The sequence below is a fragment of the Bufo bufo genome, chromosome 6 (genome assembly GCF_905171765.1).
Source record: "Bufo bufo chromosome 6, aBufBuf1.1, whole genome shotgun sequence".
Lineage (NCBI taxonomy): Eukaryota > Metazoa > Chordata > Amphibia > Anura > Bufonidae > Bufo > Bufo bufo.
In genome coordinates, this window is record NC_053394.1 from 359740324 (window position 1) to 360028681 (window position 288358).

At 46.8% G+C, this 288358-nt stretch overlaps 4 protein-coding genes across 8 annotated transcripts; 2 read left to right on the plus strand and 2 right to left on the minus strand.

The window, feature by feature from the left end:
* Positions 1 to 17090: 17090 nt before the first annotated feature.
* On the minus strand, positions 17091 to 65536 carry GRB2 (growth factor receptor bound protein 2). 3 transcript variants are annotated; one of them, XM_040435684.1, is made up of 7 exons: positions 65434 to 65511; positions 64665 to 64886; positions 37258 to 37486; positions 19865 to 19962; positions 18493 to 18615; positions 18205 to 18409; positions 17091 to 17978 (listed from the first exon to the last, which is right to left on the minus strand). In XM_040435684.1, the coding sequence occupies exons 3-7, from the start codon at positions 37333 to 37335 to the stop codon at positions 17793 to 17795; spliced, it is 690 nt and encodes a 229-aa protein (XP_040291618.1). In that variant the 5' UTR covers positions 37336 to 37486; positions 64665 to 64886; positions 65434 to 65511; the 3' UTR covers positions 17091 to 17792. The 3 variants fall into 3 exon arrangements, with proteins under 3 accessions (XP_040291618.1, XP_040291619.1, XP_040291617.1); XM_040435685.1 differs by lacking the exon at positions 64665 to 64886 and having other exon boundaries at positions 18241 to 18409; positions 65434 to 65536; XM_040435683.1 differs by lacking the exon at positions 64665 to 64886 and having other exon boundaries at positions 65434 to 65536.
* A 7604-nt stretch (positions 65537 to 73140) lies between these two features.
* Positions 73141 to 156034, plus strand: TMEM94 (transmembrane protein 94). Of its 2 annotated transcripts, none has more exons than XM_040435697.1 (32): positions 73141 to 73279; positions 76898 to 76980; positions 77085 to 77198; positions 79199 to 79323; positions 84585 to 84721; positions 88608 to 88810; positions 90426 to 90577; positions 92156 to 92258; positions 92836 to 92922; positions 106497 to 106613; positions 107001 to 107057; positions 107185 to 107289; positions 110273 to 110437; positions 110540 to 110719; positions 111432 to 111726; positions 112057 to 112230; positions 112360 to 112462; positions 120099 to 120316; positions 120517 to 120689; positions 121074 to 121212; positions 130885 to 131000; positions 132254 to 132353; positions 132429 to 132537; positions 133067 to 133256; positions 139667 to 139744; positions 139942 to 140027; positions 148226 to 148307; positions 150239 to 150387; positions 150469 to 150563; positions 150646 to 150739; positions 150818 to 150988; positions 155962 to 156034. In XM_040435697.1, exons 2-32 carry the CDS (start codon positions 76957 to 76959, stop codon positions 156032 to 156034), a joined length of 4014 nt encoding a protein of 1337 aa, XP_040291631.1. In that variant the 5' UTR covers positions 73141 to 73279; positions 76898 to 76956. The 2 variants fall into 2 exon arrangements, with proteins under 2 accessions (XP_040291631.1, XP_040291630.1); XM_040435696.1 differs by having other exon boundaries at positions 73142 to 73279; positions 120514 to 120689.
* A 14279-nt stretch (positions 156035 to 170313) lies between these two features.
* On the minus strand, positions 170314 to 223296 carry CASKIN2 (CASK interacting protein 2). 2 transcript variants are annotated; one of them, XM_040435698.1, is made up of 20 exons: positions 223165 to 223296; positions 217904 to 218546; positions 205766 to 205817; positions 197947 to 198044; positions 197718 to 197863; positions 195981 to 196076; positions 195280 to 195410; positions 195072 to 195180; positions 194880 to 194988; positions 194578 to 194790; positions 194369 to 194491; positions 194164 to 194282; positions 194028 to 194073; positions 193852 to 193925; positions 181466 to 181576; positions 181265 to 181366; positions 178683 to 178821; positions 176266 to 177735; positions 171307 to 171550; positions 170314 to 170883 (listed from the first exon to the last, which is right to left on the minus strand). In XM_040435698.1, the coding sequence occupies exons 2-20, from the start codon at positions 217995 to 217997 to the stop codon at positions 170793 to 170795; spliced, it is 3567 nt and encodes a 1188-aa protein (XP_040291632.1). In that variant the 5' UTR covers positions 217998 to 218546; positions 223165 to 223296; the 3' UTR covers positions 170314 to 170792. The 2 variants fall into 2 exon arrangements, with proteins under 2 accessions (XP_040291632.1, XP_040291633.1); XM_040435699.1 differs by lacking the exon at positions 223165 to 223296 and adding an exon at positions 205953 to 206143 and having other exon boundaries at positions 217904 to 218033.
* Positions 223297 to 244607: 21311 nt separating this feature from the next.
* Positions 244608 to 276411, plus strand: TSEN54 (tRNA splicing endonuclease subunit 54). Its single transcript, XM_040435701.1, has 11 exons — positions 244608 to 244724; positions 248840 to 249004; positions 250546 to 250609; positions 250680 to 250763; positions 254319 to 254417; positions 255919 to 255971; positions 260584 to 260670; positions 261483 to 262093; positions 263278 to 263338; positions 264141 to 264257; positions 276013 to 276411. The coding sequence occupies exons 1-11, from the start codon at positions 244717 to 244719 to the stop codon at positions 276161 to 276163; spliced, it is 1500 nt and encodes a 499-aa protein (XP_040291635.1). The 5' UTR covers positions 244608 to 244716; the 3' UTR covers positions 276164 to 276411.
* The last annotated feature ends 11947 nt before the right edge of the window (positions 276412 to 288358 follow it).

Sequence of the window (288358 nt, forward strand, 5' to 3'; positions counted from 1 at the left end):
GATGTCGGCAGAGAACAGCCTGTCAGCATTCCCCGAATCTGGCATTGCCGGATTCAACAGATGATCACCGGATCCCTATTGCTATAATGGGATCAGGCGGCGATCTGCCTGCTTTCCGGTATAAATGCCTGGTTTCTGGCACATAGCGTTTTTTTGACCAGCTGGCGTTTATGCCAGATCAGGCTGCCAGAACACCTCTGATGGACATGTGAACACAGCCGAAGGGCTCATGCACACGACCGTATGTGATTTGCAGTCCGCAAAAAAAAATGTTGACGTCCGTGTTACATCCGTTTTTTTTTTTGGCGGATCCATTGTAACAATGCCTGTCCTTGTCTGCAAAACAGACAAGAATAGGACCCGTTTAATTTTTTTGCGGAACGGGAATATGGACACGGAATGCACACAGAGTCATTTCCGTTTTTTTTCCAGCCCCATTGAGATGAATGGTTCTGTTTACGGACCTGTAAAAAAAAAAGGAACGGAAACGGAAGAAAAAAACCTTTGTGTGCATGAGCCCTTATGCGTTTTCCTCAGGTAAAGACCTAACTGATTGTGTAATGGTGTTTTTTTTTTAACCCTCTGTGACCCACTCCTATCTCCAGAATGTAAAGGAGGGGTCACCACATGTGTGCAGCATCCTCTCCATTCATTACTATGGGACTCCCGAAAATAGCTGAGCAAGCGCGGCCACCTCTTCATTTACCTTTACGGGACTGCTGGGAATAGTAGAGCCCGGTCTCGGCTATTTTCGGAACGGCAGTGAATGGAGGGTGGTCACACAAGTGCAGTGTGCTCTCCCTTCACTCCAGGGGCCTCATTCTCGAGATAGGAGCGGATCCCAGAGATGGGACCTATCTGACCTCGGTGGCTTATCCTAGCAACATGCCACCAACGTTGAGATGGGAAAGAACATTTAAATTATTTTTCTTATATTTTACGATATTGATTACTTTTTTTTTTTTTACATTTTGTTTTGTCACGCAACATAAATTTAGTAGAAGGTTAAATTTAGTCGAAGGTGTTTGCCTGCGTTCAGACTGTAACGTGGCCGTGCTTCAGCTTCCCTATTACAAGCAGAATACCTGGACTGCGAGGTGACCTTCATGGTTTACATGGGCGCGGCAGCTGCTCCCATTCAGTGGCCTCTTCACTGCGCGGACTGGTGAGGGTCATAGAGGTCGGACCCTTCACTCATCAAACATCAGTAGCCTCTAGGAGAGCTAGAAGAGTCGCTGAAGGTACAAGGCAGTGAATGGGTTCATGTCACCAACTCTGGAATGCTAGGGCAGTAGAGGGATTAATGCCACCTTCCATGGTGGTCTAGGGGTTAAATGCATGCCCCTTTCTGGTCTAGTGGTGGTGGAGGGATTAAAAGGGGAATTCATTACATTTCAGGTTATTCCCTATCCACACAGATAACTGTTAGATCGGTGGGATCCTAGGACCCCCACCAGTCACAAGAATGAGCATGCGCTCTGCCGCCCCATTCATCTCTATGGGACCTGCAGGAGTTGTACTCAGCTATAGAGATGAATGGAGAGGCAGTGCACATGGTCGACCTGCCACTCAGTTTATTTCGGAGGGTCCTGCAGGGATGTGGGTCCCAGCAATAGTTCTCCCACCACTTCTAATGAATGGAATACCCCTTTAAGGCCTGGTTCCCTGGTGGGCTAGGGTTGAAGCGGGAATAGATTCACGTCCAGTGATTTACTCACCTTCCCAGCAATGTGTCCTGTCAGGTAATAGCGTTCCCCTAAAATATGCCCACGTTACAACTGAATGAGCCCTTGCATGTAGGCATCAGAAGGGCTGTGACACAAAACGCGGATCTGCAAAATACGGGTGACGTCTGTGTGACGTTCATGTTGTCGGGTGGTAATAATTCAATTAAGAATTATTAATTATGGTCATAAAAATAATTAACCATAAAAAAATAAAATTTATAAAAATTGTCATAAATTCTTAAAATCATGACCTGGTGAATTGTAGACAACCGAATTGATACAATTCACATCTGAGTCCGACTATTCCCTCAGATAAATAAGCTCTTTTTGACGTGAGATGACGTTAATGATAAAATGTAGTTCTGCATTATACAATAATACACAGGTATTATAAAAATATGCAGATTTATTGGTTACAAGGTTATAAACATATATAAGTAAATAAACACAATGATACATGCAAATGAATATATATAGCGTTAATATAAAGCATTACAAGCTTAACAATACATGTGAGTGGAAATAACTTGTCACATTATAATCAAGCTATTATTAGGTTAGGATATCAAAATATGAACATAAGTTATATACATTGCTTCTGTTCAGAGAAAACCTCATGATATCAGGATGGGCATGTCTAATCCTAGACATCAATATAGAATGCTAAATACATTCTGCCCCCCTAACCAACTACACATCACATGACTTCAAGATGGGCAAATCCATCCAAGAATATAACTTTAGTAAGAATATTAAGACAAATAACAGGGATCTAGGATCTTAAATGGAAAGGATTTGAAACAAATCTTCCTTGTGGGAATCCATCACTTAGCTTGGCGAAGAATGTTCTATCCATATATATATATATATATATATATATATATATATATATATATATAAGCAATCATTTAATGCTTTGCTAGATTATGAGTCTAGATTCTTCTGCAGGTAGAATGAAGCCTCACAATATCCTAAGACTACATCTCAACATGGAGATGATCAATTAATTTAATCATTTATTTATTCGCCAATCTAGATGGTATAATTTCACCCACACTATCAAATTAGTCTTAATAAAATGAAATATCATTTTCTGTGTCTCTTACCAAGTCCTAGCAGGAATCTCACCTCTGCTCCTAGGAAAGCTGGGTGGTCCATCATAGCGCATCTCACCATGGCTTTCATCTTGATAGACCTCAACTTCTCTTCTCCTCTCTTTCTCTTGCTCCTCCGCACACAAATAATTATTCCCCCCCTTATCTAAGAATCATCCCCTTTAGATTATGGATTCCCAATCAGGTAGGGTGGGTGTATTCGCATGCTAATAACCTCATGACGTTATCTCACCTTCTAATATGGAATGGAATAAATAATGAAATAATATAATGTTGCCCATCTGCCTCCAGATGGCACTGCAGTACTGTAGGTGAATATAACAACTTTTAAGCATTAAAATTAAATATCTAATAATACTTTCACAGGACCTCAATGACCTTTCTACCATAAATCACTGAGGAAGGTCTTTTCCTTACACTTTTAATTACCTATATCCCGGATTTGTTGGAGTTGACTGTCTTCTCCTATCTTTTTGAAATATAGATTGACTTGATAAAATTTTATGTAGCGGCTTTGATGCTGTGCATCGGAACTTGTAGATTTCACTTATCTACATCCATGAATAACTATGTTTTGGAATCCAATTAACTTAAACTTACTGAGTTGTTTCTGTAGTTGTTTCTTCTAAATGATAAATACATGGTATAACATATATATAAATCGATACATTGTTACACATAGATAACACATTATATGAATTATTGATTAACATATGTTGTAAACTAAATATACCATACAGAGATATATATATATATATATAATTATGAATATATAAATTGAAGCTCATACAGCAGGTGTGCGATAAAGACATGAATCCTTATCAAGTAACCTTGTCCCCTCCATGTTTTAGGGAGTTGACTTACTTCTTACAGATGGTCTCATATCTTTAGCACTAACTTTCAAATACAATGTCCATTTATGTTACCAATTATTATTTTTTTTAAATATAAACTGAACTTGCCATGAACTCATCTTGGCTTTTTCAGCCACATAACAGAACTTTGGTTCAGGCTGAATCTTATTCTTAAAGGCAATGAGAGGAGCATTCATTTTGATTATAATGTCATTAGATACTATTGTATACGTATGAAAATGCCCAACAATTTTGCATCCGTTATTTTGCAGACCTATGGGTCAGTGAACCGCATTTTCCGGCCAAGAATAGCACATTTTCTATCTTTTGCAGAACTGAGATACGGAAAGCACATGGATCATCCGTTCCACCAAAAGATACAACACGTTGTATACTTGTCTGCAAAATGCGGGTCACAGACAAAAAAAAAGGATGCAACACGGACTGCAAAATGCATATGGTAGGACAACCGTACCCTAAGTGTGTCATCACCTTTAGGCCTGGGCCATAAGGAGCCAAAATAACAAAATTACTTCAGTTTTCAAAACGTTAAAGGCAGTCTGTCATCAGCATTTCACTTTTTTAACCCTTCCCACAGCTCCCTAGCATGCTTACATTTACGTTACCTCTGGCATCAATCCTGGACTTATAGAACCATCAAAAACGATCTTTATAACTTATGCAAATGAGGGCTCGCAAGCAGGGCTGGGACAAGGCCATTTGGTGCCCAGGGCGAAGATGGCAAACTGCGCCCCCCCCCCCCCCGTTTTTAAGAAAGAATCAATGTTGTTTCAAAACAAGAATATACTTAAAGCAATAGAACAAAGGACTGTGGGACTTTGAAAGTCACAGACACTATAAAGTTCCCCCCCATCATCATGTGCCAGTATAAAGTCCCCCCCATCATCATGTGCCAGTTTTGTAATAAGCCCCCCCAATGTGCCAGTAACACTATTGTAAAAAAAAACAAAAAAAAAACTCTTATACTTACCTAAGTGTCAGCGATGCGATGCAGCCTCTTCCTGTGTCCCACGCTGTAATGTAAGGCTCAGGCGGCACGATGACGTCATTGCGCCGGCCTCTGATAGGCTGCCGGCCTAGTGCCTGCAGCCAGGGGCGTACATAAAAATCACTGGGCCCCATAGCAGGAATCTAAATTGGGCCCCCATTCCCCTTTTATAGCCCCTCCCTTTGTTCCATGAACTATTCTTGCTGCTGCGTTTTATAATTTATGCCATCAGGGCCGGAATGGGATTACAAAACAGCCCTGGCACACAAAAGAGGTATAATAGATGCAGATGTATATTATATACAGCAGTGTACAGTTATGTGAGGTACGCGGTATAATAGATGCAGTGTGTACAGGTATATAGTATATTCCCTAGTGTTCTGATATGTGAGGTACAGGGTATAATAGATGCAGTGTGTACAGGTATATAGTATATACAGCAGTGTACTGATATGTGAGGTACGGGGTATAATATATGCAGTGTATACAGTATATACAGTAGTGTAATATGTGAGGTACGAGGTATAATAGATGCAGTGTGTACAGGTATATAGTAAATACAGCAGTGTATTGACACCTCGTACCTCACATATCAGTACACTGCTGTATATACTATATATCTGTACACACTGCATCTATTATACCTCGTACCTCACATATATAGTATATACAGAAGTGTACTGATATCTGTACACACAGCATCTATTATACCTCATACCTCACATATCAGTGCACTGCGGTATATACTATATATCTGTACATATTGCATGTATAATACTGTGTAATATATGCAGTGTGTGTGCATGTATGTGTGTGTATATATATATATATATATACAGAGCAGTGTATTGATGTGACACATAGAAGGTATAATACTGTAGATGCAGTGTTTATAGAAATATGTGGTCAGTTATGCATTATAGTCACTGTGAGGTACATGAGGTAGTGGTAACTGTCTGAAGTAGTATACATGAGTGAGCAATGAGTAAAAACAGGGCATGGAGGGGGGGGGGGGGGGGGTAAATGATGAAAAGTGGAGGACCTCCTCTTACCTCTCCATTCCAGTCTGTATGGATCAATACAGAGCTGCTTGTGAACTTTTAATACTTGCTGTTAGGGGTTGAAGGACCTGTGATGATGTCATCACAGGTCCTGGCAGATGTACCTTTGAAACCTAGGAACTACACCATTTTTGGTGCAGTTCCTTTGCTAGATTCTGCAGGACCTGTGATGTTGAAGATGATGTCATCACAGGTCCTGGCAGATGCACTGTTCTAACCTGGGAACTACACTTTACACTGTGCAGTTCCCTTACAGGACCTGTGATGACATCATCAAAGGTCCTTTAGCTTTAGAAAGGTAAACAGGAGTAATTAGGGGGCGGGGCCTCTCCTCCACTTCGGTGCCTGCCTGCAGCCTATCAGAGGAAAGGGAAGGGACACGCCTCTCCCTCCCCTGCACCTGCTGGCACAGACAGTTTACAATGGAGATGAGCGCAATGGAAGCGCTCATCTCCCTGTGCCCGGCGGCGGCTGCTCACTTGGGGGGGGGAAAGGGGTCATTTTAGTTGGGGGGGCACATGGGGGGGCACAGCATGATGTAGGGGGGGCCGTGGCCCCCTCTGGCCCCCCCCTGGCGACGCCACTGCTGCTGGCACTTCACCTACGCCCCCCTCCTGTCCGCAAATGGTAGCGCCCAGGGCACCCGCTCCTTCGGCCCCTGCCTTGTACCGGCCCTGCTCGCAAGTGCCCAGGGCGGCGTTACACTCGTAGGTGCTGCTTGCTCAGCCTTTTCATTGCGTCCCCCCGCCCCTTCCTACCCTCCTCCGCCCGCCCATCCTTTCCCTCTGACCGCCTTTCTACTAACTTGTTATTCCGCCGAGATCCCGCACCTGCGCAGTCAGTCCGTCGGCCGGCGCATGCGCACTGCGATGCCCAGTCCTTGTACGGCATCACAGTAACTATTGCGCATGCGCCGGCTAACGGCGCAAAGCCGGCGCATGCGCATTAATTACTGTGATGCCATACAAGGAATGGGCACCGCAGTGCGCATGCGCCGGACTGACTGCGCAGGTGCGGGATCTCGGCGGAATAACAAGTTAGTAGAAAGGCGGTCAGAGGGAAAGGATGGGCGGGCGGAGGAGGGTAGGAAGGGGCGGGGGGACGCAATGAAAAGGCTGAGCAAGCAGCACCTACGAGTGTAACGCCGCCCTGGGCACTTGCGAGCCCTCATTTGCATAAGTTATAAAGATCGTTTTTGATGGTTCTATAAGTCCAGGATTGATGCCAGAGGTAACGTTTTTATTAAATGTAAGGATGCTAGGGAGCTATGGGAAGGGTTAAAAAAGTGAAATGCTGATGACAGACTCCCTTTAAAGGGAACCTGTCACCGGGATTTTGGGTACAGAGCTGAGGACATGGGTTGCTAGATGGCTGCTAGCACATCCGCAATACCCAGTCCCCATAGCTCTGTGTGCTTTTATTGTGTACAAAAACCTGATTTGATCCATATGCAAATTAACCTGAGATGAGTCAGAGCTTAAAAAATATGACTCTTCTCTGGTCACACAAGTAAGATATGACTCTTTTATGTTAATTTGCATATGTATCAAATCGTATTTTTTTACACACAGAGCTATGGGGACTGGATATTGCGGATGTGCTAGCGGCCATCTAGCAACCCATGTCCTCAGCTCTATACCCAAAATCCTGGTGACAGGTTCCCTTTAATGAAACTTTAAGACCCCTTTCACACGAGCGAGTATTCCGTGCGGATGCGATGCGGGGGGTGAACGCATTGCACCCGCACTGAATACTGACCCATTCATTTCTATGGGGCTGTGCACACGAGCGGTGATTTTCACGCATCACTTTTGCGTTGCGTGAAAATCGCAGCATGCTCCTCTTTGTGCGTTTTTCACGTAACGCAGGCCCCATAGAAATGAATGGGGTTGCGTGAAAATCGCAAGCATCCGCAAACAAGTGCGGATGCGGTGCGATTTTCACGCACGGTTGCTAGGAGACGATCGGGATGGAGACCCGAACCTTATTATTTTCCCTTATAACATGGTTATAAGGGAAAATAATAGCATTCTGAATACAGAATGCTAAGTAAAACAGGGCTGGAGGGGTTAAAAAAAATAAAAATCATTTAACTCACCTTGATCCACTTGCTCGCGATGCCCGGCATCTCCGTCTGACTCTTTTACCGTATAGGACCTGTGGAGAGCATTAACTATAGTTTAAGGACCTGGGATGACGTCACTCCGGTCATCACATGGTACGTCACATGATCTTTTACCATGGTGATTCAGAATGCTATTATTTTCCCTTATAACCATGTTATAAGGGAAAATAATACAATCTACAGAACACCGATCCCAAGCCCGAACTTCTGTGAAGAAGTTCGGGTTTGGGTACCAAACACGCGCGATTTTTCTCACGCGAGTGCAAAACGCATTACAATGTTTTGCACTCGCGCGGAAAAATCGCGGGTGTTCCCGCAACGCACCCGCACATTTTTCCGCAACGCCCGTGTGAAAGAGGCCTAAGGCTGGTTTCACACGGGCGTTGCGGATTGGGGCCGGATGCGTTCAGAGTGCGTTCAGTGAAACTCGCACTATTTTGCAAGCAAGTTCAGTCAGTTTTGTCTGCGGTTGCGTTTAGTTGTTCCGTTTTTTCCGCGCGGGTGCAATGCGTTTTGATGTGTTTTTCACGCGCGTGATAAAAAACGGAATGTTTACAAACAACATCTCTTAGCAACCATCAGTGAAAAACGCATCGCACCCGCACTTGCCTGCGGAAGCAATGCGTTGTTCACGCAGCCCCATTCACTTCTATGGGGCCAGGGCTGCGTGAAAAACGCAGAATAAAGAACATGCTGCGATTTTCACGCAACGCAGAAGTGATGCGTGAAAAACAAAGCTCATGTACACAGACCCATTGAAATGAATGGGTCAGGATTCAGTGCGGGTGCTATGTGTTCACGTCAAGCATTGCTCCCGCGCGGAAAACTCGCTCGTGTAAAAGGGACCTAAGGCCTCTTTCATACGACCGTTTTTTTTTCCCCGTATACGGGCCGTTTTTTTGTGGTCCGTATATGGAACCATTCATTTCAATGGTTCCGGAAAAAAAATAACCAAATGTGTTCCGTATGCATTCCATTTCCGTATTTCCGTTAAAAGTTAGAACATGTCCTATTATTGCCCGCAAATCACGTTCTGTGGCTCCATTCAAGTCAATGGGTCCGCAAAAAAAAAAACGCAACACATACGGAAATGCATCCGTATCCGTTCTGTTTTTGCGGAACCATCTATTGAAAATGTTATGCCCAGTCCTAATTTTTCTATGTATTTACTGTATACTGTATATGCCATACAGAAAAACGCAAACAAAAAACGGATCCGGTAAAAACGGCCTGCAAAACACTGAAAAAGCCATACGAGGCCTAAGGTGTGAACTGCGACATAGACGGCACACAAGCAGATGCCCTGTCCTTTACCCTGCGCTGACCACTCTGTGCTGATGGTATGGGGCTGATGATAGTGCTGCCATACTGCTTCCATGGGGGAGAACCTCTGTAACAGGGCGCTGTGCTGAGTTACACTTTTTCGGTTTTCCTCATAGATTCATACAAAATCTGCGTGTTATCTCCCCTCATTTAATCCACTGGGCTGAGCTGTTCAAAGGACAGTCCTGGTACGTATAGTGACCCGTATAGTAATGGCAATAACGTACAGGAATTCACCAAAAGTGTTAACGCCAGAAATTCACAGTGTAATCCTATTTCCTATAGAAATACAGTCCTGATCAAAATTTTAAGACCACTTGAAAAATGGCAAAAAATCCTATTTAGCATGGCTGGATCTTAACAAGGTTCCAAGTAGAGCTTCAACATGCAACAGGAAGAAATGGGAGTGAGATAAAACATTTTTTGAGCATTCAATTTAATGAAAACAACGAATAAACTGAAACAGTTGTGGATTCATTGTCATTCTCTGTCAGGTAGTCACACGTTGTGATGGCAAAGGCAAAAATACTCTCCCTTTTTGAACGTGGTCGGGTTGTTGAACTGCATAAGCAGGGTCTCTCACAGTGCGTCATCGCGGCTGAGGTGGGACACAGTAAGACATTTGGAATTTCTTAAATGATCCTGAGGGTTATGGAACAAAAAAGTCAAGTGGAAGACCCAAAAAAAATTCACCAGCACTGAGCCGGAGGATCCAATTGGCTGTCCATCAAGACATTGGACGATCCTCGACCCAAAGTAAGGCCCTTACTGGTGCTGACTGCAGCCCCATAACCACCAGACGGCATCTGAGACTGAAGGGCTTCAAAAACAAAAAAAGTCTTCAAGGACCTCGTCTCCTTGAACGCCACAGAACTGCTCGTTTGGACTTTGCAAGAGAGCACCAAACATGGGACATTCAAAGGTGGAAGAAAGTTTTATTCTCTGATGAGAATTTTTTTTACCTTGATGGTCCTGATGGTTTCCAACGTTACTGGCATGACAAGCAGATCCCACCTGAGATGTTTTCTACACGCCACAGTGGAGGGGGCGCCATAATGGTCTGGGGGGCTTTTTCCTTCAGTGGAACAATGGAGCTTCAGGAAGTGCAGGGTCGTCAAACGGCCGCTGGCTATGTCCAGATGTTGCAGAGAGCATTCCTCATGACTGAGGGCCCTTGTCTGTGTGGTAACGACTGGGTTTGTCAACAGGACAACGCTACATTACACAATGTCCGCAGGACAAGGGACTTCTTCCAGGAGAATAACATCACTCTTTTGGCCCATCCTGCGTGTTCCCCTGATCTAAATCCAATTGAGAACCTTTGGGGATGGATGGCAAGGGAAGTTTACAAAAATGGACAACAGTTCCAGACAGTAGATGGCCTTCGTGCGGCCGTCTTCACCACTTGGAGAAATGTTCCCACTCACCTCATGGAAACGCTTGCATCAAGCATGCCGAAATGAATTTTTGAAGTGATAAACAATAACGGCAGAGCTACTCATTACTGAGTTCATGTTTGGAAGTTGGATTTCTGTTTTGGAGGGGTTTAGTTTTTTTTTGGAGGTGTGGTCCTAGACTTTTGATCAGCTGAAAAACAGCCTGTTTCAGTTTATTCATTGTTTTCATTAAATTGAATGCTCAAAAAATGTTTTGTCTCACTCCCATTTCTTTTTGCTGCATGTTGAAGCTCTACTTGGAACCTTGTTAAGCTCCAGCCATGCTAAATATGATTTTTTGCCATTTTTCAAGTGGTCTTAAACTTTTGATCAGGACTGTATCTATACGAATAGGATATAAACATGCAAACTGCTGTGCTGACATCTAGTGGCCAATGTGAAAACTGCAACAATCGATTACTTTACAGAAGGAGTGCACAACCTTTTCTGGTTGGGGGCCACGATGTCAGCCTAAACCAATTCCAAGGGCCGAAAATAAAACTTAGAAGAGGTACTACCAACTGAAATACTATATTTTTGGCATATTGAACATACAGTATATATCATAAATGTCTAGTTACACTTCTAGTACTCCCATCTAATGGGAGAATACATGAAAAAGACATGTGAGCAGCCACAAGACAAAGAAATACATATCTGTTACCAGATGGTTGGGGGCCGCACAGAATGGTATCGAGGGCCGCAGGTTGTGCACCCCTGCTTTACAGGCCATGTAAACTTTGGAGGCAATTTTTCTTTATGATTGCATTTTGCTCATTTTTGGCTAAAAATCATATTTTCAATTGGCCTTTTCTTTTTAAATATTGAACCGTTCTGTCACAAAGGGTTAACAGTTTTTTTTTTTTTTTAACTGTGACTGGTCCTTTCGCTTTTTGCCGGTCATCTAATAATACATTTTGTACAAAATTATTTGAGCCCGTCTGCCAAACGTCAAGGCGATCTCTGTGAGACGGGAGCCTAACACTAAATCCTACCTGTTATGTGCCATAACAGCCACCATAAAATTCAGGGAGTGCAGGTTCCACATGCATAATGGGTCCACTCTGCTTTTTATCATTTTTGTTGCCAAAATGGCCTCCATTAAATTCAGGGAATGCAGGTACCAACATGCATGCTGAGCCCACTCTATACCTCTCCTGGTGCCAGACGGCCTCCAATGAATGTAATGAGAGTCCACTCTATACCTCTCCTGATGGCAAAAGGCTTCCAAGTGAGTGCAGGGAGAGCAGACTACAGCTTTAAGCCTCTTGCACACGACAGTATGTATTTTGCGGTCCGCACAAAATACGGATGACATCCGTGTGCATTCCGTATTTTTTGGAACGGAACAGCTGGCCCCTAATAGAACAGTCCTATCCTTGTCCGTAATGCGGATATGTTCTATTTTTTTGCGGAATAAGAACGGAATGCACACGGACTACCTTCAAGTTTTTTTTGCGGACCCATTGAAATTAATGGTTCCGTATACGGTCCGCAAAACAAAATGGGCACGGAAAGAAAATACGTTTGTGTGCAAGAGGCCTAAAGCTGTAGCCTGCTCTCCCTGCACTTACTGGAAGCCTTTTGGCACCAGGAGAGGTATAGAGTGGACTCTCATTGCATTCATTGGAACCCGTCTGGCACCAGGAGAGGTATAGAGTGGGCTCAGCATGCATGTTGGTACCTGCATTCCCTGAATTTAATAGAGGCCATTTTGGCAACAAAAATGATAAAAAGCAGAGTGGACGCAGCATGCATGTGGAACCTGCACTCCCTGAATTTTATGGTGGCTGTTATGGCACATAACAGGTAGGATTTAGTGTTAGGTTCCCGTCTTATAGAGATCGCCTTGACGTTTGGTAGACGGGCCCAAATAATTTTGGACAAAATGTTTTATTAGATGACTGGCACACAGTATGTAAATTTACAAAATAAGCGTAGCATTAGTACCGGAATATTTTATATTACTATGGCATTATTGTACTTTATTTGGTTTGCAGAGTGCTGTTGCATTGTCTTTTTTTCTGTGTGTCTCTAGCCATGGCGGCGTGCACCTGCACTTTGGGATGTGCTGACTGACCCCCTTTTTCTTTGCAGGTCCTCTAATAAACTACTGAGAGGTCATAAGCACTTATTTAAGCAACATTCTTTTAATCAGTAAGATAAGAACTGAGCTATAGGGAGTGTTTATAATGTCAGAGAGCAGAGATGAGTAGCCCGTCAGCTCTCCAACTGATGAAGAGAGAGGAATTCCACAGTCTGCTACTAGAGCATCTCAGCTCTGTACAGAAAAAAATAAAGACCAATTGAAAAAATTATTTTTAGCACAAAATGAGTACAATGAACTAATAAAAAAATTAATTTGCCCCAAAAGGTGCACATAGCCTTTGCTGCTAGTTTCACTCTAGCCTGCCGGAGCTCTGAATACTAGAGTGAACCTAGACTTACAAGCATAGACATTACAGAATGAAAAGAAAAAACCCTGACTAATTAAAATAAAAATAAAAGACAGACATATCCACCATCTGTTTCCATAGGTTTATTGAGTCCATAACTCCCATGAACATGTAGAGACCCAAACATACGCAGCCATCTCTCCAGCTGTTCTCTGCCTGGATGCGGCAGCCAGGTCAGAGGACCACCCTTCTAGAGATAGGTGTGGGTCCCAGAGATAAATATGCTATAAATGTCTAAGGTGGGAATACTCCTTTTAAATTCCCACCCCAATTTTTATTCTAATTGTCAGAACTCACAGTTACCGCAAGGAGACTTCAGAAAACCACGACTGGAGCCTGCTAAAGAGAGCTAAACTGTGGGATAAATGCCGGATTTTGACACAGTCAAAATCCGTTGTGTGAACCTCTCCTCAAGGGCTCATGTACACGGCCGTAGTTATGGACCACATTCAATCCGCATTTTTTGCAGATCAGATGTGGACCCATTCATCTCAATGGGGATGCAAACAACACACCGTGCGCTGTCCTCCACATCCGTAGGTCTGTTCTGCGGCCCTGCAAAGAAATAGAACATGTCCTATTGTTGTCCGTTTTGCGGACAAGGATAGAACATTTCTGCAGGTGGAAAAAAAATGTTGTCAGGGTCTCAGCCGGGATCCATGTTTTGCAGATCCGCAATTTGTGGACCGCAAAAACGGATACGGTGAACGTGTGTTTCCGGGCCTTTATAGGGAGACTGTCACCCATCTTCTTCGTGCTGTCTAAACCGCGGGCAGAAAGAAATCCTGACAGGCTCCTTCATGACCAAAAGTTATGTCTATAACGTATGGTCACACGTAGTGGATACGATGTCAATTTGCGGCTGAGTATTTATGTGCAGAAAATCTGCAGCGTCTTACAGTACTAGCTCAGTAGATCACATCTAAACGCACCAAAGGGGGGAAAAATTGCGTAATTCTGGCCACGGTAACCATTTCTGTTGTGACTGTCTACTGCCAATTTCACCCCTTTGCAAGTCTACAGGAGAATCTGTTATGTGTGGTTGTAGTCTTACTCTGAAAAGCTGCGACGCTTCAGCTGTTGACAGGGGGCACAATCTGGGCACGGGGAGAAGAGCCCACAGTGAGGCTTTTTCCTGCCCCGCTCAGCCTGATTGACAGGTCTTTCCCTATATACAAAAAGAAAGAGAGCGCCGTCAATGGAGGAGGGAAGAGAAGACACACAGCAGGCTCTTCTCCCCGTGCCTGGCTTGTTTCTTAAAACTATGGGGCAGATTTAATACTACTGTTGAAGATTTAGACAGCGCAGTGGAAGACGATACCGCTATATGAATGAACCGCAACAGTAAAGGGTCTACATTTCTGGGTTGTAGGTGACAGAGCTCTGACTGCGGGGTGTCCCACTGACCACAGAATTCTGGGCCACTGTTCCTCCTTCCTGCACAATAGGAGTGAGAACTCTGAATGGAGCGGCAGAGGTGGATGCGCACAACTGTTTCTTTCAAAGTCTATAGGGCTGAGGATGACCACCAATCACAGCGCTTGGGTATGTCCGTCATCCCTGTAGACATTCTGCGCATGCTCGACTACTGCTCGGTTTACACACCTTCTCACTGCAGATAAGTTGTAAGGAACAACAGGGGGCTCAAGACCCCCCCCCCCCCCCTCCAGTGGTCAGACATTTATCACCCAACCTATGGATAGATAATAACTGTCCACTGTGGGAACACCCCGTTACATGCGAGAGGAGCAGGATGAAATTCATTGCCGTAACAGCTCCCCTTTAAGGGATGTTGTCCCATGAAGACATACACAGGAGAAGGGATAAGTGTCTTATTAGCGGGGGTTACAACCACTGGGGAGCCTGCTGATCACGAGAATGGGGGCCGTGCTCCCCAGCTGAATGGAGAGGTGGTCACACATACATGTTGCAACTCCATTCAGCTCTGTGGGGCTGCTAGAGATAGCCAAGTACAAGCGCCCGACTATCTCCAACAGCCCCATAAAGTTGAATGGAGGGTGCGCCTCTGCCACTCTATTCAAAATGGGAGCACAGGCCCCTGGTCTCGTAATTGACCCCCGGCAATTACTTATCCCGAGATCAGTAGTCTTCATGGAAGAACAGATGGCCTATCCACAGGATAGTTTGTGACTATCTGATTGGTGGGGGTGTGACTCCAGTGACCCCCGCAGATGAGCGGCGCTCCGGTGAGCACTGTAGCCTCTTCCTAGGCCAATGATATCACGTTCATCGGTCACATGACCTAGACGCAGCTCAACTCCATTGTAGTGAGTGGGTCTGGGGTGCAATAACAAGAACGGCGCTGTGCTTGGTAAGCTGTGAAGAGGCCAAAGGGTTCACCGGAACGCCGCAGCCTCTTCAAACAGCCGGGATACTGGAAATCGGACAGATCATGGAGGGATGACCTATCCTGAGGGCAGGCCATCAATATCAAAATCCCAGACAACCCCTTTAAAGGGGTTATCCAACCTCTGAAATTACCTTCCATATGTCCAGGCCCTTCACACACAATGTACTTTGCCCCCCCCACCCGCGTCACTTCTGAAGTCTGCGCGGCCGCATCTCCCCGTCGCACGGATCAAAACAACTGGCGTCGGGGGCAGCCAATAGTAGGCTGTGACGAGCCTAGGGAGGCTTGGCCTCATCAACGCCTGCTATTGACTGCAGACTCTGGATGTTTTCATCTGCACGATGAGGAGATGCCATGCGGGCTTCAGAAGTGACGCGGGTGTCGGGGAGGGAGGCAAGTACATTGTGTGTGAGGGGCCCGGGCCTATGGGGGGACATTTCAGGGGTTGGACAATCCCTTTAAGTAAAATCATAAGTACATTACGTACTTATGATTTTACTTAAAGGGATTGTCCAACCCCTGAAATGTCCCCCCATATTGCAAAATATAAAAAAAATAATCTATATTAGTAAAAATAAAGCATATTCTGTCAAGCGCTCATGCATATCATATAGTCAAATGGATTTTTTTTTATTTTAATATAACTTATCCCCAAAAATGAAATGAGGTCACTAGCAGTCAGATGAAGAATACACATGAATTTTTTTTTTATTATTCACAGTTAATAACTATCTACCAAATTGATGCATTGGAGGATTAAATACAGAAGCCGTTCTTAATTATTTAAACACTGATTTGATTTTTTTTTTATATATATATACACACACATTATTCATCTGCAAAAGGATGCAGGATATACACAAATCCCCAAATACACAATCATATGGTCCCAGTGCGTTCCTAACCTTTTTCGCTTAGGCCTGAAGGAAGCAGACTAGGAAGGGCCAAGACACAGAGTGTCAAAAGTAAGGGGCAGAAAGAGCCATTACGCGTGTACTGTAGGGATTTCATGAACGATACTGAGTCTGCCCTGTAGACTGTAATCGCTGTTAGGTTAGTTCTCTTACCCGATTTCCTAGTAGTAAGATTTTGTAGTTTAAAGCACAGGCGCTCGGTTCCTCCACAGCCCCTCGCAGAGGGTTAGCGTGGCTGCATCAAGGCCAAACATGAAATCCCAGCCCTTGCTCGTACATTGGCACTTGTATCGTTACAACATGGAGCCTTAAAGGTGAAGAACGTGGACTCTGGACAGCTCGTGATTTGCATGCGTCGCCTCGTACAGGACGGAGTTCCCTTTTTTTCCCCCCCTCTCCTCTTCCTGATTGCCTATCTGTGTAATCCAAATCATAAGATCGCTAAACGCACAAGGAAGCGTAAATGAGACATACATATGCTATATAGTTGTAGTGCAGCCTTCCCTTTATCAGAGCTCTATCCGTAAAGTCTTGGAGCGATTTCCATCTGCAAGGAGTACAGGAATGGAAGGGGGGTGGAAAACGGGAAAATGATTTGCCTGCTGAAGAGATTATGGCTGCCGTCCCCTTGAGATGTTGATTTTTGTGTTCCCTGCCAACACACCAGAAGCCAGTGATTTGCATAGAGAGAAAAAATGGTCGGATTTTGTACATTTTATTTTACAGGTGCGTGTTGTATTGAATTGCTTTGCAAACACACATGCATGGTCAACAGGAAAAAAATAAAAAATTGTGGAAAGAAGTGGAATAAAGGAGGAACAGCAGCAGTAATGGGGATCTGTTAAGTTAAGAAAACAAAAAGTCTCTCGTTTCCTGTTTAATTTATAGGTAAATTTTGGCATTCTAAATCAAATACCCGGGAATCATCACTCCCTCCCAGTGAGCCTGAAACGTCCCAACTTGCCCACCCCCCTCTTCCCCGGCCAAAATAGTTCCATGCGGAGCCAAATGGTCATCCCACTCGCAAGAAGTAACTGCATACAGCACAGACAGACAACCGAGAAAGCCTATGTGTCGCGTACATTTCTCTAAGTGTCTTCTTGTTTGTTTTCCCCTCAGCCGCATCTCTACCCGTCAGTGTAAAAAAGATCCCTACCCTATTTTTTAACCCCGTGTCCGGTCTTTTTTTTTTATTTAACACTGGTTCTTTGAATCTGTGGGCTATTATATGGTGCTCCCTGGCCTGTCAGTAGTCTGTCCATGCTCTTCTATTTTGGTCATCCATGTGCCCATTCATCCCAAAAAAGTCAATCTGTATGCTCCAATTGGCGTCCTAGTCAATCCCTCCCAGGTGAGTCTGCCTGTGCTCCTTCTTGGCTCCTGGTCCGGTGAAGGCTCTAGTTACAGATTGCGGTTGACGGGTGTCACGTAGTTGCGTGGAAACATGCCGGTCTGCCCGTGACATGTGCCTTTCCACCAGTTGGGGTCTGAGTTGTCTACCACCTGGATGAAGTCTCCTCGTCGAAATCCAAGTTCCCCATCTTCCTGGGGGTCAAAGTCAAACAGTGCCTGAACGTAGGTAGGTTGCTGTTAAGGAAAATGTTAAAAAAGGTCAGAGGTAGGTCCACTTCTACAGTAATGCTGTCCATACAATATGACACAGGACTGTAAATGCAGATATGTTATTGAAGAGAAGAATCTAACGTCCACCAGCGAGCTTTAAGCACACCTTAAATACCTTGGCAGAATAGACACAGATACACCTCTCAAATCTGCGGAACAGTCTCTCTCCTAGATTCCCCCCTCTATATACCTGTGGTAAACTTGTGGCTCTGTCTCCCCCGTGTACCTGTGGCACCTGCTCGATGTCACGTAAGAAGATCTGCTGGTTCCGAGACACAGACGTGGACCGATGGTAGTCCACCAGCTCATTCAGGGAGTTAAACTTTACAACCCACAAGAAATATTTCCCTGCGCCGTCCCGCAGGACCTTGAAATGTTGGACATCATTGCCAAACCTGCAAGAGAAGCGACAGCTTTATAGGGGAACCTACAGGGCGCAGACTAGGATCTGTTGACACGACCATTAAGAGCGACTTACTTGACTGACAGAGAGAAGTCCCCTGGAGCACTTTCACTTTCTCGAATCAAAAAGGCACCGTCGTGTCTCTGCTTCCCGAGCATCTCCTCTGCTTTGGCACGTGGGATTTTGCCAAAAAACCACCTGTAGAAGATGGAGAAGCAGATTAGAAACTAAAAAACGATTCACCTGATGGCCTGTCCGTTAGGATGTATGAAGGGTGGGTGTTTGATCCCCCAAATCCCTAATGATGGGCAGAACTGCCGCAGGTGGCAAATTGATGGCCATGTAAGTATGGTTGTCTGGTGTGGCAAATCCTGGTGGGGAAAGCAGCTGGGAGCAGGACCTGAAGCCCACATGGTGCCACGGGTTAGATAAATGTCTGATTGCTGGAGGCCCAAACTCTCTCTTCTTCTATCTAGGAAAGAAGTCATGGGCATATACTTAAAGGGGTTACCTGGGAATTAGGACTCATGCACACGACCGTATGTATTTTGCAGTCTGCAAAACACGATCCGCAAGAAATAAGGATGACGTCCATGGGACATCCATATGGCATCTGTTTTTTTGCGGATCCATTGTAACAATGTCTTTAGGACATGTTCTATTTTTTTGCGGAACGGCCATGTGGACTCATGGAAACTGAATGCGTTTTTTTTTTTTTTGTTTTGCAGACCCATTGAAGTGAATGGTTCCGCATACGGGTCCTCCCCCAAAAAACATTTGCTCCTCATTCTCTAGGTCAATACGATTACAGCGAAACTATTATTGTATAGTTTTTTCTGTGTTTTAATACTGATAAAAAATAACGTTTTGAAAATATGTTTTTTTCTTTTCATCGCCATATTCTGACCCTCATAACTTTTTTTTGTTATGTCGCCAGAGCTGTGCGAGGGCTCACTTTTTGCAGGATGATCTGTAATTTCTATTGATACCACTTTTTATCTAACTTTTTTGGGAAGGTGGAGTGATAAAAAACATATTTTTTCTGTTACACCATTCACCGTATAGGATAAGATTTTTTTATATTTTAATAGTATGGGCTATTTAGTACGCATGCCTACGATGTGTAATTTTTATTGTTTATTTTATTTTGGGGAAGGGGGTGATTAGAATTTTTATAGCTTTTTTTAAAATCTTTTAAACTTTTTTTTTTTTAGGCCCCCAAGTGGATCCCAAAATGCAATCATTAGATTTCAATTTGTATAGAGTAATGGAATATTATCCATTACCCTACACATAGATTGCTACCGGTATATTACTATACAGTGCTGCCACCTGCTGGCCTGAATTGTAATATACAAGTAATGAGCCTAGAAGCATAGTACAGGCTCTCGCTCATTACTTTCATGGAACGCCTTCCCCGAGCTCCCCAAACAAACAATATACTCACGGATGTGGTTTCATTTCTATGTAGTTTTTGGGAATAAATCCATCCTTGCCGTTGAGCTCTGCTTTGTACCAGTTTTGGTCACATTCTTCATTCAACACCTGCAATTGGCACAGACAGATCAGTGGTCGGGAAGCTGCTTTACACAATATAAATGATCCTAATACTACAAGATCAGTACAGATTTTTAAGCTTTGCAGGTTACTGTCCCCAGTACAGCAGCGCGCCAGCACAGTTTACGGCATAACTGACAATACTCAGACAAATGTCAGAAGATTGCGTTAAATGGCATCTGTCAGCAGTATTTGTACCTATGACACTGGCTGACCTGTTACATGTGCACTTGGCAGCTGAAGGCATCTGTGTTGGTCCCATGTTCATACAGGGAGTGAAGAATTATTAGGCAAATGAGTATTTTGACCACATCATCCTCTTTATGCATGTTGTCTTACTCCAAGCTGTATAGGCTCGAAAGCCTACTACCAATTAAGCATATTAGGTGATGTGCATCTCTGTAATGAGAAGGGGTGTGGTCTAATGACATCAACACCCTATATTAGGTGTGCATAATTATTAGGCAACTTCCTTTCCTTTGGCAAAATGGGTCAAAAGAAGGACTTGACAGGCTCAGAAAAGTCAAAAATAGTGAGATATGTTGCAGAGGGATGCAGCACTCTTAAAATTGCAAAGCTTCTGAAGCGTGATCATCGAACAATCAAGCGTTTCATTCAAAATAGTCAACAGGGTCGCAAGAAGCGTGTGGAAAAACCAAGGCGCAAAATAACTGCCCATGAACTGAGAAAAGTCAAGCGTGCAGCTGCCAAGATGCCACTTGCCACCAGTTTGGCCATATTTCAGAGCTGCAACATCACTGGAGTGCCCAAAAGCACAAGGTGTGCAATACTCAGAGACATGGCCAAGGTGAGAAAGGCTGAAAGACGACCACCACTGAACAAGACACACAAGCTGAAACGTCAAGACTGGGCCAAGAAATATCTCAAGACTGATTTTTCTAAGGTTTTATGGACTGATGAAATGAGAGTGAGTCTTGATGGGCCAGATGGATGGGCCCGTGGCTGGATTGGTAAAGGGCAGAGAGCTCCAGTCCGACTCAGACGCCAGCAAGGTGGAGGTGGAGTACTGGTTTGGGCTGGTATCATCAAAGATGAGCTTGTGGGGTTAAGGATGGAGTCAAGCTCAACTCCCAGTCCTACTGCCAGTTTCTGGAAGACACCTTCTTCAAGCAGTGGTACAGGAAGAAGTCTGCATCCTTCAAGAAAAACATGATTTTCATGCAGGACAATGCTCCATCACACGCGTCCAAGTACTCCACAGCGTGGCTGGCAAGAAAGGGTATAAAAGAAGAAAATCTAATGACATGGCCTCCTTGTTCACCTGATCTGAACCCCATTGAGAACCTGTGGTCCATCATCAAATGTGAGATTTACAAGGAGGGAAAACAGTACACCTCTCTGAACAGTGTCTGGGAGGCTGTGGTTGCTGCTGCACGCAATGTTGATGGTGAACAGATCAAAACACTGACAGAATCCATGGATGGCAGGCTTTTGAGTGTCCTTGCAAAGAAAGGTGGCTATATTGGTCACTGATTTGTTTTTGTTTTGTTTTTGAATGTCAGAAATGTATATTTGTGAATGTTGAGATGTTATATTGGTTTCACTGGTAAAAATAAATAATTGAAATGGGTATATATTTGTTTTTTTTGTTAAGTTGCCTAATAATTATGCACAGTAATAGTCACCTGCACACACAGATATCCCCCTAAAATAGCTAAAACTAAAAACAAACTAAAAACTACTTCCAAAAATATTCAGCTTTGATATTAATGAGTTTTTTGGGTTCATTGAGAACATGGTTGTTGTTCAATAATAAAATTAATCCTCAAAAATACAACTTGCCTAATAATTCTGCACTCCCTGTATGTGCCCGCATTGCTGAGAAAAAGGATGTTTTAAAAGGATAACTGTCATATTTTCACTGAAAATTCAGTTTTTATATATGTTGTTGTTGCTGCTGTGTTGATAATCCATAATCACAAATTATTGTGTTCAAATACCAGTTGTTTAATAAGATTCCGTCCATAGCAACCGCTCCTCACAAGACTTCTTTCTTACTATCTTCTCAAGATGGCCGCCGATGCCCTTACACTGAGGCTAAGACCTCCCTCCCTAACTACCCAGAATTCATTCGGCTCATCTCGGAAACGCGCAGCCTCACCCCAACCAATCGGCTTTCTCCAGACTTAAACACGCCCTCTTCCTCCTGAGTAATTGCGAACTTTTATCGCGAATATTCAAAATCGCTAATTTTTATCGCGAATATCGGTACTATCCTGGTCCGACGGGAGCGCGCACGCAGCGTTCAGGACTGCCCACTACTACGTCCTCTGTATATAGAAGATAGGAGACGGAGGACATGTAGCAACGCTGTTTTAGCCGCACAACTGAAATGCCTGGGGGAGGAAAGAACATGCTGCAATTACTAGGTAATTCAATACCTATACAAAAGTATTAACTAGGGAACTAAGGTAAACTTAGTCAGACCAATCCAACTACATAAAAAAAAAAATATATATATACAGGGAGTGCAGAATTATTAGGCAAGTTGTATTTTTGAGGATTAATTTTATTATTGAACAACAACCATGTTCTCAATGAACCCAAAAAACTCATTAATATCAAAGCTGAATATTTTTGGAAGTAGTTTTTAGTTTGTTTTTAGTTTTAGCTATTTTAGGGGGATATCTGTGTGTGCAGGTGACTATTACTGTGCATAATTATTAGGCAACTTAACAAAAAACAAATATATACCCATTTCAATTATTTTTTTTTACCAGTGAAACCAATATAACATCTCAACATTCACAACATTCACAAATATTTCTGACATTCAAAAACAAAACAAAAACAAATCAGTGACCAATATAGCCACCTTTCTTTTCAAGGACACTCAAAAGCCTGCCATCCATGGATTCTGTCAGTGTTTTGATCTGTTCACCATCAACATTGCGTGCAGCAGCAACCACCACAGCCTCCCAGACACTGTTCAGAGAGGTGTACTGTTTTTCCTCCTTGTAAATCTCACATTTGATGATGGACCACAGGTTCTCAATGGGGTTCAGATCAGGTGAACAAGGAGGCCATGTCATTAGATTTTCTTCTTTTATACCCTTTCTTGCCAGCCACGCTGTGGAGTACTTGGACGCGTGTGATGGAGCATTGTCCTGCATGAAAATCATGTTTTACTTGAAGGATGCAGACTTCTTCCTGTACCACTGCTTGAAGAAGGTGTCTTCCAGAAACTGGCAGTAGGACTGGGAGTTGAGCTTGACTCCATCCTCAACCCGAAAAGGCCCCACAAGCTCATCTTTGATGATACCAGCCCAAACCAGTACTCCACCTCCACCTTGCTGGCGTCTGAGTCGGACTGGAGCTCTCTGCCCTTTACCAATCCAGCCACGGGCCCATCCATCTGGCCCATCAAGACTCACTCTCATTTCATCAGTCCATAAAACCTTAGAAAAATCAGTCTTGAGATATTTCTTGGCCCAGTCTTGACGTTTCAGCTTGTGTGTCTTGTTCAGTGGTGGTCGTCTTTCAGCCTTTCTTACCTTGGCCATGTCTCTCAGTATTGCACACCTTGTGCTTTTGGGCACTCCAGTGATGTTGCAGCTCTGAAATATGGCCAAACTGGTGGCAAGTGGCATCTTGGCAGCTGCACGCTTGACTTTTCTCAGTTCATGGGCAGTTATTTTGCGCCTTGGTTTTTCCACACGCTTCTTGCGACCCTGTTGACTATTTTGGATGAAACGCTTGATTGTTCGATGATCACGCTTCAGAAGCTTTGCAATTTTAAGAGTGCTGCATCCCTCTGCAAGATATCTCACTATTTTTGACTTTTCTGAGCCTGTCAAGTCCTTCTTTTGACCCATTTTGCCAAAGGAAAGGAAGTTGCCAAATAATTATGCACACCTAATATAGGGTGTTGATGTCATTAGACCACACCCCTTCTCATTACAGAGATGCACATCACCTAATATGCTTAATTGGTAGTAGGCTTTTGAGCCTATACAGCTTGGAGTAAGACAACATGCATAAAGAGGATGATGTGGTCAAAATACTCATTTGCCTAATAATTCTGCACGCAGTGTATATGACAGTTACCCTTTAATACATGCACATGAACCCTTTGGAGCAACGAGGGCGTTGCCGTTACACCTAAAGGCTCTGCTCTCTCTGCAACTGCCGCGCCCTCTCAATTTTGATTGACAGGGCCAGGCGTTATGATGTTTTCAGGTCAAGTCAGTTTCATAGGAATAAATCTGCTGACAGATGCCCTTTAAATAAAGCACATGGGGCCTTGTAGTCTGGGTGATGTACGTTACGTGCATGCTGTATGTACAGTACTGTTACATCAATGATATTCTGCAGATGTTTATTATGCACAGCGCCTGCTCGACTGGGAATCAAGAATCGGGCTATGCTAGATTTAAACATGTCTAAGCCTTGTTTACCCCGGAGGTAAGCACTGGGAGAGGAGCCTCGCTGGGGATAATCCCACAGCAAATACTCCTGCTCATCCGGTACCAGCATGACTGTTCGGGGGTGATAGCTGCTAGCGTCTTATGCTTATTATCTCCAGCCTCAAAGGGGTTAGCCACATTATCATTATTTTCATAGATCTGATGGAAGGTGCATGATAAGCCACTTACATTACATTACTGTATGGCATGCTTGGTCCTAAACATGGCCGCTGATGGACTGGTACATGATCAGGCCTGTCCATCAGCGTCCGCCACTGAATAGCACCGCACATGGCATGGGAAACTAGCGCATGTGCAGTACCAGATGGCTGCTGACGGATGGGTCTGGTCACGTGCCCCTCCATGAGTGGTCAAGTTTAGGCCCAGCATGCCAGAAAGTCACCATATTAAAAAAGGGGATGGTGTTTCTCAGAAGAACATTGGAGGCCATACACATAAGAACTTCCACCCGTCTCTCCTGTAAATGGTTAGATAGAGGAGGAAGGGATAGTGAGGCACCGCAGTAGTCCTTCTAAAATCAGCATTTATTATACTCAAGATCATAAGAGATACAAGCATATCAAGTGTTTAGACCGGTCTCCCGTCTAGCGCCTGACCCGGGTTTCACCTTCGCTTGGTCAGGGGCGTACGTCCCACCTTTCGGGGGCGTATATTTTATTACACACATGGGAGTTACGCCTCCCTCTAAAACATCTCATCCACATATATATTCTAATTTAAATAAAACATATCCATAAAAAAAAACGTCATCATTCTTACAGTCAAAAGGATAAAAAATAAAAAAAGAGGACTATTAATACAATCTATCCATCTCCGCTTGTACTATCGCTGCATAGGTCAATCAATGGAAGACCGCTTTCACTTCCCCTTCGTGGTCAAGTGGCCACACACGGCCAATAAACAGCTACTACTACAATCCATTCATAAGGCCCACTTCACCTCCCCTTCTTGGTCACATGACTAGAACATCCAATCAATGGTTACTACTATAGTACCATTGATGTGAGCGTGTTATCATCAAGCCTAAGTTTAGCGCTTCACACCATTCATTCATAGGGACATTATACCATAATTTCGGGTTAGTGCAGCTACTCCAGTACCCTCCTCACATAATGCATGTTAGGCACGGTTTCAGGTCAAATTCCATATTTAGCCCAGAGGGCTGCAGGGTGCCTAGTTTGTAAATCCACTCTCGCAGCGATTTATCTTGGTGATGGGATCCTCCCCCCGCCATTTGTTTACCACTCATTCCAATCCCACAAATTTTAGACCTGATGGATCCTTCCTATGTACTCTGGAAATGTGCTGCGTCTCGAGCCCCTTCTTTATATTCCGAACATGTTCCTGTACCCTCGTCTTTAACTTTCTCAGGGTTCGTCCTACATACTGGAGTCCACAAGGGCACTCCAGCATATAGACGACTCACAGGTTAGTTCACCTTCAATCCTAAACTTTCCACCATCACTGTCAGATACCACCTCCACAATATTGCGTCTCCTCTCTTTTATCAGGCCATTTTTACACGGCAGACAGAATCCACACCATGTAAACACATGTTTTCGAACACCTTTTTTGTGGATAAACAACTATGCACAAGATGATCTTTTATATTAGGTGCCTTCCTAAAATAATATCTGGATGGGCTGGAAAAGCTGCTCCCAAAACAGGGTCATTTCTAAGTACTGACCAGTTCTTCTTTATAGCATTCTTTATTGACCCCACACTACAATTAAATCGAGTAATCAAGGAGAATCTAAAATCCTTCTCATTTTTACTTTGTGTCTCCGTATGGCCGGTGGATCCTTCCTTCCTACACTCCTCAAAGTCCTTCTTTCAATATCCCTTTTCCAAAAACCACTCTTGTATTATCACCTTGTTCCCTATAGGTCTCTACCTCGGATTCATTCTTATAAATTGACCCTTCGGGATATTCTTAATCCACGGACCATGGTGGCAACTCGTGAGGTCTATATATGCATTTACGTCGGTAGGTTTATAAGAGGTCTTGGTTTTCAAAATATCATTCTCCACAAATTTTAAATTTAAAAACTTAAAGGATTATGGTGAATTATCCCTGGCTTGTCAAAAAAATGTTTGGAAACTGGAAGCGAAAAAACATAAAAAATATTTGAAGGTAACTGAGGATTATCGTACAAAATGATTATATAAATTGAGGATTAAGGAAGTGGAGTATAGGAATGATCATGATGATAATAATGTAATCTTATCCGAGAAGGAAAAATACCTGGGCCTTATGAATGGATTGTAGTAGTAACTCTTTATTGGCCGTGTGTGACCACGAAGGGGAAGTGAAAGCGGTCTTCCATTGATTGACCTATGCAGCGATAGTACAAGCGGAGATGGATAGATTTAATTAATAGTTCATGTTTTTAATCCTTTTGAGTGTAAGAATGATGACTGTTTATTTATGGATATGTTTTATTGAAATTAGAATATATTTGTGGATGAGATGTTTTAGAGGGAGGCGTAACTCCCATGTGTGTATAAAATATACTCCCCCGAAAGGTGAGACGTACGCCCCTGACCAAGCAAAGGTGAAACCCGGGTCAGGCGCTAGACCGGTCTAAACACTTGATATGCTTGTATCTCTTATGATCTTGCGAGTATAATAAATGCTGATTTTAGAAGGACTACTGCGGTGCCTCACTATCCCTTCCTCCTCTATCTAACCATTTACAGGAGAGACGGGTGGAAGTGTGATTTGAGGCGCTGGTTGAACAGTGATTGGTTGCATTGTGGAGTATGGACATCTCCTGGAGTGGTCGGACTTGCATTTGTTAGGAGAAGCGTGGTTTCTACTTTACCCTAGAAATTGAAACTTGGTGTGAACAGGACACACCACACCCGAAATCTGCAACGCTCAGAGTAGGATTGACAATTTGGATTTTTTTTTTTTTTTTTTTTTTTACAAGACTATATATGTAGTCACTGAAGAGAGGGGAATAACCTGAAGGCACAAACCTTTGGCAGCAGCTTATCTACATTGAGAACAAAGCTTTAGACATGTTGAAATCCACTCCATTCCCCTAAAATCTTCCGTCAGAGTAGAGTCAGAATACCCCCCCCCCCCCCCCCCCCCCCCCCCCCCCATACACATTAGATATAGCCACAGTTTCCGATGGGTTTGGCCGACATTTGTCTACTGCTATGACCACCTTGAGAAGACAGAGGGTGGTCAAGACTACAAGCAGCAACCAACAGATTTCAACTATGTGCAAATCTGTGAAACTTGTCAGGAGATCCCTGAATTATTATATTTTTTTAAGAAGAGACCTCCTATCAAATATATCACTTCATATATATCACAGGCATCTATAGAGGTGACTTCTCATATGCCTATCACACAGGAGAAGTAATGTAAATGGCTCAGGGCCTTCAAATGAAAAGAAAAACAGACTGTTAGGCTTCATCATCTGTCATCTCATTTATCATATGCTTATGATATATATATATTTTTTTGCCCAAGACAGAAATAGAAAGTGAAGTGTTAGATGAGAGGAGGAAGCAGATGGCGATCGATGATCACGTCTATGAGAGACAGATGACCTGAAAATTCTTGACAAGAGAGAGAAAGATTGAGGACATCTCCAGGATGGTCCACAAATAAATCAAGGGCAATCCAGAGCTTTGGGGACAAAGGCCAAACCAACACCATGAGTTTGAGGACTGGGTTTAGGATAATTCCGGCCAGTACAGAGACAGAGAAAATATTGGCTGAGGCCAACCATACATTTTCCCTGTGGTGGACGTTCAAATGAATGGTTGACCGTGTAATACACATGGGTGGATAGATCCAGCAGAGCAAGACAGATGTTCTTTGTGAGAAGTCCTGAGCAGCGTGGCACCCCCCCCCCCCCCTTGTAATGTCCATATGCCCTCATAAGGCAGGCTCTGACAAAAAGCAATTGGTCTGCCCTGCTTTAGTACGTCAGGGGTGTGCCACAGTTTAAAAACAAAAAACAAAACCCAACACAGTACAAAGTCTTTGACTACAACACCCATTCGGTGCTGCAGCCAATAGGAGGACGCGACGGGAATGAGCCTCCCTAGCATCGCAGGTGAAGCTATGGAGGCTCATTCCCATCGCAACCTGCTATTGTCTAACCCTAACCCCCCCCAACGGGGAGATGCAGCGGCAGGCATCAGTAGTGACGCGGGTGCCGGGGAGTACAATCTGTGTGAGGGACCCTGGCATATGGGGGGGGGGGGCATTATAGGGGTTGTCTAGCTTTCAAGTGCATTTTAAATACCCTCCACCACCCACGCAGCAGGACCTGCTAAGGGAAGCATACTTACCTACTGCTCAGTTCTGGCTCGCTTGGTCCACTGCGTTTATCTCCCTGCGTGTAAACTTCTGTCACGGACGAGGCCACTGTTGATTTGACATGTCCACCAAGCATCACGTGACATGTCTCTCAGGGACACGTTGCCGCTGAGGCCAGTTAATGGCTGCTGCGGCGCATGTGTCCCACGTCTAAGACGGTAGTTTACATGTGGGAACTGAAGCGCAATGAAAAGACAGCAGTGGGCCCTTGGACATAGAATCGGGCGTTGGGGATCAGGTTATCTTGACGGGTCCCACTGGGTGGAGGGCTTTTTAAAACCCACTTAGAATTTGGAGAACCCCCTAAAAAAAAAAATCTCAAGCTAAAAAAAAGTGAAACCATAACCTTCGATCACGATTACCACTCGTTGCTCTTTAACTGTTCTAAACTGATTCATATCAGCGCACATCAGATCTTAACAGCAGATTGGCAGACCAATCGGATATAAATGACCTATTCTGAGGATTGGTCATCTATCAGGAGCCTAGAAAACCCCTTTAAATTGCAAGTACAGATGTAGTCCGGTATTTAGCGGTAATCCACATGCAGGGACCCTAGGAGTGCTGTCACACATAGCGGCCACGGCCAAGCAGTGGTCGTGATGCTACCAGAGCTGCAGGTCCCTGGAAAATTCTAACAAAAAAGTGGTACCACTCTGGTGTTGTTAATTGATTGCAAGTGGTTCCCACTGCTTCCATTAGCAATCTGTGCGGCCCTGCTGCTTTTGGTCACATCGCGGCTAGGTTTGACAGCCCCTATTAGCAAGTATTTTTCAGTGGTACCACTTGGCTGCTAAAATTTTTGGCTTAGGAGCCGATGGCTCCTAGGGAATTTTGTTAGACTGGAGCTGATCTTGCATTGAGGCCTTTCTTGTGAGATGCACTGTGCCAATCTGCCCAAGGACAAAGCAGGACTGCCATATTCCCTAAGCTTGTTATACGTGACCAGTACCTGGCCAGCTTCCATCAATGTCGTCTATGGGCTGGATCCGAGCTCTATTCACTTGAGCTGGGCTCTGCTGCAAAACACAAAATCGGCATGGTTTCTGGAAAAAGTGAATGGGACTGAGCTGCAGTACTTGGCACGGCCACTAAAAAACGTATGGCACTGTGCGTACGTTGATAACGTGTACAAAATGGCAATTATAAATTGACTGATCAGGCAAAAGAGAAAAACGCAGCATGCTACGGTTTTCTCTCCGGCGAATGAAACTGAAGACTTGCCTGAATGCCGGATCCGTCCTTACGGCCTGCGCAGACGGGTAAAAATGTAAAAAAAATGTACAAGCGGAGAGACGGATCCGTCCTTGCAATGCATTTGTGAGACGGATCCGCATCCGGATCCGTCTCACAAATGCTTTCAGTCAGCGGCATATCAGCGGACAGTTCCGACAACGGAACTGCCCGCCGGATCACACTGCCGCAAGTGTGAAAGTAGCCTAACTCGTGTGACTATTTGCTACTAATCTTGAAATCCTCAAATGATGATTGATTACAAGCGGCAAATAGAATTATAAATCGTAGCCACGTTGCACAAAGGCCAGGCATCATAGACTAGACTGGTGGTTTAATCTCCAAGCGGCCATTGAACGAGTGCATTCTCACGCAGCGATTTGAAGATTGTATGCATTACAGCGTTGCACCTATAATACGAATTCACTCGCCTGCTCCCAGCTGCTCCGTTTCAGCGCCGGGGCTCCGTACAGTGTTCCTTCCAGTCCCTGGCATTTTAAGGGGTCACGAGCGCCGATGCAGCAATATCATGACCCGATATGATGATGTGCCCTCAAGTGGCACGTGACCCAGTAGTGACAGACCCTTTGGGAACATGTCACCACTCAGGCTATGAATGGCTGCAGTGGTGCACGTGAGCCTGTCTCAATATTTACACGCCGAGGGATCGGAAGGAGCGCTGAATTCAGCTTTGGTGCTGGAACGGAGCAGCTGGGAGAGGGAGAGTGCTAAGGTGCAACACTGTATGGGGCCTAATTTAAGAGGTTGTGCAAGAAAGGGGAGGTTGGGGTTGGCAAACTCCCCCACTTGGCCAGACCTGTAAAAGGGAGGCCTACTTACCTGCTCCCCAGTGCTGGCTCACTGCTCCTTCTCTTCCAGGCCTGCGATGCTCTACCCCCTCGCTGTAAACATCCGGTTTGACATCACTGGCTGCAGCTGTAACCGGCTCCCCATGACAAATGGTTACATGATGTAAAGGGGAGCAGGTCAACAGCGCGGCCAGTGACTGGCTGCGGCGATGTCAAACCAGTGAAGGAGCCCAGTGGAGCAGCCCAAGCCTGGAAGAGAAGGGGCAGGGAGCCAGCGCCGGGAAGCAGGTAAGTAAGCTTCCCTTTACAGGTCCGGACAACAGGTCTTCCCTTTACAGGTCTGGCCCCTCATTCTTGCACAACCACTTTAAGGACAATTTTCATAGCTACCAAACTGTTAGGCCCAAGACAAGCAGATTATTTTCAACTCCAAACCTGGGCTGGAAAATGAGACCGGGAAAGTATGGGTGTCACTAACGCGTTTTATCCGCACTGTTTTTTTTTTTCCTGCATAGCAAAAGCAATGTATAGACAAGAGTGGTCAAGTTAGCCCTATGCACAGATATAAAAAAAGACCATGAAATGTTAAGCTGCCGAGAAGGATTATAAACGATGCCTCTAGTTATTATAAAGAAGGCTGCCCGGCTCGATGGAGTTACGCAGGCATGAGATAACGCAAATGAGATTATTTAAAACAGGCCAGAAAGCCAAGAGCTCCTAATCTGCGACGGCTAATGGACGAGAGGGAGAAGAGGAAAGAGAAGAGATCAATATATAAATATAGAGTAGGACGGAGAAGAAGGCGACGGCGCGCTAATGACAGTAAAATGATGCCGAAATGTGCAGGAAGTCAGAGCCGGCCGGAGAATAACAAAAAAAAAAAGAAAAAAAAGAAAAAAAAGAAGATGTCCAGTTATTATCCGACAACGAGAAGACGCGGCTGAAATCTGAACCGTCTGGTCCCATGGAAACCCAATGAATTTCGAGCAGCAGCATCCTTTAGAAATACAGATGTCTCTTTCCTTTCTCACCTCTACATTTAAGCTGGCCAAAACCGCGCCATAGCGGTCTGCAAGGTGACTGGCGGACGCGAATGTCCAGTCACAGTTCACAGCCAAAGCCTTTAAGGCATATTCTAAGTATTTTATACTGTTAAGGTCATCAGTATCTGATCGGTAGGGGTCTGACACCTGGAAACTTGCCAATCAGCTCACCAAGCACAGCGCCGTACACTGTATAGCAGTTGTGCTTGGTATTGCACTCAGCCCTATTCACTTCAATGGGGCTGAGATGCGCCTAGGCCAGGCAGGCTCAACCTGCGGCCCTCCAGCTGTCGCAAAACTACAACTCCCAGCCTGCATCTATCAGCCTACAGCAGGGAATTGTGGGAGTTGTAGTTTTACAACAGCTGGAGGGCCGCAGGTTGAGCATGCCTGGCCTAGGCCATGTGACCGACCAATGGACGTGACATCACAGGCCTAGGAAAAGCTGGAGAAAGCTGCTGCACTACTGTGAGCGCTGGTGCCTTTTAAAACAACTGACCAGAGGGGGTCCCGTGTATCAGACCCCCACCAATCAGATACGGATGACCTACCCTATCCACAGGATAGGCCATCAGTTAAAAAATCTCTGAAAATGCTTTTAACCCATTTAATGACTGTTCCCCATCATGCTTATTTAGGTATTGGTAAGCTGGGTGATGACCAACCATTACCATTTCAGTTCCCACAAGGATTAAGGGCTCATTCAGACGAGCGATGTGAAACTCGTCTGTATTCTGTCTGCTAAAAACTGATTTTCCATAAGTGTTGAATTAGTATCTTCTCTGCCTTCGGTATATTAGTCCATTTTTTTGGACTAATAGTCTCTAATAAAAAAAGGTCTCTGATAAAAAAAAAAAATCAGATGGGAGAATTGGCCCATTGTCTTTAATTCCTTGCTATTCCGGCAATGTCGTCTATGGGCTGGATCCGAGCTCTATTCACTTGAGCTGGGCTCTGCTGCAAAACACAAAATCGGCAAGGTTTCTGGAAAAAGTGAATGGGACTGAGCTGCAGTACTTGGCACAGCCACTAAAAAACGTATGGCACTGTGCGCACGTTGATAACATGTTCCGGCTACATGCTGGACATTTCTCATCTGAATGAGTCATAGCTGTTCACACGTAGGCTCCATTCACACCCGCCCGGCACCCCTATAGAAATGCCTTTTCTTGTCAGCAAGCTGCGGACAAGAATAGGACATGTTCTATGTTCTGAAGATCGGGGCCGCGCAAATGCGGATGCTGACAGCACACTGTGTGCTGTCCGCATCCATTACGTCCCCATAGAAAATAAATGGGTCCGCACCCGTTCCGCAAAATTGCAGAACGAATGCGGACCCATTTGCGGACATGTGAATGGAGCCTTACAGTGCAAGCATGAATTCTCGGCAGGAACAGGGAGCCGACACCAGACTACTCCGGCAATGGCTTATCTCACCGAGAACAAAAGGAGGCCAAAGAAAATCGAAATGGGCAATCCTCATCTTTCCTGAGATATGCTATGTATATGACCAGGCTAGCTCACCTTCCCGTGTGCGGATGCACAGCTATTTCGGATGGTCCAGTTTTTTTCTATAGAGAGCGCATGCTCAACCTCCTGAACTGTTAAATAGGTACCTAGGAAGGACCCTTTGGTTATAATGTTGGTCCCAGAGGTCAATCCACCATATAGCGCACTTGACTAGTTAGTTTGTCGTAGGATCAAGCTTTCATCTTCTCGGGGACAGGTAAAATACAAGCTCCCAGGGGTTATGTCCTTCACTCCATTTGGAGAAGATGCTACAAGTCTGATATGATGTGTAGCTGTCAAGAAACATTACTGAGAAAAGGAAATAAACCCCAAAAAGAGAGCAAACCGGAGAACTGAAACTAGACATCTGAGGCTTTCACGGGCCGATGAGTCAAAATGGAGCATCCTTGAAAGTGACAGGAGAAGTACGAATGTGGCCACAACAAATTGGGTTACAGCATCCACTGGAAGTGGGCAGATTAATAACAGAATAATACTGAACTGCGTGCAAGAATGTGCGCAACTGTATGAGCAGCAATAAGGTTAAAACCACTGACAGGTGAAGTGAATAACATTTTAGATCTGGTTACAATGGCACCTGTCAGGAGTAAGTGAACAGTCAGTTCTTGATGGCTAGATGACTGGGTCAAAGCACCTCCAAAACAGGTCTCGTGGGGTCTTATTGGTAGTCAGTGGTTAGTACCTACCTACCAAAAGTAGGACAAGGACTGACAACTGGTGAACCAGAGACATGGCCATGGGTGCCCAAGGTTCACTGATTAGACTGTCCCACAGATCTACTGTAGCACAAAATTCTGAACAGGTTACTGCTGGCTATGACCCAAAGGTGTCACAACACACAGGACATCACAACTTGCCGTGTAGGAGGGTGCGCATCCACACACCACTTGGCAGTGCCCATGATGACCCTTATCCACCATCAATAAATACCTGCAATGGGCACATAAGCATCACAATTGGATCATGGAGTAATGGAAGAAGGTGGTCTGGTCTGATAAATAGATGACTGGGTGCGCGTCACATGGGCAAGAGATGGCACAAGGATGCACTAAGACCCGTTTCAGACGAGCGTGTCCTGTGGGGGAATCACGTTCTGTGTGGGAGTGTGATTTCCCGTTATGGACACTGCTTGTTTCGCAGGAGCACATGGCATTATACTGATTTATAATGCTGTGTGTCTCTTTATGACCCTACTTCTACAGAAGACAATGCTGTCGATACAATTCAGTAGATACAGGTTCACGCAGAGACCCAGGGCATTATAAATCAGCATAATGCCATGTACTCCATAAACAAGCAGTTGTCCATGACGGGGAATTACCGCACAGGACATGCTTGTCTGTAACTAGCATAAGGGAAGAAAGCAAACGTCACAAGAAGCAGTGTAATGCTCTGGGCAAATTACTGCTGGGAAACCTTGGGTCCTGGCTTTCATGTGAACGTGCCATATGCAACCTACCTAAACATAGTACACTCAAGTACCTCCCTTTCATGGCAGCGGTATTCGCCAACGTGGTATGTGCTGTAAAAACCACAAAGTCTGATCCATGAATCCTCATAACTTACAGGATTTGCTGCCAACAACGTTGAGCCAGATATAACAGGACACCTTCAGAGGTCTTGTGGAGTCTATGCTCCGAAGGGTCAGAGCTGATTTAGTGGAAAGTGTCAACCTACACAATATTAGGCCTCATGCACATGGCAAATTGCGTTTCCGCAAAACACAGATAGCGGCCAAGTGCATCCTGCATTTTCCTTTCCACTGGTCCCGCAGTATGTCACAAATGCCGTTCCAAATTATTCTGCAAATTGGATTTAAGTGACATAGAGATGTAATTTTTTCTTTTTCAATTATACTCATTGTCAGTATTGCATCTCAGGGCTCTTTAGATCACTGAAATTAATCTCAAACACCTCTGATAATTAGTTTGCCAGATGAGCACAATTAAAGGAAAACTACTTAAAAGGGTTCTCCAGGAATTAAATGAAACTAGTTAAATTTTATTATAAATATATTCCCAAATATCTTTCATTAGTTAGAATGGCTCTTATTGTCTGGGGAGCAATCATTAGGAGAAATAAAATGGCCACCGTCTTATCAGTATACGCAAAACCTGTCCTAATCACACAGGAGGACAAGCTACTTCACAACACTGAGCTAAAGAGCTGCCTCATCCTCCTCTCTGCTCTGCTCGGTAGGGATTATATCCCTGAATACAGCTGATAAATATTCAGCTGAAACTTTGGAGCTCAAGAGGGGGCATGAAGTACAGAGCAGGGTGGGGTGAGTCTAATGAGCAGCAGCTCTTGTATGTAGTCTCCAATACCACAGCCCCACAGTCTGTCCTGTCTGTCGTCTGTACTTCATGTCTCCTCATGAGCTCCATTCCTACAGAGATTCAGCTGAAGATTTTATCTGCTGTATTTAGCATCATAATCCCTGACATGCAGAGCAGAGAGGAGGAGGCAGCTCTTCAGTTCAGTGTTGTGAAGTAACTTGTCCTCTTGATGATTAGGGCAAGTTCTGTGTGTACAACTAAGACGGTGGCCATTTTACGCCCCCTAATGATTGTTTCCCAGACAAAACAATCTATTATAACTAATGAAAGGTATTTGGGAATATATTTACAAGTCATATTTAAGTATTTTCATTTTCTTACTTCCCGGAGAACCCCTTTAAGAAAGACCATCCACATTATTAGACCTCATGCACACGCCCGTTGCCCGACCGTGCCCTCATTGTGGCCAACAAACAGTGGGTTTGCAATATACAGACATCAGCAATGGTTTTTCAATCCGGAGGATACGGTGAGGTGTGGACCATCAGATGCAGAGTGTGGACCACCGCATTCAAGACAGCGGCCACATGGTCGGTGCCCGGCACACAGTCGTGTACATGAGGCCTTGAAGGGTTGTCCAGGTTCAGAGTTGAACCCAGACCCCAGACACATTCCCTTCTTTCCCCACCCAGCCCCTCTGACATGAGCATCGGTGCATGCTCCGATGCTCTGCCTTGCCCTGTGCTTCCAGGGCTTTTTTGTTTATATTTTTACACTGCTAGGCGGAGGCTCCAATGTCTAAAGATAGGTCATCAATAAAAATAACTTGGAAAACCCCTTTAATACTGCAAATTCAACAAATTACCATTTTTAGTTCTTTACAACCTATAAAATGTTTTGAAACTCTGTAATTTGGAACAGTGCATTATGGGTTTTTTTATTTCTGAAAAAACACTGTTATTGGCAGGTTTGTTCAATAAAATTTGATTTATAATCTATAGAAATAAGAATTTGGAAGGCAGTGTATTTTTACACATCATGTGCTGTCCAAATCTTTTGCGGCCCATTGAACTGAACGAGTCCGCATCCGATCTGCAAAAAATGTGGACCAGAAGCTGACCGAAACTACGGTCGTGTGAATGAGCCCTTAGAAAGTTGTATTGTTATGGCTGATAGTGTATATCTAAGTATATTCCATTTATTTTTGCTCTTTAAAAAAAAAAAAAAAAAAGGCTGCAAAATGAGATGTGGTTCGGCTAGTTCTAGGGAAATCAAGAAAAAAAATAAAAATCACGCAAAAAAAAATGATGAAAAGGTACTCAAAATTAGCAAAAAAATAAAAATAAAAAAATGCCTGAAAAACGAACGCATCATTCCAGAATGTAAAATGTGGCCTCGGCACATTATGAACAACGAGGAATATTTTTAGTGTGGAGAGATGAACGCGAACGAGCGAAAATGACAGGAAGCTGCAGTGGATGTGGTTTACGTCAATTCTGAGGAACCTATTATGAAATACCACAAGCGAAGCCGATAAGATGCAGAGTCGCACAGCGAGCCGTACGCTGATCTTTAGGCCTCAGCAGTGCCACTCACCTTCAGTATGTCTCCTCGTTTGAAGCTTAGCTCATCGTCTGCTGTCGCTTTAAAGTCATATTTTGCTATGGCTTCCATGGTTGCCGCAGCGTCCCTGCCCTGCGGGGACCTTTTAAAAACAGGGCTGGACCCCTCTGCTGCCCACACCGCGTCGATGCCACTTGGCGCCGTGCGAACGTCTCTCGTCACCCACCTCCGGCTACGTTACCGCGGAATACGTGCTTGCGGCCTGCAAGAGAGAGAGGGGCTGTTATATTGAAGCGCTCTTGAAGAAAACACAAGGGGCGAATATAAGGCGGCAAAGAATACCACAAAGGTCTTAAGGCAGCGAATTCTTCTGGACACGTGACGGAGCCTATTGGGTCAATGGGGTCTGTTGGGCATCGGTGATCGTACGACGCAAGTGTGAGCATAGACAACATTTACGCACCGCCTTACAACTTTGTATAAAAAAAATATATATAACACAAATTACCACATTGATCTGAAGGCGGTTGCACGTGTAGGTGTGCTTTCAAACATTGCAACCAGATGTTAAAACGTGACCAATAGGAAATTTTAAAATGCCCCACTAATCCTGTAGATGGCGTAAGCTTAGACTGGCTGTCTGGACCTGCATCGGATTCATCACAGGGCCTCAAGCGGGAGGATAAATGGGGTGGGTGCAGGGATGCACAATTTTGCCACCCTTTGTTGAGCATGTAAAAAAAAAAAAAAAAAAGAAGTGTAGAAACCCAAGATGCGCCAAATTGCACCGATTCAGGCACTTTTTTAAAAGAGATTTTGGTGCAGACACATTAGTAAACCTGAGGCACTGTATTTTTTGCAATTACATTTCAAGACAGTTTATTTAAAAAAAAAAAAAATCACTGCACATTTTGGGAGTGGCGTTTTTTTTTTTTTAAGTCCCCTCCCCCCCATAGACTTCTGTGTAGAAAAAAGCTCACCCCCAAAAAAACACATGAAAAAAAATACATGAAAAAGCCCCCCGCCCCCACAAAAAAATAAAAAAAAAATCTGTGTGTTTCAGCCGCCTAAATGGTTTTAAAGGGGTATTCCAGTTGTTTTCAGTTATCCCCTAGATCACGTAAGACGCCCACCAATCACGAGAAAGGGGGCTCTGTACCCCCTGCAACCCCCCTGAAATGAACAGAGCCGCTGGTACATGTGTGTGGCCGCTACGTTCATTTCTTTGGGAGTTCCAGAGATACCACAGTACAGCGCTCAGCTATCTCCGGAACTCCCATGGAAATGAATGGAGCGGCCGCATGGATGCCCAACCGGCCGCTCCCTTCATATCAGGGGGTACGGGGCCACCTTGTTCTTGGGATTAGTGGGGGTCCCAGCGGTAGAACCCCCACCGATCTAACAATTATTCTCAATGGATAGGGAATAACTTCAAACGACTGGAATACCCCTAAGGCCTCACGCACACAGCCGTTGTTTTGGTCCGCATCCGAGCCGCAGTTTTGGCGGCTCGGGTGCGGACCCATTCACTTCAATGGGGCCGCAAAAGATGCGGACATCACTCCGTGTGCTGTCTGCATCCGTTGCTCCGTTCCGTGGTCTGCAAAAAAAAATTAAAAATAACATGTCCTATTCTTGTCCGCGCTTTGAGGACAAGAATAGGCAGTTATAGTAAAGGCTGTCCGTGCTGTTCTGCGAATTGCGGAACGCGCACGGACACCATCCGTGGTCTGCGGATCCGCGATTTGTGGACCACAAAACACACAACGGTTGTGTGCATGAGGCCTTAAAGGGCATATGCACACAAATTTGATCTGCCATTTTTTGCTCACTTTAAAAACACCATAGAAACGGTTTGCGTTTTTCCCATACCGCATGTGTTTTTTTTATGGCGGTATTCTAAACAACTACGTGAACACTTTATTCCATATAGAGAAGATATCAAAACGGCAGGAAAAAACACCAGTGCTTCGATAAGCAAACGCCACCTAATTAACAAAAAAACAGCAGTAAAAAAAAATAAAAAAAAACCTTGTGTCCTGCATTTCTTTCCCATAGATCTGCAGCTAACATCCGGTGCTGGTATTTTACTGCAACACAGGTGCAAAAAAACCACCTACCCTAGGTGTGAAGCTACCCTAAAACTGCTTCTGTAGAGCAGCAATTGTATGTGTTCTCCCACAGGCCTGTGGCGTCCGTCCGACGCTGACAAATCATATACAATCTCACAAAGATAGGTCCATGAACAGCCGTTCCCTCTGTATTTAATAAGAGCCACAGCGATTGGCTCCAAAGACGTCACGTGGTCAGAGAAAGGCACGGCTTGCTTCTTAAGATAAGACTGGTGTGGGAATAGGCCGACTTTATCAGAGGCTTCCAGACGGCCCAGTGCGGCCTACGTCCTCCTCCAACATTGCAACTCCCAGCATTCACATCTGTGGGAGTTCCGAGAACAGCCAAGGAAGTGTGCATGCTGGGAGTTATAGTCTCCCAATAGCTGGAGTGTGCCGCAGTCTGCTGACCCCTGATCGATGTGCAGCCGGATAAATAGAGCCCAGCCAGGAGATCTGTATATACTATATATACTACAGTAGATGGTGATGCGATCCTGCCTATGATATAACTGAGCAGCCTGACAGGAATCCTAGCCACTATACAGTATAGGCAAGTACTAAAGCATAGTGTGTAACTAACCCCCCCCTCCCCAGAGGCAACCAGTCCTGCTCACATTTTAGGCCAGGTTGCTGGCAGCCATTTTAAATCATTCCTAGAGAACCCCTTTAATGACCTATCCTCAGAGTAAGGCCTCGTGCACACGACCGTTGTTTTATTCCGTGTCCGTTGTTCCGTTTATTTTGTGATTTTCTGCGGACCCATTGACTTTCAATGATAATGCACCGTTTGTCATCCGCGTCCGTGATCCGTGGTTCCAGTCCGTCCAAAAAATATAACCTGTCCTATTTTTTTCACGGAAAACGGTTCGCGGACTGATTCAAGTCAATGGGACCGTGAAAAAACGCAGAGGCACACAAGATTGTCATCCGCGTTTGTTTTTTTCCTATCATTTGCATGGCAAACTTGACTTAGACTTTTTTTTTACTTTCCTTCATGTCTGGTGATCCTCCAAAAATAAAGGAAGACACACGGAAACAAAAACGGATCACGGAACAACGGAACCCCATTTTGCGGAACGGAACACAACAACGGTCGTGTGCATGAGGCCTTAGGGTTCATGCAACGTATTATCTTTCCGTTTCCTTTTCAATGGGTCCGCAAAAAAAAAAAGAAGAAAGAAGTTACTCCGCGTGCATTACGTTTCCTTATGTCTGTATTTCCGTTCCGCAAAAAAAATAGAACATGTCCTGTTATTGTCCGCATTACGGACAAGGATAGTACTGTTCTATTAGGAGCCGGCTGTTCCGTTCCGCAAAATACGGAATGCAAACGGACGTCATCCGTATTTTTGCGGATCCAGTTTTTTTTTTCGGACCGCAAAATACATAAGGTCGTGTGCATGAGCCCTAAGTCACCATTATCAGATCGTTGGGGGTGTGACGCCCAGAACCCCCCGCGATCAGCGGCTAGTAGGAGCCGCATGCGCCCAGTGGAACTAGTTGACAGAGCCAGAAGCAGACAGTGCCGCCCAATGTGTAGTTGCTGTTCTTGGTTGCTGCAGTTCACCCCCCCCCCAGTCTAGCGAAGGGTAGAAGACGACTAATTTGGGTGTCCAATATGAGCCAACATGGCTGACAGAGGTGGTGGGCAATCAAGTGACTGACCTCACACAAGAAATATCAACCTATGGGAATATTAGGTGCTGACCCCCTTGAAGCCAGGATCGTGTGTGTATACAGAGCAGGGTAATACCGCAGCAGCTGCTCGCTGTGTATAGGAATGCCATCACTGCTGAACCATGCCAGCTGTCGGCACAGTCTGGGGAAGTAGCTGGCAAAAGAATGAAGATGGAGTCCGACCGTGCGTACTCGGAGGGATGGAGGAATCCTAGATCGCCTACAGGCCTCCTGATTCTGGGATATATTTGAATTTAGGCCAATGAGGACTTTCAGTTCTTGCTGTACATACAGTATAGGCAGTGGAAGGCTCTCAGTGCTGAAGAAATAAAGAGATATTGGCAGGACCGGATGATAATTATTGTGTATGGAGGAGGCAGATGTAATGGGGGAGATCAGGATCAGGCAGCTGGATTTCAACATGCCCAATCCTCAGAGTCGCCCATCAATAGCATCTGGCAGCAGCTTTCACCCCTCTCGGCCAAAGCTGAGCATGGACACGTACGGACAGGATCGAGTTGTCGGCCGGACGTGCTATAGGACATAAATATATTGTCCAGTTTTGTTTTAGGTTCTTACATTTTCCTTCTCAGGTAGCGCCCCCTGCTGCTTCTCCTGCACTCAGTGGTGGACCTCCATGCTCAGGAGCTTCTCTGCTCCCTATCTCCTCTGTTGGTGATCTCATAGTGAAGCCCAGAAACATCCAGACGCCTTTTATTCATTCATGCCTACTTCTAAATGCAAAGAAATATATAGCTATCTCTCTCTCTCTCTCGTCAGTGGAGAATAAAATTGGGCGGGGGGCATTACAGACCACAGTGCCATGTATAAGTGGAATCGCGGGACTATTTTCTATTCAAAAGAGGAAGGGTTAACAAGAGCTGACTGCAAAGCACTCCTGGGAGATGTAGGTGCTTAATGGTCAGTTGTGAGGAGCTGCAGCCCACCCACAGAAAGGGAAGAGAGTAAAAAAGCTAAAAATTACACTGGCGAGCAGCATTTTTTGCACTGGTACAGTTAAAGGGGATCATTTTTCTTAATGATGATCTAAGCTTTGGATAGGTCACCAGCATCTGATCAGCGAGGGTCCGACACCCAGGATCCAAACCGATCAGCAGCTCCCAGCATGTCTTGGGTGTCGGAACCCAACCAAACAGATGCTGATGACTTATCCGAAAACCACTTTAAAATAACGGTGTGCATTACGCCAGATATTTCTGCCGCTTCACCCCCCCTTTCTATAAGCCAGAACCACTAACAAAATCGGGCTCTGGCACAGGCTAAGTAATAAACAATGAATGACACGGAGCCTGACCACTGGGACCCCCTATGATCCAGAAAACAGAAGGGACCCCTCTCTGAATGGAGCAGTCGTGCGCATGCCGGCCCACCACTCCATTAATTTCTATTGGACTGACTCCATTCATTTCTATGTTCCTTTCAGAGAGAGAACTCAGGGATTCCTTGGACGGAGGACGCCTGCAGTCGGACCCCATTCAGTCCATTATTTGTCAAGTTCCTCGTCGATAGGTGGCACTTTCGTGAGATAACTCATGTATACAAAGAGTCCCCTTGTTAAGAAATGATCTTAAAATTAATTGATACCAGGAAATTAAACTTTAACATGGATTAAAACACAAAAAAAACAAAAAATAAAGATGACGACCCATAAATTAAAATGAAGGAAAGTGATGGTAGCACTCCGGAAATCATACAGGGAAGTCCCGAGAGCCCACCTCTCACTTGTGCAATACAGAAATAATCCTTATATCAGCAAAATAAGTAAAAATGGTGGGGAGAAGAGCAGTAACCCTTTTACTGCCAGAGCCTGCCGCTAATCTATGTAATTAGGACGATTTACCAAGGAAAAGATCTAGAAAAGTCAATGGTGAAGCACCGCGTTTTAAGCTACGCCCCTCCGAACTGACTCCATCATCCACAAAGAGCTTCTAATGACAAGGCAGGAAGATAGCCCAGTACCAGAATACAGGCATGCAGATAGCAGGATATATAAGGCTACTTTCACACTCGCGTTTGGTGCGGATCCGCACCGATAATGCAAACGCTTGTATCCGTTCATAACGGATCCATTTGCATTTCTCATTCAAAAAAAGTCTAGGTCAAAATGGATCCGTCTTAACTTACATTGAAAGTCAATGGGGGACGGATCCGTTTTTAATTGCACCATATTGTGTCAGTGAAAAACGGATCCGTCCCCATTGACTTACATTGTAAGTCAGGACGGATCCGTTTGGCTCCGCATAGTCAGACGGTCACCAAATGCTGCAAGCTGTGTTTTAGTGACCGTCTAAAAGACGTAACGGACACCAAACGCAGCCAAATTGATGCATTCTGAACGGATCCTTATCCATTCAGAATGCATTGGGGCTTACTGATGCGTTTTGGGCCGCTTGTGAGAGCCCGGAAACGGGCCCGGAAACGGATCTCACAAGTGGACCCAGAAACGCCAGTGTGAAAGTAGCCTTACACAGCACAGTACCAGAATATACAGGTCCTTTTCAAAAAATTAGCATATTGTGATAAAGTTCATTTCATATTTTCTGTAATGTACTGATAAACATTAGACTTTCATATATTTTAGATTCATTACACACAACTGAAGTAGTTCAAGCCTTTTCTTGTTTTAATATTGATGATTTTGGCATACAGCTCATGAAAACCCAAAAAATTAGCATATCATGAAAAGGTTCTCTAAACGCGCTATTAACCTAATCATCTGAATCAACTAATTAACTCTAAACACCTGCAAAAGATTCCTGAGGCTTTTAAAAACTCCCAGCCTGGTTCATACTCAAAACCGCAATCATGGGTAAGACTGCCGACCTGACTGCTGTCCAGAAGGCCATCATTGACACCCTCAAGCAAGAGGGTAAGACACAGAAAGAAATTTCTGAACGAATAGGCTGTTCCCAGAGTGCTGTATCAAGGCACCTCAGTGGGAAGTCTGTGGGAAGGAAAAAGTGTGGCAGAAAACGCTGCACAACGAGAAGAGGTGACCGGACCCTGAGGAAGATTGTGGAGAAGGACCGATTCCAGACCTTGGGGGACCTGCGGAAGCAGTGGACTGAGTCTGGAGTAGAAACATCCAGAGCCACCGTGTACAGGCGTGTGCAGGAAATGGGCTACAGGTGCCGCATTCCCAGGTCAAGCCACTTTTGAACCAGAAACAGCGGCAGAAGCGCCTGACCTGGGCTACAGAGAAGCAGCACTGGACTGTTGCTCGTCATTCGGAAATCAAGGTGCCAGAGTCTGGAGGAAGACTGGGGAGAGGGAAATGCCAAAATGCCTGAAGTCCAGTGTCAAGTACCCACACTCAGTGATGGTCTGGGGTGCCATGTCAGCTGCTGGTGTTGGTCCACTGTGTTTTATCAAGGGCAGGGTCAATGCAGCTAGCTATCAGGAGATTTTGGAGCACTTCATGCTTCCATCTGCTGAAAAGCTTTATGGAGATGAAGATTTCATTTTTCAGCACGACCTGGCACCTGCTCACAGTGCCAAAACCACTGGTAAATGGTTTACTGACCATGGTATTACTGTGCTCAATTGGCCTGCCAACTCTCCTGACCTGAACCCCATAGAGAATCTGTGGGATATTGGGAAGAGAAAGTTGAGAGACGCAAGACCCAACACTCTGGATGAGCTTAAGGCCGCTATCGAAGCATCCTGGGCCTCCATAACACCTCAGCAGTGCCACAGGCTGATTGCCTCCATGCCACGCCGCATTGAAGCAGTCATTTCTGCAAAAGGATTCCCGACCAAGTATTGAGTGCATAACTGAACTTAATTATTTGAAGGTTGACTTTTTTTTGTATTAAAAACACTTTTCTTTTATTGGTCGGATGAAATATGCTAATTTTTTGAGATAGGAATTTGGGGTTTTCATGAGCTGTATGCCAAAATCATCAATATTAAAACAAGAAAAGGCTTGAACTACTTCAGTTGTGTGTAATGAATCTAAAATATATGAAAGTCTAATGTTTATCAGTACATTACAGAAAATAATGAACTTTATCACAATATGCTAATTTTTTTAAAAGGACCTGTATGTTCAACACCCTGTAGCCAGGCATTAGCACTGTAAATGGAACAGGAAGCACAGCGCCATTCAATGTGTAGTGGCCATGTTAGGTTACTGCAGCTCAGCTGCTATTGAAGTGAGGTGCAGTAAAACGACATGGCGCTGTGCTTCCTGTTCCATTCACAGTGCCCTCAGACCCTCACCGATCGGGTACTATTGACCTATTCTGAACACAGGTCATCGATATCAGGAACCTTTGGGTGGACATGACTGGTCATATAGTACAAAGCTTGGCTCTACACGCGTGGTTCGAGAGTTGCAAATTGCTCAAGCTATTCACACCTAATTAAAATTCCTTGAAAAAAAATAAAATAAGAAAAGGCTATGCCCACTTTCCCAACAATTTTATTGGCTCAATTACCTCTAAAACGTAAATGGAAGAAATTGTTTTTGGGTTTTTTTGGCCATAGGGCTTTTAAAATGTCATATTGTTTCAACAAAGACAATGGGTCTCCATGGTAACCGTAAACAATGCTTATGCACACCTGGCAGATTAGCAACAAGTAGAGACAGAAGGGAATATAATAGACAGGGCTTGTTGTCTGTTGCCATGGAGACACATGCCTCTGTAAAGGAGCTGCAGAAACAAAACGGCAGGAATTTTTTTAATCGCGTCCTTTCGCAAAGTTGCTTCCCTTTTCCTTTTAGAGGCAATGAGACAAGGAAAGTACTGCTGGGAGGCGTCATCAATGCAATGTCTATGGCCATCCGACCTATGGGACTTTCTATGTGTGCAAGTCCAGGACTGATGGGAATGAATACAGTCTGCGCTGCAGATTACGAAGGCGCTACACGTATAATGGACAAGAAATAGCGCTCTGCACCATCATGGGAGCCAGAAGAGAAGCAGGAGGGGGCTTAACAATGGTAATGGGTCTGGCTTTTCAGTGGATTTTATGGCCATTCAATCCAACACATCCTTGACAGCCGGAGCAGCGCTCTAAATGGAACCTGTCATCGGGGAAGAATGGAGCTGCTATACTGAGGGCTGATATACATTACAATGGAGCCAATCAACTGCCTGGAAGCCATTATTCACGGAATAAAAAGCCGACCCTAACAAAGACTGACAAAGACAATATATCACTGCCTCTAACGCAGGGGTCGGCAACCTCGGGCACTCCAGCCGCTGCCAAACTACAACTCCCAGCGTGCTCCATTCACTTCTTCCTAGAACAGGGATCAGCAACCTCCGGCACTCCAGCTGCTGCCAAACTACAACTCCCAGCCTTGCTCCATTTACGTCTTCCTAGAACAGGGATCAGCAACCTCTGGCACTCCAGCTGCTGCCAAACTACAAATCCCAGCGTGCTCCATTTAAGCAAGTGTGCATGCTGGGAGATGTAGTTTCACAACAGCTGGAATGCCGGACCCCTGCTCTACAGTGTCCACTCCTCTGATTGGCTGCTGTGTTAGAAATACAAGTCAATCACAGGCTCAGCTGGAAGTGCTGACCCCCCCAGCGCTGCACATATACCGAGGGAAACGAGCCTTAGTAAGGGGGGGGGGGGGGTTCGCTTTAAAAGGCCAGCCCCCCCCACCCCCTTTTGCAAATTGCAATCACCAGGGGAAAATGCGACCAGCCAGAAATGTTCTGGCCGCTGCAGGGGAAATGTTTCATGTATGCTCTATGGCAGAGGATCACCATTCTTGCTTATAGAAGGAGATCAGCAGCTGAAGCTGCATGGATAATGGTGGTCTTGAAGAGACCCCCTACATCAGGCTTACTGGATCTAGCATTGCAAAAATATGTATAGACTTTAAACGGCACCTGAAGTCGGCCATACACATTAGACAGCTGATAGGGGAGGTCGTCAGTATGTGACCGGTGGGGTCCGACGCCCTGCTGATCAGCTGTTTGAAGAGGCCGCCCCCGTCCTCTTAGCGCTGTTACCTCCTCGCAGCCTATCAAGCACAGCGCCAACAATTCACTTGAATGGGACGGAGCTGCACCTAGGCCACGTGACAGATGAACCTAGGAAGCGCCGTGGTCTCCTCAAACAGCTGATCAACAGGGGTGTCAGGAGTCGGGCCCCCACCGATCCTGAGGATAGGTCATCCGTGCTAAACACTCGGACAACCCTTTTAACTGGATACATTCCCGGACATGCATACCACTAAGCTACCCATGCATCATAAGCATATCTATATCTTCAGAAGACAATTTAGGAAAATCCCAGAGGCCGCCTCCGCGCACTTCTGCCGTCCCTGCATGCTAATGCACTTTTATTAGCTCACTATTTGCCAACCAAATAAAGAGTAGTCGGGGAACAGGCGCTCCATTGTGCACTGCGGGGGGTTAAGCCTTAACAGGACACATAAGGAGGAGGCTGCGTTAGCCCTTTAATTTGAAGATATGCTGAAATTCTCACTTCCTCTTAAGAGAGAATACGGACTTAACCCATCAATGGCTGGGGGTTATTTTTTCTAATTTATTTTTTTTAGTTCCTCTGGCCGTCCCAGGCCATCTGTTTGGGACAACCATTCATCTATTGGGAGGGATTTGAAATGCTTTTTTTTTTTTTTTTTTGCCTACTGTGTTCCCATCTGCTGAGAGACGTGACCTACTGCTAAAAAGGCCGTGAAATGCATCCTCCTCTAAGTCATACTAAAAACTATTAGGAGAAAAGATGTAATACAACACTGGCTTCCTGTAAAGTAAAGAGGAAATAGGGGCTGCAGTGTTATCATTTGATCTTGTTAAGCCTCCCAGCCCCCGCCCAACATACACACTCAGCCAAGCATGCATGTGTTTTCAGTGGGAAGAGGGGAGGGACCCACACTCCAAAAAGTCCGCCAAACCTGCTGATTTTACGGAGGTTGATTTGGGGGAAGACGACTTGAGCATACCTGATCGGCTCACTCCCCTCCCCCCAGATCACATGTATGCTTGGCCAAGCTGAGCACACATGTATCTGAAAGTCAGGAAAACCGCTGGAGTGCCGCAAGTTGCCCACCACTAGCTGTATAGGATACCAATGTGTGATCGGCGATGGTCCGACACCCCTGCCAAACAGCTGTTCCCGAGTAGCTCTGCCTTCAAAGGGAGAAGCGCTGCAGTAACCAGCAATGTCCACTACACAATGCATTGAGCTGTGTAGAAGATGTGCAGGGTGTCGGACCCCTGCCAATCGGATATTGAATTTGATAGCCCATCAATCCTGGAATACCCCTTTAAGTCACTGCAAGACTCCTCTGGTGGCAGCTTATTTCGCCCCCCAGAACATAAGGATGCTAAGCGATATTCAGGTCGATCCACTGGCCTTTCACACAAGGCACAAAGCAGATGAAGGGAGAGGGGGGGGGGGGGGGTGGATCGTTAGTACAATCGATTGCCCCCCATATAGTCTGCATATTGTCGGCAAACGATTTTAGGCGCAGTCACCTGACCAACGAGCGCCTTGCTTATCTGTCAGATTATCTGCAGCACCTTTATAAGGGCCAATTATCTGACGTGTGCGGTAATTTCCGATAAAAGTGCCCTTGTGTGGTCCCATCTACACCCGTTATATTGGTACACAGGAACAGAAGTAAGAATCACTCATTGGCTTTCCTTCCCTCTACTTCCATTTGTGAAAGAAAAAAAAAATGACAGAAGGAAATGCCGACCTCAGTAACTAAACGCTGAGTAATTAAAGAAAGCTTCTAACTATGGCGCAATGTTTAACACAGAGAAAAGAAAACTGGGCACCCATCACCCCCAGCTATGGCGCAATGTTTTACACAGGGAACAGAAGACTGGGCACCCGTCTCCCCGGGCTATGGTGCAAAGTTTTACACAGCGAATAAAAGACTGGGCACCTGTCTCCCCGGGCTATGGCGCAATGTTTTAAACAGCAAATAGAAGACTGGGCACCCGTCTCCCCGGGCTATGGTGCAATGTTTTAAACAGCAAATAGAAGACTGGGCACCCGTCTCCCCGGGCTATGGTGCAATGTTTTACACAGCGAATAGAAGACTGGGCACCCGTCTCCCCGGGCTATGGTGCAATGTTTTACACAGCGAATAGAAGACTGGGCACCCGTCTCCCCGGGCTATGGTGCAATGCTTTACACAGCGAACAGATGACTGGGCGCCCGTCTCCCCGGGCTATGGCTCAATGTTTTACACAGCGAATAGAAGACTGGGCGCCCGTCTCCCCGGGCTATGGTGCAATGCTTTACACAGCGAATAGATGACTGGGCATCCGTCTCCCCGGGCTATGGTGCAATGCTTTACACAGCGAATAGAAGACTGGGCACCCGTCTCCCCGGGCTATGGCTCAATGTTTTACACAGCGAATAGAAGACTGGGCACCCGTCTCCCCGGGCTATGGTGCAATGTTTTACACAGCGAATAGAAGACTGGGCATCTGTCTCCGCGGGCTATGGCATAATATTTTACACAGGGAACAGAAGACTGGGCACCCGTCTCCCCGGGCTATGGCGCAATGTTTTACACAGCGAATAGAAGACTGGGCACCCGTCTCCCCGGGCTATGGCTCAATGTTTTACACAGCGAATAGAAGACTGGGCACCCGTCTCCCCGGGCTATGGTGCAATGTTTTACACAGCGAATAGAAGACTGGGCATCTGTCTCCGCGGGCTATGGCATAATATTTTACACAGCGAACAGATGACTGGGCACCCGTCTCCCCGGGCTATGGTGCAATGTTTTACACAGCGAATAGAAGACTGGGCACCCGTCTCCCCGGGCTATGGCTCAATGTTTTACACAGCGAATAGAAGACTGGGCACCCGTCTCCCCGGGCTATGGTGCAATGCTTTACACAGCGAACAGATGACTGGGCACCCGTCTCCCCGGGCTATGGTGCAATGCTTTACACAGCGAATAGAAGACTGGGCACCCGTCTCCCCGGGCTATGGCTCAATGTTTTACACAGCGAATAGAAGACTGGGCACCCGTCTCCCCGGGCTATGGTGCAATGTTTTACACAGCGAATAGAAGACTGGGCACCCGTCTCCCCGGGCTATGGTGCAATGTTTTACACAGCGAATAGAAGACTGGGCATCTGTCTCCGCGGGCTATGGCATAATATTTTACACAGGGAACAGAAGACTGGGCACCCGTCTCCCCGGGCTATGGCGCAATGTTTTACACAGCGAATAGAAGACTGGGCACCCGTCTCCCCGGGCTATGGCTCAATGTTTTACACAGCGAATAGAAGACTGGGCACCCGTCTCCCCGGGCTATGGTGCAATGTTTTACACAGCGAATAGAAGACTGGGCATCTGTCTCCGCGGGCTATGGCATAATATTTTACACAGCGAACAGATGACTGGGCACCCGTCTCCCCGGGCTATGGTGCAATGTTTTACACAGCGAATAGAAGACTGGGCACCCGTCTCCCCGGGCTATGGTGCAATGCTTTACACAGCGAACAGATGACTGGGCACCCGTCTCCCCGGGCTATGGTGCAATGCTTTACACAGCGAATAGAAGACTGGGCACCCGTCTCCCCGGGCTATGGCTCAATGTTTTACACAGCGAATAGAAGACTGGGCACCCGTCTCCCCGGGCTATGGTGCAATGCTTTACACAGCGAATAGATGACTGGGCATCCGTCTCCTCGGGCTATGGTGCAATGCTTCACACAGCGAATAGAAGACTGGGCACCCGTCTCCCCGGGCTATGGCTCAATGTTTTACACAGCGAATAGAAGACTGGGCACCCGTCTCCCCGGGCTATGGCATAATATTTTACACAGCGAATAGAAGACTGGGCACCCGTCTCCCCGGGCTATGGCTCAATGTTTTACACAGCGAATAGAAGACTGGGCACCCGTCTCCCCGGGCTATGGTGCAATGCTTTACACAGCGAATAGATGACTGGGCATCCGTCTCCCCGGGCTATGGTGCAATGCTTTACACAGCGAATAGAAGACTGGGCACCCGTCTCCCCGGGCTATGGCTCAATGTTTTACACAGCGAATAGAAGACTGGGCACCCGTCTCCCCGGGCTATGGCGCAATGTTTTACACAGCGAATAGAAGACTGGGCATCTGTCTCCGCGGGCTATGGCATAATATTTTACACAGGGAACAGAAGACTGGGCACCCGTCTCCCCGGGCTATGGCGCAATGTTTTACACAGCGAATAGAAGACTGGGCACCCGTCTCCCCGGGCTATGGCTCAATGTTTTACACAGCGAATAGAAGACTGGGCACCCGTCTCCCCGGGCTATGGTGCAATGTTTTACACAGCGAATAGAAGACTGGGCATCTGTCTCCGCGGGCTATGGCATAATATTTTACACAGCGAACAGATGACTGGGCACCCGTCTCCCCGGGCTATGGCATAATATTTTACACAGCGAATAGAAGACTGGGCACCCGTCTCCCCGGGCTATGGCATAATATTTTACACAGCGAATAGAAGACTGGGCACCCGTCTCCCCGGGCTATGGCTCAATGTTTTACACAGCGAATAGAAGACTGGGCACCCGTCTCCCCGGGCTATGGTGCAATGCTTTACACAGCGAATAGATGACTGGGCACCCGTCTCCCCGGGCTATGGTGCAATGCTTTACACAGCGAATAGAAGACTGGGCACCCGTCTCCCCGGGCTATGGCTCAATGTTTTACACAGCGAATAGAAGACTGGGCACCCGTCTCCCCGGGCTATGGTGCAATGTTTTACACAGCGAATAGAAGACTGGGCATCTGTCTCCGCGGGCTATGGCATAATATTTTACACAGCGAACAGAAGACTGGGCACCCGTCTCCCCGGGCTATGGCGCAATGTTTTACACAGCGAATAGAAGACTGGGCACCCGTCTCCCCGGGCTATGGCTCAATGTTTTACACAGCGAATAGAAGACTGGGCACCCGTCTCCCCGGGCTATGGTGCAATGCTTTACACAGCGAATAGATGACTGGGCATCCGTCTCCCCGGGCTATGGTGCAATGCTTTACACAGCGAATAGAAGACTGGGCACCCGTCTCCCCGGGCTATGGCTCAATGTTTTACACAGCGAATAGAAGACTGGGCACCCGTCTCCCCGGGCTATGGTGCAATGTTTTACACAGCGAATAGAAGACTGGGCATCTGTCTCCGCGGGCTATGGCATAATATTTTACACAGGGAACAGAAGACTGGGCACCCGTCTCCCCGGGCTATGGCGCAATGTTTTACACAGCGAATAGAAGACTGGGCACCCGTCTCCCCGGGCTATGGCTCAATGTTTTACACAGCGAATAGAAGACTGGGCACCCGTCTCCCCGGGCTATGGTGCAATGTTTTACACAGCGAATAGAAGACTGGGCATCTGTCTCCGCGGGCTATGGCATAATATTTTACACAGCGAACAGATGACTGGGCACCCGTCTCCCCGGGCTATGGTGCAATGTTTTACACAGCGAATAGAAGACTGGGCACCCGTCTCCCCGGGCTATGGCTCAATGTTTTACACAGCGAATAGAAGACTGGGCACCCGTCTCCCCGGGCTATGGTGCAATGCTTTACACAGCGAACAGATGACTGGGCACCCGTCTCCCCGGGCTATGGTGCAATGCTTTACACAGCGAATAGAAGACTGGGCACCCGTCTCCCCGGGCTATGGCTCAATGTTTTACACAGCGAATAGAAGACTGGGCACCCGTCTCCCCGGGCTATGGTGCAATGCTTTACACAGCGAATAGATGACTGGGCATCCGTCTCCTCGGGCTATGGTGCAATGCTTCACACAGCGAATAGAAGACTGGGCACCCGTCTCCCCGGGCTATGGCTCAATGTTTTACACAGCGAATAGAAGACTGGGCACCCGTCTCCCCGGGCTATGGCATAATATTTTACACAGCGAATAGAAGACTGGGCACCCGTCTCCCCGGGCTATGGTGCAATGTTTTACACAGCGAATAGAAGACTGGGCACCCATCACCCATAGGCTATGGCGCAATGTTTTATATATTGAACAGAAGCCTGGGCACCCGTCAACTACTGAGCCCTCCAGAAAGTCATCAGCGTACATTCAGTGGAAACGCTCCTTTTAAGCCTCGTTCACATTTCCCTGTCCATGATGACCTCCAAGACAAAACGGTCAGAGTTTCATCAGTGCAGATCTGTATGCAGGCGTAGCTAAATTTCCCTCAATGTTAGAGGGAAATAAAGAAAGAAAAGGGCGCACAATAGGATAGTACGTTCAATAAAATGTCATCAGAAAGTGAGGAGGTTGGAGGCTCACCTTAGAGGGTTGTGCTAGAGATAGGCACAACCCTATTGTAGACATGGTCACCAGGTATACAGCCGCAGAGTTAATGTCTTTAGGGTGGGATTCCCAGTCCCCCAAAGAGGTGCTTATGGAGAAGAAGATTCTGCTATGGCGCAAGATCACTGGCGTGGACGGTCCGTGAAGTATTAAGAGATCTGGGCAGTTTTTGCACATGCATTTCTGTGTGCTTGATATGTCTCTGGATATAAAGATCTCTTAATACTTCATGGACCGTCTACACCAGTGATCTTGCGCCATAGCAGAATCTTCTTCTCCGTCATTGGTGAAGATGTCCTTCTTGTCTGTTTTTTGCCCTCCGTGGGTCACCAATATTCCACGTGCAGTGCTAGGCTCAAAAATTGATTTCCAGAGCATCTCCTACATCAACATCATCATCATCATCCGTGTTCTGTCTGCGGTTTTTCATGGACCTGCAGACTTTAACGGGCGTGTTTGATCCGCGTCACAGATCAAAGAAGCGTGTGAAAAAAAACCACATTAAAATCAATGGACGTGTGAACTCAGCCTTATAGTGACCGGCTGAGGGGTAAGATCTAAGCCAGGGATCATCAACCTTCGGCACTCCAGCTGCTCGGCTGTACTGCTTACTTACATAAAAGTGAATGAAGCATTCTGGGAGTTGTAGTTTGTGAACAGCTGGCGTGCCGGAGGGTTGCTGATCCCTGATCTAAGCCAAGACTCACATAGAGTGCTATGGTCAGCTCCCCATTTCTCAGAGATCGGTCAGCTCTAATCTACCATCGCCCCGCACACAGGAAAAGGGTGCGTAAGAGGGAAGCTTGAGGGAAAGGCTCTACAGAAATGAAAGGGTTACAGCAACCCTCCGCAAGCAATGCATACTCCTCGCCAGCCCCCACGTTAAAATACTCTCAGTATATAAGTCGTCCTATTAAGACAACAGGAAAGGAGATAAGTGTCTGATTGGCGGAGGTCTGACCCTCGCTCCTCCCCCATTTGAACGGAGCGGCAGTCGCACTTGCCAGAGAGAGCCGAGCACTTGTACTCTTACCTCTGGCAGTCCCATAGGGTTGTACGTCCGCCGCTCCATACTAATATGGGGCGTGATCCCCTGTTCTGGCGATCGGCGGGGGCAGTTGGACACCCACCAATCTTCTGTGGACAGGGGATAAGCCGTCATCATAGGACACCCCAATAATCAACATCTGTTTCTGGGAAAGCTGGGTGACATAAAAGTTACCAAAAGTGTACAACTCCTTTCCGTATACCCTATTATGCCAAACAGAGCTCATAGTGGGGTCCCACACTTTGAAACCCCTCTATTAGTCCTGCCGGGGCACGCTCACACATAGCAGATACACGGCGGATTTGCGAGGGGCAAACCTGACAAATTAAACAGCACTTGGCAAAGTGGATGAGATTTAAAAAAAATCTGCAGTGCAAACTGAACCACGGAATTCACCCTCAATAATCTATAGGGTGAAATCTGTGGCAAATCTGCAGCAAAATCCACAAACCAAGAAAAACACACATGTGGGAAAAAACACCTTAGATAGCGGTCGTCCAGGAGTTATTCCTTCAACTCTCTCATGTGCATGCTTGGCTTGGCTGAGAGTGCAGGTGTTTTCAATAGGGGAGCTGACAGACACCTCTGGCGGTAGCTTCTCTCCTCTGGAAACAAAAGGATTGGCATATGGAAATCCAACATGCTCGCCCCATATCTGCTATACAAAGGCCATGTGAGGAGGAGGCACTCTGTAGTGCTTCCGTAGTGTTCCGTATCTCCAGATTTGCGGACCAATTAAAGTGAATGGGTCCGCCTCCGTGATGTGGAATGCACACGGACCGGTGCCCGTGTATTGCGGATCCGCAAATGCGGTCCGCAATACGGCAACGGGCAGCACACGTTCGTGTGAATGAGCCCTAAAGGGGTTTTGCAATCACAGACAATTGTCTGCTGATTTACAAGCATGAAAACGCTGGTTCATCGGCGGCGGTATTCTACTGCAAGATGATCGCTAACAAACGCTTATGCGAACACTAGTTGTGATTATCGGCCAGTGTAACACAACCTTGAGATTTATGTAAGGCTACTTTCACACTGCCGTTTCTGGGTCCGCCTCTGAGATCCGTTTTAAGGCTCTCACAAGTGGCCCAAAACGGATCAGTTCAGCCCCAATGCATTCTGAATGGATGCGGATCCGCTCAGAATGCATCAGTTTGCCTCCGTTCAGCCTCCATTCCGCTCTGGAGGCGGACACCAAAACACTGCTTGCAGCGTTTTGGTGTCCGCCTGGCGGTGCGGAGCCAAACGGATTTGTCCTGACTTACAATCTAAGTCAATGGGGACGGATCCGTTTACATTGACACAATATGGTGCAATTGTAAACGGATCCGTCCCCCATTGACTTTCAATGTAAGTCAGGACGGATCCGTTTGACTTAGACTTTTTTTGACATAGTAATGCAGACGGATCCGTTCTGAACGGATACCAGCGTTTCCATTTTAGGTGCGGATCCGTCTGTGCAGATACCAGACGGATCCGCACCTAAACGCAGGTGTGAAAGTAGCCTTAGACTGTCTGCCATGTAAAAAGACCAAACAAAGAGGAAGTAAGGAGCAAGGACGGGAAGTAGAATACATGGAGAGACTTCAAAAAATTATATCCAAGAAACCATCCACCTGTTCTTAATATAAAAAATAAAATAAAAACACTGAATATTCACATACGGGGTATTAAAGGGGGTGTCCCATTATAGCAACGTGTTCCCCCTGTATAGCAGACATGTATGAGCGCTGCCACTCCATTCATATCTATGGCACTGCCAGAGATAGCAGAGTACAAGCGCTCGGCCAGCTCCGGCAGAACCATACAGTTGAATCGAGCGGCAGCGAGCATGCATGTCCGCCACCCCATTAAAACGGCGAATTAATGTAAGTGCATGGCGTTCCTGGGTACACAGCAATGTAAACAATGAAGCTTGACAGGTGGGGGGTGCCAGAAGTCAGACCCCCCCCCCGGCCGGCCTGAGATTGATGGCCTACCCTAAGGAATCTAGAAATGAATCATTGCCACCTAACTTTATAAAGGGGTTCTCCAGCCCTATGATTTTTATTTTTTACAAACCACTTAAAATAACAATACAATCACTACTCATCCCCTACCAACACTTCCCTAGTGCCCCGCCAGTGTTAGTCTGCCAGGCTTTAGTGAGAATGGCAGATTGCCATGTGACTGCTGCAGCCAATCACAGCAGTGATGTGTCAACCACACTGCCGGCGACTGGTTGCAGTGGTCATGTCGTCTCAACAGCGACGGCTAAACATAAACCAGTGGCGGGGGTCCACAGAAGCTGCAGGAGACTGGTAGGGGGAGTTTTTCTTCTCCATTATTTTATACCAGTGTCCACCATTTGTAAAACCACTTTATGAATAGCCTATGGCTTCACCATTACTGCCTCCCCAAATCTGTCCTCAGGGGACATTAAGGAGCCCTCCAGGCACATTAGACTGAAGGCAGAACTTTGGGATTATCTAATGTGTATTGCAGCTTGAATCGAAAGGGGTCACTTCTGGTGGCAGCTTCTCTTTAGGCCCTCTGCACTCGGTAGTGCTTCCGTTCCGCACAATTCTGCATCTCCGGATTTGCAGACCCATTCAATTGAATAGGTCCGCATCCGTGATGCGCAATGCCCACGGAACAGCACCCGTGTATCGCAGATCCGCAAATGCGGTCGTGTGCAAGAGGCCTAAAAGGTTTGTTCACACATGATTGAGAAGCTGCAGATTTTACATTTTCGGGTGGAAAATCCACGCATAGCACAGAGACAAAATGGATAAGATCAGGGAGGATGCCCAACCTGCAGCCCTCCAGCGGTTGCAAAGTTACAACTCCCAATATGCCCTGATAGCTATAGGCTGTCGGGGGTAGGCTGGGAGTTGTAGTTCTGCAAAAGCTAGAGGGCCGCAGGTTGGGCATCCCTGGATAAGATTATACGCGGAAAAATCTGCGGATTTTGAAAGCGCAGCCAGTTAGTCCACCGCAGATTTCACCCTTTGCAATTTGTGGGGGTGAAGACCTGCTGCAAACCTGCACGTGATAGGCCAATTTGGCTGGGATGTCATGGATTTCATTGGGGAATTGCGGTGGAAAATCTGCCCTGTGTGGCCACAGACACAGAAATCTGGCAGCGGTTAGGCCCGCCCTAATGAACATGCACGGTCATCTAAGCCAAAAATACATGCTATATTTTAGGAAGGATGAAAAAAAAAGTATCTTGGCTGATTTTCTGTTTGCCCTGCCGATGAGCGACTGGCAGCAAATAAGAAGGCGGCTCCACTGTGATCCAGGCCGGGGCCTAACTGGTTTCCCTTGGTAAGGCCTCATGCACACAAACTTATTTTTTCACCTTTAGGAGGGGTCCGGGCACTGTGGGGGGTATTTGTACTATTGGATAACCCCCTTAACCATACAGACTGACTAAACAGTGCAGTCTCTTACAGCCCGCCGTGGCCCTCGAGGCAGTTATTGCACGCACAGATCGGCCCCATCTGTCAGAAACTGAAACTGGTCGTTTACAAACACATTTTATTAAGGGTACGTTCACACTAGAGCCGCTGGATTCCGGCAGACAGTTCAATCTGTATGCAAACGGATACCATTTGTAGGCGGATCCGGATCCATCTCACAAATGTATTGCAATACCGGATCCGTCTCTCCGGTATGTCATCCGGAAAAACTGATGTTTTTCCAGAACAATTAGGGCCGGACCCAGCATTAATGCATTTCAATGTAAAATAATGCCTGCTGCGGTATTTTCTCCATCCAAAAAACGTACAGTGACTGAACTGAAGACATCCTGAACGGATTGCTCTCCATTCAGAATGCATGGGGATAAAACTGATCAGTTATTTTCCAGTATTCAGCCCCTAGGAAAGAACTCTATGCAGGAAAAGAATAACGCTAGTGTGAAAGTGCCCTAAGTTGGCCAAAGGCCAGTTTCGTATGTGTGTTCACTGCATGAAACACACTCCATGTGTGAGCGTGAATTCCCATAGTGAACTCAGCTCCTAATGATTTATAATGCTGTGCGTCTCTGCCTGACCTCATCTATAACCATTTATAATGCTGAATGTCTCTGCCCAACCTCTTCTATGATTTATAATGCTGTGTGTCTCTGCCCAACCTCCTCTATAATGATTTACAATGCTGTGTGTCTCTGCCCGACCTCATCTATAACCATTTATAATGCTGAATGTCTCTGCCCAACCTCTTCTATGATTTATAATGCTGTGTGTCTCTGCCCAACCTCCTCTATAATGATTTACAATGCTGTGTGTCTCTGCCCGACCTCATCTATAACCATTTATAATGCTGAATGTCTCTGCCCAACCTCTTCTATGATTTATAATGCTGTGTGTCTCTGCCCAACCTCCTCTATAATGATTTACAATGCTGTGTGTCTCTGCCCGACCTCATCTATAACCATTTATAATGCTGAATGTCTCTGCCCAACCTCCTCTATAATGATTTACAATGCTGTGTGTCTCTGCCCGACCTCATCTATAACCATTTATAATGCTGAATGTCTCTGCCCAACCTCTTCTATGATTTACAATGCTGTGCGTCTCTGCCCAACCTCATCTATAACCATTTATAATACTGAATGTCTCTGCCCAACCTCCTCTATGATTTATAATGCTGTGTGTCTCTGCCTGACCGCATTTATAATGATTTAGAATGCTGTGTCTCTGCCCAACATCCTCTATGATTTATAATGCTGTGCGTCTCTGCCCGACCTCATCTATAACCATTTATAATGCTGAATGTCTCTGCCCAACCTCTTCTATGATTTATAATGCTGTGTGTCTCTGCCCAACCTCCTCTATAATGATTTACAATGCTGTGTGTCTCTGCCCGACCTCATCTATAACCATTTATAATGCTGAATGTCTCTGCCCAACCTCTTCTATGATTTATAATGCTGTGTGTCTCTGCCCAACCTCCTCTATAATGATTTACAATGCTGTGTGTCTCTGCCCGACCTCATCTATAACCATTTATAATGCTGAATGTCTCTGCCCAACCTCTTCTATGATTTATAATGCTGTGTGTCTCTGCCCAACCTCCTCTATAATGATTTACAATGCTGTGTGTCTCTGCCCGACCTCATCTATAACCATTTATAATGCTGAATGTCTCTGCCCAACCTCCTCTATAATGATTTACAATGCTGTGTGTCTCTGCCCGACCTCATCTATAACCATTTATAATGCTGAATGTCTCTGCCCAACCTCTTCTATGATTTACAATGCTGTGCGTCTCTGCCCAACCTCATCTATAACCATTTATAATACTGAATGTCTCTGCCCAACCTCCTCTATGATTTATAATGCTGTGTGTCTCTGCCTGACCGCATTTATAATGATTTAGAATGCTGTGTCTCTGCCCAACATCCTCTATGATTTATAATGCTGTGTGTCTCTGCCCGACCTCATCTATAACCATTTATAATGCTGAATGTCTCTGCCCAACCTCTTCTATGATTTATAATGCTGTGTGTCTCTGCCCAACCTCCTCTATAATGATTTACAATGATGTGCGTCTCTGCCCAATCTCATCTATAACCATTTATAATATTGAATGTCTCTGCCCAACCTCCTCTATGATTTATAATGCTGTGTGTCTCTGCCTGACCGCATTTATAATGATTTATAATGCTGTGTCTCTGCCCAACATCCTCTATGATTTATAATGCTGTGTGTCTCTGCCCGACCTCATCTATAATGATTTATAATGCTGTGTGTCTCTGCCCAACCTCCTCTATAATGATTTATAATGCTGTGTCTCTGCCCGACCTCATATACAATGCTGTGTGTCTCTATCTGATCTCATCTATAATGATTTATAATGCTGTGCGTCTCTGCCCGACCTCCTATGATTTATAATGCTGTGTGTCTCTGCCCAACCTCCTCTATAATGATTTACAATGCTGTGTGTCTCTGCCCAACCTCCTCTGACTTATAATGCTGTGTGTCTCTGCCCAACCTCCTCTATAATGATTTACAATGCTGTGTGTCTCTGCCCAACCTCATCTATAATGATTTATAATGCTGTGTCTCTATCCAATCTCATCTATAATGATTTATACTGCTGTGTGTCTCTGCCCAACCTCCTCTATAATGATTTATAATGCTGTGTGTCTCTGCCCAACCTCCTCTATAATGATTTATAATGCAGGGGTGTGGAAATCGGATCGCCCGACGCCCAGGACATACAGGTCCGGGCGCCGGGCAGGTAGTTTGTTCAGTAGCTTAGCCCTGCTGCGGGCAAGTAGCAGGGCTGAGATGGCTTTGTTTACGGGAGCAGTGGATTGGCGACAAGCTGGGGGTGTGGAGCGGCGGTGACTAGAGTTGAGCGAACCCGAACCTTAAGTTTTTTGGTACATGGTCCCGAACCCAGACTTTTTCACTGAAGTCCGGGTTCGGGTTATTTTATTCTAATACAGAAGCGTTCCCATGGTGATGGGGATGCTTGAAGTTAAAATATACCATAGGATTGGAGAAAACTCGATCGTATATTCTAAACCCCAGGTGTTCCCATGGTGATGTGGAGGCACCTCTGACAGGGCGCTGCCATCCGCGGCACCTGAGGGGTTAATTGCGCGGAGGGCAGCTCCCTGTCAGAGGTCGGGTGCCGGGAATGTTTCTACAATGTTTGCATTGGTGGGCAATGCGCCCCGCCAGCATTAGTGGGCAGTGCGCCCCGCCAGTATTAAAATCATTGGTGGGCAGTGCGCCCTCCCCCCTCCATCATTGGTGGCGGCGGCAGTTCCGATCGGAGTCCCAGCAGTGTAATGCTGGGGCTCCGATCGGTTACCATGGCAGCCAGGACGCTACTGAAATCCTGTCAGCCATGGTCAGTTACTCAGCAGCATTATACTTATATGCGCTGTGGCCGCCCGGCGCTCCTTCTTCTTGTAACTCACAGGTCTGTGCGGCGCACTGCTATAAGCAATGTGCCGCACAGACCTGTGACAAGTAGATCGAGCCCCCGCTTTAGTCCTTTTAAAGTAGTTTTTTTTCCTTCCCACACCCCTGTAATGCTGTGTGTCTGCCCGACCTCATCTATAAAGATTTATAATGCTGTGTGTCTCTGCCCAACCTCATCTATAATGATTTATAATGCTGTGTGCCTCTGCCCAACCTCCTCTATAATGATTTATAATGCTGTGTGCCTCTGCCCAACCTCCTCTATAATGATCTATAATGCTGTGTCTCTCTGCCCGACCTCATCTATGATTTATAATGCTGTATGTCTCTGCCCAACCTCCTCTATAATGATTTATAATGCTATGCGTCTCTGCCCAACCTCCTCTATAATGATTTATAATGCTTTGCGTCTCTGCCCGACCTCATCTATAATGATTTATAATGCTGTGTGTCTCTATCCGATCTCATCTACAAAGATTTATAATGCTGTGTGTCTCTGCCCAACCTCATCTATGATTTATAATGCTGTGTCTCTATCAGACCTCATCTATAATGATTTATAATGCTGTGCATCTCTGCCCAACCTCATCTATAATGCTTTATAATGCTGTGTGTCTCTGCCTGACCTCATCTGTAATGGTTTATATTGCTGTCTGTCCGCACTTGTTATGGTTTGTACCCAACATAATGCTGTCAGAACAAACCATTACAGCTCCGATCAGGGAGAGATGCAGTGCGGCCCGGACAAAGAAGCAGAATTCACTATGGGAATTTCACGCTCCCACGTGGAGAGTGTTTCGAGCTGTGAATTTGCTCATCCAAAACCGCTAATTACGGCAGGGTCAGCTCACCATCCAATGCATATGAAGGCCCTCCAACAGCCCACTGCTGGTCTCACGCTAAAACTAAACTGATGCCAGCCGTACTTAGTACAACACCTTCGGACACTGGCTCCCTAGTTACCACAATGCCGCCTATAGCCAACCCCACCGCTGTCTACTTCCCCTTTTCTCACCCAGAGCGTGCTACTAGGCGATTCCCTCCTGATGGATAGCGGCTGCCTGTTATATGATTATCAACACAGTTGCTTCATAACTTCAATGGGGAAGTCTCTTATCTTCCACCATGCAATGAAGACATCAGGAGATGACCTCAGCGAGGGTCCATCAACCGAGATCATCTACCCAAAAAAAAGAGTCCTATGTAGAGAGATCAATATCACCCTGGTATTTCTGCGACTTGAAAGAACAGTGCCAATTAAATCAATGGCATTTTACCAAGAGCACCATGTCTACAACCAATTATACAATGGGGTTAAAAGGGTTTTCCAGGAGAATAATACTGATGACCTACCCTCAGGACAGGACATCGATATCAGATCAGTGGGGGTCCGACTCCAAGCACTCATTCGAAAACGCTCCGGTGAGGCCAGTGATGCCACGTTCATTGGTGACGTGGCCTATGTGCAGCTCAGTGTCATTCAAGTGAATGGGGCTGAGCTGCAATACCAAGCACAGCCACTATACAATGTATGGCGCTGTAAAATGGGTGCAGGTCTCATACCCCCACTGATAGGATACTGATGACCTATCCTGACCCTGAAGATAAGTCATCAATATTATACTCCTAGAAACCCCCTAAGGACATCTTTAAAGAGGTTTTCTGAGAGCGCCCTGGCCTTCTCTCTGCTCTTCCTAGGCCGAGTGACGGTGCGTTCATCAGTCACATGGCAGCTCAGTCGAATTCAAGTGAATGGGGCACTGCGATACCAAGCACAGCCACTATACAATGTACGGCGCTGTGCTTGGTGAGATGAGGAGGCAGCAGCCCTCACAGGAGAGCGACTGCCTTCTCAGAACAGCTGATCCGCGGGGGTCCTGGGTGTCGGACCCCCACCGATCAGATACTGGTGACTTATCCAGAGGATAGGTCATCAGTAATAAATTCCCAGAAGACCCTTTAGACATCCTGTACACGTTAGGGCTGCAATCTTCCTTCTTCATTCATTTCATCTTCAGACCCCTTGATATCCAGTTTACAACCTGTTCATAGTTTCAGATTTTTCTCACGACGACACATCCCTCCTAGTAATACATACTGCATGTGAGGCCTGTGGGACCAGGATGCTACTGCCCTCATTAGCCCTTATGTATTAGCAGTAGGGATGAGCGTATCAACTTCGGATGAAACATCCCAAGTCGATTCGCATAAAACTTCATTCTAATGCTGTATGGAGCAGGAGCTCCGTACAGTATTAGAATGTATTGGCTCCAATGAGCCGAAGTTATTGCTTTGCGAAGTCTCGCGAGACTTCGAGTAATAACTTCAGGAATTCATTTGTACTGTAAAAATCAATTTCCCGAACTCGGATTCGGTTCCAATGTACCACTTGGAAATGAACCTGAGTTCGGGAAATGTTTTTTTACAGTACAAATTAATTCCTGAAGGTATTACCCGAAGTCTCGCAAGACTTCGCAAAGCAATAACTTTGGCTCATCGGAGCCAATACATTCTAATACTGTATGGAGCTCCTGCTCTATACAGCATTAGAATGAAGTTTTATGCGAATCTACTTTGGATGTTTCATCTGAAGTCGATTTGCTCATCCCTAATTAGCAGGTTTCACTGCATCAAACTCTGTGCTGCGAGTTCAGGTCAGTAAAACCTGTGGTCAAGCCGTGACAAATGTGAGTAAGGGCTCATGCACACGAAACCGGCCGTGTGCTGGCCTGGGCCGAAATAGGGTCCGCAATATATGGGAACCTGGCCTTTTGTGCACCGCATCACGGATGCGGACCTATTCACTTGTATGGGTCGTCAATCCAGAAGGTGTAGAACCTCCCGGAAACACTACAGAGCACTTCCATGGGGTTTCTTTATGCACAGCAAAAAAAACTAAAAAAATGAACACGTTCTATATTTTTGCGGTGCGGACAGATCACAGACACATTCAAGTTGAATGGGTCTGCATCAGTCTGGGGAAACCGCATGGATGTTGCCCGTGCATTGGGGACTGCAAATTGCAATCCCCAATGCATGGGACAGCTGAGCAATGGCAGCATGCATGAGCCCTAATACAGGTGTGCGAATGTGGCTGCAGCAACGGTCACCGACGCTGAAGAGTGTTTGCAGTGGATGTTCTGCTTTCTCGTTGTACACAGACTATACAATTCTCTCCTCCCCATCTACCCTCCTTGAACGCTTTCCCCCCTCTCCACACACTGATCTGCTTGTACAACCTCTCTCACACTGATGGAAGGGAGGAGGAAGAGCAGAGATAGCCCACAGACATCAGAGCAGGGCTTTGACAGATCAACGCCAGATTCAAGGATTTTTGGTGTGGGTTTCGGCGCAAAAAAACTAGACCGAACCTGTGCTTTTTCAATCGGAGGCCGCGCTGCAATTCATGCGACCGAGGGTTTCAAGACTGTGCAGGTCCATTCTTGGCAGACCCCTGGCGATGCTGCAGAGGGAGCATGCTCGCAGTTCAGCTCCATTCAATGGGTCTGCAGGGAACCCGGCAGCACAGGAGTATCTGCTGCGGCACGCGTGGTGGATCTTGCCGCGGACAGAATCCTCTGTGTGAACATCCCCTTTGCAAAAGGACATTTTTAATTAAAAACCATATAAAAAGTTGATTCACTTTGCAAATAAAAAAATAAGTGTGAAGTGTCCATAGCTTTTAACCCTTTGTCAACAATCTTCTCCCATAAAGCGGGGAGTTACTGATGGCGCTTTGCATTTATACCGCCATGTGCACGGTATGTGAGCATGACAACCGTTAACTAGTTATTCTCCATAGACACTGGACCCGATTCCACTTGCCCCATGACATCACTTCTCCATAACACTTCCTACTCCGCACCACTTTGTCTCCAGAGCTGCGCTCCTGGCCAATTTCCCGCATCTACAACTTGTATTCACTGTCATCATCCGCTTGCCCGCAGCCCTCCCCGTGTATCTCCACCCAGCAGATGTTCCCAGCACCAGGATGACACCCCGCACCCGGCCATTAGGAGTGCTCACTTCCTTCTGTCCCGCTGCAGGTTGTCAGTCCGCCCATCCATTGTCCTCCCGTCACTCAGAAGAACGTATCCCACATAACGCAACCCCCTAAAAGTCACCGTCTACCGGTCTCACCGTTCTCTGCGGAGCCGCCTGTCTCCTCTCCCTCTCTCTTTCTGGCCGCTTCCGCTCCGCCCCGGGGCAGATCCTCCCGCGAGACTTCCGGGGACTGCGTCAGATCCCGCGGGCGTTGTACGCTCTACGTCATCACGCGGCATGGCAGGATGCTTGACGTGTGACGTAAGGGCGAAGGCGCGGCCATCTTGGTGGTGGGCACTTAGGGGACTGTCGTTCTGGGCTTGGTTCACACCTCGTTTTTATTTCTTAATTTAATTTGTATTTATTTTTAAAGGCAAGGACACTATAAAAAAATTAATAACGTCTCTGCTTCAGGGACAGTGACAAGGGTTTTTCTATGTTCTGTGCGGCTGCGCCCCCTGCTTTTCATTTTTTATAGAATAACTCCTTTAAACAGGTTGCGCCACCATTAAATGACATGAGAAATGAGTTGCTTTTGTAATTTACTTTTAGTTACAGAAACGCTCCAGTTGTGAGATATTCTCTTTACTTCATTATAATGGTGCCCCCTGGTGTTTAATCTGTATAGTCATGTGCACATCCACCCACTGAGGTGGTCGCTAGCGTTGCCACCCTGCCCGTAACGATAATATAGTGCTGGTGCCGGTAATTTTTTTCTACTGCCAATAATAATTGCCGGTATTTTCCTATATGGACTGTTACTAATGAGTGCTTTCATTGTGGAGTGCTCATTAGTACAGCCTTTAACTTCCGCCCTCCCCCACTTGTGTTAAGAAAAACTCACCTCATCCATTTGATGGCGCTGGGGTCAGGACCTGCGCTCCAGCGTGATGACATTTCCCAGAAGGACCTAGTGAGCAGCGAGTGTTCACCGGGGAGCGATCAAATGGATGAGGTGAGTTCTTTTTTATTTTTGCACAAGCAGAGAAGGGTGAATTATTAATATTGGGGGGCACTAATAGGGGCATTAATAATTCCAGGAGGCACTGATGGGGACATTACTATTACTGGGGGCACTATTAATATTGGGGGCGTTAATGGGGCAATATTAATTATTGGGGACACTAATTGGGGCAATATAACTGGCGGGCACTAATGGGGAGATTATTAATTTTGGGGGGCACTAATGGAGGGATTGCTATTACTCGCGGGCACTAATGGGGGCATTATTAATTCTGGGGGACAATAGTTGAGGCATTAATATTACTGGGGGCACTAATGGAGGGATTACCAATACTGGCGGGCGCTAATGGGGGCATTATTAATTCTGGGGGACACTAATTGGGGCATTAATATTACTGGGGGCACTAATCGGGGCATTACTATTAATGGGGGCTCTATTAATTCTGGGGGGCGCTAATGGGTGCATTATTAATTCTGGGGGGCACTAATTGGGGCATGAATATAATTGGGGGGCACTAATGAGGGCATTATTAATTCAGAGGGGCACTAATGGAGGGATTTCTATTACTGGGTGCACTAATGGGGGCATTAGTAAGTCCGGGAGGCACTGATGGGGGCATTACTAATACTGGCGGGCGCTAATGGGGGCATTATTAATTCTTGGGGACACTAATTGGGGCATTAATATTACTGGAGGCACTTATGGGGCATTATTAATTCTGGGGTGCACTAATGGGGGCATTACTAATAATGGGGGCACTTAATTCTGGGGGGCACTAATTGGGGCAGTAATATAAGGGGGGCACTAATGGAGGGTTTACTATTACTGGGGGAACTAATTGGGGGATTATGAATACTGGGAGCCACATTATGACTTAGCGACTTAAAGGGAACCTGTCACCGGGATTTTGTGTATAGAGCTGAGGACATGGGTTGCTAGATGGCCGCTAGCACATCCGCAATATCCAGTCCCCATAGCTCTGTGTGCTTTTATTGTGTAAAAAAAACGATTTGATACATATGCAAATTAACCTGAGATGAGTCCTGTACGTGAGATGAGTCAGGGACAGGACTCATCTCAGGTTAATTTGCATATGTATTAAATAGTTTTTTTTTACACAATAAAAGCACACAGAGCTATGGGGACTGGATATTGCGGATGTGCTAGAGGCCATCTAGCAACCCATGTCCTCAGCTCTATACACAAAATCCCAGTGACAGGTTCCCTTTAACGCACTGTGTTAAGCCACGCCCCCACAACCACACCCCCTTTGGGTGTGGCTTAATCTGGACGGTATTTTTTGTTGGGAAAGGTGGCAACCCTAGTAGTGGCACATGCTAAGTTCCATGCTTCCGCTGCCACCAGCCATATTTACTGTTGCGGCTCATGCACACGAACGTGAGAGCTCCGTGCCCGGATTGCGGACCGCGAGCAGCCATGGCCGTGTGCACTCCATGGTGTGGATTCAGATCAATTGACTTGAATGGGTCTGCGATCTGCAAGATACAGCCAAAGAAAGGACATGTTCTATCTCTTGCGGAGCAACACAAAAGATAGGACCTGTCCATTCAAGTCAATGGCTTGCGGACCGCAGCGCAGGAACGGAGCCCTTATGTTCATGTGCACGAGCCCTAGACTATAGCTACAGGAGCAAGGACATGACCCACTGAGAAGGGAGAAGCCCACTGGACTGTGATAGGGGAGAAATCTGCAGCAGAAAGGACACACTCCCTGAGCTGTGATGGCGGAGGGGAGGGGGGATCTGCAGCAGAAACAACACACCCCATGATAAAGGACAACCAGCCAGCCTGAAGAGAATCTAGCAGAGCAATGAAGGGGGAGATCTCCGGAACCATGTGAGGTACAGGGCTGCTTCTGGCTTTGTTTGTCTGATTTTCATTTTTTAACATTCATACAATCATGGAGTAACTCTTTGCTTCAATTATTATAATCTGTAACCAGATCCTGGACAACCCCTTTAATTGACGTATATTGGACCAGTCAACGGAAACATTACGGAATCATTAACAGAAACAGTACAACAGTACCGCTTATGTCAAACGTATCCATAGGCCGCCATCCACCCAACTTGGGTGAAAAGACAGTCGGTTTGGTCTCCATTGGTAGGCCTTTTTCTCTGCTGTGTGGTAATGCACTATTTCATATGGAGTTTACCATACGGCCACGACACAATCTATGACGAGCCTGTTTTACCATCCACGTATGTCACATTGAGGATTTTCAGCGTGGGAGCCTATGGGTGATGGATGATAATGTATTCCTATAGAGTGGTATACTTCAGGAGCAGTATGGGTCAGGACATATACCTTTGACACCCAGGACCCCCACCAGTCAGCTGTCTGAGGAGGTGGCGGCACCTCAGTGAGCACCACTGTCTCCTTGCCAAGCACAGCTCCATCTAGTGGACAGGCACTGAGGTGCGCATAGGCCATGTGACCGATGAACGCAAAGTCGCTGGCCTAGGAAGAGGCCGATGTGCTCAATGGACAGCTGATTGGTGGGGGTGCCAGATACCCCACCTGTCGGATAATGATTTAGACTTGATCACGCCATCTAAAGGCTTTAATGACCACAATCGACATTATTGCCGGTCGCGGTCATTAGCAGCGGGTCTCTGCTGTTTGGTAGCGAAGGGGTTAAACCCTTGTATCTCAGAAATGACTGAACATTTTTCATAAAGACTAACTTAAAAAAATAATTCTAGTCCAAAATTTGTAAGATACAATCATAAAAAAAATGCTACCAAAGGTGTCCATAGCCTTGAATGCTAGCCTGCTTGCTGGCAGTTCCCAATCTGTAATAGACTGCTGTAAGAGAAAAGAAAAAAAACTAGAAAGGAAATAAATCTGCAAAAATAATTATCAAAGTTTATGATAAAAAAAATACATTTTTTACATGTGCTGCCCACAAAGGCTGTGCTGGTTAAATGTGGTCTGAATACTGGGGTGGTATTAGGGCATGTAGTTAGTAATCAGCATTATTAAAACCATAGCTGACCATAGCCGCCAATGGAGGGTCCTGTCCATCAGTGGCCTTCATTCACGTTGGGGCAGACAAGGGAACTTGCGCATGCGCAGCCTGTCCACGGTGTAAGTAAATAGAGGCTGCTAGGGTTGCCACCCGGTCGGTAACTCACTGGCCAAGTGGGTAATTTAGTGCCCCTGCCGAGGCCGGTAATTTTTTTCTACCGGCAATAATATTCCTATATGGACTGTTTGTTACTATTACTGGGGGCACTAATGGGGGCATTAATATTTCTAGGGGCACTAATGGGGACATTACTATTACTGGGGGCACTAATGGGGGCACTATTAATTCTGTCATAGAGCAGCAGGAAATGCTAGCAGAATGCTTGGGTGTATAGGGAGAGGCATTACTAGTAGAAGGAGGGAGGTGCTCATGCCGCTCTACAGAGCACTAGTGAGACCTCATTTGGAGTATTGTGCGCAGTACTGGAGACCATATCTCCAGAAGGATATTAATACTTTGGAGAGAGTTCAGAGAAGAGCTACTAAACTGGTACATGGATTGCAGGATAAAACTTACCAGGAAAGATTAAAGGACCTTAACGTGTATAGCTTGGAAGAAAGACGAGACAGAGGGGATATGATAGAAACTTTTAAATACATAAAGGGAATCAACAAGGTAAAAGAGGAAAGAATATTTAAAAGAAGAAAAACTACCACAAGAGGACATAGTTTTAAATTAGAGGGGCAAAGGTTTAAAAGTAATATCAGGAAGTATTACTTTACTGAGAGAGTAGTGGATGCATGGAATAGCCTTCCTGCAGAAGTGGTAGCTGCAAATACAGTGAAGGGGTTTAAGCATGCATGGGATAGGAATAAGGCCATCCTTTATATAAGATAGGGCCAGGGACTATCCATAGTACTCAGTATATTGGGCAGACTAGATGGGCCAAATGGTTCTCATCTGCCGACACATTCTATGTTTCTATTTTGGCGCTAATGGGGGCATTATTAATATTGGGTGCACTAATACAGGCATTACTATTAATGGGGACACTAATGGGGGCAGTAATTTTTCTGAGGGGGCGCTAATGGGGGCATTCTTAATTCTGGGAGGCACTAATTGAGGCATAAATATTATTGGGCCGCACTAATGGGGGCATTACTATTGCTGGGGGCACTATTAATTCTGGGGGCGCTAATGGGGGCATTAATATTACTGGGGGGCACCAATAGGTGCATTATTAATTCTGGGGGGCACTAATGGAGGCATAACTATTATTGGTGGCACTAATGGGGGCATTATCAATTGTAGGGGTACTAATGAAGGCAATAATATTATTGTGGGGCACTAATGGGGGCATTACTATTACTGGGGGCACTAACAGGGGCATTAATATTTTTTGGGGGCTCTAATGGGGGCATTAATAATTCTGGGGGGCGCTAATGGATGCAGTATTAATTCTGGGAGGCACTAATTGGGACATTACAATTACTGGGAGCACTAGTAATACTGGGAGCGCTAATGGGGGCATTAATATTACTGGGGGGCACCAATGGGGGCATTATTAATATTAGGTGCACTGAAACGGGCATTACTATTAATGGGGACACTAATGGGGGCAGTAATATTTCTGGGGGGCTCTAATGGGGGCACTATTAATTCTGGGGGGCGCTAATGGGGGCATTCTTAATTCTGGGAGGCACTAATTGAGGCATAAATATTATTGGGGGGCACTAATGGGGGCATTACTATTGCTGGGGGCACTATTAATTCTGGGGGCGCTAATGGGGGCTTTAATATTACTGGGGGGCACCAATAGGTGCATTATTAATTCTGGGGGGCACTAATGGAGGCATAACTATTATTGGTGGCACTAATGGGGGCATTATCAATTGTAGGGGTACTAATGAAGGCAATAATATTATTGTGGGGCACTAATGGGGGCATTACTATTACTGGGGGCACTAACAGGGGCATTAATATTTTTGGGGGGCTCTAATGGGGGCATTAATAATTCTGGGGGGCGCAAATGGATGCAGTATTATTTCTGGGAGGCACTAATTGGGACATTACAATTACTGGGACCACTAGTAATACTGGGAGCGCTAATGGGGGCATTAATATTACTGGGGGGCACCAATGGGGGCATTATTAATATTGGGTGCACTGAAACGGGCATTACTATTAATGGGGACACTAATGGGGGCAGTAATATTTCTGGGGGGCTCTAATGGGGGCACTATTAATTCTGGGGGGCGCTAATGGGGGCATTCTTAATTCTGGGAGGCACTAATTGGGGCATAAATATTACTGGGGGGCACTAATGGGGGCATTACTATTACTGGGGGGCACCAATGGGTGAATTATTAATTCTGGGGGGCACTAATGGAGGCATTACTATTATTGGGGGCACTAATAGGGGCATTATAATTTCTGGGGGTACTAATGAAGGCATTAATATTATTGGGGGCATTACTATTACTGGGGGCACTAATGGGGGCATTAATATTTCTGGGAGGCACTATTTGGGGCATAAATATTACTGGGGGGCACTAATGGGGGCATTACTATTACTGTGGGCACTATTAATTCTAGGGGCGCTAATGGGGGCATTAATATTACTGGGGGGCATCAATGGGTGCATTATTAATTCTGGGGGGCACTAATGGAGGCATTACTATTATTGGGGGCACTAATGGGGGCATTATAATTTCTGGGGGTACTAATGAAGGCATTAATATTATTGGGGCACTAATGGGGGCATTACTATTACTGGGGGCACTAACGGGGGCATTAATTTTTCTGGGAGGCACTAATTGGGGCATTAATATTACTGGGGGGCACTAATGGGGGCATTACTATTACTGTGGGCACTATTAATACTGGGGGCGCTAATGGGGGCATTAATATTACTGTGGGGCACCAATGGGGGCATTATTAATATTGGGTGCACTAATACGGGCATTACTATTATTGGGGGTAGTAATATTTCTGGGGGGCGCTGTTAAGCCATGCCCCCATAGACCACACCCCTTTTAGGGTTTGGCTTAACTTAGCAGGTATTTTTTGTGGGGAAAGGTGGCAACCCTAGAGGCCGCTGATGGACAGGATCCTCCAACAGAGGCCATGTTCGGAGTAAAGCACCAGAAAGCAGGTGAACGGACCAGCATGTAAATATGAATTAGGACATTGGCACTGATGTTTTAATGCCTATTGCTAGCTGCATGCACATAGGCAGCTAATAATGTAAACTGGCCAACCCCATTTACAGGGCATCTGTCTCTAGGTGCAATGGTAACGCCCCCGTTGCTCCTAGAGGCTCATTTGCATACATTAAAACCTAATTTCTCTCAGCAATGCGGGCACATATGAACATGGGACCAACACAGATGCCTTCAGCTGCCAAGTGCACACATGTAACAGGTCAGCCAGTGTCACTGGTGCCTCACATATCAGTACACTGCTCTATATACTTTCTACAGCCGCTGTAGACACACTCGTCTATTATACCTCGTGACAATCGGCGGCACGTGACACGTGACGTCACGCCACGCCTCATTTTACCCACTCCAAACTAGTTCCTACCTTCGCTGTCTGTGCCGCAGCCACCTCATCCTCATAAACTAGCAAACACCGCCCCCTACAGGTAAGCGGTTCTTCACTTCGCTGCGAACTTTCCTCCCCTGACCTTTCATTTCTAGAGAGGACACAACACCGCTTTGTGGACTCCCCAGAATGTCTCCTACTGTATGTCCGTAGAGACCGCCGAGGCAGCCATTTTCTTGGAGACCAGCAACCGGTTTTGTTTCAATACCCGTCCACCACAAAATGACTTCGGGAATTGGAGACAAGAAGATGCGGTGACTGTTATTTTATTTTATTTTTTTACAGAACGCGGCTAGCGATGACAGAATCATGGCTGCTTGTGGCTAAGCTGGAACCTGGGATAGGCTGCTGGTAGACATTGCAGAGAGTGTGGAAGGACTGGTGAGTGCGACTGGTCCTCCTGGGTATTTACGTGCGTTTATCCACAGACCCTGTATCATGTTCTGACCCTGTAGTAGTCTACATTATAAATGTCTCAGCCCTGCGACTAATGCATAATATGTCTCTATAAGGGTGAGATTGCACATGAGCAAGTTGAGCCATGACTTGTTCCAAACAGATCCCGATGGATCCTATGTGAGGCTCTTAGTAAAGAATTCCCGGACCCTGAGGGAATGGCAAAAATGCCAATGTGAACGGAGCCTTATTTGTAGATAACGCAGCTGTCCCTTGTGTACGATATAAAGGTTATATCATGTCCCTGTCACTATTGGGGGGGCACCGCTGATCACAGTGACCCGGGCACCAAGGTCACTCCTATGGGGAGGCAGAGGCACAGGGCAGTGTTATTGGGGCAGCAGAAGTGTTAGGCCGCTTTCACAGTCATTGGGGGTCATTTACTAAGGCCGGCTTTTTACGCCGGTCTTGGATCCCCCCCTACACTGATGCGTGTGCCCCTGCCTGGAGTAGTTTTTCGCCAACAGTTACACCTGGCCTTTCCAGGCATGACTGTTGGTAAATTTGCCAGGACCACCGTCCCGCCCAGCTGTTGAGCACAGCATAAAACCGCCGTGCAACAAAATATTATCACACAGCCAATCAGAAAAGGGACTGGGGGGGGGGTTCACAGTCTTTTATGCTCAGGATAGGTCGTCAATATCAGATCAGAGGGGGTCCGACACCCGGTACCCCCACCGATCAGCTGTATGAGGAGACGGCGCGCAGTGTTCCTGTCTCTTTTCTTGCTGCTGCTTGTTTATGGCAAAATACGGATGTGGACCATATGTTGCATTCACATTTTTTGTGGACCCGTAGACTTCCACAGGGTCCGCATTTTGTGGACAAGTATAGGACATGTTTTATCATCTTGCGAAAAGCACACGGATCGCCCTTTTTTTTTTTTTTTGCTTTTGTAAGTCCTTTCCGCGAAAAGATAAAATATGGCTGCAAATCGTGGACCACGGACCCATTGAAGACGGTGGGTCCGCAAATATAATGCGGACAGCACACGGGGGCGCATTCATATTGCGGTCGTGTGCATGAGGGCCTTACTTGTAGCTTCTGGTCCCAATGCGAAATCCTCTGCCGGATCTCAATACCGGAATTAACAAGGCAAGTGTGAAAGTAGCCTTAGAGCTCACGCTTCCGGTAGAGCCCTGTGCACGGACGCTCTGCCGTACAGACCTAGGCTACCTGCACACGGTGCGGATTACGCACGGCTTTTCCATGCGGATTCTCGCGCAGAAAGACCTCAGCGTAATACAGTACCAGCAAAGGGATATCCGATTAGACAAATTTCATGTACACTTTGCTTTTTTTGTTCCACCCGGAAATTGCCTTGCGGATTTAGAAATTGACAGCATGTCAATTCTTTGCAAATTTTTAAATTTCAATGCAAGGGTATTTCTGCGGCAAAACGCATCAGATCCGAAAAAAAAAAAAAACGCACAGAAATTTAAAAAAAGCGCCAATTTTCTGTTTTCAAAGCCGCCCCCTTGTGCAGATGGCCTTAGTCGAACCTTGTATGTACAGAGGTATTAACCCCTTAGTGTCTCTAGCAGTGTCCGTGTCCTGTGGATCTTCCGGTTTCCCAACGTTGCCATAAAAACAAATCAATAGGACATGTCGTAAAGAGCGGGAACCTCCCCACGTATCCTGAGAACGGTTTTAGGCCTCTTTCACATGAGCGAGTTTTCAGCCTGGGTGCCATGACGTATTTCACGCATCATCTCTACGTTCAGGAAAAATCGCAGCATGTTCTATAGTCTGCTTTTATTCACGCTGCTCTGGTTCCATAGAAGTGAATGGGGCTTCAGTGAAAAACGGAAGCCATCCGGATGCAATGCGTATTTCACTGATGGTTGCTAGGAGATGTAGATTGTTGTTCTTCAGTTTAGTTTTTTTTCATGCGCGTGAAAAAACACATCAAAAACCACGTGGACCTCTGCAGACTGGCCTCACGGGAGCCTCGTTCTCTGGTTCCGAGGGTTCGAGACACTTTGCATATTCTATCGAGGCCTGCATCTCCTCTGTTTTCAGTTAGGCTACCTGGGCACATTGCGGTTCATGTGCGTTTTTTCTAACCGTTTTTTTTTTTTTGTGCAGAAAAACCTCAGCGTAAGGCCTCCTGCACACGACCGTTGTTTTGGTCCGCATCCGAGCCACAGTTTTTGCGGCTTGGATGCGGACCCATTCACTTCATCCGTTGGCCGCATCCGTTGCTCCGTTCCGTGGTCTGCCCAAAAAATACAGCCTGTCCTATTGTCTGTTTTTGCGGACAAGAATAGGCAGTTATATCAATGGCTGTCCGTGCCGTTCCGCAAATTGCGGAAAGCACACGGACGCCATCCGTGTTTTGCGGATCTGCAATTTTTCGGGCCGCAAAACACACAACGGTCGTGTGCATGAGGCCTATCACAGCACCAGCAAAGCGAATGAGATGCGACAAATCTCATGTACGGTTGACACTTTTTCTTCTATACAGAAATGGACCTGCAGTGCGTATTTAGAAATCCACAGCATCTCCATTGTGTGTACGATTAATTTTTTTTTATTATATATATATATATATATATATATATATATATATATATATATATATATATATATATATATATATATATATATTATTTTTTTATGTGTGCAGATTTTATCCTTTGCAATGCAAGGGAGATTTGCTGAATACGAAATCCACAAGCAACACATGCGATTTTATTTTATTTTTTAAATTTTTTTTTTTTTTGGAGCAGAAACGCCCAGAAATCTGCACAAAAAACCACGTGGAAGTTTTTTCACAACCCGCCCCCGTATGCAGGTACCTTTTTAGAGGGACCTTGTGTGAACCGAATCCACACATGTCACTGATGGTTCCCCTGTTCACTTTGTCATTCACTCATCTTTAAAGGGATTGTGCAGGGGTTTTATATTGATGAGCTATCCTCAGGATAGGTCATCAATATCAGATTGGCGGGGGTCCGACACCCAACACCCCGCCGATCAGCTGTTTCAAGGCGTCGTTCCATGCGAGCGCCGCTTCCTGCTCATTACCCTGCCCGTTGTCTTGGAAGTGCAGGCCGGGTAATGATAACTACTCCTTCTCCTTCCATTCACTTGAATGGGGCGAGTATTTATTTATTATTACACTGCGCCGCCACTGCAAAGGAGACGACGGGTAGTGTAATGAAGAGGAAGCAGCGCTCGCATTAAGCACCGCTTCCTTTTCAAAAAGCTGATTTGCAGGGGTCCCGGGTGTCGGACCCCTGCTGATCACATATTGATGACCTATCCTGAGGATAGGTCATCAATCTAAAACCCCTGCACAACCCCTTTAAGTGTTCACCCCTCCTGCTTGCACCGGTCCCATTGATGCCACCTGACATCCTCAGGGGAGACTCGAGCGGCGTCCTCCTGGAGCGAATAGCTTCTCATTAATCCTTTGTTGCATAGCATTAGCAAATCCAGGATTATACAAAGGCATTTGTGTTCTTATGTAAAAGGAAGTCACTGTGAAGAAGGAGAATTTCCCACCCAGACTGTGATTCTTATATTTCCCGTGGGTAGGGACGGTGGTGGCGGTGGCCAAGAAGACCTTACATGAGTGCCCTCAGAGGTTATGCCCCATGGAGCCCAATGAGAAGATCCAGGTAGGTGATCAATGATTTTTTTTTTTTTTAGGTTTTATTGAGACTGTGTTGAACGATTGGATGACATTTATCGTTATATTTTCTTTAAAAAATTTTATTTCCAGGATGGTCTTCATCCCTATCTGGGGCTCTCCACCCGCCAGGCTCTGTCACATTTGCAGGAACAACTGTCGTCTGCCCTGAACGATCATCAGCAGAAGAGGACGGTGTTGTGGAGGGTGAGGTTACATGGAGTGGTATGCATGGAGAAAGCATTCAAAATAGCTTCCATATTATTTTTAGATGACATCTTCAAAGGGTTCCCCATGGCAGCGCGCGTAGACTTCATATCTGCATGTTACATGTACTCATCCGATGTGCACGCTCGTTCCAACAGCTCGTAAACAAGAGAGCCCTGCGGGGTGATCTGCACACTTCGGAAGGCATCGGTCTTACTGAAATCTCAAATGGAACATGAAGTGCTGTTTCCCTCCATTTTCATCTGGCAGCTTAAAAGGGTATTCCTATTTTAGACATTGGGGGCATATCGCTAGGATATGCCCCCAATGTCTGATAGATGCGGGTCCCACCTATACCTAGAACGGAGCCCGCAGAGTGCCGGAGGGTGAACCTCCATTCATTCCTATGGGACTGCCGAAAATAGCTTAGCGGTGCGTTTGGCGATTTTCGCAAGTCCCATTGAAAGGAATTGGAATCGCATAGCGCATGCGCGGCTGCCGCTCCATTCACTTCTATGGAGCTGACTGAAATAGCCAAGTCAGTGCTCGGCTATTTTCGTTGCTCCCATAGGAATGAATAGAGGGCAGCCGCGCACCCTCCGGCACTCTGCGGGCTCCGTTCTTAGCATAGGTGCACCTCTGGGACCCGCACCTATAAGACATTGGGGGCATATCCTAGCAATGGGACAACCCCTTTAATGTCCTATTGCAGACAGCAGTGGGAGAGGACTCCTGCTGCAGTTAGGTGCCTAACAGCCAAGTCTGATCTGAGGTGTGGGACAAAGAGGAGGGAAATGGATGAGTAGTACAGTACATGGGACATATTCTCTCTTTATTTTAAAAAGTTTTAATTGCATTATAAGCAAGATGGTATAAATAGGGAAGAGGATATTAAAGCGTACCGGAGTTCAAAAAAATACAAAACTAATTGCTGTGATTCTTTGTACCATCATAGCTGTGAAGAACGGTTATGTTTGGGCTTCCCTAATGGTTTTTATTTATAGCCATATTATTGCCTGTTTCAGCTGCACAGCTAGATGCATTTCACTCAGAAGCAGGGGGTGTCTCCCTTCTGCCAGCGCTGTACTACTACTTACCACTATGTTTGTTTTAAGCTTCGGAAATCACACTTGCAGAAAGGCAGGCCATTGACAACAGGCAGTGGACTGAAATTTAGGTGGGAGTGAGACCCCTAGTGGCCCTGACTTTACAGGGTTTTTTTGGGAGGATGCAGGCAGATTTTTTTTTAAGAAAGTGATTTAGAAATTTACTAATTGCACTATGCTCTTCTAAATGAAATTAAGTTTTGTGAAAGTACAGTGACCCTTTAAGGGAGGATTTCCTATTATTTTAAAGGAAAACTGTCGGAAGAGAATCTGCATGTAATCTGCAGCGGTAGCCTAAGCCTCTGCTCTTTCTATGCTTAGGAGTCCTGTGGGCGGTCCTACCGCTGCATAGAGAGTTTGCTGTCAGGGAGTAGGACCGCCCACATGACTCCTAAACATAGAGCAGACGTTAAAATACAAACTCTACCGAATATTTTGCCATAAAACTATACATCCGTCTGCTCTAACATTGGACTGCATTTTATAGGTGTCAGGTTCCCTTTAATATGGGAGAGCCGGTACGTGGGTGCACCCATCGTATCTGTGAAGCGCTGATCCGAGAGTGTTCAGCTTTCTGTCGTAGCAAGAGTCTGGGGAGGAGCATTATAACACTGAATATCAGGTGTTTAGCCCCCATGACACAACCCCTTTAACTAGCTTTCCTCCTCATCAATCTATCTTTAATTCATTTATATGCAGAAATTAGATGAGTTGCTGTTTAATCAGTTTTTTATTTTTATGATGTACATTTGACACCATGACTTCCGTAAACGTTGTTCTGGTTCGCCTCGCCCTGTATGACTTGTTTGTCGCTCTTACAATCTGCCCTTTGAAGTGGCTTCCGTCTGTTGCAACCTCAAGGTCATGTTTTTCTAACAAGGTTTCTCTCTGCAGGACTGGAGACGGAGCTTCATCTATCACTCTAACCGCTCGTCTTGCTTTCATTGGCCCGGGGCGGCGCTGATGTTGATTGCAACACTACTACTCCTATGTTGTTATGGCAGCCAGCCAGATGGGAGGTGAGCCTGGCACCGCTTCATATCGTCCCTCTTTATGCTGCTACCGAAAGCAGCAGGTCGTAATCTCGCATGTCTCTGCAGCTTAAAGGTCACCTCTCGCCGCTCCTGACATGCCTGTTTTAATAGCGTCATGCATTCCCCATGTAATAACAATTCTGGAGCATCTAGTCTTATGGCTGTATGTTGTGCCATTCCTTTATTATTCCTGCTAGAAGTTACGAATGAATTGCTAGCAGTCTGCAGTAAGGGTACAGAGGGGTGGTAACCAGTTGGGGGTGTGTCTAAGAATGGCAGCACTGATTGGATAGAGTTCGTGTGTGCAGGGACACCCCCCCCCCCCCCAACTGGTTTCCACCCCTCTGTACCCTTACTGCAGACTGCTGGCAATACATTCATAACTTCTAGCAGGAATCCTAAAGGAATGGCACACCATAGTCATAACAATAGATTCTTATTACATGTGGGATGCATGAAGCTATTAAACCAGGAGTGATGAAAGGTCCTCTTTAAAGGGCACCAATCTTTTGTCAAAAGGTTTGATGGGTGGGGTCTGAGTGTTGAGATCCCCACTGATCACCGAAACAAAGCAGAAGTACTCAGCTGGGTGGTGTGCCCCTTTAAATGTTTTGATCGTCGGTTGCTGAGCACTGAATGTACAAACTCCTAGACTTTCTCTGAGCCGTACAGCGCTCTGCATTGGTGATCTGAAATGAAGGGAGATAGCACCCAGCTCATTATTTATGCCCCTTCATTTTAGCCATCAGTGGGGGTCTCATCACACAGACCCTACTGATGAAAAAGTCATTCATTTTGACTAATGAATGTATCTAAAATGAGAGGCGCCACAAGTGGGGCACTTAGCTGAGTCAATGTGGGCCATTTTGTTTTTAAAGGGGTTGTGTCACTTCAGCAAATGGCATTTATCATGTAGAGAGAGTTAATACGAGCCACTTACTAATGTATTGTGATTGCCCATATTGCCTCCTTTGCTGGCTGGATTCATTTTTCCATCACATTATACACTGCTCGTTTCCATGGTTACGACCACCCTGCAACCCATCAGTAGTGATCATGCTTGCACACTGTAGGAAAAAGCACCGGCCTATGTGCTGTCCTGACGACCAGCGAGGCCGGCGCTTTTTCCTATAGTGTGCAAGCACGACCACCACTGATGGATTGCAGGGTGGTCGTAACCATGGAAACGAGCAGTGTATAATGTGATGGAAAAATGAATCCAGCCAGCAAAGGAGGCAATATGGGCAATCACAATACATCAGTAAGTGCCTTGTTTTAACTTCCTCTACATAATAAATGCTATTTGCTTAAGTGAGACAACCCCTTTAAACAGCTTGTGGCACGCCATACATTGTATTAACCATTGCAATTTTTCAAAAAGGGACCAACAAAGTGAAGGGGGAGCAGCTGTTCTGCCCTCCATTCACCACTATGGGAGTTCCGACAGTAGCCAAGCGCTGGTCCGTTTATTTCTAGCAGTCCCATACCGAACTGAATGGAGAGGACTCTGCGCTCGGCAACCCTGGTCAGGAGATGGGTGCAGGTCCCACCTCTGGGACCTGCTCCTATCTGACACTTCTATGGCACGATATGCCATAGAAATTGATATGGGACAACACTTGTCACCCTCAGGATCGTGTATAAAATATTTCTTAATGGATTATTTTCATCTCAGATTTTCATGGCAGAGTCCTTTAATGGGAATAACCTGGGTAAGCGCTGGTAGGTGAAGCTACACGGTTTCGGATTTACTGTTATGGGAGTTACATAAACAGTGGAGCGCATATGGCTCAGCACCCAGATCAGCATTCATGCCCTGCCATCAGGGGGGGGTCTTGTTACACAGACCCCACCAGTCAAAGCTTATGGCATATCAAACGTTTTCTTTAAATTATAGTTATCCCTTAAAGACTATGAACACCTTTTGGGTGTATTTTTTTTTATGAATGCATTTTACTCATTTTGGGATAAAAATCACTTTTTCAATTGCTTTTTATTAAAAACTTTCAGCAGTTTTTGTCCTACAGGGTTAAGTTGCAGCGTAGCTGCAGAGTTTCTTGCGTTCAGTGACGGCTGGATGCACAACCCTGATCTCTAAACTCCTGACAGCTCATAAACACTTATTTAAGCCATATTCTTATCGGGTTGAAAGGGATTTAGCTATAATGAGTGTTTATGAGCTGTCAGGAGTTAAGAGATAAGGGCTATTCCTCCAGCTGTCAGAGCAGCAACCTGACGGCTCACTGTGAAACTGAAAGCAAGATGCTCTGCAGCTAGGCTGAAAGTTAACCCTGTAGGATAAAAACAGCTGAAAATTTGTAATTACCAATTTGAAAAATTATTTTTAGCACAAAATGAGCAAAATGCCATCTGTAAAGGGGTTCTGCAGCTTTTTTTTTTACTGATCTATCCTCTGGATAGATCATCAGCATCTCATTGGCAGGGGTATGACATTCGGGACCCCCGCCTGTCAGTTGTTTGAGAAGGCGGTAGTGCAGGCAGTAGTGCTGCTGCCGTCTCGCGACGCTTCTGCCAGCGCCAGTGTCTTCTCAAACAGATGCTGAGAATCTATTGAGAGGATAGATAAATAAAAAAATTAAAAAGCTTCAGAACGCCGTTTAAAAAAAATTCCCCCAAAGCAGTCCATAGCTTTTAAGACAAACTCTTCCATTTCCGCATACTATATCAGTATAATTTTTATTACTACTTTGAACAAATGCCTCGGTGTCCTCCCCTGATTGTGTCTGATGGAGGAAAGCAATCGCACACACATAAGGGCACGCTCACATCGGCTCTAGTTATTTCCATCGTTCTGCTCCATTAGAGGAGCAGAACAATGAAAATAACGGAAGTGCCGGATTCGCCACATGACTGAAACCGGACTATAATGGGGTCCGTTCAGGTGTCGTGCATGCAAGTTTTTTTTTTTTTTGTCCACTCTTTTTGGCAGAATCTGCAGCGGAGGCCCCGTACAGAGCCTCCAATGCAGATGGGAGCACACCCTAACTAGTATACGTTATGTTGTACAGAAAAACTATCCTGCCAGATCACTTGAAACTCTCAGCCCCAGGGCATACAGATGCTTTTCAAGAAACGACATGTTGAGTATTTTCTATGAGAAGGTACTCGCTGATGTCGGCGTATTTGTTTTTGACTTCAGTTAATTAATTGGGCCCAATTTACTAATCCTGTCTAATTTGTAACCAGGGTGAACGTAGGCAGACAGTCCGAAAATTTCCCAAATTTATCATAGCGGCTGATGCTGGATGGTAAATCTGATACATCTTTAGACTGTCTAGTCTTCACCTATTTGTTAGCTCAGCTTTACCAAAAGCATAGCTCAAAAATTCTGCCCACAAGCTCTGAAAAATCAGACTTTAGATCGCCTCTAAATTGGTCTAATCTGCGCCAGAATGGCGGATTTCAGCTTCGTAAATGTATCTAAAAGACAGACAAAATCTGGCTTCACCCACGTTCTATTTGAAAGCTGGGAAATGGTAAAAATGAGAGGCACCAAAATTCTGGCACGAAGAATGACACAAAAGTGGCCCACTTTGCAGAGTCAACGTGGGCCATTGTGTTTTTAAACCGATTGTGGCATGCTATGAAGGGGCCCTTAAAGTGAGCAGCCGTGCCACCCTCCATTCACCACTATGAGAGTTAATTTCCATCAGTCCCATAGCGGGCAATGGAGAGGGCGTTGCACGCAGGAACCCTGCTCAGGGCATAGGTGTGGGTCCCACCTCTGGGACCTGCTCGTATCTGACATCTATGGCTTATCACAGCGATATGTCGTAGATGTTGAGATAGGACAAACCCTGCAGACCTCAGGGTCAAGTGTAAAACATTTCATTGCAAGTAATTCCCAGTTTTTCATGGGAGAAATGGGAATAACCTGGTGGTAGGTGTAAGGCTATTTTCACACTTGCGGCAGTGTGATCCGGCGGGCAGTTCCGTCATCTGAACTGCTTGCCGGATCCGCCGATCTGGATGTGACTGAAGGCATTTGTGAGACGCATCCGGATGCGGATCCGTCTCACAAATGCATTGCAAGGACGGATCCGGCATTCCGGTGTCTTGAATACTAATACATTCCTATGGGGAAAAATGCCGGATCAAGCAAGTCTTCCTTTTTTTTTCGCCGGAGATAAAACCGTAGCATGCTGCGGTTTTATCTTTTGCCTAATCAGTCAAAACGACTGAACTGAAGACATCCTGAACGGAATGCTCTCCATTAAGAATGCATGGGGATAAAACTGATTAGTTCTTTTCCGGTATAGAGCCCCTGTGACGGAACTCAATGCCAGAAAAGAAAAACGCTAGTGTGAAAGTACCGTAAGCTGCGCTGTTTCCATAAACTCCAAAGTTAAAGGAGTTGTGCCAGGTTTTATAAGTTATCCCCAATCCACAGGATAGCGGATACCTAGCTGATTGCTGGGGTCCAAAGCAGGGTGGAAATGTATACAGATGTATGCAGTTTAATGGATATCTTTCAGCTTTAACGGATGTCCATATACTTCAATACGTGTGTATCTGTCTGATTTTATTTATTTATTTTTTGAATGTATCTTTTTTTTTCTTGGTTTAAATAAAGATTTGAAGGCATCTAAAAAAATATATATATTTACGCTACATGCACACGACCTTAACATGTTTTGCCATCCTCAAATTGCAGATCCGCAAAACACGGATGTTGCTTATGTGCGTTCTGCAATTAACGGAACAGGCCGCCCATAATCAAAAATGTCTATTGTCCTCAGAATGGACAGGAATAGGACATGTTCTCTTCTTTTTTTTTTTTTTTCTTTTTTTTTTTTTTGGGCAGATCGGTGGAACGGAGCAATGGATGCGGACAGCACACTGAGTGTCGTCCACATCTTTTGCGGCCCCACTGAAGTGAATGGGTCCGCATCCGAGCCGCAAAAAATGCGGCTCGGATTTGGACCCAAACAACGGTCATGTGAATGAGGCATTAACGGATGGAATTGTAATGTCTTGCGTTTTCATCCGTCTTTCACTGACAACAATGTAAGGGAAAAGGTATAGGTTTCTGTGTTTTTTTTTTTTACGCGGGTTTGAATTATATTTGCCCAATTATAGTCTGTGAGTAAAAGGAGACGTAACTCTGCCAGCGCTTACTCAGCTTGTTCCCATCTCAGTCATGAAAAGTTGAGAATATTTGTCAGTAAAGTTTTTAGTATTTTTTTCCCCTCATTTGTCCAAATGTAATGTCTGACTTCTTCTAGTCAGGGGTCGGAGGTTGGCAATGCCTGTGCCTTGTTGCTGCTGCTCCTTCTGGACTTGTTTTTAATGAGACGCCATGAGAGGCTGAAGGAACGAGAAGTGGAAGGAAGATTGCGGAGAATCATTACCCAGATTGATGGTAAATTCTTATGTCCACGGCGGTTTTTACTTTAGTTATAAGGCCTCATGTACACGACCGGAAGTATTTTGCTGTTTGCAGATCAGAAAACGGACATGGTCATGTGCATGAGGTCTACTTATGCTACATCTTTGATTTACATGGTCACAAACAGCACCTGTTAGTAGTGTGGGGGAATAAGCTGGTGCTGCAGTGACATTAGTGTGGCCAGGATGTCACCGATGTCTCCAGCGATTGCTGCGCCCTTTTGGTTCTTGTGTTCGGTGGGGATTCTATTGGTTGGACCCATATCACACATTGATGTCATATCATAGGATCCTCAAAAGCATGGAACCCCATTGAAGTTTTTTTTTTATGTTTTGGTGTATTCTAAATTAATATACCTTAGGGCTTATTCACATGACCGTATTTATGGGTCAGCATCCGTTACGCAGTTTTGTGGGGCCATTCATTTCAGTGGGGCCGCAAAAGATGTGGACAGCACGGGGTGTATCCGTCCGTGCTTCAGTTCCGTTGACCTGCAAGAAAGATAGAGCATGTCCTATTCTTGTCTGCAATTACGGACAAAATTAGGCATTGCTGTCATAGGGCTGGCCGTGCAAAATGTGGAACGCACATGACCGCAAATTGAGGATCCGCAAAACACGGATAGTGAACTGCAAAACACATAGTCTTGTGAATGTATCCCTAGGCCTCATGCACACGACCGTTGTTTGGTTCTGCATCCGAGCTGCCTGTTTTGCGGCTCGGGTGCGGACCCGTTCACTTCAGTGGGGTCTCAAAAGATGCGGACAACACTACGTGTGCTGTCCGCATCTGTTTCTCTCTTCTATGGCCCCCCCCAAAAAAATAGAACATGTCCAAGACAAGAATAGGCATTTCTATTATGGGCGCCCGGACCGCAAAACACGACACGTTCGTGTGCATGAGGTCTTATGCTGTGGATCAGTAGGATTACGATGATACAAAATTACTCAGAAAAAAATACTTAGAAAAAATAAACATTTTCTTTGCATTGCATTATTCTGACATCATTTATAAGTTTCCGTCTACAGAGCGAGGGCCTTTTTTTTTCTTTTCTTTTTTTTGCAGGGCAAGCTGTAGATTTTGTTTCCATTTAGGGGTACATACAACTTTTTGATCACTTATTATAAAAAGAAATTTGGGGGAGGGGACAAAGTAACCATAAAATGGCGATTTGCTGACTTTTATTTTTTTCCTGTTACGACATTTACCGTGCTGGAAAAATATTTTTATATTTTAATAGGTCAAACATTTTTGTATGCAGTGATACCCCTTTTGTTTTTTTATTTATTTTTATCTGTAAAATTGGGCAAAGGGGGGAATTCTGAATATTTTTATTTATTTTGTAATTTTATTGAAAAACAATTTTTTTTTTACTGTAGTTTTTGGTCCTCTGATCACTTATGTTATAGACTGCGATAGAATATTATTGCACGACTTTTAGGGTCCATTCACACGTCCGCAATTTCGTTCTGCGGACCTATTCATTCCTATGGGGCAGCACGATGTGCTGCCCGGACACGGAATTTGCGGATCCACACTTCCATTCCGCAAAAAAATAGAACATGTCCTATTCTTGCCCGCAATTGCGGACAAGAACAGGCCTATTCTATTAGTGCCGGCAATGTGCGGTCCGCAAAATGCGGACGTGTAAATGGAGCCCTACTGGCTTTCTGTCCAGCTGTGCTGCGGGCACTTCTGTTTTCCTTCGGTTCCTTCTTCAGCTGATTGCCCTGAAGAGACGTGTTTTTCATCTCCGTCCATGTCCGTTTTGGGTTGACAGCTGAGAACAATAGCTGGCACTCCTTCTTTTCGTGTCATTGTAAAACACAAGTTCTACTCTTTCTTAGTACCCTGAGGAGAGATGTCTTCTTTTCATGCCTTTACATGGTGTCCTTATGGTGCCTGATCTGCATTTGACAATCAGTAACTTGATTTAGTGGTGGGTTTATGTGGCCTGATTCTCGGGCGCATTATCTGGGACGAACGTTCCTGTGAACGCTTGTGCCTGACAATCTGCCCATCTAAAGGTGCAACCGATCACCTGATGAACAAGCAAAAGACTCATTCATCGGGTAAAACTGTCGTTAGTGCAGGGAATAAAATCCTAGTTTCTGGGCAGCAGATTGTGCTGTCTAAACGGTGATCTGCTGTCCAGAAACAATGCAGCTGTATGAGGACTAGTGATTGCTCCTTCTCAGGGCCCTTGCACACGACCGTATGCCCTCCGAGACATACGGTCTGTGAGCCGGCCATTTGTCCCGGAGCGGCATTGATCGTGTGCACGGGAGCACACCGCATCATAGATTACAATGATGCCGCCCGCGGGACTATCGTCCTGCACTCATAAGATCATATGAGTTTGGGACAATAGCCCCACGGATGGCCCGACGTGCACAGCATCATTGTAACCTATGATGCTGTGCGCTCCCGTGCGCACGATCAATGCCGCTCCGGGACATAGGGCCGTCTCACGGACGTATGTCACAGAGGGCATACGGTCGTGTGCAAGAGCCATCCTACTGTGGAGGTGATCTGCAGCACTTCACCTCTTCCTTCCCGATAATCGGCTTCTTCTCGCCCTGTGTAAACCCACCGGTGGCCAATTTTCCATCCTTATGAGTTTAGGGAAAAGTTTTTTTTTTTTCTTTTCAATCCATGGTAAGTACAATTCTTGTCCATGGACTGTGTCAGATATTGCATCTCATCCCCATTCACTTACGTGATGAGCTGCGACACAGTCCATGGACCAAAGTGGTGCTATTACTGGGGGGGGGGGGGGGGGGGAGCGCAAACCCTGATTTTTATTTTATTTTTAAATCTTTACATTCTCCCTCCTTTTCCGAAGAACCCAAAACTCAAATGAGCTTGTACACCATATGGAGCCTCCTTCCTAGATTTCATCATATTTATTGGAAAACGAGTAGTGTGCTTTCTGTCAAAGTGGTGGACGCCAGAAGCTGACAGATCTCTTTATAAGTCAGTTAGGTTAGTGGCTTTCAGAGGTATCAGGCATGCTATAGATCTTGTAGAGCGTTTGCTCTGGAGGTATTAGGCCCCTTTCTCACGAGTGAGTTTTCCGCGCGGGTGCAATGCGTGATGTGAACACATAGCGCCCGCACTGAATCCGGACCCATTCATTTTAATGGGTCTGTGTACATGAGCGTTTTTTTTTCACGCATCACTTCTGCGTTGCGTGAAAAACGCAGCATGTTCTATATTCTGGGTTTTTTCATGCAGCCCTGGCCCCATAGAAGTAAATAGGGCTTCAGTGAAAAATGCATTGCATCCGGAAGCAAGGGCGGATGCGATGCGTTTTTCACTGATGGTTGCTAGGAGATGTTATTTGTAAACCTTCCGTTTTTTTTTATTACGCGCGTGAAAAACGCATCAAAACGCATTGCACCCGCGCAGAAAAACTGAACGCAATTGCAAACAAAACTGACTGAACTTGCTTGCAAAATGGTGCGAGTTACACTGAACACAATCCGTCACGCTCGTGTGAAAGAGGCCTTAGTCGCACAATGGATCTGGTGGAGCATTTTGCCTTTTGTTATGTACAGAAGCGTTAATGCAACTATCAGATGAACCTAAGGCTCTTCTCACACAGTCCAATAACGCCCGCTAATTGACAGCAATCAAGTCGATCGGCGCTCCCCCGTTAGTTTCGTTCCTCTGATTCCTCCGACATGTTCAACATCTTTATGCGCAGTTTAGTCTTTTTTCAAACTAGTGTCGTGACTGCTGATTTACAGGATCTATACAGTGTAAATATCAGTTATAATCCACTCCCCCCCCCCCCCCCCCCCCAGGTCCATACGTTTTTTACTGAATGGAATAACCTAGCATGCTGTGCTTGCAGATGTGCTGAGAAGTGGACAGGAGGTAATATGGGAAGACACCGTGTATCCCGACCTGTACATGCCATCAGCCCCATCATGGTCTCTTCACTGGGTTTATAGAGATGGACGGCTAGTGAACCTCCCAGTTAGCCTGCTGGTGGATGGAGATGTCATTGCTCTGAGGCCAGGACAGGAATCATTTGCGTCTCTCCGAGGCATGAAGGTAAGTAGTAAGTACATATGTGCTAAAAAACAAACCTGCTTCATAGCAATGTCAAAAAGACTGCGCACCTTTCATGTCTTGGCTACATATAAAAGAACTCTAAACATAGAAAATACACAAATAATATAAAATTCTATAAAAATTCCTGCCTTAGACCTCAAGCACATGACCGTTGTTGGGGTCCGCATCCGAGCCGCACCCATTCACTTCAATGGGGCCGCAAAAGATGCGGACAGCTCTCCGTGTGCTGTCCGCATCCGTTGCACCGTTCCGTGGCCCCGCAAAAAAAAATATAGCATGCCCTATTCTTGTCCGTTTTGCGGACAAGAATAGGCATTTCTACAATGGGCAAATTGCGAAAGGGACACGGATGGCTTCCGTTTTTTGCGGATACGCGGTTTGCGGACTGCTAAAAACGTAACGGTCGTGTGCATGAGGCCTTAATATCACTTTTTTTTTTTTATATCCCTTTGAGAGATATGACAGTTTTTTTCCAACGTTTGCCCCAGGTGATCAGCCATGTTCCGCCTCTTCCTTTACACAAGTCTGTGTCTGCCTGCGCTCCGTTGTATGTCTATGGGACAGCAGCAGTGGACTGGAAGAGAGAAGGGAGACGGCACGTGTGCACCGCATGCGCCGTCTCCATAAACATCAGAACAAAAGAGAGAATGGAGCTCAAAATGCCAGATGATGAATGTTATAAATATTTTATTATGACATAAAAAGACATCAAAATTACATACAAAAGATGCAGTAGGGCAGGGAACAAAAAAGGAGCAGGGAGAGGAAAAAACGGCGCCACCCTGGGAGGGACACTCCGGTCATGAATGATAATGTATAGGATCAGCGGGATAAATATATGGTAAAATGATAAATTACCCGCAGATGAACAATGAGTATAAATGAAAAAGGCGAGTCTGAAAATAACTGCAAAGCCCACACTGACATGGACATACACACCCGGCCAACAGATAGAGACCCTAGCATGTAAATAAACATCCAAATGGAAAGGAGCCGGGATGTGGAATGACAAATGTGACTCACCAAAAAACAGACCAGGAGTGGACCAACCAGGATGGCGCTACCCCAACGCACGTTTCGGCGTACCTTCGTCAGGGGGTAACGCCATCACTGCAGATCGAACATTTTAAAATCTATACAGACCAATCACACACCAGCACTTACTCGTCCCCAGGTGTGTATGTCTGTGGGCGCGCGATCACTCCGGAACAAGCCACATCCGGACACCCCGCGCCCGGCGTCCGGTCAAAACCACGCCCCCACGTGACAAAGCACATGATCGGGCGGGGATGACGTATGGACGCACAGGCACGGGGCGCCGGATGACGCGCGCACGCATCATACCGGGGGAGGAGCAACAGACTGCCGTCTGTCGAAATCAAAAGTCAGGACACCAGAATAATTGAAAAGAAAAGAAAGAATAAACAGCTGATAGGCAGGGGTGCCGAGTGTCGGACCCCCTTCCGATCTCATATTGATGACCTATTCTGAGGATAGGTCATCAATATTAATAGCCCGGACAACCCCTTTAAAGAGCAGAATTTATGGTGTGTAGATCGTGATATATATACGGCCTATCTTACGTTGCTTGCAGGATGATGAACATATAGTCCTGGAACCAGGAGATCTTTTTCCCCCCTTCTCTCCATCACCGTCCCCTCAAGCTGACTGCAAAAGAGTACCACAGAACCCTCAGCAGCATCATCTGTTTCGTGTCTTAAAAACCCCCGTTATGGATAATGTCAGGTGAGGACATGGGTGGGGTTTTACAGTCCAAGTAGCCATAAAATGTTTTCTCCAGTTTTCCTTTTGATATGCTATAAACTTCCTTATGGGGCAACACCTTTTAAAGGGATTGGCCACCTTTTAGAGGTTCTTTGGCAAACCCCTCCTTCTGGTCAGACCTGCAAAAGGGGGGCATTCTTACCAGCTCCCCACTGCGGGGTCCTGGCTCCCTCGCACCCCATCCTTGGCTTCCTAGCTCAGGTACCCCGCTGTGAATATCTGCTGTCATGCAATTGGCCCTTTTACGTAGGAGAAAATTGCTCACGTGACACAAGGGGGGCAGATATGCATGTTTTCCTTCTGCAGGGAGAGGGGTTTTCCACCCCCCCCAAAAAAAAGAAAAAAGGTGGCCAACCTCTTCAATACTTCTATTTCCCTGTGCCAGGTTCAGGTCCAGAAGGAATTGTCCAAAGCAGCTCACTAAACTTGCAGCATAGCAGACCGGTCTGGGGTCCATTCACACTTCAGTATGTGTTTTGCGGATCCGGAAAAACACGGACACCGGCAATGTGCGTTCCGCATTTTGCGGACTGCACATCGCCAGCACTCTCATAGAAAATGCTTTTTCTTGTCCGCAATTGCTGACAAGAATAGGACATGTTCTTCTTTTTTTTTTGCAGAACGGAAGTGGACACTTAAAGTGGTTTAGATTTTACCCTCTGTAGGGTTAAGGATGAAGTCTGCAGGATCAATTGATGTGCTACCGAGTAAAATCTGCACCCCATGTCAAGTTGTGTGGATTATGTTGCAGAATTTTTTATCTCCTCTACTTTGCTACTACTGTGCGCACTGGACTTTCTGCACACAAATGTACTGCAGAAAATCCGCATGTGGCCATACGCTAAAGGCTAAGGACACCTTTGTACTGAATTTTCTTCATTGCTCACTTCTTTCCTAAATACTAAACTTTTGAAATGGCCATCATAAAAATATATACTACCGTTTTGCTTCTGTAGAGTGTGTGTTGGGCCTTCACCTAGCTGTAGGTGCTGCTAAGTCTGACAAAAATCGGTCAGAACTCTGCTCCTGTTTCTGGCGGCTTTCTCTGCTCTCCTCCTCCATTTTCTCAGAGATGGCCGCAGAAGGTTTTACACAGCGTAGAGGGGGAAGGAGAGAAGCATGTAAGGAGAACAGGTCTCCCAGGTTGTAGGTGGGGAGGAAAGCACACACAAGGCAGTATGTAGAGGGAAGGCAGCATCATCCTGGACACACAGATCCAGCATGTGTTGCTGGAAGAGACATGCCCACATTGGAGAAGTCTGAGACTAGGAGCAAATTGAAAACTGAATGAATATCAAGGAGTCTAAAAATGAATGAAGAATGCAGGCTGAAATTATTATTATTTTTTTAAACTAAAAATAACTCCTAAACATATACAAAATAATTTATTCCAAATCAGAGGTGTTCAGAGATACCTTATCTCCCAACGTTGATTTGGTTCCATCTTGTACTTCATTAGGGGGATGAACGTGTGTCCGTGAAACAGATCTAGGATGGCGTTTTACTCCTGTGTTCTATAAGGCGTTTTTTCTTTTTCAGGAGCTGGCTGGACCAGGCTCTCTCACGCCCTGTAACTGCTCTAGACCATGAAAGATTCACTGTTCAGTCTGTGATACTGATCCACGCTGTCCCTGTCATTCTGGTGAGTCCATTTGGCTCATGCACACAGAAACAGCAAAAAAAAACAAAAAAAAACAATGAGTCGTCTTGTATGCTGTTTCTAGAGCGCATCATCATTTCTTTTCTGACTTTATTATATATGATTTAACATTTAAAAGGGTTTCCAGAGAGCAAAACATTAGTGACCTATCCTCAGGATATGATCTGTGGGGATCCAACTCCTGGCACCCCGCACTGGTCAGATGTTCACTCCGGTGAGTGCTGTGGCCTCTTTTTCGGCCGGGGAGTTCATGTTCATTGCTCATTGCCTGTGTGCAGCGCAGTCCTGTTCAAGTGAATGGGTCTGGACTGCAATACCAAACACAGCCACTATACAATGTATGGCGCTGTGCTTGGTATGCAGTGAGCAGGCCATATTGCTGTGGCCTTTTAAACAGCTGATCGGGGAGGCGTGTTGGGAGTGTTAGGCCCCTACTGATTAGTCATTGATGATCTATCCTGAGGAAATAGGTCAACAATATTGTACTCCTGGAGAACTCCTTTGACAGCGTATGTCAGCGACCTGTGTAATTTCTATTCTTACTTTTCTACACCGACAGGTTGCTTTCCTCTTCACCAATGCCCTGCGTTACATCTTCCATGCTCCTGGCATACCCCCTGCTTCCTATGCTTTGATTCAACTTCAGGTATTGCGTCATTATATTCTGCATTTGTATGTTTTTTCTGTACTGTGTATATAGCATACATATGGTTATGGTTTTATTCTGTCCATTGAAACGTTACAAATTTCTTACATTTCTAACATTTTTAAATATTAAGCTACCATCACACAGCATTTGCAGGGTAGGTTTGTCGTATGTGTCGGGAAATTTTCTGGTTTGTGCCATACTGTGCAAAAGTTTTAGGCAAGTGTGGGGAAAAAATGCTGCAAAGGAAGAATGCTTTAAAATTTTTTTTAGCAATTAACAAAATGCAAAGTGAATGAAGAAAAGAAAAAACCTAAATCCAATCAATATTTCATGTGACCATCCTTTGCCTTCAAAACAACCTTGGTTCTTCTAGGTACACTTGCACACCGTTTTTGAAGGAGTTTGTTCCATACATCTTGGAGAACTAAGCACAGATCTTCTGTGAATATACGCTTGCTTAGATCCTTCTGTCTCCATGTAATACCAGACAGACTTGATTTTGAGGGGGCCAACTCCATTTGCTGAAATACAGCCCCAAACTTGTCAGGAACCTCAATCAGGCTTGATGATTGCCCACAGACACTCATCATTTACCAATCTTTTGCCTTTCAGCAAACAAACTGTCTTTTTTGTTAAAGCCACTTATTTCAAATTTTGACTCCTCAGTAGGGATGAGCAAACTTCTGTTTTCAAGTTCGGCGTACAAGATTCGGATTATCTAAGAATTCCCTTATGGATTCCACTACCATGGACCATAACTTATGGTCCTTGGTAGCGGAATCCATTACGGAATTCTTAGATATTCCGAACCTTGTACGCCGAACTTGAAACAGAAGTTTGCTCAACACTACTTATCAGTCTAGATCACCTGCTGCCATTTTTCTGCGCCTCAGTTCCTATGTTTTCGTGAATAGCTGACTCACTTGGTCTTGTTTTCATGTTAAAGGTATGGCTTTATGGCCCCAATTCTTCCATGAAGACCACTTCTCCGAAGAGTAGAAGCCAGGCTTGAAGTGGTCTTCACTCGTTTCTGTCAGTTCTGAGCTGATGGCAATGCAGGACATCTTCCAATTTAGAAGGAAATTAAGCATGATGTGTCTTTCCTTGGCCAAATACTACGTCTACAGTCCTCAGTGTTGCCTGTCGCTTTTGAGGAAGCAAAAAGAAATACAACAACACGTCTTAAAACCCCAGTCTGCTTTGAAATCTTAGCCCAGGAGAGACCTTGCTGATGCCGTATAACTACTTAGTCATACACCTGACCAGGGTGGATTTGATTTAAATCACTAGTCAGTAAGGCTTGATTTAAATCATAGTTTTCTACATAATCTCTGCCTGTGTTGGACCGCCATGACCAGAGATCCGGAGCGGACGCCGAGCGTGCCGCTCAGGAAAGGGTTAAACTTTGCAGGAAACTCGGCCGTGCACCGCACATGTTTCTCGCCCAGTTTCCTTGGGGGACACAGAAGACCTTGGGTATAGCTCATCTCCCTAGGAGGCGTGACACTAAGTGAAAGCTGTTAAGCCCCTCCTCCACAGCTATACCCTCAGCCTGGAGAGAGAGACTGCCAGTTTTTGCTTAGTGTCCAAGGAGGCAAGACACTCCCTGCTCTGCAGGGCTGGTTTCTCCTTGTTTAAATTTTAGTTTTTTAGTTTTTTCTTTTCTTTTTGTTCCAGATCATCAGGGATAACAGAGACGCACTAGACCTCTCTGTTCTCCCGGGGTTGAGCTGCGCCAGTGCCGGTCACCCGCACTGCTGCCTCCCCCACAGAAGACAAGGTGGATCAGGGCAGCCCAGCTCCCCTACATCCCGTCAGCGCAAGGGTCGCCCGCACGCCAAGTCCCTCTTCCAGCGTCCTGCCACTACGGTGCCAGTAGCTGAAGGGGCGACCCTGCTGGAATGGACCGAGGGTGAAGACGGCTGTGGTAAGAGATTGGCTTCTCCAGCCCTACGTCTCCCCCCCCCCCCCCCCCCCCCACCCTGGTCTCCTGCGTGCCTGACCCCCATATTGGGCCTCTAGTCCCCTGCTGGATCTATGCTGGCCCCTGGGGTGCCGCAGAGCGGCAATCTCCTTCTGCCCCCCCCCCCACCCCGCCTGGGACATGCAGTTAGTGGCTGTCTCCACAGCCAGCTACAGAAGCGGCAACATAGTTTATTTCTTTATCAGCACAGGCACCCGGTCTCTGGGTCCCCCCCTACATCTCCTACCGGAGTGTTGCTCCAGGCCTGAGGCTCCTGACGGCTGTGGAGTAAGGCCTCGTCTCCGGCCGACATTGGTATTCCGGTGCGGCCGGGCGCCGCAAAAATCTTAGCCCAGGCTCCGCGGCCTGCTAGGCCGCCATTCCGGGTCCCTGACTTTTCCGGCCGGCGGGGTGGGCTCCCGCGGCCGGCAAGCCGCCATTCCGAGCAAGCCGCCATTCTGGGCCCCTGACTCTTCCGGCCGGCGGGGTGGGCTCCCGCGGCCGGCAAGCCGCCATTCTGGGCCCCTGACTCCTCCGGCCGGCGGGGTGGGCTCCCGCGGCCGGCTTTGGGCTTGACTTCTAGGCCCAGCAGGCCCCGGCCGACCGTCGGTGCCGGTCGGTGGGGCTCCGCAAATTTTGGCCCAGTCTTCGCGGCCTGCTGGGCCGCAATTCCGACCGGCCCGCGGGGTGGGCACCCGCGGCCGGTTTGATGCGCCACTCCGCCTCAGGTCCTGGCGGTACATACCGGGCGCCGCAAATTTAGTCCCCGGCTTCACGGCCTACTAGGCCGCAAAATTCCGGCCTCTGGTGGAGGGAGCGGGAACTTCTCCAGGCGCGAATTTTTCCCGCCGGGAGGTTCCTCCGCCCCCAGGGGATCGCAGCGCCGCCCTCCAGGCCGGATCCATGTTAACCCTTTGGGTACAGGCCGGATCCCAATGGGCCTGTATGGCTGGCCCCCCTTTTTCCTGACTATCTGTGCCCCTATATGGTGGCCCCCTTTAGCCTCAGAGAGGCTGTGTTTTTAATAAAAAAAAAGAAATAAAAAAAAAGAAATAATAATAAATATATATATATATATATATATATATATATATATATATATAATAATAATAACAGATTTCTTTTGGACTGCGCAGGACGCTGCAGCCTCATCAGTAGTGCTGCATGTCTGCATGCCCTCTTTCCACAGGCGGCATAGTGTTGCGCTCCCAACCTGCGTCGCTGCTAGGGCATTTCCCCTTTTAGGCGGTTTTCCTCCCCTCTTCCAGGATACGGCGCTGGCCAAGTGCATGCGGCCCTTCCGTAGGCAGCATTCATCATCTCTCCAGTTATGGTGCCTGCCATGTGCATCCCCCCCCTCCTAGGCGGGATACTGCACTCTCCCTGGCTGCCGGCTGGCCATGTGCATGACCCCCTTTTAGGCGGAATACTGCACCTTCACCGGATACGGTGCTGGCCATGTGCACGACCCCCTTCCATAGGCGGAATGCTGCACTCTCTATGGATTTGCTGCCGGCCATGTGCACGACCCCCTTCTCTAGGCGGAACGCTGCACTCTCGCTGGATTCACTGCCGGCCATGTGCGTCACCCCCTTCCATGGGCGGAACGCAGCGCTCTCACTGGATTCGTTGTCGGCCATGCGCGTGACCCCCTTCCATGGGCGGAAGGCAGCGCTCTCACTGGATTAGTTGCCGATCATGTGCATGACCCCCCTTTTTAGGCGGAATACTGCATTCTCACCGGATACGGTACTGGCTATGTGCACGACCCCCTTCCATAGGCGGAACGCTGCACTCTCTCTGATGGGCTATGATGTACTTATGTACTATGTTACTATGCTGCACTCTCACTGGTTTCGCTGCCAGCCATAGGCATGACTCAGGCAGCATACATACATCCCTCTGTCTGTGGTTGTTTTCTCGCAGGTACGTTACTGGCCATGTGCATGTACCCCATACATGGCGGGGTGCTTGCACTCTCGCTGGATCCGCTGTCGGCCATATGCATGACCCCTCTTCCGTGGGCGGTGTACGCACTCTCGCTGGATTCGCTGCCTGCCATGGGCATGCCTTCCTTCCTCAGGTGACATACACACATTCTCACCGACTGTGTTTGTCTCTCACCAGTACGTTGCTGGCCATGTGTATGACTCCCATACATGGCGGGTGCACGCACTCTCCCTGGATGAGATGCTGGCCATGTGCATTACCCCCCCTTTTTTTCTGGGCGGCATGCTACACTCTCACCGGATACCTTGCTGGCCATGAGCATGGCCCTCTAACATGGGTGGAACGCTTGCACTCCCATTGGATACGGTGCTGGCCTTGTGCGTGACCACCCCACATTCCATGGGCAGAATTTGGCACGCTCATGAGATTCACGGCTGTCCTTGTATGGCTGTGCTGGACTTGTACATGTCCCCCTTCATTGGCAGAGTAGTTGCACTCTCGCTAAGTCAGTGTTGGGTGTATTATTGCACACTCACTTAATGCTAGGATAACCCTGTGCATGTTCCCCTTTCACTAGGTGGACCTCCTGCGTTCCTGCTGGATTATATGGTATGTCCTGCTTCTCTGAAGTAGGTACGGCCTTAGGCATCACTCCCTTTTGGGACCGGCCTTTGCACTCTTGCCGACTGCAGTTTGCCAGATACAATTTCCCCCCTTTCGGGGCGGACTGCTTGCGTTCCATCGCATGCTATACTAGGCTTGTGCATAACTCCCTTGCAGGTTGCACTTTGCAATTACGTACATGCTGTGGCACTCTGTGGCGAGCCCCCTTTTTCGCTGAATTAACCTTTTGCAGTGAGCGGACGTTCTTGTGCGTTGTTTGGGCCGTGTATGCCTTCTCCTCCTGTAGGTGGGTTGGCCTTCTCACTGCTTACGGGCTGCTCGTACGTATGCCTCATCTGCTTCCTGCGGCATACTTTTGTTTTCTTGGGATACGATGCTTGCCGCAAGCCTTGCACTCGTCTCTAAGGAGTTCATTCTGTCCACCTGACCCGGACGGGCTCTACTTGCTCTATGCTGCACGGAGCTGGGTGGTACTCATTCATTTAGTTGGCCCTTCATCCCAGGGAGTGTTCGTGGTTCCTAGATGCGTGCCCATTCGTCCTTCCGCGGTATTGCTTCCCTGCGCTAGTGGTCACATGGTCGAGAGTGCTGTTGTCTGGAGCGCCCCTCGAATTCTTCGTTGGCTCTGGCAGGACTGCGGTTCCCTTGCCTGCTCAAATTTCCTCCTCTTCGGATGTAGTGTGGTATGAGTCCTTCCTCTTGGCGCCTCTACGCTTCAGTCTGATCTGCTACCAAGTGCGGGCCGCTTTTCTCGGGAAGGTCACCCAAATTCTCTTGGGTGCTCGATTACCCAGGTCGGAGGACCTCCACCTTGGGTTCTTCAGGGTATTCGCCTTCTGCGAGGCGGTGAACCGGGCATCTCACAGTGTAGCAGGGTTCTGCTTTTGAGCTGTCCTATGGCTTCCCTGTTGCCCACTCCTCCGTTCGGTTGGAGGGTGTTATGCCGGCCTCTGTCTCGACTACCTTATCTCGCTGGTTCTGTTTGGCTCCCGCTCGGTACAGATCACTCCGATGTGGCTTCTGTCCCGCCAGACTTCAGAGGCTGTTCCTTCACTGTCCTCCCCTCTGGGGAGAGCATGGTTGTTCATGTGGATGGTTCCGGTGTTCCTTTTGGCCTCGTACTGTCTCCCTTGTTCACACTGGCTGTATTGGCTGTGCCTATTTACCGAGTCTACCGCGTTCTGTCCTCCCGCTGAGTGCAGATTGCGTGGTCCATTCTAAGACAATGGTCCTGCTGTAGACTTACCTTCTCGGTAACTTGGGGGGACTACCTTTCGGTCCAGATTGTCCTTTGATCTCCCACACCGGGACTGTAGAACATGGCTACATCAGCATGGACTTTAGCCTGTCTTGTCCTGGCATCTGGCGGATACTGGGCGGACCCTTTGGTTCCGTTCCGTCTGTCCTTCTGCTCCCCCACTCGGGTGGATACGGGACAACGTTGCTCGGGGGCCGACTGGACCAGTTTTGTCGACTTCTGCCCGTGTTACTGGTCTGCGCCTGATCACATTGGGTTTTCGCCCGCTTGCCAGGCGACTCCAGCGGGTTCGCTATTGTCCGCTCCTGGCTGTATTTTCGTCCAGGATCTGTCGTAAGACTTATGGTTTTTTTGTCTGGGGTTCTGTGGGAAGCTGTGCATTCCCCACTCTGACTTTTTCTCTCCCCATGGTTCTGTCTTTTTTCCAGTCCGGCCTGGACCTGGGACTGAGATTCCTTTACTTGAGGTGTCAAGTGTCAGCGCTGTTCTTCCTCTTCCAGCGTTCCCCGGCCCTCTGGGCCTGTCAAGACCTTCTTACTCGAAATGGCTCTTGGGTTCCTCTGTACTGTCCTTCGGTACCGCCCTGGGAACTACATACTGAGCTCTCGGCGCTCCAATCTTTTCCTTGGAGCCGTTACAGAAGTTCTCTCTACCCCGCCTGTCCTGTACGGTTGTGTTTCCGTATCAGTCGTGTCTCTGACGGGTGCCTGAATGGCCCCTTTTTTTTTTTGTTCTGAGCCTTCTGTCTTTTCCCAGGACAGGGCTGTTTCTACATCCCGTTCCTTCCTTCTGAAGGTGGTGTTGCCTTTCGCTTCAACACTTCACCGATTTGGACGTTGTTTGGGCCTTGCCGGTTTTACTTGGAGATCTCCGACTCTTGTCGACGTTCGGTCTCTTGGGTTTCCTGGAGGTCCGCGCTTAGAGTTGACGGACTCCAGGGTGGTTTTCCTCCGCTTTATCAGATTGGCTATTGCTGAGGTTACCGCACCGAGGGCAGGATTCTGCCTTTGCTGTCACCGTTCATTTCACCAGAGCGGTCGGTGCCTCCTGGGCCGGAGGCATTGGGCTTCGGCCATGCATTTGAGCAAGGCGCCCACAGGTCTTCCTTGCACGCTTTACAGAGTTCTACAGGGTGCACACTCTGGCTTCGGCGTATGCTGCTTTGGTCCGCCTGGGTCTGCAGGCGGCGGTTCCTTGATGCCTTCGGGTGCTTCGCCTTGGAGCTGTGGTCCCTCCCCTTTTGGACTGCTTTTGAACGTCCCAAGGTCTTCTGTGTCCCCCAAGGAAACTGGGCGAGAAAACGAGATTTTTGTATAACTTACCAGTAAAATCTCTTTCTCGCTCTTTCCTTGGGGGACACAGCACCCACCCATTCATTGTTTTTCTCTACACGGTTTCCGAGTTTGTGTTACCCGTTGGGTAGTTGGCTTGTTGGTTCCTTGTTGGACTTTGCCTTTTCTCACTGCTTGGACACGCAACTGGCAGTCTCTCTCTCCAGGCTGAGGGTATAGCTGTGGAGGAGGGGCTTAACAGCTTTCACTTAGTGTCACGCCTCCTATGGAGATGAGCTATACTCAAGGTCTTCTGTGTCCCCCAAGGAAAGAGCGAGAAAGAGATTTTACTGGTAAGTTATACAAAAATCTCGTTTTCTTTGCCCGGCCCGCGGGGTGGAGCCTCAGTCTGTTGCCGGGCAGGCTCTTATTGCGGTGCTTGGTCCCTCTGCAGTCCAGCCGATGCACTAATCGGTTGTGCGCAGGGGCCTTGGATTGCCGCCTTGCGGCTTGCTGAGGGCCGCACTCCGGCGCGAAAACTTAGCACCCTTCTCCCCCCTCCCCCAGTGACCTGCTAGCTCCGCCCCCAATCATGAAGGTGACCTTAACCCTTCGTGGCCGGCAATTTAGTGATGGACCTCTGAGAAATTCCCAATCCGCCCTCTGGGTCGTTTGGTTGATAATTCTCCACCTATGAAATTCAATAGAGAACCTCTGACATTCCCAATCCACCCTCCCGGGTCGTTTGGTTGATAATTCCCCCCCCTGCGCAATCCAGTAGGGGTCCGGTGGAACTCCCAGTCCACCCTCTGGGGTCGTTTGGTTGATAATTCTTCGCCGGCGCCATTCAATTAGGGACCTCCGACCTTCCCAATCCGCCCTCCCGGGTCGTTTGGGGAATAATTCCCCACCTATGCAATCAACCTCCGAAGTCGCTTGATTGATACCTGCACCGCCTGCGCAATCCGGTAGATGGACTTCTACAAGCTCCCATCCCACCCCCTGGGTAGTTTGGTTGATAAGTCCCCACCTGCGCAGTCCACAACTACCAGGGGCGAGATTCTGAGGAGTAGACCTACGCGCGAGTGGAACACAGCGCATCTTTTTTCCTCGCAACCCCACCCTTCCTCCCTGGGTCACGCTCAGACAAGGACTCGCGGTATACATGAGTCCGAAGCAATCTCTTAAGATTGCTTCTAAAGTGGCCAGTGGTACTTGTCATATGCATTAACCCTTCCTTAGGTGGAGTAATTGCACTACTTCTGGAAACAGTACCTGTCTTATACATTATCCTGCCATGGGTGGACTAAGTGCAATGACATGGGTTTCGGGACCTGCTATATGCATAGCCATTGACATTGACATTGTCACTGTTACATTGTGCGCTGTATGCATTACCCCCTTACTTAGGTGCAACAATTGCACTCCCACGGGGTACAGGACTCGCCATATGCACTAGTTCTAGCCGTGGGCATTCACCCCCCCCCCCCCCTTCATAGGTAGGGTATTCTCCCTACCGCTGACTTGTACTTGCCGTATGCATCCACCTTCCTTGGGTAGCTAATTACATTGAATACGGTTCCGACTGTCGCACTAGCCTTTCATAGGTGGAGTGTTGCACATCACCGTGCTTCTGTTGCATTACCCCCTTCCGCAAGTGATCAATAGCGGGGAATACCTAAACCTCTTCGGATGCTGTAATTCTGCGGCACCACGGCTCTAGGTGCCTTCGCTTATTTCCAAGGGGGTGTGACAACAGCATGATTATAACATCCTCTGTCTTCTCAGGGGGTTCCTAGCATCACTTATGTGTCCCAGAGCCCCCCCCCCCCCCCCACCCATCTCCATGGGCCTTCGTTGTTCCAGTCGGTCATGATATTGTCCGCATCAATACGTAGTGCGTACTCCATTGCACATATATGGTGAGTACGTTCCAGCGAGTCGAGTGTTTCACTGACTCTGTATTCTCTATCCACCACTCCCCCTTCTCTGGGAAAGTGGTTATGCTGGCACTCTGGTTTAGCTCCTACAACTTGTTCTACTCCACAGGTGCAGCTTTTTCGCTAATGCTTGAGTTCGAGGTCACTCCAGTGGGACATCCCCCTCAGGTAGGGGTCCTTCCCCGGAGCTAGCTTGGCAGTTGCACCAGTTCTGCGCTCTTCCAGGTAGAGTTTTCAGGTTAGCTCTACTTAACTGGAGCAGTATGGTACGTGGCTTCTACGGATAGTCTCAGGCCTCCCCCTCAGTTTTGCGCTGGCTTCTACTGTGGGAGCGGTGTTGCTTACTACTACATGCTTGGGTTCTTACTGCACAGCTCTTTCGTCAGGCGGTGGACTCTGTTAACACTGAATTCGGTGGACTCTACGGGTGACCCCCTCCTCTGCTGGGGTATGGGGCTAGCAATACAGTGTGGCTCCCCTTGTCTGGCTTCCTCCTCAGGCGGTGTTTTTGCACAGCCATTTAGTCCTTGGCCACTTTTGTATAGCGCCGGTCTCAGACGGGGAATGGGCTTAAACCTAGCCTGATCTTCTCCTGTCTTTTCCTCCTCTGGCTCAGGGTTCATAGCCATCCCGCATGCCTTTGTAGTTCCTACGTTGCTACCTTCCCTCATCTGCATTTGCAAAGGGTATTAGTTTGGTGGCCTTCCATTCCAGGCACGATCCGGTCCCGACTGGTGGACTGTGGCACCCTCCACATTCCTCCTTCTACGGGGACTCTTCCATTCTTCCGGGTGTGCTAACGATATCTACACAAAGCTTCCCACCTTTCTCTCCAGAGCCAGAGTTCTGGAAGCATGGTACGTGGACGCCCTGATTCTTCTTGGCGGGAGTTTTCCCTCCTTACGTGTTTCTTCCCCCTCCTTCCCAGGGTTCTACGGAGGATCCAGATGGAGGACATTCCGACAAATACTAGTCGCTCTGAGTTGACCCCGTCGCGCGTGGTATGCTGACCTCGTTCTCCTTCCTGGAGACATCCCTTGGTCACTGCCACTCAGAAACGACCTTCTTTCCCGGGGTCCGGTCTTACATCAGCATTTCGGTGCCGGCGTGGCTATTAAGACCACCATTCTGACGTGGAAAGGGTTTCAGTGGATGTCTTCCACACTATGATTCAGGCCAGGAAGCCTGCATCGCCCAGGATCTGTTGTGGGACCTGGAGGTCCTTCCTGGGCTTCTGTGAACGCTGGGACATCCCCTCACTTCCTGTTTTTTCTCTCCCCACGGTTTTTCTCTCCCCTAAACCTTGGTTTAGCCCTTAGTTCCTTGATGGGTCAGGTGTTGGCGCTTCTGTCCTGGGGCAGCTTCCAGCGTACTCTGGTGCCCATGGAAACCTTCCTTCTGGGAAGGGCACATACGGTTCCTCTGTACCGTCCTTACAACCTTGGGATCTGTACGTAGTTCTCTCAGCCTTTCAGTCTTCTCCACTTGAGCCCTTGCAGGAGTTCTTACTCCGGCTCCTGTCCTAGAAGGTAGTTTTTTCTTGTGGCTATCACATCCATCAGGCGGGTGTCTAAATTGGGGGTGCTCTCTTGCAAGATCCCCTTTCTGGTTCTTCACAAGGATACAGCAGTTCTTCGGCCCATTCCTTCTTCTCCCGAAGGTGGTCTCTGACTTCCATATAAAGGAAGGAATTGTCCTTTCTTCACTGTCTCTTTCCTTCGCACCCTACGGAAGGGAGCTACATTATTGGACGTTGTCAGAGCTCTTCTTATTGTTAGCAGCCTCCAGTCCCTCTCGGCGTACGGATCCCCTTTTCTCTCCGGTGGGTCCTCGCTAGGGATTGGCGGCCTCCAAAGGGCTATTGCACGTTGGATTCGGTCGGCATGTGCTGACGCGTACCGCGCCCGGAGCAGGGTTCCACCCTTAGGTGTCACGGCTCACTCTCCCAAAGCGGTGAGCGCTTCTTGGGCTAAGAGGAATTGCGCTTTGGCTGCACAGTTGTGTCAGGTGGCTCCTGCTCCTCCTTACACATGTTCACAAGAAATTACTAGGTGCATACTTATGGGCCGCGGGTCTTGCAGGCAACAGTTCTTAGATGTCTGCAGGGACGCTTGCTTCAATGGGTCTGTGGTTTTCCCTTCCTGTGGACTGCTCTCGGACATCCCACGGTCTCTGTGTCCTCCAATGAATATGGGCGAGAAAAGGAGATTTTTGTATAGTTTACCAGTAAAAAAATCTCTTTCTCTCTCTTTATTGGGGGACACAGCACCCACCCAGTATCGTTGTCCGGCCACTGTTGGGCAGTTGCTGGTTTTAACCCGTTGGGTCCTTTGACATGGTTGATTTGCCATGTGTTTTTTCTTGGTTGGCTTGCTTCTCCTACTGCTGTACACAAACTGAAGCTCTCTCTCTCCAGGCTGGAGGGGGTATAGCTTCCAGGGGAGGAGCTAACAGCTTTTACTAGTGTCAACGCCTCCTAGAGGACATAGCTATACCCACGGTTCCTGTGTCCCCCAATGAAGAGCGAGAAAGAGATTTTACTGGTAAATTATACAAAAATCTCCTTATTCTACATAATTAAAAAACAAATCTTTATTTCATGATGGAATAACCTTTGGATGGTAATATATTTTCCTCAAAAAGCATTTTATATTAAAAAAAAATCCGATTTTTAAAAAAAAAAATTATTTAAAAAAAAATCATTGATTTGTATCCACCCTGCACCTGACTATAATCCTACGAAATCCCTGAATAAAGGGCCCTTTACATGGGCCGATAATCTGCCACGTAATCGCTAATGAGCGTTCATAGGAAACAACTCGTCTGTATAGGGACGAGTGATGGCATTGCATGTTAGTGAAGGAGGCTGCTGCATGGACGAGCAGGCGCTTGTCAGGAAGGAAAGCTTCGCTCCTGACAATTGCCTGCAGATTTGGCCAATGTAAAGGGGCCTTTAGTGCACGTGTACCTAGAAGAAATGATTCTGTTTTGAAGAGCAAGGCTGTTCACACCAAATATTGATTTGGTTTAGATTTCTCTTTTTTGTTCGTTCATTTTGCATTTTATTAATTGATAAAAATAAACTATTAATGCTCCTATTTCTGAAAGCATTCTTAAGCCTCATGCACGCGACCGTTGTTCTGGTCCGCATCCGAGCCGCAATTTTTGCGGCTCGGATGCGGACCCATTCACTTCAATGGGGCCGCAAAAGATGCGGACAGCTGTCCGCATCCGTTGCTCCGTTCCGTGGTCCGTTTTGCAGACAAGAATAGGCAGTTATAGTAATGGCTGTCCGTGCCGCTCCGCAAATTGCGGAACGCACACGGACGCCATCCCTGTTTTGCGGACTGCAAAACCCACAACGGTCGTGTGCATGAGGCCTAAGGCTGAGTTCACATCACCGTAGCTTTTGGTTCTTCTGATCCGCCAGAAAGAGGGAGAAAAAAAACTAAACAGGATCCTGTAAAAAAAAAAATGGATCCTGTTGCATCTGTCATACATTTGAGTCATTTGTGACTGAAATCCTTCTTTTTAGACGGGTATAAAAAAAAAGTCCTGCTTGCAGTACTTTATTCCCACAAAAAAAAACTGATCTCAGACGGCAATGGCTCAAACGGATGACAACTGATGACTGTTTTTCTTTTTTTTCTCTCTTCTGACGGATGAGAAGAACGGAAAGCTAAACAGTGGTATGAACTCGGCCTTACTTGGCAGCATTCTTCACACCTGCTGTCAGTCTTACCCAGGGACCCTCATTGATCTGATAGTGGTCACATGAGTGTCCCTATGGCGTCCAGTATACTTGCCTATACAGTGATATCTTTTACCGTATCCGTAAATCCTCCCGACGTATACCTCGACAGACACTGCAAAATGCGGTGGGAATGTACAGTCACTTTAGGGAAGTGGTAGAACGTCAAATGCAGACATTATAGCTTCATATTTAATGTGCACTGACGGTATATTATATACTCCACTGCCTTTATAGCAATATATGGTTTAAATCCATTCACAGGTGCTGCCATACTCCTTCACCGTTTAGTGCCACGAATGTCAGACTTTTTAACAGATTGTCTGCCGTCATCTGGCATACTGAGGCAGTGTTCAGCCCCCGCGCTCCATTACAATCGGCACTCTTCACACTCTCACATATTTTAACCCTTTATGTACACCTTGCAGTTTCCTGACAGGTGCACGTTCAAGTGAATGGAGCCGGTCCCTTTGTAAGTGTTTGCTATATAGTATTGCTCCTGTTGGTTTTGCTTGCTGGCATGTGGCCACTTGTTACGTTAGGGGATTATGGGTGGTTTCTTGTGGTTTTTGTACGGAAAGTTGAGCTGGCTTTGATGTGAACTATTAACTTGCACCAGTTTCAGGAGCAAATTATAGTGAATCTGCCAGGCAGCGGGAGGCTAAACCCAATGCCATGAAGCTCCATGCTGCCTAAAAGTCACAGACTTGAGCACCTACGTGGCCTTCACCATCATTTGTGACTTTAGTGGTGTAAAACCTAGAATGACCCTGCCCCACAGATTATGACGTTAACACTTCTTTTTGGCGTCTAGGTGAATGCTGTGCTGCCAGTTCTTCCTCTCCTTTTCCCTGTTATGTGGATTTTGGTGACGGCGCTATGTGAAGCTCGCGTGCTGGCCCAAATGAGCAGAAGGTACCCTACCTCCCTGGTGAGTGACCTTTTAAATGAACCTCTGCCAAAAAGTTAGATGCTATAGTTTAAAGTGCTATTATTCACAACGCATCCCCTGTCCACAGGATAGAGGGTGTGTCTGATTGGTGGATGTCCTTGCCGATCACGAGAACGGAGCGGTGACATACGTACACACTGCCACGCCATTCAGCTCTGTGCGGCTGTTGCAGATAGCTGAGCGCATGCACTTAGCTGAGTTCAGTGGAGTGGCGGGCGGGGTTCTCGTGATCTGTAGGACCCCCGCTGATCAGACACTTATCCCCTATCCTTCCTGTTGTATGCTCTGCGTGCTATAAGTTTTTGGTTGTATTTTTTTAATTTCCACTTTAATTTTTTGTCTTTGTTCTTTTTTCCCCCCCTCCAGATAGCGAAGTTCTCTGAGGATACCCTCAGCAGTTATACAGAGGTTGTATCAACACAGGTCTGTATTTAGAAGAGGAGCTGATTCATAGATCTTCCCAGTCACAGATTGCCTGATTCACTTTGCTTTACTTTAAATTTTCCTATTTATAAAAAAAACCTGACATTTATGTAATTATTTTCCCTAGGAAATGCTGCGTTCTGTGTGTTCTCACTTCCTGCGTGTCGTTAGGGGGAACTGCGAGACCCTCGCCTGTACTTCTAGTTTGTTGCACGGTCTGGGATCTGTCACGGTGAGTAAAGTTTCCAGGTTACTGTGGGATCTGTTAGTGTGGTGCAAGTTAGGCCTCATGCACACGACCGTTGTTCGGGTCCGCATCCGAGCCGCAGTTTTTGCTGCTCGGGTGCGGACCCATCCACTTCAATGGGGCCGCAAAAGATGCGGACAGCACTCCGTGTGCTGTCTGCATCCGTGGCTCCGTTCCGTGGCCCTGCAAAAAAAATAGAACATGTCCTATTCTTGTCCGTTTTGCAGACAAGGATAGGCATTTCTACAATGGGCCGTCCGTTCCGCAAATTGCGATTTGCGGATTGCAAAAAATGGAACGGTCGTGCGCATGAGGCCTTTCTTTGTAGAAACAGGAATGGATGAGAGCAGCGCTTTTATCACTTCACTATATGAGTCCACAGCCATCTAGAAGAACATCAAAAACAGGTGCAGGTCAGTAAATTTAGGCCAGTAATGTTTCGCTTCCACTGAAGCCTTTCTCAGGCCTGAAAAAGGGTTGTGGTAGCTAAAATGTTAGACTCCTGGTTTAAAGGGGTTGTCCAGGCATAGTCTCTCGCCTGATCTGTCATTAGCTGTGGAAAGACGCAGCTGTCCATCCCAAGTGGCAGTCTAGATTTTTCTCTGAATTTCACCCCTAAACATTGAAGGTCTGAAAATCGGCTACAAATCTGCAATATAATTGACATAATTGCTGATTTGACAATCCACAGCGTTCTTAAATCTCCATGCAGATTCTTTACTTCTATATGCGGATGGGGTTTTCAAAATCCCATCCCTTTGTAATGTTCTGGATCTTGCTACAGATTTAGGCCTCCTTTTTTTTTTTTTTTTTCGTTTACAGGCCGTTTTTTTCCGTATACGGAACCATTCATTTCAATGGTTCCGCAAAAAAAACAGAAATGTATCATGTGTGCATTCCATTTCCGTTCCGTTGAAAGATAGAACATGTCCTATTATTGCCCGCAAATCACGTTCTGTGGCTACATTCCAGTTAATGGGCCCGCAAAAAAACAGAACACATACGGAAATGCATCCGTATGTCTTCTGTATCCGTTCCGTTTTTGCGGAACCATCTATTGAAAATTTTATGCCCAGCCCAATTTTTTCTATGTAATTACTGTATACTGTATATGCCATACAGAAAAACGGAACAGAAAAAAGCGGAACGGAAACGCAACAGAAACAAAAAAAAAACGTAACAAAGGATCTGTGAAAAACGGACCGCAAAACACTGAAAAAGCCATACGGTCGTGTGAAAGAGGCCTTAGGGTCCATTTACACGTCCGCAAATGTGTCCGCATCCGTTCCGCAATATCGGGAACGGGTGCGGACCCATTCATTCTCTATGGGGTCAGAAGAGATGCGGAGAGCACACTATGTGCTCTCCGCATCCGCATTTTCAGAGCGCGGCCCCGAACTTCTGGACTTCGGGCCGAACTTCTGGGACGTGGCTCCGCAAAAAAATAGAACATGTCCTATTCTTGGTGTTGGCCGGGTGTATTGCGGATCCACAATACACCACGGACGTGTGAATGGACCCTTACTGTGTGGAATCCTTAACAAGTAAACCCTGATTTTTCTGGCCTTCACGGGTAAAGTGAATCACATTATCTTGTGACAATGGCACCTGTTGATATCTAAAGCCTGTATTACACAGGCTGATCGAGCAAGTGATTGTCGTGAGGGAAGTGTTCCCTTCTGGCCATCGCTTGCTAGCTAGCAGAGGAGACCGCTGCTATTACATGCAGCGATCTCCTCCATAGTGTAGGGAGGAGCGATAGCTGTGCCATCGCTCGTCCCCATACTGTCTAGTGGCTTGCCGACGGCAGATCGCTATTAGACAGCGCGATTTGCCGTCGGCAAGCGCTGGTTTTTAAGCATGCCTAAAATCAGAATTGCTCGATGAACCAGCATTTGCTAGTTCATCAGGCAGTCGGCGGCAGTATTACACTGCAAGATGATCGCTAGCGAGCGTTAAGGTGAATGCTTGTTAGCGATTATTGGCCGAAAAATTGGCCAGTGTAATACAGGCTTTAGGGTACCGCTATGCGGTCAGATTTCTTCGTGCATATTTAGAATCCAAATTCCAAATTTCATAATTTCTCTCTTTATGATCCATGCCTGATTTTGGCTTTCAAAACTTCATGCCGAAACCTGACCGCGTGGACGTACCCTTAGGCTTCAAGTGAACAGTCCTTGAAGCAGGAGAATGGGCAAGTGACAAGGACCAGATTTTGAATGGGTCCAAGCAGGCAAACCAGGGGAGGCAGTGTGGTGTTCTAGGCGATGTGGTGCTGGAAAGCCTATTGGTCGTGGCCTTCATCTGAATGTGACATGTACCACCTCCTACCTATGCAGTGTACAGACGAAGTACATGGGAGCAGTATTCCCACATGGCAGTGTCCTCTTTCGGCAGGATAATGTCCTAACCACACTGCCAAAATTGTTTAGAAATAGTTTGAGGAACATGACAAAGGGTTCAAGGTGATGACTTGTCCTCCACATTCCCCAGATCTCAATACAATTGATCATCTGTGGGATGTGCTGGAAAAACAAACCCGATCTATGGAGTCTGCACCTCACAACTCACAGAATCTGCTGCCAGATCCTAAAGGACCCCTTCAGAGGTCTTGTGGAGTCAACAGCTTTGATGGCACGAGGAGGACCTACATGCTATTAGGCAGGTGGTTTTAATGCAGCTGCCTCTGTCTGAGAAGATCGCTTATTTAGCTTTTAAAGTGAGCCAGACAGCCAGCCGCCTTCAAGCACATGACTGGTATTGAGACCAATGCGGGAGTGGAAGCAGGACCATCCTTGATTGGACCTTAGGCTTCCAACAGATGTAAATGCAGATGGTTACGAACCGAGGAGTTTGCATATCCTTTCCCTCTTGTCCCTGTTTTGATGTATTCTAATTGATGTGGTTGTAGAAACAGAGATGTTTAGCTGACTAATGCATATTGTGCTTTTTGTTTTGTGTTTTAAAGGTTATTTGTTGTGTGGATAAGCAAGGAGTCCTTTCCTGGCCGAATCCCAGCCCAGAGACTGTTCTATTTTTTAGCGGAAGGGTAGATCAGGCCACTGAACGACATGACGATCTCACTGATCAAATATCCCTCCGTTCCTTCTGCCAGACAGATGTGGAGGATGAGGTGGGGCTCGTTTTTGTTTTTTTGTTTTTCTTTTATATACCAGTTTCATTCTCCTGAAGCTTGTCTTTTCTAATATGGCTTTCCTATCTGTTGCCTCCGCAGCCTCAAGAGATGGTAGCACTGTTGGCGGAGACCACTAACCTACAGCTGGTGAATGAGCAGGATAGCGTGGATCGTCAGAATGACGTCACTAGACCTTCTGATACACAAAGGAAGCATCATAGTCGGACTAAACATGCATCAGGGTCAAATGTCAGCTTCAGCCAAGACACTGCTGGTCAGGTATATATATTTTCTACTGTATGGGGGTGTATGTATCACCCATCATTTATAATGTTATGACACATCAAATGTTGGGAACGCTTCAAAAGAGTTTTCTGAGATATTTTAACTGGTGACCTATCCTCTGGTCAGGTCCGCTCTTTGAGATGGCATCGGCACTCACCGTAGCGCCACAGCCATCTCTCAGTTCACCAAGCACAGCGCCGTCCATTTAATAGTGGCTGTGCTTGGTATCGCAGCTCAGCCTTATTCACTTCAATGGGGCTGAGCTGCCCCTAGGCCACGTGACCGATGAACGTGACGTCACATGGCTTAGACAAAGCTGGAAGAAGGCCACTGCGATTGCCGGTGCCTTTTCAAATATCTGATCAGCAGGGGTCCCAAGTGTCGGACCTCCACCAATCAGATACTGATGACCTATCCTCTTGCTGTAGTTTCTCTACACAGCAGGTGGCTGGAGCGCCGCTGTGCAGGGAGAACAGTGAATGGGAACACAGCGCTACTCTGTTGTTGTGGCCCCTACCTTCTTTGGTGCAGGTCTGACCTCTGGGATTCCCTCTGATACTAGTGTAAAGTGGTGGCATATCCTAGCAAAATGCCATTCCTTTAAGAGATGGGACTACCCCTTTAATGTTGTTAATCCTCCGACTCTTTGGTTAACATCATTTTCTGGATTTGTCTTTTTATTTTCTGTACCTTTTTTTTTTTACAGTTGAGCAGCGAAGTGGACGATTACGTTTGCGACTGTCACTTAGAAATGCTCCGGCTGTCCCAAGATCAACAGAACCCTCAGAGCATCCAGTTTGATGAATCCAACTGGCAGCTCCATCTGAGCTCCTTAAAACCTCTAGGGCTTAATGTGTTACTGAACCTATGTAATCCGGGAGTGACCACCACCCTTTGCCGCTTCTCTGATCATTTGCGCCATATTGCTCTTCAAGAAACCCACAGCTCTGTACTTCCTGGACACATTCCTTGGGGACTTTGTGACTTTTCAAGACTTATAGGTACTACGTCTGGATCAATTATGATATCGGCCCGTGTGTGTTCCGCATTTTGTGGACCGCACATTGCCGACACTATGGTAGAAAATGCCTATTTTTGCCCGCAATTGCAGACAAGAATAGGACATGCTCTATATTTTTTGCGGGGCCGTGTAACGGAACTACCGAGGCGAACAGCACACGGTGTGCTGTACACATCTCTTGCGGCCCCATTGAAATAAATCGGTCCACGCCCGTACCGCAATTTTGAAGACCCATTCATATTGTCATGTGAATGAGTCCTTACTCTCATGCTCTTCCCTTGTTAACTACCACTCTCATTTTCATGTTTAGGTTTCACCCCAGGAGCCAAGGACCTATTCAAATTGCAAAATCATGTTGCTCTCTATCACTTTCCAAGCGAGGAGCCTGTGAAGGAGGCTTTGCTTCCCAAGCTTCCGGCTGGTGCCAAACGGACACCAGCCCTCAGTCAGATGGTCTGCCTGTTTGTCAGAGATGTTACTACCAGTATGTACCCTTCACTTCTCTTCCCTCTGTATCTGTCCTGTCCTGTGCATGCTTCTGGCGCTTGTACCTCATTATATCTGTGTAATATCCATGCATACCGCCTTACTGTCTTCTCCCTGTAACTCTCAGACACAGAGCAGATGCTGTCCCATGGAACAGCTGACATTATCCTTGAGGCCTGTACAGATTTCTGGGACGGAGCTGATATTTACCCCCTCTCCGGGTCTGACAGGTACAGTACATAACACTATCCTCTTCCCAGGAGTCTCGTGCAATAAAAATAATTGAATGGTGAGCAAAGTTAAATCCGTCATATATGGGCTAAGGATCGGACCTGTTGGAAATGAGCATTCATACAAACCCTCGTTCCTGATAATCATTTAAAGGTGCCCAAGGGATGTCCTGCCAACAATGTGCAAAGTTAATGAGGGACGAACGATAATAATTTGTATCATTTCACTCTGCATCAGGCCCTGTTTAAGGCACTTTAAGCAAGTGCAAATAGACTTGTAGATCATCGTTCCAGCCTGTGTAAGAGGACCCTTGGTTTCCCCGTTTAGGACCTGTGAGCTTCTGTGACATACCTCTGGTATTCTTCCTGAAAATGTATGAATAAACTCTGCATCCATTCCTGCCCCATTGAGAATGAATGGGTCCACACCCGTTCCCGCTATTTAGCGGAACCGATGCGGACCCATTTTCGGATGTGTGAATGGACCCTAAGCGTGAGACTAGGGGTCAAGGCCAGAACATCGTCCCACTGCTCCTGGGAAATTTCACCCACGTCTTGCCCCCACTTTCTCTTAACAGGTAGGGGGTCCGATATAGTACTTTTCTGAAATAGGTGTTTATATAGCATAGATATCAGTCCCCTAGCGGTACTACCACCTAATAACTGTTTCACTATAGGAGGGGAGATGGACAGTTGCAAGCCATCCTTAAATTGCTCCTGAAAAGCATGTCTTAATTGTAGATATTGGAAAAATGTGGTTCTAGGTAGTCCAAATTCCTCCTGTAGCTGCGTAAAAGATTTCATTACCCCCTTTGATTGAACTTGACATAGAAATAAAATACCTTTGTCTTCCCAAGAGGAAAAGCCCACCAATCTGAACGGTTCCGGTAGTTGAGGATTACGCCATAACGGCGTGCTGTCGTTAAACCCCACCCGGCCTATTAATTACTTAAATTTTGACCAGACCTTTCTTATTAATGTGATTGTAGGGCAGTTCCCAGCGCAAGACTGTGGTCTTCCTAGTTCCTCCAATGCGATAGGTGTTTTCTGTTTCATGATTACGGAGGCAATTCTGGCAGAGGGGCCTAGCTGTACCTGTCGTCCCCATGCTCTAAAGCAGGGGTACTCAACTAGTTTTATTAAAGGTCCACATACCAGGGTCTGCAGCCAGGTGGAGGTCCGAGCTGAACGCCAACAGTAAAGATGCCATGCGATCATGTGATACATGCGCGTGGGGCGCTCTGACGTTATAGTGGAGCGCCCCGGGTAAGTCCCAGAATTAGTAATGGCCACATTAGTGCCCCAGTAAGAATAATGTCCCCATTAGTGCCCCCAGTAAGAGTATTGCCCCCATTAGTGCCCCCCTTCTCTGCTTTTGCAAAAAAAAAAAATAATTTGCATTCACCTGGCTGCGGTGAACATTCGCTGCTGACTGCAAGCTCAGGACCGGTGCTCTAACGTGATGGCGTCTTGTAGGTCCTGTCCTGAGCTTCTAGTCAGCAGGGAGTGTTCTCCACAGCGTGAGCAAATGGAGGTGGAGGTACCGTAGGCGTAATATATATATTTTTTTACTAGCACAAGTAGCGGTGGAGGTAAAGGCTGTACTAATGGGCGTTCCATGATGGAAGCGCTCATTAGTAAGGGAGGAAGGATCTGTAATATATGTTGATCCGAAACATGTTGATGATATGAGCCTGATGTTTGGTTTTTAAGCACGTTTCCTAATAAAACACGCACTGCGAGGTGAAGCTGGACAATATTTTTTTGCTACTTCTCATCCTTGGTTCCGGTTCTGTGTCCGTGCTCCTCGGTGGTGTATGGTGAGGTGAGCTCCAACTTGGTGTTTTTACATTAGTAAGGGTACTTTCACACTTGCAGCAGGACGGATCCGACAGGCTGCTCACCCCGTCAGATCCATCTTGCCACTACTTCGCCGTGCCGCTGCTCTGTGCCCATCGACTATAATGGGGATGGGGGCAGAGTTACGGCGCAGCACGGTGAGAGGCCGCCAGACTAAAAGTACTACATGTCCGACTTTTTCGTCTGGCGGCCCCCTCAATATAATAAACATTGGTGGCGCAGTGCGCCCCCCCTCAAAATAATAAACATTGGTGGCGCAGTGCACCCCCCCATCACAATAAACATTGGTGGCGCAGTGCGCCCCCCCTCAATATAATAAACATTGGTGGCGCAGTGCGCCCCCCCTCAAAATAATAAACATTGGTGGCGCAGTGCACCCCCCCAACACAATAAACATTGGTGGCGCAGTGCGCCCCCCCTCAATATAATAAACATTGGTGGCGCAGTGTGCCCCCCCATCACCCCAGTATAATAAACATTGGTGGCGCAGTGCGCCCCCCCATCACCCCAGTATAATAAACATTGGTGGCGCAGTGCGCCCCCCCTCAATATAATAAACATTGGTGGCGCAGTGCGCCCCCCCTCAAAATAATAAACATTGGTGGCGCAGTGTGCCCCCCCATCACCCCAGTATAATAAACATTGGTGGCGCAGTGCGCCCCCCCCTCAATATAATAAACATTGGTGGCGCAGTGCGCCCCCCCTCAATATAATAAACATTGGTGGCGCAGTGTGCCCCCCAATATAATAAACATTGGTGGCGCAGTGCGCCCCCCCATCACCCCAGTATAATAAACATTGGTGGCGCAGTGCGCCCCCCCCCCCCAATATAATACACATTGGTGGTGCAGTGGTGCAGTGGGCAGTGCCAATGAGGGTTAAAAAATAATTTACTCACCTCCTCCAGTTGATCGCGTAACTGCCAGTCTCCAGTTCTTACTTCTTTCTTCAGGACCTGTGGTGACATCACTGAGCTCATCACATGATCCTTCACCATGGTAATGGGCCATGTGATGAGCTCAGTGACGTCACCACAGGTCCTGAAGAAAGAAGTAAGAACAGGATACCGGCAGTTACGTGATGAACTGGAGGAGGTGAGTTAATTTTCTTTTATCATTTTTAACCCTCATTGGCACTTCCCACTGAGCCACCAATGTTTCTTATACTAGGGGGGGGGGGGGGGGGGGGGGGGCGCACTGTGCCACCAATGTTTCTTATACAAATACAGGAGGCGGGTGCCGGAATCAAATAGCCGACACCCGACCTCTGTGACAGGGGGCTGCGATCAGCTACAATTAACCCCTCAGGTACTGCACCTGAAGGGTTAACTCAACTGATCGCAGCTCCCTGTCACAGAGGTCGGGTGTCGGCTATTTGATTCCGGCACCCGCCTCCTGTATTTGTATTACAGGTCGGTTTTCTTCATTGGTGGCGCAGTGGCCACAGCCCCTCCCCTCCTCCTCCTGCTTCTCCTTATTGGCAGCGGCGGGGGCAGCAGCACAGGGGGGAGGGAGAGACTCCTCCTGCGCTGCTGAGAACTATCAGCTCCTGTGCCCGCCGCTGTATTGAGCAGAGCTGCCAGAGTGTGCAGGAGGAGGAGCGCTACATGTGGAGGAAGCCCTGTCTCACTGCGCTGTGGGACAGGCGGAAGTGCGCCGGTAAGCTCCTCCTCCTGCACGGTACAGTGTGCAGGAGAGGAGCAGCGCTCTGAAGGATGGCCGGGGTCCGGACAACTGGCGGCCGCGGTCCGTATTTGGACCGCGGTCCGCCAGTTGAGTACCCCTGCTCTAAAGTGTTGTAGCTGTGCGGCCATGAAGTATAGCCATGGGTTTGGGATTGAAAGGCCACCTTCCTCTTTACCTTTTTGAAGCGTTTCTATGCGGATTCTGGGTTGTTGTTTTTTCCATATCAAGGAACGAAAGATACTCTGTATCTTGTAAAATATTCACTTGGGGGATCCATATAGGGGAATTATGTATTATATAGAGCAATTGGGGCATCAATATCATTTTGCTTAAAAGGGTTCTGCACTTTGTTTAAACTCCTCTGGATAGATCATCAGCGTCCAACACCTGGGACCACTGCCGATCAGCTGTTTGAAAAGGCAGCGGCGCTCCAGGAGCGCTGCCGCCTTCTCACTGTTTACTGCAGGCCCAGTGACGTCACGATTAGTATCAACTGGCCTGGGCGCGGCTAAGCTCCATTCAAGTGAACAGAGCTTAGCCGCGCCCAGGCCAGTGGATACGTCACTGGGCCTGCGGTAAACAGTGAGAAGGCGACAGCTCTCCTGGAGCGCCGCTGCCTTCTCAAACAGCTGATCGGCAGGGGTCCTGGAGCGCCGCTGCCTTCTCAAACAGAGGATAGATACTACGGCCAATGACAGAAAGAGGTAGTTTGCACCAGGTATTAGTTTTCTCAATAAATTTAGATTCCTTTTGACATATTCTGTTGGCTTTGACGTTATCATAACTCCTAAATATTTAAAGCTACTGGTCATCTGTAATTCGGTATTAGTAAGATGGAACTGTGGCGAGGGAGGATCAAGTAAGAGAATCGCGGATTTAAACCTGAATATTTCCCAAACTCAGTGATATCTCACATAATAGGAGTAATGGAGCGTTGCAGATCTCCCACATAGAGGAGCAGATCATCTGGATATAAAGAGACTCTCTCTTCCTGGGAACCCAGTGGGAAACCTTTCCACTCAGGGGAAGTGCGCAAAAGACAAGGGCTCAATAGCCACTGCAAACAGGGGGGACAAGGGGCAGCCCTGCCTCGTTCCTCTATGCAATGAAAATTGGGCAGAAAGTATTCCATTTGCTTTGATTTTTGCTACCGGTGAGTTATAGAGTAGTTTGACCCAGGACATAAAACACGGTCCAAATCCCATAGCCTCCATAACTTCCCATAAATACTCCCATTCCACAGTGTCAAAAGCTTTGGCAGCGTCTAGGGGTATTACAGCTCGACATCCATCAGTGTCCTTCGACCTCTGAAGATTCCGAAATAATCTTCGAAGGTTGATCGAAGTGCTTCTGTCTGGCATGAACCCTGATTGATCCACGTGTATAAGGGAGAGGATGACCTTGTTAAGTCTGTTGGCCAAGACCTTAGCTAATACTTCCACATCCGTTGGTAAAAGGGAGATGGGGGTTTAGGAATCGGGTATAGTCAGGGCCGGCGCCACCCATAAGCAGAGTAGGCAACCGCGTAGAGCGCACTCTGCCTGGGGGCGCACTCATCCATCTGACATCATCTCCCTCTGTTCCTGTACTTGCCGGCCGGATGCGCTGCGATGAGTGCGAGCATGAGTTTGTTCACTTCGGGCAGAGAGAGCGGCACACAGCTACGAGACCCTGGTGTATTTAAATCTCATTTAGGCTTTCTTTCAGAAAAGTTTCTCCTGGGATTCGAACTCACGACCTTTCACATCAGAGGTAAGGCATTTACCCTCACAGCTATGAAAGCTGTATTACTAGTTGCTTAAAAAAAAAATATATAAGACTTCTACTGTAGGTAACTTTGATACCTAGTGTACATCCATACACATAGCTGCCCCAACACACCCAGCTTTGCTACATCCATACACAGTGTACTGGGGCAGCTGTCATGTGTATGGATGTACACTAAGTATCAAAGTTATCTACAGTAGAAGTCTTATATATATATATATATATATATATATATTTTTTAAATAACTGTCTATACAGCTCTCATAGCTGTGAGGGTAAATGCCTTGCCTCTGATGTGAAAGGTTGTGAGTTTGAATCCCAGGAGAAACTTTTCTGAAAGTGTTTTTTTTTTTTTACATACCGGACTGCTACTTTACTGCTACGGGGGGTGGGGGGCGGGGCTATTGGCGCCATGATAATGGCACATGGAGGGGGGAGGAGAGAGGCACTTGATATTGGCACATTAGGGGGCAGGTGGAGAGGATGGCACTGATATTAGCACATGGGGGGGGGGGGGGGGGGGGAAGAAATGGACATGAATCATGAGGGGCGAAATGGACATTTGCTTCTGTTGACAAAAATCTTTGCATCGGCCCTGACTTCGGGCGCGCAATCCCGCGAGACCAGTGACCTCCAGAGGTGGGTCTCGCGGGATCACGCGCCAAAGACACATGATCTTGGCAAGAGCCAAGGCAATGTGGACCTGGATCACAGCGAGGAGCAGAACCTGGTGAGCACCCCTGGCAACCGCACTCTGACAACCTGCACTAGGATGTCAGAGGCTGCAGGACAGTGACTGGCAGCAGGGTGGCACACACTTGTGTACAGGGGTCAGGGCACACCTGCTGTTTGACTAGGGGCCATAGATTCTGACTGGCACAGGGTGCCCAGCAGTGGCACATGGAGCCTAATAGGTGGCACAGACTGTCTAAAGGGCTATGAATGGTACAGGGTGCAGGACAGTGGCAGAGGGCAAGAGGCAGCATACTGTTTTATGTTGCCCTGGTGGCACAGGATTTCAGACAGTGGCTGAATGGCGCCTGGCAGTAAATAGGCGGCACTGCTCGTGTTTGGTGTGCCAACCTGCTGAACAGCGCAGAGTGATTGGCATCACTGGGATGGTACTAGGTGGCAGACAATGGCTGGATATTATATATACATGACCATAGTCAGACTGGCACAGGGTACATGACCATAGACTGGCACAGTGTACTCGACCATAGTTAAATGTTGCATGCAATAGGTGGCTGAAAAAGGGGCGGGAAAGGGGGTGTGGTCAATGGGCGGAGTCAAGGGGGCAGCAAAATTAGCTTTTGCCTAGGGTGGCAAAAATCCTTGCACCAGCCCTGGGTATAGTCGGGTCTTTACCAGGTTTTGGAATCAGCACAACTACCGCCTCCCTCATAGATGCTGGTAATTTTCATACTCTCAGAGCATCATTTGAAGGTTTCTAAGAGGTGGGGAAGAAGCGGGTCTTGATAGACCATCCGAGGCCGGGGCCTTCTCATTAGGGAAAGAGTTGACTGCTACTTTAAGTTCCTCCAGATCTAGGAGCTTCAAGAGACAGCGTAGGCATTAATATTTTGGCAAGGTAGGATTTAATATTATCCGAGTTTATTGACAATTTTGAGGAGTAGAGTTCCTTACAGTAGTTATAAAACTCATTAAGAATTACTGAATCTTCTGCTCTGAGGCTCCCCCGTCTAGTCCTAATGGTTGCTATTCTAGCCGTACCCTCCTGCGAACGAATCACACCCCGCACTCTCCCCCGCCTCAAAATACTTCTGTTTTAAGAAGAATCGTTTATGGTCAGCTATTTGTAGCAGATGGTCATTAAGTTTAGCTTGTGCTCCTCTCCACGTAGAGTCGGCGCCCCTACATAGGCAGCTTCACAGTCTTTCACCTCTTGTATAGCCTCGGGGAGTTCCTCGGAAAACCCTTATAATGCTGGCCATGTACATTAGAGTCTATGTCGGCCAATTGTAACGAGTGTGTGTGTGGCATCCTGAATGCTTATGTTAGGGGAGATGAGGATCAGGTATGTTGGATTTTAGCTGCCTGTTCCTTTGTTCTCCAGGATAAGCCGCTGAAGAGGAGTCTGACAGTGGTTTATTGCATGCACAGCCAAGCCGAGCATGCACGTGTAGTACTTGGAGAGAGAAGTGCTGGCAGAATATTCCTTCAGCTGGCAGCTCTCTCATATGTATTGCCAGTTCAATGGTCACAGATAAGACTTCTCTATGCCACATGGAGATGTCTTGTCATAATTTCTTTTCTGTGCCGCTTATCTCCGCTTTTTATTTTTCTCTTCATTCTAACTTCAGGAAGAAGGTGCTGGATTTCTACCAGAGAGCCTGTTTGTCCGGCTACTGCTCTGCTTTTTCTTACAAACCAATGCACTACTCGTTGTCGCCTCAGCTACATGGCAAGTGCATAGAGATGCCTAATGGTCTCGGGCAGAACACGCTTTCAGCCCCATGTGATGTTGCCGGGAGTACTCCTATGAAGCACACTGGCCGACATGACAGCTGGAGCTCAGATGGTGAGTGTCCAGTCACTGACGGCTCTCTGTGTATGCCTTTTGAATTTTGGACACTTTGGGCATTTCTTATTTTTTACAGTTTATTTGCTTTCCATGCTTTTAGATTTCCCATTACCAAAGTCTTGCCTTTCATGTTCAGTTGCTTCCTTTTTTTTTTATTTTTTATGTTTTCTCCATGGTCTTCTCCTTCAACACAGAAGGTATTGGGGAGGTGACAGAAGATTTTACTCAAGTGATAAGTGGTCAGATCTTCATGGGGATGGTCTCCTCACAGTATCAGGCTCGTCTGGACATTGTCCGTCTCATTGATGGCTTAGTGAACGCTTGCATCCGCTTTGTGTACTTCTCCATGGAGGATGAGCTGAGAAGCAAGGTGAGATGTAATGTTCATTGGTCTGGTACTCATACACCTTCAGTAGCTGTCGGCCGTACGCTCGTTCAGCTGACCGATATTCCTTCCATCACCCCCATACGCCGGCATGTTTGGTTTGGCTAAGCATGCATGTATTTTCAATGGCAAAAGAGGAGAAAGCTGCTGCCAGATGCCTCTGGCGGCTTATCTCTTACCAGAGCAAAAGGAGCAGGTCTTGCCCAATCCCTCTTTCTCCTGACATCATCTGTCAGGGTAGAGTTGAATGGCCCCTCCTATACAGATTACATAGTCAGCCGGCCCCACTGAAATTAGTGGGTTCGGCAGACGATAATCTGGGGGCCTTAATCCCATATACTGGTAAGCAATCATTTTTCCCTTTCTCAGGTGTTTGCTGAGAAAATGGGTCTTGAGACTGGATGGAACTGCCACATTTCTCTAACACCGAATGGCGATGGGCCAGGGTCTGAGGTTCCCCCATCCAGCCCTAGTCATGCTGGTTCTCTACGAGATGATCTCCATCAGGGTAAGAAACCAATCAAGTATTTTTATATTGTGATTTCCGTGCAGTGCTTCAGGCTTTTTATCTTTATAATAACTGTGTTCTGTATCTAATTCAATGACAGACAATATATCTATCTCTGTTCAAACATAAGACAATTTTATTGATTGTTTTTATTGTTTTATCAAAACCATTTAACAATGTTCAAAAAAAAATTTATAAATTTTTTTATATATATATATATATATATAATATTATATTATGTAGTCAATTTGAACTACAGCCATGAAATGATTTATTCCCATTTGTCTCATCTTAGACATTGGTAGCATATCGCTAGGATATGCTACCAATGTCAGATAGGTGCAGGTTCCACCTCTAGGAGCTATACTCATCTCCAGACTCCCAAAGAGAGTGGAGAGGAGCCTCTCATGCGCGGCCGCTCTCCATTCATTTCTATGGGACTGCCAAAAATAGCAGAGCACAGGGTTGGCTATCTCCATCAGTTCCATAGAAGTAAAAGGAGAGGATGCCACGCTTGTGCCGTATGCTCTCCATTTCTTTCTATGACACTTCTGAAAAATAGCTGAATGCACTCGCTCGGCCAGAACTCCCATTGAAAAGAATGGAGAGCTCTCTTTCACTTTCAGGTTGTCATTCTGGGACCCCAACCTATTTGACATTGGTGACATATCTTTGCTATATTCTACCAATGTCTAAGAGGGGACAACCCCTTTAATTACTCCTTAACCACCTCCGCTCCCCTAGCTTAAACCCCCTGTATCTCTGTAAAAGACAACTTTTCCTATTTTTTTATACAAAGTTGTCATTTTACAGAGCTATTTCTCTCACCCAGCATGGGTATATGTAAAAAGACACCCCAAGACACATTGCCCTACTTCTCCTGAGTACGGCGATACCACGTGTGACACTTTTTTGCAGCCTAGGTGGGCAAAGGGGCCCAAATTCCAATGAGTACCTTTTAGGAGGGCATTTTTAGGCATTTGGATTCCAGACTTCTTCTCACGCTTTAGGGCCCCTAAAATGCCAGGGCAGTATAAATACCCCACACGTTACCCTATTTTGGAAAGAAGACACCCCAAGGTATTCCGTGAGGGGCATGGCGAGTTCATAGAATTTTTTAATTTTTTTTTGGCACAAACTTTTTTTTTTTTCTCTCACAAAGTCTCCCTTTCCGCTAACTTGTGACAAAAAGTTCAATCTTTCATGGACTCAATATGCCCCTCAGCGAATACCTTGGGGTGTCTACTTTCCGAAATGGGGTCATTTGTGGGGTGTGTTTACTGTTCTGGCATTTTGGGCGGGGCTAAATTGTAAGCAACCCTGTAAAGCCTAAAGGTACTCGTTGGACTTTCGGCCCCTTTATGCACCTAGGCTGCAAAAAAGTGTCACACATGTGGTATCGCCGTACTCAGGAGAAGTAGGGCAATGTGTTTTGGGGTGTCTTTTTACATATACCCATGCTGGGTGAGAGAAATATCTCTGTAAATTGACAACTTTGTATAAAAATTTTTTAAAAGTTGTCATTTACAGACCTATTTCTCACACACAGTATGGGTATATGTAAAAATACACCCCAAAACACATTGCCCTACTTCTCCTGAGTACGGCGATACCACATGTGACACTTTTTTGCAGCCTAGGTGCGCAAAGGGGCCCAAATTCCAATGAGAATCTTTACGATTTCACAGGGCATTTTTTACGCATTTGGAGTCCAAACTACTTCTCACGCTTTAGGTCCCCTAAAATGCCAGGGCAGTATAAATACCCCACAAGTGACCCCATTTTGGAAAGAAGACACCCCAAGGTATTCCGTGAGGGGCATGGCGAGTTCCTAGAATATATTTTTTTCTCTTACAAAGTCTCATATTCCACTAACTTGTGACAAAAAATAAAATTTTACATGAACTCGCCATGCCCCTCACGAAATACCTTGGGGTGTCTTCTTTCCAAAATGGGGTCACTTGTGGGGTATTTATACTGCCCTGGCATTTTAGGGGACCTAAAGCGTGAGAAGTAGTTTGGACTCCAAATGCGTAAAAAATGCCCTGTGAAATCGTAAAGATTCTCATTGGAATTTGGGCCCCTTTGCGCACCTAGGCTGCAAAAAAGTGTCACATGTGGTATCGCCGTACTCAGGAGAAGTAGGGCAATGTGTTTTGGGGTGTATTTTTACATATACCCATACTGTGTGTGAGAAATAGGTCTGTAAATGACAACTTTAAATTTTTTTTTATATTTTCCAAAATGGGGTCACATGTGGGGTATTTATACTGCCCTGGCATTTTAGGGGTCCTAAAGCGTGAGAAGAAGTCTGTAATATAAATGTCTAAAAAATTGTATGCATTTGGATTCCGTGAGGGGTATGGTGAGTTCATGTGAGATTTTATTTTTTGTCACAAGTTAGTGGAATATGAGACTTTGTAAGAAAAAACAAAAAAAAAACAAAAAAAAAAAACAATTTCCGCTAACTTGTGCCAAAAAGAAAAAATCTTCTATGAACTCGCCATGCCCCTCAAAAATGATCTATATAGCACCGCAGCGATTTTACTGTGTTTTTGCAGTGATCAGAAAAAAATAAAATTCTGTCACTGCGGTGGGGTGGACTGAACGCAAGTGTGCGCACAAGATCAGGCCTGATCGGGCGAACACTGCGTTTTTTGTAGAGCCTATAGAACATGTCCTATTCTTGTCCGCAATTGCGGACAAGAAAAGGCATTTTCTCGCCCAATTTCCTTGGGGGACACAGAAGACCTTGGGTATAGCTCATCTCCCTAGGAGGCGTGACACTAAGTGAAGACTGTTAAGCCCCTCCTCCACAGCTATACCCTCAGCCTGGAGAGAGAGACTGCCAGTTGTTGCTTAGTGACCAAGGAGGCAAGACACTCCCTGCTCTGCAGGGCTGGTTTCTCCTTGTTTCAATTTTAGATTTTTATTTTCTTTTTGTTCCAGATCATCAGGGATAACAGAGACGCACTAGTCCTCTCTGTTCTCCCGGGGTTGAGCTACGCCAGTGCCGGTCACCCGCACTGCTGCCTCCCCCACAGAAGGCAAGGTGGACCAGGGCAGCCCAGCTCCCCTGCATCCCGCCAGCGCAAGGGTCGCCCGCACGCCAAGTCCCTCCCCCGGCGTCCTGCCACTACGGTGCCAGTAGCTGAAGGGGCGACCCTGCTGGAACGGACCGAGGGTGAAGACTATGGTGAGAGATTGGCTTCTCCAGCCCTACGTCCCCCCCCCCCCCCCCCCCCCCCCTCGGTCTCCTGCGTGCCTGACCCTTACCTGGGCCTATGGACCCTTCTGTCCCTGCTAGACCTAGGCTGGCCCTGGGCTGCCGCAGGGCGACATCTGCTCCCTCTCTCCTGGCCTCCAGGACATTGGCACCCTTGTTCCTACAAGAGGAATGCCTAGGGAGCTGCGGAGGTCCGCACCTAGCTGCCCCTGACGGAGGGGTCATGCAGGCGTCCCACCCTCACAGACCCGGTCTCAGGGTCCCCCTCCCTCTTACCGGCCACTACTTCAGGGCCAGAGGGCCCGCGCCTTGCTGCCACTGACCCTCCCTGCTCTCACGGGCACCGGTCCAGGGGAAAGGTGGTTGTAGCTGCCGGCAGGGGTGAAATCATATGGAGCGCTGTTCTAGGCCAGGGGCCCGCTCCAGGGGTAAAATGGCTGCCGGGTGCAGGGTCCTGACTTCCGGACACCTGGGTGGGCACCGCGGCCTGCAAAGGAGCGCTTCAACAGCCCCGGCCAACCGTCGGAACCTTCCGGTCGGCCGGGCGCCGAAGTCTTGTGTTCCACTTCAAGACGATCCCGCTCTATCCGGGTCCCCGGCTCGCGGGGTGGGCACCCGCGGCCGGTATGTGCAGCTCCGTAGGCCCGGCTGGTACTTTAAGTACTTGCGGCCCCGGTCAGCCGGGCGCCGCTAAAAATTTAGGCCCCGGCTCTTCCGGCCCGCGGGGTGGGCACCCGCGGCCGGTATGTGCCGCTCCGTAGGCCCGGCCGCTACTTTAAATACTGTGCGGCCCCGGTTCGCCGGGCGCCGCTAAAAATTTAGGCCCCAGCTTCACGGCCTACTAGGCCGCAAAAATTCAGGCCTCTGTTGGAGGGGGCTGGAACTTCTCCAGGCGCGAATTTTTCCCGCCTGGAGGTTCCCCCGCCCACAGAGGATGGGCCTGTATGGGTGGATCTGTGCCCTGTAGGTGGCATCTGCCTCAGTGAGGCTGTGTGTTAAAAAAAAAAAAAAAAAAAAATTATATATTTATTATATATATGACTTGTGGGCTGCGCAGGACGCTGCAGCCTCATCTCAGAGTGCTGCCTGTATACATGCCCCCCTTCCATAGGCGGCATGGTGTCGCGCTCCCCGGCTGCGGCGCTGCCAGGTTCTTTTTTCCCCTTCTGGGGGTTTTTTTGCCCTCTCCGCGCTACGGCGCTGGTCAAGGTGCATGCCTTTTCTGTAGGCAACATTCGTCACCCTCTCCAGTTATGGTGCCTGCCATGTGCAGGACCCCCCTCCTGGGCGGGATACTGCACTCTCCCTAACTGCGGGTTGGCCTTGTGCATGATCCCCCTTTCTTTGGCGGCCTACTGCAGTTTCTCCGGATACAATGCTGGCCATGTGCACGACCCCCTTACATAGGTGGAACACGGCACTCTCACTGGATTCGCTGCTGGCCATGTGCGTGCCCCCCTTCCATAGGCGGAACGCTACACTCTCACTGGATTCGTTGCCGATCATGTGCATGACCCCCTTTTTTAGGCGGAATACTGCACTTTCACCGGATACGGTGCTGGCCATGTGCACGACCCCCTTCCTTAGGCGGAACTCTGCACTCTCACTGGATTAGCTGCCGGCCATGTGCGTGCCCCCCTTCCATAGGCGGAACGCTACACTCTCACTGGATTCGTTGCCGATCATGTGCGTGACCCCCCTTTTTTTAGGCGGAATACTGCACTTTCACCGGATACGGTGCTGGCCATGTGCACGACCCCCTTCCTTAGGCGGAACGCTGCACTCTCTCTGGATTCGCTGCCTGCCATAGGCATGACTCCCTTCTGTGGACGGCATTCGGCACTCTCACTGGATTCACTGCCAGCCATGTGCATGACCACCTTCCATAGGCGATATGATGTACTCTCATTGGATTCACTACCGGCCTTGGGCATGCCTCCTTCCCGGGTGGCGGCATACATACACTCCCTCGGTCGGTGGTTGTTCTCTCGCCTGTACATTGTTGGCCATGTGCATGACCCCTATACATGCACTCTCTCTGGATCCACCGTCGGCCACATCATGACCCCCCTTCCGTGGGCGGTGTACGCACTCTCACTGGATTCGCTGCCGGTCATGGGCATGCCTCCTTCAGGTGGCATACACACATTCTCACCGACTGCTCGCATTCTCCCTGAATGCGATGCTGGCCTTGTGCATGATTCCCCCCCCCCCCCTTCCTTTTCTGGGCGGCATACTACGCTCACCAGATACGTTGCTGGCCTTGAGCATGGCCTCTAACATGGGCGGAACGCTTGCGCTCCCCTTGGATACGGTGCTGGCCTTGTGCGTGACCACCCCTCATTCCATGGGTGGAATTTTGCACGCTCACAAGATTCAAGGCTGTCCTTGTATGTGCTGTACTGGACTTGCACATGTTCCCCTTCATTGGCGGAGTAGTTACACTCTCACGAAATTTCGGTGTTGGGTGAATTGTTGCACACTCACTTAATGCTAGGATAGCCCTATGCATGTCCCCCTTTTCCCTAGGTGGACCTCCTGCGTTTCCGCTGGATACTGTGTGGCCATGTGCATGGCGCCTTTCTGGGCGAAGTATGGTATGCCCTACTTCTCTGACGTAGGTACGGCCTTGGGCATCTCCCTCTTTTTGGGGCAGGCCTTTGCATTCTTGCCCACTGCAGTTTGCCAGGTACATTTCCTCCCTTTCGGGGCGGTCAGTTTGCGTTCCATCGCATTCCATATTAGTCTTGTGCATAACTCCTTTCAGTTTGCACTCCCGTAGATACTGTGGCACTCTGTGGCTGGCCCTCTTCGCGGTGTTATATTTTTGCAGTGAGCGGACGTTCTTGTGCGTTGTTTGGGCCGTGTATGCCTTCTCGTCCTGTAGGTGGGTTGGCCTTCTCACTGCTTACGGGGCTACTCGTACGTAGCCTCCTTCCTCCTGCGACATTCTTTTTCTCTTGGGATACGATGATTGCCGCAAGCCTTGCACTATTCTCTAAGGAGATCATTCTGGTGCAGTGTGGTATGATTCTTTCCGGATTGGCGCCCTCGGTGCTTCAGTCTGATCTGCTACCAGGTTCGGGCCGCTCTTCTTGGGAAGGTCACCCAACTTCTCTTGGGTGCTCGCTTATACAGGTCCGGGGGACCTCCACCTTGGGTTCTTCAGGGTATTCGCCTTCTGCGTGGCGGTGAACCGGGCGTCTCTGTGTAGCGGTGTTCTGCTTTTGAGCTGTCCTATGGCCTCTCTGTTGCCCACTCCCCCTTTTTTGGTTGGAGGGTGTTATACCGGCCTCTGTCTCGCCTGCCTTTTCTCGCCGGCTCTGTTTGACTCCCACTCGGTACATATCATTCCGATGTGGCGTCTGTTCCGGCCACGCTTCAGAGGCTGTTCCTTCACTGCCCTTCCCTCTGGGGAGAGCATGTTTGTTCATTTGGATGGTTATGGTGTTCCTTTTCAGTCTCCCTTGTCCACACTGGCTGTACTAGCTGTGTGCATAGTTACCGGGTCTACCGCTTTCTGTCCTCCCGCTGGGTGCAGATTGCGTTTTTTCCATTCTAGGCAATGTTTCGGCTTTGGATTCACCTTCTCGGTAACTTGGGAGGACTACCATTTGGTCAGGATTGTCTTTTGATCTCCCACACCGGAACTGTAGTCTGTCTTCCTGTGGTGGCTACATTGGCTTCGGCTTTAGCCTGTCTTGTCCTGGCGGTTGCTGGGCGGACCCTTCGGTTCCTGTCCGTTTGTCCTTCTGCTTCCCCACTCTGGGGGGATACGGGACAACCTTGCTCGGGGGCCGACGGGACCAGTTCTACCGACTGTTCTACCCGTGTTACTGGTCCGCGCCTGATCATTGGGTTTTCACCCGCTTGCCCAGGCGACTCTAGTGGGCTCGCTAGTGTTCGCTTCTAGCCGAGTTTTCGTCCAGGATCTGTGGTAGGACTTAGGGCTTTACCTGGGGTTCTGTGGGAAGCTGGGCGTTCCCCCACTCTGCCTTTCTCCATGGTTCTGTCTTTCTCCAGTTCGGCCTGGACCTGGGGCTGGGAATCTGTTGCTTGAAGTATCAAGTGTCATTCCTGTCCTTCCTCTTTCAGCGTTCCCCGTCCCTCTGGGCCTGTCAGGAACTTCTTCCATGGAGCGGCTCTTGGGTTCCTTTGTACTGCCCTCCGGTACCGTCCTGGGAACTACATACTGGGCTCTTGGCGCTCCAATTTTTCCTTGGAGCCGTTACAGAAGTTCTCTCTACTCCTTCTGTCCTGTACGGTTGGGTTTCTGTAGCCATCGTGTCTCTGACGGGTGCCTGAGTGGCGGCCCTTCTTGTTCCGAGCCTTCTGTCTTCCCCCAGGACAGGACTGTTCTCCATTCCGTCTCTTCCTTCCTTCTGAAGGTGGTATTTGTCCTTCATTTCATTGAGGCAGTCGTCCTCCCCTCCCCCCCCCCCCCCCGGGAACGGACACTTCACCGATTTGGACGTTGTTTGGGCCTTGCAGTTTTTACTTGGAGATCTCCGACTCTTGTCGACGTTCGGTCTCTTATGTTTCCAGGAGGTCCGAGCAAAGGGTTGACGGCCTCCAGGGTGGCTTTCTTCCGCTTTCTCAGAGTGGCTCTTGTTGTGGTTGCCGCACCAAGGGCAGGGTCCTGCTTTTGGTGTCACCATTCATTTGGCCAGGGCCGTCGGTTTTTTCCTGGACCGGAGGCTTTAGGCTTCGGCCATCCATTTGTGCAAGGCGGTCACTGGTCTTCCTTGCACACCTTACCGAGTTCTACAGGGTGCATACTCGGGCTTCGGCGTATGCTGCCTTGGGCCGCCTGGTCTGCAGGCGGCGGGTTTTTTTTGACGCCTTCGGGTGCTTCGCCTTGGTGCTGTGGTCCCTCCCCCTTTGGACTGCTTTTGAACGTCCCAAGGTCTTCTGTGTCCCCCAAGGAAATTGGGCGAGAAAACGAGATTTTTGTATAACTTACCAGTAAAATCTCTTTCTCGCTCTTTCCTTGGGGGACACAGCACCCACCCATTCTTTGTTCTTCTCTGACTGTTTCCGAGTTTGTTTTACCCTTAGGGTAGTTGGCTTGTTGGTTCCAATTTTTTGGACTTTGCCTTTTCTCACTACTTGGACACGCAACTGGCAGTCTCTCTCTCCAGGCTGAGGGTATAGCTGTGGAGGAGGGGCTTAACAGTCTTCACTTAGTGTCACGCCTCCTAGGGAGATGAGCTATACCCAAGGTCTTCTGTGTCCCCCAAGGAAAGAGCGAGAAAGAGATTTTACTGGTAAGTTATACAAAAATCTTGTTTTCTATAAAGTTCTGGCAATGTGCGGATCCGCGAAATGCGGAAAGCACATTGCCGGTGTCCGTGTTTTGCAGATCCGCAAAACACATACGGACGTCTGAATGGAGCCTTACAGGGGAGTGATCAGGGAGTCTATATGGGGTGATCAGGGAGTCTAATATGGGGTGATCAGGGGTTAATAAGTGACGGGGGGGGGGGGGGGTGTAGTGTAGTGCTGTTTGGTGCTACTTACAGAGCTGCCAGTGTCCTCTGGTGGTCGATCCAAGCAAAAGGGACCACCAGAGGACCAGGTAGCAGGTATATCACACGCTGTTAACAAAACAGCGTCTAATATACCTTTTTGGGGTTAAAAAAATCGCATCTGCAGCCTGCCAGCGAATGATCGCCGCTGGCAGGCTGTAGATCCACTCGTTTACCTCCCGATCCTGTGTGCGCGCGTTCACAGGAAATCTCGCGTCTCGCGAGATGACGCGCCGATGCGTCGAAGAGGAACAAATCGACCGCCTCCGGAACGCAATCCTGCGTTAGGCGGTCCGGAGGCGGTTAATCAACAGGTCTGTTTGGGCCTAAAAGGGGTTTTCCCGGCTCTGTAATACTGATGACCTGTCCTTGAGATGAATCATCAGTATAAGATCGGTGGGGGCCTGACTTCTCAGTACTCTCATCGATGCTCTGTGTCTGTGAATGGTACTGTTGAGAGATTTTCTGAGTTGTTTTATATTGATCGCCTATCCTCAGGATAGGCGATCCCTATCTGTTCAGTGGAGGTCTGACTCTCTGTGCCTCGTTGATCAGCATTCACTTCGTGGGGAGGCAGTGCTGCGTTCACTTCGTGGGGAGGCAGTGCTGCGTTCACTTCGTGGGGAGGCAGTGCTGCGTTCACTTCGTGGGGAGGCAGTGCTGCGTTCACTTCGTGGGGAGGCAGTGCTGCGTTCACTTCGTGGGGAGGCAGTGCTGCAGTAATTAACCAGCTCTGTCCACTGCACACAATGGACGGAGCTGTAGTTCCACTTGTCGGAGATGCTGCTGATCAGCAGGAGCGTGGAGTGTCAGACCCCCGCTGATCGTATATTGATGAACTATTAGGGCAGAGCACTTTATCCATGTACAGCTTATTCTTAAGTTTGTCTTTTCTTTTTAAACTTTTTTACTTGTTAGCCTCTCGGGAGGATGCAGAAGGTCTCCTACTCATGGATGAGGAGGGGCACTCCGATATGATTAGTTTCCAGCCTACTGACAGTGATGTCCCCAGCTTCTTTGAAGATTCCAACCGCGTAAGAAAAATAATTGATGTCATTGCCTTCGTGTTTTTCCGCAGGTCGGACTTGGTGCACACTGTGTAGCATTTGAAAAAGACACTATGGCCCACATTTTACTAATATGAGGGCTAGGCTTTATAGAAAACTGCACGAAAAGTTGGTTCAATTTGGTGCATCTAGTTTTAGAAAAATCCATTGTGCACAGCTCGCAAGGAGGCAGGCATAGAATGTGCTTTAAGATATGGCATTTTGCATCTGAATTGTAAAATTCGGTTGCAGAGTGAACCTAGTAATGGTATATGTCAATCATCCACCACATATATGGTGGATATTGAGCCATGCTGTTATACTGAAGCAGTTGGTGCCACCTGCTATTCACTTTCCATAGAAGTGAATGGCCAAAATACTGCTGCCATGTATCGCTAGGAGAATAGTACATCAAGCCTTAAAGGGGTTGTCCCGGAATGGGACACATAAGAAGTGTCTGTTGCTTGAGAGGTGGAGTCTGATTAATGGGATCCCACTGATCACTGCAACGGGAGTGCTGTGTCCCCGTTTGAACGGAGAGGTGGTCGAGCATGTGCAGTCCATTAACCTGTTTGGAACTGTCAGAAGTGCTGCTGCTGTCATCAGCATTCCCAGAGACTTTAAACATATGCACTATTTAAAGGGATTGTCACGAAACACATTTTACGTTTTTCAAGCCAGCACCTGGATTTGAATACCTTTTTGTAATTGCATGTAATTAAAAATGTTGTATAGCCAGTGAGCTATTTAATAAAAGGTATCTGTGTAGTGCCACCTGACGTATATTATTTTATTGTCCGTCTCACTGAGCTGGTCGTACATGTTCAGTTTAAATCTTTGGCTGTCACCAGCCTTATGTTCTGTTTAGGGCTGCAGCTATCGACTAGTTTTGTAATCGAGTGTTCTATCGATTAATCTAACAATTAATCGAGTACTCTAATAACAAAAAACTAACTAAAAGAACGTTTTCCTTTATTTAAAAAAATCATCAGCCTAACCAGAAAGGACAAGGCCCCTGAGCTTCCAGGCAGAAGATAGCAGAGCAATGGTGGTTCTTGCTTTTTTTTTTAGAAAGATTATCATGTACTATATGATGTCTGACTTTAATTTTTTCAAACAGGGGGGCATGGGACCCCAGTTTTCATCAGACACTATTAGCTAGGTTGTCATTTTGGGAGTCAGAACATTTCAGTGCTGTCCCAGGGTCGTCTTTTCCATAATAACGCCTTTCTCCGCTATAGGCAAAGCTTCCTCGTGGTATCCATCAAGTTAGACCCCATCTGCAGAACATTGACAATGTTCCCCTGCTGGTCCCACTCTTTACTGACTGCACCCCAGAAAGTGAGTACAGGATGATGGGTGTAAATGACCGCTGAGAAGCACTAGTGTGCGTCTTCACACCTCTTTGTCCCCTAGCTATGTGTGAAATGATCCAGATCATGCAGGAGTATGGAGAAGTTACCTGCTGTATGGGAAGCTCTGCAAGCATCAGGAACAGTGGCTTGTTCTTACAGAGTGATATCAGGTCAGCAGCGCTTGCAATTTGTTCAAAAATTTTTTGTTCCTCTCATTCGATGCAAGCAGTCTTTGTCAGTGCTCAGTACTTTGGCATCGCTTGGCCACAGATTCTATTGCCCTTCTTTGTGATTTCTGTCCTTTTTGATGGTTCCTCTGAATGTCAGCTGTGTTTACCCGCAGACACTCGGGCTTTGTTACCGCAGCCCTCGTCTTGCTTATGGTTTTGTGACGCCGTATTTTGTCCTGTGTCCTTGCATCACGCGTCACTGTTTCCTTGTCCTTGTCCAAATATTTTTTATTTTTTTTTCCCTCTTAACCTCCATTCCTACTCAATGTCATTCTGAGCATTTATTAACCCTTTTCTGCATTTTCACAATTATGTACATCACGGGACGTTACCCCTACCTGCATTCCAGCCGCACCAATACCGGCACGAACAGCTGGTATTAAAGAAAACCTTTTCCTTCTACTTCACTTCTGATCACATTTCTTTATCGATCACCCGGTTATTTTTCTCTCTTTTTTTTCTCCCGTAGTATTTCTCTGGATCCATTGTTCCCTTCTCGCTGCACCTGGGAAATGTTTGGCTACGTGAGCGGCCCTCTTAGGACAAATTCATCAGAGGGGGTCTCTCCTCTGCACCTCTCTGCAGCCCTTAATGGCCTGCCTTGTTCTATATCCTTCAGGCAGGAGGAGAGCGTCAGCATTATCCGTCTCATCGAGCAGGTCAGTGGTTGCACCTCTTATAGGTGGAGAGTATTGATGTTTGCACTGTTGTAGTTCGATCATGTGTTTTTTCAAATTTCATTATAAGTCCTCCTAAGGGACATGAGCATGTGATTGGTAGATATCTTATACCATAGACTGCAATCAAATAGTATTGCTGTCTATGGTAAAATTGTAGTGTTCCTATTGAGCCCTACTTTAGGCAGGGCTTAATAGGATCTTTACAGTGGCAGCCTTCATAAGGCTCTCTGCTAACATAGCAACTGAAAGGCTTGTCACATTTATTTAACAGAGGGAGCCCCCTATCTCCAAATGACCGCTCAGATACCATGGTCGCAATTGACCATGGCGTATGAGGGGGTCAAATGTCCGTGATTGGAGTTGCCTCTGATCACGGACACCATCGGTTGATGTTTGCTTTAAAACAGTAGGCGTCCACCAGCTATATTTAAAGTCTTGACGTCTGCTGTACACATATGGTGATGTCGCCAAGCAGCTAAGATTTCATTGTATTCTATTATAGTCTTTATTATGATTGTATGTATACACTGAATGTGTGTCTAAATAGTATTAAATTATTTAATGGGACAAATTTGTACAGATCAGCACCAACCAGTTTTCTCGCTCATATTCATTGGGGGACACAGAAACCGTGGGTACAGCTATGTCCTCTAGGAGGCGTTGACACTAGTAAAAGCTGTTAGCTCCTCCCCTGGCAGCTATACCCCCTCCAGCCTGGAGAGAGAGCTTCAGTTTTTTTCTAGTGTCAATAGGAGGCAAGACCTCCCTGCTCTGCAGGGATCTCCTGAAGATTTTTTATTTTCTTCCTTCTTTCTCAGATGGGACAACAGTGGTCGCCTCGCGTCCCTGTTCTCCCGGGGTCGAGTTGCGCCAGTGCCGGTCATCCGCACTGCTGCCTCCCCCACAGAAGACGAGGTGGATCAGGGCAGCCTCGCTCCCCTGCATCCCGCCAGCCAAGGGGTCACCTAGGTCCGCCAAAGAGAAGACCCTCCCGTCATACCAGACTTCTGGCACTCCGCTGCCAGCTGCTGAGGAGGTGACCCTGCTAGGCCCACTTAGGAAGGGTGAAGTGAAGAGGAGAAAGATTAGGTGAGTACACAGGACTAGGTGAGTATGTTAACCCCCTTCTTCCCCTTCCTTCCTATTTGGCAAAGCAGATGGGCTTCATTGCCAGCTCCCTCCCTTCTCACTCCTTGGCCAGACACTGGCTGTATTTACCAATCGCTCCTTCACTGGCCCAGTTTTAACAGCCTCTTTCCTACCCCTCTGTGCCGAAGGTACACGGGCACATAGGGGGTTAATGGCCTTGTTCCCCGCTGGCGCTACTAAACACAGCGGGCGGCTGTGCACACCACTCTATCCGGATGCATAGATGGAGTACTTACAGACTGACGTTGATCTTGCTCCACTTCCCCACGATAATCCCCCCCCCTGGATGCGGGCGCCTAGAAGTGCGCCGCTCCAGGAGGCTAGCGCCAGCACTGGGTCTGGGCACCGAAATTATGCCCCGCCTTCACTCCGGCCCGCGCCATTTTTTTCAACGTGTGCGCAAGCGTCCGCATTTCTCTGTGGTAGGACCCTTCACTCCAGGGGCGGTTTTGAATTCCGGGGAGGACTACAATGATGCGCTGTGTCTGGTAAGCGCGCTTGCAGCGTTGTCTCCGCAGCCCTCGGTGCTCCGGCCGTGCAGTCGGCCGTGTCTCATAATGTTAGGCCCCGGCTTGCGGCCTACTGGTCCGCACTTCATTCCCGCCTTGCCTCCCCACCCCCAGTAGCCCACAGAGCCCCGCCTCGGCCTCAGGCAATTAACCCTTCCTGGTCAGCCATCTCTTGAGACTGGCACATGATTATATGGGTTCTATCTGTGGGGCTTCAATGTTGAGGAATTTAACTCCTCTGCCTCTTGCACAATTGAGGTGGGTATCCCAGTTTAAAAAAATAAAAATAAAATAAAGTCCATTTGGGTCCTCCCCCCTCAGTCCTCATCACTTCAGGACCCCCCCTGTCTGTGTCAGACTGGCCCGGGTCCTATCACTGTCAAAGGAGGACCCTTCAGTTTTCCATTCACCCTCCGGGGTCGCTTTGGTAATAAAGCGATGCCTGCGCAATCCAATGGTAGATCTCTCTATCTTTCCAGTCACCCTCTGGGGCCGTTTGGTTGCCAAGCGCTGCCTGCGCAATCCAATTGTGTACATCCGTACCTTCACAATCACCCTCCGGGTTCGTTTGGTTGATGAAACTCTGCCTGCGCAATCCAATGGTGGACATCCGGACCTTCCCAATCACCCTTCAGGGTCATTAGGTTGATTTTCTCCACCTGCACAATCCAATGGTGGACATCTGGACCTTCCCAATCGCACTCCGGGGTCGTTTAGTTGATAAGCACCGCCTGCGCACTCCAATGGTGGATCTCCGGACTTCCCAATCTCCCTCCGGGGTCGTTTGGTTGATTAAAGCACCACCTGCGCAATCCGGTGAGTGAACCTCTAGAAGTTTCCATTCCACCCCTGGGTAGTTTGGTTGATAACTCCCACCGGCGAGCCTGCGTCTGCCATGGGCAAGATTCCGAGAGGTGAGACTGTACACAGCAAGCCAGAGCAGGATATATTTCCTCCTTGGTCTCCTCCACACCCCCACCCTTCCTCCCTAGGGTCACGCTCAGACGCACCTCCTTCCCTGGAGAGGTTCGGTCTGAAGGGGGGATCAGTGTTTCGGTCTCTGCCGTGATTCCGGTGCGATCTTCCAAGATGGCGTCCGAGGTAGACAACAGTACTTGTCGTATGCATTACCCCCTTCCTTAGGCGGAGTATTTGCACTACTACTGGATGCAGTACTCCCTTGGATATATACGTCCCTCTATTGCGGTCTAACCGCACTAGAACTGTTTCAGTGCCGGCAGTAGGCGTTTCCCCTTTTAGTAGGTGGCGGAACTGGATTCCCACTGGGACAGTACTTACGGTAGACATTAGCCTTCTTCCATAGGTGGCGTTATGGCATTATCCCTGGTTCAGTGTTTACTGTATGTTTTACCCCCTTACGGGGTGGGGTATTGAGACAGGACTCTCATTATGCCTTGCCTTTTCCGTAAAAGGCGTATTCTCTCTACTTGGATTTAGTTCCTGCTAGATGCATTACTGCATTGTCACCCTTCATGGTGGAGTATTACACTACCACTGAGTACAGTGCTTGCCGTAAGCATTGCCACTTTTCATTGGTGGGGTAGTTGCAACATTGCCCCTTCCACAAGTGATCCACTACCGTGGGGAATGAGTACATATCTTGGATGTTGCACTTCAACTACAGCACGGCTATAGATGCCTTTGCTTCTTCTACAAGTGGAGCGTAGCGAGTTTCGATACACGCTGGTGCCCTGTATTCTTCCTCTAATGGTATTTCGGTACCGCCTGTGGATACTGTGGATGTTTCCACGTTGTGTCCTTTTCCTTCGGTGCCGGTTTGGAACATGAATATGACAACCTCTCTCCTCAGGGAGTTGCCCAGCGTCACTCATGGGTCCTAGCGTCCCCTATCTCCATGGTCCTCCACTGTTCCAATGTGTCTTCAACAATATGTAGTGCGTACACCATGGCACGTAATATTGTGCTTATGTTCCAGCAAGTCAAGTGTTACACTGACTCTATATTCCCTATCCACCATTCCTGATGTGGGAAGTGGTTGTGCTGGAACGCTGGTTTAGCTTTGCAGCGTGTTCTCCGCTGGTGCAGATTTTACGCTGGTACTAGTCGCTGCAGTGGGGCAATCCCTCAGGTAGTGGTTCTACCCTGACGCTGGCTTGGCGGTTGTTCCTGTTCAACGCCCGTCCCAGGTGGAGTGTTTAAGGTTAGCTCTCCGTCCATGAGATCATGGCTTCTACCGGATTCCTCTAGTCTGCCCCTCAGTTTGTGCTGGCGGGGCACGCTGCGGCTCCTACGATACGGGGGTCCTGGAGTAGTCATTACATACTCTGGCTCCCCCTGCACGGCTCCTTCGTCAGGTGACGGATTCTTCTAACGGCAAATTCGGTGGCGTACGCTGCATGGCCTCCTCCTTAGGCGGAGTATGGCACTGCCACTATCATCCGGTGGCTTCTTCTGTGTAGTGCCAGTCTCAGATAGGGAATGGGTTTCGCCCTGCCACTTTTTTCCTTCCGTTTTTCTATCTCTGGCTCAGGGTTCACGGCCACTCCGCAAACCTTGGTAGCTCCTACGTTACTACTTCCCCTAATCTACGTTGATTCAGGGTATTGGTTCTGTGTTTTTTTCTTTCAGTCTTGTTTTGGACCAATTGTTGGGCTGTGATGTTTTCCATATCCCCCCTTCTACAGGTGATTCCTACTTGTTGGTCCTGGGTTTACTACCCGTATCTACAACTACCTCTCTTAAGACTTGATTAGCGACTGCCATGTCAGTCCGATGTAGTCATGCCTTTTCACTGCACATTCCGTGGCTAGACTACGAGACTCACCACGCCAGGCTGAGCTGGGGTGCTGTCACGACTATTGATGGAGTTTTCGTTCCTGGAACGGAACTCCCCTTCTATTCTCCTCGAGGCAGGAGTTTTTCTCTCATCTTGGTCTGGTCTAAATTTCTGTCGTGCAGTGTTACTACACTGTCAATACACGGTCGCTGACGGAACTCCTTATTGTCTCTACTTCTACCTATCCAATGTATTTTCCTTGGCTTGCGGTTGGACATGCTTCATTCAGGCGTTTTTTTCTCGGTAGTGTATCAGCCAGCTTCTCAGTCTCCCCACAAGCCTCTTCGGCTCGGGGGCCATTGGTGGACCACTTACCGTTTCCGTGGAGCGCTTCCCTTTAGCAGGGGTGGATCCTGCGGTTCTGGGTTTTTGGTTTAGCCCTTGTTTCCTTCATGGGCCAGGTTCGGCGCTTGTATCCTTTTCCAGCGTCCTCTGACTCATCCGGGGCCCATAATACCTTCCTTCAGGGAATAGCGCATACGGTTCCTCCGTACTGTCCTCCCTTTCCGCCTTGGGATCTGAACTTAGTCCTTTCAGCGCTCCGGAATTCTCCCCTTGAACTCTTGCGGGAGATGTCACTCCGACTCCTGTCCTGGACGGTAGTTTTTTCTTGGCTATCCCACCCATCAGACAGGTGTCCGGGTTGGGGCGCTCTCTTGCAGAGAACCTTCCTGGTTCTCGGCAGGAATAAGCGGTTCTCCGGCCCGTTCATTCCTTGCTCCCGACGGTGGTCTCTGATTTCCATTTCAATGTAGATATTGTTCTTCCATCACTGTGTCTCTCCCCTTCACACCCTAGGGAAAGGGAGTTAGACCATTTGGACGTCGTCAGGGCTCTGACATTTTATTTGCCGGCCTCCAGTTCCATCCGGCGTACGGACCCCCCCCTTTTTGGTCATCCCGGAGGGATGGCGGCCTCGAGGGTGGCAATTGTACATCTGTAATTGCTGAAGCATACTGCACCCGGGGCAGGATTCCGCCCTTCGGTGTCACGGCTCACTCCACCACAGCGGTGGGCGCTCTTGGGCTCGGAGGATTCAAGGTTCGGCCGCGCAGTTGTGTAAGGCGGCTTCTGCTCTCCTTACGCACATTCTCAAAATTTTGCCAGGTGCATACTTATGCATCGGCGGGCATTGCCTTGGGCCGCATAGTCTTGCAGGCAGCAGTTTTTAGTTGCCTGCAGGGGCGCTTGCTCCATGGGTCTGTGGTTTTCCCTCCCTGTCGACTGCTTTAGGACGTCCCACGGTTTCTGTGTCCCCCAATGAAGAGCGAGAAAGAGATTTTACTGGTAAGTTTTACAAAAATCTCGTTTTAGCAATGGGCCTAACTGCAAATAACTATGTAATTTCTGAGCCAACCTACATGTATCTGATATTATTTTTCATAGGACTCATTAGACCTTTCTTTTGTGCCATTCGGTGACAGATAAAATAGTAAAAAAAATATTGCAGGAAAGACTGAAAAAATGAATAATTTTCCTTTATCTGTGTTTTTTTTCTGTTACAAAAGATTAAGATTAAACATCTCTAAAACCATTACTGTATGTTTGTACTGTGAAAATGGATGTTACCTATGTAAGTTATTTACTGGCTGGGATCAGTGCAAGACATTTTGGCTGCTTACTTTTCTGTTGCTGGTTCTATGATGCCATACTGCCAAAACATTAGAAAATCCTTCAAAGTGACTTTTTATGTTGATACCACAAGGTAGTCATCTCATGGAAATCTGGATATTTTTAGCTTGCGGGCTTTTTTTTTTTTTTTACTTTTTATAAATGAAAAAAAATTATGTGTGCATTTGGTATATCCGTCTGTGTTCATTTCTTCATTTTTTTTTTTTTAAGATGTTGGTGTCTTTAATTTATTTGTAGCTATCCAGTAATTTTGCCTAAATGATTATTTGTTCTTATTACAGGCTCGACATGCAACGTACAGCATTAGGAAATGTTTCCTTTTCCTCTTGCAGTGTCAGCTCACACTTGTGATTGTGCAGGTAAGAGTCATAAGATGGTCAACCCTCACCTATGGCTACCTGACAGTAAGGGAAAGTTACCTGCTTATTAACATTAGAATAGGAGCCATGGTAGTATTAGGCTTTGAGAAAGGCCGTCCTGACCTTCTAGGGTGGCTTCCAGTCCCATCTTTGGCAAAAACCTACTTTACCTGTTCCATTTTTGCCTTTTCCCCTAGTTCTTGGCCTGTCTGATCCAGCTACCTCCTTGCCTCAGTACTACAGATATTCTGTGGCTGTCCTGCTTCTGTTTTCCGTTACTTAGGTGAGTGTATGAACATGTTTGTTTAAAGGGATTATCCATAAAATGTTATACAAGAAAAATAAAAAATACTCCACTCCATTTTCCCTCACCGAGCCAGTGCGGATGCTCTAGTCTAGCAGTCCCCTGTTTTTTGCCACATGACTGCCCAGCGCCATGTGCTGTACTACTGGCATCACCGCTAAGAGATGTGAGCCTTCCAGTAGTATGGCGTGTGATTGCTGACGCTACTATTTGGCAGCAGTGGCCCTATTGATTTACGTGATGGGACTGAAAGAGGGCATTTTAGACCAGTGTTCTAGCATAGAGGAGTCATTTTAACCCCTTGCGGACTGCCCTTTGATTATATACGTCCTAGCAGTCGGCATATATCTCTATATCTAATTGAGCAGGGAACGAGATGAGTGACAGCAGAGCTTCCTATAGAAAAGGCAGGGACTATTTTTCTCGCCGCTGTATGCACAGCACTGAATGAGTGCTGGAGTGTATGGAGATCAGGAGGTGGCAATGCCTTTCTTCCTGCTCCCGTCCCAGCAGTCATGTGGCCGTCGGGGCCTGGGAGTCTGAGGAGCAGGCTAGGTCTTAGCAGACTCATATCAGCAATGCAGAAAGGGTGTACCAGCGCTTGGTTGGCATTTAAGCGACTCTCTGCAATGAAAGATCCTGCAGGGGGGTTGCCTACCACTCACCTGAGTCCTCCATTTTACTTTAAGAACCTCTATAGCTGCCTGATGACCTGCAGACGCAGTGGAGGAGATTTCTGCTGCTACTTAACTGGACCCATGGATAGCACAGGATAGGAGGCCTGGAAGAAACGGAGCATGCCAGCACATTCTTGGCCCTTCTTCCTGATGAGCACATGTTGGCTGCTGCTGCTGCCATATTTGTGTGCCCCTTTCACGTACAACTACCACCTTGATGGTCATTGCGATTTGCTGTGGAGGTATCTGGTGCTTCTATTCTTAGATATCTGGCTGTATCTATCTCTGCCATATGCTTTTGTATCTCTGAGGTCCTGTACTGGGCACGCTGGGACTCAAGATACTGTAACATTGCTCTAATTAAATTCAGTGTTCTGGTGGGGACTTCTGCTCGTAGCTGCTGTGTTGGAGTGGGAAATCTGTGGGGCACAGAAAACTTACTGCCTATTTCAATTCTGCTGGTTCCTCTGTGGTACCTTCTCTGGATGACAGTATGACCCCCTAGGACCCTCCCTTTATCTGAAAAATGCCAAAGTAACCTCTCTCCTTTTTCTCAGCCTCCGGCGGGTGCTCCTTCCCTAGCACCCATTTCTTAACACGGACAGGGCGGGAGACTAGAGTCATTCTGCTTTCCTGCCACCATCCTCCACTTTTCTTTCGGGTCTTAATCCCAAGCAGAGCACTACTTTACCTACAGAAAGGGACTCCAAATCTTGCACTTCTGGTATTACTGAGCACACCATGAAACGTATGCTGATCCTTCTACAACATAACATCAGCTCCTGCATTTCTTCTACGGTACAGAAGCTCCAAACCACTATTGGTGCCAGGACTGTCATATAGAGTGCAAGATGTCAGGATTCTCAGTGGCACAGAATTGGAAGATGCTCATAATGTGCTTGGAGAGGAGGTGAAATGGCTGAAAAGTAAGTAAGGCAGCAGATGCGAAGCATCGTTCCCGTTCCAACAATATTAAAATTTGAGGGTTCCTGAAACTGTTCTACCTGCAGAGATTATGCACTGTGTACACTCTCTGTTCCTCCTCCAACCGCTTCCTTTTCCTCAGGATCTAACCCTAGATTGGGCCCACAGAATCCCCAAACCAAAAGATGCTCCTCACCACCTCCAAAGGGATATCTTATTTTGAGTATACTTTTCTCGCCCATATTCATTGGGGGACACAGAGACCGTGGGTATAGCTATGTCCTCTAGGAGGCGTTGACACTAGTAAAAGCTGTTAGATCCTCCCCTGGCAGCTATACCCCCTCCAGCCTGGAGAGAGAGCTTCAGTTTTTTCTAGTGTCAATAGGAGGCAAGACCTCCCTGCTCTGCAGGGATCTCCTGAAGATTTTTTATTTTTTCCTTTCTTTTTCAGATGGGAAAACAGTGGACGCCTCGCCTCCCTGTTCTCCTGGGGTCGAGTTGCGCCTGTGCCGGTCTCCCGCACTGCTGCCTCCCCCACAGAAGACAAGGTGGACCAGGGCAGCCTCGCTCCCCTGCATCCCGCCAGCCAAGGGGTCACCTAGGTCCTGCAAAGAAAAGACCCTCCCGCCATACCAGACGCCTGCCACTCCAGTGCCAGCTACTGAGGAGGTGACCCTGCTGGAGAAGGTGACCTTGAGGGTCCACTTAGGGAGGGAGGGTGAAGTGAAGAGGATGAGAGAGAGAGGTGAGTACACTGGACTAGGTAAGTATGTTAACCCTCTCCCTCCTTTCCTATTTCAAGGGTTCTACGGAAATAGCTCCCAACTTGACCAGACACAGGCTTCATTTATTTTTATTTTTTTACTAAGCCCAGCTCCACAATCTCCCCCCCCCCCCCCCCCCCTCTGTGCCGTCGGTACTCAGGCACATAGGGGGTTAATGACATTAAATCACAGCGGGCGACTGTGCTCACCGCTTTGGTCGGGTGTAGAGTAGATGCAGAGTGCCTGCGCATAACGCAGGGTTGGACCTCTGATCTTCCCTTGTCTCCACTCCCCAGTGCTAATCATCCCCTGGAAGCGGGGCGCCTAAGAGTGCGCCGCTCCAGGAGGCTAACACCAGGATCGGGTCCGGGCACCGCAGAAATCTGGCCCCGCCTGATCACTCCGGCCAGCGCGACATTCTGCCTGCGCAATCCAGCCCCGGCTTGCGGCCTCCACAGCATGCGTGCACAGCGGGCGCATTTCTCTGCGGTCCGGCTTGACTTCACTTACAGTGATACGCCGTGATTCCGGTGCGATCTTCCATGATGGCGTCCGAGGTAGACAGCAGTACTTGTCGTATGCATTACCCCCTTCCTTAGGCGGAGTATTTGCACTACTACTGGATGAAGTACTCCCTTGGATATTACCTCCCTCTATTGGGGTCTAACCGCACTAGAACTGTTTCAGTGCCGGCAGTAGGCGTTCCCCCTTTAAGTAGCTGGCGGAACTGGATTCCCACAGGGGACAGCACTTACTGTAGGCGTTAGCCTTCTTCCATAGGTGGCACTATGGCATTATCCCTGGTTCAGTGTTTACTGTATGTTTTACCCCCTTACGGGGTGGGGTATTGAGACAGGACTCTCATTATGCCTTGCCTTTTCCGTAAAAGGCGTATTCTCTCTACTTGGATTCAGTTCCTGCTAGTTGCATTACTGCATTGCCACCCTTCATGGTGGAGTATTACACTACCACTGAGTGCAGTGCTTGCCATAAGCATTGCCCCCTTTCATTGGTGGGATAATCGCAACATTGCCCCTTCCACAAGTGATCCACTACCGTGGGGAATGAGTACACATCTTGGATGCTGCACTTCAACTACAGCACGGCTATAGATGCCTTTGCTTCTTCTACAAGTGGTGCGTACCGAGTATCGATACACTCTGGTGCCCTGTACTCTTCTTCTCATGGTATTTCGGTGCCGCCAGTGGATACTGTGGCTGTTTCCACGTTGTGTCCTTTTCCTTCGGGCCGGTTTGGAGCATAATTATGACAACCTCTCTCCTCAGGGGGTTGCCCAGCGTCACTCATGGGTCCTAGCGTCCCCTATCTCCATGGTCCTCCACTGTTCCAATGTGTCTCAACAATATGTAGTGCGTACACCATGGCACGTAATATTGTGCTTGCGTTCCAGCAAGTCGAGTGTTACACTGACTCTATATACCCTATCCACCATTCCTGATGTGGGAAGTGGTTGTGCTGGAACTCTGGTTTAGCTTTGCAGCGTGTTCTCCTCCGCTGGTGCAGATTTTACGCTGGTACTAGCTTTCGTGGTCAATGCAGTGGGGCAATCCCTCAGGTAGTGGTTCTACCCTGACGCTGGCTTGGCGGTTGTTCCTGTTCAATGCCCTTCCCAGGTGGAGTGTTTAAGGTTAGATCTCCGTCCATGGGGCAGTATGAGACCATGGCTTCTACCGGATTCCTCTAGTCTGCCCCTCAGTTTGTGCTGGCAGGGGGCGCGCTGCGGCTCCTACGGTACGGGGGTCCTGGAGTAGCCTTTACGTACTTTGGCTCCGCCTGCACGGCTCCTTCGTCAGGTGATGGATTCTTCTAACGCCAAATTTGGTGGCGTACGCTGCATGGCCTCCTCTTTAGGCGGAGTATGGCACTGCCACTATCATTCGGTGGCTTCTTCTGTGTAGTGCCAGTCTCAGATGGGGAATGGGCTTCGCCCTGCCACTTTTTTCCTTCTTGGGCTCAGGGTTCACGGCCACTCCACAAACCTTGGTAGCTCCTACATTACTACTTCCCCTAATCTACGTTGATGCAGGGTATTGGTTCTGTGTTTTTTTTCTTATAAGTCTTGTTCCGGACCAACTTTTGGGCTGTGACGTTTTCCATATCCCCTCCTCTATTGGTCCTGGGTGTACTACCCGTATCCACAACTACCTCTCTTAAGACTTGACTAGTAACTGCCATGTCAGTCCGATGTAGTCATACCTTTTCACTGCACATTCCGTGGCTAGACTACGAGACTCTCCACGCCAGGCTGAGCGGGGGTGCTGTCACGACTGTTGATGGAGTTTATTCGTTCCTGAAACAGAACTCCCCTTCTATTCTCCTCGAGGCAGGGGTTTTGTCTCTCATCTTGGTCTGGTCGAAATTTCTGTCGTGCAGTGTTACTACACTGTCAATACACGGTCGCTGACGGAACTCCTTATTGTCTCTACTTCTACCTATCCAATGTATTGATTCCTTGGCTTGCGGTTGGACATGCCTCATTCAGGCGTTTTTTTGTTTTTTTTTCTCGGTTGTTTATCAGCCAGCTTCTCAGTCTCCCCACAAGCCTCTTCGGCTCGGGGGACATTGGTGGACCACTTATCGTTTCCGTGGAGCGCTTCCCTTTAGCAGGAGTGGATCCTACGGTTCTGGGTTTTTGGTTTAACCCTCGGTTCCTTGATGGGCCAGGTTTGGCGCTTGTATCCTTTTCCAGCGCCCTCTGACTCACCCGGGGCCCATAATACCTTCCTTCAGGGAATGGCGCATACGGTTCCTCTGTACCGTCCTCTTTTTCCGCCTTGGGATCTGAACTGAGTCCTTTCAGCGCTCCAGAATTTTCCCCTTGAACTCTTGCGGGAAATGTCACTCCGACTCCTATCCTGGACGGTAGTTTTTTCTTGTGACTATCACGCCTATCAGACTGGTTTCCGGGTTGGGGCGCTCTCTTGAAGAAAACCTTCCTGGTTCTAGGCAGGGATAAGCGGTTCTCCGGCCCGTTCATTCCTTTCTCCCGACGGGGGTCTCGGATTTCCATTTCAATGTAGATATTGTCCTTCCATCACTGTGTCTCTCCCCTTCACACCCTAGGGAAAGGGAGTTAGACCATTTGGACGCCGACGCTCTGACGTTTTATTTGCGGGCCTCCAGTTCCTTCCGGCGTACGGACCCCCCTTTTTTTGTCATCCGGTGGGTCCTCGCAAAGCATTGGTGGCCTCCAGGGTGGCATTGGCACGTCTGCAATTGCTAAAGCATACTGCACCTGGGCAGGGTTCCGCCATTTGGCGTCGTGGCTCACTCCACCAGAGCGGTGGGCGCTCTTGGGCTCTGAGGATTCAAGGTTCGGCCACGCAGTTGTACAAGGCGGCTACTGCTTTCCTTACGCACACTCTCTAAAGTCTGCCAGGTGCACACTTATGCATCGGCGGGCGCCGCTTTTGGGCCGCATGGTCTTGTAGGCAGTAGTTCTTAGTTGCCTGAAGGGGCGCGTGCTCCATGGGTCTGTGGTTTTCCCTCCTTGTGGATTGCTTTTGGGCGTCCCACGGTTTCTGTGTCCCCCAATGAATATGGGCGAGAAAACGAGATTTTTGTAAAACGTACCAGTAAAATCTCTTTCTCGCTCTTCATTGGGGGACACAGCACCCACCCAGTATTGTTGTTCGGCCACAGTCGTGGCTGTTGCTGGTTAGAACCTAGTAGGGTTCTTAGCATTGTTGGTGTTCCACGTTGTTTAGTTGGTTTACTTCTCCTACTGCTTCTCACAAACTGAAGCTCTCACTCCAGGCTGGAGGGGGTATAGCTGCCAGGGGAGGAGCTAACAGCTTTTACTAGTGTCAACGCCTCCTAGAGGACATAGCTATACCACGGTTTCTGTGTCCCCCAATGAAGAGCGAGAAAGAGACTTTACTGGTAAGTTTTACAAAAATCTCGTTTTTTCATGTCAAGGAGAAGATCCTGTTTGCAGCTGGAAAACAAAGCAATCTTCCTGACATCTACTCGGCTATAGCTCCTGATCTATCTGCCACAACGCTTCCAACCAGACCGCCGGTTTGCTGTAGGCACACTCAAGTTTTAAGAGACAGACGACTCAAATATAGATGGGGTTTCCCATCTGCTTGTATCCCGGTACGGATCTACAGTCACTTTATACACGGCAAAGGAACACCTTTTCTGTCTGATTGAAGCTCGGCTAATTCTCCGTGAAGGGCCTTTTTGCAGAAACAGCTCTTAGAGCAGCGGTTCTCAACCTGGGGGTCGATCGGCCCTTTCCGGGGGGTCGCCTGAGGCTTCCTATTGTGGGTCGCCCGCAAAACGGCAGCGGCCCCTTATCCTCGCGCACAGGAAGTGATGTCCTATCACTGCCTGTGCTTGAAGGAGCCTGACGTCTGGAGTCTGAAGTCGGGCCGCCTGTCTGCTGAGGTCCGAGTTTTTTCGTTAATGACACCGCCGCTGAGCACCACTGCCACCAATGATTTAATTGAGCCTGGCTAATTTTATTTTAATTATTTGGCTGAGCAAGGCTTAATTTATTTGGGGGGACATGAAGCACCGCTGATTTATTTATTTGGGGGACCCTGAGCACTTCTGATTTATTTATTTAGGGGACCCTGAGCACCATTGATTTATTTATTTGGGGGGGACCTGAAGCACCGCTGATTTATTTATTTGGGGGACCCTGAGCACTTCTGATTTATTTATTTGGGGGACCCTGAGCACCATTAATTTATTTATTTGGGGGAAACCTGATGCACCACTGATTTATTATTTGGGGGTACCCTGAGCACCGCTGATTTATTTATTTGGGGGACCCTGAGCACCATTTATTTATTTGGGGGGGGACTTGAAGCACCACTGATTTATTTATTTGAGGGGTACCCTGAGCACCACAGATTTATTTTTTTATTTGGGGGGGGGGGTACTGTGAGCACCACTGAGTTATTTATTTGAGGGGTACTGTGCGCACCACTGATTTATTTTTTAGGGGGTATTTGTTGTTTATTATTTATTTTAAAGTTATTTATTTGGTTTACAAATATTTTGTATTTATGCTAAAGTTCTGTGGTTATGAATGAATACTTGTGTATTTGAATTAACATTTGGTGTATTGGTGTCTGTGGTGTTTTTGGTGGGTCATCATAACAGTAGCAAAATTAGTTATGACGTAGCAAGGAAAAAAATTTAATAGTTGGGGGTCACCACAACATGAGGAACTGTATTAAGGGGTCACGGCTTTAGAAAGGTTGAGAACCACTGTCTTAGAGGATCGTCAACCGTCGGATCTCTGGGCTGAAGGGCTAATTGTACAAATCTGTGCACCTAATGTATACGATGCTGACTGTATTTGGTATCTTTCTACTTTTTCACTTCTCTACCCTTTGACTTTCGCTGCATCTGCACTATGCCATTTAAGCTTGTTAAAAAAAAATTATGGCTTTCAAAGACACACGTACTAAAGAAAACGGAAAATCTACCTGGTTTTGGGGGGGAAGGGAGTTAAATGGCCCAGTCAGGAACTGGATAAGGGGTGAACCACCTATGTTCTCGTTAAAGAGCATCTGTCTGCTGGATCAACCCAGTCATAATATCCAGTAGGGTTGATAACATTTATTTGTTATCAGAATGGTTGTTTCATTTTGGAGAACAAGCGTTTTTGATCCGTATGCACGTGAGCAGTTTAGTGCACTAAGGGCGGTCCCAAGTCACTCTGTGCTCCCGCTCCTTGATTGACTGGGCCAGACTCTCTGTAAATTTTGCTCAGGACCATTTCATGACCTTTAAGTACATGGTAACCAGTTTGTCACTCTCTTGTCTTCTGTAGTGTCTCCCTGCTTGGAAAGCCATCTGACAATTCCATAATGACTGTAGCAACTGGAAAAAACCTCCAGTCTATACCTAAAAAGGTAAATCCAGAATGTGAGGGCGGTAAAAAAAAATCCATCACAGTCATTTCCATCCATGTCTTTTGTTTGTGGGAAGGTAACTTCCAATAGCCGATACATTAATAGGATTGCAAATTCTGAATGATAAACTGCTAGAAAACCTAGCTACTTTGACCTGCAGCAGTTTTCTTGTAGCACCACTACAGGAGAAATGAAGCATTACATGGTAACCAATTAAATCAATGGGTCGTCTGCATAAAGCATGGACATTCTGGGTCCTCCAGAGTATAACATGCTCTTTGTAACCACTCTTTACTCTTGTTAATAGAGTTATGAAAGGGAGTCTGTCACCCCAATTTTGGACTATTATCTACAGTAATATATGCATAGTACTGCAGATAAGGAGTTCAGATCACTATTATTTATTTTCAGTACTGCCCCTGGTTCCCCGGCTATCAGCCCTCAAAGCTGCCCTGAAATACACTGTCAGGACTGCTGACTGCACTAACATAATGGAGAGGACTCCTCAGCATGCACAACAGTCCTGACAATTCATTTCAACGCAGCTCTGAGTGCTGACAGCAGGGGAACGGGGGGCAGTAAAAAATAAAAAAAAATTATCTGCGGTACTACTAGTGTATTACTGTAGATAATGTTTCTAAATCGGGTTACAGATTCCCTTTTAGAGGGGTTATAACTTGAAAAGAATTTTGTGGATAGGTGATAAATGTCTGATCGAAGAGGGCCCCATGTGTTCAATAGGATCAGGGATCCCGAGCCTCCATACCAGAGGAGGTTGAATAGAGTGGTGAACATTGCCGCTACATTCAGAGTCTATGGGACTGAAAGTGATAGTCAAATACAGCAGAAGATAATCCCATAGAGATTGAACAGGGCGGCAGTGCATGTGCATGGTCACTGCTCCATTCACACCCCTCCTTTTACTCAGAATTCCCCAATAGGGTATTTAAAATTCGGTTTACTAAACCAGCCATCCCTCTTAACGGTGGCTTCCTGAGGCATATATTGGGGAAAAGTAAGACCGGGAAAATTAGGCAGACAGGCATTCACTGTCCCAAATTTATTACAGTGGCACATGCTGTATAACAAATTTGCTGCTTCTTAGACATGTTGGGTTGTTCAAGTGTTTAATGCTGATGACCTATCCTCAGGATGGGTCATCAATATCTGATCAGTGGGGGTCCAACTCCTAGAGCCCCCACCAGTCAGCTGTTCAAAGAGACTGTGTGTCGCTCTCTCTTTATAGGCCAGTGACGTCACTTTCGTCGGTCACACGGCCTAGACACAGCTCAATACCATTACATTTATTAACTTATCTATTCAATTAATATTATTTGAGAAATAATAAATAAACTGACTGCATATCCTAAAGACAGCTCATCAGTATTCAACACTGGGACAAACTCCCTTTAAAGGGGGTCCGACACCCGGGACCCCCACGATCAGCTGTTTAAGAAGGCAGCGGCGCTCCAGCAGCGCCGCGGCCTTCTCTCTGTTTACCGCAGGCCCAGTGACGTCACGACTAGTATCACTGGCCTGGGCGCAGCTAAGCTAGGTTCCCTTGAATGGAGCTTAGCCCCGCCCAGGCCAGTTGATACAAGTCGTGATGTCACTCGGCCAGCGGTAAACAGTGAGAAGGCCGCGGCGCTGCTAAAGCGCCGCTGCCTTCTCAAACAGCTGATCGGCGGGGGTCCCGGGTGTCGGATCCCTGCCGATCATCAGTTTAAACAAAGTGCAGAACCCATTTAAGACACTCTTATACCTCATACCATTATTTAGTGCCATTGCATGCTATTAATATAATTTATTTTTTTATATAATTAGCCAGGCTCCATTTTCTAGATGCTTTTTAAAACTAGCTAGTGAAGAGTAAAAAGTGCCCAGTGTATGACATGATCTGTCTGACGGTCAACGTTCTTCTCCCCTCCCAGACCCAGAATTATTTCCTGCTTTGTTTCCTGTTGAAGTTCCTCCCTTCTTCCATCTGCTGTCTGGCCTGCTTCTGGTTCTCTCTGCAGACATTCTGTGAGATCTCCTCCCATAGCAACACAACAAACTGTTCTGGGATTGCCGTGTACAGGTATGGGGAAGAACATCAGTGGTGATCTCTGCCTTGTTCTGACACTCGGCCTGATTACCGTATGTATTCGCTTTCTCGTAGCGACTCTCCTGAGGCTCTTGATTGGTTTGGCTCCTTCTCTGGGGCTCTTCTCCTAGATCAGAAATTCTGTGCTTGCCTCATTGTTTTGCACACAGGTAAGAACGCATTGTACTTTACTGCAAATCTGGAGAGGGCAGTGAAATTTACAATATTAAACTGACCAACTTTTCTCCCTAGTTTTTATCTCTGTCAGCCATGTCCACCGATCAAAGCCACTATGGAAGAGGAATCCCTTTAGTAATGCGTGGTGGAGTTTGACTCTTCCTGTGCTGTAAGTATCTGGCTGTTCTGTGGAAGATACAGGCTTTCAGGTTTTTATAAGCTGCTCAGTTTTTATTCCTGCTTCTAGGGTACTGGCACAAGGACTTCAGGCAGCCATAGACCTGCAACTCTGGGCAAACCCTGATGCAACTCTCACTTTCCACATATGGGACATCCCACTGTTGTCCTGGTTGCTGGGACCGCTCTCTCTCTTTCTTGTCCTCATCATCAATGAGATTGTCAAATTGCACGAGATCAGGTATGAAAAAGACGCCAATATCTGTTTCCAATGTGACATCCACCTTTTAATAGACTCCTTCTGTTGCTTGGACTATACAGTAGGCCTCATTCAGATGCTTATTGTACCTGTGCTTAACTTTCTATATTTTAGATTTAATACCCTGACCTCTGTGGTTCTACTTAAAGGGGTTATCCAGGAATTTGATATTGATGGCCCATCTTCAGGATAGGTCATTAGATTCAGATTGATGGGGGGGTCTGACTCTCAGGGCCCCTGCCTGAAGAGGCTGCTGCGGTTCCTCCACAGCTTACCAAGCACCATGCACTGTATAGTGGCTGTACTTGGTATTGCAGCTCAGCCACATTAACTTCAATAGGACTGAGGTGCGCTTAGGTGCTAGGACATATATGTCTGATGAAAGTGAAGTCACTCACGGAATGCTGCGACCTCTTCGAAAAGCTGATTGGCTGGGGTCCCAGGATAGATTGCCAGTATCAAATTCCTGGCCGAGCCCTATAAACCTACGGTACGTAAGATTGGTATAGAACTGTGGGAAGTCTTGTTAAAGTCAGAGTACAGATTGTTAGGCCCCATTCACACGTCCGCAATTTCGTTCCGCATTTTGCGGAACGGAATTGCGGACTCTCATTTCCGTTCCCGAAAAAAATAGAACATGTCCGCAATTGCGGACAAGAATAGGCATATTCTATTAGTGCTGGCGATGTGCGGTCCGCAAAATGCAGAACGCACATTGCCGTGTCCGTGTTTTGCGGATCCGCAAAACGCGTTACGGACGTGTAAATGGAGCCTTAAAGAAGTTGTCCAGGATTAGGAAAACATGGGTACTACACAAGTTGTGTGTGGTATTGCAGCTCAGTCTCATTCACTTTAATGGAGCTGAGCTGCAAATACATACACAACCCACAGACAGCTGTGGTGCAGTTTCTGGAAGCCATGTTTTTCAAGTTCTGAACTACTCCTTTAACCTCCCAACAATTGTATTAAAATTAAAAAATTTTACTTTTTTTATTGTAACTTTTGAATTTGTCTGTAGTAAATATAGCTGGCGCACAGCGCAGGCGACTGAAGTGCATTTTCAAACCATTAGGCCCCATGCACACGACTGATATGGTTTCAGTTTTCGATCCGCGTGTATTCAGTTTTTCACTGATCTGTTTTTTGTGTATAGACTTAAATGGGTAAAACAAAACATGCAATGCAATAGCTCTCTGCAAACCAAATAAAGTACAAAAATGCATAATAATTGCTAGTGTTATACTTATAAATTAGAGATGCTTGGCAAATCATTTTGTAGAAAATTATTTGAGGCTGTCTGCCGCACGTCAAGGCGATCTCTGTAAAACTGGTCCTAACACTAAATTCTACATGTTATGTGCCATGACGGCTACCATACAATTCAGGGAGTGTAGGTTCCACATGCATGCTGGGCCTGCTTTAATTTCTGTCATCTTTGATGCCAAAATGGCCTACATTATATCCAAGGAATGCCGGCCCACTCCACACCACTCCTGGTGCCAAATGGCCACCAAAGAATGCAATGAGAGTCCACAACTATATCTCTCCTGGTGCCAAATGGCTTCCAGTGAATGAGGGGGAGCAGGCCAAGCTATATACTCACACTAATTAAAATAAGAGCCTCCTTATCTCAGAGCGCCTGCGCCAAATCAACACAGGCGCGCGATTTTTGAAAGGCTGACAGGGCTGGCCGGAGGAGGAGATCGCGGCTTGCCCTGTCAATCAACAGAAGGAGGGGGTGGTTTTCTGCGACTGCTACCAGCAAGTAGACGCCCTACTGAACGAAAATTATTAATAACATAATGTATGGCAATATGGCAGGATAGGGATTATAAGTACACAAAAAAAAAATATGAGTTTAGTGGGGTGACAGAAGCCCTTTTAAATGGGTGGCTCGGATCAAAGTGGACATGTTCTAAAAATATTGGAACGGATCGTTTAAAATACCTGTAGTGTACATTATGCCATTGAAATGCATTAATTCTATTGCTATCTGAGTAAAATCCGTTATAAAATGGATGCCACTCGGGAATAAAATAATAAAAATAAAAAAAATGTTCAAGGGGCCGTAGTTTTGTCACTTCAGGAAGTGGCATTTATCATGTAGCGAAAGTTAATACAAGGCACTTACTAATGTATTGTAATTATCCATATTGTGACATCCCCCCCTCCACCCATCTTAATAACCTATTAACGATAGGGGAGTCTTTTAATGGGTAAAATTCCAAACACACTAAAAATGAATAAAAATAAGACACGTGATGACAGTGCAATTAAATACGCCGGTTTTAAAACTGGTTGCGACAACCTCTGCCCTGTATCAAACAAAATGACCAGGTACGTAAAAGGAAAGATATATCTCAGACCAGAATGTCTACAGTCATCAGATCACCCGTGGGGAGATCCTGCTCTGAATCCACATAACTGATGGAGGACATTGTTTGCCCCTCTACAGTGACAAGTACATTAGACCAACCTGCCATGCATCAATTATACGTCCAAGACACAATGACGACACCATATATAGGAAAAGAGCGATACCTTTCCTATTATTATGTACCTGGTCATCCCGTTTGCTTCGGGGCTGAGGTTGTCTCAACTTTGGCCTGGAATACATGGCCAGTTTTACACATGGTGTATTTAATTGGGCTGTGTCATCACGTATCTTTTGTTTTTATTCTTTTTTTTGTGTGTTTTAGACTTTTATAAGAGACCCATTAAAAGTTATATTTTAACTTATCCCCTCTTGCTGATAGGTTGTTGGAATTGTACCTTGAAGGGTGTCGACTACCTCCTAAATTAGTACACTTTTTGCTTGTGTAGTGAATCCACCTCCCCCTATTTTTTCTTAAATTTAGCTACTGTATACAAGACCTTGAATTTTGCAGGACTGGATGTTTGTTTTTTAACCATTTTGGGGTACATATAGTGTTATATTGTACTACTTACATAATAAAAACACTTGTTTTTACAAAGTCTGTTTTTGTGTCCCTGCATGTCAAGACCCAGAATATTTTATTTTTTTGATAACTGTTATCACTTGAGAGGAATCTCATATAAGCTCTCACATGGTTATCATGAGAGAAGATGTCTATTTTCTCCTCTGCTGTAAGCCTGTCAGATCCTCCAGCCTGGCGGAGATCACAGCCAAATGTGGGGAGGCTTTTTTAAGACTTCATATATTCAGGCTTTGTAGAAGATAGATATGGGCCTGGTATTGTTTGAAAGCTGAAAATCTAAGTTTTAAAGGAAGACCAGAATCACAGCATTATCTCCTCTAAGTTGGGAGATATAGAATTTAGAAATCGAGTCGGGAGTGAAAGCCATTGAAACCTGCTTTCGCATTTAGATGTTGTTACTGCTGACCCGATTTCTAAAAGGTACCTTTACATGGTGCAGATTTGTATGCAGAAAATCCGCATATAAAAAATAAACAAAAACGCGTGCAAACTCGCACTATTTATTGTGGTTTTGGTGCAGATTTTTTGTTAATAACCCAATTGAGGTCTGTAGGTAGAACCACTCTACAGAAGGTGCGGAACAGTTTATATGGATTTTAAAATCTACCCTGGAAGGTCAGTTTTCTCATGAAATAAAAAAAAAAAAACTGTGTACATGAGATTTGTCAGATCTCAACCACTCTGCTGGTACTGTATTACGATGCAGTTTTTCTGCATGAAAAGCCACATGGAAAAACTGCATGTAATCTACATTGTGTGCAGTTACCCTAAAGGTTATTTCCAGATGTAGAGGAGATGATGCTAATCGTGGATTTGTTTTAAAGATTAGAATGTTAGCTTTCAAACCAGACCAGGCCCATATCTATCTTTTACAGAGCCCAAGATATGAAGGCTTAAAGCAGCGCTCCCTTACCCTGCTGCCGGAACTCTGCTTGGGTTGAACTGTTAAATTATTTTTCTGAAGCTCAGGCAAAACTGGTAGGAGTTTAAAGGGTTACACAGGCATACTCTTCCGCCAAATCTGCATTGGTCATTTATCGTTAGCAGGGTTAGGATATCCCCTCAAGATGGTTGGCGTTCATCTAATTTGTATAGTCATTTTTGGGTTTGTGTTTATGCTGGTGTTCTTTCCCATCATATTTCAGTAGCACGCTTAATCCCTTCGCTGGAGCGATGGGCAAACGTGGCGGGCGTTATGGCTGGCCTCGGCTGTTTCAAACAGCCGAGACCCGCAGCGAATTACTGCGACTCCCAATAATACCGATCAAGTGAGATCACGGCATCTAAAGGGTGAAAAACCTGGAAGCTCGCACTTCTGGGCTTCTTACTGGCATCCTCTGCAGCCAGTGAGGATGCTGGTTATTGAATTAAATGCCTTAGGTCTTGCTAAAGAGACTAGGGGTATTGAAGCTGCAATTCTTCTTTTGGCCAACATAAGAAATGAGCAATTCTGAGCAATAAATGGATGTAAAAAATCCATGATTTTTCAGAATAAATAAATAGGATTTTGTAGGCTCAAACATGAGCTGCAAAATCATAACAAAAAAGTTTAAAAAAAATAACAAAAAATATAAACATCATGGGTATCACCGTGACCGAAAACGCCCAAACTATTAAAATATAAAAATATTTTACTAATACAGTAAATGGCGTAATGGAAAAAAGGATCAAAATGGCCAATTTGCCATTTCTTCATCGCTTCTCTTACCCCAAAAAGTCAAACACTCCAATATGGTAAAACTACAGCTTGACCACCCACATAGCTCAGTAGATAGAACTATAAAAAAAAGTTCAGAATATGGTGATGTAAAAAAAAACAAAAACATTTTTATACAGCTATATGAATGGAAAAATAAAAACGCAAAAACGAAATAAAAACTGGTATGCTAACGGCTAATTATTCCACAAAGTAAACACACAAAAAAAAGTGACTGACCCACAGAAAATATACACCATAAAGTTTGATTCTTAAATTTTTTTTATTTTTTTTTGCAGGGTTCGTGTTCGTTATCAGAAGCGACAGAAGCTTCAGTTTGAAACCAAACTGGGCATGAACTCTCCATTTTGACTGCAAAATATGTCTTGTGGGGGGTGTCTTTGCTCCCACATTATCAGACATGAGGGAGGAGGACAGATCCAGTATAACTTTATCTTCCCATTTGGAGAGATGCTGCTGAGTTTGCCGTTTTATATCTCAAAGCCGGCCATGACTGCTGGCGCTTCCTCCACCTCCTGTGCCTCCAGTCTCCCTGCCTGTTTACAAACAATTAGCAGTTGGAGAAGTTACCCCATTACTTTTCTTTTACTGGGCTCCTCCCCATTGCACTGACAGACTAAGGGAGGGATAACCGTTTATGATTTCTGGAGGAATGCCCGTCCTGACACATCATGCATGGTTAGCCCTGCTGGCGCAACGCTACGGTCTTCTATTGCTGTTCTTCAGGCCTCTGTGCCATATGCATGACTTAACTAGAATGGGAATCTCTGAAGTCCTTCCTACGACCGCACTGCGTCTCACTTTGCATCTAGGCACAGAATGAATGGGGAAAGTTTTTTTATTTAATTTTTTTTATTTTACATGATGTATATTTTCTATCCAGAGGGTGTGATTTGTTACTGAAACATGTACATAAAACAAGGAATTGCGTCTCTGGTGCCTGTAAAAACTACTGAGAAGAGGCTTGTTTCCCTAAAGGGGTATTCAGGTATCACAAAATTGGGTATATTCATTGTATAATAAAAAAAATATGCAATTTTCTACTTGACTTTGTGTGTCCATTCTCCATGGTTTTCAAGATCTCTGCTTATTGTCATGGAATAGGAACCATTTTTGTTTACTTCCAGAAGGTGAAAATCTGCCCTGGTCGTGCATATATTAAATTTTTTTTTTATTTTTTTTTTGCGGAATCTGGAATTCCTCTTTTAAAAGGACCTGTCTCCTCTCCGGACTTGTTTATTTTAGTAACTACTTGAATTCCCCATGTAATAATTCTGGAGCATATATTCTAATGTCTCTATGTTGTGCCATTCCTCTATAATTTCTGCTAGAAGTTTATGAATTAATTGCCAGCAGTCTGCAATAAAGGTCCATCTGGATGTTACCAGTTGGGGGTGTTTCCCTGCACAGTCTGACACTGGCAGTACTGATTTGAATAGTGTCAGACTGTTCAGGGACCCACCCCCAACTGGTAACATCTAGCTGGATCTTTAGTGCCGACTACTGGCAATTAATTTGTTAACTTCTAGAAGGAATTATAGAGGAATGGCACAACATAGTCATAAGAAGAGATGCTCCAGAATTATTACATGGGGAATGGAAGTCGTTACTAAAACAAACCATTTTCCGAACTCGGGTTCGGTTCCAAGGTACCACTGAGTTCGGGAAATTGTTTTTTACAAAACAAATAAATTTATGAAGTTATTGCTTCACGTTCGTGCAATAACTTCGGCTCATCGGAGCCAATACAAGTTTTATGCTAAGAAGTCGATTTGCTCATCCCTAGTGACAGCCCCTCTCTAAGGGCTCATGCACACGGCCATTGATTGGCCGTTCCGTGCATTGGGGATCACAATTTGCGGTCTCCAATGCACGGCAACATCTGTGCGGATTCCGCTGAGGGATCCAGACCCATTCAACTTGAATGGTGTTGGGTTCTCTTACCACTCTACCCTCCCCCAGGATGTCAAAGTGGGACAGGGCATCCTCACTTCCCTGTTATTTGCCAGCCATGAAGTCCCCCCCTCTAATATGCTGCCACCTGTGTCCCAGCTGCTGAAGAGGTAACAGTGCTGGTTTCCTTGCACATTGAACAGAGTCGGGAACTGAAGAGAAGTAGGGACTGGATCAGCTTCAGAGTTAAAGGGAATTGGTCACCTATTTTGACCATATAAAACCGTTAACATAGCAATGTGCAATAAAGCACCTTCATTCCTGCATGTGTCCTCTTTCTTTTATTCAACTTTTCATTCAGCTGAAAAAGCAATTTTTCTGATATGCAAATGAAGTCTCAAGGTGCCCAGAGGGGCGTTATTACTCTGCTCTAGTGCCCAGTAACGCCCCCCTGCAGTGCCCAGCCCGCCTTTGTTCCAAGCCCAGCACGCCTCCTAAGAAATAAATGTACTCCCACATACTTGCCGAACGGCGCCGCCCCCTCCACTACGTCATTTAATTTATTCACTGCACCGTCCTTGCTTCCTCCTCTCTTGGCCGCGCAGGCACAGTATCGCTAAGTGCCTGCGCCTGTACGATACTCCTGCTCCTGAGGGCAACAGCCTCAATAGTGTCACTGGGCATGCGCCGAGCCCAGTGACGTAATCAGAGCGCTGTTGCCCTCTGGAGCAGGAGTATCGTGCAGGCGCAGGCACTCAGCGATACTGCGCCTGCGCGGGATTTCGGAGGCCAAGAGAGGAGGAAGCAAGGACGGTGCAGTGAATAAATTAAATGACGTAGTGGAGGGGGCGGCGCCGTTCGGCTCCGATGTGGGAGTACATTTATTTCTTAGGAGGCGTGCTGGGCTTGGAAGAAAGGCGGGCTGGGCACCGCAGAGGGGCGTTACTGGGCACTAGAGCAGAGTAATAACGCCCCTCTGGGCACCTTGAGACTTCATTTGCAGATCAGAAAATCTCTTTCATCTGAATGAAAAGTTAAATAAAAGAAAGAGGACACATGCAGGAATGAAGGTGCTTTATTGCACATTGCTATGTTAACGGTTTTGGTATATAATTCAACATGAAAAACTAGTTACTTTTGTAAATTACTTGGTTACAGATATGCTCCAGTTGTGAGATTCTCTTTACAGTGGTGCCCCCTGGTGTTTAATCTGTATGGTAATGTGCACATCCACCTACTTAGGTGGCTGCACATGTGCGGTTCCCACTGTAAAATGTTACAGGGAGAGAGCTGCAGCAAGAATCACATACCCCCTTAGAAAGGACATCCCCCTATTGAGCTGCCATCTTTAAAAGAAAATCTAGTAGAGCAATGAATGGGGAGATCTCTGGATCCATGTGAGGTCCAGGGCTGGTTCTGGCTTTGTTAGAAAGAGGTTGTCATGTCCTATATGATGTCTGATTTATTTAAATTGTTTTACATCAGTAACCCCACTTTATTTCCAACTTGTTCTGGACCTCTGCTCCTCTCCAGAAACACCTGTAATGCAAAACATCAGCAGCAGTGACAGCTGAAACATACAGCCAGGATTGCTAGCCATCTCTAAAAGTTACCTTGAAGGGGTTGTCACACAAAAAATATTCTACAGTTTTCAAACCAGCACCTGGATCTGAATACTTTTCTAATTCTATGTAGTTTAAAATTTTGCATAATCACAGAATTATTCAATAAAATATTTGTTTATTTTTCCTTATTTCTTCGTCCTGCTCACTGAGATGGCCGCACATGCTCAGTTTCATCCTCCAACTGCCCCCTGAGCTGTGATAGGGAGAGCATGGACACGCCCCTTAGCTTCAGCAGAGAAGACACTCCCCTTGAGCGGGCAGCTTGATATAAATCTAGCAGAGGAATGAATGGGGAGATCTCTGGGTCCATGTGAGGTACAGGGCTGGTTCTAGCTTTGGTAGAAAGAGATTATCATGTACTATATAAAGTTTGATTTTCATTTTTTGCTTTAATATTTACGTTTCTCCTACTAAAATTCCTAATCTGAACAAGATGATTAACATTTTATTCCTTACGCTCCGATGACCTACCTGAAAGTCATGTCTTTCCTGAGGCTGTTGTGAGGAGGACATTCCACTCCAGGATCAGATTTCACCCGCTTGGAACAAACACTGTTCACAAAGAACTGAGGAGCAAAAAGAGATCACTGGTTTAAGGGAACCTGTCGCCTCCAAAAACCATCCCAAGCCGCCAGCAGTACCTGACAGTAGCCAGCAGTGTGTTTCCGACGATAATTTTCTTCCTGAAGGCCGATGCGGCTAAAGCTCAGAAAACGTTCTTTTATCCCCTGCCGGCGCGCTTCTCTAGTCATGCTTGAAGTCAAGATGACCACACCCCTTCGCTGTGACTGACAGCGCTTATGCAGAGAGTTCGGCAAAGCCAGCCGAACTGCCAGCTGTCAGTCACAGCAAAGTGGCAGAGAAGGGGGTGTGGTAATCTTGACTTGAAGCAAGGAGGCCGCTGCCCCCTTGACTTCAAGCATGACTAGAGAAGTGCGCCAGCAGGGGATAAAAAACGTTTTTTGAGCTTTAGCCGCATCGGCCTTCAGGAAGAAAATTATCGCCGGAAACACGCTGCTGGCTACTGTCAGGTACTGCTAGCGGCTTGGGATGGTTTTTGGAGGCGACAGGTTCCCTTTCAATAAACCACGAGACGCAACTGTAGCACCAAGATCCAGTTAAAAAACAGGGAACAGATTTACCTTACCAAAAAGAATAAGGAAGAAATAATGTTCATATCTCAGAGTGTGTGCAATGTACCAGTCTACAAAATGTAAAAAAGCACAATGTAAAGGGTTTCTGTCACCCCAATTTTCGCTATTAAACAGGCTGACATTATAGATGTGAAAATGTCACCTGAATTTAACGCTGCATTTATTTTTTTTAAGTATGCCCCCGTTTTCGTGTAATTTTAACTTTTATTATATGCAAATGAGCCTCTAAGAGCAGGGGGGTATTGCACCTGCTCCCAGAGCAGGGATGCACAACCTGCGGCCCCCAGAGCCATGGTTTGCGGCCCCCGCCCTGCTGGGCAGAAACACCGCTAATCCTGCAATCAGCTGTGTTTCTGCACAGAGCGCCGCACAGCAGATGGATCACAGGTTTTGCTCCTGCACTGTAGCAGGAGCAGAAAGGGTCCCCGGCTATTAGTGAGAGCGGGGAAGCCGAGGAGAAGACAGAAGCGCTTTATTAGCGCTTCTGCCTTCTCCTCTATGAGCGCTCTGCAGTGTAGACCCAGCGATCACGTGATCTCTGGGTGTCTCGGGAACAGAGGAGCGCTGCCCTGGTACAAAGCCTCCGCAGCAGGCTGGTTTCCCTGTAAGGCTACTTTCACACTAGCGTTCGGGTGTCCGCTCGTGCGCACCGTTTGAAGGGGCTAACGAGCGGCCCCGAACGCATCCGTCTGGCCCCAATGCATTCTCAGTGGAGGCGGATCCACTGAGAATGCATCCGCCTGCCAGCGTTCAGCCTCCGCTCCGCTCAGTGAGCGGACACCTGAACGCTGCTTGCAGCGTTCGGGTGTCCGCCTGGCCGTGCGGAGGCGAGCGGATCCGTCCACACTTACAATGTAAGTCAATGGGGACGGATCCGCTTGAAGATGACACCATATGGCTCAATCTTCAAGCGGATCCGTTCCCCATTGACTTTCAATGTAAAGTCTGAACGGATCCGCTCAGACAACTTTCACACTTAGAAAATTTTCTAAGTTTTAATGCAGACTCATCCGTTCTGAACGGATGCGAACGTCTGCATTATCGGAGCGGATCCGTCTGATGAAACATCAGACGGATCCGCTCCGAACGCTAGTGTGAAAGTGCGGTAACAAGGGCTCCTTTGGATGCTCCAGTTACAGTGGAAATAGTAAAAAAAAAAAAAAAGTCACTTATTGTCTCCCAAAGGTCTTTCAGTGACCTCTTGGGGACAAATTATGTCGTAAAAATGAATTTTAAAAAAAGTTAAAAATGATTAAAAAAAAAAATTGGAAACTAAATAAATAAAAAAATAAAAAGGAAAAAGTGCTTAATAAAAGAGTGTTCACTGTCCCACCACAGTCTTTTTATGAAAAAGTGCAAAATTTTAAAAGGTGACAGTGTCCCCCAAGGTCTTTTTATGACCTCTTGGGGGACATATTATGTAGCAGAAATATATTAAGTTAAAAAAAAATTCATACATAAAAAACAGTCACCATTACCACCCCATTCACGTGAAACTTTTCATATTATATAGCAAAATACACAAAATAGAGATCTAATTATAATTTATTTTGGTGTCAGTTTGCATATTTAAAGAATAAGGAGCTATAGTTTGAAAAAATATATACTTTTTAAAAATGTTTTGTACAGTTTCCCCCAAATAAAAATTGTTGCAAAAATTATCTTGGTAGTCCAACAAATAAGATAGTTACAACCATTTGAACCACCACGCGTGCTAAATCACAAAAAAGTGTCTGGTCATTAAGGCCTTTTCGGGCCTGGTCATTCAAGTGTTAACCAATAGGCACCTTCCCCACTAGCAAGGTAATGTGCTTACTGGTTACTGCAGGACGCCTATAACTGGATTGGCAGGAGATGTGATAACCAGTGAGCTCAGTCCTTTACAGTGAAGGTAACCGCTGATTTATAAATAGTGGGCAGGATGGAAGGAAATGTCGCCACTTTTCTGGTAAAAATGACTCCTGGAGCATGGCCTCTGAAATAGAAAATTCATAATTACCTGCTCCACTCCACTCTGGTCCTCTGCGCTGCCTCCATCTTCCGGTTCCTGCTCTGTTTACACCTGACAGTGCATGGCCATGGTCACTTGCACGGCTCCAGTCAATGACTGGCTTCAGCAGTGACATGCTGCTTGTGGCCACATCACTGCCTAAGCCAGTCATTGTCTGGAGTGGTGTATGACCATGTCCATGCACTGCCAGGTGTAAACAGCGGAGGCAGTTCGAAGAACCGGAGAGGCTGGGAGCAGGTAAGTATAACTCTTCGGTTTCAGGGGCTATGCTGCAGCACAATATTTGGGACAATTACTGGGAAAAAGTATTCATAGGAGCGCTCATATCTGATATCTGGCCGGTATAATCGTGCAGCTGATCAGTCGATAAACAAGGAATTGCTCATTTGTCGGCTGATTTGCATATTTTATCTGGATGAAAGATGTCTGATTATCTGCAGCACGACTGTGGCAGTGATCACTCCTCCCCAGTCACTTTGCACTGGCTTGTGTAATAGGCAGATGAGCGCCGATCAACATTTTTTTAATTGGCGGCCCCTTGAAATAGAGCGATGTGACAATGCGGCCCCCAGACCAAAAAAGGTGGTGCACCCCTGTCCTAGAGGCTCCGTTCGCCCACCTCATTTCTACGCCCTTCTGTCTTGATTGACAGGGCCAGGCCAGCGTTGGTTCTCCTGCTGGCCCAGTCTGCCGGGGAAATCTCGCGCCTGCACCGCCCCGTTCAGTATTTGGCGCAGGCGCAGTGAGAAAGCGAACAGAACCTCTAGGAGCAGGTGCAACGCCCCCCCCGCTCCTAGAGGCTCATTTGCATATAATAAAATTACACGAAAACAGGGGCATACTTAAATAAAAGAAATGCAGAGTTAAATTCAGGTGACATTTTCACATCTATAATGTCAGCCTGTTTAATAGCGAAAATTGGGGTGACAGAAACCCTTTAAAGGGTTGGTGCGACCTATCTTCAGGATAAGCGATCACTAGCTGATTGGCGGTAGTCAGACACCCTGACGATCAGGTGTAGCTCAGTCGCCAGCACTACACAACAACATCAACCTTGCAGTGGAGTCAGCTCGTTACTACAGTGCTGCAAGCTCTGAACAGTACAAGAATGACAGAGCTACAAGCAATCAGTTGATCGGCGAGGGTGCTGGACCACTGCCGATCAGCTGCTGAGGTCTATCCTAAGGATAGACTATCATTTAATAAAGGTTAGACAACGCCTTTAACCTCCCCTAGAAATAATCATACAAACATTAGCATGATGTAAGTCACTCTAAAGCTGGCCATAAACTTCAGCTGTCAGATATCCCTTTCCAACCACCCCATACACACTTGATGCATGTATGTGTTCCGAATGGGAGAGGGGAGTAAGCCTTCTGTGGTGGGCTTATCTCCCCAGAGCATCAAGCATGCTTAAGTTCAACTAACGATCCCTTTCTTCCCTCAAGGGGGGTCAGAAGGATCAACCTCGGATCTGCTGACCCAAACCCACCTGATCAGTGATCTATGAGGCAGTGGGTTCTAGCCAGACTATGGGCCATCCTATCGCATACTCACCAAATCATGTGAATCGGACAAAAGTCCTCCATTTGGGCTGGAACTCACCGCATCATGGATCACTATGAAACAGCAAGTTTCGCTTAGCAGATCCATAGTCGTTCTGGGAAATCCAGCCATCACACAGCCTGTGTTTTGCAAAACACACACACACGCTCAAACACCTTCTCCAAGGTCATCTGCCCAGGAGGTGTTCCTTTAACCTACTGAACATGTAGTTTCACAGGATGAAGACTGTGCGGTCATCAGCCGTGAACATGGTTTCAGTGAAGAATCTCAAGTTTGGGTGACATTCATATTGTGCAGTCCAGTGAGGATTGCAGTGCCAATCATTGTACACCAGCATATGGCCCAGGACAGAATCGGACTCGGGTGTTAAGGACACATAGAAGGACTGGGTGTAAAAGAAGCTTTTAAGTTGGGGAAACTAAGCTTGAATCGAGGTGGAGGGGTGCGATATCTATTGTCTGCCACTTACAATGTGGCTGTAACCACTCTGCCAAGACAGTTTAAACACACCTAATAGCTTCAGTCATACAAATGCAATCAACACCTTACCTCCATGATTGAAGCACAAGACACCAGTGTTTAATGTCGGAGAATTCTCGTATAAGCCTTTCAGTCGGAAGACTAGCGAAAGTCTTCAAGAAGAAAAAGGAGATTTTTTGTGAAACTCACCTGTAAAATCTTTTTCTCGACTTTTCCATTGGGGGACACAGACCATAGGTATAGCTTAGAGGTATTAGTAGGAGGGACACTATGCAAATACACTATGCAAATACAAAAGAGCTCCTCCTCCTCGGGCTATACCCCCCAACTCCACCAGGAGGAACTCAGGCGTTGCAAAAGGAGAAGGAGACAAGAAAAAATAATGGAAGCCCATAAGGTCCAACCACAAACAGAAACTGAACTGAAGACCCCTCCTGCAACAGGCAGAATGGGTGGGAGCTGTGTCCCCCAATGGAAAAGTTGAGAAAAAGATTTTACAGTTGAGTTTCACAAAAAAATCTCCTTTTCTCGTACTTTTTTCCATTGGGGGACACAGACCATGGGATGTCCTAAAGCAGTCCATGGGGTGGGAAAAAATATCAGCGGGAATAGGCCATGAGGCGTCCGCCAGCATCCGAGCCACGTCTGAGAACCGCGCGCAGCGAGGCCACTCTGGGGCGACCAGAACGGTCGGAATCCCTTCCGCTTCGATCTTGCGTAGAACCTTCGGTAGTAGAGGAAGCGGAGGAAAGACATAGAGGAGACTGAAGTCCTGCCATGGCGACACCAGCGCGTCCACCCAGTACGCCTTTGGATCTCGGGCGCGAGTCAGGTACACCGGGAGCTTGTTGTTGAGCCTGGACGCCATCAAGTCCACATCCGGACGGCCCCATCTGCGGCAGATTTCTTCGAATACATCTGGATGCAGAGACCACTCCCCTGGATCCACCTTGTTGCGGCTTAGAAAGTCCGCTGTCCAGTTGTCCACTCCTGGAATGTAAACTGCTGACAACACCGAAACGTGCGACTCCGCCCACGTCAGAATTCTCGTCACCTCCTGCATCACCATCCGACTGCGTGTCCCGCCCTGATGGTTGATGTAGGCCACAGCCGTGGCATTGTCCGATTGAATCCTCACCGGGAGGCCCGCAAAGACAGGAGTCCAATGGGAGAGAGAGTGGAAAATTACCCTCAGTTCCAGAATGTTGATCGGAAGGCGAGACTCTGCTGCCGCCCAAACCCCTTGAACCGTGCGTGATTAGAGAACGCCGCCCCAACCCAGGAGGCTGGCATCGGTGGTGACGATCGTCCAGGAGAACGGGAGAAAGGATCTCCCCGACCTCAGGTTCATCGTGGACAGCCACCAAGGGAGAGCTGCCCGAACCCGCTGAGATAAGCGGATGCGATCGTCTAGACCCCGAGAGGTCTTGTCCCAGAGGGAAAGGATCTCCTGTTGCAACAAGCGAGTGTGAAACTGGGCATATGGAATAGCCTCGAATGAGGCCACCATAAGACCCAGGACCCGCATGCATTCTCGTATGGAAAGGAACGGGGAGCGCAGCAGACGCGACACTGCCCCCTGGATCTGGGAGGACTTGGAGACTGGCAGGAATACTCTGGCGGTCGAGGTGTCCAAAATCATCCCCAGGAAGGAGAGCTTCTGGGACGGGAGGAGAGAGGACTTCGGGAAATTGAGTATCCAGCCGAACTGTTCCAGAGTCTGAACAGTGATCCGGACGCTGTCTTCGGCCTGCGGAAGCGAGGGGGCCTTTATCAGGATAGCGTCCAGATAGGGCAGCAAAGGAATGCCCCTGGTACGAAGAAGCGCCAAGATTGGTGCCAGGATCTTGGTAAAGACCCGAGGGGCGGTTGCTAACCCGAAAGGGAGGGCGACAAACTGATAGTGCTGACCACCAATGGCGAAGCGCAGAAATAGTTGGCGAGATTCTGCGATCGGAACATGCAGATAGGCGTCCTGGATGTCCACGGACGCGAGGAACTCCCCTGGAAGAGGAGAAAAATAACGGAGCGGAGGGATTCCATTCGAAACCTCCACACCCGCAGAAACTTGTTGAGCAGTTTTAGATCCAGGATCGTACGCACCGACCCCTCCTTCTTTGGGACCACGAACAGGTTTGAATAGAAACCTGTGCCCTGTTCCTCTGGGGGAACCGGGGTAATAACCCCCCGGTCCAGAAGGAAGGAAACTGCCATTAAGAGGTCCGAGGCTCTGGTCGGATCCCCCGGAACGCAAGAAGGGAAAAAACGTTCCGGCGGTCTGGACGCGAACTCTATCTTGTAACCAGACGTTACAATCTCTAGAGCCCATGCGTCCCGAACATGAGCCCTCCAAACCTGCTGATAAGAGAGCAGACTGCCCCCCACGAGGGGTGGGGGCGCCCCTTCATGTGGAAGACTGCTTAGGAGCCGCAGGGCGGGCCGACTGTGCCCTCGGGAGCCAGGAAGGTTGGGGCTTGGAGGAGGGCTTCTTTCGGGAGTCCTGTGACCCCCTAGCGGAGGAAGCAGGTGATGTCCTGTTAGAGGAGAAGCGGCGAAAGGACTGGTATCGAGAACCGGAAGTCCTAGCCCGAAAGGGACGCTTAGACCTGGGCTGGGGAAGATGAGTGCTCTTGCCCCCTGTAGCGGCAGAGATGAACTCATCCAGTTGAGCCGCAAAAAGCCTGGAACCCTCAAAAGGGGAGGTTAGCAAGGGAACGCTTGGAGGAAGCGTCGGCGTCCCATACCTTCAACAAGACCTCCCTGCGCTGAATGACCGAGAGGGCTGAAATGCGGGCAAAAAGGGAACCAATGTAGAGGAATTTGGAAGCCTGAGACATCTGGAGAACCAAATCCAGTGTGTCAACAGACGAGTCTTGTTCCGCCAGGTCCTGGTGGTGGTGCTGCAACCACACCGAGAGAATCTAGGCGCCTGTCCACAGCGTCCTGCAGAGAGGAGCCGTCCAGGACAGGGAGGGCCGTGTTTTTGGCTAACCTGGCCACCGGGGGATCCACCTTAGGGGGAAAAGACCATTTCTCCACGCTGTCCGCCGGAAAAGGATAGAGAGTATCCAAGCGCTTGGTGGCAGAAAACTTTTGATTAGGACGGTCCCAGGCCCTGGATATGACCGCGGAAAAATCCTCATGGACCGGAAAGGCCGCAGGAAAAAGGGTGAACTCCTTCCTAGTGGAAGGAGGAGAATCCCCCTGGAGGTTAAAGGTGTCCCTGACAGCCGCTACTAAGTCAGCCACCATGGTGGAGAGCTTAGGCGGAAGGTCCCGCTCCGTGACCTCTTCCGAGCCGGACAATTCCCCTTCAGACCTGCGCTCCCTGGGGGGGAGTTGTCCGAACATGCCTCCAGACGAGGGGGGGAAGCGGAGTCATCCGAGGAGGGATGATATCGCTCGCGCTGCCTCTTAGTAGTCAGGCGTCCTCTGCGGGAACCACTGTGAGGAGACGGAGTGGTTGGCGCCGCAGGATTGGAAACTGCCATACGTTCCATAAAGGACATGGCTGTCTTGGCGAATAGGGCCAAATCAGCGGCCGCGCTGGACATGGCAGATGCCCAAGCAGGAGCCGCAGACTCCGCAGTGACCGGGTGGGGGCTGGTCTGGACAAGAGAAGGGGGAGAAGGGTGATTCTGTCCAGGGGCAGGGCAGGAGGCACAGGTACCAGTGACCGAAAGTGGGAGAAGACACTCTATACAGGACCCTATTGGGGTCTGAGAAGAGATCTTAACCGACTTAGGTTTAGGCATGATGGCAACCAAAAAGAAACAATCCTACCACCCAGGCAACAGCACAGGCTAGCACCAGAGAGGAGCAGCCACCCGGCGAGAGGCGCTCTCAGTAGACGGAGGAAGGAGCCGGAGTGAAGCGCTAGGCTCCGCCCCCTCGACGAGTCAGAGGCGCGAAAAAAGCGCACGCTCCGCTTACAGGGCTACTGAAGAAATGGCCCCCGGCGCCGAACGCGGCATAGCGGGGGTTAATGAAGGTATGGCTATTCATGGAGGGGGAGACAGAGAACCCCGAACAAGCGGGAATCCACCGCTGGATGTGAGCAGCTGTAATGTAGAAAGCGGCGCCATGTCCGCATAAAAGGTAGCCAGCATTCATCCCCAGAGAGGCCATGCCCTTAATAAAGTGCCTCCAGAGCCCCAGCGCCCCAGACAGAATGAATCACCCAATTCTCCTTCACCCAGACGGCCCATAGGTCTCAGTGCAGAGGAGGGTAGGGAGGGAGGGAGGGAGAGCACAGAGGATGCATCTTCATACTTATCTGCTCCTGAAGTCTTCTCCCTCTGTCCAGTACCAGCAGGGCTCACCTCTTCAGACATCTGACTCACCTGAGTACAGTGCTCTGGATGGAGGGCAGCGGCAGGTGACCCAGGGGCTGGTGGGATGCCGGAGCTAACAGGTCGAGCCCGGATCCACTTGACTTCTTGGGGGGAAATGGAGGCAGCCAGGCAACATCCCAAAGATGGCGGCGGGCACTCCACGGGGGACCAGGAAGGCGCCATGTCGACCTGTGTCCCCATCTAGAAGAAAATAACAGTGTCATCCTCCTTCACCAGGACACTAAGCAAAGACTGAGTTCCTCCTGTTGGAGTCGGGGGGTATAGCCCGAGGAGGAGGAGCTCTTTTGTATTTGCATAGTGTCCCTCCTACTAATACCTCTAAGCTATACCCATGGTCTGTGTCCCCCAATGGAAAAAAGTACGAGAAAAATACAGTACAGTTCTGACTTATTACTACTGATATACCATGACCTGGATGAAGGAAACCCTTCAGACACACACTAAACATGTAATGGCATTGTGAGCTCACAGGAAGCATTTATGGGGTGAACAAGTTTGTACCATAGACCTAGGAAGGAGGGTCTGCAAATCAGCTGTTAACAAGTTCTTCCTCCAACGCCACCAGATGTAAGGCAGCTATCCTATAAGTCAATGTTAAACAGGCCTCGAGACATTACTTGGATAAGCCAGCACCTCATCTGCAGATGGACGTTTCAGGGTGATTTCCCCCCATCAGAGCAAAGCAGAGGGTACCAGCTTAACTGGGTGAGAGGCCTAGGTCAGGATTTGTGGGATACTATATCTCCTTATGGAGTGATACCTTATGTTTGAACATTGACTTGTAGAGCTGATTTGCGAATCGCTTCCCAGAAGTCCAGAGAAGCATTTTCTGGCCTATGACTCCTCACACTGATTAGGCACTCTCCATAAGGAAATACAGCATCCCACAAATACCACAGACCGATGCATTGCATAAATCAAGGAGCAAAAATCATGGTGGCCGTCCAGAGCATATATTCATTTACTTTACTACAGATTTAAAATTCACATAGGTCAGTTTAGGCTGCAGATTTTTTCACAGACTGTGGTTAAGTTTTTTCCTAAAATCTCATTTACTTTGTTGGTACTGTATAATGCTATGGATTGGCTACAAGTAAATCCGCAGTGTATATGTCCCAAGTGGACAATATAATAAAAATATGACATATCATGGAAGTACATGAAGTCCCCCTCAATTTGGCATGGGCCAAGCATGCACTTCTACTGACCTAGGAATATAAGCTGCATAATATTGGACAAATCCACCAATTTTGGAGAAAACAATTTACTATGATTTGGCCAATGTATAGCACTATAATATACAATATCATCCGCACTCTGTCATGTGGGAATTTTAGTAAAAAATATGAAAAAATGCAATATTTTTGAGATGACTTGCAACCAATTTTTGTATGGATAATGACAAGATGGTCCACCCAATGGTTCCTAATCTGGTTATAGATCACTGAAACTAGATAGCGTATGCATCAACCGCCATAGTGATGCAAACAGGCATCAATAGTACATAAAGAATACAACGTACTGTATCACAAAGAGCACGGACATATTCCGGTTAGTAAATATATATTTATAGAGGTTTATACATACATATATATAAAATTACTTTAAAATAGACTTTTCTTACAAAAAAAATCAAACATTTACAATTTCATTTAGCAATGAGAGAATAATACAGTTTAATCAAACTGATATTGGTGTGGCAGTACATAGACAAAGCTTAGGGCAGGGGCATTAGCTTCTTTGAGATGGTTATTTCATACATTAAGCAGTACGAGTGATTTAGAACTAGAAAAATCCCTCTGATCAATGCATCAGCCGCAACAAGGCTCTGTCTATAAAGGGGAAAAAAGTGTGGGAAGGGGGAATTAGAGTGCCGCTGCAAAAGTTCTCAATCCGAACCAAATTTAATGGCGGTGACTGGTGTGCAATAGGTGGAGCCACAGCTGGTGAGAAGCCCGATGCTAGCGGAGCTGTGCCGTCATGCTGTCCCAGCTAAAGTGCCAAAAATATGTGAATAGGCCTTCCTCAGTCCAACATGGCTTCCAGCTGCTCTGCAAGGTCATCAAACATTGTACTGATGTCATCTAAGATGTTCTTCGTCAGAGGATCAGGGTCGCTGATAGGAGAAGACAGACATCATTGTTATGCAGTGGTCTACATAGGCAGGATCCCATGTGTGTAGCAATAGGAGGGGTCATCAATATGAAATCAGCGGGAGTCCAAATCCCGAGACCCCCGCCAATCAGCTCCACCAAGAGGCAGCAGTGCTCTGTGAGCGCTTAGGCCTCTTCCTAGGCCATGTGACGTCACAGGGTAATCGGTCACGGGGCCTAGGCTTAGCTCAACCCCATTTAAGTGAATGGAGCTGAGCTGCGATATCAAGCACAGCCACTATACTGTGCTTGGTAAGCTGAGTGCCTTGGCCTCAAACAGCTGATCGGTGGGGGTACCGCAAGTCGGGACCCTGCTGGTCTCATATTGATGAACTATCCTGAAGGATAGGTCATCAATCCCGGAGAACCCCTTTAACATGAATTACCTGATACTTTTTTCTATCGGTTCTCGGTCATCTTGGGTTTTCTGTAGTGAGGTGGAATATCTTGATGGTCCAAGCTGTGAGCTACCCGTGCTCTGGGAAGGCACCTTATTCCATTCCGTAACGACAGTGCATGGTTCGTTTGTCCATAAAATTGAATTTGTACTTGGGGGTGGACCATTTGATCCCCATGAAGGCTTCTGCAAAACCTGCTCAGGGCCAGAAATCACCAAGTGCGCCTGAGAGCCTGTAAACCATAAAAGAGACAGTTCATGATGAGGAAGGTTATAACTGCGTATGGAAGCTACGTACATGCTATACATGTCCTGAAAAGGATGTAAACCAAACACAAGGAGACCAAGTCCATGAATGACAGCTGCCATATTACTAATTCTAAAGCAGGTATTGTGTCTCATCATCAAAGGGACAGTGGAGGAGGGGGATGCAGCTGCAGCTTATCAGATACAGCCACCACCTACTCGAATGTGACCAAATACACCAAAATGTTGTCTACCAAACTGTATTTCTCAGCTGATAAAAACTCTACCCAAGATTATTACATGCCATAAATTGATTAATTGTTCCAACATTTCATAGAGACCACGGATAGAAGCAGTGGGGGTACATGGGACAGTAATGCATTTCTATTACAATCCCTGAGATACCCAGTGAACACCAAAGTTACAGGGAATCTGTCACCACATAGCTCGCTATGAAACCATCTTACATGCCAGATCCTCGCTCGTCAATACACTCTAAGGCCTCTTTCAGACGGGCGTTGCGGGAAAATGTGCGGGTGCGTTACGGGAACACCCGCGATTTTTCCGCGCGAGAGCAAAACATTGTAATGCGTTTTGCACTCGCGTGAGAAAAATCGTGCGTGTCTGGTACCCAAACTTCTTCATAGAAGTTCAGGCTTGGGATCGGCGTTCTGTAGATTGTATTATTTTCCCTTATAACATGGTTATAAGGGAAAATAATAGCATTCTGAATACAGAATGCATAGTAAAACATCGCTGGAGGGGTTAAAAAAATAAATAAAATAATTTAACTCACCTTAGTCCACTTGATCGCGTAGCCCGGCATCTCCTTCTGTCTTCATCTGATCTCTGTGCAGTAACAGGACCTGTGGTGACGTCATTCCGGTGATCACATGATCCATCACCATGGTAAAAGATCATGTGATGACCGAAGTGACGTCACCACAGGTCCTATTGCTGCACAGAGATCAGATTAAGACAGAAGGAGATGCCGGGCTACGCGATCAAGTGGACTAAGGTGAGTTAAATTATTTTATTTATTTTTTTAACCCCTCCAGCGATGTTTTACTATGCATTCTGTATTCAGAATGCTATTATTTTCCCTTATAACCATGTTATAAGGGAAAATAATAATGATCGGGTCTCCATCCCGATCGTCTCCTAGCAACCGTGCGTGAAAATCGCACCGCATCCGCACTTGCTTGCGGATGCTTGCGATTTTCACGCAACCCCATTTCTATGGGGCCTGCGTTACGTGAAAAACGCACAAAGAGGAGCATGCTGCGATTTTCACGCAACGCACAAGTGATGCGTAAAAATCACCGCTCATGTGAACAGCCCCATAGAAGTGAATGGGTCTGTATTCAGTGCGGGTGCAATGCGTTCACCTGCCGCATCGCATCCGCGCGGAATACTCGTGTGAAAGGGGCCTAATGGTCCTACTTCCATCAGTGGCCCCATTTTGGAGAAAGAAGGCTTTTTAGTTTATGCTAATTAGCTCCTGGGTGCAACGATGGCAGTGCTATTGCAACTCGTTGCACCCGAGGCTTCACTACTTGTCCTTCTTGGCTACGCCCCCACCACTTTGACTGACAGGACAAGGCAGTGAAGACGTACGCACCTCTGCTCCTGAAGTCTCCCGATTGCTCGTTCACTTCACTGTTCGGCATATGCACAGTATAGAATCCATTGGTCGGCGAGCTTCTGTACTGTACCGCGCCAAAAAGTGAAATGAACAGTTATTGCAAGACTTCAAGAGACTTCCGGATCAGACGCGAGTCTATCTTCACTGCCTGGCCCTGTCAAAGTGGTGAGGGCGTGATCAGGAAGATAAAAAGAGCGGAATGGTGCAGCGAAGTGCAATAGCACTGCCTTCATTGCACCAAGTGTCTAATTAGCATAAAATAAAAAGCCCAATTTCTCCATCAATTGAAACAGGGCCAACCCCATTAGAATATATTGACGAGCGAGGATCTGGCATGTAAGGTGGTTAATAGCGAGCTACGTTGTAAAAGCTTCCCTTTAGGCCTCTTTCAGACGGGCGTTGCGGGAAAAGGTGCGGGTGCGTTACGGGAACACCCGCGATTTTTCCGCGCGAGTGCAAAACATTGTAATGCGTTTTGCACTCACGTGAGAAAAATCACGCATGTTTGGTACCCAAACCCGAACTTCTTCACAGAAGTTCGGGCTTGGGATCGGTGTTCTGTAGATTGTATTATTTTCCCTTATAACATGGTTATAATGGAAAATAATAGCATTCTGAATACAGAATGCATAGTAAAATAGCACTGGAGGGGTTAAAAAAAATATATATATTATTTTAACTCACCCTTAGTCCACTTGCTCGCGCAGCCCGGCATCTCCTGCTGTCTCCTTTGCTGAACAGGACCTGTGGTGACGTCACCACAGGTCCTGTTCAGCAAAGGAGACAGAAGGAGATGCCGGGCTGCGCGAGCAAGTAGACTAAGGGTGAGTTAAAAAAAATTTTTTTAACCCCTCCAGCGCTATTTTACTATGCATTCTGTATTCAGAATGCTATTATTTTCCCTTATAACCATGTTATAAGGGGAAATAATAATGATCGGGTCTACATCCCGATCGTCTCCTAGCAACCGTGCGTGAAAATCGCACCGCATCCGCACTTGCTTGCGGATGCTTGCGATTTTCACGCAACCCCATTCACTTCTATAGGGCCTGCGTTGTGTGAAAAACGCAGAATATAGAGCCTGCTGCGATTTTCACGCAACGCACAAGTGATGCGTGAAAATCACCGCTCGTGTGCACAGCCCTATAGAAATGAATGGGTCGGTATTCAGTGCGGGTGCAATGCGCTCAACTCACGCATCGCATCCGCGCGGAATACTCGCCCGTGTGAAAGGGGCCTTAACCCCTTTGCTACCAGAGCCGTACATGTACGGCGCTGACGGGGTCTTTAAACATGGCGTCTGCTCACGCGTGCAGTGGGCGACATTGCCGACATTGTTCCAAACTGAGGCCCGCGGCTAATGTCTGTGACCGGCAATAATGCCCATCACGGACATTACAGCCTTTAGAAGCCGTGTTCAAGTGGGGATGCCGGTCATTATTTCTAATAGAAGAGAACCAGCGTATTAGAGCTGCAGTTCCAATATAGGAGATCACGAATTTGAGAATTACTATACTCCTTATGGGAGTATAACAATATTCTCTAAAAAAAACAAAGTAGTGGACATTGTAGCCTCCTAGAGGGGCTGCAATTTTTTTTTTTTTTAAGTAAAAAAAATAACAATAATTTTTTTAAGTAAAAAAAAATAACAATAATTTTTTTTTTTTTAAATCGCCCCCTTTTCTTAAAAAACAAACATATAAATAAAAAATATAAACATGAGCATCACTACATCCGAAAACGCCCTATTATTAAAATATGAAAATATTTTTCCGATACTGTAAAAAAAATACTGTAACGGAAAAAAGTATAAAAAATTCGCCATTTTTCATTGCTTCTCTTACCCCAAAAAATTTAATAAAATGTGATAAAAAAAAAAGACACACATACTCCAAAATGGTATCAATAAAAACTACAGATTGTCCCGCAGAAAATGAGCGCCCACACAGCTCAGTAGACATAACTATAAAAAAAAAAAGTTATGGGGATCAGAATCTGGTGATGCAAAAAAATAAAAATAAATTCAAAGTTTTAATTTATTTTTTCAGTATTTAAACATATAAAACCTATACATATTGGTATTGTAATCGTAGTAACCCAGAGAATGAAGGTCAGAGGTCAGTTTTGCAGCGTAGGGAACGTCATAGGGATAAAACCCGTAAAACTGTGGAGGAATTGCGTCCCCCCATTCAACCTCATTTGGAATTTTTTTCCCCCACTTCCCACTACATTTTATACCATATTAAATGGTGGCATTAGAAAGTACAACTTGTCCCTCAAAAAACAAGCCCTCATATGGATATGTGATTGGAAAAATAAAAATGTTACGGCTCCAGGAAGACAGGGAAGAAAAATGAAAATGCAAAAACAACAAAACCTCCGGTATCCTAAGGGTTAAAACCTTTTTCTGACATATCAGGCGGTGATAGGTGACGCTAGGTAGGCTTGTTCCCATCACCGCCTGCTATGTTTTCATCCGAGCAACTGGGAGATGCAACTGCGCCGGGGAGCGAGGTAAATACATTGTGTGTGAGGGACCCGGGCATATTGGGGGGGGGGCGCATTCAAGGGTTGGATAACCTCTTTAAAGCCAAGCAGGCACCTGGCAGGTCTCTGCTACATAAAGGCACTGATGGTCTGCCAAAAGATGGGGTCCATTTTAGGCTAGAGGTCATTTAAATGGAAGTCATGCAATGTCATATCACTTATACTGCTACTACAAGGACTGGTAGCAGCCCCCCAGGTTACTAAGCCCGGACTGGCATAATAAGTAAGAAATCTGAGGGTTACTTTAAAATTTTTAGTGTGTATAAAAAATAAATTCAAATGCATTTCTTTTTTATTTTAAAGGGAAGGTTCGGAAGATGTCATCGTGGTGGTCTAGAACAGAGGGGCTGTGGCTATGTGCTGTTTTCTGACTTGGTTTCTTCCAAGTAAATGGAAATGTACACGTGGCATAAAATACAAACAGCCAGATTGTACTTCTCTTCAGCAAACACTATAAATGACAGTCAAGCAATTAATACTACAATACTGGATACTGACTGGATACACTACCTGTTTTTTCTACCTTCTCCCTTGGAGTCTCTTGCATCTCTCTTCTTTCCAAACCTATAGGACCTTTCTCCATCTTGGCCAATCTGTTCAGAACAGTATTTGGTGCTGGAGGACCACCTAAAGTGCTTGCTTCGGCTGGTGGGGGGTTAGTGGGACTCTTCTGACTGGCTTCTTGAGGGCTGCCTGCCTCTTTGTCTTTGATCTTTGGCCTTCTCTTCACTGTATCAGATTCAGTGAGGTTGAATTCCAGCTCCACGTTGACTTTGGAGCCATGAGTCCCAGGTGGGAATTTAGGATCAAAATTTGGCTTAGGACTTATAAGGGGTTTGACTCCTATTGGTGCCTCTTTTTTAGTTACCGGACTCTGTGGGGTTTCACAGCTAGATTGTGAATGCGCAGGAGTTTGCGGCTCTACCGCCGAGAACAGTTCTGCCACCGTAACAAACTCCGCCCTGGTTGCTGGCGGTTTGGGCCTTTGTTTGATGGTAAGGTTTCCTTCCTCGGCGAAAGGAATGCTCTCGCTAGAGCTATGCTGTGAGGAGATACTTTCCTCTTTTTTGTCCTCCTCTTTTCTTGCTGCAAGTGGCAATGATAATCTCACCTCGACGCCAGCGGCAGACTCACTCACCGTCCTCCTTCGAGCCCCGGAGTTCTCCAAGGCTTCTGCTTTACAAACCTCCACAGGTTTAAACTCTAGCTGTCCCTCCAGATTTGCCGCTATGCTTTTCACTGAGTTATTTTCAGCAGAAGCGTTGCCTTCCGCACTAGACATAGAACTTAGTCTCTTAGGAGGTGGAGGGGGTGGTCCCTTCCTGCGTGCCCGTACAGCAAAGGATTGACTCCGCTGGACTTTTTTTACTGGTTGCCCATTTGTGAGTGAGCTACGACCTGGGCGACGAGTAAGCGTAGCATAAGAACCCAGTGCCACCGAGCCTGAAGTGGGAGTTTTCTCTTCCTCCTCTGGCTCGCCGTCGGACAGCGCATAGCGGCATTCACTCAACGAACGTTTTTTCATAGAGGGCTTGGGAGGCGGTACAGGCGGTTCAGGACGGACAGGACATCCATTTGCAACAGTTGGTCTTTGCAATTGGTCTGCTCCCTCTGGCAAATTCCTTTCTGGTAAACTGGAGTCCAGAACTTTATAGTTATTGAGCGCCGGAGCTTGTAGAGTCATGGACTCTTGAGAGTGACCCGAGCCCTGGGAACGAGAACTAATACTCTCCTGACTATACGAACGCCTCCCTGTACACAGCACCTCACTGCCTTGTGTTAATGCACTCTGGAGTTCCCGGCTTAACTCCACATTTTGGAAGGTTTGAAGCTTGGGTGCGATAGGGGGTTCTCCATTTTCTAGAACGGGCTTGGAAGACAAGGAACCCGGTAATCTGGATCTTAAGGTGCCCCCACTTGTGTATCCCTTTTGCAGATCAAGCAAACGTTTCACGCCCAGAAGCAACTTCTTTTGGTGCCCTGAGAAACAGAACAAGATGAATTTTATTAACGTAATAAATTTACTACAGTATTTAAAAGGGAGTCCGTCAGCTTCTAAATCACCTTCAAATTAAGCATATATCCTTGTAGGGGACGAGCAACAAATCAGAAACAGGCCTTTCTTTTTTAAATTTGCAACTAAAATACAGATAAATCAATCTTTTTATTTTGACGCAAATTAGGATGGCAGTGTACCAACGCTTTTCCAGTATCTGTCCGTCCAGCATCGCCCCCTCCTGGTTAATTGACAGTGTTAGGCTTTCCGCTGCCAATCAGTCTGCACAGAAGAGTGAAGAGAGGGAAGAGCTGTTCTGTGCAAACTTAGGGCTCATGCACATGAACGTATATTGTTTCCGTGTCCGTTCCGTTTTTTTGTGGACCGTATGCGAAACCAGTCCTTTCAGCGGGTCCGCAAAAAACAAACAAAAAAAAAACGGAAGTGCATTCCATTTCTGTATGTCCATTCCGCAAACAAAAAAAAAATAGAACATGTCCTATTATTGTCCACATTACGGACAAGGATAGAACTGTTCTATTAGGGGCCGGCTGTTCCGTTCTGCAATATACATATGGTCGTGTGCATAAGCCCTTAAACTGATCAGTATGCAAGATTTCAGTGCCAGCAGCGATGAAGCAGGGGACGCCTGACATGGTCAATCAACCAACAGGGGAGGCACTTGGTGTTGCTACTGGTAGAGCGATGGTGTGGTCCAATCCAAGGTGTACAGTCATGCTAATAGGCATCCAAAATATCGTGCTCTCTGGATTTCAGGCACATAATATCAAAAGAAAGGTACGTTTCTGTTTCAGTGTAAATCCTCCTCACGACCATATGCTTACTTTAAAAGCGATTTTGGAGCTGTCCTTTCATATCCACGCAGAATCGGTCACAAAAATCCCATTATTTTATCCCCAAACTCTTTTACCTAGGCTGTGAATCCCGATCTCTTGCAGTTCCTCCCAGGTCAGTTCTGTCACGCTGCTAAGAGATTCGTATCCATTCTCAGACAGCTGCTTGTGGTATTCAGGGAGCCCCAACTGAGAAAGCCAATCCCACAGGTCTACCTAAATGAACATATGGAGACACTCTAAATACGCATAAGAACGCAACAAACTTTAAAGAATCACTCTGGATAAAGCGGATGAGCTGTTACGTCTGGGATTCAGAAAGCACCAAATCTAGAATTCTAGTAATGCTTGGTCCCATCAGGCCTGCATTAGGCATAACACAGTAACAGCTTGTCTGGAGTGCTCCTTAAAATAGAAATTACAAAGTAATAGCGCCTCCTAGTAGTGCCAACCACACAGTGCACCAATAGCACTTACACATCTCCGATTCCTGCACGCCGCTTCTCCATTCTCTGGCATGATAGATAAACATGAGCGCCCAGCAGAGGATAGAACTCTGTTCTCATCAGAAGAAGGACTGTTCTGTCTTAAAGGGGTATTCTGGTTACATCAACTTATGCCCTAGTGCAGGGATCAGCCACCTCCTTGAATCTACAACTCCCAGAGTCCTCCTTTACAGTAACAAAAACTGCCAAGTACGTGTGCATGCTGAGAGTTGTAGTTTCACAGCAGCTGGAGTGCTGAAGGTGGCTAACCCCTGCAGTGGGGGATAACTATTAGATCAGTGGAGGTCCAACCATTTGAATCCCCACCAATCATGAGAACCTGGGCCCCATACCCCGGGGGCTCTGCAAAATGAATGAAGCAGCAGGTCAAGCATCCACACTGCCACTCCATTCATCTCTATGGGTAAGTTGGAAATAGTGAGGCACTGGACTTCGTTATCCATAGAGATGAATGGAGTGGCTGTAAGAATGCTCAACCTGCCGCTCTGCTCATTTGGGGGCCCCAAAGGTTAGGGGGCCCCACATTCTCAAATCCTGTCTATAGGAGATTGCTTTATATAAAGGATGTTTTGTCATGTCTTTGTCCTGCTGGTTGGGGGTCATTCAGAATGGCATTAGACTTGCAGGTTACACACCCCTGATCTAAATTAAGCCTATGATTAATTTCTTAAAGAGGACCTGCCAACGCTCCTGACGGTTCTGTTTTAATAGCTTCATACATTCCCATGTAATAACAATTCTGGAGCATCTAGTCTTATGGCTGTATGTTGTGTCGTTCCTTTATAATTTCTACTAGAAGCTATGAATGAATTGCTAGCAGTCTGCAGTAAGGGTACAGAGGGGTGGTGACCAGTTGGGGGTGTGACCCTGCACAGTCTCACTCTATCCAATAAGTGCTGCGATTCTCAGACTGTGCAGGTACAGTCCCCTCCCCCAAGTGGTTACCACCCCCCTGTACCCTTACTGCAGACTGCTAGCAATTCATTCATAACATCTAGTAGAAATTATAAAGGAACGACACAACATAGAACCATAAGAATAGATGCTCCAGAATTGTTATTACATGGGGAATGCATGTAGCTATTAAAACAGGTATGTCAGGAGTGGTGACAGATCCTCTTTAAAATATATCTTTATAATGGCTTCTGATACAGAGCTCCAGGTACTCTGTGTTGGTGTCCTTTGTGCCAAATTTATCAAATGGCACACGTCGTTTGTTAAATTTGGAGCACTGTTAAACCAAACATTTTTGTCTAGAAATGCTACTCAGGTTTTTCTACGCCACCACCCTACTGGACTGAGTTAATTTTAGTTTTTTTTGCCACCTTTTAAAAAAGTCCCAGTGATAAATCTAGAGTAAAACTCATGAACACAGCTAACCAGTCTCACCTCCCCATGCTCTTTTCAAAAAAAGTGTAATAATTTTAGATTTATAATGGATTTGGAGCTCTGTATTAGAAAACCGTAGGTGGATTTATTAAAGGGATTGTGCCATGTTTTCAAGTTATACCCTATCTGACTAATTGGGGACCCCCAGCAATCCTGAGAATGGAAGTCCCATGTTTCCGTTCTGATGAAGCAACAGGCCGAGCATGCGCCCTTACTTCTCAATTCATTGTCTATGGGACTGTTGGAGTACAGCGCTTGGCTATTTCGGGCAGTCCCATGGAGAATGAATGCTACGGCAGGGAGCATGCTCGGCCTGTTTCACCAGCAGGACAGGAACATGGGATCCCTATTCTTAAGATTAGTGGGGGTCCCAGTGGTCAGATAGCGGCCAGTATGCTGTGGATCGGGGGATAACTTGAGTACTTTGAACCATCCCTTTAAGAAATGAATCAGCACAGAATTTTTTGTTTTACCTAAACACTACATATATGATAATGGGGTGGAGATTTCCTTTGCTTTACGATTTAGCTGTAGTTGATCCTGCGCTTTACGTTTTTTCCTCCTCTTACTTTCCCATCTGTCCTTCTCTACTCTATTTTGTGGAGCACTGTCCTCCATTCCTAGGTCGCAGTTTCAAAGGCTCGCCCCCTCCTACAGTACTACAATATTGGGGACTCCAAAAAGCCATAAAAAGTGTTTTTTTCACTAAATGTGGGGGTTGTTGCGCCGGCGTTAAATCATGGAAGAGTAAAGAGCAATCTCACTGGTGTTTTTTGAGGAAGTCCGTCTGCAACACTCAGCCTGCCAATCTCAGTGGAAATTTTCTTTCTGTGCCCGGGTTTTGTTACACCGATTGCTGTGAGATCCTACAGAAGGAAGGGAGATAATTACGAACTCTGAAAAGGATGGCTGAAGAATGGGACAGAATTATGGATCTGAACCCGACATTGTATCATTACCCTCACCTCCGGGGTCATTCGGCTGATTGTTGAAAGGTCATAGCCGGCAGATAAAAAGTTCCCGACGTACATGTCTAGCTGGAAACTCCGCAGCCAGCAATAGATAAGCTCTGCGTCCTGCAGATAAGTCACATACAATAGTTATGACAACACGCAAAACACTCACGACCGTCTAAAAGAACCAAACAATGCCTTATGATGGTTACAAACTTTACGCCTACGCATAATCTACATAAAGGAGGAGAAACGCTATAAATTACACTGCATTACTTCCCTTATGCTAATCCTGACTGACAGCCTGAATGACAGTAAAAAACAGAAAAAAAGGAAGTTATTCCAATCCTAAAGGGATCGCGAAATCCCACAGGGTATATGGCCGCCAACAGAAGTGGGATAGTGAAAGCTGAGGGAATAGTAGAATTGGGTCAGAGAAGGCAGCAAAAAATGAGTGTTTGATAGAGTCAAGCACCTGGACGTCAGTAGTTAGAAAATGCGACAGAGACCGCCGTATGGTGATGCAATCTGACGGTAAGTGTCCGTGAGATAAGAGGTGATTAGTGCCACTCCCTTAGTCTTAGGTATAGTATATTCAATACATGGATTAGAAGAGTAATTGGAATAGTTTGATGGAAACAGGTTTAAGAGAAAGGGGACTCACAGGTCCCGGGTAACAAATAGATAAGTGCTCCAGTGACAGATAAAATCAGGATAATATAAATATAAGTACAGAGAACCTAGGGATCAATAATATTAATGTAAATAGAATGAGACAATGAAAATGATAAAATAAATTTTTAACTCCCAAGGGTTAGGTTTATGCCCCCCAATATGCTGCACCCATCACCCACCCCCCAGATGGCTGATAGTGCTGGGAGCAAAAGTAGATTTCACAATCCGGTGTCCGTGAGTCAGTGCTCCCTGTAATTTTACCTTACCCGTGCCGTGGTAGTGCACTTGCGCCGAGGCGCACACCCCCGGAAGTCATGAGGGGTAAGGTATTTTCACGAAGTAAGGATTTTTGTTAGAACACCGGAAATACTAGAAGGGCACTGATGTGCTCCAAGCTGGAGCGCACCGAACAGGAGGAGCAGTTGGTGCGCTCCAAGCCGCAGCACATCGGGCAGAAGGGGAGGCAGGCAGGGGCTCACAGGGGGAGTGGCCACTAGATAGATGGTGAAGAAAGGGGACACAAATAATATATAAACGTACTATCAAAGCACTATAGATTCTAACAATATATAGACATATATGAGGACGTAGCAATGTAGACAAACATAACAAATGTTAATAATAAATAACCACATGGCTAAAATTAAATGGTGTAAGACGTATAACTTGAATAGGGTAACGGCTAAATTAATTTGTTTACTATGGGTATACGAGTACGTTATAAATATATACACCGGTATATATATATATATATATATATATATATATATATATATATATATATATATAATAGTGTCAAATTTGAATGTATATAAAAAGGTCATAGTTCCATATATGTTAAAACAATAAATAATGGATAAATAAAAAAGAAAAAAGAATGGGAGTATATAAAATATGCAGGGTCATATGATCCGAATGAGTGTCTGTACATACATATATAAAAGTAGATATAAAAATAAATATGTGTAAAAAAATATATGGACATGTTTACAAGAGATCTTAATTGTATATACAAAAAAAAAGTATATAAAAAAAACAAATGACGCTCTAAGTGTGAATTAGTACATACACATGTATACACGATGCAAATTAAAATGTAGTATGGTTTAGTTCTTAAAAATAATCATTAATAATCCAAGTGGGATCATGTTAAAGGAGAGGTATATAACGGGACACCATCCCACTATTCCCAAGAAAATCGTGTAGGTCTAACAAGTGGGATAACCGTATTCAATAGAACATATGATGGTTACCACCGGTCTTACATAATGGGTCCCATTTCTTGGTCCGAAATGGATAAAATGAATTAACACATGGAGTGGGTCAATGGGGACCATTAAAACTCTAAAATATATATTGTGAAGATAAATAAGTAAGCAAAGGCTGGGCAGGTTAATCATGTATGGGATAAGAGTGCTTTTTGTGTATTCAAAAATTAAGTATTCTAACGATTCATTGAATCCGAATGGAGCCAGCATATTGAGTCTATAGATCCAATACATTTCCTTGCGACAGAGTGTCTGGTAAGAGTGGGGGACCCATTCCAGGGGGGTTACCTTAAGAAGGGTGGGGTCGCCATCGTGGTAAGCAGAAAAATGACGGGACACACGGAGTATTGACTTTTTGTTTTATATTGGACCTGTGCTCATTCATGCGCTCCCGTAGTGTTTGAGTGGTGCGGCCTACATAGTACATGTTGCAGGAGCATTGTAATAGATATATTACATTGGACGTACTGCAGTTCATGGCGTGTCGCAGTAGAATGGGATCTTCATGGGTTGTCAGAATCACTTCCTTCTTATTGTTTGTGATCATGTTACAGCACTTACATCTACTTATCCCACACTTGTAAGACCCTACTCTGCAATCAGTACTATTTTCCCCTAGGGGTAGTTGTCCGCCCTGTGGTTTTTTTAAAATTTGGGCAGGATGGTGCGAGGATTTCCTTGAGTGTTTTTGCCCTACGGAATGTCAGGTTGGGGGCTTTTGAGATGTTTTTCCCTATAATGGGGTCCTTTGTGAGCACTGTCCAATGTTTAGTTAGAATTTTCCTGATCTCTACATGTTTCATATTATAGCGTGTAATTAGACTAAGTGGGCCATGTCTGGAGTTAGGTAATGTATCTTTTTTATTTTGTAGGCTCTCCTTTTGGTTTTCGAGTAAGGTTTTCCTTTTTGATTCGTTAATTAGATTGGTGGGGTAACCCTTATCCTGAAATCATTTCCCCACCATATCAAGCTGTTCTTTTAGTATCTTGTCATCGCAACAGTTTCTTCTGATCGTTCTCATTTGGCTGTAAGGAATGTTGTTTTTACATCTGTGATGATGGCAGCTTTTAAAGTCCAAATAACTGTTAGTGTTCACTCGTTTAAAATGTGTTCTGGTCCTGGTTTGATTGTTCACTATAGGAAGACTGCTTCCTTCGGGTGGTGCTCCAGAGTAAAAGTTAGACTCCAATCATGCTCATTGAGTCCTTTTACAAATGTTAGAAGGTCCTCAGGGTTTCCATCCCACACCAGTATAATGTCATCAATAAATATTTAGTAAAATTGCATTTTGGGGTGTATTAGGAGCCCCATCTTCTCCTCAAAAGACCCCATGAACAAATTTGTGTACAATGGGGCAAATTTCGTCCCTATCGCCGTCCCTTTCTCCTGACGGTATACCGTGTCTTGAAATGAGAAATAAATGTGATTCAAGATAAAATCAATAGATTTCAAAATGAAAGAACCCTGTGTCTCGGGCATCATAGGGTCTGAGAGTAGGACTTCTTTTATTGCTCTCATTATTGCTGTACAGCGATGAAACATCTAACGTTACTGGAAGGTTTCTAGAATGTTAAGTACATGTGAGGTATCCCTAAAGTACGATGGTAACTTTGAAACGTAAATTTGTAGAATACCATCAACATATTCAGAGAGGTTTGTGGTGAGGGAACCAATGCCGGATATAATTGGTCTACCAGGGGGATTTGTCAGTGACTTATGAATTTTTGGTAAAAAGTAGAATCTGGCTGTTGAGGGATGTGGAATTTTTAGATCGGTCCTCACTTTTTTGTCAATAACTCCCAAACTGTAGCCTTCATCTATATGAGTTGGTATAGTCTCTTCTTGTATTCCTGGGTGGGGTCGTGAGCCAATGGTTTATAATAATCCTGATCAGACAAAATACGGAGGGATTCGGAGACATAATAGCTAGTCTCCATAATAACTATATCCCCCCCCCCCTTTGTCGCCTTTTTATGACCAGGTCATTATTTTTGGCCAAGGTTCTTAGGGCTTGAGTCAATTCAGGGTTAAGATTAATTTCCTGTTCAATGATTGAAGTGGTAGAGAGGTTCTCTTTTAGGTCCGCCATGACCATATTATAGAAATTTTCAATGTCTGGGCCTCTGCTCTCAAGTGGATAGAAAGTGGCTTTTGGTTTGATTTTGGAAGGGATGATCATACTAGATGAAGGGTCTGGAGCGGTATCATGAGGGAGGTGGGAGGTGTCATGTAGATTGCCATTAGGCAAGAATGGGTGATGTCAGGGGGCTCTATATAAGGTCTTGGACAGGTGTGGTCTTTAATGGTAAAATGTCTATGGAGGGTAAGTTTTTGGATAAATTGATTCAAAACCACAAATAATTCAAAAAGGTCGGGTTTGTTTGTGGGGCAGAACGAGAGTCCCTTTCCTAGAAGTTTAATTTCATTGGGTGTAAGTCAGGGCTCGACAAATCCCAGGCGCCAGGTCGCCATGGCGACCAGGAATTTAGTCCTGGCGCTTGGGTATTTGTCAGCCCGTTTTCAAAGGTGCCCGGGCGATGGGTGCGGAGCTGCCGTTCTGTCCGGAGGCAGCACCGTTTGAAACCGCTCAGTCACAGCACACAATAGCAGAGACGCTGGCAGCAGGGAGGGGAGGGACTGGGGAGGAGTGTAATCTGATCCTAGAGTGGAAGCTGCTTCTGCCAGCCCCTCCCCTCCCCGCCCACCAACCAATCAGAGCTGAGGCGAGGCAAGCACTAGCAGCTCTGAGTCCGAGTCACTGACACAAGTACAGGAGGGAGTCTAAGTAAGAATCGAATGAGTCTCAGGTTAAAAGAATCTAAAGATCCGATTAGTTAGTGACTCATTCGATTCTTTGAGTTAAAAGAACAGTCAGTCAGACTCTAGAACAGTTTACACTGAGGCTGTTGGCTGATGCTTTTGCAGCAGTGATAAGATTAAGGTGAGAGAAGTGACAGGACACAGTTTAGATTACAGTTTGAATTAACCCTTCTGATCAAATTGGCTTCTCAAGGAGATCTATGTTGAAGGCATCCCTTATTCTGTCTCATTCAGTAGCTATAGAACTAAGGGTACTTTTACACTTGCGGCAGGATGGATCTGGCAGGCTGTTCACCTTGTCGGATCCGTCCTTCCGCTGTTTCGCCGGACCGCAGCTCTGTCCCCATTGACTATAATGGGGGCAGAGCTCTGGCGCAGCACGGCAGTGCATGGTAAGGCTACTTTCACACTAGCGTTCGGGTGTCCGCTCGTGAGCTCCGTTTGAAGGGGCTCACAAGCGGCCCCGAACGCAACCGTCCAGCCCTAATGCATTCTGAGTGGACGCGGATCCGCTGAGAATGCATCCGCCTGCCAGCGCTCAGCCTCCGCTCCGCTCAGTGAGCGGACACCTGAACGCTGCTTGCAGCGTTCGGGTGTCCGCCTGGCCGTGCGGAGGCAAGCGGATCCGTCCAGACTTACAATGGAAGTCAATGGGGACGGATCCGTTTGAAGTTGACACAATATGGCTCAATCTTCAAACGGATCCGCCCCCATTGACTTTTAATGTAAAGTCTGGACGGATCCGCTCAGGCTACTTTCAGACTTAGAAATTTTTCTAAGCTATAATGCAGACGGATCCGTTCTGAACGGATGCAAACGTCTGCATTATAGGAGCGGATCCGTCTGATGAAACATCAGACGGACCCGCTCCGAACGCTAGTGTGAAAATAGCCTAAAAGTACTGCATGTCCAACTTTTTAGTTTGGCGGCCTCTCACCGCGAACTGCCGTGCTGCCATTATAGTCAATAGGGTCCGGGGACGAAGCGGCGGTATATGTAACATGGTATACAGCATTATTGGGGGGGGGGGGGGGGCACCTACTAGGGGCTTTATGACGCGGCTCCGCCTGGCTCCTAACTTTTTTAGCTGGCTCCTAGATTCCAAGGAAATGTCTTTTTCGTTCTCCTTAATAATGGGGTTTATTGATACTCCAGCTTTCTGGGTTTGAGTCTCTTGTATAGGGATGCGTCTTTTTCTACCTCCTCGGCATCCTCTAGGTCTGTGTTTAATCTTTTTTTTTTTTTTTATGCTCGATACCGGAGTGTAAAAATGGGTAATTTTCAATGATCGGGTTGTCGACGGAGTACTTAGATGAGGTGAGTCTAATGGTTTGATTATGGGACTGAGAGATAAAATGCTGGTAAGGATCTTTCTGGTCGGTGGAGTGGGGTTGGGTGTCCGTACTGTTGGGGAGACCCGATCTAAAAAAGGATCTTCAGTCAAATTGGATGGAAGGGCTAGAAATTGGTCAGAATTGGATGGCGATAATCAGTAAGTGGAGATATTTAGATTGTCCTCTAATAATATTGTGATAGGGGAGTTCAGACTAGTGGAGGGCTGTGCAATATGCGTCCCTCTTGTTTGGGGTTCCTCCTCATTCTGATCTTCAGTATTTGTTAGTGTTCCAATGGCATGGATGATATCGGTACGAACTTTGTGGCTAGATTCTCTGGGAATCGTTTTTGGAGATGTAGAGGACCCTGTTTCTATCTTAGTCGTGGAAGTGGAGGTACAGGGATGTATTCGTAAATCTCCTAGAGTGGGGCTCCTTACGATGGAAGATCCAGTAATTGTAGGTGGAAAATTATAGTGTGTGCGATTAACTGTGCGGTTAGGGTGTTTTACACACTGTTTAGCAAGTTGAGGGATGACTGGAGACGTCCTTTTAGGATTATTATTTGGAATTTTTTAACGGATATTGCTATTGTGGAAAGTCAAACCCCTTTTGTGGTATGTTCACAATGTTGGCATAAGTAGATGATCCAAGTTGGACATTACTGCGTGCCGTCAATGGTTTAAGAGGGTAACTTAGGTGGATTCGTGTACGTTCCCAAGTTCTGATCTTGTTATCTTTATAATCTGCAAGATCCCTTATAAGTTTGCCACATTTGTCCCTAACTATATTGTATTCAAAGATTCTGAGATCTTTTCTCTTTTGTGATAGTGGATAGGGCAAGTGTACAGTATCTAATTCAGTGTATAGTAGCCTTTTTAATATGATTACCTAATCGGAGCAGAGGCGTTTCCGTTTGGTAATCAGGATTCTCATGAGGCTAAAAGAGTGATCATCACTAACTTGGAACCACCTCTCAGAGAACATTGGATCATCCAAAAATTAGGGTTTTAAAGATGATCTGAGGCCTCTGGGTATAATACCCAAGGATAGATACATAGAATGAAAATAGCCGTCAATTTCGTTACGGATGAAATCCTTGATAATCCCAAAATGGTGGACTCCGTTCGTTTAACAGTGTCCTTATTATATTTACATCGGCCCAGGTGCCTTTCGGTGTAGGTTTAAGTTTCTCAGCATCCTGGTTTTGTAGAAGGCTTTTGACTTCCCGTGTTACTCTGTTCATCAGGTTTATCACGTCTGTTAAAAGGTAGTCCCACCCTGCGTCTGCCTCTCTTCCTGGAACGCATTGCACTTCCGGTGTGTCACTTCTGGTTTCGGCGCTATAGCGCGCCCTTTTCATGTAGAGAATAGCCACATGGCTATAAATAGTTGGTATGTATCCAGTGTACCTTTACGCCATACTTTGTATTGTAGGTCTATGTATTTGTACCTGCTCCTGAGGAAGGGGAATACTGTCCCCGTAACGCGTTGAGCCATATATTTATTGAAATAAAGGGATTGACTAGAAGCCTCCAGAAGTGTGCTGCCATCAATCCTTGACACCTCTACATGCGATCCTGGCCAGGGAGGTTTAAAGTCACAGGTGTCTTGAGCTTTATCCTGCTGACTACCCCCCAGCGAAGTGGGTGCATACAGATTTTACAATTTTTTACTTTATATTTATTTTATCATTTTAATTTTCTCATTCTATTTACATTAATATTATTGATCCCTAGGTTCTCTGTACTTATATTTATATTATCCTGATTTTATCTGTCACTGGAGCACTTATCTATTTGTTACCTGGGACCTGTGAGTCCCCTTTCTCTTAAACCTGTTTCCATCAAACTATTCCAATTACTCTTCTAATCCATGTATTGAATATACTATACCTAAGACTAAGGGAGTGGCGCTAATCACCTCTTATCTTACGGACACTTACCGTCAGACTGGTGAGATTGCATCACCATACGGTGGTCTCTGTCGCGTTTTCTAACTACTGACAGCCTGTATAACAGCCCAGAGCTGCCTTCCCAATTTCCTGATTGCTGCAGGAATCAACCATCGTCAGCTCAACTTAAAGGGATCCTGTCTGATTCACAGGCAGGAGGAGCTAAGCAGATCGATATGTATTAAAGGAGTTTTCCAGGATTTTCATATTAATGGCCTATTCACAGGATCAGTGAGGGTCCGACTGCCAGCACCCCCACTGATCTGCTGTACGAAGAGGCTGTGGCGCTTCCTGAGAGCTTAGGCCTCTTCCTAGGCCAAAATAACGTCATGTTCATCGGTCACAACCGGCCCTAGGCACTGCTCAGTCTCATTCACATGAATGGGGCTGAGCTGCAATACCAAGCACATCCACTATACAATGTATGACACTGTGCTTGGTAAGCTGCGAAGAGGCTGCAACGCTTACCAGAGCACCGGTGAGTGCCGTGGCTTCCTCAAACAGCTGATCAGCCAGGAGCTGGACCTCCTTGCCAATCATATACTGATGATCCTGAGGATAGGCCATCAATATAAAAATCCTGGGAAAACCCCTTTTAATAATATATATATATATATATATATATATATATATACACACACACACACACATACCATTTATGCCAATGTCCCAACTATTTGGAGGAAGTTGGGACATTGGCATACATGGTTATATATATATATATTTTACTTTTTCATTTTTTTTACCTACATCACACTGTATAAAACTTGGATAAAAAGCTCTGTATAGCCATGAGCAAGCAGAGAATGCTGGGAGATTTTACCTATACAGACTGCTGAATGTTAGATGCGTCTGTTATAAAGCTATATTCACACGCCACAGATCTGCTGCAGAAATTCATCTGGATGATTGGCACCAACGCAGAAATCTGCTGCGTGTGAATACCACAGGATGACTGTAAAATAAGTAAAGAAATGCATTTACCACGTTACTATACATTAAATGTACATGGTAGGAAGGTGCAAACTTTATTAGGGCTCATTCGGACGGCCGTATGCTGTCTGCAAAAATGCAGATCCGTTGTTTTGCGGACAGTTCAGCATGTCCGCAAAAAAAACTGATTGCATTCTGTTTTTTTGCTGATCCATAGAGTTTAATAGGGCCATGTCCTAATTTTCACGGACAAGTATAGGACATGTTTAATTTTTTTGCTGGGCCGTGCAATGGAAGAAAAGGGCCCCATAGAAGTGAATGGGACAGCATCTAATCCGCAAAAAAAACGGATCCGCATTTTTGCGGACAGCATACGGCCGTCTGAATGAGTCCAGTAGTAACACTGAAGACCCTATGTTACAATATTCAATCAAACTGCATGTCTCAGGGTAACACAAGAAAATCGAAAAATAATCACAAGCTGCAACCGCAACGGAAAGGACATGTCCATTTTAGTAAATGCTAGTATTTCCCATTTAAGAATCATTCTGGAGCATCTTTTCTTTGCATTTTGCATTGTGTCACTCCTAGGTTATTCCTCCCGGAAAAGTATGAATACATTGACAGCTGGGCGTTACCATTCTCCTTGCCAACAGACTGGACAATGTCAGAGCGTGTAGAGAAATGCTAAACAATCACATGTTAAAAGGGTCACTAACAGAGACACATCAAAAGTTTAGATTGGTGGGGGTCTAAGCGCTGAGACCCCCACCGATCCCTAGAAAAAGATGAGGGAAGCACGCTCTATCTTTTAGCTACACGAGTTGGGCTTTATAGAAGTCCTCAGTAGCGAGGAGAGAGAGAGAGCTACAAGAGTGCTTCTCTCTCATTCTAGGGATCGGTGGGCGTCTCCGCTCTCAAAATGCTCAAGACCCCACCAATCTAAACTTTTTATATGTCTCTATGACATATCAAAAGATTTTTGAAAAGAGATTGACTCTTTAAATGCCCATTTATACATATTTTTTTTCGGGAAGAATAAAAATAAAAAAAATAAAAGGAACAGCACTAATGCAGAATTCTTAAGAACTGTCAATTCATGGGGAATACAAGTATTTACCAAAAACAGACCGTTGTCTTTAATGCAATAACTGGCAGAAGAAAAAAAACGAGATTTTTGTATAACTTACCAGTAAAATCTCTTTCTCGCTCTTTCCTTGGGGGACACAGAAGACCTTGGGTATAGCTCATCTCCCTAGGAGGCGTGACACTAAGTGAAGACTGTTAAGCCCCTCCTCCCCAGCTATACCCTCAGCCTGGAGAGAGAGACTGCCAGTTGCGTGTCCAAGTAGTGAGAAAAGGCAAAGTCCAAAAAGTGGAACCAACAAGCCAACTACCCAAAGGGTAAAACAAACTCGGAAACAGTCAGAGAAGAACAAAGAATGGGTGGGTGCTGTGTCCCCCAAGGAAAGAGCGAGAAAGAGATTTTACTGGTAAGTTATACAAAAATCTCGTTTTCTCGCCCAGTTTCCTTGGGGGACACAGAAGACCTTGGGACGTTCAAAAGCAGTCCAAAGGGGGAGGGACCACAGCACCAAGGCGAAGCACCCGAAGGCAACAAAAAACCCGCCGCCTGCAGACCAGGCGGCCCAAGGCAGCATACGCCGAAGGCCGAGTATGCACCCTGTAGAACTCGGTAAGGTGTGCAAGGAAGACCAGTGACCACCTTACAAATGCATGGCCGAAGCCTAATGCCTCCGGCCCAGGAAAAACCGACAGCTCTGGCAAAATGAATGGTGACACCAAAAGCAGAACCCTGCCCTTGGTGCGACAACCACAGCAAGAGCCACACTGAGAAAGCGGAGGAAAGCCACCCTGGAGGCCCTCAACCCTTGCGCGGACCTCCTGGGAACACAAGAGACCGAACGTCGACAAGAGTCGGAGATCTCCAAGTAAAAAACTGCAAGGCCCAAACAAACGTCCAAATCGGTGAAGTGTCCGTTCCCGGGGGTGGGAAGGGGAGGACGACTGCCTCAATGAAATGAAGGACAAACATCACCTTCAGAAGGAAGGAAGAGACGGAATGGAGAACAGCCCTGTCCTGGGGGAAGACAGAAGGCTCGGAACAAGAAGGGCCGCCACTCAGGCACCAGTCAGAGACACCAGCCCTGCAGAGCAGGGAGTGTCTTGCCTCCTTGGACACTAAGCAAAAACTGGCAGTCTCTCTCTCCAGGCTGAGGGTATAGCTGGGGAGGAGGGGCTTAACAGTCTTCACTTAGTGTCACGCCTCCTAGGGAGATGAGCTATACCCAAGGTCTTCTGTGTCCCCCAAGGAAACTGGGCGAGAAAGCATAATATATTCAATGGTTTAATGTAGATTAGGAAGCATTAAATATTATAGACACCTTTGACATGGAATACAAGTTTACAACCTGCTCCTAGTTCCAGGCTCTCTCATGTGCACATGTCCCTTCCAGTAATAGGTGCTGGATCTGTGTCCAGGATGATTTTGGCTTCCCCTTGCAAACTGCCTCATGTGTGCTTTACTCCCTTGAATGCTTTCCTCCCTCTCCATACTCTGATTTGCTGTGTAGAATTTCCTCTCCCTCCCTGATGCTCTCTCCAACTTTGAGAAAAGGGAGGCAGAAAGCAATCACAAATAGGAGTCCTGTCAGACTCAGCAGCACCACCAGCTAGGTAAAGGACTTGTCCAAACTTAGCAGAAGCAAAATGGTAGAAACATTTTAACGAAGACTCTTAAAGGGCATCTGTCAGCAGATTTGTCCCTATGACACTGGCTGACCTGTTGGCAGCTGAAGACATCTGTGTTGGTCCCATGTTAATATGTGTGACAGGGCCAGGTGTTATGACATTTTCACTGCCTGGCCCTGTCTAAGTGCAGAGGGCGCGGCAGTTGCAGAGAGAGCAGAGCCTCTAGGTGTAATGGTAACGCCCCTATTGCTCCTAGAGGCTCATTTGCATATATTAAAATATAATTTTTCTCAGCAATGCAGGCACATATGAACATTGCACCAACACAGATGCCTTCAGCTGCAGAGCGCACATGTAACAGGTCAGCCAGTGTCATAGGTACAAATCTGCTGACAGATGCCCTTTAAAAGTTCTTTCATTTTTCATTCAGGAAGCAAATGAACCATAAAAAAATGCAGGGTGTCCATAGCCGTTAACTGAAATAAAAATACTTATGTCCTAGGTGGCTGTTCGGCTTTCTGCTACCAGTATTTGCTAGCTCTGCACTGACCAAATCTATTTGTATGCAAAGTCCGTCTACATTTCATTTTCATGCGCAAGATTTTTTATTTTCCTTATTCTCGACTGTCCTTGTAAATGGTTCAGTATAATCATGTGAGCAATTGTTGTGACAACATTACACACTTTACGCCACCACATACCTTTCCTTGCATATAGGATCCTGGGTCTTTCTCCACCACATGAACTGGGTGCATCACGTGAGCAGGAGCGGTGCCTAAAACAGGCGTAATACAAAAGATAATATATTAATAAGCAGAAGAATAATAGTAATTTATAATAATTGTGTAAAGAAAAACAGGATTAAGCTGATCCTCACCAACAGATATTCTGTTATGGTGATCTTCATAACCATGATGTAGGTTCTGAAAGAAGACAACCAAAGTGTCCAATAAAACAAAGACATACAAAAGCAACATGGAAGGTGATAAGAAAAGGTTCTTCAAGAAAGCTACCTGAGCATTCTCTATGAGGAGAGTGGAGGTCAGACCACTGCTTTCAAAGCTCTGGCCACTTCCAGCGCTGCGTACGCTGCCAAGGCTGCCCTCGCTGCCCACACTGTGACGGTCACCGGCTAGCAAAAGCACATAAGTAACAATTCAAATGATATGCACACGATTAAAAAAAACATAATCACACTCTCACCATGCACTCGCTTACCTCCGATGTATTCAGAGGTAATACCAACGCTGGTTACTGTGCCGTACTGACTGGGTTGCGGTAGCAGTGGCTTTGCCAAACGCTGCTGAGAAGGTATTGTGGCATTACGAGATAGAGTGGAGCCTAAGGGAGGAAAATTAGGCACAACTCAGGCAATAAAGTACATTTAACTTCTTATAGGGCGTTGTGATATTTAGTCATCTTCTCACCAAGCCTTTTTGTGATGACCTCTACAATTGCTGGAGGAAAGAAGCCCACTCTATCCGTTCCCTTCTGCGCATCATGGATATGACCTTTCCATCGACCATCTGGATGTTGCTCCAAAACAGTTATGAGGTCTCCAGCCCTGATATTCAGAGCAGTAGGATCATGAGCATTCCAGAAATCTTTCAGGGCCCGGACTTTAAGTATCCCAGAGGCCTCTGCAATGGACAATGTGCAATGTTTTAAGACACCACCAAGCTATTTGAACCGTTCCACCTTGTCACATGCCAAGAACATGCACAGTTACCTCGAAGAATCTGCTTGATGTCTGTGCTGGCATGGGTGGTGGTGAACTGGTTTACAATATCTAAAGCAGTCTGATTGTACGTGTTCCGGATATTTACATCGATGCCGTTCTACCAGATGAAGATAGAGGAGATTTAGTCATTTCCACCAAAACATCTCCCCAGGTTACAGTTCTTAGTGTTTTACTTCCTACCTCTATTAGCAGCTTCACGACTTCGGTCTTTCCACATAGTGATGCCTCGTGCAATGCAGTGCCCATCTTTGTCACTTTGTTAATCTCAATGCCAGATTTAAGGAGCAGTCTGAAAGGAAGAGGTCGGCAAAACACAAGTGCTCGTAAGTCCATACAGATCTTGAGATCATTTCATGCCTTCCATGGAATCTATAGCTATTCCACCCACCTGATGACCTCCCGGTGGCCATTTTTTGCTGCCAAGTGCAGAGGTGTGGTAAAATTAGGGTCTGTGTGATCTTTGGATATGCCTTCCAACAGGGAGACACATAGATGGCTATTCAGAAGCAGCTGCACCACCTGAGGAATAAATTAAAGGAGACAATACATTATTAATGGAGGTAGGTAGGATTCTGTAGACCTGGTTTCTGCAGAACTCCAGGGTCCACCAATTTGGTAGAAGGTACTACCAGAAATGAGAATAGCAGGAGGTGGGGTATTCTATGAGGCCATAGCGGACGAAGAGCTGCTAAGGAAGATCCTTTACCGTAGCCAAGCAATTCTCCACAAAATAACAATCTAGGCTCCGTAGACAGACGTGGCCATAAGGTAAGTGTGACCAGTGCAGGTGGAGCTTGTACTCCCAGTCCCAGAACCTGGCACATTGAGCGGTGTTATTTGTACACTGTATGATTGTATTATATGGGTACTATTTGCTAATCTATAGACAGGGATGGGTATCAAGAGAAGATCCTGCATACGGCACCACCCAACCTAAGGCCGGACCTATCTGTACTTTTTTTCCCCCTAGAGTTCGATGAGCTAAAAGTCCTAAAACCATAGCTCTACAGGGAGGCAGATAGATAATAACCAGAAAGGATGACAGGGGCAAAATATACGAATCAGAAAATAAAAGGTTACTAGTCTTACCTTTACCCTCCCAAATTCACAAGCCAGATCCAAGGGCGTTTTCTTGGATTTGTTGACAAGGCATGGATTTGACTGGTGCTGCAAGAGGGTCTCAGACTAGCAGTAGAGGGGACAGGACATAGAAAACAATTAAAGCACAACTACAGTATACTCAAAATCCTGAATATTCAAATATGGCTGCCTGTAACCCCAATAATCACTTCCTATGCCATATTTACAGGCATGCAGAAGTGGAGATATGAAAAGGCGTTTAGCAAGATGTGCGTAATATGGAGTGCCAAGATGGGGGCAACATCGTTTTTTTTTCTCGCCTAAAAAAATACTGTTTTCCTGTACCAGTCACAGCACATCTGCTGTGCATATGTTACCCATTTGCATTTCACATGTCCAGCATCCTGGAAGATAGAGGTGCTATAAAATAAATCACAACTGCAGATCTGTAGTGTGTCCTTAAAGGGAACTTTTTTTGTTCAAAATGCAGTGCAATCAGCAGGCAGAATGTTCTAGAGCAGGAGGAGCTAAGCAGAGCGACATATTGTTTTGTGGGTAACAAAGTTAGGATAACTTGTAACTTACCGATTAAAATTTTTGCTCCTTTTGTGCTTAGGAGTCCAGTGGGCGGTCCTACTCATTGATTGACAGCTTTTGCTGTGTACACACTTCTATTTTATGGATCCAAAAGTCCATATATTGTAGAAGTTATACTAAATCTTTTCCCATAAAACGATATCAATCTGCTCAACTCCTCCTGCTCTATAACATGCTGCCTGCAGATCAGAGACCATATTCAATGTGACAGATTCCATTCAAAGGCATTTTCTGAGACTTTTTCAGACACCCGAAACCCAGGCACTGGCACATGCAGTAGGGCCGCTGCCTTCTCCCTGCACAGTGCCGCACATTGTATAGTGGCTGTGCTTGGTATTGCAGCTCAGCCTCATTCACGTTAATGGAGCGGAGGTGCGCCTAGGCCACGTGATCGATGAACGTGACATCACAGGCCTAGGGGCAACTGCGAGAACCAGTGCCTTCTCAGATAGCTGATCAGCGGGGGTCCCGGGTGTTGGACCCCCACCGATCAGATACTGATGGACTATCCAGAGGATAGGACATCAGTTGACAAATCTCGGAAAGCCCTTTTAAATCCACTGTCTCCGTTATCTTGACTCATACATGAGAGTACGACAGGGAAGCCATCTCTGGTAGTCTAAACTCCCTGGTCATCTCATATTTATACCATGGAGGCTGTGGTACAATATGGGCACTATTATACCGTATGGCACTACTATGTGAGCACTGAGTGGTTATATTATTTAGGCAGTGTAAGGTACAGTTATGTGGTAAGTATTATGATAGAGAAATTCATCTTTTTTTTTTTTATTACTCCCCCAAATACAGGAGTGGCCTATAACATGTTTGGGGTCCAGCAATCTTGATCCGACTTTTCATCGGAAGGGCAGCAATTCCCTGACATTCTCACTCCGGGTGCTACAGGTAGTAAGGCAACTGTCCAACACCCAGCAGGCATCGCGCACATGTTACTATTCTAATAGGACCCATGCATGATACTCAATGGGTGCTTGATGGCCGCCTCAGCAATTGTACCAGGGTGTACACCAGTACTGCTCCTTTAAACTGCCAGAAAAGCTAAAATTTTCAGGATAAGCCGAGGTTATGTTCGCCATCCTAAAAGAGACAAGCAGAAATGATGGGCCTTTACACAAACGTGCCACTTACCACTTCATAGTGTCCATACTGAGCAGCTAAGTGCAAGGGAATCTGTCCATCATTGGAAGCAGCATTGACGCTGGCAGCTGCTCGGAGAAGGAGTCGCGCGGGCTCTGGCTGGCCCTGCCACGCAGCGTAGTGTAAGGGACGCATTCCTACATGGAGCAGAAAGAAGGCCTTTAATACAAGAGCGGCATGCTTCCAGATATCCCAGAGGACTCGCCCTGTTCACACTCACCATTGCCATCTTTGATATCCACAGCTGCCTGTGTTTCTAGAAGCAGCAGCAATAGTTCAGAGTTGCCACTGAGCGCAGCGTGATGCAAAGCGGAAAACCTGCCGAGAGAACAGAGGCCGACAGTTGAGTAAAACTGGAGCCTTACCAGCCGGCAACACTGGACACATTACCGCCATCTCCTCAAATGAGAACAGGAGAGGAACGTTCTTAAAGGGGTTCTTCGGGAATGAAAATGGCCACCAGCAACCTGTCCTAGAACGTGAGCGGGACTAGTTGCCTCCACTTGCAGAGCTGCCTAGGTAAGGAGAGGAGATGTGGCCTCACTACACTGATTTACAATAGATGATAACGATTCGATCCTGCCTACGATATGCCATCATGGCTGAGCAGCCTGACAGTAACACTCACCGATATGTAGTACAGTGATTCCTCAAGATACAAGGACCTCAGGATACAATATTTGGTCTTTTCCAGCCATCCTAAGTTGAATCCAGACTCAACAATGTCTCAGACTCAGATACAACCAATCTACATGGCCATTTCATTGGTAAAACATCTTTATGGGTTGTCTTGTATCCCCTCTGTGGTACGAAATGCCCTCTTCCCCCCCAGCCCTGTCTGTGCCAGGATGCGCTGCTCCTTTGGACTCCAGTTGATCGACGGCTCCATTTTATTTTTCTGGTGCACTGTATACGGTACGGGACCCTGAAAGGAGCTCCTGTCCTCACCATAGAAAGTCATTTACAGCTTCCAGCATCTATTCATGTCTGTTTTTAATTGCTTTATATGTCTTGGTTATCTGCTTATTTTTCTTAAGATTTCACTTTTTCTCATTCCGAGATGACATTTTTGGGCTCTGGAACCAATAACTGGTTTTCCACAGAGTTATGGACTCGAGTTACAATGGTTTCAACTTACAGTGGTCGTCCTGAAACCAATTAATATTGTAACTTGAGGGACCACTGTATATGCAAGTGCTGGAGCACAGTGTGTAGTGAGGCCACGGCCCCTCACCTCCTAGAAGGAGGCAAATCATTCCACGGAAAACTGTATTCTGACATCAACAGGCCCCAACAGGTGACAATTTACAAAGATTCCCCGATTATCTGATGGGCATTGAAAAAATAAAAATATAAATAAATTATCTAAATTTACAAAATGGAAAAAAAAAAAATACCCGAAACTCAAACCTAGTTCTACAACAGAAATAATAAACAGATGGGTTATCAGACGTAGGGATAAGGTATGGAGGTCCATCAGAGCACCTCGTGAAAAGTGCATGTGGTCTAGCTGTGACCTGCGAGATGCCACGATGTGACAATCAGCAGAAATCTGAAACTGCTGGAATTCTGCATGATCACATTCACTATCGCAAGGCAAGGGCTGCACTACAGCTATACTAGACGGTTGTACCCAGTATTACCGAACATGATCGCAGAAATCCAGCACAGCAGGCTTATATTTCTGACGACTCCCATTCCATAGTCACAGCAACTCGCGGGTCGCAACGAAACCACATTCACCATCATTGGGGGCAATGTAGTAGCGTGACGATGAGAAGCTATACCACGTGACTACAACTCACCATGTAGCCCTGGCCTTAGAAGCCAACTGCTGGCATTCTCCATGTAATAACCATCCTGAAACATCTTGTTGTTGTGTTGTTACTCTATTTTTCCTTCTAGAAATGTATGAATAAATGTACAACTGGGTGTTAACAGTTGGGGGGGGTGTCCCTGCCCACAGTCTGACAACCATCCAATCAGTGCTGCCAGTGGCAGACTGTGCTGGGACATCCCCCCCCTTCCCAAACGGATAACTCCCAGTTGTACATTAAAGGGGTTAGCCAACCCCTATAATGCCCCCAGAATGCCCTGGCCTCTCAAACTGGTTATACTTACTCCAGCACCCGCGTCGCTTCTGATGCCCACACAGCCGACGCTGCATCTCACAGTCGTGCGGATCAAAACATTTTGGGGGCATTATAAGGGTTGGATAACCCTTTTAATTCATATATTTCTAGAAGGAATAGTAGAGGGATGGCACAACATAAAGTTATATGAAAAGATTCTGTAGAAATGCAAGTAGTTACTAAAACAGACATTTCAGCAATCAGCATAATATCATTATGCAAACTGCAGTTCTTCTTTATAGCAAGGAAGTAAATACGGTGTTCAGACCAAACCTTATATTAAATCAAGCTCCTCGTAAAACTCAGCGACTGAGTCAGAAAAAGTGGAAAAGGATTCTAATAAGAAAAGCTGCGGAAAATGTATAAAATATGCAATTATGCGTAATATTTATATTATTCTGCAAGCTTAGAACATAGGGGGTCATTTATTAAAACCAGCGTTTTAGATGCCGTTCTTAATAACCCCTGGCGCCGGCCTCTATATAACTTCAGCTCATCCACCGCCGGTCTAAATCTACACCAGCTTCTTTGCCGTCGTAGATTTAGAACATTTTCTACGCCTAAAATAGGTATAGAAATTGATAAATGAGACAGGCCTATTCCCCAACCCCTTTTTTAGACCTGGCGTGAGTGGGGAAAAGTTGCAGATTGTGGCTCAAATATCCCTTGCGCAGCAATCCACACCAAACATTGGCGTAAGTCTGATAATAAATCACACCCATAGATCCCGATTTATCAAGATCAGCGCGTGCTGCTACGCCAGTCTCGGTGGGGCCTACGCTGCTGGGGGAGGCAAGTAATTTATAAGGAGGAGCAGGCATTGTAATAAAAATGACAGTCCGTGCACCAGAATTAAATTTACGGCAGCTCAGAGTCATCATTTATGCCAGTTTCAGATGTAAAAAAAAAGATGAATGTGCGGGGACCGATGGCCTCACCCTCACTATGCCCCCTATTTAGAAACTGGTGAGGGTGGAATAAAAATGCAAAAAAAATGCAAAAAAGGCATTAAATAAGTTGCCAAACTGAGGTTTTGCTACTTTTAACGTCAAAAAGGCATAGAGGATGATACATTTCCCCCACAGACTTGCTAGAATATGGGCTGCGGCACTTGCTACAGAGCCATGCCCCATGATCTTTAGGCCTCATGCACACGACCGTGTCCGTTATGCGGTCTGTAAACCACCGAGCTCCAATATATGGATGCAGTCCGTGTGCATGCCACAATTTGTTGCAGACCAACTGAGGGACATTTATCAAGGCCTATACGACACAATTGTGGCTTTAAAATGTCGCACATTATGGCGCACCATAATTTGCGACTGTTTGAGCTTTTCGCCACTTTCCAGAAGTGTCTAGGGAAAAGGGTGTGTGGCTTAGCAGAAGGGGCGTGGCTTAACACCACCGCCGCATTTACTATAACTTTTGCCAGAAAGTGGCGGAAATTATAGCTGAAGTCTACGCCATCCTGTAGCTGGCATACACTTCAGTTTCTGGCGCACGGCAGGGCAGAGATGCAGGCGCATCCAACGCTAGCGCACGATGGATCCGCCATTCCTGATATACAGTACAGACCAAAAGTTTGGACACACCTTCTCATTCAAAGAGTTTTCTTTATTTTCATGACTATGAAAATTGTAGATTCACACTGAAGGCATCAAAACTATGAATTAACACATGTGGAATTATATACATAACAAACAAGTGTGAAACAACTGAAAATATGTCATATTCTAGGTTCTTCAAAGTAGCCACCTTTTGCTTTGATTACTGCTTTGCACACTCTTGGCATTCTCTTGATGAGCTTCAAGAGGTAGTCCCCTGAAATGGTTTTCACTTCACAGGTGTGCCCTGTCAGGTTTAATAAGTGGGATTTCTTGCCTTATAAATGGGGTTGGGACCATCAGTGGCGTTGAGGAGAAGTCAGGTGGATACACAGCTGATAGTCCTACTGAATAGACTGTTAGAATTTGTATTATGGCAAGAAAAAAGCAGCTAAGTAAAGAAAAACGAGTGGCCATCATTACTTTAAGAAATGAAGGTCAGTCAGTCAGCCGAAAAATTGGGAAAACTTTGAAAGTAAGGGCTATTTGACCATGAAGGAGAGTGATGGGGTTCTGCGCCAGATGACCTGGCCTCCACAGTCACCGGACCTGAACCCAATCGAGATGGTTTGGGGTGAGCTGGACCGCAGAGTGAAGGCAAAAGGGCCAACAAGTGCTAAGCATCTCTGGGAACTCCTTCAAGACTGTTGGAAGACCATTTCAGGGGACTACCTCTTGAAGCTCATCAAGAGAATGCCAAGAGTGTGCAAAGCAGTAATCAAAGCAAAAGGTGGCCACTTTGAAGAACCTAGAATATGACATATTTTCAGTTGTTTCACACTTGTTTGTTATGTATATAATTCCACATGTGTTAATTCATAGTTTTGATGCCTTCATAGTCATGGAAATAAAGAAAACTCTTTGAATGAGAAGGTGTGTCCAAACTTTTGGTCTGTACTGTATGTCCCCCACTGACTTCAATGGGTCCACACTTTGGACAGGTATAGGACATGTTATATGTAAAAAGCATACAAATGAGTTCCGCGTGTTTTCTGCATCCATATGTGCCGTTCCGCAAAAGACAGAACATGTCCTATACCTATAAATGTGTATGTGGTGGCTCGCCTATCACGATACAATGGAACAAGGTGCTCTGTTAAAAAGGTTTCCCCTAAAAAAATCTCATAAAGAAGTACAAAGCAAATGGTTAAATTAACGGGCACTCTTTCATCCAAAGCTGTATCGAGGATACTAATATAGAATAGTGCCAATAGCATAATAGAGAGGTATAGTACTGAAAACTGATTTTATGTAACCACCTTAATATTCCTCAATATTTTGAGCTATGATTGACAATAGATTAATAATTGTTCATATAGTAGTGTATAAATTCCAGCATATATAATTCAATAAATAATTAATGCATAAAACTCTGATAATTAATATGAAATTTATTGAACCAAAAAATAAAAAGGAGATAAAAATTAAGTAAAAATTAAAAAAAATGGTTTAATAAAGTAAATCTATGTCCCTATATATTGGCGATTAGTTCAGCATTTCCATGGTTAGTAAACAAACTTGCTTTTTAACATATTAATCAGGGAATAAAATGTCTTCTTCAGTGATGGTGCAAAGAAACTGGTGACAAAAATATGTAAAAGGTGTACATGTCATTGTACCACTGAAGGAGCATGTAAGCTCCGAAACGCGTCTGGGAATTATAGGAATGCCATCTAAAGAAGCTGCCAATAAAGTATATACACGGAAAGTGCCAAGGATAAAATATTATCATCCACTAAAAGGAGGGAGTATCGCCAACGGCAGAAGCCAGTGGGCGGATATCCAATTGGGGCGAGATTCCTACAATCCCCGAACACAGCAGTGATTCAAACAGTCCGGAGTAAAAGTGCGCCAACACGTGGGACGCCAACCTCAGGAAACAATTACCACACCGCTGGGTGGATGTAAAGGCACGGTCGGTGAAAGTGTCAAAACTGCTCCCAGTACAGGCATCAATATGGTAATGAAGCTACATAGTAGCGAACACTAATACATGGTACTGAAATAATTACTGAGCTCAGTACAAACATTGTATCCTGTTATAAATGTAACAGAACAAGAATCAAAGGGACACTACTACCACTCATCACAACTATTTTTATATTTTATATATTATATATACACTTTTTATTCCTTTATTTTTTATATCAAAATTATGAAGAAAAAAAACCAAAAAACAATCCTATAACACCCATCACCAATTATATATATATATATATATATATATATATATATATATATATATATACACACACACACACATACACACACTTTATTACATTTCTCTTATTTTATCATTTTTCTACCTTTTACACATTTTTGTCACCAGTTTCTTTGCACCATCACTGAAGACGACATTTTATTCCCTGATTAATATGTTAAAAAAGCACGTTCGTTTACTAACCATGGAAATACTGAACTAATCGCCCATATATAGGGACACAGATTGACTTCCTTGAACCATTAATTATTGATTTTTACTTAATTTTTACTTTATTAAATTTCATATCAATTATCAGAGTTTTATGCATTAATATTTATTGAATTATATATGCTGGAGATTATACACTACTATATGAACAATTATTAATTATTCATCTATTTATTCATATCTCTAAATATTGAGGAATATTAAGGTGGTTACATAAGATCAGTTTTCAGTACTATACCTCTCTATTAGACTATTGGCACTATTCTATATTAGTATCCTCGATACAGCTTTGCCCGTTAATTTAACCAATTGCCATGTCCTATACCTGTCCGCAAAGTGTGGACCCATAGAAGTCAATGTGTCTGCAATAAATTGCGGTGTGCACACAGACTGCACCTGTATTTCGCGGCTCCGTGGTTTGCAAACCACAAAACGGACACTGTCAGGTGTTTGAGGCCTCAATCTAGAATTTCCACAAGCGGCAGCATTATAATGCCCCATCAGCTTCACTCCTAGAAGTCTCAAGCAGACCCCTCAGCTATTAATTTTTGTGGAAGGGGAAAGCAGCAGCCCTGCTGGATTTCTTCTCCCCGGGGATCAGAAGCAGATATCTGCCACACGCTCACAGTTCTCACCTCCGTTAATGGGAGGCAGCAGAACACCTTTAGGGTACTTCACACAGTGGAATATTTTCTGCCGTGTTTTTTTTTTCCTTTGGCAGAAATCCTTTAGATTTCTGCTGTGTATTTGCAGCTTGCAATGCAGGGGATTATGGTGATCGCCCCACTGTCAATGGGGCTAAAACATTGCATTTTCAGAAAGAAAAAAGTGACATCCCACTTATTTCCCTGGCTGATTTCTTTCCCGTAGCATGCCAGCGGGGTTGCGGAACCCATTACCATGCCCCTGTGAACATACCCAATAGGCTGGAAACACATGCACGGTTGATGCAAATTGAGCTGCAGTTTGAGGCAAAATCAGAAGCGGATCCCACAGAAAGGGGGAAGTATAAGTCCTTCCGTAATATTTCTCATTCCTTTCCAGTCCACTCCTGGCTCATAAAACTGCATGTGTGATACCAGTCATGTGAACTGTACCTATGACACTGGCTCCCCTGTTACATGTGCGCTTGGTAGCTGAAGACATCTGTGTTGGTCCCATGTCCATATGTGCCCGCATTGCGGAGAAAAATGATGTTTTAATATATGTAATTGAGCATCTAGGAGCAATGGGGGCATTACCATTGCACCTAGAGTTTCTGCTCTCTCTGCAACTGCCGCGCCCTCTGCACTTTGACAGAGCAAGACATGATTACAATTTTACTACCTGGCCCTGTCAATCAAAGTGGAGAGGGCGCAGCAGTTGCAGAGAGAGCAGAGCCTCTAAGTGTAATGGCAACGCCCCCGTTGCTCCTTGAGGCTCATTTGCATATATTAAAACATCATTTTTCTCCGTAATGCGGGCACATATGAACATGGGACCAACACAGATGCCTTCAGCTGCCAAGCGCACATGTAACAGGTCAGCCAGCGTCATAGGGACAAATCTGCTGACAGATGCCCTTTATATAACATACTGCAATCCATCGATTCTCAACCATCTTTCCTTGCAACATAGCCAAGGGTTACCCCCTTGGGGTCCTTTGGGAGGGCAAACAGATTGCGGCATGGCCGAAAATGCTTGGCACGGGGACAAGCAACAAATCCCAGCAAGAATAGATCATCATAAAATGCTTCACTAGATCCTGCACCAAAAGTTCCTTCAGGGAGGAACGTGAATAGAGTTTCCCTAGAAAGTTTCGGTGGATCCCCAAGGCAATAAAAGGTTGAGAATGGGACAAAGCAGGACATGGGAACAGAAGCACACACTCACCCATCACCGTCCTGATAATTGACATTTATCCTCTTGGTTGATCCCAGAAGTTCTGCAAGAAAAAGACCAACTGGTTATTATCCATTGCTCAATGAAAAAGCGAGTGTACATAATTAAGGATTTAGGTCAACCTAGGAGCCACTGAAGGACGGCAGAAGACAGAAATTCCTCTAACGGGACAACTTACTGGGCCTGGATATAGCAGTACAGAAGAGGACTTGTCCCATGTGGCCTTCTCCAGAGACGATGGCTCTCCTATAGGTTCTACAAAGTCAACGTGTCTGCTCTATTTTAGATTTCGGTTACATCGCCTTAGACAATCTTCCAGGCTATTTTCTCCGTCCAGACTCGCGTCTTCCAGTTCGCTCTTTTTTCTACCTCGGTTTTAGAGAGAAGGATTTTTTGTTCTTGGTCGCAGCCCACAGAAATGGTTGACATTTTGCATACACAGACTGAATTGTATCTGCTGTTTGCAGACAAGAATGAAGGCCTATTGCCATGCTCTGCATGCTTGTGGTCGATCGCACAAACACTGCGGCCATGCGTAGCTACGTCCTGCAGGGACTAGTTAGAAATAAGCGGGGTCTGTTCGGGGGGAAAAAAAGGGGGGATCACTGGCTGCACTGTGGATGATTCATTCCGTAAAAAAAGGGTGTCAGGCGGCGATGAAGTAACTCCAGGGCTGGGACAGGAAAGAGTTCATGTAACTGCGCTCTGCAGGAACTGCGGTCACACCAAGACTTTTCCATCTCTATAGCAGGATATGATCTAAACGCGGCTGCTAAGACAATCAAGGAATGAGGTGTCGCACTCCCACCCCTGTAATGTCAGGGACGTTCTTTTGTTGGGGGGTGGCATGTCCTACGGCTTTATGCGCAGCGTCGACACAGATTTTGTCCGTGCTTCATGTGCATATGAGTCTTATTAAGGCCTCGTGCACACGACTGTCTGCAAATCACAGATCCACAAAACAAGGTTACCGGGACCATTTTTTCTCAAACTCCTCTAGAAATGTCCTATATCCTTGTCCAGAAGGACACGTTCTATGTTTTTTTCCGGGCCTGCAGAACAGACATACGGATGTGGACAGACACATCTTTTGTGGCCCCACTGAAATGAATAGGTCCACATGTGATATGCAAAAAATGCGGAACGGATATGGACTGAACGCACGGTTGTGTGCATGAGGCCTAAGGGCTCGTTCACATGAATGTGTGCTACCCGTTACCGTATTGTGGAACCGCAAATACACGGGCACCGTTCTATGGCCATTCTGCATCACGGATGCGGACCCATTCACTTCAATGGGTCCGCAAATACGGAGATGCGGAACGGAAGCACAGAACGGAACACTACGGAGTGCTTTCTGGGGTTCCGTTCCGTGCTTCCGCACCGCAAAAAGATAGAGCAAGTTCTATCTTTTTGCGGAACGGAAGGATCGCGGACCCATTCAAGTGAATAGGTATGCGATCCCCAAGCGCCTGCCCCACGAACGGTGCCTGTGCATTGCGGACCACAGCACGGGCACGGGCTTCACACGTTCGTGTGAACGAGCCCTAAGGCTGTGGGAATACTAGAGAATAATTTCAGGGTAGATTTTGCTGCTAAGCCGATGTATCTCACCCAATGGACAATACACCACGATAGGGCTGGGCCGATAAAAAACACCGAAACCAACCAACAGCCTGATTAACCAACAGCCTATGTAGGTTTTTCGGTTCGGCAACATTTATAGCCTCTCTCTGAATGGACGTTCTGAAACGTCCATTCAGAGATTACAGCCGCGCGCTACAGGGCTCCCCATAGAGAAGGCAGGGACCATTCCTGCGTGTCCCTGCCTTCTAGATCAGTGTTTCCCAACCAGTGTGCCTCCAGCTGTTGCAAAACTACAACTCCCAGCATGCCCGCACAGCCAAATGCAGTCCGGGCATGCTGGGAGTTGTAGTTTTGCAACAGCTGGAGGCACATTGGTTGGGAAACACTGTTCTAGATCGCTATACACACAGCGCTGAATGAGCGCTGTGTATACAGACAGGATGCGCAATGCCGCTTCCTGCTCCGGCCTGGCGGTCATGCAACCACTGGGGCCAGAAGATTGCAGAGCCTCTCTGGTGGCTGTATTCCCCCTGTAACTTGGGCTACATGTCAGCCCTAGCTACAGGAGAAATCATTTGATATCACCGCATCCGTAACGACCGCCTCTGTAAAAATATCACATGATGTATCTCATCAAGGGAACGCACTAAAAATAAATCAATAAAGATTACACCAAAACAGCTTTTATGTGACCTCATCTCCCAAAAAATTTGTTAAAAAGTGTTCAGAAAGCCAAATGTACCTCAAAATGCCGATCAGCTGTTTAAAGGCAGTAGTGACGCTCACGAGTAACCTACTTCCTGATCAAAATTACCTATGCGTTGTCTCCTTTGTGGAGGCGTCACAGCGTAATTACGACAGCTCATCCTGTTCACTTGAATGATAGGAGGACAGTGTGATGTCACTGTGCCGCCTCATTTTGGAGAGTATGCAGAGCTTGCACGAGCGCCACCCAGCTGATTGGTGGGGGTGCTGGGAGTCGGACCGCCACCGATCTGAGATTGATGACCTATCCTGATCGGTCATCCATATTAATCCACTAATGCACAAACCCTTTAAGGAGAGCCAATTCCCCCACTAAACCCCATGGAGAACACAGCTTTAGGGCTCATGCACACAAACTTATTTTCTTTCCATGTCAGTTCCGTTTTTAATTTTTTTTGCGGAAAATAAAAGGAAGTTATTCCGTGTCCATTTAGTTTCCGTATGTCCGTTCCGCAAAAAAAAATAGAACCTGTCCTATTATTGTCCGCATCACGGACAAGGATAGTACTGTTCTATTAGGGAAAAGCTGTTCCATTCCGAAAAATACGGAATGCACACGAACGTCATCATTTTGTGAGGGCCACAAAATACATACGGTCGTGTGCATGAGCCCTTAGAGAATGAAATATTTGATCTCCCTTAGGGCTCACGGACACAAATGTATTTTTTGTCAGTGTCCGTTTTTTTTGTGGCCCGTATGGGGAACCATTCATTTCAATGGGCCTGCAAAAAACAAACAAAAAAAACGGATATTAATCCGTGTGTATTTCATTCCGCACAACAAAAAAAAATAGAACAAGTCCTATTCCTGTCCGTTTTGTTAAAACAGACGTAACACGGACATCAAACGGATTTCATCCTTTTTTTTTTTTTTTTGAGGATCCGCGTTTTGTGGACTGCAAAATACGGTTGTGTACAAAAGCCCTTATACACAGACCCATACTATCTATACAAATCAGCAACCCGCACATGTGCACAAACTACACTGGCGTATATGTGGCCCATATGGTGCTTCATATGGATACCTTATGGGTCCAAAGTATATTCTGCATCTAAATTAGTCCACCTGAGCAGAAGCTAAAGCGGATCGCTCATGGCAAACAACTGATTTTGCAGGGGAAGCCGTGGCCAGTCAGGAATGTAGGACATGGCGGGCGTTCAGATGCATAGCCGTCTTTGTGAGGGTAGGTCCACAAGGGTTGGGGAAAAAAAAGCTGAATCTGCTGTAACTACCGCAGGAAATCCGCACATGAATGTTTTCATTAAAAAAAATCTCCATGCTCTTCCTATCACAGCTCAGGTGGCAGTTGAAGGATAAAACTGAGCATGTGCGGCCATCTCAGTGAGCAGGACAAAGAAATAAGAAGAAGAAAAAAAAAAACAGGAGGTGGCGCTATACAGATACATTTTATTGAATAACTCAGTGGTTATGCTAAATTTTTAATTACATGCAATTATAAAAGTACTCCAGGTGCTAGTTTGAAAACTGTAGAATATTTTTCATGGGACAACCCCTTTAAGAAAATTTCTTGGATCGCTTGGAAATGTCCCCAGTGTCTGATAGGTATGGGTTCCACCTCAGGGACCAGCAACTGTCCTTGGAAAGGAGCCCCAAAAGTGCAAGAGGGCGGCCACCACTCTATTCATTTCTATGGGACTGCCCTCCTGCACTTTTCAGGCTCCTTTCTAAGTATAGGTGCCGATTCCCAGAGGTGGGACCCGCACCTATCAGACATTGGGTGCATATCCTAGCGATATGCCCCTAATGTCCAAGATGGGACAACCCCTTTAAACGAGACAAAAGGTGTCCAAAAGACCAAGCTTTGGACTTAACTTTACCAGTTTTCCATCAGTTCACGCTTTATTTTATTTTGGAGGACACAATAGCGTCGTCTACCATCTTGCTGTGTCCTGAACAGAAAAAAAACAGACCCAAAATGAAAGCAGGTCAAATGGACTCCAAAGTTTAATCCTCCGGACTCCATTCGCCTCATTGAAGTGAATGGATCCCCTAAGGCAGGGGTCAGCAACATGCATGCTGGGAGTTGTAGTTTCAAAACCGCTGGAGTGCTGAAGGTTGCGTACCCCTGCACTAAGGGGTTCGAACACCATTTTGGGTATTTAAAAGTCCCCCTCTCCCTGGCATAAAGCTCTATTCTTGCTGTGGAAAGAGTGTGAACATGGGGCAGATTTACCACACCTGGAAAAACAGTTGTCCATAGCAACCAATTAGAGCGCAGCTTACATTTTTTAAACCAGTCTGGGAAAATGAAAGCTGTGGGGTGATTGGTTGCTATGGGTAACAAGGGCATTTTTGCTCTCAGGTAGTTTTGATCACTTTTGATGGGCAAGCAAAATGTAGTATGTCCACGGCTGTAGTTCCGGTCTGGTCTATGGCTGATATATCAGACTGTGACCATTTTTTTAATGGTTCAAATCAGGCTGGTCACAGATTTAAAGGGATTCTCCGGGACTAGGAAAAGATAGCCGCTTTCTTCCAAAAACAGCACCACACCTGTCCCACAGGTTGTGTGCGGAATTACAGCTCAGCCCCATTCAATTTAATAGAGCTGAGCTGCAATACCAAACACAACCCATAGACAGGTGTGGCGCTGTTTTTCTCACCGTGGACAATTGAAAGTTTTTTCTTTTTTTTTTTTATATTTTATATACTGGTTAACGATAAGAGCAGAAAGCAGAAGGCTCGTAAGGCGGATTAATAATGGTATAAGGAGTCCGCAGGTGCTGTTCAGACTTGTAGCTCCCGGGAACCAGTTCTTGTGCATTCTTCTACAAGCAGCATCCTGCATAAAGAGGACCATGTGAACTGAATTATAAATCAGGACCCCGAGGGAGCAGATTATAATAAAACATGGGGCGGAGGGGGGAGATTTCTACCCGATTATATCATCAGTTACAGCGATCAGTTTAGAAGTCGTCCATCACAATCCAATGTACGTGGATCATATACAAGCAGCGATCCTTCCTCCCTGTACACCAGAAAACCGGCATAAAAAAGCCGCATGATTTGGTGCATGCCCCGTTTTTGCAAATTTTGCAACTTTTTGGGGGTATTAAGACCTGCTCGCCACTTTTCCAAAAGGGTGCGGAGCAAGGAAACTGGAGAAGGTATTAACACAAGCCGACTCTATACAATAAGGGTACGGTCACACGTTTCTGCGATGAAATCCGCACCTATGGATTTTAAATCTGCAACATGTCAATTTATGCTGCAAATCTGCACAAATTTTGGGCCAGATACAACGAGGATTTGACCTGTGTGCAGGCTTAAAACCCACAGCATGTCAATTTATGCCGTGGTTTTCCTCTATTGCATGCGAATGGCGAAATCCGGCGCAAAAACGACCTTAAAGGGGTATTTCTGGTTGTTGAAGTTATCACAGGATATGGGGTAACTATTAGATTCGCGAAGGTCCTACCGCTGGGACCCCCACAATCATGAGAATGGGGCCCCGTACCCCCCTTGAAAATAACAGAGCGGCCGGTCACGTATGTGTCCATTTATTTTTATGGGATTTCCAGTGATATCCGAGTACATCGCTCACCTATCTCTGGAATTCACATAGAAATGAATGGAGCAGCCGCACGGATACGAGACCGGCATAGGGGGGGCTGCAGGGGGTATGGGGCCCCTGTTTTCATGATTGTTAGGGGTTTCAGCGATAGGACCCCCACGACCTAATAGTTATCCACTATCCTATGCATAGGGGATAACTTCAAACAACCGGAATACCCCTTTAAGGCCTCATGCACACGACCTTATGTATTTTGCGGTCCACAAATTGCGTATCTGCAAAATACAGATACCATCCGTGTTACATCCGCGTTCACATCATTGACAATGGGTCGGCGGTACGCATTTTGACGCCAAGTACTGGACATGTTCTATCTTTTTGCGGAACGGACATATATTCTATCAAACGGAAAAAAAGTATGACACACGGACCGCATTTGTATTTTTTGGATCCACGGTTTGTGGGCCGTAAAATGGGATGCGTTAGTGTGCATGAGGCCTAAGGCATGTTTCACTTGGGGGGACTGTCCACAGAATTTCAGTGCCTATTCTGCGACAAAATCTAGGAGAATGGTTTGTGTTCTTTGATGCACACAAACCATAGCATATGACCCAACGAATGAGGGTAATCCACGTTTGGAGCCACGGCATTTAAACTTCCATTGTGAGGGTTAGCCTCAGATTTCTGATGCATATTACGCAGCAAATTAGGATTCTCCAAAGTACAATTTCCGCCATGTGAACATAGCCTTAGAATGAGATTCATCATGACGGAAATTTTGCTAAAGTCGGTCAATGCTCAGGGACAGCTTTTACATCTTTTGTCTAGAAACGCTGTCACTATGCCCCCCCCCTTACTGTCGCGTTTGGTAATCTGACGTATATGGACTCGCCTCTCTAACCATGACCTTTCAAAAGTGGGGAGAACAGAGAAAGAAAGAAAAAGCACAAAGTCGCAAACTTTGGTGGTAAAATCTGGGACTTTTTCACCCCCATGAAATGATTGGCGCATCAGGTATCACCATCCGATGCGCGAATTTGCAGGTTAATGGAGGTATTACCATGGGTGGGAAGGGTTGCAGTTACAGCAGTCTGCCACGATGACCGCCACCTGTAGACAGTAAAAAAACAGGCATATCCGACACCCATGATCTGCACACCATCTGATGGGAGTGATCGCTCTTGTTAGGATGCTCATCTGACTAGGGTCACAATCTTTCTATGTAAGGCCTCTCTCACACAGCAGTATTTAGATCAGTAGTTGTACGCCAGAACCTGGACTGGGTCCAAAATACAGATTTTCTGCATGGTCCACTACAATGTTGACGGTGCATTGTAGTTCTGGCTAGAACAGAGGATTGGCGGGGCTGCAGGGTGCCGGACCCCCACAGGTCCACAGGTCAGCAGTGATGACTTATCCTGAGGATAGGCCATTACTTAGAGGGGTTGTTCTGATATATATATATATAAGATAGATGACCTATTGTCAGATATTGATGACCTATCCTGACAACAGGTCTTCAATATATATGGCAGAACAACCTCTTTAAAGGGTGCCCAGTAGTTTTATATTGATGGCCTATCATAAATATAGACCATCAATATCTGATCGGCAGAGGTCCGATGCGTTGCAGCCCTGCATAGTTGATCTGCAGGGTACCAGGTGTAGGTCCCCCGCCAATCAGATATTGATGGCCCATGCTGAGGACAGACCACCATTATAAAAGTACCGAAAAGTATCGCCGAACGTGTCTGTCTAAGCTATGGAAAGAGCCAAACAGTTCTTCCTGGAGAACAAAAGGATGTGGCGAAAATATTAATTTCGCCTGATCCTTGTCTCCCTCGACATCCTCTGTCGGACGGGGGAGGAGACGGAAGGTCCCCACACATTTTAGTTTGTCGCCCAAACCACTGTTCTTGGACAAAAATATAATGTGTATGGACAGCTTAAAGGGGTTGTGCAGCCAGTAATATTGATGACCTATCCTCAGGATAGGTCAACAATATCTGATGGGTGGGGGTCCGACTCCCAGTATCCCCGCCAATCAGCTGTTTGAAGAAAAGGCGGCACTCGTGCGAGCGCTACTTCCTCTTCAACATTACAATGCTCATCATCTCGCTAGCACTGGCGGCGCAGTGTAATTACAAGTGCTTGTCCCATTCAAGTGAATGGAGCAAGTACTTGTAATTACACTACGTCGCCGAGACTTCCAAGACGACGCGCAGTGTAATGTACCGCGCGCACGAGCGCCGCTTCCTCTACAAACAACGGGTTGGGGCAGATGCCAGACCCCCACTGATCGGATATTGATGACCTATCCTGAGGACAGGTCATCAATATATCTTTACACTGCGCAACCCCTTTAAAAGCACCACTACAAAAAGTTCATCTTAATGGGACATGCAGAAATCCACGTGTTTCCCGCCCCAAAAATCCCCTTCAGATGAATGTAAATGATTTTTCAGTCGCTGAAATGTCTGCAACAAACCTACGTGTGTGAATACATCTTAAGGGCTCAGTTTTGGTCCGCATCCGATCCGCATTTTTTGCAGATCGGATACGGACCCATTCATTTTAATGGGGACGCAAAAGATGCAGACAGCACACCATGAAAAATAGAAGATGTCCTATTTCTGCGGGAGTGGGGGGGAAAAAAATGGTGGCAGGCTGTCAGCCGGTGTCCATTTTTTTGCGGATCAGCGATTTGCAGACCTCAAAAACGGATACGGTTATGTGCATCAGCCCTTACACAGCAGCGTCTAAGAAGACTGCTTCCACAATTCTGTATGGCAGCCTACATTGTGTAAACAGTGCTCTTTGTAAGGCCTCTTTACACGATTTGGATCCGCATCCGAGACGCTTTTTTTTGCGGCCCAGGTGCGGACCCATTCACTTCTACGGGGCCGCAAAAGATGCGGATAGCACTCAGTGTGCTGTCCGCATCCGTTGCTCCATTCCGTGGCCCCGCAAAAATGATAGATCATGTCCTATTCTTGTCCGTTTTGCAGACAAGAATAGGCATTTCTATAATGGGCCGTCTCTTCTGTTCCGCAAATTGCAGAAGGCACACGGGCGGCATCCGTGTTTTGTTCGTGTGCAAGAGGCCTAACAGAGTTCCATTCACAGAATACAGACCATAAGGGTACAACCCCACAGTGCGGTCGTGTCGCGGTTGCGGCGCTGCAGTCGATCACCGCGTGGGCAGCAGCTGGCTCTTGTTAACCCATGAAGACCTTACTATTTGGACAGTCTGCATTGTTAATTGCAGAGCAATGTTGAAGGGATCGTGCGGCCATTAACAATGCAGACCAATAAAACGGTGCAGTCTTATTAATTTAACAAGAGCTAGCTGCAGTCCGCACGGTACTCAAGTGCAGTGTGGCCGTGTCGCAACCGTGGCACGACCGCTCCGTATGGTCCTACCCCAACAGTGTCTGTTATCCTGCCCACAGCAGCTGCGGACAGAGGGACCCCTATGCTGCCACCCTGCTCTGTTATATATGGAACTGATCAGAATACAATACATTCTTTGCACCTTTTTACGGTTTGCATTATATAATATTTTACATTTTTTTTTAATGTAAATTTTATGTACCTGATATTTAATAATGGCAGGCTGGCTTTGGGGCCCCACTTCCAGCTCTAGAATGGCGGGGGCCGTTTACGGCATATTGCATCGATACCTTACCCACAATCGCATCTGTATTACTATTCACTACAAAACACAATCTACATCATGGAGACAACATAAAGGAGGCATTGGAGCAGGGCATAACAGGGCAGGTGACTCCGGCTCCTTCCTTCTTGGACGGTGCTCATGTCACGCACATTCAGGTGAATGTTTAACTCCGTCATAGGGAGGTCAGCAGGTGACAACAGGGCGACACTGTGTACGTGTGTGACACTGCGAGCAGCGCTGCTCTCTGCATAAAAGTCATTGGCACCAGTGCCGCCTCTACAGGCAGCCCCTCATCCATCAATGTCGCCGAGCTATAGCCGTCGCACACCACAGACACAATGCAGACAATGCCACGCTTGTGACATGTGCAACCTCCTTCGAGTGCCATACACTGCGGGCAACGGAAAGACACCAATTTCTGCTTTTATTTTCTAGCAGCAGTGGAAAAACCCTGCTTAGGGCTTTGAGCACACGGACGTGTTTTGCGGTCTGCAAATCACGGATCCTGGCTGTGAGCATGCCCCCTTTTTTCCCCCCGGTCTAGAGAAAAGTCCTATTTTTGTCTGCAAATCACACAAGATAAAAGGTTCTATTTTTATGCGGGGCCGCGGACAGCACACAGGGGCGAAATGGACTTACCTCTGTGTTGTCCGCATCTTTTGCAGCGCCATTGAGATGAATGGATCCACATCCGATCCGCAAAAAAACACGGAACGGATGCGGACCAAAACTACGGTCAGGCGGGCGGTCTCTCTAACGTGGTTGACGTGCCGGTACCATTCATGCCGACGACCATCCCCTTGACGATTAATTAGTATAGACCAGTGATGCCCAACCTGCGGCCCTCCAGCTGTTGTAAAACTACAACTCCCACCATGCCCTGCTGTAGGCTGTCTGGGCATGCTGGGAGTTGTACTTTTGCAACAGCTGGAGGGCCGCAGGTTGGGCATCCCTGGTATGGACGTTACTAATAGTGGGTCAAGGAGAGGAGGCTAAGAAAAAGTAAAACCGCGCAAGTATCAGTGAAGTTCCGGCTGTAACGTTATGGCATCAGTTTGCTTTAAGGCCACCTTGGGGTCCGCTCACATGGCGTCTTTTGATGCTGACATTTTGGCATGGCTTCCGAGCCAAAATGCCAGTGGCGGACGCACGGAACCCTTCTCCTATTATTTTAAATATAAATTTATGCTGCTATTCATGTGGCCGGCGCTTTAAAGCCACAAACCAGCCCAAGAAGGGACATGCCTTGGAGCTGCGTCAGTACCAACACTGCTGGAAGCCACGACAGGTGTCCGTTCGCGATTTAGCTCCATGGCCTTAAAACTGAAAAAATGTGGCAGATACTCTGCCTCGGAATATGCAGCAGATATGGAGTGTCAAAATCTGCTGTGTGTGAACATATCTGTCGGCATGTTCACACATCTGCGTAAAAGCTGTTGTGCATTTCCGTGGCACAAATGCTATAGACCGACACTTGGATTTCTGCTCTGCAGGCTCGCTGTGGATGTCCAGCAGATCCGCGCCACTATTAACCCCGCTGTCATTCACTGCTAATCCTCGGCGGTGCCAGAACCCACCCCCATTATTTAGGTTGTATGCAGACAGGTTTGCGGAAACGCCAACCACATGCTTGGCACAACCGATTTCACTTGGATTTCGGCACAGAATCTTTTGTCCACTTCAAATCCGACACGTGTGGCTGGACCCTCACACAGAGCGCTTTTTAAAAACACTTACAAACAACGCCAAGGACCTCAAACATTTATGGTAGCTTTTATTTTGTAATATAAAACATTTTAAAAAATATAAATAAATTGCCACTGGCAGAAACCAAAACCAAGATCATGTCTGATACTGCCGCTCAGTCTCCTAACCTACTGAATGGTGGGGGCCCAACTGATGGGACCACCACGAACCCTAGAATGACAGGCCACAACACAGTCTCACTAATTAGCAATACGATCAATACTTATTACAATATGCCATGCTTTCCTCTACCGTTAAAGGGACAGGAAGATATTCTGCAGGAGATTGGACATAATTAAAGGGGTTGTCTCACTCCACCAAATGGCATTTATAATGTAGATAAAGTTAATACAAGGCATTTACTAATGTATTGTGATTGTCCATGTTGCCTCCTTTGCTGGCTTGATTCATTTTTCCATTACATTATACACTGCTCATTTCCAGGGGTTATGAACAAACTGCAATCCAGCAACGGTGGTCGTGCTTGCACACTATAGGGAGAAGCGCTGGCCTATGCTCACTCCCCTGGTTCTAGATACCAGAGAGGTCAGCACTTTTTCCTATAATGTACAGCACGACCACCGCTGGATTGCAGGGCGGTCGTAAACTCTGGAGTGTATAACGTGATGGAAAAATGAATCCACCCAGCAAAGGGGGCAATATGGACAATCCCAATACATTAGTAAGTGCCTTGTATTACTTTTCTCTACATGATAAATGCCATTTTCAGAAGTGAGACAACACCTTTAATCATGTCTCCTGCAGAATATCATCCGTCCATCGCACTCCGCGTCTTTTCACCAGGACGTTACTTACTGTTTTTTGACGTCCGAACCTTCGCCAGCAGCTTTTGCACAGTCCCGACATCTCCGCTCTTCACAGCCTGGATCAGTTCATTCTCCCGACCCATCGCTAGACCAGCTATAAAATCATCTCTTCAGCTCTGCCCACGTATTTGCAAAAATCCCCAAATTGTATCCTCTCCCGGCACTGTTCACATTTACACACGCGACGTCCGCAGAGCAACAGAAAGCGAAGCCTTTCTAGTTCGGTCGACACGACCTTATAAAGTCTGCCACTAAACAAATAGTAACCTCGGGGGAAATGTCTGGTTTTCCAGAGCCGAATTCCCCCTTCTGATCTCCGGTCACTTGGACACGTCCCATATCACAAGCAGACAAAAGGAAGCGCCAGCACCACGTCCACGAGCTACGGGGGGCTGCAAGGGTATGGAGCGCTCCATCAGGGGAACCTTAAAACTTGGACAGGGGAAATCCTTCCTGTAGCGGTGCTCACGGTTGCTTTTTGTCGTTTCGTTAAGTCCTTTGATTCCTCCAGAGCTGCGCTGATCACTTTAGTGTACTTTCTCCTTTACGTGAAGATCCCAGGTGTAAGTATGACGTTCATTGTACTTGAGATAAAAAGCCGATCGTTCTTCCGTGGGCGCCAAATGATGTCACTGTAAAGGAAAAAAAAAAAAGAAAGCAAATGTTTGTGTTACTGTTTCAGACTTACACCTAGTAACCCCTTTAAGAAACACGCAGAGGCCTGCACTTTGCCGTCGATGCTTGTGAAATGTGGAGGTGTGTTCTGCATCCACCTGTCATGTATGCCAGACGTGCTTACCGTCAGTCCAACGACCCGCCCAACTTAGTAGGAAAGCCTCGTACTAGGCAGACGTCACGGGCTGTGCAACACTGCTAGGCACAACCTGCATGCACACCTGCTCAGAGGAAAGGGCTAAAGTTAACCCCTAGAAGCCCGTTCTTCCTGTGCTACTTCCAGGCAGCTGGATCCCATTCAGAAACCCGGAGACAGGAAGCTTTGGGACGCCCCCCTCCCTCCGTACCCACACACACCCCACTGGCTGCAAGTGAATGTAAGGAAGCTGCAGCATAACTTGTAGAGAACCCCCCCCCCCCCACCCCCCTTACATCACAGCGGACCTAAAATACCCCGGGGCTGTGCCCATCCCATTCTTTATAATCAGGGCAGAGACAGACCAGTTTACCAAGCTAGGGGCACGAAAGCGGATCTATCCCCCCTCTTTCTTTTGTCCGAGACGCTGCGAATCTGTTTAGGATTCAGCACCATGCCTTGCATGCCCTGGGCTGGGCAGGACAAGGTTATATTAGACAAGGCATGTAAATGTGCCAGCCATAAATAAAACAGGCCGGGAAAAGCCGGGTTTATACAGGCAAAGCGACGTTCTGATAATTAATTTTTGGGATAATGGTGACGGGACAGGATCTTTTCTTTTTTTACGACATAAAATCCCAATATTTTGCAAATGGCAGAAAGGAAAATGAAACCGTGGAGAATGGTAAAACCTTAGGGTATGTTCACACAACAGGAGCCAAAAACGAATGCAGATCTTCCTCATTGATTTCAGTGGTGAATCCGCATGTGAATTCATAAACGGGGTCATTTATCAAACTGGTGTAAAGTAGAACTGGCTTAGTTGCCCATAGCAACCAATCAGATTCCACCTTTCATTTTTCACAACTCCTTTGGAAAACGAAAGGTGGAATCTGATTGGTTGCTATGGGCAACTAAGTCAGTTCTACTTTACACAAATATGATAAATGCCCTCTCCATAGTGTTTTTTCCTCACTTTCAAATTTTTAAAAAAACACAGCGTGGAAAAATGAAGCAACATTCTTGACGCGGAATCCGCACCCAGAGTTCCCGTTGAAATGGGCAGGATAAAAAAAAAAAAAAAAGAAGAAGAAGTTGAAACTGAATCTAAAAAACGTGTAAAAAAAATTAAAATTTCCTTGTGGCTTTTTAGGATGCGTTTTTCCCCCCAATATATATTATATATCTTGGGGGGGAAAAACGTATCCTAAAAAGCCACAAGGAGTCCCGAAGCAGATTCCGCATCAGGTTTATTCAGTTTAGAAAAAAAAACTCCATGTGAACATACCCTTATTTTGATAGACCTCAGACTGAATTCACAGACAGCGTTGGCTTTTTATTTTATTTTTAAAGCAATGCGGCCACATGCATCTTTAAAATCTATAGAGAATTACTGAAAGCTCTAACTACCCAGTGTTTTTGGCCTTTTTTTTTTTTTTTTTATTAAATACGCAATTGTTATGACTTTATTTTCTGGCATTTTCCCCATAGGCTCTTCTATAGGGCTGGACAGACGCCAGAAGAAGAAACATGTATGTTTCACATTTTCCATAATAATAAAAAACGTCACCAAAAGAGCACGAAGAAAAGGTTATGAAAAATGCTTGACATTCAACGCTTAAACACTCTCAAAAAAATGTATTTTGCTGAATCCCTAAGCGCCCATTCACACAGCGGAGTTTGCTTCTAAAAAAATATGCCACAGCTTTCAGTATGAAAGCCATGGAAACGCTGATGGTTTAACCTCATCAAATGGAGCTAAACCCATGACTTCCGTCCAGACACCGCTCCGAGAAGGAACATGTGCACTCTTGGCGCAGTTGCAGCTTTAATCTGCTGCGATCTGCAGAGCGGCCAGACATCATACGGTCACTGACAGAATTTTGGTGAAGAAACCATGTAAAAATTCTGGCAACAAAAGACGCTGTGTGAACGTACCCTTAGGTCATGCACATGTATGTACGTATTTTGCCCCCAAAAAAACCCAGACAAAACGTATTATATCCGATTTTTTTTGCAGATCCATTGCAACAATGCCTGTCCTTGTCCATGCTTGTCCATGACTTGCAGACATACGGAATCGGAATGCACACAGTAATTTCATTTTTTTTTTCCGGCCCCATTAAAATGAATGGTTCCGCATATGGTCTGCACAACAAAATTGAACGAACACGGACAAAAAATATGTTTGTGTGCATGAGCCCTTAGAGTACCAGAGTCGTCGTGTAGCTGTACCCTTAGCTGGTCATACACATTAGGCCCCTTGCAGATGAGCGTGACGGATTCGATCCGGATGCGTTCAGTGAAAAATGCGCGATTTCGCAGGCAAGTTCATTCAGTTTTGTCTGCAATTGCGTTCAGTTTTTATCGCGCGGGTGCAATGCGCATTGATGCGTTTTTTTTCACGCGTGTGATAAAAAAAAACCTGAAGGTTTACAAACATCTCTTAGCAACCATCCGTGAAAAACGCATCGCAACCGCACTTGCTTGTGGATGCGATTTTCACGCAGCCCCATTCACTTTTATGGGGCCAGCGTTGAATGAAAAATGCAGAATATAGAACATGCTGCGATTTTCACGCAACGCAGAAGTGATGCGTGAAAAACAACGCTCATGTACAAAGACCCATTGAAATGAATGGGTCCGGATTTAGTGCGGGCGCAATGCGTTCGCATCACGCATTGCACCCGCGCGGAATACTCGCTCGTGTGAAAGGGGCCTTAGGGTTTCATGCACACGGTTGTTGACGTTTTTGCAGTCTGCAAATTGCAGATCCGCAAAACACGGATACTGGCCGCGTGAGTTCCGGAATGTCCTACCCTCTTGTAAAACGGACATGTTCTATTTTTTTTTTTTTTTGCGGGGCCGCGGAAAGGACATAAGGATGAGGACAGCACATCTTTTGCAGCCCCAATGAAGTGAATGGGCCTGCAAAAAATGCGGATCAGATGCGGACAAAAACCGCGGTCGTCTGCATGAGCCCTTAGGTTGGGTTTATAAGGTGTTTTTTTCTAGCAAAACTACAGCCACCTGCGGCAACCTCAGTTTCTCCGCAAGCGCATTAAAAATGTGCTTCACCAGTCAAAAATCTGCGCCATTTTCCAGTGCATGTGAATGGGGTAAAAAAAAAATTATAATAATAAATTTCCTGCCATTGGATGTGAAATGCTGGCGGATTTGATAAGGAGGCGCAAAATCCTGATCCTAACAAAAAGAAAAAGAAAAAAAAATAAGTGTGAACACAGCCTTGGGGCTCATGCACACGAACATATTTTCTTTCCGTGTCTGTTCTGTTTTTTATTGCGGACCGTATGCATAACCATTCATTTCAATGGGTCCGCCAAAAAAACTCTGCGTGTATTCCGTTTGTCCATATGTCCGTTCCGCAAAAAAATATAACCTGTCCTATTATTGTCCGCATCACGGGCAAGGATAGGACTGTTCTATTAGCGGCCAGCTGTTCCGTTCCACAAAATACGGAATAAACACAGACATTATCCGTATTTTTCTGCAGACTGCAAAATACATAAGGTCGTGTGCAAGAGCCCTTAGTAGATCAGATGATCTTCCAATCCAGTGGATCCAAAACATCTTTTTTTTCCCACTTAGACCATAAGTACAATCGGTTATTTTCACGCGGAGCGGAAACTATAAAGTGTAAACGCACCTTTAGTAGTAGAGGGAAAAGCAAACACAACCATGAAGAGCTGGAGCAACAAAGCTTCAAAAAGGAAGGGAGGAGGGGGGCACAAGCAAAACAAACATTCCTAAAAGCACTAGGACCATTAACCATTTCTCTGCAAGACAATTAAAATAATACACATTCTTAGGAACAGAGAAAAATATTATATTTGCAAAATTCTGGGCGCCACCATAAAGACCTTTAATACTTCTAGTAACCAATCACAGGGCAGCTTTCATTTTTCCAATATATAATACAGATTAAAAGAACTGAGCTGATTGGTTGCTGCAAGGTGTAAAATTCCGTGCACGAGCAGAAACCCGGTAATTACTTTTATCAACCAATCACAAGGCAGCTTTCGTTTTTCTAATGTACGCTGCAGCTTGAAAGAACTGATCTGATTGGTTGCAAGAGGTAAAATTCTAAGCACCACTAGTGCGCCATACTTTTATTAACCAATAAGAAAGCAGCTTTTATTTTTCTAATTTAAGCTAAAGATTGAAAGAACTGATCTGATTGGCGGTAGCGGGTAACTGCTGCTCTCTCCCTGGTACATGAAGCCCGCCGTGTACAGACTGTCTACCAGTCTACACAGAGGCGGCAGAACTTGATCTCACAATGGGGCAGTGCCTACCAGAGGCAGCACTCCGCACAGCGCCCCCTTCTCCCCCCTCTTTTGCCAGGTCGCTTTGATGTCTCCCACCTAGATTACAACTTGTGAGGACAGGAGAAGACGGGGCCGCGGCTCAGAACTCACCGGAGCCTGGAGGAGACCCGGGCGCCTCTGCAGTAATCGCCAGGCGACTTTGTGTGAAGTTTTCCTGGGAGTCCAGCAGCCAGCTCTCCTCTATCCCAGCAGGAAATCCCTCCCTTTCCTTGCGCTGCTCGCTGCCTTCCTCCTGTCCCTGCTCCTCCCTCCCGATCCTCATGAAGAGGAGGTCTGAGGTCTGTGCTGGCTCCCCTCCAGCCTTGTGTGTAACAAGTGGGGGAGCGGGGCTCTGGACCCTGGGTGCTATTCTGCTGGGTCTGCCCTGCACCCTGGGTGCTATTCTGCTTGGTCATGTGCTATTCTGCCCTGCACCCTGTGTGCTATTCTGCTGGGTCATGTGCTATTCTGCCCTGCACCCTGGGTGCTATTCTTCTGGCTATGCCCTGCACCCTGGGTGCTATTCTGCTGGGTCTGCCCTGCACCCTGGGTGCTATTCTGCTGGGTCATGTGCTATTCTGCCCTGCACCCTGGGTGCTATTCTGCTGGGTCATGTGCTATTCTGCCCTGCACCCTGGGTGCTATTCTGCTGGCTATGCCCTGCACCCTGGGTGCTATTCTGCTGGTTATGCCCTGCACCCTGGGTGCTATTCTGCTGGCTATGCCCTGCACCCTGGGTGCTATTCTGCTGGCTATGCCCTGCACCCTGGGTGCTATTCTGCTGGGTATGCCCTGCACCCTGGGTGCTATTCTGCTGGCTATGCCCTGCACCCTGGGTGCTATTCTGCTGGCTATGCCCTCCACCCTGGGTGCTATTCTGCTGGGTCATGTGCTATTCTGCCCTGCACCCTGGGTGCTATTCTGCTGGATATGCCCTGCACCCTGGGTGCTATTCTGCTGGGTCATGTGCTATTCTGCCCTGCACCGTGGGTGCTATTCTGCTGGGTCATGTGCTATTCTGCCCTGCACCCTGGGTGCTATTCTGCTGGGTATGCCCTGCACCCTGGGTGCTATTCTGCTGGTTATGCCCTCCACCCTGGGTGCTATTCTGCTGGGTCATGTGCTATTCAGCCCTGCACCGTGGGTGCTATTCTGCTGGGTGCTGTTGTGCCCTGCACCCTGGGTGCTGTTCTGCTCTGCGGTCATTGGACTCTGTGGGCTATCGGGAATTGGACATATTCACTAATACTGTTGTATCACGGAGTAGTACTCCAATATGTCTAGTATATGGACACTTTTCCTTTGAGGAATATCTCGGGAAGGGTGGGGTGTGCTGTTTCTTCCTATTATAAGAAGTCATAGCGGATTCACAGGTGCCGCACTTATACACCCCAGACAAATTCACTGCAAAATCTTAATCCAAAAAGGGTGAAATCTGCAGCAATTCCATGAGAGATCCGTGTCCAGACCTGCAAGAAGATTGCAGCAGTTACACGTGATTTGACAATGCCTTTTTTAGGGATTCATATACCTGAAATCGTTCCCATCGGTACAATTCATGTGACGATCCCAAAAACAATTCGGGCCGCTTGGCCTTTTTGAACGTCTGTGGCTGAATGTATCCCCATAGATTTCACTGTGAACATTATTCTTCCTGCTGCCTCTAATCTGCCAGTGCTAGACAATGAGCGCAGATCGCTGCCTGCCAGCTGGCCGGGGTGGTCTCAAAGTGACAAGAGGGTCCTGACATATGACCCCAGAGTGGTGGGACTCTATCAGATCAGACGCCAGCAGGGTCAGACAACTATTCTTTGAAAACAAACATATGAACTTGTTTCCCATAGACCAGAATAAGGGTCATTTATGAACAGATATACACCACCTTTTGGCGTATATCTATCGCAGGTCTAAAAAAGGGGGTGTGGTGTGGGCCCGTCTCATCATTTTCTACGCCCCTTTTTAGACGTAGAAAATGGTCTAAATTTAAGCCAGCAAGAAAGTTGTCTTCCATGTAGAACAGTGGTGGATGCGCCAATGTTATGTAGAGGCCGGTGCCTCTACATAACATAGAAACATAGAATGTGTCGGCAGATAAGAACCATTTGGCCCATCTAGTCTGCCCAATATACTAAATACTATGGATAGCCCCCGGCCCTATCTTATATGAAGGATGGCCTTATGCCTATCCCATGCATGCTTAAACTCCTCCACTGTATTTGCAGCTACCACTTCTGCAGGAAGGCTATTCCATGCATCCACTACTCTCTCAGTAAAGTAATACTTCCTGATATTACTTTTAAACCTTTGCCCCTCTAATTTAAAACTATGTCCTCTTGTAGCAGTTTTTCTTCTTTTAAATATTCTCTCCTCTTTTACCTTGTTGATTCCCTTTATGTATTTAAAAGTTTCTATCATATCCCCTCTGTCTCGTCTTTCTTCCAAGCTATACATGTTAAGGTCCTTTAATCTTTCCTGGTAAGTTTTGTCCTGCAATCCATGTACTAGTTTAGTAGCTCTTCTCTGAACTCTCTCCAAAGTATCAATATCCTTCTGGAGATATGGTCTCCAGTACTGAGCACAATACTCCAGATGAGGTCTCACTAGTGCTCTGTAGAGCGGCATGAGCACCTCCCTTTTTCTACTGGTAATTCCTCTCCCTATACACCCAAGCATTCTGCTAGCATTTCCTGCTGCTCTATGACATTGTCTGCCTACCTTTAAGTCTTCTGAAATAATGACCCCTAAATCCCTTTCCTCAGATACTGAGGTTAGCACTGTATCACTGATTTTATATTCTGCTCTTGGGTTTTTACGTCCCAGGTGCATTATCTTGCACTTATCAACATTAAATTTTAGTTGCCATATTTTTGACCATTCCTCTAGTTTTCCTAAGTCCTTTTCCATTTGGTGTATCCCTCCAGGAACATCAACCCTGTTACAAATCTTTGTGTCATCAGCAAAAAGACACACCTTACCATCGAGGCCTTCTGCAATTTCGCTGATAAAGATATTAAACAATATGGGTCCCAGAACAGATCCCTGAGGTACCCCACTGGTAACAAGTCCTTGGTCTGAATATACTCCATTGACTACAACCCTCTGTTGCCTGTCCCTCAGCCACTGCCTAATCCATTCAACAATATGGGAGTCCAAGCCCAAAGACTGCACTTTATTGATAAGCTTTCTATGTGGGACAGTATCAAAAGCCTTACTAAAGTCTAGATAAGCGATGTCTACTGCACCTCCTCCATCTATTATTTTAGTCACCCAATCGAAAAAATCAATAAGATTAGCTTGACATGATCTCCCTGAAGTAAACCCATGCTGTTTTTCATCTTTCAATCCATGGGATTTTAGATGTTCCACAATCCTCTCCTTAAGTATGGTTTCCATTAATTTCCCCACTATTGATGTCAGGCTTACTGGCCTATAGTTGCCCGATTCCTCCCTACTACCTTTCTTGTGAATGGGCACATTTGCTAATTTCCAATCTTCTGGGACGACTCCTGTTGCCAGCGATTGGTTAAATAAATCTGTTAATGGTTTTGCTAGTTCAACGCTAAGCTCTTTTAATAGCTTTGGGTGTATCCCATCGGGCCCCTGTGACTTATTTGTATTAATTTTAGACAGCTGACTTAGAACCTCTTCCTCTGTAAAGACACATGCATCAAAAGATTCATTAGTCTTCTTTCCTAACTGAGGTCCTTCTCCTTCATTTTCCTTTGTAAAAACTGAACAGAAATATTCATTGAGGCAGTCAGCTAGTTCTTTATCTTCTTCTATATACCTTCCTTATTTTGTTTTTAATTTGGTAATTCCTTGTTTTAGTTTCCTTTTTTTATTTATGTATCTGAAGAATTCCTTATCGCCTTTTTTCCCTGACTGAGCTAATTTCTCTTCTGCCTGTGCTTTGGAAGCTCTTATAACTTGTTTGGCCTCTCTCTGCCTAATCTTATAAATTTGTCTGTCATCCTCGTTTTTTTTTTTTTTTATAATTCCTAAATGCTATCTTTTTGTTTTTAATGATTTTGGCCACTTCTGCTGAGTACCACAGTGGTCTCTTCCTTTTTTTGCTTTTACTGACAAGCCTAATGCAATTTTCTGTTGCCTTCAATAGTGCCACTTTTAAGTAGTCCCATTTCTCCTGGACTCCAATGAAACTGTTCCAGTCTGATAGGGACTTGTATACCACTAATCTAATTTTAGAAAAGTCTGTTTTTCTAAAATCTAAAACTTTTGTTTTTGTGTGGTGTGACTCAGTCACTGTACTTATAGTAAACCACACTGACTGGTGATCACTAGATCCCAAGCTTTCCCCTACAGTAATATCAGATACCAAATTCCCATTTGTGAATACTAAATCTAAAATGGCCTCCTTCCGGGTTGGCTCCTCCACTACTTGCTGTAGAGATAATCCCAGTAGGGAATTTAGAATATCTGTACTCCTGGCAGAACTAGCTATTTTGGTTTTCCAGTTTACATCTGGAAGATTGAAGTCTCCCATAATGATAACTTCCCCCTTCAATGTCATTTTAGCTATTTCCTCAACTAGTAGATCATCTAATTCTTTGACTTGGCTAGGTGGTCTATATATCACACCTACACGAGTTACCTTATGATTATCAAGCTGCACGGTAACCCAAACTGACTCTAAATTGTTCTCGCTAACTTGTATCAAATTAGATTTTATGTTATCTTTCACATACAGGGCCACCCCTCCCCCCTTCTTGCCTTCTCTGTCTTTCCTGTATAGAGAGAACCCTGGTATTGATATATCCCAGTCATTACTCCCCTTGAACCACGTCTCAGTAACAGCCACTACATCTATATTCTCAGATGCCATTATAGCCTCAAGTTCATTGATCTTATTCCCTAGACTGCGAGCATTTGTAGACAAGACTCTGAGCTTGTCATTCCTTAACCTTTGTGCTACTGGCCTCTTCTGGCATTGTTCCGGGGGGCAGTTGGACTGCTGGATTATCACTCTTTTGCCCCCCTTTCCTAGTTTAAATGTTTCTTAGCAAATACCTGGAACTGTTCACCGAGGACATTCGTTCCTTTGAGAGAAAGATGCAAACCATCTTTCTAGTACAGTTCTTTTCCTTCGGCGGATCCAGCGCAGGGGCTTATTAATAAATGACCCCCTAAGAGTTTTCCTGTAAATAAGGGGCATGGGAAATGTACATTATAGAGACCATAAAAAGATACAGCAAAGATTTCTGACTTCCTATGAAAAGATATAAGACACTTAAAGGGGTTTTCCCATCACAGACAATGGGGGCATATCGCTAGGATATGCCCCCATTGACTGATAGGTGTGGGTACCACCGCTGGGACCTGCACCTACACTGAGAACGGAGTGGGGAAAGGTGGTGGAGGGTGCACTGCCCATGCGCAGCTGCACTCCATTCATTTCTATGTGCGCCGAAAATAGCCGAGCGCTGGCTCGGCTATTTCCTTCGGCCCCATAGAAATGAATGGGAGCAGTGGCCGCGCAAGCGAGGTGCGCTCCTATTCACTTGTATGGGGAGAGCGCTTGGCAGTGGCCAGACCCTGTGTCACGACTGTGACTGATCCAGACAGGTCTGGGAGGAGAAGGTCGCAGCGACTTGCTACTCGCGATAGCTTGTGAGTTTGCTCCGTGGTTCAGGGTATGTCATCTGGGTTTTGCCTTGTGAACCTTTTTGTCCTGACTGGGAGTTTGTAGGCATCCTTCTCAGGTGAGTCCTGTCTGCCACTCCCAGCTACTATATTAGTTTCAGTTTCACTTTCAGTCATTGCCAGATATAGTCCTTACTTCCAGTGCTACTCTGACCTTGGATGGAGATCGTTTGATGGTGTTGCTGTGGAGCTCTTGTCCGGCGTGGACTGTCGTGTTTGGGATCGCCTTCTCTGCTTGTGACTGGATAAGTCTATCTCTGCTGTTGTTTGTTTGTTGCTGTCTTCCCCTGTTGTTTTCCTAGACGTGAGTGATGGTGACTAGCGCTCCCATCGGCCTTTCCCCAGTCCAGTGTTAGGGCGACTGAGGGTTTAGGCATCCTGCTCGCCGCACGGGTTCACACCCCGTCTAGGGTATAAGGGCAGACAGGTGCCAGCTTAGGGTTAGTCAGGGGTGGCCATTCTATTACCTATCCGTAGATAAGGGTCCCCCTTCCACTCCGTCTGGTGCGACACGACTGCTGCTGGGATAGCGGTCGTGACACCCTGCCACCACTCTCCCCACTCCGTTTTCAGCGTAGGTGCAAGTCCCAGAGGTGGGACCCGGACCTATCAGACAATGGGGGCATATCACTAGGATTGTATGTGATGGGAATACCACTTTAAGGGCGTATAGACGGGGTGGTTACATGGTTAAAACCACCCTTTGTGTCCCTTTCAACCGTGTCTGCATCATCCACACTCTCATATGCTACAGACCTGCGCCCTGCAAGGACTTGACCCAGACCAGAAACTTGACCCAGACCAGCCTGATGAAGAGCCATCACCATGCCACTGAGGAAGTATTCGAGAAGCATCCATTTATTTTTTTCTGCTACTTTACATCTGGTGGCTTTTTTTTTGTTCTTTAGGAAGAGAACTAATTTTCATATATTTTTTTCTGGGGGCACCTTTACTGTGTGGGGGCACTCTGGCTGTGTATAGGCAGTAAGGGGGCACTGTTACAGTGGAAGGAAACTATTAGGGTTGGTTCACATGGAGCTGGTTTTGTGGTTCATTCAGCCAAAGGCAGAAGTGGATCCCGCGGGAAGACATATAAGTTCCTTTCAAATCCACTTCTGGCTTTGGCCGAAAAACCTGCAGAAGAATCTGCCTCAACATATTATTGTGTGGAGCACCATTGCCATCTGGGGCATTATCTCTTCGGCACTACGTTTTGGGTGGGTAACTATATAGATAAAAGGCGGCAGCGGCAAGCAAATTATTGGGAAAAGTAAAAGGATGGCTCTGTTAAAGAGGGTGGGAATAGGTGTTGAGGATGCTAGAAAAGTGAGGAGCCAAAGATGTCTGGCCAGCAAACTCTGCAAAGACGAATTATAGTATGTGTCATGGTGGTCTGGGTCAGTTGGAGAAGAAAAGGGAAAGTGCATGATGCCAATCAGAGAGGATATAATCCGTGAGACACTGGATTGTACTGTAATGTAATCACTTATAGGGTCTGCAAAGCACATATATAAAGCTAATATTTATGGTCACTGTATGGAGATATTATTGGTCTCTGTATAGTGGTTCTTATTCAACGGCTATATGCTGGTATTATTGGACACTATGTGGAGGTATTATGTGGTCATCATTTAGTAATAGGTGATTTTACAGTCAAGTCACATTATTCTGACCACCAGTTAATATCCAGAGTAACCGCCGTGTGCAGCACGGACAGCAGGCCGGGGGTGACTCCATAAGGTCCTGGTCGGTTATCACAGGTATCTGGAGTCATGCTGCCTGCAGTGCATCCCACAGCTGCTGAAGGGGGTATGGGGGGAGGAACCACAGAGCGAACACGACCATCGAGGTGGTCCCACAGAGGCTCAACTGGGTTCAACTCTGTGGAATTAGGGTCCAGGGTAGTATTTGGAAGACTTGGTCATACTCTTCCAGTGTTGGGCATTTCTAGCCGTGTGACATGTCGCATTGTCTTGCTGGAAAATCCCATCCATCTCAGGGAAGACCATCAGAATATGCTTGTGAAAATATGCCAGCTAACCGAATATACCGATCCCACTATGCTGCACGGACCTCTTTTCCGTACGTACCAGCACTTGGGCTGACAACGTCATGCTCTTTCTGGTAGACAATCCATTAAAACTAAATGGTCCCTTGGCATGGTAGCAATCACCAATGCTTTTTGATCGTGAACACGATGCCATGCCAAGGGACCAGCTTCTGTTTTAATGGATTTTCTACAATATAGAACATGATGTCAATGTCAACAGTCCTGGTGCTGAAGCGCTTTTCTAGTAGAAGACAATCAGCATGTGTGGGTGTACGTGATCTGCAAGGATGGATTCATACCCAAATCGGTGGAGATAGAGTGCCTTCCACGTGGATGAGTGGACCCAGAGAATGCCACAAACCTTCCTCATAACGCTGCCACCAGCTTGTGTTCTTCCAGAAATGGTTGCAGAGTGTTTTTCTCGCAAGACACGCCAACGTCCATCTGTTCCATTAAGCAGAAAAACGTGGCTCATCGGAGAAGGATTTTGATCACTTTTGATTTATTTTTTTGTGGGAAATGAAACAACCAAACTCAGCCATTTTGCCTTTTTTTTTCCATTTCGCCGTTTGCCATAAGGGGAAAATATTTTTATAGTATGCGTTTTCGCACGTTGTGATATCCATGATGTGTATTTTTTTAGTTTTTTTTATTTTAGAGAAAGAGGGTGATTTAGAATTTCTTTTTTTTTTTTTTTTTACTTTATTTATTTTTTACACTTTTTTATCGTTCCCATAGGAAACAAACAATCATTATCTATTCTCATAGACTCCAATGCATTATCATTGGAGTCTATGAGAAGTGTACTAGTTTCCTATGGAGCCCTGCTACAGACAGAGGCTCCATAGGAAACATTGTGCAGCAGCCTCCTGTCATTCTCTATGACAAGGGCTCCTGCATACAAGCTCCAGCTCCTCCGATTGCCGCCAGAGCATAGCAGGAAGCGCACGCTTCAGCTGTGATGTGCTGCTTGTGGCCATGTCACTGCTGAAGCCATTTACTGGCTGTAGCGGAGCATATGACCATGCTCATGCAGTGGCGGATGTAAACAGTCCGGGGACTGGAACATAGACCTGCGGGAGCCAGTGCGGAGGACCAGAGCGGCGTTGAGCAGGTAAGCATAAATTATCTATTTACTGAGGTAGGCTTCAGGCATTAAAGAAAATATCTTTGGGGGGTCATTTATTAAGCCTGGTGTTTTAGACGCTAGCAGTGGATTTCTGACGTTATGGAGAGGCGCTGGCCTCTACATAACTTTGGTGTATCCAGCGCCAGTCTAAATGTTAGCCAGCTTCCTAATGGTCTTACATTTTAAACCATTTCTACGCCTAAAACAGGCGTAGAAAATGATCAATGACACATGGCTGCCGTCCCTCCCTGCCCACGCCATACCGACTTTTTTAGACGTGGCGTGAGCAGGTAAAAGTCGCAGATTGCGGTGAAAATAACATTTGCGCCGCTATCTGCGCCAGAAATATGCCTTATATATGCGTATTTCTGGATAGTAAATGACCTCCTTTATTCCCGGAGAATCCCTTTAAGGGCCTTATGAGCTGCAAAACTCTTCACAGCATGCTGCTGTAGTCTCTAGTAGAAAGTATGTTATATCGCCATCTAGTGAGCGTACGTATACCAGCATGATTAGCCATTGGATGCATATTCCTGATTTTACTGATCCACATTTATTTCCCAAATTATGCTGCAGATCTCCACTGTGGACTGAAAGGGTGAAATCGGCAGCAGACTTATTCACTGTATTTTATGTCCTATCGGACGTAGCCTAAAGCTACATTTAATAAATTGTCAGTTTTGATAAATTGTCAAATTTTATTTTTTTACTGATGCCTTTCTGAGAAACTGATGTTAAAAATGGTCCCCTTCAATTGTATGGGGGCTGTCGGTCCATGAAAACAGACAAAATAGAACATGTCCTATATTTTAATGCAATAGCACTCTGCAACCAGCATTCTGCCCTGCCTCCATGCTGGATGTTGAATGAGGCATTGGTGTACATTTTGGCCAAAGCGTAATAAGCCACTCACCACGTCAAGGTCGCCTCTATGGAGTGGTCCCTAACACTAGTTCCTACCTGTTTATGGGCCATGACAGCCACACAAAGTCCAGGGAATGCAGTCGCAGCATGCACGCCAAGCACACGCTTTGGCCAAAATGTACACCAATGCCTCATCCAGCATAGAGGCAGGGCAGAATGCTGGTTGCAGAGTGCTTTTGCGTTTGTATGTGTATTTCGCCATAGCGATGTGCACCTGCATACAGGGTTGTGCTGACTGAATCACCCACATTTTTTCTTTGTAGTATATATTGGAGGCGTGGCGATCTCCATGCAGTCATACACACCTGACCAGTTAATCTGTCCTGGAGGCTGGTTTTAAAGTCAGTATAAAACTGAGTCTGCTTATATAGCACCTACCAGTAGCCATTTGGCTCCAGGAGAAGTATATAGTGGGCTCAGCATGCATGTTGGTACTTGCATCCCTGGATCCGATGAAAGCTGTAATGGCATCGGACGGGGTTAAAAGCAGAGTGTGCTTGGCGTGCATGCTGCACCTGCATTCCCTGGACTTTGTGTGGCTGTCATGGCCCATAAACAGGTAGGAACTAGTGTTAGGGACCACTCATAGAGGCGACCTTGACGTGGTGAGTGGCTTATTACGCTTTGGCCAAAATGTACACCAATGCCTCATCCAGCATGGAGGCAGGGCAGAATGCTGGTTGCAGAGTGCTATTGCATTTGTGTTTTGCGTTTGTATATGTATTTCGCCATAGCGATGTGCACCTGCATACAGGGTTGTGCTGACTGAATCACCCACATGTCCTATATTTTGATGTCTGTGATTGACTGGCCGTCAATAAAACTGCAGTGTGAATAACCCCATAGACTACCACTGTCCGTCATCAACGTCTGTCACATGTTCGCTTTTCACTGTCATGTGAATGGAGTTTTTTTTAAAGGCCAAAGTGAATATAAAACTGCCTGGAAAAGTACAGTTTTTTGCTCAATGAAAAAACGCTATAGAAACTTTTCAGAAGTAAAAAAGCGGTTTCAGACTCATTTACATCTCGTTTACCAACTGATTTTACGCCTGTTTAGGAGGCATTTGTGGTAATTCTTTAGGGCTCATGCACACAAACGTATTTTCTTTCCGTGTCCGTTCCATTTTTTTGGGAACCGTATACAGAACTATTAATTTCAATGGGTCTGCAAAAAAAAAACAACTGAAGTTTAACCGTGTGTATTCTGTTTCTGTTCCGCAAAAGAATAGAACATGTCCTATTATTGTCCGCATTACGGACAAGGACAGTACTGTTCTATTAGGGGCCAGCTGTTCCGTTCTGCAAAAGACGGAATGCACACGGATGTCATCCGTATTTTTGCGGATCCGTTTTTTGTAGACCGCAAAATACATACGGTCGTGTGCAAGAGGCCTTATTTTGAGACTAATTTTGGCTTTGTTTTTGTTTTGCGGCTTATTTCCGATGTATTTATGTTGGTGCGCCTTTTTTTTGCATCTGAATTAGGCACTTAAACTGTCTACTCCACTCCTGACCAGGCTTATTCTTCCTGTCTGTTTTGAGGGGTAACCTGTGCAATTTTTTGCATTAAAACAAATAGAGCTGCACCTTTTTTCAGTCATTTGTGCAATCTTTTCATGCGCAAACCTGTCTTATAAGAAAACAACAACAACTACTACTACTTAAAGGGGGTGTCTCATTTCAGCAAGTGGCATTCATCATGTAGAGAAAGTTAATAAAAGCCATTTCCTAATGTATTGTGATTGTCCATATTGCTTCCTTCACTGGCTGGATTAATTTTTCCATCACATTATACACTGCTCATTTCCATGGTTACAACGACCCTGCAATCCATCAGCGGTGGTCGTGCTTGCACACTATAGGAAAAAGTGCTGGCCTCTTTGGTGACTGGGAACGTGCATAGGCTGACATCCCTCCATTTTCACCCCGGCAGCCCCCCTGACATGAGCATCGGAGCAGTTTATGCTCCTATGCTCTCCTTTGCCCTGCGCTAAATTGCGCAGGGCAAAGGCATTTTTTGGAGATCTGGTGACGTACCGGGGCTCTCCATGGGGCTGCCAGGAACCCCGGTGACGTCACCGGCACTGATGGGCGGGATTTAGCTCTGCCCTAGCCAGTAAAACGGCCAGGGCAAAGCTAAAGCCCGCCCCTCAGAGCCGGTGACGTCACCAAACACACTGCCGGGCAGAAGTTACCGCCCGGCAGTGTGTTATTGAAAACAAAAGAGCCCTTGCCCTGCGCGATTTAGCGCAGGGCAAGGGAGCGCATCGGAGCATGAGATGCTCCAATGCTAGCCTCAGGGGGGCTGTCTGGGTGAAAATAAGGGTATGTCCAGGTTCAGCTCTGAACCCGGACAACCCTTTTAAGGGATCATAAAAAGGTGAGCTTAATAAATGTTCCCCACTGTGTTTTGTTTTGGGTTTTTTTCTTATCCCACACCGCATGCAATTTTTTGGCAGTTTTTAGTGGCTTTTTTTTTCTTGTAGAGAATAAAACTCCAGAAAAAATGCCAAAAGCTTCAACATTCCAGGAAGACACACAAAACTAAGCCACTAGGCATAAACCGTCTTGTACTTAATATTTCCCATAGACTTTGAGTTAACATCTGGAGCTGGTGTCCTACAGCAAAAACTGCACCAAACACATGTGCAAAAACATCAATAAAACAGCAAAGATGCTTAAAGGGGTTGTCCCACGAAAAATATCCTACAGTTTTCAAACCAGCACCTGGATCCAAACACTTTTTTGTAATTGTATGTAATTAAAAATGTAGCATAGCTACTGAGGTATTCAGTCAAATTTATCTGGATAGCGCCACCTGCTGTTTGTTTTGTTCCCTATTTCTTTGTCCTGCTCACTGAGATAGCCGCACATGCTCAGTTCCATCCTTCAGCTGCCTCCTGAGCTGTGATAGGGAGAGCATGTGTAACACCCCAAAGTTGTGTTACTACACGCCTTTACCCCGCTACTGTCTTCTAAGAGCCTTTTTCATTTGATGTAATTTATATTATGTCTTCACAAATGTGCATATAAAACCATATTAAACACAATTGTTCCTGTAATTTTCCAGGTTCACCAGCAGCTTGCAGCAACTCTTTGGCAAGGTACAAGTCCCAGTTTAGTGTATCTAGGCTGGAATGGATTATTTCAGCTTGGCTCCCCCTCTGTGAGCGAAGTGGGCTGTTCCCACATCCTGCAGCATGGGTGGAGAAGGAAAGTAGTGGGTAGTGTAGCCCATTCCCTGCTAGGGGTAGGGTGTGTGTGAGAGGAGATCCCCTGCATAGGTCTCGGCTGAGACTTGATCATATTCCCAGTCTGAGCACCTTCAGCCTCAGCTGGATGAAGATAGAAACCACAGTCTCCAAAGTTCCAGGAAGAAAGCATCCCCTGAGAAACCATCTGAGAGATAAGTTCAGAGACCTAGGAGAAGCCATTTCTCCTCAGCTAGTCTGTCCCCACAAAGTAGAAGTTATAGAAAAGTGCAGAAGATTAATTCCTGCCACAGTTACAGAGCTGCCAAGCAGACGACTTATCCTGCAAGCTCCAAATTTACAGAAGTATTTATTCCTGCCAATGATTGCTAAAACCTGCTGGGACCAGAGACCAAAGCTGTATACTGCTTGGATACAAGTTAGGGCTCATTCAGATGGCCGTATGTTATCCGCAAAAATGCTGATCCGTTTTTTTGCAGATTAGATGCTGACCTATTCACTTCTATGGGTACCTTTTCTATTCCACGGTTCCGCAAAACAAGTCCTATGCTTGTCCGTGAAAATCAGGACATGGCCCCATTGAAGTCTATGGGTCCGCAAAAATACTGAATGCTATGCTGAATTGTTTTGCGGATTCAGTATTTTTGCGGACAGCATACGGCCGGCTGAATGAGTAAAGAAACGTTTGAACTTCATCTAAAGGTCTGGACATCATTTCTGCTGCAAAATTCCTCTATTACTCCTACTATCACTACACTCAAATTTATTGCAAAGGAGCCAGGAGTCCAGCCGTACCCAGGTAGGAGACACCGTGACACAATTTTCACTAGCCTACAGAGACATTATAGGCCATTACACCACTCTGGCATTCCTAATCTGGGACATAACACCTTGGAAGGGCCCTGGGGTAGTAAGTACCCTGCGCACGCTGCAATTGGCATCACAACAAATACAGAACTTTAAATACCCGTATCCTGGCCCATTGCACATGGACACGCCCCCCCTGAGCTGTGATAGGGAGACATGGACACGCCCCCTGAGCTGTGATAGGGAGAGCATGGACACGCCTCCTGAGCTGCAGCAGATAAGACACTCCCCTTGAGCTGTCAGCTTGATATAAATCTAGTAGAGCAATGAATGGGGAGATCTCTGGATCCATGTGAGGTACAGGGCTGGTTCTAGCTTTAGTAGAAAGAGACTGTCACGTACTATATGACGTACTATACTGATGTCTGATTTTCATTTTTTACATCAATCATATCATTGCCCCTTCAAAAACGCCACAAAATATACATGTAAAAGGGTCCATTCACACGTCCGTAATTTGGGTCCGCATTCGTTCCGCAATTTGTGGACCCATTCACTTTCAATGGGGCTGGAACGGATGCAAATCCACATTTCCTGGATCCACAATTTCGTTCCTGGAAAAAATAGAACATGTCCTATTCTTGTCCGCAATTGCGGACCAGAAAAGGCATTTTCTATTATAGTGTCTGTGATGTGCGGATCCGCAAATTGCGGATCGCACATTGCAGGTGTCCGTGTTTTGCGGATCCGCAATTTGCAATTGCGGACAAGAATAGGACATGTTCTATTTTTTTTGCAGAATGGAAGTGCGGATCCGCAATTCCGTGTCCGGGCAGCACATCATGCTCCCCATAGGAATGAATGGGTCCGCAATTCCGTTCCGCAAAATGCAGAACGAAATTGCGAACGTGTGAATGGAGCCTAATAGTGTGGGCACTTAACAAGAACCAGTCACCTCTCCTGAAATGTCTGTTGTAGCAAATACTTACATTCCCCATGTAATAACAATTCTGAAGCATCTATTATTATTCTGTGCATTCCTCTATTATTCCTACTTGAAGTTATGACAAGGGTACGGGGTGCAGCCAATAGCAGGCCATGTAAGGGAAGAAGCCTGCTATTGGCTGCACAAGCATTCCACCCCCACCTTCCCCGATCGCCTGATGTTTTGATCTGCGCGATGGGGAGATGCATCAGCGGCTGTGCAGGGATCCAGAGGGACACAGGTGCCGGGGAGCAGGTAAGTATGCTCTAGAGGAGGGGTCCGATCATTCTGGGGGTCATTATAGGGATTGGATAACCCCTTTAAACTTAGAGTCACATGACACAGGTCATACTGTAACTGAAACCCTAAAAGTAATAGGCAACTATGGTGGTGGTCACGATAATGATTGGGACGCTAAAATTTGGTAACGATTAAAGGGGTTATCCCATCTGGACATTTATGGCATATTGATACTCCAGTAGGTGCAGTCCCCACCTCTGGGACTTGCTCCAATGTGAAGAACAGGCCGCACCATGAATGAAGATGGAGAGCATTTACTGCAGTGGGACCAAGCTGGCCCAGGTATTTTCTGAAGTCCCGTAGTGGTGAATGGAGGGGAGGCCACACATGCGCAGTGTGATGCTAGGGAGGCTCGTCACCGTCAGAATCCCCTGCAGAACGCTTATCTGCTCCAGGATTTGCCCTATTCAATGAGGTAATTCACCAGGTTTCCGTGCGGAATCTGCAGGAATACATGGCATGCTATTTATGTTTGCTGAATTTGTTTTTCTTTTAAAAAGTTCAGATTTTTTTCTGATGATTGTTAATGGGGCGACAAATACCTGCTGTAACGAACCCCGTAGTAGTAGCGTCTGGTTTACCCGAACGGAAAAGCACGCAGTGAGTATAGCCCTCCGTTCGGTTGCTTGTTCGTTAGATTCCCAAGGTATAACATCCAGCAATCTCAGCGGTATCACTCCCACACACATCACAGGTACCCAAACATCAGCCTCAACATGATGAAGGTTGTAAAAAGACTCTCTTTTATTGAACAGAACTTGTATTTATACTGTACCCCATGCAAGGGGAGGCAAGAGACAACCAATAGTACATGCTTTACAGTTTGGTCTCTCCCTTTGTTTGCCTGGAGACAATTAGTCCAGACACTGAATAACTTAACTATCTCCAGACACTAAACCCACGGAAATTCCCCAATAGACAAATTACATGGTACCATTGCAGGCCACACAATACGCATATCTTCACACGGCTCCCCCTAAGTCCATGGGTCGGCATATCCGCCTAGACCCTGTCGGGTTGGCTCAGAGATGTCCGAAGAACGGAAGTTTTTATGTGTCCAAGTCCGGTTGACGGGACAATCCATACGCATTCCCATGATGTTTGCCTGGCCTGTACTGCATAGTAAAATTGTACGGTTGTAAGGCCAGGCTCCAGCGTAATAGTCTTGGATTGTCCCCTGAGACGCGGTTCAACCATACAAGCGGATTGTGGTCCGTCATCAACGTAAAGGGGCGACCATACAAATAGGGTTGGAGCCTCTTTAAGGCCCACACCAGAGCTAAGCATTCTTTTTCCACAGTGGCGTAGCTGACCTCCCGGGGTAAAAGTTTCCTGCTGAGATACGCCACTGGGTGCTCCAACCCATCTTCCCCCACCTGGCTCAGCACGGCTCCCAGCCCATACATGGAGGCATCTGTGTGCACAAGAAAGGTTTTGTTATAGTCTGGTGCTGCCAACACAGGTGCCTTGCTGAGGGCTAACTTTAGTTGCTGGAACGCTTCTGCGCACTCCGGAGACCAGGTTACGAGCTTAGGAAGGGCTCTTTTGGTATGGTCGGTCAGGGGTTTGGCCAGGGCGCTATATTCTGGGACAAATTTCCGGTAATACCCCGCCGTTCCTAAGAACGCTAATACTTGAGTCTTGGTAGTAGGACGGGGCCAATTAGCGATGGCCTCTACTTTGGCCGGTTCGGGACGCTGCTTACCTGACCCCACTCTATGCCCTAAATATTGGACCTCCGCCATTCCTAGATGGCATTTGTCCGGTTTCAACGTTAGTCCGGCGGTCTGGAGGGGCTCTAAGACCCTGGCTACGTGTTCTAGATGGGATTCCCATGTGCGACTATAAATGGCAATGTCATCCAAGTACGCACATGAGAAGTCCTGAAACCCCTCCAGAAGTCTGTCAGCCATTCTCTGAAAGGTAGCCGGCGCATTCTTCATTCCAAAGGGCATAACCTTGAATTGGTATAGCCCGAATGGAGTGACGAATGCCGACTTGGGAATGGCTGCTGGCTCCAGAGGGATTTGCCAGTAGCCTTTGCATAAATCTAGAGTGGTTAGGTAATGACCCCCAGCCATCTTATCCAGTAACTCGTCAATTCTAGGCATGGGGTATGCGTCTGTTATAGTGCGGTCGTTGAGCTTCCGGTAGTCTACGCAAAACCGAGTCGTACCGTCTCGCTTTGGCACCAGTACTACCGGAGAGGCCCAAGGACTTTGGGATGGCTCTATCACCCCTAGCTGCAGCATCTCTTGTATCTCCGCTAACATATTATCTCAAACAGCTACAGGGATACGGTAAGGCTGCTGTCGCAGGGGGGTGTCTCCCTGAGTCTCTACTCGGTGGACTGCAGCAGAGGTATACCCCGGGACAGCAGAAAACATCTCCTTGTATCCCTGTAGTAATTGAGAGGCTGACTGTTTCTCCTCAGGGTTTAACCCCTCGCCTATTTGCACTTGGTCTATAGAGATAGGGTCAGTGGTGAGTAAATCTGGCAGGGGTAAGTTTTCACTATCTTCCCCTGCCGGCGCGCACACCGCCGCTATATCCCACTGCTGCCACCAATTGTAACGAACCCCGTAGTAGTAGCGTCTGGTTCGTCTGGTTTACCCGAACGGAAAAGCACGCAGTGAGTATAGCCCTCCGTTCGGTTGCTTGTTCGGTAGATTCCCAAGGTATAACATCCAGCAATCTCAGCGGTATCACTCCCACACACATCACAGGTACCCAAACATCAGCCTCAACATGATGAAGGTTGTAAAAAGACTCTCTTTTATTGAACAGAACTTGTATTTATACTGTACCCCATGCAAGGGGGAGGCAAGAGACAACCAATAGTACATGCTTTACAGTTTGGTCTCTCCCTTTGTTTGCCTGGAGACAATTAGTCCAGACACTGAATAACTTAACTATCTCCAGACACTAAACCCACGGAAATTCCCCAATAGACAAATTACATGGTACCATTGCAGGCCACACAATACGCATATCTTCACACCTGCAATGAATGCAAATCCTATATCGATAGGATATGCCATAAATGTCTGATGGGTGCAGGTCCCACCTATGGGACCCGCTCCTATTTCAAGAATGGGTCCTTCGCCGTGAATGGAAAGCAAGCTGCGCATCTATTCACCACTATGGGACTTCTGAAAATAACCGACCATGCTCGCTTGGCTGTTTTAGTGAACGGAGAGGACGCAGCAGAAGCACAGCATGTTCGTCATCCACGTTGGGGTAATGTTTTTGAGAAAGGATCAGGTGTAAGATGGTGGGACCCACACCTACTGCACTTATCAACCTCGTAGGTGCCCAGGCAGCTCTGCCTTATCGTCGCTTCCCCCCGCCCAGTCTTTCCCTTTGCCCGCCCATCCTTTCCCTCTGCCCGCCCATCTTCTTACTTCTCTAGCCGAGATCCCGCGCCTGCGCGCTGAGTCCGTCGGCCTTCTCTTCCGGGTGTAGGGCGGACGTCATCGGCGCAGGCGCACTGAGGAAGGAGCAGCCAAGCGAGCGTCCTTCTCTCAGAGCGCCTGCGCCGAATGACGACCGGTACAGCGCAGGTGCGGGATTTGAGCTGCAGGCAGGGCCAGCTGGAGCATGAGAGCGCTCGCTGGCCCTGTCAATCAAGTGGTGGAGGTTTTTTTTTTCAGACAGAGGATGCGGCAGCTACCAGCAAGTCCGCCCAACTTGCTGGTAGTGAAGAAATTTACATATCACTAAAGTCCGATTTTTACTGAAATTACACCACAGCCTGAGGTAAGAGGGGTATATATCGAATCTGTAAACATTAGCAAATATATTAAGTCAAAAACTGAAAATTGGTGTTTGGGGGGTGACAGAAGCCCTTTAAGCATTCTTATGATACCAACAAAGGAAATATTCTGTACCTCATAAGTAACAAAAATACGGATATAAATACGAAGTCAGCTTGCTGTGAAATACACAATACGAATATATGGACACTGGAAAGTATGACCTCATTCCCCATTGCTGAATATCAGCAAATGTAAATTTGATATTATCATACAGGGGGTATAATATACACCAGTGTACGCCATCTTATGACTTTATTTTTATCTTTATGTTCATCGATTCTTATTTTACATTTTTTTTATATATGAATATGTAATGAATTTTTAATTTGATTGACATATTATGATATATATGTTAGGTAATATATGAATAAATTCCCAGAATTATATAACTATTTTGAGGCGTAGTTTCTATGCAAACAACCGGATATTTGAGTGCCCTCCATACTACTTAATTTATCTTTCGATTCATTCTTTTTTGGCACCGGGTGTTGCTTTAGGAGAGTGCACCTATTCCATGTTTCTGCGACAGTTGAGCCACTGGAATGTATCATTATTTGTAACAAAAGGAAAATGACCAGGAACTAGGCCTCACGGCTAGGGAAATGGAAGTGGTGACTACCTAAGGAAACCCTAAAGCTAGCCCTGACTCCTGTCAGTATGAATAGACCCTGAAGGTGGGAATATTCATACCCCGGAAACCTAGGCCCTAGTAACCCTGAAGTGCCCTAGAATTAGTGACAGGGTCTGAGACTACTGGTTTCTTCCCAGATGAACGAACCAGCGTCTCCCTGAGGCCTAGTAAACAAGCAAATGGGAGCAACAAAATACCAAGAGAAGTACACTTATCTTAAATAGAAAATGGATGAGCAGGAACTCAAATTAAGACAACACACCAGCTCTTCCAACTCCATGCAGAGAATATCAACCGCATGGTATGAAGTGTGAGTCCAGACTAAATAGAGGAGCAGTAATGACCACAAGCTACACCTGAGACAAGAGGTGTGGTCATTACCAACAACAACACTGCAACAAGTGAAAACAGATAGGCTGTCAGATAACCTAACATGCAGCCAGTCTCTCAGATCTTCTAATCTCTGTCACTGGAGGGACCGTGACACACAGCCATCTTTGGTCGTGCGATGAGTGTCACAGCCTAAATGTCCAGATGGGACAGCCCCTTTAACACAGATTTCGGCAGAGAATTTGCATAAAAATTTGTGTCAAATCCTCGACATATGAACCTAATTTAAAGAGGACCTTTCACCAGAATAAAACATCTAAACTAACTATACAGACGTGTAGAGCGGCGCCCAGGGATCCCCCTGCACTTACTGTTATACCTGGGCGCCGCTCCGTTCGCCCGGTATAGCCTCCGGTATCTTCACATGTTAGGCTCCACCCAGGGGAACCTGACGGCGTCTCTTTCTCCTATGCTGTAGCGCTGGCCAATCGCAGCGCTCAGCTCATAGCCTGAGAGAAAAAAAAAACTCTCAGGCTATGAGCTGAGCGCTGCGATTGGCCAGCGCTACAGCATGGGAGAATGAGGAGGAGGTTCCCCTGGGTGGAGCCTAACTATGAAGATACCGGAGGCTATCCCGGGCGAACGGAGCGGCGCCCAGGTATAACAGTAAGTGCAGGGGGATCCCTGGGCGCCGCTCTACATGTCTGTATAGTTAGTTTAGATGTTTTATTCTGGTGAAAGGTCCTCTTTAAAACAGACCGCAATGTACTAGGATTTTAATAAATATGGCGCATAACACCTGTGGAACCTTCTACAGATCTCCCAGGTGTCCTTCTTTTGGAGGGACAGTCCATACTTTTGACCCAAGCAAAACGAACAAGAATAGGACTTTCTATCATTTTTGTGGGACTGCGGAACAGCTGCGGACAGCACACGGGATTGCGTCTTTTTTTTTTGTGTGGAACCATAGAAATGAATGGGTCCGTTTGTGATCCGCAAGAAATGGCAAAAATGTCTATATCAGGCCTCCCAAGTGTCCCTCTTTTTGGACCCAACGTCCCTCTTTTTTATCTGAGGTATAGATTTGCATTTTTACATTTACAATATTGATCCAGAAAGTGTTTGTCTGGGTCCTATATGTATATTTGACCTTACTTTGCATATTATTTCATTATTTGATGCAATTTGGATTTTAGAATTTTCGATATTCAGATACTTTTTTTTTTGCAATTAAAGAGTAGAGATATACAGGAAAAATGGACTTTCACACAATGAACTATAGGTGTCCCTCTTTGACTGTCCAAAAAGTTGGGAGGTATGCTATATCTAGATCATTTTTGCGCTAGGAAAATGTATATTTTTTTACACAATGAACCATGTCAACCAATGTCCCTCTATGAGGTGTGCAAGGGATTCTGTTATTGGCGGACTCTTATTCATCTGCTTTATTGAAGGATTTGATTCAGAACAGGTGAATATTCTGTAATTATTGTATATGTAATTGTGCACATAAATCACATAATAACGGCTCCCCTCCACCATTTTGGTGAAGCCTCAAGCCAGCTGTCTGTCTCGGTGCTCGCTCTTGTGACCCGTCACCCTGCCACACTACAGGACAAGCTCATTGGTTAGAAAGGCTAAACTGGCATCCAATCAGAGTCAAGGAGGTTCGCGCTGATTGGCTGCTGGGCTGTCCATCATCGAGAGCACATCCTGCTTGTGTCGCTCGCTCTTCCTGCACGGTACACGTGCGCCCCAGGTGTCTGACAGCTGTATGTGCAGGCGGCCGGGGGAGCGGGCGTGTTGCAGTCCTGATGCTGAGGTATGGAGGGTCGGGAGGTGCGATTCCCCTAGTGTCGTCCTCTATGCCCCAGCTTCATGCCACCCCTTTTCCCTGCAGTCTAATAGTCTGCTACCTCTATGTATGGTTAGAAATGTATTATAAGCAGTTGTATAATGTAATAGGATTTTTGTAATTGCAGAGCACAGGCTGCTGAAGGATAACTCCCATCATGCTCACTGCAGGGACGTGTTGGGAAATCTGGTTTCCAATAAAATCTTATTAGGAAGTTACGTAAAATGTTCTGCAGCTTTCTGTTACACCTTTTGTTTTTGTCTGCCACTCTGCTTGCTGTCAGTGAATGTAAGCCTTTTTGTTTACAGCCTGAGGTTTAGGGCTTATGCTCACGTCCATTGTCAGCCAGTGCCCGTATTGCGGCCTGCAAACAGCGGGGCTGCACTATATGGGCACTGGCATTTTGTACACCGTATCACGGGTACGGACCCATTGACTTGAATGGGTCCGCAATCCGGAAGGTGGGGTGGGGAACGGAGTGCTTTCGTGGGTTTTCCGTGTCCGTCCGGGTTTTCTGTAGTATATGGCCTCATGCACACGACCGTTTTTTTAACGGCCCGCAAAAACGGGGTCCGTTGGTCCGTGACCGTTTTTTCGTCCGTGGGTCTTCCTTGATTTTTGGAGGATCCACGGACATGAAAAAACAGTCATTTTGGTGTCCGCCTGGCCGTGCGGAGCCAAACGGATCCGTCCTGAATTACAATGCAAGTCAATGGGGACGGATCCGTTTGACGTTGACACAATATGGTGCAATTTCAAACGGATCCGTCCCCCATTGACTTTCAATGTAAAGTCAGGAGTTAATATACCATAGGATCAGAGTTTTCTCCAATCCGATGGTATATTTTAACTTGAAGCATCACCATGGGAACGCCTCTATGTTAGACTATACTGTCGGATATGAGGTTACATCTTGAAACTCATATCCGACAGTATATTCTAACACAGAGGCGTTCCCATAGTGATGGGGACGCTTCTAGTTAGAATATACTACAAACTGTGTACATGACTGCCCCCTGCTGCCTGGCAGCACCCGATCTTTTACAGGGGGCTGTGATCAGCACAATTAACCCTTCAGGTGCCGCACCTGAAGGGGTTAATTGTGCGTATCATAGCCCCCTGTAAGAGATCAGGGGCTGCCAGGCAGCAGGGGGCAGACCCCCCCACCCTCCCCAGTTTGAATATCATTGGTGGCCAGTGTGCGCCCCCCGCGGCCCCCCCTCTATTGTAATATCATTGGTGGCCAGTGTGCGGCCCCCTCTCTATTGTATTAATATCATTGGTGGCCAGTGTGCGCCCCCCCCCCCCCCCTGCCCGATCATTGGTGGCAGCGGAGATTCCGATCGGAGTCCAAGTTTAATCGATCTGGGGCTCCGATCGGTAACCATGGCAACCAGGACGCTACTGCAGGCCTGGTTGCCATGGTTACTTAGCAATATTACAATATTAGAAGTATCATACTTACCTGCTGGCTGCTGCGATGTGTCTCCGGCCGGGAGCTCCTCCTACTGGTAAGTGACAGATCAATGCGCCGCACAGACCTGTCACTTACCAGTAGGAGGAGCTCCCGGCCGGACACACATCGCAGCAGCCATCAGGTAAGTATGATGCTTCTAATATTGTAATATTGCTAAGTAACCATGGCAACCAGGCCTGCAGTAGCGTCCTGGTTGCCATAGTTACCGATCGGAGCCCCAGAGCGATTAAACTGGGACTCCGATCGGAATCTCCGCTGCCACCAATGATCGGGCGGGGGGGGGGAGAGGGGAGGCCGCACACTGGCCACCAATGAAATTACAATAGAGCGGGGGAGGGGAGGCCGCACACTGGCCACCAATGATATTAATACAATAGAGGGGGGGCCGCACACTGGCCACCAATGATATTACAATAGAGGGGGGGCCGCACACTGGCCACCAATGATATTCAAACTGGGGAGGGAGGGGGGTCTGCCCCCTGCTGCCTGGCAGCCCCTGATCTCTTATAGGGGGTTATGATATGCACAATTAACCCCTTTAGGTGCAGCACCTGAGGGGTTAATTGTGCGGATCACAGCCTCCTGTAAGAGATCGGGTGCTGCCAGGCAGCTGGGGGCAGTCATGTACACAGTTCGTAGTATATTCTAACTAGAAGCGTCCCCATCACTATGGGAACACTTCTGTGTTAGAATATACTGTTGAATTTGAGTTTTCACGAAGTGAAAACTCATCTCTGAAAAAGCTTTTATGCAGACGGATCTTCGGATCCGTCTGTATAAAAAGTAACCTACGGCCACGGATCACGGACGCGGATGCCAATCTTGTGTGCATCCGTGTTCTTTCACGGACCCATTGACTTGAATGGGTCCGTGAACCGTTGTCCGTCAAAAAAATAGGACAGGTCATATTTTTTTGACGGACAGGAAACACGGATCACGGATGCGGCTGCAAAACTGTGCATTTTCCGATTTTTCCACGGACCCATTGAAAGTCAATGGGTCCGCGAAAAAAAACGGACAACGGCCACGGATGCACACAACGGTCGTGTGCATGAGGCCTATGTACTACATTTTTGCGGTGCGGACTGTCTGATGCGGATCGCTAGGGTTGCCACCTTTCCCAACAAAAAATACTGGCCAAGTTAAGCCACACCCCAAAGGGGGTGTGGTTGTGGGTGCATGGCCAAACCGGACATCCCTCCATTTTCACCCAGGCAGCCCCCCCCCCCCCCCCCCTGACTTGAGCAGTTCTTGCTCCAATGCTCTCCTTTGCCCTGCGCTAAATCGCACAGGGCAAAGGCATTTTCTGGAGTACCAGGCTCTCCATGGGGCTGCCAGGAAGCCCGGTGACGTCACTGACACAGATGGGCGGGCTTTAGCGCTGCCGTAGCCTGTAAAACGGCTAGTGCAGCGCTAAAGCACGCCCTTCGGAGCCGGTGACGTCACCGAACATGCTGCCGGGCGGAAGCTTCTGCCCAGCAGTGTGTTATTGTAAACAAAAGAGCCGATCGTGCAGGGCAAGGGAGCGCATCGGAGCATGAGATGCTCCGATGCTAACATCAGGGGGGCTGCCTGGGTGAAAATAAGGGGTATGTTCGGGTTCAGCTCTGAACCTGGACAACCCCTTTAAAGAGGACCTTTCATGGTTTTGTATTAATTGCGACAAATACCTTTACTTGGGGGGGGTACCTCCCGCTGATGCTGTCACCCTGCCTGACTTTTTAAAATACCGCTCCTGCGCCCCGCTGTTCCTTCTCGCAGTTTTCGCGCTCAGTATGCTAATGGAGGGGGAGACGTCAGGGATTCTCAATGGGCGTCTCCTTCTCCCTGGCTGTGCCGCGATCCAATCACAGCGGAGAGCGCCACGGCCAGGGAAATGGTGAGGTTTTTTTTTTCTCTTCCCTGCGGGGGGCGCAGGAGTGATATTTTAAAAAATCAGGCAGGGTGGCAGCATCAGAGGGGGGATACCCACCAAGTAAAGGTATTTATCGCAATGAATACAAAACCATGAAAGGTCCTCTTTAACACGGGGTGTTTAGTCGCTGTCATACTGTGGCTCCCAATATTAATGCCCCCATTAGTGCCGCCCAGAATTAATAATGCCCCCATTAGTGCCGCCCAGAATTAATAATGCCCCCATTAGTGCACCCCAGTAAGAATAATGCCCACATTAGTCTCCCCCCCCCCCCCCAGGAAGAATAATGGATTACGGATCCCTCAACCACTTTATACTGTATGGATCTGTGAAAACCATGGACACAACACGGATGCCATCCTTGTTTGGTCCGTGGTTTTCTTGGATCGTTGCTAGGACTAATTTTCAGCCTAGCAGTGTCCGTCAGACATTCAGAAGACATGCCTGCTCGGCTGAACTATGCGCATGGCCAACATTAGTCAACGGCGTTATGGCCACATGGAGTTGTCTGTAACTGGTTATTACACCCTATTGGGGATGGTCACTTGTTGTGGAGCCCCAAACGATCAAAACTAGGGAAAAGTGGAGAAGATGCAGATTTCCCTTTTTTGACGCTTTATTATTAACTTCTATGGGCAGCTTCCACTTTTCCTTTTCACTGGTAATGAGTGCTGTCCGTATGTTTTTCAGTCCAGCAGAGTTGTTTGCCGTGCGGAGCCGGGAGCAGAGCCTTCCTCAACGTTCACATGGACAGAAGGACTTTCTGCCCAATGGGTCACAGATACAGGATGAGAAGCTGCAGGTCTGTCGGGCAGAGCAGTGGGAGCTGCTGGCAGAGGAGCGGGTGGAGCGACTGTAAGTAGCAGGGTGATAATGTAATAGCAGGATTAGGCACCCTTGAGACGAGCGGGTGTCACGCTGCAGCACAGCACCCCTCCTGACCTCCCAGCACTGCTGGGGTCGCATAGCAGTATAGTGATTTATGATGCTATGTAACCCTTACAGTTCTGGAATGTATTGGATAACACTGACAGTATTATGTCAGTGTTTTCCAGTACATTCCAGACCTCTAAGAGTTACATAGCATCATAAATCAATATAATGCTATGCGACCCCGGCAGTGCTGGAAGGTCAGGCTGGGTGCTGCCCTGCGAGTCCGCAGCGTGACACCCGCTCGTCTGAAAGGGGCCTTAGTTTAGGTTTCAGGTGGTGGGGGAGGAGGGGTGTGAGGCTAAAGCTTAGAATAATACACGCCTTTGTACTGAGAAATGCCGCCGCTTAGCTTCAGTATCTGTCAGCCGGCACTCAGTGGGCTGACGGACCAATGTGGATGCCGCCATATGGTCCCGCACAAGGTGGTATATTAATGGGTTGCTGTTTTAGGTATAATGTTAATAAATTTGTTGGAAACATAAATTAAGGAAATGTATTGATATATATGTGTGTATTAAAAGTTCTGCGCCATTATCCTTTTGTGTGATGCCACATCCTCACCCAGCCGCACGGTGCTCCTGTACATAAAATGGCAGGAGATGGAGGGGTGTGTGACCAGACACGTCCATCAGCAACCTACTTCAGAACGTGCTGTTGTTTTCTGGATGTCCAGATCAGAGAAAAGTATCCTGTCATCTGCACTTGTGCTGTTCATTGACATCCAGAACACTAGCGCATGCGCAGTGTGCTTCAGTGTAGGTCGCTGATAGAAGTGGCTGGTCACATGTCCCTCAATCTGCTTCCATTTTATGTACAAGAGCGTCACCCTGTCTCCTGAGGTTTACTAAACCAGAGCATGGCTTCACACAGTGAGAAAATGGAACCGAATGTCCAATAAGTATTTATTAGTAAGTTTCCGTTATTCATGTTTCCATCCTCTTAGGAAACATATAATCCTGACATGCGGATGCCGAATTCCTCCGTGTCCTGCTACTTCCTCTGTTGTCATGTACCATATACCTCTGAGGTCAGTGATTGGCTGCAGAGGTCACATTAGGATATGGACCTGGTGTGGACGTATGGACGTGTCACCGCTGCAGCCGAATAAATTAAGCCTGGTGTGGAGGAACGTAGCAGTGATGCTGTGGTCATGTGAAATATATACCTCTGAGGCCAGTGATTGGCTGCAGAGGTCACATGATGTATATGGATATGTCACCCTGCAGCCAAATAAACAAAGCCTGGTGTGGAGGACCATAGCAGTGATGCTGTGGGCATGTGACACATACCTCTGAGGCCAGTGATTGGCTGCAGTGGTCACATGAGGTGTAAGGACACTGGAAGCAGAGGGATGCATACTTTTGTGAGGATATTCCTATTATTTTGGCACAATTTATGCCTTTGGAGGAGCTTCTGGAATACCTTGAACAACTTATTTATTAACATCCACTTGACCTTTGCAGGGGAAGCTTGGGGAGAGGAGTTTGGAAACCAGAAGAAGAATTGGTGGAGCTGACATTGCCTGCGGTGGGTATTTTTGGTCTCCTTGATATTTGTCACCAGCAAGCATAGTCTTACCTCTGACTCCTGTATGCAGGGCAAGTTCTGGCAGACCATGGGGCACACAGAGGATGGACGGCAATGTCTCCTTCCTGAGGAAGCAGTCTACTTACTCGAGTGTGTAAGTCTCCTTTGTATGGAATCTATACATTTCTGGTAATACATTAGATGTCATTGTCCATAGCAACCAATTACAGTGCAGCCTTGATGTTATCAGAGAAGAAATGAAAGCCGAGTTCTGATTGGTTGGTATGGGCAAGGCCTGTTTTTTTTATTGACAGTTTTGATCATTGAGGCCCATTGAGTATATATAGTCACATTTCGTTAAAGTGTTTTTTGGGCCTGGATTTTTATGTTGGTAGAAGTACCTGCCATTCCCTCCCCACTCCAGGACAACGTGTTCCCCTACCATGAGGTATTCCCAGGTGAAGCTGCAGGGCTCATTACTGTGGGTATGAATACAGGGCTGAAATGCTCATTCAGGGTCAGAATCCTGGAAGCTACATGACCTGCTGGCTGTGTAAAGCTTAATCTCCTGTGTGATGCTGAGAGCATAGGTGAGAGAAACTCACTGTTTAGTTAGTGCCCAGATGGGCAAGGACTTTTTTTTTTGTGGTTTATGTTCTATTCATGTGCCTTAGTTTCACTCAAGGGACTGTATAACTTGGATGGAAAATAAACGGTATAAGACCCCGTCCACACACAGACCCGCTACAAAATAAATATATATATATATATATATATATATATATATAATATATATTCTGTATTTTACGGACTATAAGATGCACTTTCCTCCAAAAGTGGGGGGGGGGGGGGGAAATTACAGTATGTCTTATAGTCCAAATGTAACCCAAACTGCACTACAATTTACATTGTGGCATGTGTACATCGCAGGCTGCACTGTGCAGCGTAAGGACAGCTGCCTGCACAGCGCGGCCTGTGATGTACACTTGCCGGCAATGTAAATTGCAGTACGGTGTCAAGCTACATTCCGACATGTACATGATGGCAACAGGCGATTCTTCCCAACCTGGCTGCTGCTTGAAGGAGAAGGTGCCCCGTGTGCAGGAGGGAGACGGCGGGTGGGCTGCCTGCACTGTGCTGGTGCTGCTAGACGGAAATGTGGGCGGTACAGGCTTTCCTCTTCTAGTGTGCCTGTGCAACCTGTACTTGCCTCCACCAGGTAACATTATTCAGTGTCCCCCAATAAACTATCCCCAACTTTTATAAGCCCAGTATACTGTCCCCTAATAAAGTGTCTCCCAATACAGTGTGTCAGCACTCAGCAGCAGATCTCCTACATAAGTGTCAGCACCAGATCCCCTCCAAAACAGTGTGTTAGCACCAGATCCCCCCCCCCCATAACAGTGTGTCGGCAGCAGATCCCCCCCATAAGTGTGTCGGCAGCAGATCCCCCCCATAAGTGTGTCGGCAGCAGATCCCCCCCATAAGTGTGTCGGCAGCAGATCCCTCCATAACAGTGTGTTGGCAGCAGATACCCTTATAACAGTGCATCAGCAGCTGATCACCTCCATAACAATGTGTCGGCAGGAGATCCCCCCCCCATAACAATGTGTCGGCAGGAGATCCCCCCCCATAACAATGTGTCAGCAGCAGATCACCCCCATGACAGTGCGAAGTAGATCTACTCCATAACAGTGTGTCAGCAGCAGATCCCCCCCCATAACAGTGCGTCAGCAGCAGATCCCCCCCCATAACAGTGCATCAGCAGCAGATCCCCCCCCCATAACAGTGTGTTGGCAGCAGATCCCCCCCCCCCCCCCCCATAACAGTGCTTACAATCTCTCCTCATTTGCTAGTAACACTAATGATAGTTGCCAGAACGCTGCTGGCGACTGTCGTTCATGTTTCCATTGTTGAAATATTTTAGCACAATTCTTGATTCAAAACGTTTTTTTGGTTTCTGATTTTCGTCTTCTAAAACGGGTGAGTCTTATAGTCTGAAAAATACGGTGTATATACACTGCTCAAAAAAATAAAGGGAACACTTAAACAACACAATGTAACTTCAAGTCAATCACACTTCTGTGAAATCAAACTGTCCACTTAGGAAGCAACACTGAGTGACAATCAATTTCACATGCTGTTGTGCAAATGGGATAGACAACAGGTGGAAATTATAGGCAATTAGCAAGACACCCCCAATAAAGAAGTGGTTCTGCAGGTGGTGATCACAGACCACTTCTCAGTTCCTATGCTTCCTGGCTGATGTTTTGGTCACTTTTGAATGCTGGCGGTGCTTTCACTCTAGTGGTAGCATGAGACGGAGTCTACAACCCACACAAGTGGCTCAGGTAGTGCAGCTTATCCAGGATGGCACATCAATGCGAGCTGTGGCAAGAAGGTTTGCTGTGTCTGTCAGCGTAGTGTCCAGAGCATGGAGGCGCTACCAGGAGACAGGCCAGTACATCAGGAGACATGGAGGAGGCCGTAGGAGGGCAACAACCCAGCAGCAGGACTGCTACCTCCACCTTTGTGCAAGGAGGAACAGGAGGAGCACTGCCAAAGCCCTGCAAAATGACCTCCAGCAGGCCACAAATGTGCATGTGTCTGCTCAAACGGTCAGAAACAGACTCCATGAGGGTGATATAAGGGCCCGACATCCACAGGTGGGGGTTGAGCTTACAGCCCAACACTGTGCAGGACGTTTGGCATTTGCCAGAGAACACCAAGATTGGCAAATTCGCCACTGGAGCCCTGTGCTCTTCACAGATGAAAGCAGGTTCACACTGAGCACATGTGACAGACGTGACAGAGTCTGGAGATGCCGTTGAGAACGTTCTGCTGCCTGCAACATCCTCCAGCATGACCGGTTTGGCATTGGGTCATTAATGGTGTGGGGTGGCATTTCTTTGGAGGGCCGCACAGCCCTCCATGTGCTCGCCAGAGGTAGCCTGACTGCCATTTGGTACCGAGATGAGACCCTCAGACCCCTTGTGAGACCATATGCTGGTGCAGTTGGCCCTGGGTTCCTCCTAATGCAAGACGATGCAAGACCTCATGTGGCTGGAGTGTGTCAGCAGTTCCTGCAAGATGAAGGCATTGATGCTATGGACTGGCCTGCCCGTTCCCCAGACCTGAATCCATCTGGGACATCATGTCTCGCTCTATCCACCAACGTCACGTTGCACCACAGACTGTCCAGGAGTAGGCAGATGCTTTAGTCCAGGTCTGGGAGGAGATCCCTCAGGAGACCGTCCGCCACCTCATCAGGAGCATGCACAGGCGTTGTAGGGAGGTCCTACAGGCACGTGGAGGCCACACACACTACTGAGCCTCATTTTCACTTGTTTTAAGGACATTACATCAAAGTTGGATCAGCCTGTAGTGTGTTTTTCCACTTTAATTTTGAGTGTGACTCCAAATCCAGACCTCCATGGGTTGAAAAATTTGATTTCCATTTTTTATTTTTGTGTGATTTTGTTGTCAGCACATTCAACTATGTAAAGAACAAAATATTTCAGAAGAATATTTAATGAATTCAGATCTAGGATGTGTTATTTTTGTGTTCCCTTTATTTTTTTGAGCAGTGTACATACTATGGTAATCAAATGGTCACCATTTAGCTTGTCCTTCCAGTGTATTGTAATCTCGGCACATTATATATGTTCAATGCTTATAAGATAACTGTGACAATCATTTCTCTGTCTAGGGAACCATTCAGGTGTTTTACCGGGATCTTCAACTGTCTGTTCAGGAGGCTTATGAGAGACTCTTCTCTAGTGGTCCCATCAGTCTGCTACACTATCAGGTACACAGGGCACAGATCTATTGAAAGGGGTGTGCTGGTTGTAGCAAGTTATTCTCTATCCATAGTATTAGATCAGTGGGGGTCCTACCACTGGGACCCCCACTGATCACGAGAGCGGGGACTCCCTGAAATGAACAGAGCGTCAGGTTGATCATGCACACTGCTGTTCTGTTCATCTCATGTATGTTTGATTCATTTGAAAGGGGATCCTGTTGGGTATGGGGTCCTGTTCTCATGATCTCAGGGGGATCCCCAGCTGTATTAGCTCCACCGATCCTATAGTTATCCCCTATATCCCCCTGTAGATAAGAGATAACTTGCTACAACTGGAATAACCCTTTAACTGATTCCATACTTACCAAAATTTAAATCCCCGAAATCAGGACATTTAGGCCCCTTTCACACGGGCGAGTATTCCGCGCGGATGCGATGCGTGAGGTGAACGCATTGCACCCGCACTGAATACCGACCCATTCATTTCTATGGGGCTGTTCACATGAGCGGTGATTTTCACGCATCACTTGTGCGTTGCGTGAAAATCGCAGCATGCTTTATATTCTGCGTTTTTCACGCAACGCAGGCCTCATAGAAGTGAATGGGGTTGCGTGAAAATCGCAAGCATCCGCAAGCAAGTGCGGATGCGGTGCGATTTTCACGCACGGTTGCTAGGAGACGATCGGGATGGAGACCCGATCATTATTATTTTCCCTTATAACATGGTTATAAGGGAAAATAATAGCATTCTAAATACAGAATGCATAGTAAAACAGCGCTGGAGGGGTTAAAAATAAATAAAAAATAATTTAACTCCCCTTAGTCCACTTGATCGCGGCCCGGCATCTCCTTCTGTCTCCTTTGTTGAATAGGACCTGTGGTGAGCATTAATTACAGGAACAGGACCTTTGAGGACGTCACTCCGGTCATCACATGGTACGTCACATGATCTTTTACCATGGTGATGGATCATGTGATGACCGGAGTGACGTCATCAAAGGTCCTTTACCTGTAATTAATGCTCGCCACAGGTCCTATTCAACAAAGGAGACAGAAGGAGATGCCGGGCCGCGATCAAGTGGACTAAGGTGAGTAAATTCTTTTTATTTTTTTTAACCCCTCCAGCGCTAGTTTACTATGCATTCTGTATTCAGAATGCTATTATTTTCCCTTATAACTATGTTATAAGGGGAAATAATACAATCTTACAGAACACCGATCCCAAGCGAGTGCAAAACGCATTACAATGTTTTGCACTCGCGCGGAAAAATCGTGGGTGTTCCCGCAATGCACCCGCACATTTTCCCGCAACGCCCGTGTGAACCCAGCCTTACCGTTTGCTTGCAAAATGGACATTTTTTGGGCAAATTTGTATAAATCCTGGCTCTTCGCGGTTTAGTTTGTGGGATTGTCCCACCAGCATCGGGACAGTTGGCATGTATGTTATTGTCATTGTACATTTCACATCTCTGCCAGTTCATCTCTGTTATCTGATTATTTTATGCAGGTTTATAGCCACTTGAAAAGATTGGGCTACATTGTCACCCGCTTTGACCCAAGGTGCGCACATTTGATCTTTATTGAAGCTTCTGTGGGTAGCCACCAATGTTTTGCATCTTTCAGAAATTCTGCAGGGATTTACCCGGACGAGGCTAAAAGAATGTGCTTTTGACCACTGCCATTCCTATACAGTGGGCTGCTGCAAAAACAAAGTATACAGTTTTCTACAACTGAAGTCAATGAGCGATGTTGAAAAAATGCTGCAGATTAAGAATGCTTTCAAAATAGAAGTATTGTTAGTATATTTTTTATCAATTGCAGAGTGAAGGAAGAAAAGAGAAATGTCAATTCATTCAATATTTGGTGTGACCGCCCTTTGTCTTCATAACAGCATCACTTCTTTCTCATCCGTATCATTGGTGGACACAGGCTTGACCTTGGGTATAGCTGTTGCCACTAGGAGGCGACACTAAGCACAAAGGTGTGAGCTCCTCCCTCCAGCTATACTCTTCCTACAGGGACTAAGCTAAATCAGTTTTAGCTTAGTGTCCATAGGAGGCAGACCTCCCAGCTTTGCAGGTCTGCTGATTTTTTTTTTTTTTTTTACATTTTATTTTATTTTTTCCTTTTTTTATTTTCTTCTAGTGGGATTACAGGCAGTCCTAGCTCCGCCTGCAATCGGTCATTGCATCCATGGACCCGGGGGAGTACCTGTCCTCAATAGACATCAAGGACGCTTATCTCCATGTTCCCATCTGCGTCAGTCACCAGAAATATCTTCGGTTCGCAGTAGGACCTTTTCATTACCAGTTTCTGGCCCTCCTGTTCGTTCTTGCCACAGCTCCCAGGGTCTTTACCAAGCTTCTGGCCTCAGTCATGGCTCTGCTTCATGCCAGGTGGATAGTGGTGATTCCTTACTTGGGCGATATCCTGATCAAGGGTCCTTCATTCCAGACAACGGCGGACAGCCTATGCATTTGTCTGGGACACCCTGGAACGCTTCGGGTGGGTTCTGAACCTGTCAATGTCATGTCTTCACCCATCTCAACAGCTGATGTTTCTGGACATGCTATTCAACACTGATCGGGCCAAGATATTCTTGCCCCTGGACAAACTCTCCACTCTCTGTCGTCAGATCCTCTCCTTGTTGCGGCCTCAGCCTCATCCCATTCGCCAGTGCATGAGGGCTCTGGGCTACATGGCCTCTTTCTTCGAAGCAGTGCTCTACGCGCAGTTCCATACTAGGGCTCTTCTGCGGCACATTCTGAGCATTTGGGACCGTTCCCTGGCCTCCCTGGATCGACTCATCCGTCTCCCTGGCCCCGACGCACCGAGACCTTTAGTGGTGGTTGATGTCACCGATGCTGACATTGGGCCGCTCCTTCCTTCCCCTCCGCTGGATAGTGTCGACGACGGACGTCCGTCTCCAGGGCTGGGGGGAGTTCTGGACAATCTCTCGGTCCAGGGCACCTGGTCCCGCGAGGAATGCTCCCTTCTGATCAATATTTTAGAATTGCGGGCGATTCGCCTCCGGGGGTTTCCAGTTTGGGTATAATCTGACAACTCCACGGCAGTCACATATCTAAATCACTGCGGAGCCCCGCAGCCATGTTGGAAGCAGCGCTCCGCCTCTCCTGGGCGGAGAGCAATGTTCCAGCTCTGTCGGCAGTTCATATCCCTGGCGTCGACAACTGGATCGCCTACTTTCTCAGCCGAGAGAGACTCGATCCCGGCGAATGGGCTCTGCATCCACAGGTCTTTTTCGCTATCTGTGAACGATGGGGTCGGACGGATGTGCATCTCGGCCTCCTGCTTCAATCGCAAGATAGATAAGTTAGTCGCGAGGTCCAAGGATCCTCTGGCTCGGACGTCGGACGCCCTTGTGATCCCGTGAACGCAGATTTTATTTCCTTACGTGTTCCCTCCTCTTCCGTTCATTCCACGTCTTCTCTGGAAAATCGGGTCTGAAGGTCTGCCCGTCATTCTCGTGGCCCCGGACTGGTATGGCACGCATCCCTAGTCTTCCTCCTCGCCGACGAACACTGGCATCTTCCCCTTCGGGAGAACCTCTTGTCGCAGGGACCAATCTTCCACCCGAATTTAGGGTCGCTACATTTAATGGCATGGCTGTTGAAGCCGCTGTACTAAGGGCTTGGGGTTTCTCGGATGCTGTTGTCCAGACCATGATTCGGGCTAGGAAGCCATCGTCCTCCTGGATCTATCACCGGACCTGGAAGTCCTACTTTAGTTGGTGTGAACGCCACCATTTGTCTCCCATTCAGTTCTCATTGCCGCGACTCTTGTCTTTCCTGCAGTCGGCATAGACTTGGGGCTGGCACTCAGTTCCCTCAAAGGGCAAGTTTCGGCCCTTTCCATTCTTTTTCAGCGGAATTTGGTTTCACTTTCTGCGGTTCGGATCTTTCTGCAGGGGGTGGCTCATGCTGCGCCCCGTTACCGGCCTCCGTTGAATCCTTGGGACCTTAATATTGTGCTCAGCGCTCTCCAGTCCTCTCCATTTGAGCCCTTGCAGCAGGTGTCTTTTCGCTTCCTGTCCTACAAGGTGGCCTTTTTGGTGGCAGTCACTTCTATCCGTAGGGTATCGGAACTAGCGGCTTTTTCCTGTCGGTCGCCCTTCCTTATCTTCCATCAGGACAAGGTATTCCTTCGTCCGGTCCAGTCCTTCCTTCCGAAGGTCGTATCGGCATTCCATCTCAATGAAGAGATCATTCTCTCTTCCTGTTGTCCTGCCCTGTCTCATCCTCGTGAGCAGTAGCTCCACACTCTGGATTTGGTTCGGGCCATTCACATCTATCTGTCTCAGACATCCTCTTTCCAACGGATGGATTAATTATTCGTCATTCCAGAGGGACCGAGACGAGGGTTGGCTGCGTCCAAAGTTTCCATTTCCCGATGGATTTGTTTGGCCATTATGGAAGATTACCGCATCAGTGACCGGGCTCCACCCTTCCGGGTTACTGCTCATTCTGCTCGGGCAGTGGGGGCCTCTTGGGCCGTACATCATGGGGCTTCGGCCCTTCAGGTGTGCAGGGCGGCAACCTGGTTGTCTTTGCACAAATTTTACAGAGTGCACACCTTTGCATCTTCTGACGCTTCTCTGGGGCGTAGAGTTTTGCTGACGGCGGTTCTCTGATTGGCCGGATGGCTTCTTCGTTTATTACCCACCTCTGGGACTACTCTGTAACATCCTAAGGTCAAGCCTGTGTCCCCCAATGATACGGATGAGAAAACTAGATTTTTGTACTTACCGTAAAATCTGTTTCTCTTCCGTTCATTAGCTCCCACCCATTCTGTCTGGTTAAGGGCCTCGTTGTGGCCTGCGTGATTCTGGATTTGTACATTGTTTGGTTTTCCTGGTTTTCCTTGTGCTTCTCCTACTGCTTGTGCACAAACTTAGCTTAGTCCCTGTAAGAAGGGATATAGCTGAAGAGGGAGGAGATTACACTTTGTGTGTTTAGTGTCTCCTCCTAGTGGCAACAGCTATACCCAAGGTCAAGCCTGTGTCCCTTAATGAACAGAAGAGAAACAGATTTTACGGTAAGTACAAAATCTAGTTTTTAGGTACACGTGCACACAGAGGATGTTCCAGACATCTTGGAGAACTAACTAGATCTTCTGTGGATGTTGGCTTGCTCAAATCCTTCTGTCTCTTCATGTAATCCCAGACATTGGCTGTATGTTTGAGGTTGTTGTTCCGCTTTGATATAAATTTGGAGCCAGTCAGACGCCGCCCTGATGTTAATGCATGATGGATAAGTATCTGCCAGTATTTCTTAGCATTGAGGACACCATTAATCCTGACCTAATCTTGAACTCCTCTTGCTGAAATGCAGCCCCAAACTTGCAACGAACCTCTACCACGCTTCACTGTTACCTGCAGACAGTGTTGTATCGTGCTTCAGCCCTTTGGTGAACAAACCGACTCCTGTAACAGCCAATTATTTCACATTTTGAAATCCATCATGGAATACTACCAGGGAGGCGTCTGATTGGCTCCAAATTTATTCTGCGTCAGGACAACAACCCCAAACATGCAACCAGTGTCATTAAGAACTATTGTCAGTGTAAAGAAGAACACGGAGTCCTGGAAGTAGTGATATGGCCTCCACAGAGCCCCGATCTCAACATCATCCAGTGTGTCTGGGATTACATAAAGAGACAAAAGGATCTGAGCAAGCCTACACCCACAGAAGATCTGTGCTTAGTTCTCCAAGATGTCTGGAACAACTTCCCTACCGAGTTCCTTCAAAAACTATGTGCCAGTGTACCTAGAAGAACTGATGCTGTTCTGAAGACAAAGGGTGGTCACACCAAATACTGATTCGATTTAGATTTCTCTTTTCTTCATTCACTATGCATTTTGTTAATTGATAAAAATGAACTATTTACACTTCTATTTCTGAAAGCGTTCCTACTCTGCAGCATTTACTTCTACATTTGCCTAAAACTTTTGTACAGTACTTATATTTCATTACTATATGTTGAGGAATTTTATCCTGTACTGTATATATTCAGTTGGAGTCAAGTTTGTATACCGGAGTAGCCCTTTAAGGATCTATAATAACGATATCCCTTGCTTGGCTGATGTCAGTGATATTCTGAGGCTAGAATCTGACGCCCATACACATTGTTCTTCTTCTTTTTTTTTTTTTAGCTCAATACAGTTACCGTATGAGAGACAGATAAACTTGGAGAGCCATGCTGCATCGAATAGGAAACGTAAGAGGAGTACAAGAGCCTGGTAATGCAGCCTGTGGACGAGATATGTTTAACTTTTGGCTGCTTTCGTAAAACCCTTCTAATTTTCAGACCACTATTCCGTCGCAGAAAAACCACAGCTATATGCCCCATGTGGATTTATCCTAAAGAGGTTTTCCAACCCCATAACATTTTTATTTATTTTTTTACAACCAGCTGAAAATAGTATAAAATAACACTCACTGTGCCATTCCCCTGGTGCCCTCGTGCCAACGCATTTCTGCTCGTTCACTGGTCTCCAGCAATAACTTTGCATGTCAGTGTGACCACCGCAGCCAATCATGGGCTGTAGCAGTGACTCTCAAAACCATTGTGGCGGTCATATCGTGCCATCACACTGCATCACCAGCTAAATAAAGTCCAATGGGTACCAGGGAAGCGGGAGCAGAAGGGAATTTATACAGTGAGTAGTGATGTGCTATTTTATACTTTTAAAAGTTGATTGTAAAAAATGCTATGGGTTTGGAAAACCCCTTTAAAGGAAACCCCCCCTCATGATCAGCAGAACAAATGTGCTGAGCTGCAATACCAGGCACAGCCACACTTGTATGTATGTCGCTGTGCGTGGAGCAGTGCCTCCCCTTCAATGTTCTTTCTGCAGAAAGTTGGGGGTCCTGGGTTCATTAATTGCCCCGGGAACCCCTTTATTACTGCCATGATCCAGTTTTAATTTTATTCCAATAAGAAGAAGGCTATGCAGACCACAAAGTTCTAAAAAGTAGGGATAATGGAAATGTTGGTTGGAGCCTACACTTAGACTTAATGTTTTTGGGGTTTTTTGTTTTTAATTTGCAGTCCAGGAGCTCAGAATGAGTTGGAGACATCAGGAAGCAACGGCAAAGATGAAAGTAAGACTTCAAAGCCCAAGATTAGCCATGACCCAGAAACAGCGGCTTCCTTCACCCCAGAACCCATGACGTTGGAGCCAGTTGTATCAGAAAATGCGAACATTGATGACGAACCCAAAAATAACAACAACGAAAAAACGGTCCCTGAAGAACTGAAAGATTTGAAAGCTCCTATGAAATCACAAAGGAGATGGGATTTCTCAAAAATCTGCTTTCCAAATTGTGCCTATGATCATCCTTGCCTTCAGCTGCCAGATCCCGAGCCTGCCTTTTTGCCTGATAATGTGAGCGGGCGTCAAGTGGACATTTCTCCTTGGTTAAGAAAGCTGAACTTACGTCCAGAGAAGTTCTCCAGGAGGGAGCAAGAGCAATTGGACTGGGAACGGAAGTACAAAATCAGCATCAACACTGACCCTAAAATTAAAAAGTGCAGCAACTGGAGTGAATATAAGACGCTCCTGCAGGAGAGAGAACGTCAGAGTCATAGGGAGAGACCGCCACATCTTTGGTCGAGTACGGTCAGACCCCTGCTGACGCCTGGACATGTGAAATCTACAGGTGAATTCTTACTGTAGCTTTCTGACCATTTCATATTTTATATCACTAATATAGGCCATCATTGTATGATAGGTGCAGGTCCCACCTCTGGGACCTGCAGAGAGCATGCTGCACATGCGCAGCATGCTCTCCTTCACTCTGGAGGAAGGAGTGGATCCAAAAGGTGGGACTCGCACCTATCTGACATTGATGCCATCAGTGTCCCAGACGGGAATACCCCTTTTTTTTTTAAAAAAAAAGGGTTTTAACCCCAAAAATGTTGAATTCTTGCCTCGTAATGGAGCACATTTTGTAGTGTGATCTGGGGGACCTAAAAAAAGTAACATGATCATGTCAGGTTAAGACGGATATGCACAACTGGCACCCTTCCATGCCATTCTCTGCGGCCCACAACCATCTGGTCACGGCATGTAGCAGGGAAAGACGGATACTAATGGTCCACTCACTGTGTAGTCCTCTCTGGGATGCACATATATTGGCAGAATGGGGGGTCCTCTGATGCCTTTGTGGCACTCCAGGAAGGAATAGGTGAAGCAGACATGTGGACCTGGTTTTAAGGCCGAAGTGTAGTAACCTTTAAAGGGGTTCTGCAGTTTGTTTAAACTGATGATCTATCCTCTGGATAGATCATCAGCATCTGATCGGCGGGGGTCCGACACCCGGGACCTCTGCCGATCAGCTGTTTGAGAAGGCAGCGGCGCTGGCAGTAGTAGCGCCGCGGCCTTCTCACTGTTTACCGCAGGCCCAGTGACGTCACGACTTGTATCAACTGGCCTGGGAGCAGCTAAGCTCTGTTCACTTGAATGGAGCTTAGCCGCACCCAGGCAAGTTGATACTAGTCGTGACGTCACTGGGCCCGTGGTAAACAGTGAGAAGGCCACGGCGCTCCTGGAGCGCCGCTGCCTTCTCAAGCAGCTGATCGGCGGGGGTCCCAGGTGTCGGACCCCCGCTGATCAGATGCTGATGATCTATCCAGACGATAGATCATCAGTTTTAACAAACTGCAGAACCCCTTTAGGCATCTGTAATATATCTTCAAATCCTCGCCCGATTACGGATCTGATGACCTGAGCCCTCAGCATCGCAGGTCCTCATGATTTTTGGGTTCTTCTGCTCCTTGTCGCCTATGTATTGATAATGATGATGGCACGTTTCTTGTATTAACTCTTTATTTCTGTCTCCAGCTTGTGTTTTAGAGCAGATAACGGTTATCACTCAGTCTACTCTGCTGGAGGATGGTAAGAGGTGAGTGTCATAGAGACTAGTATAGGTGTGTGGAGACTGTGTGAAAGTTGGAACAAAACGTACAAATTTTCCATTATCTAGTGCAGGCATGGCCAACCTACGGCTCTCCAGCTGTTGTAAAACTACAACTCTGCTATCTGTAGGCAGTCTGGGTATGCTGGGAGTTGTAGTTTTGCAACAGCTGGAGAGCCTCAGGTTGGCCATCCCTGATCTAGTGCTTTCTGAAGAAGAATAAAATGATTGCATCTCTTGGTTTTTACTGATGCAGAGCACTGAATCCCCAGCAGATAGATATAAAGAGCACCTTCACCAGGATAAACCATATTAAACCAGGCAGGGTTGATCCTCCTGATTAAAGTGATTCTTGCCTTGTAAAAATCGGTTGCAGCATTCAAGAGTAAAAAAATAAATAAAAATTTTAGATAAAAAAAAATGACTTTTATTCTTTATGCAAATGAGGATTTCAGTGCACCGTGCAAAGCTGAGGTGCACAGAGGGGCTAGGCCCTGCCAGTTAATGCACTGAGGGCCTCATTTGCGTAGTTTTTTCCCCCCTCGGGAACGCCTCAACCGATTTTCACAAGACAGGTATCTTTGTAATCATCAGGATCAGCCCTATCGGGCAATATGCCTAGTCTAATAGAGTTGATCCTGCTAACGGGCGGATGGACAGACGGGCGGATAGATAGATGGACAGTACTTCTTTGTGTATCAGAGTAATACGTGCAGAGGACTGTGGGGTCTAAAGAGGGGAAAAAAACAAATCGCCCCAGCTGAACGGATGATGTCTTTTCTATTACCAGGCTTCAGGACGCGCAGAATACACCACAGATACACTTTAATTTGTATCAAGCTGATGGAAACTCTGAGTTCAAGAAATCCAAACCAGGCAAACCCTACGCTTATTTGTGTGTGCGCAGGTAGGTGGCCAGTACTTCTTTCCTGTAAGTGGAGAGATTAGGTTCCTCCATTGTGTATATGGAGGCAGAGTGCTGACAATCTATCCAACATTAAAGGGGTTTTCTGAGATTCTGATATTGATGGCCTATCCTTGGGATCGGCGGGGGTCCGACATCCAGGACCACCGCTTATCAGCAGGTCACCAAGCACAGCGCCGTACATTCATTGTATAGCAGCTATGCTTGGTTTAGCAGTCCAGCTACATTCACTTGAATGGGGCTGAGCTGCGCCTAGGCCACGTGACTGATGAATGCAACATCACTGGCTTAAGAAGAGGCTGCGGAAATTGATGGAGCACTGCTCCCTCTTCAAACAGCTGAGCAGTGGGGTGCAGAGTGTCGGACCCCAACCCATATCCTTAGGATAGGTCATTAATATTAGAATCTTGGAAAATTCTGCTTTAAAAGGTTATTCCTGCCCTAAGAGTTTATCAATTAACCGGAATAATGCAAGTGTGTTGGATGACATGGTTCTAGTTAGAATGAATATAGTTCTGCTAGATACAAAGTTTTTTTTTTATGTGGTTTTATTTTTTAATCTACCTTTTTTTCAACTTTTAAGCAGTTTTTGAAAACTTTTTGCTTTTTACTCCTTGATCTCCTTTTTCATAATGTTTGTGGGCTTGAAGGTAGCTCCTGTTTATAGGCCCTACTGGGGGGTCCTGGTTCTCAACCTCCACTGTAAGCCTGAGTGGTGAGCCGCTAAGGCCAGGTGCCCACACTCTGGTGCATCTGACCTATGGTGTCATTCTTTTGAATGTCCTGGATGTAAAAACCTTTGTTTCTCGCCCAATTCCTTGGGGGACACAGGAAACCTTGGGTATAGCTCATCTCCATAGGAGGCGTGACACTAAGTGAAAGACTGTTAAGCCCCTCCTCCAGCAGCTATACCCTCAGCCTGGAGCGAGCGACTACCAGTTTTTTGTTTAGTGTCAAGGAGGCAAGACACTCTCTGCACTGCAGAGCTGTCTTTGCTAAAGATTTTATTTTTTCTCTTTTTATTATTTTCAACTTTTTTCCTTTTTTCAACAGGGACAACAGAGTCGCAAAGACCTCTCTGTTTTCCCGGGGTTGAGCTGCGCCAGTGCCGGCTATCCGCACTGCTGCCTCCCCCACAGAAGAAAGGGAGGACCAGGGCAGCCCAGCTCCCCTGCATCCCGCCAGCACAAGGGTCGCCCGCCTGCAAGCCCCTCTCCAGCTTCCTGCCACTTCGGTGCCAGTGGCTGAAGGGGCGTCCCTGCTGGATGGACTGAGGGTGAAAACGTCGACTGGTGAGGTGGCTATGCAGCCGTTCCAACCCCCCCCCCCCCCCCGTTAGGGTTTTAACTTCTGTGTTCCCTCTGCCTAGCCTTGTCACATTATTACAAGGCTTACTGTCGGCTTCCCCCCCCTTGTGTGTGGAGCAGGACGGAGCGGTGCTCGTGGGGGAGGGTTTGCTGCACAAGTTTACCTCAGGTGCTGCGGCCTTGTGGGGCCGCCTTTTGTTATCTCGGCCAGTGCTGCCGCTGTGTTCAGCTGCCGGCTGACTTCTCTTGCCGGCTACCGGTGTGTCATTCGCCGCCGGTGTATAAGGAGGTGGTCGGGGGGCAATATTTTCTCGGCGGCATATTTGTTTGAATCGCGCGCGCGAAAGTTCCGGCGGGGGGGCGGAGCTTCGTTCCGCTTCTCCTGTACATGTTAGACATTCAGTCGGGGGGGCGGACGTCTTTCTTCCCGCTCCTCGCTGGCCCCGCCTCCTCTTCGTGCCTGCTCTCAGGACGGATCGTTTTTACCTCAGGTTTTACCTCAGGATTTGCCGCTGCTGTTGCCGCTGCTGTTGCCGCTGCTGTTGTCGTCCGCTCCCACTGTGACCTGGTAGGACTGTTGACCCTTTCTAGCTCTGCAGCCCTCTGGCCTGGACGCTTTTATATTACTTCAGCCAACATGTCTGACCCCTCAGCGCCGGCCGGTCCTTGGTATCACACCTGCACCGCATGTAAGGCGCCCCTCCCTCAAGGGCAGCCTGACCCGCATTGCTCGGCTTGCAAAGCCCCATTACAGGGTCCGCCATCTGTTGTGTCACCCCCTGGCCTATTGGATCCCCCTGACTGGGCTAGATCCCTTTCCCAGGCTGTGGTCAGCCTCTCTAACGTTGTGGGCCGCCTTGCAGAGGTATTGCCCTTATCGCAGCCGGATATTTCCCCTGCTGGGCCCTCCGGGTCCGCTATCTTAGCTGACCCGTCTGAGTCCCTCTCTCCAGGCGACACCTCCAGAGCCCGTCAACCCCAGAAGCGGTCTAGGGCGGAGCGCCTATCATCCTCGGATGCTTCAGTATCACCCCCAAGGGTGCGCTCTCAGTCGGGCCCTTCCTCGATACAGGATATGCCCTCTGAAGGGGAACTAGTTGATTCAGATTGTGATATGGACTCGGCCTTGCCTTCAAAACTGGCTTCTGCTGTGGGCCATCTTATTAACAATATTCGTGATACCTTTAAGATTCACGATGATCCTCCTAATTCTGAAAAAAACAGTGTTTCCTTTTTTCGCCAAAAACAGACGTCTGCAGTTTTTCCCCTCCACACTGACTTCTCGTCGGTGGTTTCCAAGGCCTGGGCCCGCCCTGATGCCCGTTTTACCCCGCCTAAGAAGTTGGATATCTGTTATCCATTCCCGGCGGATTGCATTACAAACTGGGCGTCACCACCCAAAGTCGACCCCCCGGTGGCCCGTTTGGCAAAAAGCACGGCTATTCCCGTTGCTGATGGCTCTTCCTTACAATCCACTGAGGATCGCCGTATAGAGGCCATTACCAAAGGTATCTTTGCAGCCTCCGGTTCCGCCCTCCGGCCGGTCTTTGCTTCCGCTTGGGCTGGAAAAGCGGTTTCAGAGTGGGCTTCTCAGCTGGATCAGGAGCTTGAATCCGACGTCCCTATTCAGGACCTCCGTGCTCTAGCCCAACTTATCGTTCAAGCCGGCAAATTCGTCTGTGAAGCATCCCTTGATGCGGGGGCTCTCATAGCCCGTTCGTCTGCCCTGGCCGTTTCGGCCAGGAGGGAGCTTTGGTTAAAGGTTTGGACGGCGGACTCCACGTCAAAGCGGTCTCTTACTGGCCTTCCCTTTACTGGTTCTCGATTGTTCGGGACCCGCTTGGATGAAATCATATCCGAAGCCACGGGGGGGAAGAGTACGCATCTTCCTCAATCTAGGACTAGGACCACCACTCGAGGCCGTCCCATTTTTTCTCGTTTCAGGTCTTCCCGCAGGGCTCCCGCACCTCGCACCTCTTCAGGTCCATCCCCTAGCTCTGTCCAAGACAGACGTAAGAAACCTTTTTTTCGGACCCAGCCCTCCTGGCGCAAGTCACAGCCTGCTCGCCCTCCCGCGACCAAGCAGAACACTACCTGAAGGTGCGCCCCCACCCGCCCGGGTGGGGGGACGTCTTTTCCTGTTCAGGGACTTCTGGCAGGCGCACGTCTCCGACGCCTGGGCTCTCGAAGTTGTGTCTTCCGGGTACAAACTCGAGTTTACATCCCTCCCCCCAGTTCGGTTCTTTCGCTCCCGGGTTCCCCGGGATTCCCAAGGGGCGGCCGATTTCTTTACTGCCACTCGCACCCTTCTGGACAAAGGGGTCATCGCTCCGGTTCCCATGGAAGAAAGATTCAAGGGGTTCTATTCGAACCTTTTTGTGGTCCCCAAAAAAGAAGGCTCGGTTCGTCCCATTCTGGATCTAAAACGGTTAAACCGTTTCCTTCGTCTTCAGCGATTCCGGATGGAGTCTCTCAGGTCGGTGGTGGCCTCTCTGGAAAAAGGGGAGTTCCTGGCCTCTATCGACATCCAGGACGCCTACCTTCATATTCCAATCGCTCGGTGTCATCAGTGCTTTCTGCGCTTTGCAGTGGGGTCCGACCACTACCAGTTCGTTGCCCTCCCCTTCGGGCTGGCGACGGCCCCTCGCGTTTTCACAAAGGTCCTAGCCCCTGTCCTCGCCTTACTTCGTTCCAGGGGAGTTTTTCTTCTTCCATATTTGGACGATCTCCTTATCAAGGCACCCTCTCTGTCACTGACATCCGCCAGTGTGGACCTCTCGCTACAAACCTTACGCCGGTTCGGTTGGATTATCAATCTTCCCAAATCCGCTCTTGTTCCATCCAGGCAACTGATCTTTCTGGGGATGCTGCTGGATACAGATGCAGCGGAGGTTCGGCTTCCGTCAGAGAAGCGCCAGCTCCTTCATCGGTCGGTTCGGAGCCTTCTGACCCACCGCCGTCCTTCCTTCCGGTTCAGCATGCGGGTCTTGGGACAGATGGTGTCCTGTTTCGAAGAAATCCCCTACGCGCAGTATCACTCCCGCACCTTTCAGACTGCCATTCTGTCCGCATGGGACAAGTACCAGGAAAGTCTGGATCAGCACTTTCCCCTTCCCCCCCCAGGTTCGCTCCTCTCTCCTCTGGTGGTTACGGACCCCTCTCCAAGCGAAGTCCTTTCTGCCGATAACTTGGTTGGTGATTACCACCGATGCCAGTCTGCGGGGTTGGGGGGGGGTGTTTTCTCCTCGGTCCGTACAAGGCACTTGGTCTCCATCGGAGTCCAAACTGCCGATCAACGTTCTGGAGCTGAGGGCGGTTCTCCTTTCACTCCGGCATTGGACTTCGCTGCTTCAGGGTCACCCTGTTCGTGTCCAATCGGACAATGCCACGGCTGTGGCATACATAAATCATCAGGGGGGCACTCGCAGCACGGCGGCGATGAGGGAGGTGTCTCTAATCCTTCGCTGGGTGGAAATTCATGTTCCAGCCATTTCGGCCATTTACATCCCGGGAGTGGACAATTGGGCGGCGGATTTCCTCAGCCGGACGACGATCGACCCGGGCGAGTGGTCTCTGCACCCCGACGTCTTCGAGTCTCTTTGCCTCCGTTGGGGTCGTCCGGACGTGGATCTCATGGCCTCCAGATTCAACCACAAGCTTCCCACCTTCATGGCCAGAACCAAGGACCCGGACGCTTACGGCGCGGACGCGCTCGTCCTTCCCTGGACGGAGTTCTCTCTCCTCTACATTTTTCCGCCCCTGCCTCTTCTTCCACGAGTCCTTCGGAAGATCGCGGCGGAGGGCACGCCTGCGATCCTAATAGCCCCGGATTGGCCTCGTCGTCCTTGGTACGCCGACCTTATGTTGCTCCTGGCAGACGCCCCCTTGCCTCTGCCTCTAAGAGAAGACCTCCTCTCTCAAGGGCCGATCTTCCACCAGCATTTAGGGTCGCTACGTTTAGCGGCGTGGCTATTGAAACCGCGGTCCTAACGCGGTGGGGGTTTTCTGCTGACGTGGTCCGTACCATGATTCGTGCGCGTAAACCGGCTTCGTCCAGGATTTATTACCGAACCTGGCGGGCCTATTTGAATTTCTGCGAGACCTTAGATGTTCATCCCCTTCGGTTTTCTCTCCCCACGATTTTATCCTTCTTGCAGTCTGGTCTGGACTTGGGTTTAGGTCTCAGTACCCTAAAGGGTCAGATCTCAGCGCTTTCGATCCTTTTTCAGCGACCTCTGGCTCCGCTCGGTCCAGTTAAGACTTTTCTTCAGGGGGTTGCTCACTATGCTCCCCCGTATCGCGCTCCCGTTCCATCTTGGGATCTTAATGTTGTGCTGACGGCTCTCCAATCTTCTCCTTTCGAGCCTTTGCGCAGGGTTTCCCTTCGCTTGTTGTCTTGCAAAGTTTTTTTCCTCGTTGCCATCACGTCTCTTCGGCGTGTGTCTGAATTGGCGGCACTTTCTTGCGTAGAACCCCTCTTGGTTTTTCACCAGGACAAGGTGGTTCTCCGCCCGGCTCCGGATTTCCTTCCGAAGGTGGTGTCCGCTTTTTACCTGAATGAAGATATTGTCCTTCCTTCTCTGTGCCCGTCCCCGTCTCATCCTCGGGAACGGGATCTTCACCGTCTGGATGTTGTTAGGGCTCTGAGGATCTACTTGGATGTAACTAGACCCTTTCGGCGCTCGGATTCTCTATTTGTGGTTCCGGAGGGTCCGCGCAGGGGGCTGGCGGCATCTAAAGTGGTTATTGCCCGCTTCATCAAGATGGCTATTGCTGAGGCTTACCGTGCTAAGGGCAGGGAACCGCCCTTTGGTGTTACCGCTCATTCTACCAGAGCGGTCGGGGCTTCCTGGGCTCAGCGAAATCGAGCTTCGGCTGAACAATTGTGTAAGGCGGCCACCTGGTCTTCTTTGCACACTTTCACCAAGTTCTACAAGGTGAACACTTATGCATCGGCGGATGCTGCTTTGGGCCGCCTGGTCTTGCAGGCGGCGGTGCCTTAATGCCTATGGTGCTTTAATTCATCTTGGGTTGTGGTCCCTCCCTATTTGTGGACTGCTTTTGAACGTCCCAAGGTTTCCTGTGTCCCCCAAGGAATTGGGCGAGAAAACAAGATTTTTGTTTAACTTACCAGTAAAATCTCTTTCTCGCTCTTCCTTGGGGGACACAGCACCCACCCATTGTTTTGGTTGCCCTGACGGGAGTTTTGACTTGTTGGTGTTAATTTGGTTGATCCTTGCCTTTGTTTTAACTACTTGGGCACATAACTGGTAGTCGCTCGCTCCAGGCTGAGGGTATAGCTGCTGGAGGAGGGGCTTAACAGTCTTTCACTTAGTGTCACGCCTTCTATGGAGAAGAGCTATACCCCAAGGTTTCCTGTGTCCCCCAAGGAAGAGCGAGAAAGAGATTTTACTGGTAAGTTATACAAAAATCTCGTTTTTCCTGCAGCAGCTATTGGAAATTTATGGTCGATGGGAGCTGATCTGAAAAGGTGGCATCCATGTTCCACCTCAAGATCACTACTTGCTGGAGGAAGTGGCCACTACCCCATGCTTGTTCTGTCATTGCACAGTGCCCGGGACATCAGTGGGAACTGGAACCTCAGAGAAATTGCATTTCTTTACAGCAGCTCTTTGGTCTGGCTAATAGAGGGGTTCACGACGGGAGGGGGGCTCCCCTTTTTCTCGTCTGTGTCATTGGGGGACACAGCAAAGACCTTGGCTATAGCTGCTGCCACTAGGAGGTGACACTAAGCAAAAAGTGTTAACTCCTTCCACCAGCTATACCCCTCCAGCAGGCACTGAGCTGATCAATTTTATCCTAGTGTCCGTAGGAGGCAGACCTGCTCTGCAGGTCTTGCTTTTGTACGTGATTGGGCCCAGGGTGGAATTATCCCCTGTTACCCATCTGGCAGCACAACGGGATGCCCCCTAACATTCCCAGTAGCCAGCATAGAAGAAAAGGTGGCGTGGAGGACCACCAAATCCTCCACCGCCCGCTATCCTCTGGTCTTATCTACCTCGGGCACCGGTCCGCTCCCACCAAAGGAAGCAGCTTGGGAGGCTGAAGGACCCTGCTGGTACCAAGGCTGGACTTTGGGGATCGGGAGTCAGTTGAGTATGGTACAAAAACCATGCCCCTCCCCGTCCTATCCCCCGCCCCCCGCCACTCACCTATTCCTTATGCACCCTTGCTGATGCACTACTCCCCAGCAAGCCCGGTCCCTCCTGTGGCTATGTCACAGCACCACTGGACCCAGCAAGCCTGGTACCGAGGGAGAGGTAGTACTCTACCAACCATTGGTAGGTTTTCCAGGCATTCACCGCTGCTCTGTGCCCTCTGGTTCTCCCTTCTTGTGCCTGGAGCTGGTCACAGCCTCCTGCTCCGGATGGCACATCTGCGATTTTAGTCGCGGCATGCCCCCATCTACTTTAGGCCCCGTCTTCCTTCTCTAATAGGCCGCGGTGGTCCCCGTGGGTTTTTCGCGCTTCCTAGGCCCCTCCTAGCTGAGGGAGCGTCTGCCACAGCTCCAACCATCGGCCATCGCGCCAAGGCCTCCCTCCTGGATTGGTTTTGGCCTTGCTTTTTTTCTCCACCTCCGTTCTGGCTCCTCCACCTCTTCCTCCTGGCTCTTGGATGAAGGCACACGTTTTCTGGCCTGCTCCTGGGACCCTCGGCTCTACAAACAGGTAGGCTCTGCCCTAGGTGGCACCCCTCCCCTCCTATATCCTTCCTGCAGACTATTAGATAATTTTGTTAGGCGACGTCCATTTCCCTAGTTCCGTCGTCCTCCAGGGGATTGCTTTCCTCCCCCTTGTTCCCCATCATGTCTGACCCTAGAGGGGAAGCACCCAGACAGCAGTCCACCATTTCTACCTACTTTGCTTGCGCCCGCTGTAGTACCAAATTTCGGTGTGGTCAATCAAAGCCGTTATGCAGCATTTGTTTGGCTCCAATTCCCCAAGTCGGCCAACGCCCCTGCCCCCAGGTCCAGAACCCGAATGGGCATGCTCACCGTCTACAGCGGTGTCTTACCTTTCTAAAGGGTCCCTATCCATAGTTGGCATTTTAGGTCGCTTGGTTCCGCGATCCTCGCAGCAGTCCCCCTCCTCAAGGGACACTACTATTTTGGCTAGGGACTGATCCCGTAAAGTGTCATCTTGGAGATCTGCTTCTCCTTCATCCTCTGTTTCACCGCCTCTCTTAGAGAGCTGCACTGCTAAGTCGAACAGGAAGGGCAACATATAGACTCAGAGGGCTCCCTAGACGAGGATCAATTCTCTAGCCTCGCTTCTAGGGTTGACAGCCTCATTGCGGCAGTGAATGACACCCTCCACGTCCAGGTTCATGAATCCTCCCGTACACAAGGAGCCTTTTCCTTTCACCGCCTCAACAGGAACATAAGTTTTTCTCCTCTCATCAAGACTTTGAGTCAGCTATCGAAAAGGAGTGGGCGGTTCCAGGTAAGTGTTTCTCCAAACCTAAGTGTCTGGATCTCATGTACCCCTTCCCAGTGGAGGTGGTAAAGACTTGGTCTTTCCCCCCGGCGGTAGACCCCCACCCCCTTGGTCTCACCCCTGTCCAAGCACACCACCCTTCCCCTTATTGACACCACCTCTTTCCAAGACCCGAAAGATAAAAGATTGTCTTTTGCTAAATCTGCCTTTTGAGGCCGCCGATTCAGCCTTCTGCCCAATCTTTGGCTCCTCATGAGTCAGCACTGGGCTAACACTGACTGGGCAGAGCAACTTAGGCAGGGCCTACTTGCGGGTACTTCCCGGGAAGAATCGTCAGAGTTAGCAGACCAGATTATACAGGCTAGTGAGTATATCTGTGAGCCCTTCCTTTATGCGGGAGGATGGTTGCGAGAGCATCAACTATGTCTGTGGCCATTTATAGGACTCTTTGAATGAAAGACTGGGCAACCATCAGTCATCAGAGAAGTCCCTTACGGCTCTTCCTTTCCAGGGTAACCGTTCATTTCCTGTCTGGACCAAATCATCTCTGATGCCACAGGGTGGAAGAGCACATTGCTTCCCCAGAATAAGCCTTCACTGTCCAGATTTTACAGAGGACCTAGATTGCAAATTTGCTCTTTTCGCTGCAGTTCCAGCCCAGGCTCTTCCTCTAGAAGATAAGCCCAGGAGACTAAGTAGACACTTTTGTTTAAACCGCCTAAGAGCCCAGACCGCCAAGACTGGTTCCAGTAAGTGCACTTTGGCATGACGGCTGCCCCCCCAACCCCCTACAGGTGGAGGGCCATCTACGGTCCTTCAAGGAGGTTTGGTTTGTGTACATTTCCAACTCTTGGGTCCACAAAGTAATCTAATCCGGTTACAAGATAGAGTTCAGGTCCACTCCCCCATATCGGTTCTTCAGGTTGGTTCCCCCAAACAACCCATCTCGAGCTTCCAAAATTTTGTCAGCAATCTGGGACCTCCTGGCTTAAGGAGCAACTGTCCCAGTTCCACCAGAAGAACATTATCAGGGACGGTTCCGCGTGGCCAGTATAGATCTCAAGAGCCTCAACTGGTTTGTCATAGCTCGCCACTTCAGGATGGAATCCTTGAAACCAGTGGTAGCCTCCATGGAGAAAGAGGAATCTCTGTCCTCAGTAGACATCAAAGATGCTTATCTCCACATGCCCATCGGGGTCACTCACCAGAGATTCCTGCGCTTCACAATACTGGAGAATCAATACCAGTTTGTGGCTCTGCCCTTCTGCCTGGTGACGGCTCCCAGGGTCTTTAGATACATTCTGGCACCAGTTATGGCTATTCTCCATGCCGGTGGGATAATAGCTATCTCTTACCTGGACGACATCCTAATCAAGGTGTCTACCCTGAAGACCAACTCAGAAAGACCTCACATTGGGTTGGACACCCTGATCTGCTTCTGTTGGATTGTCAACCACAAGACCACAAGAAATAATCTCCATCCATCCACCTCCATCACCTTCCTGGGGATGACTTTGGACACACAGACAGCAAAGGTCCTTCTTCCCCTGGAGAAACGGAAATCTCTCAGGAAAGTGGTCAAGGCACTTCTGCCACCTCACCCAATCCTGATTCGCAAATGTATGCAAACTCTAGGTCTCATGGTAGCGTCAATGGAATCTGTGCCTTTCGCACAGTTCCACACTTGTCCTCTACAGAGGGCAATCCTCCATTCTTGGGACAAAAACGTGGAGGTCTTTATTTTGCTATTGTGAGGGCCACCACTTTCATCCCCTTCGCTTTTCCATTCCTCACATTCTTGCCATTCTCCAAGAAGACCTCGATTTGGGGTTGGCCCTAAGCTCACTCACAGGCCAGCTGTCTGCCTTTTCCATCTTGTTTCTATCTCAGCAGTCCATACGTTTATCCAGGGAGTTACACGGCTGGTACCCCCATACCATCAGCCTACCCCCTCCATGGGATCTTACTTTAGTTCTGGATGCTCTGCAGCTGTTCCCTCTTTAAAGCCCTCTAGGAGATCCCTCTCTCCCCCTACTTTCTTGGAAAGTCGCTTTTCTTGTGGCCATCATGTCAAAACGGCGAGTGTCTGAGCTTGCAGTGCTCCGCACTAAGCCCCCATTTTTGGTTATGCATCAGGATAAAGTCGTCCTGAGACCAGTTCCCTCCTTTCTGCCCAAGGTGGTCTCCTCCCTTTCTTCTGTCCCACCCCAGTCTTTCCAAGGAGAAAACACTTCACACCTTGGATGTGGTCTGGGCACTCAAAGTCTATCTGGACAGAACGACGGCCTTCCGCAAGTTAGACTCTCTCTTTGTAGCCCCTGATGCGCCTTGGCGCAGTTTGGTGGCCGCAAAGTCCACTATCAGTCTCTGGATAAGTTCATCTATCGGTGAGGCTTATCAATCCAATGGCAGAGCGCCACTTCTTGGGTGGTTCGGCACAAGGCCTCCCCTTTGCAAGTGTGCAGGCAGCTACCTGGTCCTCCCTGCACACGTTCAAGAAGTTCTATAGGGTGCACACCTTTGCATTCTCCGATGCGGCTCTTGGTCCCAGGGTGCTGCAAGTGGCGGTGCATTGATAACACCCGCGCTAGTACATTTAATTCTTGTCTTTCCACCCATGGGGACTGCTCTAGAACGTCTCAAGGTCTTTGCTGGGTCCCCCAATGATATGGACGAGAGAATTGGATTTTTTTTGTTACTCACTGTAAAATCCCTTTCTCGTCTTGTTTATTGGGGGATACAGCACCCAACCCTCTTGCATACTATCTGTTATCTGCAAAAAAAAACAAAGGTCTTTGCTGTGTTCCCCAATGAAGAAAGGAGAAAGGGATTTTACGGTGAGTAACAAAAAATTCATTTATTACATCTATATGAGACCTCAGTATTTTTATAGTCTTTATAGTGTTACCTTTTTTAATTTTTAATCTTGCTGATCAACCTCAAACCACATAAGTTCTGTCTCTCTGCCCATAGCTTCGATGAGCAGATCCCTTCCCTGCGTACCATGAAGAGCCTGGCGTACCGGAGTGGAGACGTACCCGTTGTGTTTGCCCTGGTGGATTGTGGAGAGATAGCCTTTTACACCTTCAAAGATTTACAGCTACCGGTGGATGTTTACCCATGATCTTTGAACATCTCTGTGTATGGAAAAGGTTCTCCTCCTTTTAATCGATTATTTACTTTATTATATACATTTTCAGGAGAGAAAAAAAAATATTTTTCATGTATATTTTTGAAAAAAAAAGGAAAACTACAATGAACAATGCCCGGTAAAATAAAACTTAAAAAAAGAAGACCCCCACGAATGATTAAAACACGAGACATTTCCTTTCACAATGCTGGAGCATTTTATTCTTTGGAAATCAGTATTTTGCTGTTCCTCCATAATTCCTGCTGGAAATGTAATGAATAAATTGACAGCCGGTTCTTACAATCTTCTTGTTAATGGGGTTTATCCGTATACATTCTCACACTGTGCAGTCAGATTGTGAGGAACGCCCAAAGTAGAACCAAAAAGTCCAGCACCAGAGTATTCCCGGCTAAAAACAGCCGTTTACTGGAACCTACTGGGGGAGATTTTAGCACCACTTTTGTGGATTTGAAAAGTAGCAAATTATTGTGCATACCAAATTTGCGCCATAATTCGCGAGTTTTTTAGTTTCTTGCCACAGGTAGCTAGAAAAGGGATGGGGCTTCATGGAAGGGGTAGAGCCTCCACAGCCCACCAGAATTATTGTAACTTATACCAGAAATTGCCTTCAGTCGTAGCTCAAGTCTACACCAGCCTCTAGTTGGCATCTGCCGGTGTACAGGGGATCAAGACTGGCGTATGGGAATCTCCCCCACTGTATATAAAGGGTCCATTCAAAGATACCTGGATAGCCGGGCTTGCACATTACAAATGAAGCCCTTAGGCCTCATGCACACGGCCGTTGCTGGCTGTGGCCCGTATTGCTGTTCCGCAGTATACGGGCACCAGCCGTGGGCTCCCCGCATCACGGATGCGGACCCATTCACTATGGCATGCTTCCATGGTTTTTCTGTCTGTGCCTCCGCACAGCAAAAAAATAGAACTTGTTCTTGTTCACAGACCCATTCAAGTTGAATGGGTCTGGATCCATTGCGGCAGCCGCACGGATGGTGCTGTGTACAAGAGGCCTTAGTCATAGCCTATGGCTGTTTTAAACTCTTTCCCCTTAAAAGGGTTCTCCCAGGAATTAAGAAAATGAAAATACTTGAATATTACTTTATTACAAATATATGCCCAAATACCTTCCGTTAGTTATAATGGCTCGTCTTATCTAGGGAGCAATCATTAAGAGAAATAAAATGGCCGCTGTCCTAGTTGTACACACAGAACCTGTCCTAATCACACAGGAGGACAAGTTACTTCACAACACTGAGCTAAAAAGGCTGCCTCAGCCTCCTCTTCTACTTGTCAGGGATTATAATCCTGGATACAGATGATAAGATCTTCAGTTGGATCCCTGTAGGAATGGAGTTCATGAGGAGACGTAACGTACAGAGAGGATGGACAGGCTGTGATAATGTGGGGCTGTAGTAATGGAGACTGCATACTCATCAGCCACATCCCCACTTCCTCTCTGTACTTCATGTCTCCTCATAATCTCCATTCCTACAGAGATTCAGCTGAAGATCTTATTATTTGTATTCAGGATCATAATCCCCAACGAGCAGAGAGGAGAATGAGGCAGTTCTTTAGCTCAGTGTTGTGAAGTAACTTGTCCTTCTGTGTAATTAGGACAGGTTTTGTGTGTACTGATAGGACGGCGGCCATTTTATTCTCCTACTGATTGCTCCCCAGACAAAATGAGTCATTATACCTAAAGTAAGGTATTTGGGAATTTATTACTAATAAAGTAATATTTAAGTATTTTCATGTACTTAATTCCTGGAGAACCCCTTTAAAAACACATGATTTGGATGACATAATCCTTAATATTTAGGGATTTGCTCGTTCAGTGGCTGTTCAGTGGCTGATCTGCTGGAAGTACTATGGGGGACATTATTAATGCTGGGGCCACTATGTGGGACATTATTAATGCTGGGGGACATTATTACTGCTGGAGGTACTATGGGGACATTATTACTGCTGGAGGTACTATAAGGGACATTATTAATGCTGGTCGCCACTATAGGGGACATTATGTATACTGCAGGGGTACGATTTAAAGCAGAAATGGCCAGAAAATAGATGCTAAAACTCTTGAAAAATGGCCATGAAAGATTTTGAGGGACATTAATCAAGACCAGCACTTTCTGCACCTGTCTTGATATCCCCTGCGCTGCCGGAGTGTGCACCTAACTTATGGTAAGGCGAAGGCCTGGTCATAAATTAGGCGCATCCTCAGGCAAATCCATGCGCCTAACCAGAAATGTAGGACCGCTCCGAGCTGCCGTAGATTTCTGGCTTCATTTGTGCCAGAAAACTGGTGTAAATGAAGATAAATTTGTCTCTGGTGTTGGTCACCCCCCCTTTTTGGAAAAAGGCCAAGGGCAGCGTAACAGAAGAGGAACTTGCGGCTTTTTCTCAAAAGGCGCATTTAAAAAGTCACAAACGCAGAGCCTGCGACTTTTTAAAAAGCCACTTTTCTGGCGCAAGGGAGGGGGAGATTTATCAAAACTGGTGTAAAGGGAAACTGGCTTAGTTCCCCATAGCAACCAATCAGATTCCACCTTTTATTTTTCACAGCTCCTTTACATTAGTTTTAATAAATCTCCCCCATTATGTCGGTTTTTGATGGCCATGTTTTTTTCCACTGTCATGTGAATGTAGCCTGACGGGGAAAGCTGCTTTACTCGCCACAACTGGTCAGATTGTAAATGTTTGCGTTCCCATGGGCAATCCAGCAGCTGTGGCCGCACTTGCACACTATAGGAAAAAGCACCGGCCACCTCGTATTTGCGCTGTAGCGGTCGCCTGTAAGTGTCTTGTATTAACTTTCTCTATGGCCTCATGCACACGACCGTTGTTTGCTTCCGCGTCCGTTCCGCCGATTTTAGCGTTGCGGATGCGGACCCATTCATTTCTATGGAGCCGTGTAAAATGCGGATAATGCACTGTTTGCCATCCGCGTCCATTATCCGTGGTTCCAGTCCGTCAAAAAAATATAACCTGTCCTATTCTTGTCCGCGGAAAACGGTTTGCGGACCCATTCAAGTCAATGGGACCGCTAAAAAACGCGGAGGCACACAAGATTGTCATCCGCGTCAGTTTTATTCTTATCATTTGCATGGCAAACTAGTCTTAGATATTTCTTTTACCTCTGGGTCCCGCACCTATAAGGAGAACGGAGAGGAGAAAGTTGAGGAGGATGCTCTGCGCATGCGCAGCCGTCCTCTATTCATTTCTATGAAGCCGCCGAAAATAGCTGGCTCGGCTATTTCCATCGGGCCCCATAGAAATTAATGGGAGCGGTGCGGGAGCATTCACTTCAATGGGAGAGGCGGGAAGCTGTGCCTGGTGGTGGACGGACCCCGGAAAACCCGAGGACCTCCAGCCACAACTCTCCCCGACTCCGTTCTCCTTGTAGGTGCGGGTCCCAGAGGTGGGACTCGCACCCATTAGACAATGGGGGCATATCCTAGCGATATGGCCCCCCCCCCCCCTTGTCTAAGATGGGATAACCCCTTTAAGGAAACCTGAGTTAGACCGCAGATTAGTCATGTGTCCACTAGAGGGAGGAATAGTCCACATTATTATGAAGGAAAATAATAGTTATTTTTTAAGGTAATTTCCTGTATGCACCACTAGATTATCACAAACTGACATCTCAGCTTCACGCACACACACCAGGAAATTGGCAGCATGTTATATACCACTGGTCACTATCACAGAATGCCAGGGAACTTGGACACGGCCTGTGCACTCTCCATTCTCCATTGCAAAGAGAATGGCCATTGTACATTCAAATTTCCTGTTACTGAACCTTTGTAATATGCTTCAAGGCTTTAATCCCTCTCAGTTTTCAAGATATCGGTAACCCAGACAGACACATTAAAATCAGAAAAAGTTCCTGAAAATTTTTTTTTTTTTTTTTTTTAATAGATTTTGAATTCATTTTTTAATACATATAGTTGCTGCACAACTTTGCTGCCTTTAGTGCATTTTAACCCTTTTGTGACGTTACACTTTTTCCGCAGGTTAGGCTACTTTCACACCTGCGTTAGGTGCGGATCCGTCTGGTATCTGCACAGACGGATCCGCACCTAAAATGCAAACGCTTGTATCCGTTCAGAACGGATCCGTTTACATTATGAAGAACAAAGTCAAAACGGATCCGTCCTGACTTACATTGAAAGTCAATGGGGGATGGATCAGTTTTCAATTGCACCATATTGTGTCAGTGAAAACGGATCCGCTCCCATTGACTTAAATTGTAAGTCAGGACGGATCCATTTGGCTCCTCATGGCCAGGCGGACACCAAAAACGCTGCAAGCAGCGTTTTGGTGTCTGCCTCCAGAGCGGAATGGAGGCGGAACGGAGCCAAACTGATGCATTCTGAGCGGATTCTTATCCATTCAGAACAGATCTCACAAACGGAATTCAAAACGCCAGTGTGAAAGTAGCCCAAGTATGAATTTTCTGTTTAGAGAGGCAGGCTGCGGGCACTTAATAAAAACTCATTCATGGTGAACCACTTTAAGACAGCTTATCCCAATCCACAGGATAAGGCCTCTTTCACACTACCGTTTTTTTTTTTTCGTTTTGCGGGCTGATTTTTGCGTTCCGTATACGGGACCATTCATTTCAATTGTTCCGCAAAAAAAAAACGGAATGTAGTCCGTATGCATTCTGTTTATGTTTTTCCGTTCCGTTGAAAGATAGAACATGTCCTATATTTGGCCGCAAATCACGTTCCGTGGCTCCATTAAAGTCAATGGGTCCGCAAAAAAAAACGGAATGCATACGGAAATGCATCCGTATGTCTTCCGTATCCGTTCCGTTTTTTGCGGAACCATCTATTGAAAATGTTATGCCCAGCCCAATTTTCTCTATGTAATTACTGTATACTGTATATGCCATACGGAAAAACGGAACCGAAACGGAAACACACCGGAAACAAAAAACGAAACAACGGATCCGTGAAAAACGGAACGCAAAACACTGAAATCGACATACTGTAGTGTGAAAGAGGCCTAAGGGACAAGTGTCTGATTGGCAGGGACCATCCACTGCCACTGGGTCCCCTGCTGATCACAAAAACAGTGGCCCATGCTCCCCCGTTTGAATGGAACTCTATGGGGCTGCCATGCTTGTAGTTAGCTATCTCCGGCAGCCCCATAGAGTTCAATGAAGTGGCAGACAGGTGTGTCTGATGCTCTATTCAAATAGGGAGCCCGAGCCCCCGTTATCACGGTTGGCGGGTGGCCCCAGCGGTCAGACCCTTGCTGATCATACACCTATCCCGTGGATAGGTGTTAAAGGGGTATTCCCATCGCAGACAATGGGGGCATATCGCTAGGATATGCCCCCATTGTCTGATAGGTGCGGGTCCCACCTTTGGGACCCGCGCCTACAATGAGAACGGAGCGTGTAAAATGAACGGAGGGCGCACTGCGCATGCTCAGCCACCCTCCATTAATTTCTATTTCTCCACCGAGAATCGCCGAGGGCTGGCTCTGCTATTTCCGTCTTCCCTATAGAAATATCCTAGCGACATGCCCCCATTGTCTGTGATGGGAATACCCCTTTAAGTTGTCTTAAAGGGACCCCTATAATTGTTTTCTGTAAAACTACTTAGTTGCCACGGTTAGTATTGACTGCAGCATCTGAGTGGTTAAACCGCTAATTAGACATAGAGGACTGATTAGATAAGCAAGTGCTGAGCTGCAGTACCCTGTCATGGCCACTACACAGTGGATGGCACTGTCTGCTTCTGGCTCTATCCACTGTGTTACCTACTGTACTAGCGGCCAGACGTAGGACCCCCCACCGATTAGATATTGATGATCTGTGCTGAGGATAGGCCATCAGTATCTGGAACCTGGACAGCAAAGAGAACACAAGTGACATTGAATCTATGAGCCTGCATACAGCACATACATCAAGGGAAGCTGCTAACCACACATGAAAGAATCTGTGGTTGCGCTGGCAGTACACCGGACACACCCTCGCTTCAGCACTGCTGTCACCTACAGTATTTTTTGAGTTATTGATTTTGACTTCTTTTCTTCATATTTATATGGAGGAGGAACTAGAAGAATACATTTTTGTAATAAATTGTTAGGCATCACTCAGTCTCATAGACTGTAAATGGGGCGGCAGTGCACATGCTCGACCACCGCCGCGGTGAAAAGAGTTGTGATCGTCCGTTCTTACATTTATCTCCTTATTTATCTCTTGATTTATCATAAACAGCCACCCAACACCGTCAAGTGTACACCTGATAATATGCTTAATGAGGGTCTGACCAGTGGCGTCCCAGCTAATTCCAAAAATGAGCCACTACTATTTCACACAAAAGCCCAATGGCCAAATCCCCTTCTGAACACACTGAGGGAGATTTATCAAACTGGTGTAAAGTAGTATACACCAATCAGAGTCCACCTTTCATTTTCCATAGGAGCTCTGAAAAATGAAAGGTGGAATCTGATTGGTTGCTATGGGCAACTAAGACGGTTCTACTTTACACAAGTTTGATAAATGACCCCCACTGTTCTTAAAACTTACATTTTATTATTTTCTATAAAAAAAAAAATTGAAAAACATAAACAAAAAGAAAGAAAACCCTTTCCCCTATCCCTCTATCAAGGACTCTTCCACATTTCCGTGTCAGTGACGCGTCCAGGGAAAAAAAACACTTATGTGTTTCATCCGTCAGGATGTCCGTGAAGGATCCGTGGTTGGCCCGTGTGTCCGCTTTTTACCATCCGTAATTCACTGGCGTTTTCAAAGAATCTCCTACCGGTCTTCAGTGAAAAACACCATGATTTTCACTGACCCATAGACTTCTATGGGCGTGCCTGATTCGCATCACAGATCAAAGTAGTGCATGTCTCGGTGATTTTTTTTTACTGACCCACAGTCAATAAAAAAAATATTGCAATGTGAACAGACACATTTAAATCAATGGGTAAATGTGCTGCCCGTGGAAAATGCGGACAGCACGCGTCAGTGAAAAACGGAAATGTGGACGAGGCCTAAAATTGCTGAATGACCGGGCTCTAGCGCATTGTATATTACTTTGTCACTAGTGAACTAGATATTATGTGGGGGAATTATTGTGGCAATCCCGAGCTGTAAGGCTACTTTCACACTTGCGGCAGAGTGTTCCGTCGCCGGAACTGCCAGGCGGATCCGGCAAAACGTATGTCAACTGATGGCATTAGTAAGACTGATCAGTCTTAACCACCTCCGGACCGCAGTACGCAGCGACGCGTCCTGGAGGTTGATTGATTCCGCCTGGACGCGCCGGCGCGTCCTCTCGCGAGACGCGAGATTTCCTGTGAACGCGCGCACACAGGCGCGCGCGTTCACAGGATCGGAAGGTAAGCGAGTGGATCTCCAGCCTGCCAGCGGCGATCGTTCGCTGGCAGGCTGGAGATGTGATTTTTTTTAACCCCTAACAGGTATATTAGACGCTGTTTTGATAACAGCGTCTAATATACCTGCTACCTGGTCCTCTGGTGGTCCCTTTTGTTTGGATCGACCACCAGAGGACACAGGTAGCTCAGTAATATGTAGCACCAAGCACCACACTACACTACACCCCCCCCCCTGTCACTTATTAACCCCTTATTAGCCCCTGATCACCCCATATAGACTCCCTGATCACCCCCCTGTCATTGATCACCCCCCTGTAAAGCTCCATTCAGACGTCCGCATGATTTTTACGGATCCACTGATAGATGGATCGGATCCGCAAAACGCATACGGACGTCTGAATGGAGCCTTACAGGGGCGTGATCAATGACTGTGGTGATCACCCCATATAGACTCCCTGATCACCCCCCTGTCATTGATCACCCCCCTGTCATTGATCACCTCCCTGTAAAGCTCCATTTAGACGTCCGCATGATTTTTACGGATCCACTGATAGATGGATCGGATCCGCAAAACGCATACGGACGTCTAAATGGAGCCTTACAGGGGCGTGATCAATGACTGTGGTGATCACCCCATATAGACTCCCTGATCACCCCCCTGTCATTGATTACCCCCCTGTCATTGATCACACCCCTGTAAAGCTCCATTTAGACGTCCGCATGATTTTTACGGATCCACTGATAGATGGATCGGATCCGCAAAACGCATACGGACGTCTGAATGGAGCCTTATAGGGGCGTGATCAATGACAGGGGGGTGATCACCCCATATAGACTCTCTGATCACCCCCCTGTCATTGATTCCCCCCCTGTAAGGCTCCATTCAGACATTTTTTTGGCCCAAGTTAGCGGAAATATATTTTTTTTTTTCTTACAAAGTCTCATATTCCACTAACTTGTGTCAAAAAATAAAATCTCACATGAACTCCCCATACCCCTCACGGAATCCAAATGCGTAAAATTTTTTAGACATTTATATTCCAGACTTCTTCTCACGCTTTAGGGCCCCTAGAATGCCAGGGCAGTATAAATACCCCACATGTGACCCCATTTCGGAAAGAAGACACCCCAAGGTATTCCGTGAGGGGCATATTGAGTCCATGAAAGATTGAAATTTTTGTCCCAAGTTAGCGGAAAGGGAGACTTTGTAAGAAAAAAAAAAATATATCAATTTCTGCTAACTGTTAACTTGTGCCAAAAAAAAAAAATTTCTATGAACTCGCCATGCCCCTCATTGAATACCTTGGGGTGTCTTCTGGCATTCTAGGGGCCCTAAAGCGTGAGAAGAAGTCTGGGATCCAAATGTCTAAAAATGCCCTCATAAAATGAATGTGGGCCCCTTTGCGCATCTAGGCTGCAAAAAAGTGTCACACATGTGGTATCGCCGTACTCAGGAGAAGTTGGGCAATGTGTTTTGGGGTGTCATTTTACATATACCCATGCTGGGTGAGATAAATATCTTGGTCAAATGCCAACTTTGTATAAAAAAAAATGGGAAAAGTTGTCTTTTGCCGAGATATTTCTCTCACCCAGCATGAGTATATGTAAAAAGACACCCCAAAACACATTGCCCAACTTCTCCTGAATACGGCGATACCACGTGTGACACTTTTTTGCAGCCTAGGTGGGCAAAGGGGCCCACATTCCAAAGAGCACCTTTAGGATTTCACAGGTCATTTACCTACTTACCACACATTAGGGCCCCTGGAAAATGCCAGGGCAGTATAACTACCCCACAAGTGACCCCATTTTGGAAAGAAGACACCCCAAGGTATTCCGTGAGGGGCATGGTGAGTTCCTAGAATTTTATATTTTTTGTCACAAGTTAGCGGAAAATTATGATTTTTTTTTTTTTTTTTTTCCCTTACAAAGTCTCATATTCCACTAACTTGTGACAAAAAATAAAAACTTCCATGAACTCACTATGCCCATCACGAAATACCTTGGGGTGTCTTCTTTCCAAAATGGGGTCACTTGTGGGGTAGTTATACTGCCCTGGCATTCTAGGGGCCCAAATGTGTGGTAAGAAGTTTGAAATCAAAATGTGTAAAAAATGACCGGTGAAATCCGAAAGGTGCTCTTTGGAATATGGGCCCCTTTGCCCACCTAGGCTGCAAAAAAGTGTCACACATGTGGTATCTCCGTATTCAGGAGAAGTTGGGGAATGTGTTTTGGGGTGTCATTTTACATATACCCATGCTGGGTGAGAGAAATATCTTGGCAAAAGACAACTTTTCCAATTTTTTTATACAAAGTTGTCTTTTGCCAAGATATTTCTCTCACCCAGCATGGGTATATGTAAAATGACACCCCAAAACACATTCCCCAACCTCTCCTGAATACGGAGATACCACATGTGTGACACTTTTTTGCAGCCTAGGTGGGCAAAGGGGCCCACATTCCAAAGAGCACCTTTCGGATTTCACCGGCCATTTTTTACAGAATTTGATTTCAAACTCCTTACCACACATTTGGGCCCCTAGAATGCCAGGGCAGTATAACTACCCCACAAGTGACCCCATTTTGGAAAGAAGACACCCCAAGGTATTCGCTGATGGGCATAGTGAGTTCATGGAAGTTTTTATTTTTTGTCACAAGTTAGTGGAATATGAGACTTTGTAAGAAAAAAAAAAAAATCATCATTTTCCGCTAACTTGTGACAAAAAATAAAAAGTTCTATGAACTCACTATGCCCATCAGCGAATACCTTAGGGTGTGTATTTTCCGAAATGGGGTCATTTGGGGGGTGTTTGTACTGTCTGGCCATTGTAGAACCTCAGGAAACATGACAGGTGCTCAGAAAGTCAGAGCTGCTTCAAAAAGCGGAAATTCACATTTTTGTACCATAGTTTGTAAACGCTATAACTTTTACCCAAACCATTTTTTTTTTTTTACCCAAACATTTTTTTTTTATCAAAGACATGTAGAACAATAAATTTAGAGCAAAATTTATATATGGATGTCGTTTTTTTTGCAAAATTTTACAACTGAAAGTGAAAAATGTCATTTTTTTGCAAAAAAATCGTTAAATTTCGATTAATAACAAAAAAAGTAAAAATGTCAGCAGCAATGAAATACCAGCAAATGAAAGCTCTATTAGTGAGAAGAAAAGTAGGTAAAATTCATTTGGGTGGTAAGTTGCATGACCGAGCAATAAACAGTGAAAGTAGGGTAGGTCAGAAGTGTAAAAAGTGGCCTGGTCTTTCAGGGTGTTTAAGCTATGGGGGCTGAGGTGGTTAAAAATGCCTGATCAGTCCAAAAAAATGCATTGAAATGCTGGATCCGTCTTTCTGGTGTCATCCGGCATTTATTTTTTTCCACCTTTTTTTCGGTCTGCGCATGCGCAGACTGGAAGGACGGATCCCGCATTCCGGTATTTTGAATCCTGGATCTGGCACTAATACATTCCTATGGAAAAAAATGCCGGATCCGGCATTCAGGCAAGTCTTCCGTTTTTTGGGCCGGAGATAAAACCTTAGCATGCTGCGGTTTTATCTTTGTCCTGATCCGTCAAAAAGACTGAACTGAAGACATCCTGATGCATCCTGAATGGATTTCTCTCCATTCAGAATGCATGGGGATAAAACTGATCAGTTCTTTTCCAGTATAGAGCCCCTGTGACTGAACTCTATGCCGGAAAAGAAAACCGCTAGTGTGAAAGTAGCCTTAGGCCTTGTTCACATCAGCGTTCAGCCTTTCCGTTCTCCTGCTCCGTTATAGGAGCAGGAAAACGGAAAGGACGGATTCGGCTCATAACTGAGCCGAACGGAGCCTACGGACCTCATAGACCCCCATAGACTATAATGGGGTCCGTTAGAAGATGATTTTGGAGCGGAGACAAAAGTCCTGCATGAAGTCAAGGGGGGCAGCGGCCTCCTTGCTTCAAGTAAAGCTAAGCTCGCCCCTTACCCCTCCTCTACAATTAGATGGACATGCTGCCGTGATCACGCTCTTCTAGCGCATGCGCGGTACGCTGCCTGTTACAGCGTGGCGGCCGGGCGCGCGCGAGATCGAACTGTCCGGCGCATCCGCAGTCAGCAAAATGCAGGCGGGTGAGTGAGGATTGCGCTGTAACAGGCAGCGTACCGCGCATGCGCTAGAAGAGCGCGATCCCGGCTTAACGGCAGCATGTCCATCTAATTGTAGAGAGGAGGGGTAAGGGGCGGGCTTAGCTTTACTTGAAGCAAGGAGGCCGCTGCCCCCCTTGACTTCAAGCCTGACTCGGAGACAGCGCCAACCGACATTAAAACAGCGTTTTTAACAAGTATGAAGAAACACAAAGAGGAAGGAAAAACATGATTAGCAACACACTGGGGGATACTGTAAGGTACTGTGGTCGGTTTAATATGCGTTTTGCAGGTGACAGGTTCCCTTTAAACTTTGACCCACTATTATAATTGGTCCGTGTTTCCCCCTGTACATCTACCCAGGATGAGTATTCAGTCTCCTGTTCGGGATCAATTGGATATAAATTGCTAGATCCCAGCCAGGACTAAAGCCTCATTCACACATTCGTGTCCATGCTTAAATCCATGAAAAGGTGGTCAGTGATGCCTCCGTGAAGATATCAGTGATGGATCCATTTTTGGTCCGTGAGTCTGTTTTTTTGCTGTCTGTGTGCCATCCGTGTTTCACTGACACTGAACAGCTGTAAAATCATCAAAAAAATCGACCCATGGAGCGTGCTAAAACACTGAAGTGTGAATCCACATACTAAAATGAATGGGGACGTGTGCTGTCCGTGAAGAA

Bases quoted from the DNA above. Each gene is read 5' to 3' on its own strand.
- TSEN54 (XM_040435701.1), top strand. The intron at 250,610-250,679 runs GTGGGTATTTTT...TCCTGTATGCAG, and splicing joins TGGAGCTGACATTGCCTGCG to GGCAAGTTCTGGCAGACCAT. The intron at 255,972-260,583 runs GTGCGCACATTT...TTTTTTTTTTAG, and splicing joins GTCACCCGCTTTGACCCAAG to CTCAATACAGTTACCGTATG.
- TMEM94 (XM_040435696.1), top strand. From the start codon at position 76,957: ATGGAGCCCAATGAGAAGATCCAG. The intron at 120,690-121,073 runs GTGAGATGTAAT...TCCCTTTCTCAG, and splicing joins AGGATGAGCTGAGAAGCAAG to GTGTTTGCTGAGAAAATGGG. The intron at 150,740-150,817 runs GTAAGTATCTGG...TCCTGCTTCTAG, and splicing joins AGTTTGACTCTTCCTGTGCT to GGTACTGGCACAAGGACTTC.
- CASKIN2 (XM_040435698.1), bottom strand. From the start codon at position 217,997: ATGGGTCGGGAGAATGAACTGATCCAGGCTGTGAAGAGCGGAGATGTC. The intron at 194,989-195,071 runs GTAGGAAGTAAA...TTCATCTGGTAG, and splicing joins TCGTGAAGCTGCTAATAGAG to AACGGCATCGATGTAAATAT. The intron at 194,492-194,577 runs GTGAGAAGATGA...TTCCTCCCTTAG, and splicing joins GGTCATCACAAAAAGGCTTG to GCTCCACTCTATCTCGTAAT.
- GRB2 (XM_040435683.1), bottom strand. From the start codon at position 37,335: ATGGAAGCCATAGCAAAATATGACTTTAAAGCGACAGCAGACGATGAG. The intron at 18,616-19,864 runs GTGAGTATATTG...CATCTTCTACAG, and splicing joins ATAGAAATGAAACCACATCC to GTGGTTTTTTGGCAAAATCC. The intron at 17,979-18,204 runs GTATATAGAGGG...TTTCCTTAACAG, and splicing joins GAGCCACAAGTTTACCACAG to CAACCTACCTACGTTCAGGC.